The 265,444-nt window shown below is 37.8% G+C and overlaps 10 protein-coding genes, 1 non-coding gene and 3 pseudogenes across 18 annotated transcripts in view; 8 read left to right on the top strand and 6 right to left on the bottom strand.

Moving 5' to 3' along the window:
• Positions 1-24,594: 24,594 nt before the first annotated feature.
• LOC116300739 (CCR4-NOT transcription complex subunit 2) lies at positions 24,595-119,781 on the bottom strand. 3 transcript variants are annotated; one of them, XM_089030920.1, is made up of 21 exons: positions 119,659-119,781; positions 117,563-117,631; positions 105,896-105,933; positions 95,354-95,413; positions 94,301-94,362; positions 89,908-90,056; positions 85,437-85,559; positions 80,421-80,490; positions 80,117-80,168; positions 68,937-69,032; positions 58,701-58,910; positions 56,475-56,533; positions 54,504-54,540; positions 47,321-47,378; positions 47,144-47,211; positions 35,740-35,857; positions 35,407-35,445; positions 35,261-35,322; positions 27,309-27,358; positions 25,647-25,747; positions 24,595-25,170 (listed from the first exon to the last, which is right to left on the bottom strand). In XM_089030920.1, exons 2-21 carry the CDS (start codon positions 117,607-117,609, stop codon positions 24,960-24,962), a joined length of 1,710 nt encoding a protein of 569 aa, XP_088887046.1. In that variant the 5' UTR covers positions 117,610-117,631; positions 119,659-119,781; the 3' UTR covers positions 24,595-24,959. The 3 variants fall into 3 exon arrangements, with proteins under 3 accessions (XP_088887046.1, XP_088887047.1, XP_088887048.1); XM_089030921.1 differs by having other exon boundaries at positions 80,421-80,487; XM_089030922.1 differs by lacking the exons at positions 105,896-105,933; positions 117,563-117,631; positions 119,659-119,781 and adding an exon at positions 104,069-104,153.
• On the top strand, positions 37,874-40,191 carry LOC148910536 (uncharacterized; annotated as a pseudogene).
• On the top strand, positions 111,998-113,418 carry LOC148910535 (uncharacterized; annotated as a pseudogene).
• A 298-nt stretch (positions 119,782-120,079) lies between the features above and the next one.
• Positions 120,080-173,127, top strand: LOC116300740 (serine/threonine-protein kinase 33). The gene is made up of 14 exons (XM_089031316.1): positions 120,080-120,269; positions 120,940-121,216; positions 151,499-151,603; positions 152,305-152,385; positions 153,486-153,543; positions 159,101-159,177; positions 159,266-159,353; positions 159,973-160,048; positions 160,171-160,283; positions 161,423-161,508; positions 164,409-164,480; positions 164,908-164,997; positions 166,241-166,324; positions 171,719-173,127. Exons 2-14 carry the CDS (start codon positions 121,013-121,015, stop codon positions 171,944-171,946), a joined length of 1,362 nt encoding a protein of 453 aa, XP_088887442.1. The 5' UTR covers positions 120,080-120,269; positions 120,940-121,012; the 3' UTR covers positions 171,947-173,127.
• On the top strand, positions 142,843-148,143 carry LOC148910534 (uncharacterized). Its single transcript, XM_089031171.1, has one exon. It carries the CDS (start codon positions 142,966-142,968, stop codon positions 147,820-147,822), a length of 4,857 nt encoding a protein of 1,618 aa, XP_088887297.1. The 5' UTR covers positions 142,843-142,965; the 3' UTR covers positions 147,823-148,143.
• Positions 173,128-176,306: 3,179 nt separating the features above from the next.
• On the top strand, positions 176,307-188,101 carry LOC116300741 (protein NipSnap homolog 3A). Its single transcript, XM_031709663.1, has 7 exons — positions 176,307-176,542; positions 176,785-176,907; positions 178,829-178,929; positions 179,922-179,982; positions 180,317-180,460; positions 182,447-182,533; positions 187,838-188,101. The coding sequence occupies exons 1-7, from the start codon at positions 176,404-176,406 to the stop codon at positions 187,912-187,914; spliced, it is 732 nt and encodes a 243-aa protein (XP_031565523.1). The 5' UTR covers positions 176,307-176,403; the 3' UTR covers positions 187,915-188,101.
• Positions 188,102-192,646: 4,545 nt separating this feature from the next.
• Positions 192,647-193,443, top strand: LOC148910533 (uncharacterized; annotated as a pseudogene).
• Positions 193,444-212,533: 19,090 nt separating this feature from the next.
• Positions 212,534-215,070, bottom strand: LOC148910532 (uncharacterized). Its single transcript, XM_089031121.1, has 2 exons — positions 213,366-215,070; positions 212,534-212,718 (listed from the first exon to the last, which is right to left on the bottom strand). The coding sequence occupies exon 1, from the start codon at positions 215,006-215,008 to the stop codon at positions 213,695-213,697; it is 1,314 nt and encodes a 437-aa protein (XP_088887247.1). The 5' UTR covers positions 215,009-215,070; the 3' UTR covers positions 212,534-212,718; positions 213,366-213,694.
• Positions 215,071-216,539: 1,469 nt separating this feature from the next.
• LOC148910531 (uncharacterized) lies at positions 216,540-221,313 on the bottom strand. 2 transcript variants are annotated; one of them, XM_089031123.1, is made up of 4 exons: positions 220,334-221,313; positions 219,906-220,069; positions 218,522-219,539; positions 217,903-218,038 (listed from the first exon to the last, which is right to left on the bottom strand). In XM_089031123.1, exons 2-4 carry the CDS (start codon positions 220,023-220,025, stop codon positions 217,980-217,982), a joined length of 1,197 nt encoding a protein of 398 aa, XP_088887249.1. In that variant the 5' UTR covers positions 220,026-220,069; positions 220,334-221,313; the 3' UTR covers positions 217,903-217,979. The 2 variants fall into 2 exon arrangements, with proteins under 2 accessions (XP_088887248.1, XP_088887249.1); XM_089031122.1 differs by lacking the exons at positions 219,906-220,069; positions 220,334-221,313 and adding an exon at positions 216,540-216,848 and having other exon boundaries at positions 217,036-218,038; positions 218,522-218,613.
• A 3,931-nt stretch (positions 221,314-225,244) lies between these two features.
• Positions 225,245-225,332, top strand: Trnay-gua (transfer RNA tyrosine (anticodon GUA)). The gene is given in 2 exon segments: positions 225,245-225,281; positions 225,297-225,332. It is a non-coding gene; the product is annotated as a tRNA-Tyr (tRNA).
• A 1,472-nt stretch (positions 225,333-226,804) lies between these two features.
• LOC116293859 (uncharacterized) lies at positions 226,805-228,126 on the bottom strand. The gene is made up of 2 exons (XM_031701350.1): positions 227,614-228,126; positions 226,805-227,017 (listed from the first exon to the last, which is right to left on the bottom strand). Exons 1-2 carry the CDS (start codon positions 228,124-228,126, stop codon positions 226,805-226,807), a joined length of 726 nt encoding a protein of 241 aa, XP_031557210.1.
• A 4,061-nt stretch (positions 228,127-232,187) lies between these two features.
• On the top strand, positions 232,188-238,152 carry LOC148910530 (uncharacterized). The gene is made up of 2 exons (XM_089031520.1): positions 232,188-232,654; positions 236,524-238,152. Exons 1-2 carry the CDS (start codon positions 232,400-232,402, stop codon positions 236,578-236,580), a joined length of 312 nt encoding a protein of 103 aa, XP_088887646.1. The 5' UTR covers positions 232,188-232,399; the 3' UTR covers positions 236,581-238,152.
• LOC116293867 (neuropeptide FF receptor 1) lies at positions 237,310-251,454 on the bottom strand. Of its 4 annotated transcripts, XR_016120017.1 has the most exons (6): positions 250,415-251,450; positions 243,420-243,608; positions 242,464-242,911; positions 242,061-242,225; positions 239,712-240,593; positions 237,310-239,595 (listed from the first exon to the last, which is right to left on the bottom strand). XR_016120017.1 is itself a non-coding variant. In XM_031701360.2 (5 exons), the coding sequence occupies exons 1-5, from the start codon at positions 250,596-250,598 to the stop codon at positions 239,517-239,519; spliced, it is 1,065 nt and encodes a 354-aa protein (XP_031557220.2). In that variant the 5' UTR covers positions 250,599-251,450; the 3' UTR covers positions 237,310-239,516. The 4 variants fall into 4 exon arrangements, 1 of the variants encoding a protein (XP_031557220.2); XR_016120018.1 differs by having other exon boundaries at positions 239,712-242,225; positions 242,464-242,824; positions 250,415-251,454; XR_016120016.1 differs by having other exon boundaries at positions 239,712-242,225.
• A 12,516-nt stretch (positions 251,455-263,970) lies between these two features.
• The window catches only part of LOC116293868 (neuropeptide FF receptor 2), a 23,859-nt gene continuing 22,385 nt past the window's right edge, over positions 263,971-265,444 (bottom strand). For both annotated transcript variants that reach the window (XM_031701364.2, XM_031701363.2), the window contains one exon: positions 263,971-265,444. This exon is cut by the window's right edge and continues 334 nt beyond it. The gene's annotated coding sequence lies outside the window, so the exon portion shown is untranslated.

Below are 265,444 nucleotides of genomic sequence, written 5' to 3'. Positions count from 1 at the left end.
AAATCAATGGCAATTACAGCGGAATGACGACGAAGACTCAAATGATAGTATTTTCACTCACGAGATTGACGGCCAGAACGACACTTCTTCTAATGACTACAGCGAGATAAACGTTTTGGACCAAACTGATCAAGACTCCTCTGATGTGCCAAATACAAACCAACCATCAAGTGACGAATTCTTACCAGCTACTTCACAAAAAGGTATTGATGTTATACGTTTATTTGATGATTAGATTATATAATCTTTAAATGTTAAAGTCAAACTGCATATAGATAAAAGACTGAATCTTTAACAAGCGGCTGATTTGCACATGATCTAGCTCCCCTATTGGATTTACTACCAAGCATTAGTGTTATTGAAGCGAGATTAAGTTAGAGGTACAAATGATTCTTTTCTATTTCTATCTTAGCCTCGTTTTTCACCGTTACTTTTAAGAAGGGTGCATTATTAAGTAATCGGCTTATGGTTGCCATTAAAACCTCAGTGTTCATTCAGAAAGGTTCATTCAAAGAGTTTATAAAATCATAGCTAGAGATAACTCACTTAAAACGCCAAAAAGAATTTACTATGTTCAAATGGATATTGCTGTACATTTTCGTCTCCAAATCAATTCATGACTGTGGTCATCCTGAGATAGCATGGTATCCGGCAAAACATGTTTGTCAAGTTAGAGAAATACAATTATAAGTAATTTATTTAATATGTCTCTTGGGTTTTTTATTTTCGATTTATCATTTTTCTTTCACGAATTATAAATTGTTGTTTTGCTGACTTAGAAATTTATATTTTATTTTCAATGGAAATCATTTATTTTCAGAGCAAAATTTGGGTCAAAATTATGCATTTAGGGACCGGTCATTATTTAAGTTGGAGGGGGGGGGGGGTGGAGGACAAATTGTCAGTGACGCAAAAAAATTTCAAGGCCCCCTCTTTGAAGGCATCCAAGTTTATCGAAAACCCCCCATGGATTGTAGTAAAAAATTTAAAAATTTTCCCTAAAAGTCATTTTTAAATTTCAAGACCCCCCATTTTTCACTAGCAAAAATTTCAGGGCTCCCCCCAATTTTTTCTCCCCCCCCCCTCCCCCCCAACTTAAATAATGACCGGTCCCTTAGCCCATGAGGTTTTTCTTACTGACATTTTTTTTCTAGTATTATAATGGTTTCAGACTTTATCTTATACTATGTTGCAGTTATACAATGCCGAATGAATAAAATACATCGTATTTGCTTATGTTTAAAGGAGACGGAATAAATAACTTTGAGGAAGAAGATCAAGTGTTTTGGGATGACAAGTCGGACAGTGAATCTGACCATGAAGAGATAAGAGGAAATGAAAGAAGGAGATTGGTTGAAACTTGGGATATTGATATCGAAGACCTAGAAAGAGATTTTGAACAATCTAGTGCAGAAATAAGCGTTGCCGTCGAAGCAAGTTCCCGAGTGATCCTTATTAACTGGATTGCCTTGTTTGTGTGCTTTTGGTCTGCATACTTTTCTGTGCCAGACCGAGGCATTGATATTCTCCTCGCCTTTTTTAAAGCGATTTTTCAGGTTTTGTGTGAGCTTTCGCCAATCATTTTCCCAACCGCAGTATTGGTTTTCCCGAGCTCCTTCAAACTCTTGAAAAATTATCTTTCTTTTAAAGATAAGCATTCAAAGTATGTTGTTTGTCCGAAATGCGACACCCTATACCGTTTTCAAGACTGCATAACAACAAGATTCGGGCGTGTCATTGCTAAACCATGTTCTCACATTGCTTTTCCGAATCACCGTCAATTGTTTCGCCGCACACCTTGTGGAGCGGAATTGCTTAAGGAAATTCGTTTGAAAAATGGACAGACGAAATTGTACCCACGTAAAGTTTATTGTTATAAAAGCATCAGAGAGACTCTAACTCACTTTATTAAGCGACCAGACTTTGTACAAAAATGTGAGATTTGGAGAAATCGGAATGTACCGGATGATATTTTAGTTGATATTTACGATGGCCAAGTGTGGAAAGATTGGCAATGTTTTAACGGCACTCCTTTCGTTGCCCAGCCTAATAATTATGCTTTTATGCTGAATGTTGACTGGTTTCAGCCTTTTAAGCACAGTGTCTATAGCGTTGGAGTCATATATATGGTCCTCCTAAATCTTCCGAGAAAAGAAAGGTACAAAGAGGAAAACGTAATAATAGTTGGGGTAATACCTGGTCCACACGAGCCCAAATTGAATATCAATACGTACTTACAACCACTTGTAGCCGAATTGAACTTATTGTGGCACGAAGGCATCCAAGTTCGGCCTCATGGGAGTAGAACAGCAAGATATTTTCGAGCTGCCCTCCTTTGTATTGCTTGTGACATTCCTGCACTAAGAAAAGTTTGCGGTTTCTTAGGATGTACTGCTCACCGAGGGTGCTCAAAGTGCACAAGATTTTTTCCCGGAGATTTTAGTAGCATGAATTTTTCAGGTTTCGAAGATGACGATACACCAAGGACAAATGAAGAGCACCGAAGAGAGGCTCAGAAAATACTCAATGCAACAACCGCTGATGAACGAAACCAAATTGAAACTTCCACTGGAACAAGATATTCTGAACTCTTACAGTTGCCTTACTTCGATTGTACTCGTTACCATATTGTTGATCCTATGCACAATTTGTTTTTAGGGACAGCAAAACATTTAATGAAAAATGTATGGCTAAATGCTGAAACGCCAATTGTTTCTAAAGAAAATTTGAATAAAATCCAGGAAAAGGTAGATGACGTCAAAGCACCATCATTTATTGGGCGTCTCCCGAAAAAGATATCAACATCGTTTGGAGGATTTACTGCTGATCAGTGGAAAACATGGACTCTCTTGTATTCTGTATTCTGCATTTGGAATATCGTTCCAACAGATGATTTGGAGCTGTGGAGGTTATTCGTATTGTCCTGCTTTCGCCTTTGCTCTCCACTTATTACAACTGAAGAGCTACAAGAAGGACATGATTACCTAGTGGAATTTTGTAAATCGTTTGAAAAAAGATATGGAAAGGAACGTGTTACGCCAAACATGCATCTACACCTGCACCTCAAACAATGTATTTTAGATTACGGGCCTGTATATTCATTTTGGCTTTTCAGCTTCGAACGTTTCAATGGGATTTTAGGAGCGTTTCGAACTAACAATAGATCTGTTGAAATACAAATCATGAGAAAATTTCTCCAAAAGCATGAACTAAGAGATATCCCTTTACCAGAGAGATTTCGAGAAACTTTCCAACCAGTATTTCAACTTCTTCAGGAGGCACAACAAGTAGGAACACTTGGCGAAAGCATCCCATCAATACCAGCAACACTTAATCTTTCAGTTGGTCAAGTACTACGTTGCTTAGAGTGGAGCAATATGAATGCATACTCATGTTTTTCACCTCGATCCATTGATGTTCTTGATGATGACTATACAGAATATCTCTTTAAAGCTTATGAAACAATTTTACCTCAACACTCGGTCATTGAATGTGTTACCGATACGTTTGAGAGAATTAGTACCATTGGATATTCGGGGACAAAGCTAGGGTCCTCTGACTCTAGACTGGAACGTTCTTCCTTCATTCTTGCAAGTTGGTGTGGCCAATATAGTGGCAGTATTGAGACCGATTCATTTGACTTGCGCCCCGGTGTTGTCGATTTCTTTCTTAAACAAACCATTATAATTGATGGCAAGCAGGAATCATTGTGTATGGCAAAGGTTCGATGGTATCAGCGACATCCAGAAAGACACAGGATTGGCAGACCACATGAAATTTGGTGCAGAAACTTGTTTGAAATGGAAGGGCCCTCTACATTCATACCCATACAAAGGATACACAGCCAGTTTGTTGCTGCTTACGATGTTATTGACAAAGAAAGAGTATTAATTGTTTGTCCTTTACAACGTAAATTGTACGGATGATGGAGATGACAGTAAAGTATCATCCAGGAAAAATATTCAAAGCTATCAAAAATAAACTGTTTGAACTGTGCATCAGTAACTAGATAGTCCAAAATGAAAATTGAATGAATTGTTTGATGACTTTAAAATTAGATGAATTAAAATAATTATGAATGAAATTGCATATATTGCCAATAAAAAAGATGAATTCATATGTTTAGACTAAACAAAATTGATGCTTCAAATAATATTACAGATGTTAGCGGTTTGAAATGCAGCTCATGAGGTTAATGGGTTAATGAGTTTTCTTATTGTCACTGGAAAAAACGCATGTACGACTTACGCATATTATAAATACATCGTCCGCGTATTTTCCTGTGTGTATCAACGCATATAACCTCTCCTTCATGACATCAAAGCAAAACAATGATTGAATTAATGTGGTCGCAACATTGATGTCATGCGTTAGGAGAAAAAATTGACACATATGACTGAGATGGACCTGCATGCACTCCCCCCTCGTAAGTCGTAAAAACAAGCCAACATCCATTATAATTCAGTTGAAAAATTATTGATTTGTTTTGAAAAGTTTTGATTGCAATGAATTGAAACGGAAACCTCACATCGGATATACTCAGTTTGGGGTATTGTATTTGCTCCCCAGGTAAATATGGGGCAAAGCCTAGTGCAAAGTTGATTTCATATGTGCCCTTCATTTGACAATAGGGCAAATATAGGGCAAAAACGGTTATCATATATCCCCACTGGGTAAATGCGTCTAAACTAAGGGCAAATATATAACATATTTACCCATGTGTTCAGATGTATGGCAAAGCAATGGCAAATTTATTAGAAATTTACCCCGACCTTTGCCTGCATAGGCAAATGTATGGGCAAATATAGAGCACCATATTTGTCCAACATTTGCCAAGTGGACATATGATGACCAAATCCATTATTTCGTCGAGTGTTGGTTGCCGAAATCAATACTAAAGAAGAGCAAATCCGGCAAAGAGATCAGGCCATCGAAGACTTGGAAAGACAAATAGAACAACAGCAGGAGGTAATCAACGACCAGGCTCGTTCCGAAGAGGAAAGGGAGGCAGCTCAAAAGGAAGTAGAAACCCTCGAGGTACGCCTTGCGGAATTACAGGCACAAAAGGAAAACCTGGAAAAGGAGTTGGGGCTTACCACCAAGGAAAAGGTAAAAAGGGCTCTGGTGAAGTATGGTATTCCGCTGGCATTCGCGGTCGCTATTTCAAGCATAGTAGGAGTTATCCTATCCGCGCTTAAGGCTACGGGCGCAGGCGTGAAAAAACTGGGTTCTGGTTTGACGGACTTGGGAAAAAAGATGGCAGCCGGCTTGCCTGGGCTGCTTGGTAGCGTTCTTGGCCTGGCACTTAGGGCCGGCGGGGAACTGTTGAAGTTCGTGGGGAATAACATTTGGATCTTGGTAGTAGCTATTGGAGTGGTACTTCTGAAGAAGATGAAGGGTTAATCTTATCCTTGCGTATTACTGGTGGCTTATCGTCGTCAGACCTTCGAGGCATTCTCAACTGGGGATAAGTAAAGATAGTATTTGCGCCGCCTTGGTAATTTGGTATCAGGGGCATGGCAGTCATGGTGCTAATGGGCTTATGACTCCAAGTAGCATCTGCAGGAGAATCATGCGTAGAATAAGCGGCGTTTATCCCAACGAAGCCAACAAACCCAGGACTCGCACTAAGAGCATCGCTGGGACGAATTTGAAGCTTTGCATATTGACAATTAGCTATCATATGAAAAGTTACCGACGTTAGGTTCTCCGCGCTTTTCGTTGGGGGCTCAAACGAAAAATGAGCCGATTGCCGGGCCTTATTTTTTTCCCTGTAAGGTAGTAATGGGTCGTTGGTTTCATCAACTAGCCTAAACCCAACATTGCAGCTATTCCAGCCACTAATGCTAATGGTGCACATAATCAATCCCAAACCACCAACTTCTACCCACAGGTCAGTATCATACCATTTGTCCCTATAGTGTTTCTTATCTTCTAAGTAATAGGAAAACCAATCCTCCTTTGTGTGTGGGTTCATATATTACAGGGAACAAGTCCCCTTCGTTAGAATGGGCAGCAAACATAGTTTGCTTCTAGAGACTAACCACCGTAAGAGTGCTGATGGTTGCGTGGTTAAAAGGCTTATCTCTTTGGTCCTCTATGCTATTTACCGTGACCTTTCCCGTATCGTCTACTCTTATTTGCAGCTTTACCTTCCCATGGCAATCAGCAACCATATGAAAAGTCCAAACGGAATGATTTTCAACACTGCCGGGGTTGGGCTCTACGGAAAAATGCGCAGGCTCCCTGTTATTCGTTTTCGTACGCATAGGCTGCACTATGCCATTCTCATCCAGGAACCTGAAGCCGACGTTGGCGTGGCTGCTCGTGCCAATGCAAATACTACAAAGGATTAACTTCTTTCCCGAGTAGTTCAGATCCACGGACATGCCCGTGACATCAACCCAAGATGCCTGGTTGTATTTTTTCTCGCCTGTGTAAGTCGTATAAACACAATCTACTCCAGCTACGTAGGGGTTGTTCATCGCCATATATAATAGCTCAGACCAATGCTTGCAGCTGTTAAGCCGGCTTTTAGTAAGTTATGGTCATATTCCTTAGGTATCGTAGGCAGAACCTTCTTTGATGGTTTCTTAACTACGGGTAGCTTCGTTTCGTGTGACTTTTTTGGCTTCTCTACGAAGTGAGGAATGCCCTTGGTCATGTCGGAGTTCACGTCATTCACCCCAAACTTCATGTCTTTGGTTGCTCGTTGAAGTTTGTTGTTATAACCCACAACGGAATTAGCGTTGATAACCAAATTACTTGGCATTAACCAACAACCAGGCGACAAAGCGTAATCCAGCCGCACTTTGGATTGTTGCACCGCAAGTTGATACCTTTAAACTGACTTGGATATGTCATTTTCTATTATTGCGGACTCAAACAGGGTTAGGAATTCTTGTTGCGTTTCCCGCGAAGCACCTTGGGATCCAACGATGGTGCTGCGGGTATTTACCTGCGCTCCCAGGGTGCAGTAGACGAATGCTTCAATGCTGCGGTTAATTCGAGCTAGGTTTCTTAGGCCTTTTCCTTTTAATAATACGAACGGATCCCAAGGACTGGGGTAAATTGTCTCAATCCTATTGATCAGCGTAACGTCATTCTTGCGACCACCCAAGTCGTAAAACTTTAGGACCCCGGGGTATTTTTGATGATACATGTCTGCCGGACGCACGCCGTCAACATGCCAAGCATAGATAATGCTCAAGCCATGCGTGGCGCCTTCCCGATAACGAAAGTCTCTTTGCTGCGGCTTAAACTCATTCATTAGTCTTTCTAGGGCAGCGGAATCGTAGTGGTTATTCATTTTATTGAATGGCTTTTCCCCCGGCAGGGGCACTCTCAGCTCCTTCAATATGCGCCGCATAGTAAAGGCAACGTGGAACCTTAGAAGGGCAATGTCGAACATATCCGCGGCAACCCCGCAGCCCTTTGTAGCCGCCCAGATGGCAAAGTTTAACTGCTGCGGCCAGTACTTAAAGTTAGGCCCCTTTAACCATTCGTGGGCTTCTTTTCCTGAAGTGTGCGTAAGGTTAAAATCCTTAAAGATATCCCTTATTACTACGTCAAAGGTTTGCTTACCCACTGGAATCTTTAGATGCGTCACTATCTTATCAAAGTTGTTTACGCCACCTTCAGCATCGTAAAATGGGTAATCCTCGTTGGTTATTAATAGATTCTTTGGGAAATTAGGTTGCCTTTCTTTATGCTCGGGTGCCTTCTTTGTCACATAATGTGGTACCTCCTTTGGTTTCAAATCCTCATTGCTGTACATTCTGGAGCCGTTAAAGTAAATACCATCGGGTCTTCTTTCGAACTTCCTAGGGTCTGCATGCGGAAACATCTTCCTAAAGGCCCTCCAATTCCAGTAATCCCTGTTGTCATGATGTGGCTGCTCCTCAAAATCATTTCCAAAAGCGTCGTACATTAGTATATATAATGGATGTTATACCATCAGCACCTCCACTTTATCCTGATCTACCCAAGGAGAGTCCTAACGAACTAAACGCAGAAAACTTTCGTCTGAATAAAGCAAATTTAATCCTGGCTTACTTGGAAGGGCAAACAAAACACTACGAAAAAGTTAGGAAGAAATACGTTAGAGCCCGGAGTACGCTACATAAGATTTCGATAACTTCAGGGTCCATATCCGTAGTGTTGACGGGCTCCGGCGTTGCTACTTCGCTTACTGGACCGGGAATAATTGTTGGGGTTCCTTTGGCCGGCGTTGGGGCAGCCTGTGGTATTATTTCAGCCGTTGCTACGGGCATTATGAAACAGTCGTCAAGCAAAATATCCAAGCATGACACGACAACAGCTCTGTCTAGGGCCAAAGTAAATACAATTATCGATCTTGTCTCAAAGGCTTTGCGTGACAGAAAGATAGACGACGTAGAATTCTCGCTTATTCTGGCCGAAGAGGAAAAGTACGAGAAATTAAAGTCGGACATAAGGAACAAAAAAACAGTCGTAAAAGATCTTTCCGAGGAATCTCGCAAAAAGATCTACCAAGAAGCGAAAGAAGAGCTTCAAAGAAAACTCGCTCAGTAAATATTTGCTTTGAAAAGAGCGTGACAGGATTCTATTTACATATTGAACGACAGTCTAGAAAATATGCAAATTAGAGTGTAAGACATAAATATAATAATTTTCACATACGTAAGCGTCCTGTGTGTCTGGCGTTCGCTTGTGATCGTGGACTTTGGATCTGGGGAGGCCCAGAGTCCCGAGTTCAAGCCTCGCTGCAGACACATTTGGACCGGTTGCTGTGAGTGAAAAAAAAAGCCTCCCCCACTTACAGCAACCGTAAAAAAAAGATAAAAAATGCAATTCAAGAAAAATATATGTGTGTACTAGAGGGCCTCTGGCGCGGGATGAAATAAGCCTCGTAAGCCCAAAATGTAAAAAAACCCCACTGGGGATAGCTTGGTGTTCTGCGCGATGCGTTCCCCAGTGGGGTTTCTGGCAACGCCAGTTTTGCATTTTTATCTTCTTGGAATCCATCCTAACAGGGGGTGGTTGGGGTCTATTTTGTAAAATATTTCGTAAATTACGTCAGGGTAATAAGGAATATCCTTATCCAGCCGACAAAACATCCACTCGGCTTTTGTCATATCAGAAACCTCAGGAATAGACTTACCGGTAATTTCAGACAAGAGATAGGGAATGCCTTTGTAATATTTCCCTAGCTTTAATTTGTTCAATGTCTTCCGTAGACTTTGCGGGGTTGGCTCTTCTAAGTGGTCTATGATTTTCTTCTTTACTTCGTTGTCTAAATATACCGGTCGATAACCTTGGATATGACTCATCCAGTCCCTAAAGTATTTTATTCTCTTATGAGGTGTTTTCTTACGACCTCCATTGGCGTAATACTGCTCTCTGGTAGCATTTGGTACGGCATTACGAATATTCTTACCACACTCGTAACACTGTGCTGACGTGTCATCTTCTATTTGCATTTTCTTACCACAACAAATATACTTATTTGGTTTAGTGGGCATAAACTTAGGTTTCAAACACTTTATACAGAAGTCATAAATTGGACTGAATTCTTTACATTCATGCATCGTATATAAGACAAATATTTTAACTTAGTAATGTGGGGCACCAGTAAAACCCGTAGAGAGCTTTTCGAATCGAATTACGCAGGTAATACCCAGAACGACCTTACGGGTAATACCCGCGGCCGACGCACGTACGTGAGCGCGGGGAATACCCATGTAATTCCGGGAGGTGGCCGCGAGTCCCCCTTACTACTGCTTAGGTTGGTTTTCGCTTCTTTTACTCACGACACTTACAAGCACGTTGCTCTTACACTGTATAGATGCATTTCAATATTTATATGATGAAATTCATTGTTCATTACACATGTGGGATGTTACTAGCACGGTAGAACCACTCTGCGCATGCGCACGTTAGCACTTAGGTTGGTTTTCGCTTCTTTTACTCACGACACTTACAACCACCTTGTCCTTAAACTGTATAGATGCATTTCAATATTTATATGATGAAATTCATTGTTCATTAATGTTGTAATGTGGAGTATAGACCATCCACAGCCATTGTTTGGTACACAGAACCAGCGCTGGGGGGAGGGGCCGGGGGAGGTGAAAACTACTAGATAGACGTATTTTAGTTGGAAATTTGCTGTTGAACATGATTCCCCTATCGAATACGGTCAAGAAAATTCGGTTTTCCAAACGAAATGAAGTTGCCAAAGGAATTGGCAAAGTTTCTGTTCCGTTCACATACATTTGCTTATAAGAGCCTTTTGCTGAATTAGCAAAGACTCCCCCAAGAAAATCCTTAATTTCTCAGCCGGGAAAAAAAGCAACGACTTTGGAGCTCTGGCTACAAGACAATGTAGTTTGGTGTGTGCTAACGTGAATGATGGAAGAGTTTAAAGGCACAATGTAATGTGGAGTATAGACCATCCACAGCCATTGTTTGGTACACAGAACCAGCGCTGGGGGGAGGGGCCGGGGGAGGTGAAAACTACTAGATAGACGTATTTTAGTTGGAAATTTGCTGTTGAACATGATTCCCCTATCGAATACGGTCAAGAAAATTCGGTTTTCCAAACGAAATGAAGTTGCCAAAGGAATTGGCAAAGTTTCTGTTCCGTTCACATACATTTGCTTATAAGAGCCTTTTGCTGAATTAGCAAAGACTCCCCCAAGAAAATCCTTAATTTCTCAGCCGGGAAAAAAAGCAACGACTTTGGAGCTCTGTCTACAAGACAATGTAGTTTGGTGTGTGCTAACGTGAATGATGGAAGAGTTTAAAGGCACAATGTAATGTGGAGTATAGACCATCCACAGCCATTCCAAAGCCACTCCCAATTCTCGCTCTGTTAATAATCGCATTCCTTTTGTCACTACTTTTCACCCTATCAACAATTCTATTAAACCTATTATTACCCGCAACTTTAATATACTTGATGCAGATCCTACTATGCCTAATGTTTTCAGTGAACGCCCTCTTTTCTCTTTTAAAAGAGATCGTAACCTTAGTGCTTTCTTGGTTAAAGGAATTCTTCCATCCGATAAAGAACCTGGTACTTTTCGTTGTTCTCGCAAACGCTGTAATACATGTCCTTTTATTGCTCTTCGCACGTCTGTCACAGGTCCTAAATCAACTGTTAACATTACTGATCACTTTGATTGCACCTCATTCAATGTTATTTATTGTATTCAGTGTTCTAACTGCAACCAGCCTTACATCGGAGAAACTGGTCGTCGTTTAGGTGACCGTATAAGGGATCACCTCAATGATATTCGGAAAAACGACTCTTCCAAACCAGTTTCCCGTCATTTTAATTCTACCGACCATTCCATTTCTGATTTTGTTGTATTCGGCTTATCCCTAATTAAAGGCGGTAACGATTGACGCAAAACTAAAGAAATGAGGCTAATTCACACCTTGGGCACGCTTAATCCCCTTGGCATGAACGAACGCTTCTCGTTTAATTAGTCTATTGTTACTTTCTATCCTCTTGTTTCATTTTGTTTTCACTTATACTTATCTCTCATTGGTTATTTATCATCCACGCTCACTATTTAAACACATTTCCACATTCATCTCTCGTTTACTCCGATGAAGGACTAACGTCCGAAACGTCAGTTTCATTTTTACATACCATACGGTGTTACAAATTATCTATCTATCAACTGTTTTATGGAAATGAATGACTTACATTTGTGTATGAAGAGACGGACTGCGAGCACCAACTAAGTATTTGCATAGAGGACGTACATAAGGCGTACAAAAGCTCCTAAGGGACAAGACTAACAATGACGAAAATACTTAGACTGAAACGAGTAAAACAAAAGCTATAGAACACTTAGAACACTATAGAACAAAGAAAATTACACTAAAAACTCATTATTGGCTTTTCAGATCTACCAATGATGTTGGAAAATGGATGGCACATGAGGCCTCAAAGCAAACTATTGGTAAAGAGGGAAAATTCACAAAGTCACGTGTTTGGCGCTAAATAACAGGATGGTGATGAATTCTGGAATTGAACTACTTCTAGTTCACTCCTGAACATACAGACACGTATTAAGCAAAATATCGTGATTTGCTAATTTGTATGAATATTTGAGTGGGTGGCCCTGGTTGGTGTAATCGCGCTGCCAGACGTCACAGTCATTAACATATTGGAAGTATAAACCTTAAACTTGTAAAGGACGTTAATAAGCCTGAAGCGAAATGACGTTTTACCCCCGACTCTATACCATAATAGTTTTTAAAATTCTTTCATATTAAAATTTTTGATTCCTTAGAGAATACAGAAACAATTATCATAATTAAAGAACAAAAGCAGTGTGAAAAGGATTATGGTCTAGAGAATCCTGAATCCAGGCCTTGGAATCCGGCGCGCTTTAACAATAATCAAATTGAAATTTAGATCAGGAAATTGTCGTTTAATATTAGAGGTTATACTGGCAAGTATATCAAATATAATTTTCAGAGAAAGTATCTGAAAATTAACGATATGGAATCCGGAATCCGCAATACAAAAGTTTTGGAATCCGGAATCCAGACCCTTGGAATCCGTAATCCAGAGTCTCGGAATCAGGAATCCACCATGTGTCCGGATTCCCTTACATGGGGCGAAAAAATGGGTGGCACTGAAAGTAATGTCAAAGGGTTCATGTGCACTTTAAAACTCAAACAAACATTGCACCGTTTCGAGTGTTATACGAAGCTATTTTATATTTTTACTTAAAGTTAGAATAATAAGACTCAGGTCAAATAGCCTGCGTAGCGGCTCTTGGGGAGGGGAGGGGAGGGGGGTTTGGGCGAGGGGGAAGGAAAGGAGAGCCAAGCCACCGTATGCAACTGCTAATAGGACGTTTGCATGATGGCGTCATTTGACTCCCACTACCAAGATGCTTTGCGAATTTTCTTTCTTATTTAAATTTGTATTCCCTCATGAGAATAGTAAGACAATTGGTGCTAATTAACTGAACAAAAGAAAGCGTGCAAGGGAGTCTGGTAGTGGAGGTCAATGACGCCATCGTGCAAACGTCCTATAAAAAGACTCAGAAAAAATTCCGAGCCTTGAACGGGGTTTAAATCGCCAGGGCACGGGTTCAAATTCCCTTCAAGACTCGGAATTGTTTTAAACATGGCTTCTTATCAATTCTAAGCTTTGGTAAAAATCAAGATTACGGGAAACACGTACACATGATACTAAACATTGTTCCATACATTTCTTTGTAAATAACTTCATAACTTCCACCGAGGGACTTAACGTGCATAACTTGTGGTTAGGATCATTTTATGACATCTTTTCTTCAATACTGAGTATAATATTAGCGGATATTTTAAATAGTCTACAAAATACTGTATGGAGCGATGTTTTGTGTTAAGTGTATTACGTCACAGACTCCTATAAAAATTCGCAAAAATATAATACTTCCCATCCGAATATCAGGAAAAAACTTTAACCAGTGATTATTAGACCTTTAAGGGTTATTCTGATTTAAGATTCGAACGATTTACGTGCTAGTCCCCTTTTAAAAAGAGCCGGGGGTTGCCATCATGAACGCCATTATGATGGTTTAACCGCTAAAAACATGATTTGTTTGGTTTCATTTTTTATTTTAGATCGACATAAATAAGTTCGACCTTTAACTCGATCAGTCGAACTTAATTATATGAGTCGACCTCAAATACAATTAAGTTCGTCTCATGTAAAGTTCGACGTTTGACCTTAGCTTAACCCAATTAAACAAAGACTATCAGCTTTGTAGATGGACTAGCAGCCATCGCTACTGTGACTATCGAGCTTTATAGATGGACCAGCAGCCATCGTTAGTGTGACAATCGAGCTGTGTAGATGGACTAGCAGCCATCGCTACTGTGACTATCGAGCTGTGTATATGTACTAGCAGCCATCGTTACTGTGACAATCGAGCTGTGTAGATGGACTAGTAGCCATCGTTACTGTGACTATCGAACTTTGTAGATGGACTAGTAGCCATCGTTACTGTGACTATCGAGCTTTATAGATGGACTAGCAGCCATCGTTAGTGAGACAATCGAGCTGTGTAGATGGACTAGCAGCCATCGTTACTGTGACTATCGAGCTTTATAGATGGACTAGCAGCCATCGTTAGTGAGACAATCGAGCTGTGTAGATGGACTAGCAGCCATCGTTACTGTGACAATCGAGCTGTGTAGATGGACTAGCAGCCATCGTTACTGTGACAATCGAGCTGTGTAGATGGACTAGTAGCCATCGTTACTGTGACTATCGAACTTTGTAGATGGACTGGCAGCCATCGTTACTGTGACAATCGAGCTGTGTAGATGGACTAGTAGCCATCGTTACTGTGACAATCGAGCTTTGTAGATGGACTAGCAGCCATCGTTACTGTCAGGCAATCGAGCTGTGTAGATGGACTAGCAACCATCGCTACTGTGACAATCGAGTTTTGTAGATGGACTAGCAGCCATCGTTACTGTGACAATCGAGCTTTGTAGATGGACTAGCAGCCATCGTTACTGTGACAATCTAGCTTTGTAGATGGACTAGTAGATATCGTTGCTATAACAACCGAGCTTGGTAGATGGACTGATAGCCATCGTTACTTTGACAATGTCCCCTTTTGGTGGATACGCCGGCAGCTAATTATCTCGTTTCTGTAAAGTAAGCTGTGAAGATTGAGGAACGCTCACGTTTTTTGTGTGTGTGTTTATTTTGCCTTCTTGATAACGTTTTTTTTGGTTTTCCTTTTCTTCTTTAATGCTTTTGTGTTTTTGCTTGGTTTCATTAGATTTAATTATGTTAATGTCTATGGTAGAGGTTTGCAGTCGGTTTTCCTTTAGTTTCAGGAGTTTGGTCGGACGCTATAGCTGAAACTTCGTCGTAAGTGCAGCTTTCCGTCTATCGGTGATAAGTTTAATGATAATTTCTGTAGAAAAAAGTACTTTTGTTATGTATTGTGGAGTTAAAAAGTTGTATCCTATATTTGAATTTTGCAGACGTTGGGCTAATTCTTGCAGCAAGTCATCCAAAGTGTTTTCCTCAAAGTAGGTTATTCCTGGAAATGTGTAATTCGTTTCAAGCCGTTCTTTGTGCGATGATTTTAGGTATATCAGATGCCTTCGCTGGCATTTGTCCTCTGATCCTTTAGAAGTCGGTGTGTTTATAATCTCTAACACAAACGGGATGATGTTTTTGATTGTTTGCTCTACATCTTTTATTTGGATTCGGAGATTCACGGCCGACTACTGCTGATATTCTGTACGCAATTGAGGTTAAGTGGGTTGCTGACGTCATGATGCAGGTTTTTGTACAAATGATGTCTCCAAGCTACTTTCCACTTCGCGAAAGTATGATCCATCGCTGCTTAATCGAGTGGTTTCTTCATTGTGATGATCTCTCCTTCTGACGTTTCCTTCTTCCAAGTGTACCTTAGAAAAGCATCATCATTTGGAGTACATTTGGAGACACGTTCGCACTGTTGTCGTTTGGGTAAGTCAATGACAATTGTCAGTTTTTCGCAAAAGTTACGGTCATGTTTAATAACGCCTTGTAAAATATCATCCATGATTGATGCTCGATGAACGGCGTCAAAGGATGACCCAAGAATTTTGTTTCGAACAAATTTTAAACAAAAAAAAAACAAAAAAAAAAAAACACCACAGCATCGTCTGATTTTGGGTGATGATTATATATTGAAATATTGAAATCGTCAAAACATTTGCAATATCCCCTTACTATTGCAATTGCAGATAGATAACATTTAATCAATTCAGCTTCCAGCAGACATCTTGAAAATCACAAATTTTATGCAAAGGATCGTACAGTGTGACCTTTTTCATTGACATCCACAACTGCAATAGCCTAATGTCGATAAGGGATGGATCTTCGTATAGGAAACACGATGTGATCAACGCTCGTCAGGTCGACTTTCTTAAAAGTGTGAATGAAAGAGATTTAAGAGTAGGTCTCTGTAAGACTCAAGCAAAGTGGGAAATGAAATTTTTTGACCACACTTGAAATTTGGTGTGCGAGTAGGCCTTTATATGGGATTCACAAAAACAACAACAATTTGGTCACCAAATGTATTGTTGCCATGGAAACGGCAAGTGTTTTATGACACCTTAATTTCCAATTTTTGGAATAAATTAAACCCACTCGAAGGTAAAATTCAATGCTGTGTTTCTCATACATGTTAAACTTAATTTCCTTAAAACTTTCGTCAATTATAAAGTATCTTTTCTAGTTTAGAAAAGTACCAATTATTGTTAGTTTGTTATTTTGTACATGAAATATTCGTGCCTTCAAGTAACCGATGTATCAACTGTTTTAGCAACAAGATAAAATGGTCAAAATGTTTTTTGATCGTTCTCCAAAAGTATTGCATTTCTAATATAGAGGCTTGGGGGGAAGTTTTCTGAAACATTGAAGTTACCAATTCGTGCAAAATCTCTGCGGGTACGATCATCTTTAGTCCTTGGATAGTCAAATTATAAAGCCTAAAATTCAAAATGTCCTAAATTCAACCATATCGAAGCTTCGAAAATTAGCACCAAAAAGATGCCAATAAGCTAAACAAGCATTAGAGGTTGAAGGGTAATACCTAAATAACAAAATTCTAGCAAAAAAAATAATGTTCTAGTCTGCAAACACGGTAAAAAAAATTTTTATCCAAAGTAAACAATGGGCTATTTGCAATTTCCGTCATTTTCAACCTACCTTTATCGTTTCATTGTGACTTTTGTGGCGCTCAACTTTCCAAATTTTCACAAGGAAATGTTTCTTGGAGACTCAATAAGCATTTAGCAAACTAACCTTGGTCATAAAGAGCTAAAATCCAAGCAATAATTAAGTGGTTCTATTAAGGATTACAACAGAATACACAAGTCATCGAATTCTCGTTCGAAGCAATACAGCATTTATAGTTTCTTCGAGCTTCAAAATTCCTGTATTTCGTGACAATATTACCTGTAAGCTGTTATTTAACATGAATGCTGAACTTTTGAAGGCTACAAAGTAAAAAAATATGCTTATTTTGAGAATATTTGAAAGAAAGAATTCTTGATCTAAAGTTGTTGTTCTCATTTTCAACCGCTGACCGGAAGTTTGGAAAAATGAATGAGACAGATTTTGTGGTGACCAGACATCTTCAAACATTCGGCCTTAGCAAATGTACTCACTTAGTCAATGAATCCGATTTATTACTCTGCCGCGCAGGTAATTATAATTACAGGTATTTCATGTTCTGCCATTTGTTAATGACTTCAATTTGTGGTATGCCATTTATCGACCTTATTCTTTTCTACAATAATTAAAGGGGGACCAGCACGAAAATCATCCAAATTTTAATTCTGCTGAAACCTTTACTGGAATAACCCTTACAGGTCTAATAATCACTGGTTAAAGTTTTTATCTGATATTTGGGTGGGAAGTATTATATTTTACCAATGTTTATAGGAGTCTGTGACGTCATACACTCAACACTAAACATTGCTCCATACATTTCTTTGTATTTCGTAATCAAAATTTCCGCTAGTTTTATACTCAGTCTAACCACAAGTTCGAAAGTTAAGTTTTCAGCGGACCTTTGTGTTTAATAGAAAAAGAGTAAAACATGAAATTATTTATAAAGAAGTGTATGGAGCGATGTTTGGTGTTGAGTGTATGACGTCACAGACACCTATAAAATTCATAAAAATATAATACTTCCCATTGGAATATAAAAAATAATAATTTAACCAGTGATTATTAAACCGTTAAAGATTATTCGATTGAAGTCAAATTAAATTTCGGAGGATTTTCATGTTAGTCCCCCTTTAAAGTTAATAATTTAGTTTCGAATTTCTATTTTGACAAGTTTATGTGAAAATAGAGTTGTAGGAACGGAGTTTTTAGTAGCGGAAGAGAGGGGTATATCTTGTGATTAAGTATTTTAAAAAAACAACGAAGCAAAAACAACGTTATTCAAAGCATGCATGCCGACTACCTTGACGATCTTTCACTTCTGTTTTCACTGCGCTCTTGTCAAGAATTTATTCTTCGCATGCTGGTATATAATTGCCGTGCAAGTCAGGGGCGGATCCAGGATTTTTTCTATTGGGGGAGACACCATCCAGGATTTTCGTTTTAGGAGGGGGTGCACCTTTTGCTTACAAACTCAAACCCCAATAATGCAGTAGATAACAGCTCATCTAGGGATCTAGGGGGAAGGGGAACAAAGTCCCCATGCACCCTCCCCTAGATCTGCCGTTGCAAGTTAACCCCGCAACAGGATTTTTTGACAATCATATCACTAGAAGATTTTAATAAATTTGTATATGTAACCACCATCGTGATAAGCTTGGCATTTACTGGAGAAGATGTCTCTCGAATTGTCAGGTCCAATCAGAGAAAATCATCAGTTTCCAAACTTCCGGTCAGCGAATTATACACATATAAGATTGAATGTTGTAATATGTGAGTTAAAATGGGCCATATTTGGCAGAACATGAAATACCGGTAATTATACTTACCTGCGCGGCAGAGTAATAAATCGGATTCATTGACTAAGTGAGTACATTTGCTAAGGCCGAATGTTTGAAGATGTCTGGTCACCACAAAATCTGTCTCGTTCATTTTTCCAAACTTCCAGTCAGCGGTTGAAAATGAGAACAACAACTTTAGATCAAGAATTCTTTCTTTCAAATATTCTCAAAATAAGCATATTTTTTTACTTTGTAGCCTTCAAAAGTTCAGCATTCATGTTAAATAACAGCTTACAGGTAATATTGTCACGAAATACAGGAATTTTGAAGCTCGAAGAAACTATAAATGCTGTATTGCTTCGAACGAGAATTCGATGACTTGTGTATTCTGTTGTAATCCTTAATAGAACCACTTAATTATTGCTTGGATTTTAGCTCTTTATGACCAAGGTTAGTTTGCTAAATGCCTATTGAGTCTCCAAGAAACATTTCCTTGTGAAAATTTGGAAAGTTGAGCGCCACAAAAGTCACAATGAAACGATAAAGGTAGGTTGAAAATGACGGAAATTGCAAATAGCCCATTGTTTACTTTGGATAAAAATTTTTTTTACCGTGTTTGCAGACTAGAACATTATTTTTTTTGCTAGAATTTTGTTATTTAGGTATTACCCTTCAACCTCTAATGCTTGTTTAGCTTATTGGCATCTTTTTGGTGCTAATTTTCGAAGCTTCGATATGGTTGAATTTAGGACATTTTGAATTTTAGGCTTTATAATTTGACTATCCAAGGACTAAAGATGATCGTACCCGCAGAGATTTTGCACGAATTGGTAACTTCAATGTTTCAGAAAACTTCCCCCCAAGCCTCTATATTAGAAATCCAATACTTTTGGAGAACGATCAAAAAACATTTTGACCATTTTATCTTGTTGCTAAAACAGTTGATACATCGGTTACTTGAAGGCACGAATATTTCATGTACAAAATAACAAACTAACAATAATTGGTACTTTTCTAAACTAGAAAAGATACTTTATAATTGACGAAAGTTTTAAGGAAATTAAGTTTAACATGTATGAGAAACACAGCATTGAATTTTACCTTCGAGTGGGTTTAATTTATTCCAAAAATTGGAAATTAAGGTGTCATAAAACACTTGCCGTTTCCATGGCAACAATACATTTGGTGACCAAATTGTTGTTGTTTTTGTGAATCCCATATAAAGGCCTACTCGCACACCAAATTTCAAGTGTGGTCAAAAAATTTCATTTCCCACTTTGCTTGAGTCTTACAGAGACCTACTCTTAAGAGGTCTTGTGTTGTCTTTAGGCTTGTTTGAGATTGGGACAAAACTGACCTAAGCTGCGATTGTCACAGTAACGATGGCTGCTAGTCCATCTACGCAGCTCGGTTGTCACAGTAACGATGGCTGCTAGTACATCTACAAGGCACGATTGTCATAGCAAAGAAGTCTCTGCTATGTACGAAGCTCGATCGTAAAACAGAAAGTGGCTTGAATCTAATATACAAAGGTTTTTGTAACATTTAAATTGTCTAGAATTTACTCTACAAAGCTCGATTGTAGGGGCTAAAGGCTATTACAATCTTTTACATACGTTTTTTACATACGATCTTGGTTTTACTTGATGTATCAGCAGCTTTTGACACTGTTGATCATGGTATCCTGCTTGAGAGGCTCTTTCATAGGTATGGCATTAATGGAACAGCTCTACAGTGGTTTAGATCCTATCTTGGTGATAGATCTTTTCGGGTTAAGGTCCAAGGCTGTACATCTTCAGATCATCCTCTTCAATGTGGTGTCCCACAAGGATCTATCCTAGGCCCCATCCTATTTCTATTGTATACCTCACCTATTGGTGATATAATGAGGAATAATAATATCAATTTCCATTTATATGCTGATGATACACAGCTGTATCTTACCTTTTCTATGTCATCAAATAAGGAATTTGAGGATGCGAAACAGCAAATTGAAACCTGTGTATCAGAAATTGATAAATGGATGACCTTTAACAAACTAAAATTAAATAACGACAAAACTGAAATTCTTGTTTTTGCTAATCCACACCGTCCTCGACCACCTGTTGATTTTATTAACATTTCTGGCTCTGACATTTCTCCATCACCATCTGCTCGTAACATTGGAGTTATTTTTGATGAAGTGCTGTCTCTTGACGACCATATACTTACTGTCTGCAAAACTTGTTTCTTCCATATCCACAATCTTTGGAAAATTCGAAAGTACTTGAGCTATAAAGCTTGTGTAACTCTGGTTCATGCCTTCATTTCTTCAAAACTTGATTTTTGTAATGCATTATTATATGGACTTCCCAAAGGCTCTCTGCAAAAGCTTCAGCATGTCCAAAATGCTGCAGCAAGACTAATAACTTTTTCTCGAAAACAAGATCACATCACTCCTATCTTGTGCAATCTACACTGGCTACCTGTGGAACAGCGCATAGTTTTCAAGATTCTTTTACTTACATTTAAGGTCTTGCATAATCTAGCACCTGCATATCTTGTTGACTTGATTAAACCTTATGCTCCTTCTCGCTGCTTAAGATCATCTTCCTTAAATCTTCTAACTAAGCAATCGTACAATCTTAAATCTTATGGAAAAAGGTCATTTTCTTTTGCGGCTCCTGAACTTTGGAATGCCCTTCCACCCAGCATTAGATCTTGTCACTCAATTTCACAGTTTAAAAGGGACATAAAGACATGGCTCTTTAAGCAGGCCTTTTATTAATTTCTTTTTAATAAATAAATTTATTTTAACCAGTATCTTTATTTTGTCTATGATGTGACTATAATGTTTAAATACCCTTAATCTTAATCTTAGTCTTAATTTTGATTTTGGTTTTAATTAAAAGTTACTAAAAGTTGTTTATATAACATTATTGATACATTAATATATGGTATTGAAATATTGTTAAATTATTTTTAAATTAGTATTGTTAAACTGTTTTATTATATCCTTTTAATTATCATCTTACTTTCTATTTATCTATAATGAATATTTTTTGTATTTTGTAAAGCGCTGTTGAACCGCTGGGAATTGGCGCTCAATAAAACATTATTATTATTATTATTATTACTCTAAGTTCCATTTCTATTTGCAGCTGTTGATGCTGGCAAGTGTTTGCTTGTTTTTTGTTTGTGGAAAAAGAAGACGAAAACTTTTTCAATATATATAGCGAGCCCCATAAATTATTTATATATTGTGCGGTCTCTACCTTGAATTTAAAATTATTAAATGGCCTAATATAGTTAATAAGTAAATATTTATAGGTGGCCTATGAATTTTTCAAGATGTGTTCCATTCAATGACTTTTCCGGCGTTCAATGTTTACTTTTTCTTTGAAGTCCTTAAGCTTATTCACTTTTAAAAGTGCTGGTAAAAGTACTAGTAAAAGTTAATTATTAAATTCGTTAGAGAGGTATTTCAGTGAAGTGTGTGTGATTTTTCTATTTATTACATCCATTTTGAAATCACAAGCAAATCCTGCAATCTGATTGGTTCCCTGCAGCAGTGATTTCAGCATAAATTGCACGATTTTGAGCTCTAAATTGCACGATTTTGAGCTCTAAATTGCACGATTTTGCACATCAACTGATATGAACCAATCACAAGAGAGACATGTCATTTTCTAGCCAATTATATCAAGGAATCCATCTGAGTGTTGAGCTCACCGCTTCTTGCGAAAAAAAAGAGCCACGGCTCAAAATAAATTTTCTGAAGAACGATTTTACCGTCAAAAGTCTTAAAAAAAGACTTAAAAAGCCGTAAAAAGGACTTAAAAAGACCAACTGATCACTTAAAATCGTCAAAAGCATCTTTGTAAAGTAACTGCTTAAGTAAGTTGAAGATATTACAGCGAAAAGCAGTGGGAGAAAATGCAATCGGCATCTTTTGAATGTGACTTCTTGGCGATTGATCGTGGAAAGTCGTTTCCTTTTCAACCTTTAAAGCATAACAACACATCCAAAATACAGTCATTAAAAGAAGTTTTTCTTAAGAAGAAGATTTTTGCTGAGCTACGTGACTTCTTAAGGACAACCGAAGGACTAAACAACCTTTGATTTTTGCTGTTTTGTGGGCACAAGTGTGATCTAAACATGTTGAACAGAAATCGTAAAAATACAAGCAGTGAGCATTGGCTGTAATATGGACAACAGCCAGTTCATTACAACCCTTTTGGGCAGGATTGTCTTGTTATTTAATGTAAGTAAATGATTCTTAATACATGTAATGCCTTTTGGTCCGATATAAATTCATTTTAGTTTTGGATTGAAAGTGTTGGTTTTCAAAATGAGAATCATTGCTCGATCAGTATAAACAAGTTCTCTTGGCAGCATGTTTGAATCGACTGCTTTTAGATTGTATGTCATGTCAGTTTAACTGGAAAAAAACGTCTTTTTCAAAAAAGATTTCAAAATGGATATAATAAAGTGGTAATTGAACTTCGTGTCGTGCAATTTTGGTCTGAAATCAAACTTGCAATTACAAATCGCACGCGTTTGATTTCAGACCAAATTGCACTCCACTCAGTTCAATTACCATTATGAATTAATTGTGCTTGTGTGTTTTTCGTTTTTGAATTAATTCCGAGTTTGCAAGAAAGTAACACATATTTTAATATAACCAGCCTCGATCTTCTATCTTGTGAATTCATAATTATTAACTATAAATAACCCATCACTTATTATTAGATATTATTTTATAGTGGGAGCCCTGTATATTCTTTTTCAAGATTTTTTGATTAAGTGACTTTTCATTCAATGTTTACAAGTTCTTTGAGTTTCGTAATTTTGTGTGATTATAAATAACACTTTTTAGATTGCAAAAGTTAAAAATCAACTTCGTTAGAGATTTATATATTGGACATTGTTAGTCGAGATGATTTTTCATTAATTAAATGCTGTGATATGTGTTTCTTTCTTTTCTTTTTTGAGTTTATTCAGTGTGTGATATAGAGAAAAACCCAGGCCTAAAAATATGGACAAAAATGTTATTCGTTATAGTCTTTTATATTTTTGCGTACCGAGGGCCTATATATGTAAAACCTCTGTGATATTCCGTACCTCTAAGCGATATATGGCATATTTAGTGTAATAGTACCGCTATGGGATATGGCATACTTGAATGCGATATGCCGTACCTCTAAGCGATATGGCGTACTTCAATGCGATGGGCCGTACTTCAATGCGATATGTCGTACCTCTATTCGATATGGCGTACTGTAATGCGATATGGTGTACCACAGGCAGTCCCAACCACATCAGTGTCCCAAGATTGAGTTTGGGCTTCCTGTGGCAAGATCCCGAGAAGGTCTAAGCACGACTAAACACAGCATAGTCTTCATGGGCCAAATATCATGGCGGCGGCAAATGAAGGTCAGCACCGAAGTACATAAGATTTGCTTGTCATTAATGCTAGGGAAGTTGAAATGAAATAAGCAAATGAAGGCCTAAACCTCATTTCCGATTCAAATTTTTGCTTTGGGTTAACACTTTGATTCCACTTTCATCGGTCATCTCCACTTCCAAACAAGTTAAACTTTCTGAATAACAAGATTTTAGCCTTGTACAACAGCCTTTCTTCAAGAAAATAGTTTTTGGCGCTCACAGCTTGAATACGAAAAGAATTCTCTCTTAATAAGTAATATATTAAAGACATTAATATTATTTTGATAGTTGTATCTTAATTTCTATCAAAAGCTTTTCTTTGAATATACCATTCGTAATTTCTAGCACTCGAGGCCATATTCTGAAATATTGAGTTGGCTGCTAATTTCAGCGCGGTATTATTTTCTAAATTGGACAGGTCTTGTTGATATGAGATTAATTAGGCAGCTATATAATTAATAGGTAATGGGATTTCATGCTTCCCAATCAAGAAGTAATTAGACTCGAAAAATTCCTCTGACTGCCAAATTCGACTTGGCCTACGGCCTTGTCCAATTTTGCAAGCCTCAGAATTTTCCTCGTCCAATTATTTCTTAATTGGACAGCATGGAGTTCTATTACATATACTAATTATAAAACCATTCAATAATAATGACTGCATTATTATTGTCTACGAAAAATATCATCACAGAATGGCAAAACTTGGAAACACTGTTTTTAAAATAGTCTCATGGCTTATATTTGGGATGGCTTATATTGCGTTTCAAATTTAATGGGGTTGGTTTTGCTAGCGCTTAAATTTGGGCGCCTTATTTCGGAGGTTAACGATATTCTGTTTTTGGTGATGACGTCATAGCCAACAACTTAGCTGCCTTGACTTTTTTTATTGTACTCCCTAGCAAATGATTGAAAACCAATTGTTGCACCTTTACGAATTCTACTCGGAAGGAAAGAATAAATGAAAATGAATAAAAACAGCATTTGTAAACAGGAAAAAGTCTCGCCCAAACTTTGAATAGTACATGCATGCCAAGATCATTTTTTACATTAAAGAAATCCTCCTCTTTCTACTGTGCTGCCATGGGTTGCAGTGTTGGCTTTTCCTCGAGTTTATCGTACTCTAAGTGGAATTCTCGAGGTACTTTTTTCCACGAGTTGCAGTCAAAAAAGTAATAAGTCCCTCTTTCGTAGTTGGTTGACTTGATCTGTGGCTCCACCCCTGGTGCTCGTGTTAGCCACGTCCTTTCATCCTTGTGGTACCTCCAGTCTCGTGCATACCTAAAAACCAAAATAAAATTAAAGTTTCATTAAACTATTACTTGATGATATTGTAAATAACAAGCACTGAGACTGTTAACTGCAGAACTAGTAGCCTGATAACACATGTACAGTCTTCATAATTTATTATTCATGCGCAAAACCAAATATTGAATAATTTTCATATTTTGCAAACTATGATTAAAATTTAAATCTGCTTCTGAAACAATAGCTACCCGTATTTTAATCTCCGTGTTGTGCCTTTGAGTTAATCCGCTACATGAACAAAGGACTATCTGCAGAAAAACCTATTTCAGAAAAACCTATTTTTTTCTTCTGGCAGTACATTTATCATGTCAAGTTCACACGTCAGTTAGATGCAAAATCCATGCTACACCATAAACGTCAGTGAATAACAAACCATACCAGTCTTAAAAACACGACCATCATCACCATCAACAATAATTTATTTCGAACCTTTATTGTGTATGACTTACAATTCAGCCGCTGCTGCTAATTGTAGAATATCTCCACCATTCGTATAATACAAGTGGAACAGCAAATCCTCACTGTATCGACTCAGTTTGATGGGTGCAAGCTGCGGAATAAAATGGAAAAAAAATACCGGAAGTTGAGATTCTAGTCCTCTATTATAAGAAGAGATAACTAGCTAAAAACTAGTGTGAGCTGCGTCGGTGTTTCTAATAAAACAGTAATGATAAAAGGGTAAATTATACACCGTGAAAAGATGAAAAAACTTACTGACGTTTCGGACGCTAGTCCTTCGTCGGAATAAAAGAGAACGTCAGTAAGTAAAAGCTCACGGCACGAACACGGTCGTGACACGGGAAGGCATACTCCAGCCCAATCACAACGATAATTTACTCTCCATCTAATCAAAGGACCGAAACACAGCATGAATACGGCGTGGACACGGACACGCCAAAGTCATGGAACTGCCAGACCAATCTCATTGGTATTCTTTTAGAATGTTGTAAAAGATGTAACTTACGATTTTTAGCATACTACCATTACGTAATGGAATAGACTAGTTTCGAATTCCAAATTACCGCTGTGTTTCTTGATTACAGACTCATTTGCACAGGGTTAGCCTCGAGTTTGTGCAGAATATTCACGTGTTACAGTCAAGGTTGAAGTTGTGCATTCTTTACTTTACCGTTAGTATTTGTAAATATTTAAACACTGATACGAGGCCAACCCTGTGCAAATGAGTCTGTAATCAAGGAACACAGCGGTAATTTGGACTTGCAACATTGCAGGCAATGTTGCTGAAGTGGGATAGTTTTCTACTTCAGCAACGTTGCGCGCAACGAATCAATTGCATGCAACATAGAGGGCAATGTTGCACCGTGTGTCCGAAGCTTTAGAGAGACTCATCAAGTTCGCAAGACAAGCTAGAGTGGAGGAAAGAGAGCTAAATAACGTAAACTTATACGGGTCTACGACAAACGTCTCGTTGGTAGTAGCTCCTTTTCAAACCTACTATGTTTTGTGTCCTTTCTCCCAGAATCATCCTTTTATTTATTTATTTATTAGTTTATTTATACCCATTTTGAAACTTTTTTACACGGCGCTGTTCAAGTTTCCTTTTTCTTCACCTGTCTTGCTGCCCAATAGCCGAAGCTCCCGTTGTTTTAGGCACAGGAGCCCAATTTAAATAAAAAGGGAAGGAGAAACGCTCCCCATTTGTAAACAAAATGTTTTCCCAAAAAACGTTTTGCTCTTTTCCTTGTGAAAATCTATCATATAAAGCAATAGCGAAGCATGGGTGGCGTTGCAGTAAGAGCGCTCGCCTCTTATTACCTCAACTAGCTCATGTAGTTGTTAGTGCCAGAGATGAATCAGAATAACAACCAAAGAAAGCGAATACGATGACGGGAACGGCAATGTTGACACAGAAAAGAGATGAGAATATTTATGGTTTCAATTCGGTAATTTGCCAGTGAAATTAATAGCTCTATAATATTCATAATATCAAGACATTAATAATCATATACATTGCTGATTGTGACAACGTATACTGTGACTGGAGGTACACAGTGAAGGAATCCATAGATGGAAAGCGGTTTTGCCTTATTCCTGAATGTTTTATTCAGTATTTATTATAATAGACTCTGACTATGCCGGCATTAGCTTACCTTTTCTTTGATGTACGAGTTTATTCGATAATCAGGGGGGACATGGTAATCTAAAAATTCAAATATAATGAGTTCAATATTTATAAGTTACGGTATTGCGATTTTACGGGTTTATATTGGCGCCTAGTTTGGAGAAAATCAAGAGAATATTAAGTAACAGAGCACATCTCCCATACATGGGTCTGTAATCATGAAAGTTTTTTTGAAAATCTAGTTTTACCTCCGCGCGCAAGCCTGAGCTAATTTTAGCATGCGATCCCTGATTGTTCAGAAATGTGGTGAGATAAAAATGTCTAGTTTCCGAAGAGAAAAATGCATTCAAAATCAGTAAAAAGTTGAAATTAAACTATCAGGTCTTCTTCATAGTCGAATTAAGCATTTAAACTTACAATTGATGTAAGAGAACATCGAAAAAACAGCGAAGACGCCAGGGAAGGAAACTGAGATAAAAAATGCGATGAAAATAGCGAAGAACCTACAGTGAAGACAGCCAAAGCATTTATCGTAGCGTTTTCGATAGTAAATAAATTAAAACTAGAAATGTCTTTCATATTTTGCACCTTGAATTTTCGCTCCGCCTCAACGTTCAGGTATTTTTTCATAACTTTTTAACTTCTAAAGTCCCAAACAGACAATAGAAATACAAAAAGCGAAGCAAACTTAGCATTTGAGGATTCAAACTAATAAAAAAGAGATTTTTTTGTCTGCTTCAAGGGCATTTTACTTGCGATTTCTTCCGCCAGATGCTCTATGTTCGGCGTATTTGTGCCTTTATGTTTAATTCTTTTATTCCGAGCAGCTTTGACGGTTTTCAGCTATATTGAAACCTCTTCTAGTTTATACTGTTAAACAACTGATCCCAACAGTAAATGCTAAATTTTCTCTCAAGCTTAAAGTTTTTGAACTTTTGACTCATTGAATTCAACAAGTTTGTTCATCGAAAATCCTCTTTCGTATTAAACGAGTCCAATCTACCTTCATTTTAGATGTCCATTAGTTAACTTTTCATTTTGAAAACATTGAAGTTCAAGTCAGAAATACGTGTTCTTGGGATACAGCAACATTTACTGTATTTCAGTTTAGGCGGAGAATTCTGGACAACTGACAGTCTCATCTATAACTGCAATCAACCAAGTACAAAAAATGAGTCTCAATCGAGCGACCATTGTTTTGATTTAAAGACAAGCTTTAATGATGTTAATGATGATTTAAGAGTGAGTGTCTGAGAAAACCGGGCAGGTCGAACGGATGGGGATCGGCCGATTCTTTTCATACTTCGGCTGTTTTATACATTTGACTAGCTATGTTGAAAATAAATATTATTAGATTTGAAATCCCTTCCGTTCTTGAGATCGACCACCCCCTCCCTTAAAATGCGACCGGCGGCGACATCAAATTTTTATCTGTCACGGCATCTGAAGATAAACATCACAGTTTCACATTAAACGTGTTGGAAACCGATCCAAACTTCGTATTCTTTTTAATAAAGGACTAAGTTATACCTCCAAGGCCAAAACGAATTAAAAGAAGTCTTTTCAGGAAAATTATGAAGTCAAAAATTTGCATAAAGCAAAATTCGATGATTCTCGCTTCGCTGAAAAAGCCTTTTTTTAAAATCAAGTTTCTCCGGTCGGCGGTGTTTGTTTAAAACAAACCAAAGTTCTCCGTTCTCAGCGTTAGTTCTTCTTTCACAACATGTTTTTAATTTTTTGGGGTCTTTAAATGCCTTTGAAATATAAACTATTTTCAGGACCATATTCATCGCTAATTACTCTAAATGAGCATTCGCGTCACGCAATGTCACCTGTTGACAAACTACATTTTGGAAGACTTTTAGACTTTTTAACTTAATTCTGAACAAAGTATACAACTTTTCTCGATTTTATGAGGGTGTATAAGTGTTTATTCCTTTTTATTAGCGATGATCAAGGAACGAGCGGACCGTATTGTCAACAAACAAAGCCGTATGTAAACACAGTCACGCATAGTACTGAAGGCCTCTCTAAAAGCCCAACATTAAAACATTCATTCATTCATACATTCGTGCATCCATTCATCCATCTATCCATATCTATCCATCTCCATCTATCCATCCATACATCCATCCATCCATTCATTTAGCTTTGTGACTAAATTAAAGTGCACACGGCGAAATGTTTATTGTTCTTCAGAATGTGGTAGATTAATATTTCCTTAAAAAGAATGATAAGCTTATCAGTAGATAAAATGAAAAAATTCACATCCGAATTTTAGGCTTCACGGGCAATTGAATTTGAGGTGTCATTTTTATGAAACTTTGTATGAATATACTTTAAGATATACACTTTAAATATACAAAAAGAAAAAACGAGGAGTCACCGTCTTCGTTTTTATGAGCGGTACAATTTTGACGGAATTGCGAAAGAAAATTAAAGCGAGCGGGATACGCTCTATGTGCACAGCCAGAAAATGGAAGTCAAAAATATGAAAAATGTCTTAAACAACCAGATATTCCATCTGAAGCATCTGAAGTAATTTTTGATATATTTCACTTTGTTCGCTATTTTGAATTGCTCATCCAAACATTCGAATGACGTCATCACGAAGTGCGCAGGCGCACAAAACCGATTGAAAATCGATGCGCAGAAAGATGCGGGCGAGTATTCCCACGAACGTCGTTAAAATAGCCTACTTAAAAATAGCTTACTTCTGTCCTGAAGATTGGGGCGACTTTTTACAATTGTCGCGTCACTTTGGTTCCAAAACTTTCAGTTGCAAACAACAACAACAAGCAAGGAAAATGGCAAGTTCGAACGACGCAGTATCACTTCCTTCTCTTCTTGCTGCTTGTGCGCTGGTCATCGATCGACTCCTATTTTCTTGAAGCTGATTTGCGACCTATAAGTAAAGTCAAAGTGGAAAAAGAAGTGGCGTTTTTTGGCGATTCAAATGCCATTTTAATTGTAAAGAAAAGGAGGGCAATATTCGAATTATGCATTTTAGATATGATATGCACGTTAAACTTTTAATTAAAAATTGACATAAGTGTACCTGGTCATCGCTTGAAACACGAACAACTTGAGACAAACACGGTTATGCTGTTGACATAAGGGCGTTTTAAATTTCTTGATTGACTTGACCTCTCGACATCCAGACCATAAAGGTTGCAAATACTTTCAAGTTGGGCAGTCTTGAAACTTGTAAGCTTGTTGTTCTTTGTCATTTCACAGATGTTGCGTCCCTCAAAAAAAATTGGGTGTTCTATATCGACCGCATTGTAGACGGCATTCCTGAGATCCTCATTGGCGATGTTTGACTCCAATTCTCTGTAATCTCCTTCAGTTAAGTTTTCCTCTTCATCGACGGTCACCGGATGTTCACTTTTTCTTTGCAGTGCTGATAAGCGTGAAAAAAAGCTGGCTATTTGTCTTTCTGTTTTCCAATCTTCTGGAGTAAAGAGTAGTTTCCCCTCAGAGTGTTGCCCTCTGCATCTCTCAAGAAACGTTTTCTGGACTTGCTTTCTGGCCATTCCCCAAGCCTTCATTAAATTTCGCTATCAAATATGTTCTGACATGAGCTGGGAATTTTGCACCGGCCTTCTGGCTTTTCAGTGCCCATCCTTGTGATACTCTCTCTTTGGGACCTGATTTGTTTGCAGTTCATGGATTGGTAGTGGTTTTGTCTGTGGTTGCAAAATTTACTTCTCCTGTGGTGGAAACCATTTCTCCAACATTCTGAGCCCATTTTTGTCTTACGGAGTCATAAAAACTTTCTCTTTCTGGAACAAGATTATGAACTCCTGTATCCATATGAGCTTCAGCGTCGTCCTCGCTAGCAAAGGTAAGCACACACCCTGGGACATGACAGAAAAAAACTTCAGATTTCGGCGTATGTTTAGAAGCAACTCGTTTGGATGTCAAATATGAAGGTGGTGTAGATCCGAACGGCTCTATAACTGTCAAACCAGTCCTTCCTTGAGTCTGTTTTCCTTCAAGTGATTCTGTCTTGCCGCAGCCAATATCATATGCTCGCCACATTTGGATTTCTTCCTTTTTAAACTCGAAGTTGTTGAGCTTACTGATTCCTTTAAGTTTATGCTCAGTGCCACGTTCATTAGCGGTGTTAATAGCTAGAACAGTAGCTTTGCAGCCTTTGATCCCACCATGTGATTCTAGCGCCTTCTTCATGTCGCTTGCCGTGGTGACGTTCTTTTCATTAACGTATCTCCTAATATGAGCTTTCATCGGCGCAATCTTACGATCGCACATATCTTTACCCGACTGGGGCTCGGAAAAATCATATCTTCTAATTCCAATTCCTGTTCTTGTGCCAATAGATGACAGAGCGAAAATCAAAGGGGCATTATGATAACAAGCACCATTGTCAGATCGAAGATAAGCTTCCGTGATATGTGGTTGTTCAATCTTAATCGTTTCCAATAAATGCTCAATAATAGAAGCGACTGCAAACCAGTCCTGGGTGCAACTATGTTGAACGATGTGAACAAAGCATTGTACGATAAAATCGCCATCTTGCTTTAGGATCGCTGCACTTACGTGCCAGCTAATTCCTCTCTTACCGAAAAAATCCTTCATTGTTTCTCTAAAGTACATGGGTACAAATTTCATTGCCCAATCCATAATAATCAGGCAGCTATTAGAACTCAGCTTAGAAAGAATATCTTGCTTTGCAATCGCTATCGCGTTAATATATTAACATTACAATTTATGGTCATGATAGGTAAGGTATGTTTTTATTTTACGGCCTGACTCATATTTAAAATTGAAATTGATTTTTTTTTTACAAATTGCAATACTTTTGCTTGTAAGTTTACTCCGGTGTACAAAGAAATGATATATATGGCCGGTCGTTTTGCCTGTAGAAGCTTTATACCTCGTCATTACATTAGATATGTCCTTTATTTTCAATGTCGAAGTAGATTATGCTATAAAACAACTACAATAAAACAGGTATCGAAAGCGCCTCAAATGAAAAGGTACCCACCCTTCCCCGCCCCCTAAGCCCATCGTCTCCGCGGTCGCTGTCTTTGCATTATAAAATATCAATAATAACGATAACGATAACGATAACATGCGCATTATCAACATACAAGCATTCAATTATGTTAATTATGTTTATAAAATAACTGTTATGAATGTCGCGTTCTGATTGGTTTGGAGCGCGTGCTTTAAGGTGACTGCCTACTTTTGGAATCTTATTCAAACTTTTTTTAAAACTTCGATTTTCCGAATTGAAATTTAATGCTGATTCCAAATCTGGAAAGAAAAATAGGGTGTCCCGAGCTCGTTTTCGAGATAATCAGCATTTAATGGAAGCCTACGCACGAGCTTTTGGAGTAAAAATTGCGCCACCGGAAGTGATTAGAAAAAAATTAAGATGAATAAGATAATAGTTATTTGCAGACTAAATGATTGCACGAATGAAGACTAGTCATGGATATCTACATGAATACATGGATATTTTCGACAAAAAGACAAAGGGATACATTGATTTGTCATATTTTGTAGTTTCGGTGCTCTTAAAAAATCTCATAAAGTCGAACACAAATCCCTACAAAAATCTATTTTTTCATGTGTTACTGATTTAAACTTTTTCTAAAATGTTGATATAACCTAGATTTTTAGGAGTTTTTTCGAATGAGCTATTAAAAAATAGAGAGTCCCGTGCAAAATTTGAGGGTTTTGCCCTGTTGAAGCTCAAAACGCGTATGGTTCTTCAATAAAATCTTGTAGATTTTTCAGCGGTTTTTGAGCGCGCGCTCATCATGGGCTCAATTCGAACGTTCAAAAGTAGGCAGCCACCTTAAGAGAGCACATTGCACGCCCGCGCACTTTTCGTTCCGTCATTCCTATCTATCACTGTAATTTGTATTTTATAAAAGAAATAAAAATCTTGCTTGCTGTGCTGTGTGCAGTCATAAAGCACTTGCGGGTTGGTAGAACACTCGAGAAGTGTCGAGAAGCAATCCGCTACGCGTCGCGCTTCTCCTAACACTTCTCTCGTGTTCTGCCAACCCCCGCGTGCTTTATGACAGCACACAGCACGCGCGCGCGTTTTTTATTTCTTCAATATTTCAGCCTTAAGACCACGGAAGCACGCGCGTACAAATTGCGAAAACAGATTGATATGTTTTGTGACAGCTTGCATGCATCCTTCTCATCAATTCGGTGTCTCTAAATATTTCATTTTTGTAGTGAAGACTTACCTGCTCCAATAGGAATGATTTGATTTTCGAACTTTAGAAGACTTCGCGACATCTCTAAATTAATGCGACGTGGATTCACCTCTTTCTTTCGCTTACCAACGTGTTTACTATGAAAGCAAGAATGCCGTTTTCTTCCATCCCATCCGACAGTAAATTGATGACGATGTCTAGGACAAACTGTTAATTTTAGAACTTCTTCTTCACTGCAAAATATCAATCCGGCACGATTCAACAGGACATCGACTTCTTTAACTAAATTTGTTTCTTTCTTTCGCCCGATCCATTTGCTTATCCCCAGTGCCGATAAATGACTGCTCAAGTCATTAGTACAAGATGTTACTGGTATAACTGTTGTGTATTCATTGTTTTCACGAGAAGCACCACATGGTGAAGCGTCGCTTAAGAAAGAGCAACTCATCATGTAGAACTCTAGATTTATTTACTACACGAATTCAGACTTGCGACACTTTTTAATTGACGGTGTAACCAACAAACTGCATGCTTTTTAACACGCGTAATGATCAAAGTTTCAAAATAATTCACTCGCACTGAGTTTAACTTCAAACTATGATTGTATACACAAAAGTTATAACATGATAGAATTAGAAAAGGTATTTAATGTTTAAAAAAGGAAGTTAAAAAGTCTAAAATTCTTCCAAAATGTAGTTTGTCAACAGGTGACATTGCGTGACGCGAATGCTCATTTAGAGTAATTAACGATGAATATGGTCCTGAAAATAGTTCATATTTCAAAGGCATTTAAAGATCCCAAAAAATTAAAAACATGTTGTGAAAGAAGAACTAACGCTGAGAACGGAGAACTTTGGTTTGTTTTAAACAAACACCGCCGACCGGAGAAACTTGATTTTAAAAAAAGGCTTTTTCAGCGAAGCGAGAATCATCGAATTTTGCTTTATGCAAATTTTTGACTTCATAATTTTCCTGAAAAGACTTCTTTTAATTCGTTTTGGCCTTGGAGGTATAACTTAGTCCTTTATTAAAAAGAATACGAAGTTTGGATCGGTTTCCAACACGTTTAATGTGAAACTGTGATGTTTATCTTCAGATGCCGTGACAGATAAAAATTTGATGTCGCCGCCGGTCGCATTTTAAGGGAGGGGGTGGTCGATCTCAAGAACGAAAGGGATTTCAAATCTAATAATATTTATTTTCAACATAGCTAGTCAAATGTATAAAACAGCCGAAGTATGAAAAGAATCGGCCGACCCCCATCCGTTCGACCTGCCCGGTTTTCTCAGACACTCACTCTTAATGATTCTGAGTATTTTTTACATGTCCTGTTTCTGGATTCCTTCAAATACCTCTCAGAATTTCTCTAACACATTTTCTCGTAAAATTGAATAAAGTTTGGTTTGTCAACTGCATGAAGTTTGCTTTGTCACTGCCGATCTCTAGTACCCATGACGTCACTACAATCTGACCAATCAGGAATCGCATGTTAAAATAGCTCAGGCTTGCGCGCGGAGCTAAAAATAGATTTTCAAAAAACTTTCATGGGGCACAGGAATGTGCTCTCTTACTTCATATTCTCTTGGAGAAAATATATTCCGTTATAGCCGCAGTCACAAATATGTTTTGTATCGCGATTTTCCTATCGCGAAGGTAATTCTGAGCCGACAACACGGGCGCCTCTCTATCGATCCAACATAGAAGAATCGCGATACTATTTCTTATAGCAGCTGTTTGTTTCTTTCAAGCCTTGACAGTGGATTTATAATTCCATTACCTATTTCATGTGGTCTGCAAGGACTTTCTGCAAAAGGTGATCCAAATGTATGGTATAGGCTCCTGCAATGCAAAGCAATATCAATTGTACAACTGCAAAGTTACCGTCTGGGCCATGCAATTATGAAAATACAGTAAGCAACTTACTCAGGTGAGTTGAGGTTAAGTCCAAGTGTCGTAAGATCGCTGCAAATATAATATAGAAATAAATATGTCAGTATTAATAGCTAGAAGTTAGCAGTTCCCATTCATGTTTTAGGCCTAGTGGGTAAGTTTGGAAAGTTGGGGAGGGGAGGGAATGGGGAGGGGGGGCAAGGTAGCGAAAGATTATTTCTCATCGCAACTTTACGTCAAAAGGGCAAACGCAGGAGCTAGAATAAATAACCTCTGGACCCAGATATATCTACATACCAGTTATCAATCTTATTTAATGCAAATGCCTGAATAAAATTGTAGCTGAATTATGTGTTGTTTTTTTACCTTCCTAAGGCCAATGTTACAAGGTTGGGCTCAGTCTCTGCTGCTCTGATAAATGTTAGCAATCCTATCATTCCGAACTGATCTGTTACCATGCCTTTGGGGATATTTGTAATCATTCCTGGGTAACAGAAATTACAAATATTAATTATCAGAATAAAGGCTTTACACCACCACGTGATGGCAGCCATGACAGGAGGCAAAACAATAGAGTCTTTCTCCCCTGGGAAACTGGATTCCCTCTCGCGTAAATCAGATTAGACCAGTTTCAATTTTTCTTGCCCCCTGTCATGGCTGCAATCACGTGATGGTGCAAAGCCTCTATTGGAAAAATTTACTTGTGAATATTGAGGCTCCACATTTATGATTTTTGTCAGTTTTCTAAGCGAGCAGTGTTTGGTCTGTTTGTAAAGAATGATTATTTTGTATTATTTTTGACTAATGGAAACCAAACTGCCGCATGATGGCAAACTCACGGACACCTTACTCTAAGCTACTCTAAACTACTCTCTAGTTTATACTAATGCAAAAGGGAAAGGACGCCATGAATTAATCACCCTCATTAAGGCTGCGTTCATGATGTATACCGCAGGGAGGGGGAGGGGGGGGCAGAGGAAATTTCAAAAATACTCCAAAATGTCAAGATCTCCCCCCCCCTTAATGTCAAAAAAAATTATGCCCCCCCTCCTTTAGCAGGAAAGAAATTGTACCCCCCCTATATACCTAAATACAAACACTTCTTTGTCCTGATACCTACACAAAATCTTATGAAAGCCATTGCAATGACTGTTAACAAGAGCCTGCTATAGACTGTCTTCCTGATCGCGATACATAGTGAACTGGAAGAGGAATATTGGTTTCCATTTCCTCCTCACTGACGACTATTTTTTGTTTTTTGAAAATTTAAAAAAAAATTTCTTGAAAGGAACCAGTGAGCAGCACTTAGGATGCTAGGTTGTAAAACTTTTTATTTTATATCTCCTACGCGTTTCGTCTAACTCTGTACACTTCTTCACGGGAGTTTAACAATAAAAGTTTAAAGTCCTGTATTTAAATACCAACTATCCTTATCTACGTATAGGAAGTAGGGCATGTAAAGGTAACACGTATACAGGACTCTAACAAGGGAGGAACATAGTTTACGGATGTTGAATAATTTCGGGGGCGAAGTTATAGCTACAGTATAACGTGTTTCCTTTACATGATAATGATTATGACAATAGTGATAAAATTGAAGAAGATGATGATCAAGATTACAATGTTATTTAAATAGTGGTGTACAATTATCCTGTTCACTAAATTTCTTGTTGAGTTTTATATGTTAGTTAATAGTCATTTGTTATTGACAGAACAAGACCCTGGTACCAGGGTAAGCTGGGATACCTGGAGGACCTGGTTTCAACATGCATGGAGGATTTAGTTGGTTGAGCTTCAAAAATACTGATAAAGTATTTCATGACGTCTCAAAGTAATGATAAACCAGACCATGGTTGGGATGGTTTACTAGTATCAGAGTCTCGAAGAATCTAAAGCAGAAGTTAAAAATAAGTTGCAAAATTTCGAACGACAGTGTTAAAAGCCGTTTACAGGCAGAGCGTTTATGCCCGACTCATCAAAAAACTCAATCTGGAACTCCAATTCCTGTTCCGGGATCCGGATTTCAGCATACGTAATTAGCTTGTTGATATGCAACGTCTCAAAAGCATGCACCATTCGCACGGCACGCTTTAAAATCTAATATTTACTCAAAACCTTTCTCATAATTGCTTTACATTTTATAATCTATCGTATAGCAGCCTAAACCACCGACGAAGACGTGTACGTTTTTTGGTTTGTGAAGTCTTCAACCCGGCTTGCTCAAGTGATGGCTGACAAAGATATTGAGAATTTGGTTCGTTCAGCCTTGGAAGAATTCGCCTGTAACAAGGCATGATTGGTAGCGATATGATGGGAAATTTGGGAAGGCCAGAGCTGCCTTTGCATACCTTAATATTAACAATAGATGGGGCAGAATATTACACTATTTTACACTGTAATAAGCGGATATTATATAAAAATGCGTTTAGAAATTTTATCCCACTTGTCTTAATTCAAATCTGTATAGCACATTTGCACGATGACGTCACGCGCGCAAAGCATGCCGGTTGTAGAGGTCAAGATTCGCGGGAAATTACAAAGAAAACAAAACAAAATGGAACAGGGTATTGTCAAAGAGGATAAAAAGGCGTATAATTTTCAGTCTTCTCGCGTATTTTTTGCGGAAACCGATATTCCAGGAGCTGCTTTAAGTGGAAGAAAGCCAGAAGAACTAAAAGTAGAAGAACTTAAGCGATGGCTAAAGTGCAGAGAAGCAATGACATCCAGAAATCGTCTTCAACTTATACAAAGGTGACAAGACATCTGTTTTCATAGAATTATTGAAGCCGATCCTTATCTTTCTTCTAATTCTTCTTATTTAGAGTGAAAGACTATATATCTAGTGGCCTCGACAAGAAGGTTTCTAACCCTGACGGTAAAATATTGGAAAAGAAAGCAGATGTTGGTTCGAATAGAAAAATCGATGAATGGCCAAAAGAGGGCTGGACATTGAATCTCGAGAATATCCCACCTTTCAAGCATTGTTACATTTTTGCCTATTTATCTGGTGGACGAAATGAAGAAGAAAAGAGACGTGGAGCATTTAAGTGTAAACGGGAAGGGTATGCTTTGTTTAAGGCCTCTCACGTAATTAATGTTCAATTCAACAGTTCACACGACCTTTACTGCTTCTTGGAGGCAAAAGTAAAAGCTTCCATGACGAAAAAAAATAAATATACAGGACAAAGGTACGTCAAAATAAGAGAGGAGAAGTAGTTTCTGCATTTTGTAACTGCAAAGCAGGAGTTAATGGATACTGTAAACACGTAGGTGCCTTATTATATACTATACTTGATTTTTGTGAGAGTGAGCTCAAGCAAATTCCTCCTAATGTAGCTTGTACAAATAAACCTCAACAGTGGCATATACCAAGTAAGCAGCTTTCTGATGATGGCCCAGTGCTCTTTAACGATATTCTTATGATCAAACATGATTATGAACGAGATAAAAAGCTAAAAACAGAGAAGAGAATCAATAGGAAACTTGAAAAAGAGATCATTCTCATCTTGTCCATCATTTTCACTACAGGTAACTTGAAGAACAAATAAAAGGACTTTGTGATGACTTGAAAAATGTACCACTGCTGAAGTCATCTCAAAAACCAGCTGTTCTTATAGACTTATTACAAGGTAATAATCACAAGCCTGTTGAGGCTAAAGAAATAAAGGAGAAATGGTTAAAACACACTATTAAAGTTGATCATGATTATCACTTACCTGCAAAGTGTTTGAGAACTGACACAGAAAAATCTGATACGAGTGCAACCAATGATTGCATGACATCAGACTTACAGAGCCTAGGACACAACTATGAGCCTATGAACACAAATTACACCTCTCACTATGTTATTTCACATTGCAAGAAAATGCAACTGATAATGAAAGCAGCTTCATTCCAGAAAACAGGGTTGAAGATCCAAGGTTTGAAGATGATGAAGATATCAACCTTCAAAATGTCCCTATTATACCAGACCCCTCAGAACAATTCCCAGATGTCCTTGATTTGACAAATGATAGCTTTAAAGAAGTCTGTAGGGAATATATAAACAATATTCAACTTGCTCTTGAAGATATTGAGGACATAGAGAGATCTACAAGAGGGCAATCTAAAAATGTAAAATGGTTTGAGTATAGAAAAGGCAGACTTACAGCATCAAGGTTTGGTGAAATCAAAAACAGGAGAATAACTACCCCACCAGACAAACTTGTTCAAGATTTATTCCAGTACAAAGCCAAAACTACACCTATTCAGTGCAAAATGGGACTAGAAAGGGAACCTGCTATTATCAGTAAATATGTTGAGCACCAAACCAATAATGGGTTTAGTAAAATTAGAGTAGCAGAGAAAGGCCTAAAGACAACCCAGTACTTGCAGCAAGTGTTGATGGTGGTGAGGTAACAGATCCTACTAATAAATACAATCCTGTTGGTAATCTTGAAGTAAAATATAAATTATTTCCTCCACACTTAAAGGATGAGCTATCTACAACCCAAGGAAAACTTTTAGAACTTGTTGCACAGAATGATAAGTCATTTTGTCTGGTTAAAACTGACTCTGGGCTTAAGCTAAAACAGAAGCATAAATATTATGCACAAATTCAAGGAGACATGGGCATCACTAACAAACCCTGGTGTGACTTTGTTGTGTATACAGATTTCAATGAAACTGAAGATATACATATTGAACGGGTGTACTTTGATCCATCATACTGGGAGGCACTGAAGAGAAAACTGACCAGAGCTACTGACAGCCCGGGTAAAAAGAGGCATCCCCATGTACCTTAATGTTTTTCAATATCGTCAGAAATCTACCACATAGGTAAGGAATCCTAAGTGACCCATCATTTTTCAAGGACAATTATGCTGGAAAGATCAAAGTTTCCATAAAGAACCTCTCCAGGAAATGTATATAGCAAGTGACCACCTTCTTTATTCATTGTTTTCATGATGACCTCCACTTCATATCTCCTCTTATATCACATGCATTCATGATGAACTAAAATATAAAAAGCCCCTCACAGCCAATCTAACACAACTGTGACTCCCTTTTTTTTCTCCTACATAAATAATGACCAATCCATAATCTTAGCATTACAGTGCAAACAGTATAACTTTAGTAAAACAAAGACGTACAAATTTATAAACTTCTTTGTTTTCTATCATTTAATAGCCCACTTTCTGGTTGAGTGATCAAACACAAAGGAATTGGAGATGAGGCTCCGGGGAAACAATAAATAAACCTACTTATATTTTCTTGTTTCCCCGGAGCCTCATCTTAAATTGCTTTATGCGTGATCTCTCAACCAGAAATCGAAAGTGGGCTATTAGCACCATTTAGGACAAAATAGTAATTTCTATTATTACAGAGTACTGTCTGTACTCTAACATTGTTGCAAACACAATTGCAAACAAGTCCTTTAACATAAAAAAGGTTAACCAAGTTATCATGTCTATATCTACATTTCAAGCTGATGGATACCCATCAAACTGTTCAAGAAATAAAGCTGCCAAGAGATTATGGGTCAGTTTAATATTTACTAGGATCATATACATTTAGATAACCTGGTTGTATACTCCCTAAATATACAAACTGCACATTATGTCAAACATTTGACTTTAAGCAATCAGAGGTCCCTTAAAATTTGTTAATAAGGAACACACTTTCCAAATTTTATTCAAGTCCTCAGACATTGAATTTGGTATGCCTTGTCTTAGGATGTTATAATTTTTCACTCTTTAGATTGCTCGTTCTACGTGAATACGTACTGATGCAATTTCTCTTGTCTCATCTTCTTCATCAGGATCCAAACTATCTTTGCCTCGCATGAATGGGGGAATGTTTAGGTGTGCCTTTTTCTTGATCAAGAGGTCTTCAATTTCAAAACCACGATCTGTCATTACATAGTCATCCTCTGCTAGTAACAACAAAATGCCACAATGTTCCACAATAGCTCTATCACTGCAGTGCCCACCATAGAGATTGGAAACATAAGTTATAGCACCATTGGGGGCAATCCCAATGAGCCCTTTGGCTGTGTTATGGCTTTTATATGTTGAATAAGTCTCTGATTGTGATCTAAAACATGATGGTCTTTCAATAAAAAGTTCAGTGCAGTCAATAATAATCTTTGTTTTGGGGTACTTTACTCTGAATACTTCTGGCATATTTCTTTGTACAGTTTCCTTTGTTGCCCACACTGGCAGCTGAATTAATCTTGAGTACATTAGGTCAACCCACGTGTCAAATATTCTAGATATTTCAGAGATACTAATATCGAAATTATCAGCGAGAAATTTCTCTGGAATGTTCACCCTGAGTCTACATAATGTTAAGAATAGTTCATCCTTTGGTTCCAGAGACCTTTTTTGTCCCCTCTTATCAATTTCAGGGTACTGAACTTCACTAAAATGCGATCCCCAATAATTCAGAAGGTGGCAAGCGCTTGATAATTGAGAAAATTGTACAGGGCCTCAAACTCGCTTACGCTCATTCCAATATAATAATTCATATCATCCTTTGAATGTTAAAAAAAAAAAACAACCGAATTTCAGTTCTGAAACTTCGGAATTCAAGATTTCATTTCCGCAAAGGGCATTCTGTAGCTTAATAGTAAGACCACGGATTTCTTGTTGTACTGTATTTGATTCTTCGGTATCAATAAATTCGACTTCTTCGGGTGCTACCTCCTTAATATCTGATTCCACTTCTTCTTGATCAGTTCTAGTTTCATGTCTGATAAGTTTCCTTCTTAGTGGCTTCGTTGGTTTCTTATGAGACTTGGCTAAAGAAAAGATAACTGGGATATTGTTGAGATAAGTCTTCTTGCCTCCATGAAAACGCTGGCTGCATACTTTGTGCCCAGCCGTGGGAGAAAAGTTTTTCCTTGAAATATTGTTTAACCACAGCTTCCTTAGTTTTTTAATCTTTCGGAAACTTGTAGAAAGACAAATGTTTATCACGCTTATTATTATTAAAGCACCCTGGAACACAGCAAGTATAACTACCGCTAACAGAAGCCATTTTGGTTTCTTCAGCCTTGACCTCTACAACCAGCATGCTTTACGCGTGTACTATTGTCCCCGCTGCACGTCCCTTCTTGTGTGCATGTTTCAATTGTAATGCAGTTTCACGTCTCTGGGAAACGTCCCTACTCCACCACGATTTGCTTAAGTGTGCGCATACTGTAACTAATGCAGCAGCTACATGTCTCCGCTACACGTCCCTTCTTGTATACCTGATTGTCGGACTGTAGACGGGAGCCCTATAGCAGATGCCTGTTGGCAGGGTAGACCGGGTTACCTTGTGGGGAGGGTTTCAGAGACTCTAAGATCCAAGGGAGAAGTGGAAATAAGTTGAAAAGCTTCGAAAGACAGTGAGCGTGCTACTTAAGTACAATGAAAGCCATTTTGGACAAAACGTTTAAGTCATACTTCTATAATCTTCGAAAAATTCATTTTCAACTCCAATTCCCCCAGCAGTCCGTCGAACCCGAGTTTGGATTTTCACATACGCCCCGCCGCTTCTTCTATAAACGAGATCGAATTACGTTTTGCTTTGTTCGGCTAAAAAGTCGCTAAATCTTAAAGCTTCATTTAAACGGTAAGACATGCTAATCTTTGCTCAAGACTTCTTTCTGAATTGCTTGACTCTTTTCTAATTTCCTTTGCAAACCGATATTTGTAAATTGATAATCATTTGCTAAAGAAAATTTTCATTTACGAGTGAGCTGACACGGCTTAAAAACGCGTGATTGGTTAATTCAAAATATTAACTGAGGATGCGCAGTGTGTTTTCCCGCTGAATTTAACGCAGGCGTTAGTACAAAATGGCGGGCGACAAAGGATTCTTGTCGAGCGCTATTTTTTTCCGAAAATCGAAGTTGTTTTACTAACATATCTGGATTAAATGCCGTAATTGATCAAGAAAACAAGTCACATGAGTATCTTGATCTTATGTGAATGGTTAATTGTATTGTTTTTAGTCTTATTCGGCCAAAAACAAGTCAGTCGAAGTGTATGTATTTGAATAAAAAGACAGCGAAGAAATACAATTATTGCGCCGTTATTCTAAGTCTTTTCCAAAGTTCCGACCTATAAATGCTGCTCGATTGTCAAGATGATAATGTAAATATAGTCGTGAGTGCTTTAAATTTGAAAATGTGTAATCAAAACTATAGATGAGCATGTTTTACTCCGATTATTATGTTAAATCTGTTCAACTGGGTTGCTGTAATTTCGATATCGTGTGTTAGATTCCTAGATAATTCTTCCTTTTAGGTTCTTCTTGGCGAAAAAACAACAACGTACAATGGGAATACTTATCATTCAACTAGTTTGAAAGCAGACGCGGACCTCCCATTGATAAAAGCATTTTTTCCTCAGAAAAATTTTAATTTTTTTCAGGAAAAGGGTTTTTATTATTCTCAATATTAGCAATTAATCAAATGCCATTTCATTTGTGCTTGCATGGCAATCTTGCTTTTTTCATTTAATTTTGATATTTCTACAATATCAATGAAGAAGTTTTTAATATTTATGTTAAGTGTATATAGGAGAATCTCTAATGTAAAGTACTCAGTTTGATCTTCCTCATATCTTCAGCCAGTTTAGCTAGGATGTTTTTTCCTTTGACTTTAAACATTTGAGTCATGCACAGAAGAATATTAAAACAACTACAAACAAAAAAGTTAGCTTTTAAAACTGTTTCCACTTAATGTTAGTGCTGCATTTATAGTCAAGCAGAAGTTGTCAAGGTTCTGAGTTTTATCAAAAACCTGATATAATCAGGTACTCCTCTAGATAAGCATGGTGAAACAACATTAAGAATGTTTGGCTTTATCACATCTGTGTTTAGTTTAGAGGTAATGAGATTCTTCATCAATATTGTAATACTGACTAGAAAGCTCTTTCCATGTGGCATAATTCGCACTTGCTTTGTTTTGGGTTCATCCAAAATGCTTATTCCCTCCCAGTGGAGTAATGTTTCATGTATACATCATATTCCTTGTTTTTGTTAGTTGATTCAATCACATGTTGTTGCTTGTAAAGGTAAGTGATGTCAGCATTATATTTGCTTTGTGTATTGCATCAGTCAACTTTTATAGCAATCTAGATAGTTTTAATCAGTAGTTTTGCCCTGTTTTTACCCACCCATATGGTGCACAAGGAGGTTCTTTTATATTTAGTACACCTATAGTGGCCTGTGTTGTTTGTTATAGATCAAAATAATTAGAATACATTTTCTCCTTTCTGAGAATTGAGAATTATGATATTACCAAAGTTAAAAACCAAAGTAGATAGATTTTCCATCTACCAAGATACAATTTTTTTTAATAGAGTAAAGGAATATACCATAAGTACCCTTATGATACACAATTGCAAATTTTAATTAAAAGGCCTTGGAAAAATTCCTAAATACAATGTTGGGGTTTTTCATGTTGTTTTTTTGCTAGCAGTTATTTTCCCCTCACATTGCTTCATAAATATATACCCCATCTTTCAATTTTCAACTGTTTTGATACACTAAAGTACTAAATGATTAGATGTTTGCTAGGAGTATGCTTGTATCCCACCCATAAAATGATAACATCACTCTGGGTATACCTTCCTGGTAATTGGTTCATCATTAATTCCTTTTGTATTAAATCAGTTTTCCATTTCTAAACCTAGGACTGAAATGTTCCTTATGAGTGTTACTGAGGGTGAGACCATTGCTGTGAAAATGTTTTGAAAATATAAAAAAGAAATAATTTATTTATTCCATCGTATGTAATTATTAAAATTAATGATGACCACTTTCAGGTTATGATTTTTCTATATACATTTATTGAAACAATTCCTTCTGTCTAACACCCTTAAGATGCAGAGAGCTAGGTTAAAGCTATAGTAGAATAACCCAGCACCCACTTGTGAAAAGATGATACAAAAAGGGCTGAAATAGTTTCATATTGAAAAGCTTGTGTCAGTGAAAAGTTTTATTATGAAAATTGGTAAACACAAACCTAGTTTTTGAATCAACAAGATTGGCAGAACCAGGGAAAAATGTCACTATTAATAATTTGTGACAATTCAGATCTAGTATGTCACTCAAAAATAATTCAATAAACAAACTTTAGATTTAGATAAAAACAAAAACAAAAACAAAAAAAAAAACACCAGAACAAAAAAGTTAGTTTTGATATTTTATAGAAAAATGACAATGTATTTGCCGAGTTTTTGGTAAATACCCTTTAACTAAAGACTTGAACTTGGGTAGATCGAGGATCAGAGATACATAAAAATGATTTCCAAAGTAAAAGAAGATATTTATCCTTCGTATCACAACATTTAATCATTGACTAAAGCTTATCCTTAGTCTTAGCGCTCCTCTAAACCAGCTCTTTGAAACAGTGTCTCCTCGTCAGCGAATACCTTTTATCACGAAGAACTTTATTTTTCAAGCACTAATAATTACATCTGAAGAATTCCAATGAAATAAATTTATGTTAAAATCTAATATAGATTATAATTGTCCCAGTTGAGCAAGCAATAGTTGATTGTACTATTAATATGTCTAACTTCGAATATTTTATTACTTTGAATAGGAAAATCTAGCACGGCCGAACTTCAAATTCAATGGCCATTTGCAGTTACTTACAACAGATATTAATGAGTAAAAATATCAAAATTTTAAGCTTATTTCTGTAGATCTGACCTTATATTTGACTAAAACGTAAACATGACCTACATCAATTTGTTTCACAATTGTCGACTTTTGTCCCAAAAAGTAATTTAGTATATCTCGATAACCATCATGTTCACCTCATTCTAAACATCACTGCCACCCTCTAAGTACTTTTTGAATTACACTGTGACTGATCAATTGGATATTCTGGTTGCCAGTAAGCTGTAAAAATTATTTAAAGTCGTAGGTTTTTGAAGCACGAATACTGCTAGAGCGTCCGCCATTTTGTTTTTGGGATTTTCGCGCATGCGCACGCGTTTTTAAGCCGTGTCGAGTGAGCTAGAAGCCGAGTAGAATCAATAGATCGACTGAAGCGAAGGTCAAAAATGTGCATGCGTTTCAGACATTTACTTTCATCATTTTATTACTCTTAATAACAACTTAGTTACTTACGTGTAGTTATTTTTAAAAAAGACTAGTTTATCCCTTAGAACTGATCTTCGATTACAGAAATGAACACTACTTTGAATCAAAGCATGAATAGTTAACCAAAACAATCTATTGCCCATGAAGTTTGAAGATTCTTTTAAATCCTCGCTTAGAAGTCTATACCATCTTGCTGGAAATTCTTGTTTACGATTAGTGGTAAATTAATAATTCTAGTTCGGCTGTCTTGAATTACAGTAGTGAACGAAACAGAGCATGCGTAGAAATTAATTTGTCACGTGAACTGTTAGCTACGCCTTTTCGTAATAACTTGACAACATAGTGACAAGTGATTGAGATCTGGTACATGCTTATAGGGGAAAGCTATAGCAGATGCCCGCAATGGTCTCTTGGATAAGTTCCTGAAGACCCCTGGGTACTATTGCACAATTTTTCCATTTTGTCGTGCAGGAATCAGTCAGGCAACTACAGGTACCCCGGTAACAAAAGCAAAGGTATTTTATGACTGGTGTTATAATAATACACTCAACAAAATTGTACTCTGTAGAGTCCCAATTGAGTTGCTCAATTTTGTTGAGTGTGTTGTTAACTAATGTAAAAGAACGTAGTTATAAAATATGACTATTAACAAAACAGTTAAAAAAACAGTGCACTTAATTACCTGAAGGTGAAGTCTGTATACCTCTCTGTGGTTTATTGGAGGGCTGTCCAGCTAGTTTGGGATCAAGCCTGATTTACAAAATAAAACGGTTTAAATTAATTAGTATTTCGCAACAATAGCATGAAAACATCTGCTTCAGGCTAACAAAAACAAAAATGATGATTATCAGATTCATACTTTAGATCTCTGTTGGTGTCTTTCAAGGCTTGCTCATATGACGATGCTGGTCTGGAATCTAAATACAGAAAATTGCAATATGGCAAATGAATTCCTCGTTATATTGTGAGACTCGATAAAATAGATGCACCAATTCAGAATAGGTTGCTAGCTACTGTTCAGTGCTTTGTTATTCAATATTAAACAGGGTCCTTCGCGGCATTAGCCGATAGATGGTTGAGAGCATATGATACAGGGATTCAGTGTATAGTCTTAATCTATTGCCATGCAACAGTTGTCAATTAATGTCACTAAATTACCAAAGGGAGCAATTGATAGGGGTGGGGATGCGTATTATGTGTCGGAGGGAGGACAAGCAAGATTTATAAAGCATTATTTATATAACAAAGCTTTTATCGAGCTTTTGAATAAACTGCGTGACAACCCTCAATAATCGTGAAGTTGGGATTCGGAGGTGGAATGGAAAGGAGGAGGGAGGGGAAGGGGTAGGGAAGGAAAAACAGTCAAAATTTTAAAATAGTCAATGATTTCTTCAAGAGGTAATCAAGGATGGAAATAAACTTTGACAAATTACCGAAGAAAAAAAACAATACTAATTCCGATGGAAACCTTGCAATACATGTGTTTATGAATAAACTCTAATACATTCAGTTCTCGGCTTTGATTCCATCTGGCGATTTTAAAGACGACAAGATTGCTGCCTGCCGGCGAGTCAATAACTAATAATAATAATAATAATAATAATAATAATAATAATGGGGTTCTTATATAGCGCATTATCACATTGTCTCAATGCTCTTTACATTGCAGTGGAGGACTTTACGGGCTGCATATAGACAATCCCCTGCTCTTAAACGAAAAATTCAACAGGTTCTTTTACGTCCCCCATTTACTGTAGGTTAGGAAGGGTTGGTAGACAGGGCCTACGGTTTTAAGTCATTGTGCGAGAAGACTTGAAGGTCTAACCATTTGCAGATGTAATTACAAAGGCAGCACCTTCTCCTCAGTTATTTTAAGACCCTGAGTGTTGGTCCGGCCGAGGCTTGAACCACGACCTCCCGCACAACAGACCAACGCTCTTACCAACTGAGCTAACAGGGTAGCGGAAACTTTGTTTTAAGAAACGATGAGTGGTTTACAGAACCGAAAAAAGACGAGCTGAAAAATATGTGTAAGAAAAATTGCAGAAAAGCTTGGCTTATTAAATAAATGACCATGAATATTTTCTAATAGACATCCTTTTGCTCGCCCGTCCCCCCGCGAAATTGAAAAAGAAGAAGAAAAATTCCATACTGATGACGTAGCACAACCCAGATCCTGATAGCGTTTGCGACTGGTTGAAATAGATATGAATAAATTAGCACAATAATACTGCGTGTGCTCTGAGTGTGATGTTCACTTTAGGCTTAGCTATGTTGTGTTCTCTGATAAAACACGACTGGACACGAAAAAAGTTATAAAATATGATTTCTATAACTTTTTGAGTGTTCTACAGCTTCAGGAGTGTTTTATCAGAGAACAGAAAATAGCTAAGCCTGATCTATCACAGGTAGCCCAAGCTTGCTTTCTGTGGTGTCCTGTTATAAGGAAATGTATGGGGAATCATCAAAAATTTAAATAAAATCATCAAAACGTGAAATAAAGCCTCGAAATTTTACCCTATCATTGAGAAATAGCACTTCTTTCGCTCTGCGTGGTTATTTTTTGAATTTAGCCCGTTTTAAGGATTTTTTTCCCCACCAGTAAGAAATAAGAGAAGGTTGGAAACTCGGGATCCAAAAGCGAGCTATCGCGAGTCTTTGAAACCTCGTACGTCTTCGAATTTTCTTTCCAGCGCCAAATTTTAGCCATGACCCTTCTCTCACATCCCTATAGAACCGAGAAAGTCGCATTAGAGATTAGTCTTCGCGTCTTTAAGCCATGAAATTTGCCTGTATTCACATACTACCTCGCTTGTTCTGACCCGTACTTGGAGCTCACTGTACACCAGTTCAACGGATTTCCTTCGGCAACCGACCCGAGGTCACGCCGGAAGTCTTCGTATCGTAAATGCGGATTCGATTTGGATATCGTATTTCTTCGAAATTATGGTGAGTGTATCGTTTAACGGCCTAAGATACGAAAGTATTTAACTTATGATTTCGAAAATTATGGTGAGTGTATTTTTTAACGGCCTAAGATACGAAAGTATTTAACTTATGATTTCGAAAATTATGGTGAGTGTATTTTTTAACAGCCTAAGATACAAAAGTATTTAACTTATGATTTCGAAAATTATGGTGAGTGTATTTTTTAACGGCCTAAGATACAAAAGTATTTAACTTATAATTTCGAAGAAATACGATATCCAAATCGAATCCGCATTTACGATACGAAGACTTCCGGCGTGACCTCGGGTCGGTTGCCGAAAGAAATCCGTTGAACTGGTGTACAGTGAGCTCCAAGTACGGGTCAGGACAAGCGAGGTAGTATGTGAATACAGGCAAATTTATGGCTTAAAGACGCGAAGACTAATCTCTAATGCGACTTTCTCGGTTCTATAGGGATGTGAGAGAAGGGTCATGGCTAAAATTTGGCGCTGGAAAGAAAATTCGAAGACGTACGAGGTTTCAAAGACTCGTGATAGCTCGCTTTTGGATCCCGAGTTTCCAACCTTCTCTTATTTCTTACTGGTGGGGGAAAAAAATCCTTAAAACGGGCTAAATTCAAAAAATAACCACGCAGAGCGAAAGAAGTGCTATTTCTCAATGATAGGGTAAAATTTCGAGGCTTTATTTCACGTTTTGATGATTTTATTTAAATTTTTGATGATTCCCCATACATTTCCTTATAACAGGACACCACAGAAAGCAAGCTTGGGCTACCTGTGGATCTATTCGCTTTATATAATAGATTTTCACGAGAAAAATAGCTTAAAATTTCAACGAAAAAAGGTTTATTTACAAAAAGAGCGCGCGTCTATCGTCAAACGATTGGCTAAATAGACTATGGCTTATCTGGTTTATCGCATTTGTTCAACAAGAAAGGAGACTTGCTGTCAAATTTTAGCAAAAAAAGCCAAAGAAAACAAGCATTTAACTGCTAGAAGAAATGAAAATTCAAATACTGAAGAGTTTGAAAAACGTTTTCAAAGTTGAGATCGTTAAATGGACATTTAACCTGTACATTAAAATGGACATTTCAACACTCAAGAAAACCAGCTTATGAACACTTTGAATGCATAAGGAGCCGAGAGACAAAAATATCTTGATCTTCGAAACTGGAAGAAAGCTAGCAGTGTAGTGTTTGGAAAATTGGTTTTTTAGTTGACCCTTAACTATAAGTGAAAACTTTGTGCCACTTGTAGTAGTATTTTGTACTCGTAGTTTCGGGCTATTGGAAAACAAATTACGGGCAAAACAAAATTATCGTAACTGAGCGTAAGATTGACGATGCTAGTTTGTAAATAGAGATTACTTCATGGAAAGCGCACGAGTTGGTGAAGTATCTGAATCGAACGAGTAAGCGCAGCAAACGAGTGAGATTTCAGATACAAAACCAACGAGTGGGAAAATCCCGTACGAAGCGCTTTCCATGCTGTAATTTATTTATTTTATACACACTGAGATTTTGTTGTTTTTATGTTTATTTACCTTTAATGGGTTCTCTAAAAAAATTACAAAACTACTGTATTTTAAAATTCTCTTCGAAAAGCTAAAAGCTTAAAAGCTACATGCAAAAATATCACTATTAAAATCAAAAGACATATCTGGTACAAAGTAAATAGAAAACGTTTAAATTCTAAACTAAATATATATAACGGGGTTCTTATATAGCGCATTTTACATGGTCTCAATCTTCATGCTTCACAATCATGACCAGTGGAGGACTTTACGGGCTGCGTATTTTAATAATATGAAACTGTTCGTTCGAAAACAACGAAAAAAGCAACCGAAATCGGTAGGTCAATAAAGTCTTAACTTAGTTTGTCAAAGTGGAGGGCTGTCTTCGTCTGACGATTCAAACACACGCTTGATGCGTCATGAAGCTACGTGTTGACTCTGTTGACTTGAATGAGTTATCGGTGGAAGTCGGCGACTTGTTTAAGTGTTTATTGTTATGTTAAACTGTCCTCCGCGAAAAACTGCTCCACTAAATGGGCCTTCTGCCGGGAAACTAGAACTTTTCATGAATGAAGATTCACGGCACTCGGTGCCCACTGCACTTTGTAAACTGGCCTTTTTTCTATAGACGTACTTGTAGTATAGACATTTTTTCTGTTGTTCGTTTGAGACATATATAATTCACCAATATATCCATTAAGCTCTTCTGGCGGGATTTCCTCGACTCTTCTCGTTTCATTTTTGGAGTTGAGAAACTCAGTAGGCAAACTTACATCTCTTCGTGCCTTCGAAATAATGTTTCTGTTTTTTTGTTTTGTTTTGTTTTTTTGGTCTTCGATAAACTTGTCTATAGGTTTGTCTAGAGACACAAATCTTCTTGATTGTTCAGCCATCCTCACAAATATCTCCTAGCTCTTGATTAGATAAGTTTAATTCTAACTACGAACAACTTGAATACACTGAAAATATTTGAAAGCTGCTCGACAAAGCTATCCGGGATGACCGCGAAAACACGATTCGCCTCAACAGTGGTTTGCGATTGGACGAAACACTTTTTTCAATTGTGAAAAATCGTTTCGCCTCTCTAATTGGCTAAAAAAAGTCGCGAACTTGTTATTCATACAGGGAAATTGAGCCAGCCCGTACCGCTCGGAACGAGTTACATGATTGGATTAAAAAACAATAGATTGGTCATCCAAACGATAGCACAAAACCTAACCTTACAAAAGTGGTACTGTACTTAGGGAGCAATGAAAATGCAGCTTTCGAGCGGTACTGAATTACTGGGGAAATTTGATAAGAAAATCTCAGTATGTATAAAATAAAGTAAGCTTAAGTTTCTTACAATGGATTTGTTCATTTTTGTAAGACTATGAAAAATATTTAAATTTATTTTATGACTTCTCTAACACCATCAAGGGTCAAGCAAAAAGCTTCTAGTTTAGCGAAATAAGGTCATTGCAATAGTCGCAGCACAAAAGAAAGCTTTACTCGTCGAAATCTAGTACCAATCAAATGTGCTTCAAAACGACATATTTTCCTTTTTTAACGGAAAGTCATATTTTTAAATAAAAATAAATAAATACTTTAAATTTAAAATGTCAAAATGAAAGGACCTTTGTCAAAATGCTTTAACTTGGAAAACCGAACTCCTGTGACGTCATTTCTGTTTAATTTTGCATAGAAAGCATGGTTTGACGTCATATATTCTGAGGTTTCTATACTCTGATAAAACATAGCTTGTCAGCCAATCAGAGCCAATCAGCCAATGTTCGTGAACATCTATTGTATAATGTAAAATTATGCTTTGTTCTCATTTTATCTGACCTCACATTGCCTCAAATGCCTAGTAGGTTATCTGGCTTGAATTCATGATTAACGATAAGTTATTCCAGATATCCTTTACCAACTATTCAGACTAACCATAATTTCAAAATTATAAATATGAATATATATTTATATATTAATTTATGTATAAACAGTTTAGACCTCGCAAGTTGGCATTTCTCTTGTGTTTCATTAATTGGATTAGCGTTATAAGAATGCTTCATAAAAATTAATGTACTATCTTCTAAGCTTAGCAAGATTGCCTAGCAATCTGTGTGCACAGAAAAAAACAACAGGGACCTATGTATTGAAGAAATGGGAACAAATTAAAAGCTTAATTTCGTTCTATCTGCGCCAGGAATGAAGGGGGGAGGGGAGGCGTAAGCGGAAATGGAGATTTATAATTTTGACAGCTAGTTATCAAGGACGTCTTTACTTCCGTTCTGTATCCAATTACCTTTCTCACAGGATTTTTTCCCTTTTGCTATGCGCTCTAGTCCCCTACGCAGCCGCTATTAGTGTAGTTACGCAACGTTCTCGATCATTGACGACACTAAGCGGCTGTGTAGGAGACTAGATGTGCTATAGAGCGCTTTTACTCGCGTGAGAAGAAGCAATAGAAATTTAGAAACTTTCTGCACAGATTTTGCATAAAATTGAGTTCAATTTCCCGAGGATAAAAAATTTATTGGTTTGGTACGTCAACATGGCCGCTGTGATGGATCAGTGGTTATCGGATTAAGAAAGCGAGAGAATGTCTCATGGCTCTCTTCCATTGCATAGCGGTCTGTATATTAACCACTCCTAAGATAGAAAGTGACACTTCGCGGCAAACACGAAACCAGAACAGCCAACAACCCCAACGATCTGTGTTTGGTGTCTACATCACACTAACTACTCTCCGTGTCGCCCCGGGATTCAGCGGAGGGTTGTTCACCATATCTTAATCAACAAAAATGACGGCAGGAATAATTTAGCACTCGTAGTCAGTTACACTTGATAGCAATCTCGTACCCAGAGCTTGCGTTTCTTCTGACCTGCGGCGAAGAAGGAGCCTCTAAAGCCCTGGTTCTTCGCCGCAGACCAGAAGAAAGGTAGGCCGGCTTTGGGTACGAGATTGACTTGATTACAAAGTTGGTTGGTCGTAGTGTACATTCATACAAAAGAAAGGTAGGCCGGCTTTGGGTACGAGATTGACTTGATTGCAAAGTTGGTTGGTCGTAGTGTACATTCATGGCATTACAATGAATCAACTCCGTAACGTCAGAAGACAAGTATGCCGTAAAGGGAGGATTTGGCGTAGACCAAATGAGCAGTGGAAAATATTCCCCGGGTTTGTATGAATTGTCCGCCATTTTACTTCCATTTCGCTGAGCGGTGTCAGCGGTATGAGCAATCACAGCTCTACCCCCAGCGCTAGCCCTATGTTTTGTGTTTACATGGGCTGTCAGCAAAACTCGCCTCTACGAGGTAGGGTCACCCTACCTTCCAGATAGGTTAGCCCCACCACTAGGGGCACCCTACCTCACATGTAAACAGACGGCATATTTACAATAGAGAAGGGTTACCCTACCACCTAGGGTAACTCTACTAGGTAGGGGCCACTCCCTCATGTAAGCAGGCCCTTAGTGAGTAAGCGAGCGAGTGACATATTTGCATATTCAGATCCCTCACAATAACTCGTTTCTACGCTTTCCGTATCCAAGAGTTAAAAAGAGAATTAAAAGTAGTAATTGTATATCTGCAGATCTTACCAGTCATATGAAAGATGCTTGATGTGGTACTTGTGCCCTAAAAATACGTCAATGACTCAGTTAGGATAAAGCCAAAAGTGGAGAATTAATCAATTAATTTTATTCAATTGTCAATATAGCATAGCTGCTAAATAATTATTTTTAGAGAAGGGCGAATTTTGAAAAAAAAAAAAACAACACTAAACGGCCTAAAAAAAGCGCTGAAACTTCACCAAAAGACTGAACAAAGCTCAATCAAAGACTGCAGAAAGGTGTGAAGCAGATTGGTGAGTGAAACATTTTATTGCTATATCTTCATCATGACCCCCATACATTCCCTTAATCAAAGGTGACCCATGGTAAGCTGGTGAAGCTTTTCGAGTACCAATGAACTAAGATGATAACAAATGACACTTGGTGACTCATTTCATTGAGGGTATTGCGACCCGAGTAAGGTGATAGTCGGAGTTATGTTTTGTGCAAATAAACTGTTGTCTTTATCAATTAAATTATTGGCTTCTGATTGGCTAGAATCCTTTCTTTTCCAATTTCTGGTTACGAAATTTTTCTACGATTCAGATTATCCTGACCGAGTCTAATCGCCATCCAATATATGACAAACAGGCTGTTTTCGGATTCTTCTTCCAACGTAATGATAAATACGACAATCTCATATCTCAAGCTCCAATAAAAAGAGCATAAAGTAAACTAATAATACTCAAAATATGCTGCTGATTACATGTGAATATGAAGTGATCGAAAATCCAAAATGGCTTCCTCTGCAAACAACGTGCGTGGATTCTTCCAGTGACGTCACTTGGCTACTACAATGGATTCCATGGTTGAGAAGCGTTATCCGAAAAATGCGAAATCTAGCCACCCCAATAGCTCTTCACGAGCTAAAAACCACACACAAGAAACCTTGTTTGGACTGCCTGTGTAGCAATGGGCACCAAAATGGCTGTAGCTATTTCCATCATTTTTATGGTATATATCGAAAAACAGCTACTACGAACCAGTCCAATAAAACCCCTAATCTGGAATTATTGATGACATTTTTACAGTGTGGACTATTCCTCTAACAGAAATTGACAAATTTGGTGAACTCTTTCCACACAACAAGTTTACTTGTGAACCGTCATCAGAAGGAGGTATTTTCAATCGATAATCAAGACGATAAACGGAAAGAGCGCGCGTGTGCAAGTTGATGACGCAAGGGAGTAGGGTAAGGCGAAATTTAAACTGCATCCGGTTACTAAAAATAGGCTAACCAGGAATTTACATGGCGCACGCCACAATAAGAAGTTTCCCTCTCTTATTTATGCTCTCTTGGCTAGACTTGTTACTTTATCTCGTAAGCATGACCATGTTTCGCCACTTTTGATGCAGCTCCATTGGCTTTCAATTCAACTGCGCATTAAATTTAAAATTTTCATTTTTGCATATAAAATAGTAAATGACATTGCTCCTAAATATTCACAAGATTTAGTAGTTCCGTATAAACTGCAACGCAGCCTCCGCTCTGCCAATAAACTGTTATTTAAGGTTCCTTCGTCTAAGCTTCAATATAGCAACCGTGCGTTTCCTATTTGCGCTCTACAGCTGTGGAGTTCTTTGTCATAGCTCGGTTAGACCATAGCTATGGTTAGACAACAAGATGGCTCAGTTTACAAAACCACAACATCATTCGTGCAGCTATCGACAGGTTTTTGGAAATATTTATTTTACAAATTAAATAAAAAAGCGTTGAATTCTCATGATCCAGTGAATGTCTATATAATAAAACAAGAAGGCCTCGTTGGCTATGAGCTCATGTACGACTCGAATTCGTGGAATAACTGTTAAATGTATAGATGTATTAAAAATTATTAGACATTACTATTGTATATTATTAGATTATCAATGATAATTTATTATGATTCGCAATACTAGTATACCTAACAACTAGGGAGGAAACAATCGAGAGTATTGATGGACTGAGCATGAGCTTACCAGAGAACTAACAAGTGGTTTGCTGGTGTCCTGCTGTGAGGTGGCGTCACTGCTCTCACCTGAAGCAAAAATATAATATTTACAGATATCACAGTTGACAGTGGTTCATGGCTGAGTTTATCATGTTATTAAGGCCCGTAAGTTTTCCTTATATGTCATAAAAAAGAATATTTCACTGATGGCTTTGCACCATCACGTGATAGCAACCATGAAAGGAGGCAGGAACAATTTTTACCACTAATTGTAAATTTTCGGCTACGTCTCGTGAGTCCACAACATCGTGACGGCTAGATGACGAAAATCGTGGTAAATAAGAGGACATACTACGGAAAACTGGAGGAAATTGGTTAACGGTCCAATTTGGTTTACGCGAGACAGAATTCAGTCTCCCAGGAGAAAAAGATTCTATTTTTGTGCCTCTTGTCATGGCTGCCATTACATGATGGTGCAAAGCCTCTATAGGTAATAGCCATTGGTCTTTAGTTTATTCAATATTTATTTATTCAATATTTTAAAAGGAACATATAATTTAGCATAGGCTCGTTTAAATAGAGTCGTGTATGAAATAAATATTACATTTACAAAGTAAATAACCCTACATTAATTACAAGTTACATTACGATACAATATAATAACAGTTCAAAACGATAATAATGAAATAAAATAATAATAATAGTTCGAAACAAGGCAATGCGTATGGTTATTTCTAGAGTTTAAAATGGCGCTTAGCCTTTGCCTTAAACTCTCCGAGGTTTGGAATATATCTTATATCTAATGGAAGTTGGTTGAAAATGCGCGCTCTATTTATGCGAAAGCTACCTTGGTATTTGGTCGTTTTAGCTAGTGGAATGCGGAGTAAGTCTCGTTGCCTAGTAAGATAGCTATGGATTTTCCTGGCATGTTTGAATCCCAGGGGGGGTACTCCGCCAGAATTTGGGTAGGGGTGTTCCGCTGGGATTCTGAAAGGGGTACCCTGTTTATGACAAAAAAAACCAAATTTGTAGACCCTGTTTATGACAAAAGATATAATTAATTACACTGAGTTCCCGTTTCAATTATCATGTCATCTCGCGTATCGTTTTTTTACGACCATAATAACCAGTTTTGGTCAATACGAAAGTAGAAACCCTGAATATGACAGGAAACTCAAGAAGAACTTGGAACTTGAGTGAAATTGCATACCCTGTTTATGACAAGAAGCTCCAAAAACCATACCCTGTTCAGCGGATCATCCCCGTATAGTCCATATATGGGAGTACCCCCCCTCCCCCGGGGGTTTGAATTCGCCAATAATGAGGTATTCAGGGGCTAGACTATGAATTGATTTAAAGACTAGGATCGACTTCAAATAGTCTCGTCGCTTCTGCAGGTCAGGTCAGCTGAAGAAGTGAGGCAACTCGGCAATTCTGCCTTCGATGATACTGGCAGCCCGCCGATGGAAAACGTTGGAGCAATAATCAAATAATGGTAGGACCATTGCACAATAAAGTTTAATACATGCATACCAAACTCTTTCCACGAAAGGGTTTGATCTAATATGACTCCTAAGTATTTAAACTTCTCTATTCTTTCGAGATCATGACCATTCGCCTGAACAGTGAAATTACTGACAGGAGCAAGTCGTTGATGCGTACCTAACAACATCAGTTTGGTTTTGCCAATAGACCAAGTTCAAAATTCGCACCGATGTGAGGCTTAAGTTGTGAACAAAGGAATCTGGCGTGATTCGTGACTTTTGAATCACGCAAGATTACTTTGAGTCACGCCAGATCCCTTTGTTCACAACTTAAGCCTCACATCGGTGCGAGTTTTGAATTTGGTCTATATTCAAAGATAAGAAATTAGTGCGCAGCCAACAGATGATATTACCTAAGTCTGAGGTTAAACTATTCTCAATTGTTGCTACTCACTTACTAGCAAAATAAAGTAGTGTGTCATCAGCATATATCTCTATGTTACAGAGGTTTACAGCGCGAGGGACTGATCATTCACATACAAAATAAATAATAGTGGCCCTGAAACGCTATCCAGGGGCACCCCGAAACTGATCGGATAATGGTCAGAGCTAATACCATTAATCCATTAATGCAAACGCTTTGCAACTTATTTGTGAGATATAATCCAAAACATTGCACGGCAGATCTATTAAAGCCAAAGACAGATAGCTTATCTAACATGGTCTTATCTTTAAGTTTTATAACTGCACATAATGTAAATATAATGTACCTTGCTTGTTCAAAAACCCAGAACCAGGTAGAGCAGGGAAGTCCTCATTCAGGATAGAGAAATCAGGTTGGGGTTCTGCTGGTTTTGATACTACTCCATAGGATGGCCTGCTTGGTGCTGACCCACTGCTGCCACTGTCTAACATCCTGTTGGCTAAAGCTGGAAACTCTGACAAATCCAGTGCACTACCCCCAGGGGAAATATTCTCTCCTGAAACCAGTTTCAATTACAGTTAATGGTTTTCATTTGCTAATATTTATAATTATAATAATAATAGTAATTTAATGTTTCATGAGTATAATATTCTCAGTGCCTACAATGCACAAGAATATATATGAGTGTGGAGTAGCCAAAAAAATGGCTACTGTAGAAGATTGAACAGCGGTATACCCATGCACACTGCAGGTAACGAACACCACATCATGCCTAGGGTTGGGCGGGCGGGTCACGCACAATCTTGATGTCACTGGCACGAATGTGTGCAAACACAGGATTGGCTGTAATTTATTCGATCAAAGGCTTTTGGGATATCCATCGTTGTGCTAATTTTATGTTTTATTTTGAGTAGAACCGGGATGGTTTTCATCTGGTTATCGATCGCGGTTATGCCGTCAATAGAGTTTTAGATTGACGTTCACGGCAAACGTGTTACTTCAGTTGATCAGTGAAAAATTCTCTTAAATAACTGAAAAGGAATCGCAAAAAAATCCAAGTGGTAAAAAAACAAAAGAATTTTTTTTTGTGATATGAAAGATATGAAAGAGGTAAATTAAAATACAGGAAAACGATGAAAACGTGGTCACGTTTGCCGTTTGCGGGAGGAAAAAAGTCTATCTAAAACTCTCAAATTACACGTATACGCTGTATCGGTGCTATGGAATTTACGATAGGTAGTTTGCATTTTGGCGTAAAGATGGTTGGTGGTGAGTAGTAGTAATTCAGCTGGATGGCCACTATTCTTTCTAATGTCTTCGGAAAAAAAGATAGATTAGAGATAGGCCGGTAGCTCACAAAGTCTTCTCGGTCAAGGGACTTCTTTCAAAAATTCCTTGCATCAGGGAGATGTTCATGATGGTTGTAATATGAGGAAGAAGGAGGAAGAAGCTCATGAATGGATACTTTCAGGAACGATGTGGGAATGGGATCCAGAGGACAAGGTTTCGTTGAGGATGACATAATAGTTTTCTTGACCAAAGAGGCAGAAACACGATGGGAAAAAATATTAGCAGCACAATGCTTATATTCGCTATGCAAGGGACTGGTGAGAACAGTTATAAATTTGCTGAGAAAAGTACTTGTGTAGTGATTGGCTTTTCACATGGAAAATGATCCAAATTTAATGAATGGGTCACAAAATTCATGAGACTCCTAACAACTTCTCACTTCAGCAAAATTATTTTCCTGTATTAATACGAGAGCAACCTCACTACCTATACGTCGAGTATTAGGACAATTAATTAGATTATTTTGCAGTGATCTATCAAAAATAACTTGAGCAACAGATTAATGTTTTTCTTTTATCTTAAGAGTGCAAATAATTAATCCCGTGAAACACTAATTACTAAATAATACAAAATAGTGCTAATTAAACAATAGAAAACAATGGAATTTGCATGAAATTGTGCTATTTAGTATTACTAAAGTTTCACGGTTATATTGTTTGCACTCTAACAATAATTTGAAAACCATGTCAGTTTTAAGGTAGATCCATACTAATTCAGAACAAATTTTGCTCGACTTTATTCTCGCTTGATTCCCAAAACTAGCACCTCAATCTAGCTGCATTTTTCATATATTGTGATTTGATTATCCTAAATTCAAATGTACTTTTTGTAATTTACTTTTTTTTCCATATTTTCCATTTTAAGTCCAAGTGGAATCATGAGCACAGCGAGTGGTTTATTGTTAAGTTTTGAACATTTTAGACGTCACCTATGATTATTAACCTAAGAATATAGTCAATGGAAATCTATGAGCGTTTGGTTTTACACAATAGCAAAATCAAAAAACATCTAAAAACAAGGAAATGTTTTAAAAGAAAAACGGCTTCATGAGCGCGCACTGGCTCCGTGCGTATGCGATTCTTCATTTGGCCTCTTATTGATCAAAGCTGTCAGCCAATCAGATCACGAGATTACACTCTATTCTTGTAAAAAGATCGATTTACTGAAGGTTGTTGGTAACCTCAAAATGAGAGTTTTTCTAAAAATCACATTTTCCCCGTTCTCTTCAAAATGGCGCCATATCTTACTTCCAACATTCTACATCAATAGACCATAGCTTTATATAGATTGTAGGGAAACTTCTACAGTTGGCCTATCCAAACTTTGGAGAGAAAATACTTTAAAGTAAGGTGTATCTATTCTTCGATTGCAAGTTACGTCATCGTAGTCTCTCGGGGGAGGGTTGGTGCCATTTAATAAAAGTTTTCTCATCCATTGTTAACCACCAAAATGGCTGACACGTTTTGTCTTTTGACTCTCTTGGGAATGCCTGCAGCCCATCAATACAGGCTCGTTGCTGGAGACTATTTGAAGGTTATTTGCATAGCAAGAGGTTATTCAGGGATTACAACATCATCATAATAATAATAATAATAATAATAATAATAATAATAATAATAATAATAATAATAATAACTATATTAACGTGTCTTTCAATATCCCTAGTGCAACTGGTATGTTATACATGAATTATATGTGTAGATAATAAAATAATAGCTGTGTACCACAGGTTCGCACTCCCGCCAAATCAGACGCCCCACGTCTATCCAGACACTGAAACTACTATCAGGACATCTGAGTTCGCGGGTATGGAAAACTGCAGCACACTGCATTACCCATAAAATTAAATTATTCAATAGAACAAGTAGAGACATGAATTAATTTAGACACAAAAAGCAGTCTTTACACTCCTGAGTAGAGATAGCATTCATGGCCAAGTCCAACTTCCTTACTTGGTTTCTAAATATATTAATTGATTTATCCATTTTGAGCGATTTATCAAGCTTTGACCAAATGAAAGGACCCATATACCTTATACTGTGCCTCCCATAGCCCTTTTCTGAGATACACCGGAAGTGTACGAACGCAAAGCATTAAGGTCTAGATTCGGTACAAACAAATATAGGAAAAACCTGTGAATGTTCCAGGTTTTGCCACGAATCTTTACTCAATCTCCACGAATCAGCCAGCAAGTGTTAAATCGTGCTTCTGTTTTACGCTAAATGGCCATGGATGTGAATACTAAAGACTTTTTTGAAGTGAAAAATGATGAACTTGGTTCTTTCTTGCAAAAGCGAGGAATCCCGTTTCACGATACTTGCCGGGGTAGCGAATAATCTGGCTTTCCCTCTCCGCCCGAAACCTGAAAATATTTAAGCTGATCTCCAAAAGGATAAAGAAAATCTCTTAATCTTAGAAAACGGTCTTATCAAGCTTCCAGGCTTCCAAATCAGTCGAAATTGAACAATCTTCCCAGTACCACAGGTCTAGATGTCATTATGTCCGATTATGTTTGTTGATAAACGTAAATAATCTTATGAATAAGAACTCTATCACTAAGAATTAATCCGTTTGGTTTAAACTATAGAGAAATAGGTCCTTAAAAGATATGTCTGATTGCTCATTACATTGCATTTGGAAAGGAAAGCTCTAAATTATCCCATGAACGATTAAATATTGATGTTGATGTTGAACAAACGAAGGCCCTTAAAGATGGGGAAAGTTTACTGCTGTCAGGCCACGTAAGGAAAGCAGAAATGCATCAAATCAGTCCAAACCTCAAGTATTGTTTCTATAGAGTTAAAGTTATGGTCCTTTAGCTATGGTAAACCCGGCAATGTCCAGGACTTAAGACCCATACATGGTGTGGGTAGAACTTCATATTGAAGCAGCATATTGTGCATGCCCTGCAGGGTATGCTATAATGATATAATAATATTATGATATAATGCTATAATGATGTCTTTTTAAGAATAAAAATATCAGTATTTGAAAAAGTATATACAATACAGAGTGTCTATAAGGAGTAAAATGGGAACTGGGATTTGCCTTTTTTGGGGGTTGGGAAATGGGATTAGGATCCCCCTTCAGGACCCTCATGCACCATAAGATAATTTAAAAGCTAATCTATAACTTGTATCTCAATATTACTGCAAAATATCTTACATGATAGGTAATTTAGTTTCCATTTGTAAGGGGATGTGATTTAATAAAACAATTTAAAGACACATTCTTTGTATTGTTATTACTACTACTATTATTTATTTTATTTATTCATTTTTGCAGTTTGAGAGGATTTTGCAAGGCATTTCTTAATCTTATTGTAAGAGAGGTAGAGCAGGGTTGCAATATTGTCTGCACTTCAAAACCTCAACAGTGGCACAAACCTAAATCAAAAGGCAAAATCCTGACTTCGTTTAAAATGTTGCTGTTCACTAAGCCAAAGGCCAATTTCATACTACTCCTAATGATATTTCCCATACTCAAAGTGATTACTGCACACCACAGTAGATGGAGTTAGTTTAGACATTCCTTTTCGGTATAATAAATCGGCCCACTTCTTGTACCATGACTTTTGGGACATGCATGGAATTTGATGGTTGATGTATCGCCAAGATTCTCTTTTACATGTAGCATGTCTATCGAAATTAACAATACGATAAGTCAGTTTGTTTCTATCGGATTTATTGCATATAATGAACAACATACCTCTCCCAAAATTCTCAGAAAATACTATGAATTATTATATCTTACTTTTCCTTTTATCTTGTATCATTACTGCAGCCAAAAACTGCACAGCGAGGCATATTGTCATCCGTGTTTTCACTATACGTTCTCTTCAAGATGGTATGTTGATCGTATTTGTACCGAATCTAGACCATAATGCTTTGCGTTCGCTCACTTCCGGTGTATCTCAGAAAAGGCCTATATGTTATAGTGTTAAATCTTGTTAATGCGCGACAGAAGTGCCAGACGGTATGGCAATACGTGAGTTGCGATAATAATAATAAATTACATTTATAAAGCGCAGATTAGCACAAGATGTTCATCTGCGCTGAATAGACTGGTGGGCCGAACCCCATATCGTAAAGGTACGGGCATTTCTGTCTGATTTATGGCAACATACTTATTCTTGTTAATTAAAGTATGCTGATTTCAAAAACCAATGTTGCCAAGTTGGATTTTAACGCTAAAGCTATGTTTTTAAGCATTTAAAATGTGACGTCAAGACTGAGCATGAAAACGAGGCTTTAAAGTATTTCATGCTTTGGACTCTACAGGGACGACTCAAATGAACTTTTATACATCTCCAATGAAGCAAACAATCATTCTAAACAATATCAGATGCTTTTAGGCGGAAATGGCAGGTCACGTGACAAATCGTGAATGGGGAAGTAAAAATTGTAATTCAATAAGTTACATCAAATTTTTTCAGCAGAATTGAAAAGTTTTAAACGTTTTTTGAAAGTATTGATACAATAACATCCTAAAACTTGTTTACTAAATAAATCCGACAATTACGTGACCCATGTCATTATAAGGAATTATCGATATGTCGTCTACACTTTAGCGCATATATTTCTACTTACCTGCTGTACCTAGTCCACCAGCTATTTTAATAAACATTGATACATTCGTTACTTGTGGAATTTTTGCAACTACAAAGTCCAGTGCACACAATTTTTGACTTTCGACACTTGCATCGTTGTGTTGCACAGCCAGTCTTGCAATTATTGCAGGAGATCGACGCAAGCATTGGGAATCGGGTCCAAAGTCATAAGAACTGGTACCAGGTAGTCGTCTTTGATCGTCCATCCTGACTCCTCTGGTTGAGGTAATATTGGACGTGCAATGTGAGCTTGACGCCATATCATAGCTTGATAATGCGCTCTCATTGTATGGTGCTTCAATGCGTCGCTCGTAGGCGGGAGCTTGTCTGGGGCCACAAATTTGGCAAATAAGTTAAAGTGAGCCTTGTCAGTTGAATCTGCCTCTGTCTTGTATATCTTACACACAAATCTCTCCACACCGTTTAGTTCATGCAGTCCCAGCGTTCCCGCGCCTAGCGGAAGGAGGAGCTCAAAGTGTTCTTGAAAAACTTTCCATGCGTTCTTCTTTGAATGGCCACACAAAAAAGAGGTTTTATCACACCCAGTGATTGCATGGAATTGTAAAAGAGCATGCTCTGAAGCTGGAGGAAGGTTGTTAAATACCTCTTGTAAGGGGATATACTTCGGTTTCTTGGAGGTTCCAGCCCAAAGCCAGACTTTTGAAGTGATGTGTTCATTATGAGCCAAAAGAAGGAAGTAGAACATCTGTATCCCGTGCCGATATGACAATATTGACCACTGTCCCTTCTTGGTGTATGGCATGCAAAACAAAACGAGTGTCTGCTTCTTCGTGAGTAGATCGCAAAGCTTCTACATTTACTCTACTGTCAGAACATTGCACTTCTTCTTCATCATGAAACCCACCAGAAACTATAAGGGTTTTCTGTGGAGGTGCTTGTGCGATTAATTCTTCTGAAAGAAATCGAGCTAAATTGGCTTTGTTATCGCCAAGTGCAAGGACGTTTGACCAGTTAGTAGGTAATGGCACGTTTCTTCCTTCAATCACTCTTCGAACTGAACGTGTGTTCTTTGAACGTCGAGCCCTTGTACAGGCTTTGATGGACATCTTTCTATATCTATCAAATAAAACGTCAACTCTTTCAAAGATAGACCCTGCCTTGGCGAGCACGACTCTAACAAAAGTGTCAGAGAAGTCACCAAATGTCTTTGCTTTTTCTGGCTTACCTATTGCTGCTACTAATGCAAAGCCATCGATCATCAACGCTGAACGTCCGTCTAGAGTAATAGAGGCTGGGCAACATATTATTTTGTATTTGATTACCTGCTAAGCGCACTCTCATCGTGTTGTTGAAGTGGGCAACATTAAGAATTGCCTTGCTAACACTAAAGGAACTAACACAAAATAAATGATCCTTAGGCTTTGACATAGCTGGCAAAACATGCACAAATTCCAATCCATGGGCGATACCGATTTCATCGACGTTATTCCTGCTGAACTCTCCAAACGATCGTCAGTGTTCTTCCTACGTTTAGAGGGATTGCTGCTGCTACTTCTGCTGTCAGCCAAGCGCTCAATTTTTCCTTTATGCGTAAAGTCAGAGTAACCTTTTTCTATGCCATACAACGTCAGGTGTATCAGATGGAGAGGTTTGCGTGACACAGGAAATGCGCTCGATTGCTTCCTCGTATTTAGAGTCGCTGAGGTCATATCTAGCCTTTGCAGCTTCCTGTAATCTATTAAGGCCTCTTATAGTACCCCTTTGAAGATCTTCAACACTATCAGTTAAGCAAATGATGCATAATTCAGGCCCATAGCTAGGATTTTTGTTTGGGGGGTGCTAATTTACAAAAAGTGGACCAACCATATACTTTATTTTTTTAAAGTCCCATAGGACGCATAGGTATAGATAAATTATTAAAGTAAAATTGATTTTTTTTTACTTAGTTTTACGTGAAAATATCATACCAGCCAAAATCTCACTTGCTTAAAAAGCGGACCTTTAGCTCGCGTGGTGGGGTGCGAACGCATGTGCTTGCTATCTGATTGTCTAAAGATAAGTTAGTGTCAAAGATAGTTCCAAGATTCCTGACAGAAGATGAGGGCTTGATTGAAGAATTGCCAACAGTGAGCTGCTCAATTGATTGCTTGGACAGTTGCTGTCGCGTGCCAATGATCATGAACTCTGTCTTCCCATCATTCATTTTCAATTTGCTGCATGTCATCCATCCTTGAATATCTCTGATGCAGTTCGTTATAGTATCCGTAGCTTCATTTTGGCTGTCCATGTGTCCTGGCTTGAACGAGAGGTAAAGTTGGCTATCATCCGCATAAGCATGAGCTTTTACCGAGTGTTTGTTTAGAATCTTGAACAGGTCACTGGCGTAGATGATAAAGAGAAGAGGCCCTAAACAGCTTCCTTGAGGCACACCGCTTGTGATGCTGAACTTTTTAGATACACATCCGTTGATAGAGACACGTTGGCTTCGGTCAGAGAGGTACTCATTGAACCACAATAGAGCAGGTTCTGAAATGCCCAGGTTAGATTTGAGGTGAGCTATAAGAATATCGTGGTCGATAGTATCGAACGCAGCACTCAGGTCAAGGAATACTAGCAATGTTACATTCTGTTTGTTCATATCAAGCAGGATGTCATTAAACACTTTCAGCAATGAGGTCTCCGTGCTGTGATCTTTGCGATATGCTGACTGCAATGTTGGATAAAGATTATTACAGGTCATGTGCTTATGAAGTTGTTGAAATACTGCCTTTTCAGTAAGTTTCGATACGTAGACAAGGTTGCTGACAGGACGAAGGTTAGCAAAAGAAGTATCAAGCTCTACTTTCTTCAGTCTTGGCTGTACAATTGCTTCTTTCCATACATCTGGGAAGCAGTTCTGCTGAAGAGAGATGTTTATCATAGTGGTTATTACTGGTAAAATAGTAGGAATACAGCGTCCAGCGTACATGACTTCTTTGGCAATGAAGAAAGCAGGCTAAGAACATCCTCTTCTGATAACAGTTCAAAGTGAGTGAATTCTCTAACTTGAGAGTCAGTGACATCTAGGCAAGGCCCTTGGTGAGTCATAGGACAAACATCAAGTTCATAACGAATTTTCGCGATCTTCTGTATGAAGAACTCTCCAAGATCGTTAGCAAGTTGGTTATTATCCTTGTAATCAGGTAAGGACAGTCGTTGTTCCTTGAAAAGAAGACGCTTAGTTGCTTGAAACAATAAATGATTTATAAATCCTTAACTTAGCTATTGTTGGCAACATATTTCTGAGCCTCATAAGCACCCCCACTTTCTTCGCAACCTTGCTACAGATATCCCTTATGTGATAGTTAAAGTTTGAATGTTCATCAATAGAAACCCCTGATAATTTAATTTCAGTTTTACATTTGATTTCCTGATTCATCATGTTTATGTTCATCTCCTTATTCTTGTGCTTTGGTCCCAAGCACATGGACTGAAATTTATCCTGGTTACATTTGAGTAAGTTGTCTTTATACCAGTCAGCGATATGCCTTCCTTCATCGTTTAGGGCTTCCTCAACTTTCTTGATCTCTTTGCCACACGATTACACTTGGTGGTCATCAGCGTACATGATAAGGCTGGACTTGTCTATATTATGGACTAGATCATTTTGAAATATGTTCCATAATAGGGGTCCCAGATTTGATCCCTGAGGACATCCCCTTTTAACGTCTTGCCATTCACTCAGAATATCTGCACCCATCCTGACTCTATTTTTTCTTTCCTTGAAATACGACCTTAATAGTTCTCTTGCGCTATCAGCAAAGAGGTAAGCCTCAAGCTTCGCTAACAGTAACGGGTTATGAAGAGAGTCAAATGCCTTTGATAGGTCTGTTGATAGAACTCCAAAAAAGTTTTTTCCATCCAGCGCCGTTTTCCAATCCTTCACTAACTTGACCAGTGTGGTTTCGCAGCTGTTCCTTTTGCGATAAGCAGTTAAGTTATTGTTTAGGCGGGGCTCCATGAAGCCAGTCACTTGTCTACTGAGCAATTGCTCAAATACTTTGCCCACAGCACTGGGAACTGTTACAGGTCTATAGTTTACCACATCTCTTTGATTATCTTTCTTGTACACCGGCACCCAGATGCCCTTTTTCCATTCTGCAGGCCAATAGCCCTCTGCGATACAGCCGTTGTAGATTTTTGTTAATGATGGCGTTAAAGCCTCACTCATCATATGAAGAATCTTGGGAGGTACATTGTCATGACCTGCACTTAACTCAGAGAATTTAAATTTTCGGCCATACCCATACATGAGACCTACCCTGAATGTGTCACTTTGTCTGTTGAAATGTGCAGGTCAAGATGGAACAAAACAATGCCCAATACCTAAAGGCTTCTTCTGATTTTTCATTTTAATAGTTCTTACAAACTTATTCGCTACAAAAGCAAATATTCAAAATGTAAGGCAATCACATTTTCTATAATAAGTGCATTAGTGTTCATCCATTATGTGCACAGATTTTTTTGGATATTGTTTTTGTTCGTTAGTTGTTGTTGTTGCTTTGTATAAAACCAGAGAAAATGGGGCAAAAGGTTCTTACCAATTTTTCCCCCAAAGAATTCGCAAAAGTAAAAAATGGTTACAAAGTAGAGATTTACAATGACATGAAATAATGATCTTACCATATCGACTCCCTTGTCTGAAGTCTCTAAATACGGATGCCGACTGGAACGGCTGTCTGCGTCCAGGTGGTGATGGCAATCTACCTCCCATTTGATCTGTTAGACAATGTACATAATTGCAAATTATTAATTAAAAACAAAATTGATAATTAAAAGACATTTAATGACTAATAAAAAGAAAAACCATTCAACCCCTTGATCAACCATTCAACCCCTTAATCAACCATTCAACCCCTTAATCAACCATTCAACCCCTTATTCAACCATTCAACCCCTTAATCAACCATTCAACCCCTTAATCAACCATTCAACCCCTTATTCAACCATTCAACCCCTTAATCAACCATTCAACCCCTTAATCAACCATTCAACCCCTTATTCAACCCCCCTTATTCAACCATTCAACCCCTTAATCAACCATTCAACCCCTTATTCAACCCCCCTTATTCAACCATTCAACCCCTTATTCAACCCCCCTTATTCAACCATTCAACCCCTTAATCAACCATTCAACCCATTATTTAACCATTCAGTCCCACATTCCACCCCTTATTCAATCATTCAGTCCCGCATTCAACCATTCAGTCCTGCATTCATACCCGTAAGCCTGGGATACCTGTTTGTTATCATGCTCTATAACAGTTCTACTGACCATTGACATGTCAGCTTCTAACACGCCTGAATTTGACAATGAGTTATGTATGTACAGATATGGTATTTGGCTGGTTTCCTGAAAGCTGATCCACTATCCTACCAGCTTCTTTCAAGGATGATGCAAGATTTTGAAGGTTTTTCCCGTTGTTAACACTCCATACATACATTACATATTTATTAATCCTATTAGTGATTTCACTGTACAGGATGCTAAAAGTCAGCTAATACAAGATAGAGGGAATAACTAAATTAAGTTGATTAATAGCTATGGCTATGTAATACATATTATTATTTATATTAAATGCTAACATTAACAATTTATATGAAAAAAAAAGAATAAATAATAAATGACTCTTAACATTTAACTGCAAAGATTTCAATGATTTAGCAAGTACAGTCTCCGCTGGTAGACTGTTCCATAAACGTAATATTCTAGGAAAAAAGAAAACTTATAGGTGTTTGAATGTGCATAAATATGTCTAAATTTGAAAGAATGATTTGCCCTAGTTTTGGAATGTGAAAATTGCACAGAGCTTGGAAGAGATAGATTAATTAAGTTATTTACTGACTTGTACATTATTGATTATTGATAAAGAGTTTCTCCGTTATTCAAGGCTGACCCAACCCAGGGAGTGTGTCATTGCTGTTACACTTGAATAGTAAGAGTAATCAGAAAATACAAATCTAGCAGCAGACCGATTAATGAACTCCAAGAAGTTAATATTCGCTGTTTTTCAAATGGTGACCAACAAGGTGAAGCATATTCAACACTTGATCTTACTAATGAATTATAAGCTTGCTCTTTCACATATTTACTACGGCTAAATAAATTTCTACGTAATAGCAGAGCTCCCGCGCGGACCAAAGGCCCGCGCGAGCGGAGCACCATACTAAGAAAAAATGGTAAACCATCGAGTTGATTTTTCATGGCTTGGCTGACGTCACTTCCGTCCGTCCGTCCGTCAGTCCATCCGTCTTTCCGTCCGTGTATACAACACAGGAATCCCGCTTGATGTCAAAGCAAAACTACTCACAAATGCGGCTCTCAAATGCACAGAAAAAATCGCTCTAGGACGAGTCATAGACCAAAAACAATTTTAAAAAACTTTCATGTAGTCAAAGTTGGATCAAAAATCGTTTTTCAAGAATTCAGGTGTGTTTTTTTAGCAAACAATCGTATATTATTATTATTTTTGACAAGTATTTTTCTCAACGAATCGACAAATCGAAGACTTTCTCTCAAAACTTTATATATTTTTATAGATAAGCTTAATTCATTTTAATGTTGGAGGAAATATAACACGGAGAGCATATTACGACAACAAATATTCGTCCTTTATTTAGCTTTGTAAATCTTTTACAATTCGGTTGTTTTTAACCAACTATCGTATATTTTTCGTTCAAAAAAAAGCATTCAATAATTTTATATCTTTCTACCAATATTTTATTTATTTTTTAATTAAATATAAATTTTTACCAAATATTCAACTGTTCATTAAGCTGTTCGAGCAAGTATAATTATAAAAATGAGTTTAAATTTGTGTTTTTGAGAGATGTTATTGTATAAAGACAGACTTTCACTTTAAAAATCTAAGAAATAGTCAAAAACATTTACAAACGCCAATTTACTTACAAAGAAATGAGTCATTTTGTATTTTGCATTGCCTTTTGCATTATTTTCTATTTTGTCTCAGTTGTTCTTGTCAAGTTTAAATGTATGTAAGCTTTGTTTTTGGAAAACTGTAAAAGACCTAAATTAATTAAACCTAATGTTTTGCTCACCTTAACCGCCAGTTTTAGTCTTGGTTTGCCCTAAATCTCCAGATTTTCGATTGCCATGAAAGACATCCGAGGTAAATTTCACTAAACTTGATATTGTATTGGATTATCTGTAGTTATCTTTCGTTTTTTTTTTAAGTAAAAGAGATTCAAAACCTAAAACTGTCGGCCTTGGAAAACTTTGTCGAAGAATTTTCTAAGAACAAAACTAGCCCCTGGGGGTGGTGGTGAGTTGTGTACAAAATTCCTAAGTGGGAGAGTATACTCGTGCAAAAAAAAAAAAAAAAAAAAAAAAACGAAAACGAAAACCAATGTAGGGCATTTCGATTCGATTTCACTGCATGTTTTTTATTATGGGAGAAATTATGTTCATCTCGAATAAGAAATAATTGAAGATTTTTTCCCCGGTCTTATTTTTACCTTTCAGTTTCATTCACATTCGAGAGCTCCGCTTTTAGGCAGTGCCTAAATATATATTAGTCCTAGTATCTTAGAAGGTTTAGAAAGGATCTCTCTAAGCTGTGTGTCCCATTTTGAATAAAGATGCTAAGATATTTATGGGAGGATACTACCCCTAGACGTTTTCTTGCCATTATATAATAGAGACCTTTAGATCCGACGACGAGTAAGAAAACGAGTACGAGTACGAGTTTCTAACTTTTCAAGATTGGCACTGTCATTTCGCATTTGTGGTTGTGTACGTAGATTGAAAATTTCAATTGTAAAAAATCGAGAATCGACTACGATTTGGTGTTAACCACGTGTACAGGACCAATTTTAAAACTCGTACTCGAGATCTCGTACTCGTCGTCGGATCTAAAGGTCGCTAATTGTTATTGATAGCATGATCTGACCTAGATCTAGTTATAGTCATGTTACATTTACCTAAGTTAAGGTTCATCTACCAGGCATTTGCCCTTTGAGAGATAGAGTCAATGTCATTTTGAAAGATGACTTGGTCTTGAGGGCTCCGTATTTCACAGTACATGACAAAAGCCCTTTGGTGTGGAACGCTGTCAAAGGCCTTGGCAAAATCTAGTAATAGGAAATCAGTTCTAATGCGTTTGTAAAAGAAGAGAACCAGTCATCCAGAACACTTAATAGCTGGGTTAATGTAGAGAAACCCTTTCGAAAGCCATGTTGATAAGGTGTCAAGATGCTGTTTGCTGAGAAGTGTTTTGACATTGACAAACTTGGGTTTTGGATACCAAAGAACTCTGGACAAACAGGTATCCCTGGCTTACGGGTTTGAATACAGGACTGTCGTGTAACGTTCGTAATCAGATGACGTAAGGCGATCGGTAAACGTTCAATTATCGATCTGCTAACATCTTAGTGACGAAGCGCAGCGAAGTGCAGTGATACATTTGCATATTCAGGCCCATCACAATAACTCGTTTCTACACTTCGCGTATCCACGAGTTAAAAAGGGTATTTCATGACCGGTTTAAAAATAATTATAAAATAAAATAAATGGCATTTAGCAGTGGCATTTCTACAGAGTAGCTATTCATCCACTGTAATTCTGTGAATCAGAATGAAAGTCTTCTTTTGTTTGCCGACAGGACCGCGAGATAGGAGGTGAACGAAACTGCTTTGTCTTGAACGCCGGAAAAACATACGATAGTTGATTTCAAAAAGCCGAATTCTTGAAGATTTATAGAGCTAAACAAGGGGCGAATATTCGTTGTAATATGTTCTCCCTTTTATATTTCATTGAGCATTAAAATAATTTAAGCTTATTTATAGAAATATTGAAAGTTTTGAGAGAGTCTTTGATTTGTCGATTCGTCGAAAGAAACTGCTTGTCATAGAAAGTAAAAATATGCGATTGTTTGCTTAAAAACCCCACATACATTTTTTCACTGAATGGTTTTCATTATGGGGGACATTGTCTTCATCTCGAGGGAGAAAAACAATTGAAGATTTTTTCCCTTTCATCTTTCGCCTTTATCTAAGTTGGGCTCCCTATGTCTATTGGGAGAGCCGCATTTCGGCGGTGCCTAAATTTATATATTAAGGTGGCTGGACCCCCTCACGCTTGACCGCTACCGTCCACGTTTGGAACGCTGGTGCATAAACGTGTTTTATCCGACTGCAAATCTTTTTTGCACATAAGCCACATAAAGATTGAATTAATGTTTGATGCAGTTTTTAGTGAGATCGGACGTCATAACATGTGATCATGATGAAATATTTGTTTTCGTTTAGAGAGCAATTTTAGCCTTGCAGAGTGTTCAACACTAAAATGCTTCATACCACATAATTATATACTAGATGCCTCCATTTGTAGGGATTTTTGAAAAAACCTATCTAGCTAATTATAAGATATTTGAGATTATTTAAATATAGTGCATAATCTACTTCAAAACTAAACAATGGATTTGATACAGCCGAAATTAATATTTCAGAGCTATATATTCACAAAAGTAATAATAATAACAATAATTTAAAATTCTATAGCGTTAGTATCCGCTAGTACAATAACGCTTTACAGTTTTTTATTTTAATTTTTTTTAGTTTTAGTTTTTTATGAGTCATTGCTCATTTAGTTTTACTCTGTATCTAGTTTTAAAAGGAACATTTTGAAGGCAATCGACTTATGCGATTTTGTGAAAAGTATTCTTGGTTTGCAATCAATCCCAAGAGAGCACAATAACAAAAGGGATGTCCGCCATGTTGGAAGATATAACAAAATAATTCATTTTAAAAATCTTTTGTCAAATTCTTCCAACATCGCAGCTATGACGTCTATTGCAAACGAAGAATAATGCATAAGACGGGGGAAACATTTGATGCGCACTTTGCATTGCAGTTTTCTAGTCAATCTTTTTAGATCTTTCATCATTCTAAAATTCGCTGATAATTTCTCTCAAAACTAAGTCAGGATACAAATTAGAACTTAAACTAATATTACCCAAAATTGCGAGACTATTGAACTCATTTAAAGCGATCTAAAAGCCAACGAGAAATACAGAAAACATTGACCGTTTCCCAAAGTTTGGTAATAAACAGACTAGTTTTTTTGCTTCTTTCTTGGTGTAATTCTCCCGAATTTTGCCAGAAGATTTATATATATCAAAAGGTTTATCTTAATACCCGGTTTAAGCCCTAATTTAGCATTTTAACCATTTCGAATTAATCTTCCATAGATATATGCATGTCTTAGAAGGTTTAATCTTAATACCACTAGGACACTAGGACACCAAAGGTAACCCATATGCAACACACTCTACCCTTTTCAAGTACACACTAGGACACTAGGACACTAGAACACCAAACGTAACCCATATGCAACACACTCTACCCTTTTCAAGTACACACTAGGACACTAGGACCCTAGGACACCAAAGGTAACCCATATGCAACACACTCTACCCTTTTCAAGTGCACACTAGGACACTAGGACACCAAAGGTAACCCATGCAACACACTCAACACTTTTCAAGTACACACTAGGACACTAGGACATTAGGACACTAGGACACCAAAGGTAACCGATGCAACACACTACACTTTTCAAGTACACACTAGGACACTAGGACCAAAGGTAACCCATATGCAACAAACTCTACCCTTTTCAAGTACACACTAGGACACTAGGACAATAGGGCACCAAAGGTAACCCATATACACCTAGTGTCCTAGCGTATACTTGAAAAGGGTAGAGTGTGTTGCATGGGTTACCTTTGGTGTCCTAGTGTCCTAGTGTGTACTTGAAAAGGGTAGAGTGTGTTGCATATGGGTTACCTTTGGTGTCCTAGTGTCCTAGTGTCCTAGTGTCCCAGTGTGTACTTGAAAAGGGTAGAGTGTGTTGTATGGGTTACCTTTGGTGTCCTAGTGTCCTAGTGTCCAAGTGTCTAAGTGTCCTAGTGTCCAAGTGTCCAAGTGTGTACTTGCAAAGGGTAGAGTGTGTTGCATATGGGTTACGTTTTTTTTTTTTTAGTGTCCTAATGTCCTAGTGTGTGCTTGAAAAGGGTAGAGTGTGTTGCATATGGGTTACCTTTGGTGTCCTAGTGTCCTAGTGTCCAAGTGCCCTAGTGGTATTAAGATTAAACCTTCTAAGACATGCATATATCTATAGAAGATTAATTTAAAATGGTTAAAATGCTAAATTAGGGCTTAAACCGGGTATTAAGGTAAACCTTTTGATATATATAAATCTTCTGGCAAAATTTGGGAGAATTACACCTAGAAAGAACCGTTTTTTTTAAATTCAAACGTGGGACGTTTGTCATGATGTACTTTGTCAGTGTGAGTGAATAGAATCGGCGAACATGCCTCAAATAAAAATTTCAAGAAAGAAGCGAGCCAGACTTTTGAGTTTAAGTAAAGAACCATACTTCGGGAGTAAATTGGAAAGCAGCCAAGCGAGATGAGACCGTGCATGGTGCAAAAGAGTTTGATGTTATGATCATTAGCAAACAATAGAATTCCCAGAGCATCAAATCGTTGGGAAATGATCAATGTTTTCTGTATCTCCTGTTCGCTTTAGATCGGTAATCGCTTTAAATGAGTTCAATAGTCTTGCAATTTTAGGTAATATTAGTTTAAGTTCTAATTTGTATCCTGACGTAGTTTTGAGAGAAATTATCAGCAAATTTTAGAATAATGGAAGATCTAGTAAGATTGACTATTTCACTAGTATTTGTGAGAATTTCCCTTTGCCTAGCAATGAAGTATATGGTACGGGTTTTTCAAACCATCCCAGTATCTGCACTATAAATAATTGTATGTTAGGAGTTAATAATCAGAATAATCAGTTTAGCTTTCATACCACTTGTGCTTCTACTATTACTGATATAGTGCTTTCTCTTTCTTCATCAAAGTCGTCAGGTTATGATAACATTCCCATTCGCCTAGTTAAAGATAGTATTCCTGTTATTTCTCGAGTTATCTCTAATTTATTTAATTATGCTATTATGACATGTACTTTCCCTACTTGTTGGAAGTTGGGTCAGGTCACACCTATATATAAAAAGGGCATTGAATATTCGAAGAGTAACTATCGACCCATTACTACCTTAGCTGCCTTTGGTAATATTTTTGAACGAGTCATTGCAGGTCAGTTAAATAATTTCTTTTGTGACAAGCTGTCCCAGTTTTTGTCAGCTTATCGTAAGCATTATAGCTGCGAGACTACTTTGCTTAATTTATTAGAAGAGTTTAGGAGTGGTCTGGACAAGCAGCATTTTGCATCTATTATTGGTATTGATTTGTCCAAGGCATTTGACAGCTTGCCACATGACTTACTTCTAGCTAAACTTGCTGCTTATGGTTTATCCTTTAATAGTTGTTCACTTATAGGGAATTATCTTACGGATCGTTTTCAGAGAGTTAAATTGGGTGACCAGTTTTCTGATTGGAGCCCACTTATCAGAGGAATTCCTCAAGGGTCTGTGTTAGGCCCTCTCCTCTTCAATATTTTCCTCAATGATTTGTTATTATCTGAGCTTTCAGTCTAAGGTTAGTTCATATGCTGATGATACCCAGATCTTTGATGTTAGTAATGATGTTTCTCTACTACATAGGCATCTGCAGTCTGATCTTCTCACTGCTCATTCGTGGTTCTGCTCCAACGGCCTCATGATGAATCCTGATAAATGTACTACCATGTGGCTAGGCAAGAGCAAGGGCATAAACACACCTTGTTTTTCCATTGGTAGTGAGGTGGTCAGTCTTGCAGATGATGTCAAGTTACTAGGTGTAACTATCGATAGAGATTTAAAATTCAGCAAACACATTACAGAGATAGCACGGAAGGTTGGCAAGCAAATTCAAGTCTTACAAAGACATAAGAAACTAATTAATACTGATGCCAAAGTCAAATTATATAATGCCTATTTTTTACCTCATTTAGATTATTGTTCTATTGTATGGCATCATTGCGGGAGAGGTAATTCAACCAAATTAGAAAAACTTAATGAACGCGCTTTGCGTTTTATTTATAATGATCATAAAAGCACATATGAGGAATTATTGTTGCGTATTAATCATCCTACTTTGTATAATAGGAGAATGCACAATATTTTAATATTAGTATTTAAGGCTCTGCACGGACTGGTTCCTGAATATATTTCTAAGTTATTTACACTACGTAATTGTAGCATTAATTTACGGGGTGATAACATTCTTATAGTACCTAGAGTAAACACCACTAGTTATGGTCTTCATTCCTTGGCTTATCAGGGTAGTAAGTTATGGAATTCTCTTCCAAACAACATGAGATTGTTGCACGAATTAAGTAAATTTAAATCGGAAATTTCCAAAGTCAAATTTGATATTGACTGTTGTACCTTTTGTAGAGGATAATTCTATTTTAATTTTATTTTACATATATACATATATTTATTTCATTGTTTACATCCATATTTTTATATTAGCATCATGTAATTTTAATTTTTAGTTTAGGTTATTTATAACTTGGAGATATTAGCATGTACTTGCTATCTTGTAATTCAAGTATAAATAAAGTTGTTGTATTGTTGTATTGTATTGACTAGAAAACTGCAATGCAAAGTGTGCATCAAATGGTTACCCCGTCTTATGCATTATACGTTTTCACGAAATCGCATAAGTCGATTACCTTCAAAATGTTCCTTTTAAAACTAGATACAGAGTAAAACTAAATGAGTAATGACTTTTGTGAATATATAGCTCTTAAATATTAATTTCGGCTGTATCAAATCCATTGTTTAGTTTTGAAGTAAATGATGCACTATATTTAAATAATCTCAAATATCTCATAATTAGCTAGATAGATTTTTTCAAAAATCCCTACAAATGGAGACATCTAGTATATAATTATGTGGTATGAAGCATTTTAGTGTTGAACGCTCTGCAAGGCTAAAATTGCTCTCTAAACGAAAACTAACATTTCATCATGATCACATGTTATGACGTCCGATCTCATTAAAAACTGCATCAAACATTAATTCAATCTTTATGTGGCTTATGTGCTAAAAAGATTTGCAGTCGGATAAAACACGTTTATGCACCAGCGTTCCAAACATGGAATATCAATGTTGAGCTCGACAACATTTATGCATGGCTATATGCTAATAAACTCACACTAAACATAGAAAAGTCAAACTATGTACTCTTTCACACTACTCAAAGGAAAATCCCATTTAATCTAGTACTGACTATTGACCAAAAGGAACTTAAACAGAAAAAGTATATCAAATATCTTGGTATTTTGATAGAATCAAATCTGTCATGGAAACCCCACATCAATTATATTCTGAAAAAGATCAAAAGAAACTGTGGTATTTTATCTAAAATCAGATATTTTATTGATCTAAAATCAAGGATAAAACTATATCAAATCTTGATCCTTTATTCAATTTACAAAAGAAAGTAATGCGGCGAAAGTAATCTCTAGTTTTGATGAAAAATCCAGTCCCCTATTTAACAGATTAGAAATCATCAAACTAAATGATATCACATTTCTCTATATATCAGTCTTTGTGTATAAGTATCATTATTCTATCTTGCCATCTGTTTTTAATAATTTCTTCACTAAAATTAAAGACATTCATAAATACAATACTAGATTATCTTCAAAGTCAAGCTATTCCTTACCGAAAACAAGAACAAATTATGCAATCTTTAATATTCAATTTCAAGGAGTAAAAATCTGGAATTCTCTTGATGAAAATACTAAGGCTCTCTCCAGGACCTGATTTAAAAAAGCAATAATCGAGAATATCTTAAATAAATATTAATCATTGAATATCCTCAATTTATTATTATTATTATTTATTTATTTTTTTTCTCTGCTTATTTAATACTTAATTTAGCACCAAAAATATTATATCAGTAACAAACACTATACTTTGTGCCATCTAACTTAAAATCATCTTTCCTTAATATCAAAGAACGGGCTGTCTGTTTTTTCTTAGCCTTGTGGTTATTGCAGACAGCCTGTACCTTCTCATTTATCTGCCTTGGTATATATACTATAAATAACTGTGTTTTTTATACTATTTCGTTTTATTTATAAATTACCTATATAGTATATATATACATATATATATATAAATGCTGTAAATCCTATAAGAGAGTGGTACAAAATAAAAGTTGTTGTTGTTGTCTACAAGAAGACATCCTGTGGATTACAACATGAAAAAAAAAAGAAGGTAGCGGTCAAGTGTGAGAGGGTCCAGCCACCTTAAGAGGAATTTTTTTTTCAATAATGAGCAATAATGGCAAAAATTCCAAAAACTAGACTTTCGTATGAGTTTTGATCCCAATTTTCGTTTTGGGTTAACAATTAAAACCTTTCTCAAACAGTAAGAAACTGATGTACTACGATAAAATGTCTGTTCGAAGCAGTATTTTCAATTGTTTAAAGATGTTTTGTTGCATTTGTGTTAGAATGTTGCTTTGTCAGGCTTTTTATATAGAAAATATATGTGAAATAAGCAAATGAATGCCTGAACCTCATTTTCGAATAAAATTTTTGCATTGGGTTAACACTTTGATCCTACTTTCATCGGTCATCTCCACTTCCACACAAGTTAAATTTTCTGAATAACAAGATTTTAGCCCTGTACAACTACAGCCTTTCTTCAAGAAAATAGTTTTTGGCGCTCACTGCTTGAATACGAAAAGAATTCTCTCAACACTTTTTACCAATTGAAAAACCTACAACATAAATACAAATGGTAATGGATAGAAGTTTAGGTCAGTGTTGTTTGGATCACTGCATGAAAACAAAATAATATGAAATACTATTGACTCACCAGTAGGGGTAAATGCACTTGTCAGTGACTGCAATCCTGAGCCAATTGTAGTCTATCAAGTCATAACAAAAGAAATAATTGGCTTTTTGTTGGGGAAAAAACAGGGGGAAAAAGAAAATGATGTCACTAACATCCTCAGTATTCAATGTTAAGTCAGTCTATACATTATAACATATTAGTACAACAGTTTAATATGTTCTTAAATTATTATATTATATTCATGTCGCAGTAATAGAAAAAAACTATGTACTTTATAATCAGCTGACACATCAGCCTGGTGTTCAGGATTTTTACTTCAACATACCTGCGAGTTACTTGTTGATTGACTCCTACTCAGTGGAAATCCTGATATGCTGACACTGTTGCTAACACTACTGTGTTTTAAAAAGAGAATTTTCAAAACTTTAGATTGTCCTCAGAGGCTGTTTCTCTTCCCCTCTATAGGGCTGGTGAGGGAAAAGAATATCTCAGCCCTGAAACTTTTGTTTTTCATGTTGAGCATGCATGGCGGCTTCCTTAAAAATGTGCGATATGTTTCAGGACTGCCCAAATTTAAGAGTCCAGTAGGTAAGAATTAAAGCAGTTCCAAATGCCTTGTAATTAATTCATCATCCGCATAAAAGCAAATTCAGCAGTAAATAACACCTCTATATTTAATTCCGACCCTAGTTTTTAATTCCGGCCTGTCGTTATTTGACCTAAGGATTATGCCTTCTATTGAGGCCGACCTAAATACTTGGGGTGTTGTTCGAATGCCCAGATCATTAGGGGAGACAAAATTTGGATAAGCGCAAAAGACCTAATGACAAGGGCTCACCATTGTGGACCCCTTATGAGTAGGCGTTCTGGCTCAAGAAGCCCAATGATTAGGGCAAAAAAATCAGTAAACGATACTGTACGTGACAAATGCTTCAATTAGCAGGAAGTTTGTTATCAGAGTTTACAGTCCGCGGTATCTATCTAAATTATCAAACTGGCCTAGGAAAAAATAATCTTAGTTTGTGGATTTCTGTTTGTTAATAGGAACTGTAAAACAACTTCAACTACATTTTCTTACCTTTTATAAGCTTTTACTGTTTGTGAATGAGATTGCTTCGGTTTGGCGCGAAAGTCGTAGTTGACACAAGCCAGTGTTCGAAAAACATCTCCTTAAGCATCTCCTTAGCTGCTTAGTCTTTGCTTTCGCGGATATTTCTCCTTAAACTGATGAACTCACAGTATATACAGTCATGTAGTTGGACAATAACTACGACTCACTCATGTACATAACTGATCGTTGTTGGCTTACCTGACACCATACCGAGCCATCCCGTGAACTGAACTGCCGTGTTTCGTTGAAATTCGCCTTCGTCGCCTTGCGCTGATAATCATTATATCCCTGTATTTAGCTTCTGACCGTACCGATCGCTAGCAGTTCTACTACACGTACAAAAGGACAAGTCAGATCGACCAACATATTGACTTCTCAAGAATCTGCTTTCGCTTTATCGTGTTTGAAGATTAGGACTCACGTCGTCAATTAACACTCAATTACGCCGACAACGGTGTTTCATATTACCAAAGGGCTTTTTATTTCAAATCTATTGTTGCCGTATCGTTAGCAGACTATTTACATGATTCTCAAAAAATTAGAGAGATTTGAAATAAGATTAATAATAAGAATATATAATACCAAAAAAAAAAAAAAACCAACAAACAAATTAATTTTAAAAAACAAATTGAAAAGACAAAAACCGATATGGTACTTGAAGAGCATTACTACATGTAGTTTATATCGTTGCGCCTAAATTTGCATGTTTTCAATGCAATGCGCTGAACGATCCCTGAGACTAGCCAGGAGCGAGGACTTACAGGCTTAGACATGCCAAAACGGAGATTTCTTGATACGTTTAAAAGATCTCTTAAACAACTCGCTGTCCTCAGCAAATTAGCCCTATACGTAAGGCCTTACGGACAGAGACTTAATACACGCTAAAAAGATACCTTAACAAACTCACTATCTTCAGCCGGTAAATTAGCCCTATACGTAAGGCCTTACGGACACAGACTTAATACACGCTAAAGAGATACCTTAACAAACTCACTATCTTCTGCCGGTAAATTAGCCCTATACGTAAGGGCTTACGAACAGAGAGTTAACACGCTAATACAAGATCTCTCAGCCAATTCACTGTCCTTAGTAAATTAGCCCTATACGTAAGGCCTTACGGACAGAGACTTAATACACGCTAAAGAGATATCTTAACAAACTCACTATCTTCAGCCGGTAAATTAGCCCTATACGTTAGGGCTTACGAACAGAGAGTTAACACGCTAATACAAGATCTCTCAGCCAACCCGTTGTCCTTAGTAAATTAGCCCTATACGTAAGGCCTTACGGACAGAGATTTAACACGCGGTTAAAAGATCTCTCAGCCAACCCGTTGTCCTTAGTAAATTAGCCCTATACGTAAGGGCTTACGGACAGAGATTTAACACGCGGTTAAAAGATCTCTCAGCCAACCCGTTGTCCTTAGTAAATTAGCCCTATACGTAAGGCCTTACGGACAGAGATTTAACACGCGGTTAAAAGATCTCTCAGCCAACCCGTTGTCCTTAGTAAATTAGCCCTATACGTAAGGGCTTACGGACAGAGATTTAACACGCGGTTAAAAGATCTCTCAGCCAACCCGTTGTCCTTAGTAAATTAGCCCTATACGTAAGGGCTTACGGACAGAGATTTAACACGCGGTTAAAAGATCTCTCAGCCAACCCGTTGTCCTTAGTAAATTAGCCCTATGAGGACAACGGGTTGGCTAAGAGATCTTTTAACCGCGTGTTAAATCTCCGTCCGTAAGGCCTTACGTATAGGGCTAATTTACTAAGGACAGTGAATTGGCTGAGAGATCTTGTATTAGCGTGTTAACTCTCTGTCCGTAAGCCCTTACGTATAGGGCTAATTTACCGGCTGAAGATAGTGAGTTTGTTAAGATATCTCTTTAGCATGTATTAAGTCTCTGTCCGTAAGGCCTTACGTATAGGGCTAATTTACTAAGGACAGTGAATTGGCTGAGAGATCTTGTATTAGCGTGTTAACTCTCTGTCCGTAAGCCCTAACGTATAGGGCTAATTTACCGGCTGAAGATAGTGAGTTTGTTAAGATATCTCTTTAGCGTGTATTAAGTCTCTGTCCGTAAGGCCTTACGTATAGGGCTAATTTACTAAGGACAGTGAATTGGCTGAGAGATCTTGTATTAGCGTGTTAACTCTCTGTTCGTAAGCCCTTACGTATAGGGCTAATTTACCGGCTGAAGATAGTGAGTTTGTTAAGGTATCTCTTTAGCGTGTATTAAGTCTCTGTCCGTAAGGCCTTACGTATAGGGCTAATTTACCAGCTGAAGATAGTGAGTTTGTTAAGGTATCTTTTTAGCGTGTATTAAGTCTCTGTCCGTAAGGCCTTACGTATAGGGCTAATTTGCTGAGGACAGCGAGTTGTTTAAGAGATCTTTTAAACGTATCAAGAAATCTCCGTTTTGGCATGTCTAAGCCTGTAAGTCCTCGCTCCTGGCTAGTCTCAGGGATCGTTCAGCGCATTGCATTGAAAACATGCAAATTTAGGCGCAACGATATAAACTACATGTAGTAATGCTCTTCAAGTACCATATCGGTTTTTGTCTTTTCAATTTGTTTTTTTAAAATTAATTTGTTTGTTGGGTTTTTTTTTTTTTTTTGGTATTATATATTCTTATTATTAATCTTATTTCAAATCTCTCTAATTTTTTGAGAATCATGTAAATAGTCTGCTAACGATACGGCAACAATAAATTTGAAATAAAAAGCCCTTTGGTAATATGAAACACCGTTGTCGGCGTAATTGAGTGTTAATTGACGACGTGAGTCCTAATCTTCAAACACGATAAAGCGAAAGCAGATTCTTGAGAAGTCAATATGTTGGTCGATCTGACTTGTCCTTTTGTACGTGTAGTAGAACTGCTAGCGATCGGTACGGTCAGAAGCTAAATACAGGGATATAATGATTATCAGCGCAAGGCGACGAAGGCGAATTTCAACGAAACACGGCAGTTCAGTTCACGGGATGGCTCGGTATGGTGTCAGGTAAGCCAACAACGATCAGTTATGTACATGAGTGAGTCGTAGTTATTGTCCAACTACATGACTGTATATACTGTGAGTTCATCAGTTTAAGGAGAAATATCCACGAAAGCAAAGACTAAGCAGCTAAGGAGATGCTTAAGGAGATGTTTTTTGAACACTGGCTTGTGTCAACTACGACTTTCGCGCCAAACCGAAGCAATCTCATTCACAAACAGTAAAAGCTTATAAAAGGTAAGAAAATGTAGTTGAAGTTGTTTTACAGTTCCTATTAACAAACAGAAATCCACAAACTAAGATTATTTTTTCCTAGGCCAGTTTGATAATTTAGATAGATACCACGGACTGTAAACTCTGATAACAAACTTCCTGCTAATTGAAGCATTTGTCACGTACAGTATCGTTTACTGATTTTTTTGCCCTAATCATTGGGCTTCTTGAGCCAGAACGCCTACTCATAAGGGGTCCACAATGGTGAGCCCTTGTCATTAGGTCTTTTGTGCTTATCCAAATTTTGTCTCCCCTAATGATCTGGGCATTCGAACAACACCCGAAGTGTTTAGGTCGGCCTCAATAGAAGGCATAATCCTTAGGTCAAATAACGACAGGCCGGAATTAAAAACTAGGGTCGGAATTAAATACAGAGGTGTTAAATGTAAATTTTGTATTTTGAAAAAAAATCCTTTTTTTATAGATTAACTTAGTACCCCTTACCCCAAACTCCATATTTTGATATCCAGTGGTTTAGCCCCATAGTGGTTTAGGATTGCAGCTCTTAATTGTGTAAAGCTAAAAAAAACAGTTCTATAAAGATTTTTCTTGACGGAATTTGCTGTCCAAAGTCCTAAATTGTTTCAGGTGGAAATTAAATCATTAAAAACATTTTTTACTTTTGAATTATTTTAGTATTTTTGTGAGTAGCTGAACCTGGAGATATGTCACAACTTAACAGCTCTACATGTATATTCTTGAGAATTTGATGTCAAAAATGTCAAATCCATTATAACACAGAAAAAGGTCCTTTGTTATTGAAAATTTTGTCGACAATCATGTTAACTGTTTCATTTCCTGTTCATATCACAACCACAATCTATAAACTGCAACCTATGCCATGCAAACTGCAATGCAGCCAGTAGTTTACTCCCTCTGAGCTCTAGTCATAAAAAATCCAGTCTTTATATTAACAGATAATAATTATTTATGTACCTAAATTTGGTTTTGAGGTTACCTTGTTAGTGCTGAAGGTAAAGAGACTGCTCTAGCAGATTTTGGTAGTGGGTTCATTCCCTGTTGACTTCCAATGTGACCAGGCCCCTGGGATCCTCGAGGACCCATAGAAAGAATGCCTCGACTAAATAAAATAGGAAAGCAAATTAGTTAATAAAATCTGTTAATATGAGCATGCATCTTTGCAAACTTTATTCTATAGTTTGTGATGTTGTTTTTCTTTTTACCTATGTCTATAAATTATACATCAAAGAAATCATCCAGAAATAGGTGAGGCATCTTGGGTTTGGACTGATCTACAAGATCTTAATAATTTATTGTGAATGATCTGAAAAGATCTTTCAAAATCTTGAATTGTACTCTACTAGACCTTCTGGAATTAAGATCTTGTTTAAATTAAGTCATCCAATAATTGTCATGTTTTTACGGTATAACCCTGATACCTTGAGCCTTGAAGGAAAATAAAAAAAGATTTTGAATGCAACGTCTTGCATTGTACTCTTCTAGTTCTTTGATACACAAGATTTCGTTAAGATTAGCTCAAGAAGTTTCCAAAAATTGACTACTCCTAAAATTTCAGTGTTTGTAGGCTTAGCCTCAAATCCAGGAGTTTCTTGTTTTGATTTTCAATTGGTTTAGTAATTTGCAAGATGTTGAGCTCCTAAGTGGATTGTTGTGAATTTTTGCAACCAAAGTTGCACACCTTTCCAATATTATACACTCAGCAGTGATTTTCTAACACAAAACCCCACAAAATCACAATTTCTGACTCTCGTCTTAGCACCAAAGTATTTGTCCTTAATCATACTATGACTTTTATGACATATTTGTCAACAAAATAAAATTTGAAGCTTTTTCCTAAGAATATATTCAAAGCCTTCAGGATTCTAACCATCATCTCATTATAAATTCAGTGACTTTAACGATCTTCACAAATTCTGCGCTTGGGCTACCTGTGGTTAGTGCAAGCTACAAGTTACAGAGAGTTGGAGCATATACTTTAATATTGCTGTGCCCTGGGCATTTTTGAGGATTTCCATGTTTTGCAGGACCTAAAAGTTTTGCAAGCCCCAGCAAAACCATATTTCAAGTTTGGATTGATTCGTTTTACTGATATTGGGGAGCAAACATAGAAAATATTAATTCATAAAGCATAGAGTGGCAAAGTAACTTTCTCAAATAATTTTGTTTTGGTGTTTTACATATTGCTCCAGCCACCAGCAAATTTATTGGTTTTTACATGTTTTTCACATCTTTCACATTGGATAATGTAGAGTTAATAATGATAATGATAACAATATTTATTTAGATAAGTTTTAAGGCGTTACTGATGTAGTACAAGTTATCTAATATCTCTCTTTATCATATAATTATTCATAAAATACCTATATTTCTCCTTTTCGAAAAACTGATATTTTCACACGTGAAAATATCGTTACCATGTGTATATAAGCTACTGTATTAGTTTATAAATAAAACCTTTTTATAATAATAAAAAGCTTATTAAGCTGATTTTATGGATAACTATATAATAAACAGAATATTACATGGGCACTTGGAGATACGAAAATTATCTTCTCGTGTTGAAAATCTTGAGATCTTTTCAACACTTGAAGATCAATTTCGTATCTCCGCGGGCCCATGTAATATCTTCTATTTTCTTTTTCTCTCTCTCTGCATATTAATAATTATGCAAGAGAGATATTAAATAGCTTATAACTTTATCTCATACTTTGATTGTTTTGAGTGTTTTTTTTATTTGCTATAAGTTCTTTTTCAGTTTGTTTTCGAATCCAGCCTTATTTATGGTTGCTCTGATTTCATCCATAAGGTTGTTCCAAAGCTTGGAACCCTGTGTTGGATAGACTTTGTCCAATAAATGACTATGTTGTAGTTGGGGAGTTTCCGTTTGTTGATACCTTGTAAGTTGTACCACACTACATAGCGCTTTTCAAAGAAATGGCTTAGATCTTTATGGACTTCTCCAAAGATGCACTTATGTGTGAAGGTTTCTAGCTTGATGTTGAATAGAAGTGACAAATATTTCCAGTGTAGTTCCCTGATGATTTGGGTTTGTCTTGTGTTCCATGGCAAACTGTGGATGATCCTTGCTGCATGAAAATGGATCTTTTCCAGGGATTCCATTATTAAGGTCTTGTTACAGATTCCCCAGATGATGATACCATACATTCAACAGGAATGGAAGAATCACTTTAAAGTAAAAAATCTTGTAGCATTACCTTTGGTATGAAAAACAGACACTTACGTAGGTTGATCTTCTTTGTGTGTGATGTTGTCAGCTTTGTGATGTGTGGACCAAGAGAGCCTGTCATCAAGTTCTACTCACAAGCATCTAGTGTGCCCAACTTGTTTTATGATATATGTGCCGAATATTATTGGTGCAGTTTGACCAATGGAAGATCATCTCTGAAGAAACACACAATCTTACTTTCTAGGGTGCGCAGCTTTCCGGTTGTTGAGGTACCAGAGATACATTCTTTGTTGTGATCAGATGCAATATTTGGAAGTTTGTTGCAGAATATAGAGAAAAGAATAAGCCCTAGGCCCTAGGATAGACCCTTGATGCACTCTAGGTAATGCTGGTACAGTAGTTGCTTCAAGGTAATGAACTATAATTTGTAAGAGAAAATGCCCAAAACCAGAGAGGGCAATTGAGAAAAACCATAACTAAAGGTAGAATACAGTAAAACTAACCTTCACAAGATGTTTGAAAAGGGATGAAACAAGTCAAAATAACAGACTGATAATGCAAGAAAATAGAGAGAATTCCAATCGATTACCAGAAAAAATCTGATATCATAAACTATCACTATCTCTGTAGTAGCATTATTCTTGACTTTCACATCCCCATAATCCTTTGCGTCTTTGGGGGGTAACCAGAGGGTAAAAACCCACTTATTGTGCTGATGGCTGATCAGACAATGTTGAAAATACCTTGTTTGGTATCCAAAGATAAAATGAAGAAGTAAAAAATAGAAAAAGATAGAAGCTTGAAGACATTTAAGGTAGATTTTAAACATTTTTTCGTAAGTCAATACATTTTCTGTAAGACCAAAACTCTCAATGATCTGTACACGCAAAAATAACTTGGAGTAAACTGATAATCAGTATTGTAGAGATAAAAGCAGGTATAGTATAAATTCAATTAAGAAACCTTTCAATTTGGGAAAGTTTTTTGATTGGTTACCCCCAAAACGCAAGGCATTATGGGGATGTGAAAGTCGAGAATAGTACGTACTCTAGCTGTTCTTTAAAATTAACAAAAGAGATATGTTGCCATAGCAACAGCTCAGTTCCACGCTATCTACCCCGACCTACGATTCAGGCTTTTTAAATTTCTATCTTTGAAAGAGATGGTATTGAATGAGACTAGGTTAAAATCTCTGTCATGGTTATAGACACAAATTTGGTCAAGCAATTTTCTGCTCAAGTTTATAAAAAAAAACCCAAAGCAATTGCTGAAAGGCTAAAATCGCTGTTAGGGGCATGTACACCAGTGTGTATACTGTAGAGTTTGAATGACATTTATCAAATACTCAGAGATACAGAAATATACTGTATACTGAAATCAATGTTGAAGGAAACTGCTAAATAGACCCTTTTCGAGTTCCAAATTACCGCTGTGTTACTCCTTCAAACCGTGTTATGCAACAGTGTTTAAATATTCACAAATACCAACGGTAAAGTAAAGAATGCACAACTCCAACAATACAAACACTTTGAAATTCGACGGACCTTGACTGAGAAACATGAATATTCTACACAAAATCAAGGCTAAGCATGAGTAAATGAGTCAGTAATCAAGGAACACAGCTGTAATTTGGAACTCGAAAAGGGTCTATTGAGAATGTGACGTCATCATTCTCATAATTAGCATACACCGTAAACTTAAAACTTGTATATCTCTAGAACCAAAAAATGATATTCCCACTGCATACATAATTGGCGTGTCACGTAGGAATTTAGCAACCCCCCATATATGGACATTGGAGTTTGCGTAGTGCAGGTGTAATGCTTTGCGACCCCTGCATACATAAGCACCACACCCAGATCCTTGAATCATTTCATCGGAAGCTGCCTAAGGAGAGAGTAGAAGATTCACCCCACCCACCTCCCCTGGTGGCGGTTGACAACGCATCGCATGCTTTTCACATGCTCATTGCCAGCAGTCACAGTCACCTTCCATATCTTAATTCCCGTGACTTGGTAATGAGTATGCAGTCAGGATAAAATACTAACAAGAAATGCAAAAAAGCCACTTTTCTTTTTTTGTAAAGTACTTAATCATGTGTTTAAATAGTAAAGACTGGAGACAATAAATTTTCATCTTAGTGGCACTATAAAATTACATATTGACCATTGCTATGAAAAATTTAACAGCTCACAAATTTACCAACTTGGCGATTAGTGTCAATATGAACAATCAAAAAGACCAGCCTAAAGCACCATACCTTCCACTTTGATTGGCATTAGTGCTATTACCAGGTGCACCCATGGTATGTAGTGATGATGGTGACTGAATACTTGGCATCCCTGAAGTGTTTGCTCCTGATATCCCATGTGATGATGATGGCATTGATAAACTGCGACTAAACTGGCTCTGAGTAACAACAAAATTCAGATAAATTAAATTATAACCATCAGTAAATTAGGTACATTTCCTGGAAACATTACCATTTTAATAGGGTTTGGGCTATAGAATGTTTTCCCATAACTAAAGGTGGCTGACTACTTTTCAACATTCGATTTGAGCCCACAATGTGCGCATGCTCAAAAACCGCTGAATAATCTTCACGATTTTATTGAAGAACCATACACGTTTTGAACTTCAAGATTATAAAACCCTCAAATTTTGCACAGGATTATATTTTTTTCGTTACTTTCCAAAATAACAAGTAATATCCCATTATTTTTCAAAGTTTAAGACAATTCTGTTTATTAGAACAATGTAAAAAATCGTTGTTTGTTTTGTGCTCAATTTTTATGATAATTATTCAGCTTCTCATTAATCCCATATAGGTAACTGTCCAATTATTTTCTTAATTGGACAGGTCTTGTTGATATGGGATTAATTAGGCAGCTATATAATTAATAGGTAATGGGGTTTTATGCTCCCCAAATCAAGAAATAATTAGACTCAAAAAATTCTTCTGACTGCCAAATTGGACTAGGCCTACAGCCTCATCCAATTTTGTCAGTCCTCAGAATTTTCCTCGTCGAATTATTTCTTAATTGGACAGCATGGAGTACTATTACATACACTAGCTTGCAAACCGTAGAACCTGAACAAAAAAGTTTTTCCATTGTCTATAATAGCTTATTAAGACAACTTTTATCAGTATTTTATAAATATAGTGCAAGTTACATGGTCAGAGAAAATTACTCACGTTTCTTCCTTATTTTTGGTGTTATGATTTTTTGTGTGTGCAGAGCTTGATTTTCGCTATTTTTCTTTAAAATTGTACATAGCATGTCATTCCGGAGTGATTATCTCAAAAACGATCTTGAGACAACCCATTTTTCTTTGCATTTTCGAAATCAGCTGAGCCTATCCCATTAAATTTCAGGTTAAAAAAGTTTCAATTTACAATTTTCTGTTTATTACTTACCAAAGCAGTCAGCCACCTAAAGTTAGGATTTGTAATGAGTTTGCTAATTATTATGCAAATTATATTGAGTTGTATAACATACTGCTGACTAAATTATACCCCTAAATAATCTGTATGGGGATTGCACTTTCTGTGTACTTTCCAGTGCTACCAATTAAAATTTTGTCCATTAATTTTTTTCTGACTTTTTTAACAGTGAAATTTAATTTAATTGAAAACTAGTCAATGTTTCCAACTTATTCTGCCTTGCTTATCAAATCATTTGAGCAAAAGTTAACAAGACAAATATTCATGCAGCAATGCTGGAGCTCCAGACAGAAACCTACATGGAACTACTTTAAAGAGTATACTAGGATCTTGAATGGGGATACAAAAATATACCTACTGAACTGTGGAAATTGTTTTGTGCCTCAGAAAAGCAAAATTGCAAAAAATGGTCACATTTAATGAGAATAGAGATGCACAAGCCAGGATGATGTAGTAGTGCACTGTGAAGCAATCTCAAACATTTTTTTTAATGAGAAAGAAATCAAGTTGGAAGCACACTTGAATTCATACAATGGTAAAAGATGACAGTAGCAATGAAAAATCAAATTAAACAAAGGGCTAACTAAGCAAGATTGTCTGTCTCAAGTTGAAAGAACCCAAAAATTATTCAAAATTGAAATTGTTTCAGCATCATTCCAAGATTTTTTTAACCAATCAGAGCACTCATTCTTAGTAGGTTGGCAAGTTGGTATAATATACTAAAAATATTTAGAGGTGGATAAATGCCTCTTGTGGGATATCATTAAAATGAATGGGGGTCAGAGAGTTGGGGAGGAAGAGAATACCCTTACTTGTATTCTTCAGATAAGTATATCATAGAATCAAAAATTTTTAACCTCCTAGGGAAACAGCAATTGGCTGGAAAAATTGGTACTTTGAAAAATTGGGGGTAAACTGAATTACATTTAAAGCAAGTCCAAAGGAAACAAATTTTGTTTCAAATAATCAGGAGGTTCAATATTAAACTCAAGTTTTAAAAAAATGGGATTCCACTGTGTATATATATTTACTGAGTCAATCAAAGTTCGCCTTTCAGCATTTTTATAAAGCATCGACTTCCAGTTAAATGAGCAGAGAAAAGATTGTGTGTTGACGATTCTTTTTTTCTCTTTCTGGTTTTAAATCATAATTTATTAGGGTTTCAGTATCACTGATAACTAGAAACATAAGCAAAATAAAATTAATTTTTGTCTTAAAATTTCAATTATTCTTGATTTTTGACATTTCACTTCTGGTTAAAGATGGCATTGTTTTGCAACTCTCCCAATAACTATTGACAGCATGAAATATCTGGCTAGAACTTCTGCTGGCACATATTCATTAACCTGCATAATCTTTTATTCTCTCAAAATTTGGTGCTTTTAAACCAAAAGCTAACAATAATTATTAATTATTCTACACAAATTTTGCACATATCCACCCCACTATTATAATAAACTACCTGACAAAATATACTTTCATATCTACCCAAGTGCTTTTTATTCATACTCAAGGCAACAAGGCTATTTCTTCGATCAAAAACTATTGATGAAAAGAAGACGTTCTGGCCAATGGTTTCAAAGAAAGCCATAGAAGTAATTGGGATAAGTCCAAAACAGTTACATCACAACCATAGGAGTATGAACACATTTAATGGTTTCAGTGCATACTTCTATGCACAAGCTTTGCCATGCTAAAAAAGGTTATTTCCTTAATGACTGTGAAGAGGGTCCTATAATTAAGGAAGGGCCAGGCATTATATTTCACACCAGATTATAATCTACATGTTTGGAGGGAGGGGTGGGGGGGGGGCATTTAACAAATTTACGATGGTTGAGCGTGGTATGTCCTCTTATTTACCACGATATGACATCAAAAGTTGGTCAAAATGTTATGGACTCACGAGGCGTAAGCCGAGTGGGTCCATAACTAATTTTGACCAACGTTTGGCGTCATATCGTGGTAAATAAGAGGACATACCACACTAAACCATCGTAAATTTGTTTTTTACTACAAAACTCACAAAACTCTAGGAAATAGACTGCACGAAATCTTGCATGACGCCATTTGTTGGTATGGCCTCTTATTTACGACGTTTTTTAACCAATCAGCGTGCGAGAAAATTTACAATTGTGGTAAAAAAAAAATTTAGACTTGTTATGGCTGCCAAAAAAGCATTCTCTTAAAATTTGAAATCTACATTGCCGCCCTCCCCCCAACTTAATTAATTATGAATGCTCCCTTATTAGTGCTATGTTATTGTATCAAATGATTTTCTTTTTCATGGTGCAGTAAATCTATTGATTTCTGTCATTCTATTGTTCCATATCTTGTCTAGAGTTTAGTGGTTTATCCTTCTTTGCCAAGATCATTATTTTATTTTCATTTTTTGTTTTATTGATTTCGTCACCAAAGGAACTAAATAATTGAATAAAAAAAGGAATAAATAAAGTTAACATATTTCGCCTAATAGAAATTACAATCAATACAACACACAAAAAGAAAAGAGGAGCATGTGACAGGAGGCAGTAACAGAACATAGTTACAATTGACAACTGCCCCCTTTTTAGACCATAAAGTCAAACTCTTTGAGATTACTAGCCACCATCTTTGAAAGATCTTTCCTGGGCCCAGTTGTTCAAAGCCCTATTAGTGCTAATCCTGGTTTAACTCTTAATGAGATCTGGAAGGATTTGCATAATTTCAAAAAAAGTCTAAAAGTCTTCAATTTTCAGAAGGGCTAAAAGTTCGCGATTTTCAAAACAACATTTGATGCCTTGTGCACGATTTTCAAAAGAGGAAAAAAGACAAAATTAAAAAGGCAATAAATGGGCGATGTAATACACAATTGGGCACAATAAAAAAGTATTTTGACGTAAAGTTTTTTATTTTCTAACGTTAATCAAATAAGAATAGCTTTACAACTATATCTCAAAACCCCAACAAAAACGCACAGAGTCAAAATGAAAATATCAGTCATTCTACTGAGTCAAAATCACGCTTTTTGTAAGTTACTATTCCCCTTAGTTCTATCTTTTATCAGAGGACAATAGACTTAACAACACAAAACTCATTTTTACCGTCTTAACACATTTACTTTTGAAATTATTCTTCGAACTGAGTCAAAATGAAAATATCAGACATTCTACAGAGTCAAAATCACGCTTTTTGTAAGTATTCCTGTTTAAACCTGGGGAAAAGAATGTACCTGTGTTGATGTTATCCCTCTTTGACTATTGGAGGGTCCTTGCATTGAATTAGGTGGTATACCTGTTAGATAATAGAATGATATACATTATACAATCCTATATAGATTACATGACCATTAATACAAAAGACTCCACATAATCAGATGTCAGAATCATTATCATGGTAATTGTGTACTTTATAACCAGCAAACACATGTTGGTCGACTGTCGCCCAACTGTTGGTTGATAGTTGGTCTAATGTTGACACTTCACCATGATCATTTTACCAACGTATGGTTTTGCCTACAGCGGTTCCCCCTGCCTACTTATCAAAATACTTTGTGATAAATCTTATTTATTTTTTTATGATAACCACCACCAAATATTCATTTTTAATTAATAAAAAAGAAAATGTATTCAAACTGCTGCATGGCAAACTCTTGGATACCCTCCTCTGAATCTCAGTTGCACTCTTGAGATATTGGGTTCCCTGTTATCCTCTAATTACATCCTACTAACAAGAGCTTTGCGTTATATGCATTAAATTACTCCTTGGCCTTGTCATGATGTCTCTGACTTTTATATTCACCGAATTCTAACAGAAAGACTACATGCAAATAAATCTGCTTGCTTGAAACTCACTCTTTACCAACACATCGCTCAACACATGGCCGGTAGTCAGCCAATACTTGGTCAACGATTGGCTGATTATCAACCAACAGTCCGTCCGGCTGGTCATAAAGTACATTGATCAAAAGTTGGTTGACTATCAACCAACAGTCGGCGATAGTATATCATAAAGTGCTGTACATGATTATCCATTATCACACAGAAGCATTAAAGAAATATTTTCACTGAGAAATTAAATTCTTTTTGGAAGATGGTGTGAGGAGATTTTTATTGTTCCTGTCATCAGGCAATGGATATGTACATGTATGTACCATTATAGGATGATGCATGCATATAAAAGTGCATTGATCACATTCCCTCCATGTCATGTGTAGGTTCAAGTCCTAGACATGTGTTATTTAATATTGGTATATCAATCTGTGGTCTTACATAAACACACATACCAGGATTATGAAGTCCTGAACCATAGAAGTTAGATGGATGCTGACCAGGAGACTGCATTCCTATCAAACATTAAGAAAATTAATATAAACACCTCTGTATTTAATTCCGACCCTAGTTTTTAATTCCGGCCTGTCGTTATTTGACCTAAGGATTATGCCTTCTATTGAGGCCGACCTAAACACTTCGGGTGTTGTTCGAATGCCCAGATCATTAGGGGAGACAAAATTTGGATAAGCGCAAAAGACCTAATGACAAGGGCTCACCATTGTGGACCCCTTATGAGTAGGCGTTCTGGCTCAAGAAGCCCAATGATTAGGGCAAAAAAATCAGTAAACGATACTGTACGTGACAAATGCTTCAATTAGCAGGAAGTTTGTTATCAGAGTTTACAGTCCGTGGTATCTATCTAAATTATCAAACTGGCCTAGGAAAAAATAATCTTAGTTTGTGGATTTCTGTTTGTTAATAGGAACTGTAAAACAACTTCAACTACATTTTCTTACCTTTTATAAGCTTTTACTGTTTGTGAATGAGATTGCTTCGGTTTGGCGCGAAAGTCGTAGTTGACACAAGCCAGTGTTCGAAAAACATCTCCTTAAGCATCTCCTTAGCTGCTTAGTCTTTGCTTTCGTGGATATTTCTCCTTAAACTGATGAACTCACAGTATATACAGTCATGTAGTTGGACAATAACTACGACTCACTCATGTACATAACTGATCGTTGTTGGCTTACCTGACACCATACCGAGCCATCCCGTGAACTGAACTGCCGTGTTTCGTTGAAATTCGCCTTCGTCGCCTTGCGCTGATAATCATTATATCCCTGTATTTAGCTTCTGACCGTACCGATCGCTAGCAGTTCTACTACACGTACAAAAGGACAAGTCAGATCGACCAACATATTGACTTCTCAAGAATCTGCTTTCGCTTTATCGTGTTTGAAGATTAGGACTCACGTCGTCAATTAACACTCAATTACGCCGACAACGGTATTTCATATTACCAAAGGGCTTTTTATTTCAAATCTATTGTTGCCGTATCGTTAGCAGACTATTTACATGATTCTCAAAAAATTAGAGAGATTTGAAATAAGATTAATAATAAGAATATATAATACCAAAAAAAAAAACAACCAACAAACAAATTAATTTTAAAAAACAAATTGAAAAGACAAAAACCGATATGGTACTTGAAGAGCATTACTACATGTAGTTTATATCGTTGCGCCTAAATTTGCATGTTTTCAATGCAATGCGCTGAACGATCCCTGAGACTAGCCAGGAGCGAGGACTTACAGGCTTAGACATGCCAAAACGGAGATTTCTTGATACGTTTAAAAGATCTCTTAAACAACTCGCTGTCCTCAGCAAATTAGCCCTATACGTAAGGCCTTACGGACAGAGACTTAATACACGCTAAAAAGATACCTTAACAAACTCACTATCTTCAGCCGGCAAATTAGCCCTATACGTTAGGGCTTACGGACAGAGAGTTAACACGCTAATACAAGATCTCTCAGCCAATTCACTGTCCTTAGTAAATTAGCCCTATACGTAAGGCCTTACGTATAGGGCTAATTTACCGGCTGAAGATAGTGAGTTTGTTAAGGTATCTTTTTAGCGTGTATTAAGTCTCTGTCCGTAAGGCCTTACGTATAGGGCGTATATACGTAAGGGCTTACGGACAGAGATTTAACACGCGGTTAAAAGATCTCTCAGCCAACCCGTTGTCCTTAGTAAATTAGCCCTATACGTAAGGGCTTACGGACAGAGATTTAACACGCGGTTAAAAGATCTCTCAGCCAACCCGTTGTCCTTAGTAAATTAGCCCTATACGTAAGGGCTTACGGACAGAGTGTTAACTCTCTGTCCGTAAGCCCTAACGTATAGGGCTAATTTACCGGCTGAAGATAGTGAGTTTGTTAAGATATCTCTTTAGCGTGTATTAAGTCTCTGTCCGTAAGGCCTTACGTATAGGGCTAATTTACTAAGGACAGTGAATTGGCTGAGAGATCTTGTATTAGCGTGTTAACTCTCTGTTCGTAAGCCCTTACGTATAGGGCTAATTTACCGGCTGAAGATAGTGAGTTTGTTAAGGTATCTCTTTAGCGTGTATTAAGTCTCTGTCCGTAAGGCCTTACGTATAGGGCTAATTTACCAGCTGAAGATAGTGAGTTTGTTAAGGTATCTTTTTAGCGTGTATTAAGTCTCTGTCCGTAAGGCCTTACGTATAGGGCTAATTTGCTGAGGACAGCGAGTTGTTTAAGAGATCTTTTAAACGTATCAAGAAATCTCCGTTTTGGCATGTCTAAGCCTGTAAGTCCTCGCTCCTGGCTAGTCTCAGGGATCGTTCAGCGCATTGCATTGAAAACATGCAAATTTAGGCGCAACGATATAAACTACATGTAGTAATGCTCTTCAAGTACCATATCGGTTTTTGTCTTTTCAATTTGTTTTTTAAAATTAATTTGTTTGTTGGTTGTTTTTTTTTTTGGTATTATATATTCTTATTATTAATCTTATTTCAAATCTCTCTAATTTTTTGAGAATCATGTAAATAGTCTGCTAACGATACGGCAACAATAGATTTGAAATAAAAAGCCCTTTGGTAATATGAAATACCGTTGTCGGCGTAATTGAGTGTTAATTGACGACGTGAGTCCTAATCTTCAAACACGATAAAGCGAAAGCAGATTCTTGAGAAGTCAATATGTTGGTCGATCTGACTTGTCCTTTTGTACGTGTAGTAGAACTGCTAGCGATCGGTACGGTCAGAAGCTAAATACAGGGATATAATGATTATCAGCGCAAGGCGACGAAGGCGAATTTCAACGAAACACGGCAGTTCAGTTCACGGGATGGCTCGGTATGGTGTCAGGTAAGCCAACAACGATCAGTTATGTACATGAGTGAGTCGTAGTTATTGTCCAACTACATGACTGTATATACTGTGAGTTCATCAGTTTAAGGAGAAATATCCGCGAAAGCAAAGACTAAGCAGCTAAGGAGATGCTTAAGGAGATGTTTTTCGAACACTGGCTTGTGTCAACTACGACTTTCGCGCCAAACCGAAGCAATCTCATTCACAAACAGTAAAAGCTTATAAAAGGTAAGAAAATGTAGTTGAAGTTGTTTTACAGTTCCTATTAACAAACAGAAATCCACAAACTAAGATTATTTTTCTCTAGGCCAGTTTGATAATTTAGTTAGATACCGCGGACTGTAAACTCTGATAACAAACTTCCTGCTAATTGAAGCATTTGTCACGTACAGTATCGTTTACTGATTTTTTTGCCCTAATCATTGGGCTTCTTGAGCCAGAACGCCTACTCATAAGGGGTCCACAATGGTGAGCCCTTGTCATTAGGTCTTTTGCGCTTATCCAAATTTTGTCTCCCCTAATGATCTGGGCATTCGAACAACACCCGAAGTGTTTAGGTCGGCCTCAATAGAAGGCATAATCCTTAGGTCAAATAACGACAGGCCGGAATTAAAAACTAGGGTCGGAATTAAATACAGAGGTGTTTATAAAAAATAATTTGAAAAAAATCCTCAGCATTGAAAATTATTGCCCGGTTGAATAATCCGGTTGAAAACAGGTACAGGGGAATTAACTGGAAATGTCCTAAACGTGGAGATCCGGCAATTCAAAAAGACCAGGATGTACTGTTGGTAAGTTGATTTTAAATATCCAAGTCTTTATTTTTGGCCGTTGCAAATAAGGAATTTTTGATCTGTAACATAATATGATTCCGACAATCCAACATGACTGCGGTTAGAGTGACGGACTGTGCACTACAATCGCAATGCACAATTTGTGTATAATAAAATGTGAGTCAACCACAGTACTTCAATTTCTATATTTTGAGCTTTTCACATTATTATTTTTTCCCTATTTTTTAATGCAGCGGTTGCTGAAAAAAACTTAAAATAAACTTCAATCAAGACTTTTTAAAGTATTTACAAAGCCGATGACAAACAAACTGTATTTGACCCAAGAGGTCAAGCATTGCATTAAAATTCCATGGCTAAATAAGAAACAAACTAAAATGGTTTTACTGTAATACTAATAATTGGTTTTTGCTCTTCCTTTCAGATAACTTGCGAAAATATTATGGCCATGTCAGGTGAATCGAAATTTTATCTAAATTACAAAATCAAAAGCGACAACATTTGCTGTACTGTTTGCAAACTCTACTTCGAGCAGCAAATAAGGTTCAGGCACATAAATTGTAACATAGGTTCAGGCACATAAATTTATGTAACATAGGTTCAGGCACATAAATTTATGTAACATTGTTTCTTAATATGTACTTATTGACTGAGTGGGAGGGCCGTACGGGAAAATATTTGGCTCGAGGTGATGCCGTACGGACCGAGCGCAGTGAGGTCCGTACAAATGACCGAGAGCCAAATATTTTCCCGTACGGCCCGACCTAACTCAGTCAATAAGCATTTTATCATATGACCCTCACGAAAATAAAAATAATTAAAAAAAAGAAAGCACACGGATTCGAGCAGGGCCGGACGGGTTTTTCCGGCCCGCTTAACGTCAACCCGTCCAGCCCCCATCACGTGACTTTTTCCAATGGTTTTATAAGAGCGCGCGAGCAGGGCCGTACTGGTCATATGATAAACCTACTTATGTACATAAACAAACAAAATATGTATTTTCTATGTTGTGTATACCTCCAATTTATTGTGCAATATTAAAACAAATGGAAATATGAAGTGAAATAAAAATGAATAGATTTGAATTTTGTACAAAATGATATATTATGTAGCTATCATTCATACATTCAAAGGTGGGATGTACATTTTCAAATGACTGTCAAGAACAAATTCATAGTGGAGCTCCGGTAACCAGTCGTTTCGCACAATTGCCTTTTCGCACGAACTCGTTCGCACAACTATGACCTGTTAGCACAATTCCAAAAGTCGTTTAGCACAACTTTAAAATACAGTATATGGTCACTAAGAAGTCGTGAAGTATGTTCCTGTAGATGGGTTTTCATCCCCAATAATTCTGTTTCAAGACTTTATTAGCATCCGAGTTGATCAAAAATTGCACGAAACGAACAGTGCCATTGCTTCCAGTGTGCCAACGTGTAATCTTTCCTATGACTTGCCAACTTAATCGCCATTAAAGTTTTTGTTTATTTATTTGCTTGTCGACTACACAAAAACAAGACAACATGGTCGTCGCTTGTTTAATAAAGCGTAAAGGTATTTTGGTTTTTCTCGCTCGAACCTTGGCAAGTCAGAAGCAATAAATATGTCCTAGACATTCGATTTTTTGATGAAGAAGAAGGATATTGTAATGTTTTCAACGAACTACTCTACGGAGACTAAAAACTTATTGGTAGCGAAAAGACCTCGGCCTATGAAACACCGTAAACTGAGCTCGATTGTTCCACTCAATTGTTACGTTTTTGGTGTTTACAGTTCAGATGATGACCTCAAATTTATTCCAGAGAAAGGCAATAGATCATTTCGTCTTACTTTTTTAGTGCAAATAATAAAGTCAAAAAGTGTAGTGCTTAAGAAGTAGAATTTGAATGTTCACATAAGAAGAGGGAGCGATCTTTTAACCGAGAAATGCACAAAGTGAGGTCTTTCTAACGCTATCGAAACAAGCACTTAAAACGCATGTTATTATTAACTTTATCAAATATAAAAGTTGTTTTTCAAAGAAATATACTTCTAAAGATTAGAGAAGTAATCTCGATTTCATATATATAGTCATATAAAAGTTGTGCTAAACGACTTTTGGAATTGTGCGAACAGGTCATAGCGCGAGCGGAGCCCCATACTTAAGAAAAAATGGTAAACCATCAAGTTGATTTTTCATGGTTTGGCTGACGTCACTTCCATCCGTCCATCCGTCCGTCCGTCCGTCTGGGCGTGTACACAACACAGGAATCCCGCTTGATATCAAAGCAAAACCACTCACAAATGCGGCTCTCAAATGCATAGAAAAAAATCTCTTTAGGACAAGTTATAGACCAAAAACAATTTAAAAAAAACTTTCATGTAGTTAAAGATGGATCAAGAAGTGTTCTTCAAGAATTCAGGTGTGTGTTTTTTAGCAAACAATCGCGTATATATATATTTTTTGACAAGCATTTTTCTCGACGAATCGACAAATCAAAGACTTTCTCTCAAAACGTTTTATATTTCTATCGATAAGCTTAATTTATCTTAATGCTGGAGGAAATATAACATGAAGAGCATACTACAACAAATATTCGTCCTTTATTTAGCTTTGTAAATCTTTAACAATTCGGTTGTTTTTAACCAGCTATCATATGTTTTTCGTTCAAGAAAAAGCTTTGTTCGCCTCCTATCGCGGGGTCCAATCAGCAAAACAAAGAAGACTTTCATTCAATAATTTTATATCTTTCTACAGATAATTTATTTAATCATTAAATGAAATATAAATTTTTACCAAATATTCAACTGTTTATTAAGCTGTTCGAGCAAGTATGATTATAAAAATGAGCTTAAATTTGTGTTGTTGAAAGATGTTATTGTATAAAGACCTACTAGAATTTCACTCTAAAAAGCTAAAAAATATTCAAAAACATTTACAAACGCCAATTTACTGCCAAAGAAATGAGTCATTTTGTATTTTTTGCATTGCCTTTTGCATTATTTTTATTTTGTCTCAGTTGTTCTTGTCAACTGTTTAAATGAATGTAAGCTCTGTTTTTGGAAAACTCTAAAAGACCTATTAAGTAAACCTCATTTTTTGCTCACCTTAACCAGTTTTCAAGTCTGTTTTTTAGACTTGATTTGTCCTAAATCTCCAGATTTTCGATTTCAATGAAAGACATCCGAAGTGAATTTCACTAAACTTGATATTGTATTGGATTATCTGTAGTTAGCTTTCATTTAAAGCCTAAGGCTGTAGGCCTTGGAAAACTTTTTGTCGAAGAATCTTCCAAGAACAAAACTAGCCCCTGGGGGTAGTGGTAAGTTGTGTACAAAATTCCTAAGTGGGAGAGTATGCTCGGGCAAAAAAACAAAAAAACAAAAAACGATGTAGTGCATTTTGATTCGATTTCACTGCATGGTTTTTATTATGGGAGAAATTATCATCATTTCGAATAAAAAATAATTGAAGATTATTTCCCCGATCTTATTTTCACCTTTCAGTTTCATTCAAATTGTTCTCCCTGTGACTTCCGTATCGGGAGCTCCACTTTTTGGCAGTGCCTAAATATATGTATTAACAAATATGACATACTACAAATAATGTACAATTTAACAATGATAGCGGAGCTACCGGGCGAGCCAAAGGCCCGTGCGAGCGGAGCACCATAGGTATAGAATATTGGTAAACTATAGATGCAACTCAGTTTTCGTGGTCATCACATGGGAACCCTGTGCGTAACGCTAAAAGTGTCGCCTGCCAGGTGTACATCGCGTTTCTGATTGGTCGAGCTTTCAAATCACACGTCACTTGGAAAATGACGACTTTTTTAAACAAGCTTTTTAACTATCATTTTTTTGTAAAAACGAAACAAAAATTTACTGAAGAAATCATGGAAAAAAAGAATTCCCCACAGTGTGAAGATAGAGGTTAGGACATTTTCTATTTTGTTTTATTTAGTGTAGGTAACATAGCTACAACATAACCGCAAAACGAGCAACAAACTAGCATGACGAACGAGCGAAAAAAGTACTTGTTTTGTTCTTATGGTAAGAGTATTCGTAGTTCATACATGATATAAAATAATCATTTAAAGCACTTTTTGAATTCCACAATCGAACAAATCCAAGAGATTTTTGACAAAGTTTAAAGCTAAATAACATTCCTAAAATTACCGGCAAACAAGCAACGAACCAGAATGACAAACGTGCGAAAAAAGTGTACCTGTTTTGGTATTATGGTAAGAGTACTTTCAATTTGAATTTCATTCAAGGATTTTATGAGATATTAAAAAACATTTCCAAATGCCAATTTACTAACAAAGAAAATTTTATTTTGTTTTTGCATTGCATTTTGCGTTATTTTCTATTTTGCCTCAGTTGTTCTTGTCAAGTATAAATGAATGTAAACTTATTAGTTTTTTAAAAACTTTTGTTGTTAACAAGATGAAAACTGGTAAAATTGAATTTTCAAAATCTAGTAAGCTTATGTTTTCAAGCTTCTCGAAAAATAGTTAAGACTTTCATGAACGAAAGTACGGTCCTTGTAAAAACATAAAACTTTTGATGTGGATGATAAACCAAACATCGTTATTAGTGTAAAAGAAGTAAAAGTAAGCTTATGTATTTTGCTCACCCTTTTTTTACCAGTTTTCAAGTCTGTTTTATAGTCTTGATTTGTCCATAAGAGTTCGGAAATCTCCAAAATTTCGATTTCAATGAAAGACATCCAAGGTAAATTTCACTAAACCTGATATTGTATTGGATTATTTGTAGATATCTTTCGTTTTATAAGTAAAATTAACCAGGAATTCAAAGCTTAAAAAATGTCGGCCATGGAAAACTTTTTTGGAGAATCTTCCAACAGGGCTTCTGACAGGATGCGCGGGTGCGGATCCGCATAATTTGCCTTTTTCCGCACAATCGAACGATTTCCGCATAATCCGGCAAAATCCCGCATAATTCGTCAAAAATCTAAAGAAAACTTAATAATCAAGAAGAAATGTATTATAATGTTTTCTTATTTTGATGAAATTACGAATTTTTTATTGTTTACTTACCAAATTTCAAGCAATAAACAGCGTTTAAAACGGTATATTGAATCATACGCCATCGTGTAATGAAAAGGAACAAGGCGTTCTTAGTTAAAAAACGTGAAAGAGCCTGGTAACTAGCCTTGAATAAAACGTACGCTCTGATTGGCTAGAAGTCAAACAATAGCAGACATAGATAGCAAATGAGAGTTCTGGTTAAATACATGTATTCGCAGACAAGATTTTCGCGCGTAAAATAATATTTCTCTCGTATACATTTGACATCTAGCGACTTCTAAAATTACAGCTCAAAATGGATAAATTAAATTAAATTAAATTACGTTACAATTGTTGGCTCTGGGCCATTTACATTTCCACAGCTGCATGAAGTAGACCAAGTGTATCTGTGTTTGAGGAGAAATAGAAAAGTCTAAACCCTTCTATTTTCTTTCACCAGAGCCGCATTTTTAATAGCACCCCGAGACAATTACATGTAGGCAAATGCGGAGTCTTTTGATGTCTAGAAACTGATTACGATCGTTAATCGTTACCATCGTAAACAAGTATATTTAAGCCTAGGGTTAGCTTAACTGGCACTGTGATGTTCAGTTTTAAAAATATAATATTTCAAAAGCAAATACATCATAGATAAAATTGAAGAAATTAACACGACTTAAATTATTGGTTTTGTGGAGCGAGTTAATTTCCTATAATGAGGCGTACATAATAGATAATCTATTAACTACGAATATGCAAACGATTGTTGTGCAAGGTGTAGTCTCCCTCGCATCCGTTTTTAGTGTCGGTCGTCACGCAACGCGTTGCGTGACGACCGACACTAAAAACGGGTGCGAGGGAGACTATGCAAGGTGAGGTGAGGTGGTAAATAACGTTGAGATTTTTTGTTGAGCTTCAAAAACAGATCATAAATTTAAGGTTTCGAAAAAAAAACATTCAAATCAATGTTTTGGAGAGAAGCATATCGAGAAGAATTGCATGTAGTGCGAAGAACACGACGATTACACGTGTGGATTAAAAACCTGAGATAAACAAAACCAGTGTCAAATAAAGAAGCAAAATCAAGGTAAAACTCTATATAATTGCGTAAAACTTTAGTTAAACAAAGTTTGGAGTTAAATAAAGAAGCAAAATTTTTAAAAAACGTGTATAACCCTGTAAAAAAATTCAGAAATTTTTTCGATCGTGACGTCATCCCGCATCCTATTCCGCATAATTTGCCATTTTCTCCGCATAATCCGGAAAAAAATCCCGCATAATTTCAATTTTTTCCCCTCATCCTGTCAGAAGAAAAAACCTAGCCCCTGGGGGGTTGGTGGTGAGTTGTGTACAAAATTCATATGAGTAGGATCGGGAGAGTATTCTCACGCAAAGAAAACGATGTAGTGCATTTTGATTCGTTTTCAGTGCATGTTTTTTTATTATGGGAGACATTATCTTAATATTGAATTAAAAAATTGAAGATTTTTTTCCAATTTTAATTTTATCTTCCACATTCATTCAAATTGGGCTCCCTGTGACTTGCGTATTGAGATCTCTGCTTTTAGGCAGTGCCTAAATATATTTATATATAAAATTGCTCCAAATTTGGAGCAATTGTGGATGTGTTCGTTTTACATAAAAAATAGGATTTTTTTCATATTTTGTTCAAAATGTGATGACCAAGCATGTCAGTCCAAAAATCCAAGTTTAAAGTGAAGACTGTTTTGTAAGCCCATCAAAAAACATTGAAGTTGTTGATTTCTCTTGGATGCTAAGGTTGCTGCTATTGTTTTATTAAATTTTCCCATCAACAAGCTTTTCAACTTTAACCACATTTAAATATCAAAGTCTCACCTGGTGAAAGTTCTTGTTGTTTTCTTGGAAAGTTGTACCTACAAAAAATTATTTAATAATTATCATTAACAACGCCCTAACATTCATAATTGTAAATAATAAATGGGCATAATGGATTTATTTAATATATGGAAAGTTTTCATGTTTATATTACAGGTAAAGATTAAGCTTAGTAGATAAATAACTGTTTCTTGAATGAACAAGCAAATTTACTTTAAGGTTGAGTACTTAAATAAACAGTTTCTATTCTATTTTCACTCTGAAAGAAACATATTTGAAGCTATGTTATTAAAGTCAAAAACCAAGTCAGCAAAAAAAAAAAAGATATTTAAACAACCTTTTATTTCTGGTGTCAAGGAAAAACAATTAAAAACCTTTACAGGTGTAGCTAAAAGAAAAAGAAATGGTTCAATTGATTAGTAAAACCAACAAAACCATATCATAGTTCTTTGAAACATTGTGTTTGTTAGTCACATGTAATTCATTACCAGTCCCTCTAATTAAGAAGCTTACTGCAATGCCATATTGTTTAGTGCAAACTGTTTGACCATTGTGTGTTTACAGTCATCCATTCTTTATACAATTTATTCTCGACTGAAACTTCTGATGATTTTCTGATAAATTATGTTACTGATTTTGACTGAGTTGAAGCATTATCTACCAAAACAGCCACTGTTTTTTGCATTTTTTTTTTATCACTCATGCCAACCAATTTGTCATGTGAAAATCTTTTTATGTGACATGCTGTAAAAAGGCTAATATATTGCTACCTGTTTGAGAACACTAACAAATAGTAGTTTACCGTTGAAAAAATATTGCAAGAAAAGTAATTTCCCGAGACTCTGGCGCATAAGGCACAACCCCAAATTCTGAGTTTTCTTTTGAGTCCTGTTTTTCTTGTTTTATGTCTTTAAATGGTTAAAACTTGCAATAATGTTGGTTGAATAAAAGCCGAGAGTACAGTACTTAGAATATTGGTGTTTTGGTTTGTGTTAGAAGAGCCTTCAATTTTTTGGCTAACAAGGGTCTGGGTACCAGAATAGACTTGAATCCTGTTTCCTTCCCCAGTCACATTAATGATAATGAACAAATTTGTATCTCCATAAGATGTTTCTAATATTAAAGCTATATTCCATTATGAGTGATTAAGAATTCGAGAAAAGCTTTTTTTTCCCCCGGTCCGGTATTCTAAGAAATCGTGCGTTCTAATTGGCTGTTTGAGCGGAGGTATTTTGTCAGCATCTGCCCGCACTCGCACTTTGCAGGGACATTAATTATGTTATGCATAAAAAGGTTGAGGCACCATTCTCGTTTTTTTCGCTACATGCTCTCAAAATATGTCAATCTATAACCATGCACGTCACTTTTTGTTGTGACACAACGCCTCACACCGGGAGTCCATTCGCTACTTTACTACGATAGCTAAAAAACTCTAAAACAAGCTCCACTAGATTGTTTGTTTTGTTTTGTATTGGTCAAAGTTTATGCAAACTGCAGTATATGACTGCGATATGCAGAAATTATGATCCAACCAAGTATATAGTATAATATAACTATATCGGGTGCATTATGGGTAATAGATCCGGGGGATTCAAAGCTAAGTCCTAAACGTTGGCTGGCTTATCGAGTGTTGTTTATGAACAGCGCTAAAGTCAAGAGGTGGGAGTGTGTTCACTTTTTAATGCCTCTACACTATTAGGAAAAAATGTCATATTGTAAACGGTTTTAAGGATGTAAAGTGAAACATTGGAAGTTTTGCAATTGATTGAGTTTAAAATCAGTTCTGAAATTGCTCTTCTTGGAAGTTTCAGTTGAGCTGAGCTCAATTCTGAACTCGTTCTTCGCTTATTTATATGTGCCCTTCTAAAACAATCAATAACTCCGAGGACAGCAAAACCAAAACAGTCGGTAATATGACTTATGACAAAAGTGGTACAAAAATTGTTCATGAGCTACTCTGGATAGGATATTTTGCTTTATTCGTAGTCTACCGTGTTATTCTTCGATTGCACGATACGTCATCGTGGCCATGTTGGTGCCATTTAACAAAAGATTTCTCATTAGCATCCATTGTTAACGGCACCACAAATTTGGCCACCATGTTTTTGTCTTTTGACTCTCTTGGGATTGCTTGCAGCCCATCAATTGTTATTGAGCGTCAACTCAGTCAAATCTCAGTTGAAGAACAGGCTGAATATAATTTCTAGATAATCTAATTTCCAGAGGCTATTCTTACTTAAGAGAGGCATATTCTTCCACTTCTCCTTTGATAACTTAGTGATTCTTTGTGGTTACTTTTTATTTTATTTTTTTCTCTCTCTCTCTTTTGGCTCCAGCTATTAAAAGCTTTGCAGTTTTATGCAAAACAAGTTCACTCACGAGAGTGAAAGTTTGAATATTAATCATCATTGCATTTAAAGCCATTTCTATTAATCAAAATTGCTTAAATAAACAGCGGTTTATATTGAAAATAATGCCGACTATCGAGTCCTAGGCAGGGTGAAAATTCTTTTTCTGGTTGGAACAAGCGGAGTTTGTTTTGAAAGGTAACTTCTCTTAACCAAACGCCAGCCAATGCTTTGGTATTTTGAATCCCGTTTTGAATCCCGCGAGTCCATTACCCATAATGCATCCGATATAGTTATATACTATATACTTGGTTGGATCAGAATTTCTGCATATCGCTGTATGCACATACAACATATATATTTATTATGTAATTACCAATGAAATATCTATTTTTCTCTACTTCGAAAAATTGATATCTTCACACGTGTGAAAATAACACCATTGCTATTCAAAAATACACGGAAAGAATTGCCTGAAAAAGCCAAAACATACTTCATTGATAATTATATAATAAACAGAATATTACATAGGCGCTTGGAGATACGAAATTTATCTTCTCGTGTTGAAAATCTCTCACGAGTGAGAGATCTTTTCAACACTCGAAGATAAATTTCGTATCTCTGCGCGCCCATGTATATCAAGCTTTACTAAGGGTTGCATTTGATATTTACAGTATCTACAGATGTCTGCAGGCTGTTTACACGTGCCTCAAACCGCCTGTGGTGAACTCGTTGATACTAGTTGCGCTTATCAGAGATTGGGCTCCCTGTGCCCTTCTTATGCTTGTTGACATTTGAAGGGTTCAAAGTATTTCGCTCGATTTCATATTTTAAATACTCAATTTAGCTAGTAATAGGAGTAAACGTCCTTTTATTTTCCTTTTAACACCTACTTTGTTTAGTTCTTTGATTTTTTTTTTAATTAACAAACATAAATCATGATTACACATAACAAACAATACAAACAATTACAAATAGTGGTTACAGATGGTGCTACGGGCTTACTTGTCTTAATTCAGATAATACATGTAGTTCTTGAAGATTTTGATATTTATTTACATGAGAGTGTAACTTGCCTTTTTTTCTGGCAATTCTTCTTTCTATTTTTTCATATTCTAAAAGTTTCATTTGAAATACAATAATATTGGGCCTAGAGCCTCTAATTATTCTAACATTATATAATACATATATTTATATAATAGAAAAAGAAATTCCTCCATTACATTTTTACTTCCTCCTAATATTACGTTTTTTAAATTCAATTCTGGTAATGTTATATACGTTTTTTTAACCAATCTTTTATCTTAGAAAACAGTGTGTTTGAATATTTGCATGTTCCACAAAGAAATGCTCTAATGTCTCTATAGATGTGTGACAAAAGGAACAATTTGGCAATTCTAATATTCTAAACTTATAGAGGTCTTTATTAAGAAAAAGACAGTTATTTAAAATTTTATACTGGAATGCTCGTAACCTGATTTTATTGGTAATTATAAACACACTCTGATAAACCTTTAACCACTCAATGTCCGGTATGCTCAACTTGTTGGATATGTACCTCTGTGCCGTTGGTATTTTAAACTTATTTTTAATTATTTCCCAATAGATCATCTTTGTTGTAAGTTTGGAAAGAGGTGTGTGAGTATTACAAATTTTTATTCCTTTATTACTCTCCTGTAAACAGTAAGGAACCGATGTACTCTTTAGTTTTAATTTCCAGATATCTGGCAATGCCATAACTATACTGCTCCACGCAAAATATTCCGAATCACACCACTTTCCTTTTGCATTAATTAGATTCCCATTGAAAACCATTTTGAAAGTCCCAAACATCACTAATATCTACTATACTTTTCTTTGCTAATTTTCTGACATTAAAATAGCTTGAATCTAAATGTACATATTTGTTTAGCCAGATTGGTTGATGAAGAATTTCTTCAACAGTTTCAACCTTATATTCGCTGACTTGACTCCAACTGTCTAAGATTTCCCTATAGAAATCAGGAAAGTTTTTGACTTTTACCCGAGATAAGTCAAAATGTTCTCTTAGGACTTGCAGTCCTCCAATGGATTCAAAATATTTTTTCACAAAGCACTTCCAGTATATGTTTTTTTAATCATGCAACAGTTTTAATACCCATCCTACACTGGTTCATTTTAATCATGATAGTTTCTAAATCGGGCAATCTAAGTCCTCCTTCAAGAAAATCTCCAATTAGAGTTGTGTATTTGATTTTTGGTTTCCTACCATTCCAAATAAAGTTGGTTATTTCCTTATCTACACTAGCTATAAATGTGCGAGGTACAGCGATCTTTGAGGAAACGTATAACAGTTTGTGAAATGGCTAGCGATCGGATTACTTGAACTTTTCCAAACCATGTGAGGTTTCTCATTTTCCTTATTGACAAAACGGATTTAAATTTTCCAAACACCCTATCAAAGTTATTATTACGCATAAGCGCCTTATTATGAGAGAAATATATTCCGAGAATTTTAACTCCACTAGCGTGAAAATCTATTTTTTTTGTAATTTTCGTTTCATTTAATACTTTATTTCTAGCACCAGCCCAGCAAACTCCAGACTTTTCATAGTTAAGTTGTAAGGACGAGTAAGTCTGAAATAGCTTTAAACATTCTAAGACTTTTTCTAATGAACGTTTGTCTTTTAAACAGAACGTTGTATCATCCGCAAACAAAACCAGCTTAGTCTCTTCCTCCTTTTCATCAATCCGTAGACCTTTTATATCTTCATTATCACGAATTATCTGGGCCAGTATTTCAATTGTCAAAATAAACAAATATGGGGATATTGGATCTCCCTGTTTGGTTCCTTGTTTTAGCTCAAAAAAATCGGAAGCTTCTCCATTATTGATAATACAACTTTTAGAATTAGTAAAGAATGTTTTGATCCATCTAACGAAACTATCTCCAAAGCCAAAAGATCAAAGAACAGCAAAGATGAAGTTATGCTCAACAGAATCAAAGGCTTTCTGAAAATCTGCTGCAAGAAGAATATATGAACAATCGTCATTTCTTTCTAAATAATCAAAAAGATCAGCTATAAATCTTAATGGATCATCAATATTTCTCCCTTTCACAAATGCTGCCTGGTTGGGATGTATTAATCTATGCATTTAATCAGACATCCTATTGCATAAAGCCTTACTACAAACTTTGGCATCAACATTTATCAGGCTAATTGGGTGCCAGTTTTCTACAAATCGTATATCTTTTTAAGGTTTTTCCAGTAACGTTATTCCAACCTGATTTCGAGTAGTCGATAAAATTCCTACTTCAAAACTAAAATTAAAGCTATTGACCATCATTTTTCCTAACTCATTCCAAAACGCCAAGTAAAATTCTTTACTTAATCCATCCAATCCAGGTGTTTTATTATTACCTTACCCATAGCTATTTAAGCTATCGTAACAGTCTTTAACTGTTAGAGGGCTATCACATTTTTTACAACAACTCACGTAAATAACACATTCTGATTGGCTGAGAGCTATGATCAATAAGAGGACAGACACATGGATGACGTAATGTTTTTGAAACCAAGACTCGCCGGTAGGATTTTATTGTAAGGACTGTGATTTTGCGAATTTATTTTGCTAATAAAAGTCGACAATGGAACCGGAAGAGGAACCAAACTTTGAATTTAATCTTGCTGATAGTCTTGCCGACGAATATTTAGTTCTGGAGGCAGAAAAGATAGAGGAAGACGTGAAAAATTCATCTCGCTTTGCAACTTGCAAAGGAAAAGACTTGAATGAGCTCGTGTCAAGTGCTAACACGAAGGGCACAAAAAGAAACACCAAATGGGTATTAAAACTGTTGCAAGGTAGGTCAGCTCATTTTTTTCAAGCAAATATGCGTTAAAACCTAGCTAATATTGAAAAGGATAAAGAAATCTACAGAAATAATCTTACTTTCACTTTTAGTTACTTACGAGTTGTTGATGCAATTTTCAGAATGGTGCCATGAGCAAAAAATTTGCAAGCCCTTGTTGGATCTAACAGAGGCCGAGCTAAATGACATCCTGAGGAGGTTTTATGCAGAGGCCAGAAACCAGAAAGGTGAAGAGTATAGCAGCTCCTTGCTGCTTGGGTTCAGGAATGCTGTTGAACACCATTTTGCAGTCAATGGTAAAGCAATGAAGCTCACTAACAACCCAGCATTTTACAGCTCTAACAAGATACTGGAGAGCAAGCTCAAGGTCAACAAAAGAGAACAGAAACAAAATACCAAACACAAACCAGTCATTGAGCCAGCCGATGTGAGTAAGGTCAAGAAAAATCCTTTTTTGAGCCACAAGAATCCTTACCGCCTCCTTCGGCGAGTGTGGTTCATAGTGACCCTGTATTGGTGCCGCCGTGGTTGTGAGGGCTAAAGACAGCTCCGCCGAGAAAGCTTTACTTTTGATCTTGACGGTGAAGGAAAGGAATATGCAACCATGACTCACAAGGAGCAGACCAAAAACCATCAGGGTGGCTTTTGTGACAAGCAGAGTTATGAAAACGAAACACGGTTGTATTCAACAGGTGAAACTGGCGATTCGCTGTGGTGCCTGAAGTACTATCTTTCCAAACTTAACCCCAAACAACAAGCATTCTTTCAAAGACCAGTGCCAATCTTTACACCAGAGGATCCAGTGTGGTATGAAAACAAGCCTCTAGGTGTCAACAAGTTGGGTGATATGGATGAAGTCAATCTCTATCGGAGCCGGCTTCTCAAAAGTCTACACGAAACCACAGCGTCAGAGCAACAGCTATCACCATGTGGTCAAATGCTGGAATCCCGACTCGTCACATAATGAGCATCTCTGGACATACCAATGAACAGAGTATTCTATCTTATAACAGAAGACCATCGGTCCAGCAACTAAAGACCTGCTCGGACGTGATTTCCAGTGCATTGACCGATTCAGAGGGCGAGAGTAGAAGGCTTGATCGAGATCCCAGGGCTGTTTTGTCTGCTTCCACTTCTGTACAGGTTGTACAGTCTGAGATGGCCATTAACTCCATTCCAGAGTTGATCTTCAATGGCTGCTCCATCCAGAACGTGAATGCCTATGTTGTCAAGCGAAATTGACATTGCTTTTCTTAGCTGAACTTATTAGTAAGCTTCGTTTTTTAGAACCTTTGAGTTCTGACTCAAACTCTTTTCGACTTAGCTAAAAAAGCTATTTATAAACTTGTAAATGTCAAAAGTTTTGACCAATAGCAAGCATTCTTTCACAGTGGCTGTCAAAGAACTGTCAAAATTAGCCAATCACAGTGTAGGAAGTTTGGTTGTGAAATGTTGACAGTGTTTTATGAAAAAAACTTTTGTAAGTTATAAAATAACCTTTGAAGTTTTCAAAAGTAAATAACCGAAAAACCTTTGTCTTACTTTCTGTACTCTGTCCTCTAATGGTCATGAAAACTAACTATCTTAGCGAAAATATTCAAAAGCTCACAATAATCGGAGCTGTTTGGTCTATCGCCTTGCTTTCCTTGAATAACAAATTTTCGAAAAACTTTTCGCTCATTTTATTTTGTAAACATTTCGCAGTTTGTTGTAAAAAACAGATCGCACATAGATTTCCATTGTCTGTCCTCTTATTAATCATAGATGACGTCTTAAAATGTTCAAAACTTTACAGTGAAACCACTCGCTGCGCTCGTGGTTCCACTTTAGTTTTGAACATTTTAAGACTCATCTATGATCAATAAGAGGACAGACAATGGAAATTAATGTGCGATTTGTTAATTGATTTCTTTTGATCACTTAATTTTGGGGTATCAATATCTTTTAAAAAATTTAAACATTGTTCCTCTGATAAATCGTTCTTAGGAGAATAAATATTGTGGTAAAATGTTTCTAGTTGTTTTAGGACGTCAGAGTGGTTTGTGATTTCCTATCCTCCATCTAGGAGCATTCGAACATGTGTCTTTGACTTCCTTCTTTTTTCTAAGGACAAAAAATATTTATTACTCCTTTCACCATACTCGAACCATGTTACCTTAGACCTTATGATTATTCCATTTGTATTGTGATCACTGAGTCGGTTTAATATTTGTTTCAGGGTTTCAAGTTCCTTCAGTAATGTATCATTTAATTGCCAATTTTCAGTTTGTTCGATATCTTTTATTTTGTTTTCTAACTCCTGATAACTGTTATGGTTACATTTAGCTTTTGACTTTGCAAAGAGTAATGTTTTTTTCCTAATTTCATATTTCATGATTTCCCATATTTGGTGAGGATTGGATATTTTGGTATCTAGAAACTCTCTTTTCTTATCAGCAATTAATTTCCGAATTACTTGAACATACTCTTCATCTTCTAGAAGAGAATTACTTATTTTCCAAAATGAAGGGCCACGATTGCTTTCCGGCAGAGGTTTCAAGCTAAGAGTTATTGCCGAGTGGTCTGTAGCTGGAGCTGGAATTATATCAGTATTGTTCACTTGTGGTTGTAGGGTGTCTGATATATAAAACAAATCTAATCGACGATGTAACAATTCGTTACAATTTGAAGCTCTACCTTGCCCATACCCCCTCCAGGTAAAATGTTTTAAATCAGGGTTTCTGATGCACCAAATATCGCATAAGTTGCTCAAGTGAACCAAACTTTAATTTTGGGTTCCCCCAGATGTTTCAAGGTCAAGATTCCGTACGAAATTGAAATCTCCACCCCATATTATTGACGTATTTATCGGCATGTCGATTTCTTCTATCTTTTCGAAGATACTTTTCAGAAATTCAACTTGCATTTTTTCTTCATTTGGGAAATAGAAATTTATCAAAAGGCAGTGGTTCCCTTGTATTTGACATAACAGTAATATCAATCTGCCATCTGCCATTATTTTAGCATTAATATGATATTCTAATCTTTCTCCTAGAAGGATGGCTACCCTCGACTACGTGTAGTTCCATGTGAGAAAATTACCTCCCCCCTGAACCTTTGCTTCCACTTGTTTTCTAAATCTGGTGTACTATAAGTTTCTTGCAAGAATAAGACCCCTGCATTACCCCCATGTTTAGATAGCCAATTTACATTTTTCTATTTTTCTTGTAGTCGCACATTCCTCGGACATTGAGTGATATAAATTTAGTATTCAGGCTCATCCGTGACCAATGAAAACAGTTCCTTGCCTTTTGTTCATGAAAGCCCTAGCACCAAAAATACTTTTAACTCCGCAATTAGACATACAAAACAAAAACAATAGTCCAAATGAGAACGAGTTTGGCCAGTATTGAAAGTGATGACAAGCTGAATTTTTTCAATACTGCTGGGAATTCAGAAACAATCAGCTATTGTACTACAACTATGCAAACTATAACAACACAAAATGACTCCGAGTCTACAACTCCGCCCAAAGTTTTCTTAATTTGCATATTTAGGCTACAGATAGGTTATTGAAAAAATATATATTTTATAAAATCCATTAATGAATTACATCTAGTTACTTTAATAATATATTACTTATCTTCTCAATAGTTGAAATAAATCTCTTCTAAGTCTGCCTCCTGAGCAATTTTGTAAACTTTACCGCCTTTTTCCTTCCTCATAAATACTTTTCCATCCAGGGTCCATGTACTGTGCCACTTATTTTGTTTGGCTCGTTTACATACTTCTGCAAACAATTTTCTCCTTTGACTTGTTAGGTTTTCATTAATATAAACCTTATTTGCTCCATTTAATTTCCCTCCATCAGAATCGTTTTTATAATTCCTAAGTTTCTATCTGGCTTCGTAAAGATTTCTTCTTGTCATCATAGTTTTTAAATTTCACTATGATTGGTCTTGGAGATACTTTAGATGGAAGTCTGTGAACAATATCAATGTCGTTTTCTTCGAGTCTACTCCAATGGCTTTAGCTAGCTCTTCAACTAATGCATCAAGATCTTCCTCTTCTTGTTCTGGAATGCCATGGATTTCGAGTTCATATTGTCTCTGATATTGATTTAGATCATCTTGTATTTCATCCAGTTTATTCATTCTAACTTTGAGTGTAACCAGGCTCGTCTTGTTGTTCTTCGCACATGGCTTTGAGTTGAGCATTTTCTCTTGTTAACTCATCAATAGTATTAGATTGGAATTGTACAGCATTCTTAATCTCTTCATATATCTTTTTAATATCAGAGTTTTCCTGCTTCATAGCTTTAACATCTTCTTGAATCTCTGTTATTTTCTTGTATATCATCGATAGCGTTGGCGTTTCTTGTTCATCGTCCATCATTCTTTAAAGTTTTCGGGTCTGGTGATAATTCCAAAGATGATGACGACGATACTGGCTCCCTAACTCTTCTCTTGCTCATAGAGGTTTTTTTTATAACAACGTATCAATTGGCTTTACTCCGATCACCAATTCATATTTTTGGAGTTAAACAACTTGGAGTACGGACAATTTCAAAAACGAACCGCCATCTTGCCTGCCTGCCCAGGCTCTTCTTTAGTTCTTTGATATTTTGTTGAGTTTGGAAGCGAATTCTGTGATGAATTTACTGTCTGAACTTCAACTACGAAAGACGTCTTCAAACTTCAATGGAGTCAACTGAGTCAAGTATTAGTAAAATTGAAAGATCTATTTGCTAATGCTTTCTCTGTTTTCAAGTTAAGGGCGGGCTGAGTGCTTTATTTCAGGAATCATTCGACCTACAAGCTCAAAACTGAATATACAAGATAATCGGCTGTTATGATACAGTTGGGACGATCAACAAAAAGCGTTGTGTTATGCGTATTACGTTGGTTTACGTTACAACTTATCTTGACCTTCAAGGGTCACGGCACTATGAAACTAGGTGAATATTTTATACAAATTCGTTTAGAAATGCTATCTAATTTGTCTTCATTCAAGTCTGTAAATTACTGATTATTTTGAGCGAATTTGCGTTAGTTGTCTCAAGCAACATCTATTGTGTAGATTTGTTCCTTCGCAGATTTCAACATACAAGAACATTACTTCGGCAATTTGTGATGTCCGGTGGTCAATCTACTTTTCATTCAGAACGGCGATTGTACATTTAAGCGTTTCTGTTTACTTTAATACATATCAGGAGAAAAAGGTTTGACTGTTTGCTGTTAATTGTATTATTTTACATCAATTCTTTGAGAATACAAATAACTAAGCTAAACGACATGTGATCGAAAAACTCTGAGCCTATGCTGCACTAAGAGATAGTGCCTGCGCATGAGTGACCAATTGCAGATTTGACGTACAAATATGAACAGCATTTTCTTACTCGGGTCGAGCCCGAGTAAAAATAATTGATTCTCAATTAGTAGGCACTGTCCTTAAAGCACTTAAACGTTAAGTTAAGCTTAATGTACTTACTGATTCATTGCTGACATTTGATCAACCAAAGGTCTTTGGTGTGCCATAAGATATTTGCAAGTCTATTATCTATAACATAAAAGATAATTTCCTGTTATACCTCGCACAAAAAATTATGCCTTTTTTAATTACCAGTCATCAACAGGGACTTTTAGCAGGACTTTAAAAAGAGGGGTGGATAATTTTTTCTAAAGTTCTTTTGAACCTCCTTTTTGCAGTACAAAGGGAAAAAATGATTAAATTATAACATACAGTGCACTGCATATTTGTTGTTGTTGATTCATATTTTGTAATTAGATACAATTTGGCCCGTGCGAGTGGAACACGATACTTAAGAAAAAATGGTAAACCATCTAATTGATTTTTATGGCTCACTTCCCTGTAGACAACACAGGGATCCGCTTGATGTCAAAGCAAAACTACTCGCAAATGCGGCTCTCAATTGCACAGAAAAATCGCCTCAGGACAAATTATAGACCAACAATAAATAAAAAAAACTTTCATGTAGTCAAAGGTGGATCAAGAAGTATTCTGCAAGAAGTCAGGTGTGTGTTTTTTTAGCAAACAATCGTATATTATTATTTTTTGACAATAATTTCTCAATGACAAATCAAAGAATTTCTCTCAAAACATTTAGTATTTCTATAGATAAGCTTAATTTATTTTAATGCTGGATGAAATATAAGCCGGAGAGCAAATATTCATCCTTTATTAGCTTTGTAAATCATTAACAATTCAGTTGTTTTTAACCAACTATCGTATGTTTTTGCAGCTTTGTTTGTCTCCTGTGGTGGATCCCATCGGCAAAACAAAAAAGACTTTCATTCAATAATTTCATATCTTTCTACAGATAATTTATTTAAATATTGAATGAAACGTAAAATTACACCAGATATTCAAAGACAAAGAAATTTCTCATTTTGTATTTTGCATTGCATTTTGCATTATTTTCTATTTTGTCTCAGTTGTTCTTGACAAGTTTAACTGAATGTAAACTTTGTTCTTCGAAAACGTTTCGGTCGTTCGTGATTTCCGTATCTTTTCGTATCAAAAAGTAGTTAAGGCTTATATAAAAGGAATTAAATCAGTGGAACATTCCGGCAATTCTGCTTTTCACTTAATTATTAAATGAAGGTCGTTGAATTCAGGCTCTTTTCCCAGTTTTAACATTTTTGGCAAATGATGCAATAAATTTATTTTCTTGTGACATCATTTCAGTAAAAATATGGTTTCGTATAAAAACCTAAACTCTTCATATGGATAACCAAACATTGTCATGTAAAAGAAGTAAAAGTAAGCTTATGTTTTGCTCACCTTTTCTTGAGCAGTTTTCTAGTCTGTCTTTATCTGCTGTGATCATTTGTCCATAAAAATTTAGGAAATCTCCGAAATTTGAATTTTAATGAAAGACATCCAAGGTAAATTTCACTAAACCTGACATTTTATTGGATTATCTGCAGTTATCTTTCGTTTTTCAAGTAAAATTCACCAGGAATTCAAAGCGTAAAAATGTCGGCCATGCAAAACTTCGTCGAAGAATTTTTTAAGAACAAAACTAGCCCCTGGGGGGGACGGTGGTGGGTTGTGTATATGTGACAAAATTCCTAAGTGGGAGAGTACTAAGGTTGAATAGAAAGACTCGTGCGAAGAAAACAATATTGTCCATTTCCATTTCATTTTTTCGCTTCATGGTTTTCGTTATGGGGGACATTATCATCATCTCGATGGAGAGAAAAAATTGAAGATTTTTTGCCTGATTGCATTTTCATCTTTCAGTTTTATCTAAATTGGGCTCCCTGCCTTATTGGAAGCTCAGCTTTTAGGCCGTGCCTAAATTTATATATATTATTCCTTCTTCTTTTTTCCTAAAAATATTCACTGATACTCTAAAAGGGGGGGGGGGGGGGTGGAAATGCACCCAATCCACCACGCTGTATCCGCCCCTTATCAAGTCTGTGATAGCAAGTGATAGCAAGCTTACAACATTTAGAATTCCGCCATTTTCAAGTGACAAGCAACTTACTCTAGAACTGAACTTTCAAGCTAACAACAAGGAACATTTCATTGAAAAATAAGTAATTAACATAGGTAAATACCTGAATGAAGTTACGTAGTAGGTAATATTCTGTATTTTTATGTTTTTCGGGCGTTTTAGGATAAGATACCAATACCTGCTTTAAACTAAATTCTCCTGATTAGCCTCCTGATTTTACTTCTCGTTCTCAATACGCTTGCGTTTCGCGAGCTTCCGCTGATATGGCCAACCTCGTTCCCAGGGTCTTCTAGGGCCCTGGGAACGAGGTTGGATAAAGTCAATGTTGCCTATAAATAATGAGTTATGATTTATATAGCGCCCTTTCTATATGGATACAACCAAAGGCGCTTTACATTAAGTCGTAAATAACCAACACAACATTATAGGAGGGACAGTGTTCGGGACAGAGCTTGGACTGCCTGTGATTTGAATTAAATAATTTGGGCGCCCTTAGTTATGATTACCGCGATAGACTGGACCTGCCTGTTACCAGTCTATCTCAGTTCGAGATCGAGAGCGAGCGATTGTCAAAGTTATGTAAAGTTTGGCTTTTACGGTTTCTCCCTATTTATGCTTGGTTTGTGAGCTCCAGGGCTCTAGCGATTGCCAAGGTGGTGGTAACTATGAAACAACGAGTAGATAAATTGCTGGAGAATTCTAATTTACGAAAAGGTAGGTTTTTAGTGAGCGAAGTAAGCTTAATAGCTCAGTTGAATCACGACCAAAGTCCTTTTTGGCGCTTCGGACAAATTGTCCGAAAGCCGTGGTGTTCCTGATTTTTTTCCCTTGTTCGCTTCCTTGGTTACCATTCACAGATAATGTAAACTTTTGAAATGATCTCATTGGAAGTGATTCTTGTTATACGAGAATTAACTGTGTTGTTTTTACTCATTTACTTTTTCTTATGACTTAGGACTTAATGTAAAAAGCTTAAAAGTTTGTCGTAAGCCTTTCATTTGCATCAAGTTTCGATATATGATACAACTTTGCTTCCCTTTGCTTAATTCTTCTACTCCATTAAAGCCTTGAATAATGAACGTATGGTTTACTCAGGGTCATTAGATTCCAGAATTGTTCTTCAAAACAACCAGGGCGAATTAGCGGCGCCCCAACAACAAAACGCAAAAATTTTGTACTCCTTGTAGGAAGCCATGAATGAATCCCTTTTAGAAGCTCAGAGATTGAAAAAAATTAGGGATCTGCCATGCTGCACTTCATTATCTTGAATTTTAAAAATGCAGTAATAAAATGCCGAGAATATGTCAAAGACGTATAAGCATAAGGTATGTAAGTTCTGATCTAAGCCTGCGAAAAGACTGATTGATTGGTCCTTTTTTTCCAGAATCATTTGTACTGTGCATCATGGAAATTTAGTTAAATATTTCCTTGAAAATATTCTTGTGTTGGGCTAAATAATGGCCCAGTATTCTAACAGAAAGGAGGCTCCAAATGCATGGCGAACGAATATACAACACACTAGAATAGAAGACGAAAAACAGATTGAGGAAATTTATGAGTTTGGTGAAATGCTTGGCAAAGGTAGTTTTGGGGTCGTCAAGGAAGCTAAACACATCGAAACAGGGACAAGATGGGCGATCAAGGCAGTTAATAAAGAAAAGGTAAGGTTCATTTAGGACTTTTCTAAGACAAATTATCCTTAGATCAGAAATATAGCTGCGGTTTCTTTTGATGCATTATATATTTTAGTCATTTGGCCAGAAAACCATCATTATCATTGTTCAGGTGCACTCAGTAGAAGAACATTCCATACTAGAGAACTAAATTTGGCACCTCTGATTATAACGAAAAGCCAAAGCTCATAAGGTGAATATTTGAAACTTTAAAAAATGAATAAAGATCTGTATGGCAATAGACAAAATTTGTATTGAAATTTACATACATAAGTTATGAAGATCCAAATAATGCCAAAGCTTCTGTACATAAGAATTTTGTTTTTGAAATTCCAAGGAAAAATAAATTTTGCTGTGCATTTTATTAAAAAAGATGAGATTATTTGTTTTTGACTTCTTTATTGTAGCTTCTGACTTTTCAGTTCATACAAAGTTCACTCAAACCGTTATCATTATATTTTTGTTCTAGTTTGAACTCAAAAACAAATTTATATTATAACATACCCATGATATAATGCATGTTTTGATTGGTTCATTAGTGTGGTCGATCCTGAAATCCATAACTCTATTGATTGCGTGCTGATGTGATTAATTCAAACATAAATAATGTAAATGGAGACTCAAAAAATTCCCATACAGTAGTATAGGGAATGGGGGTTCCAGCGCAATCTCAACACGGGCAAGACCCGTGTCAAAAATCCACCTACGGACAATCCCCACTCCTAGTGTGGTTGGGGGCAACAGCGCAAATATGTTAGTCTATATATGGAGTGCGAAGAATGTAAAGAGTTTGCTTATGATTTCTGTGTAAAGTGCTTGAAACCCAAGTTTGTTACCCCACCACCAAATAAGTATATTTGTTGTGGTAAGAAAATGCAAATAGAAGACGACACGTCAGCACAGTGTTACGAGTGCGGTAAAAATATTCGTAATGCCGTGCCTTGTGCTACCAGGGAACAATATTATTCCAACGGAGGTCGTAAGAAGACGCCATACAAAAGAATAAAATACTTCAGAGACTGGATGAGTCACATTCAAGGTCAACGGCCGGCATATTTAGACGACGAAGTAATGGAAAGAATTATAAACCACTTAGAAGAGCCAACCCCGCAAAGTCTACGGAAAACGCTGAAAAAATTAAAACTAGGGAAATATTACAAAGCTATTCCCTATCTTTTGTCTGAAATTACCGGTAAGTCTATTCCCGAGGTTTCTGATATGAGCAGAGCCGAGTGGATGTTTTGTCGGCTGGATAAGGATATTCCTTATTATCCTGACGTAATTTACGAAATATTTTATGAAATAGACCCCGGCCACCCCCTGTTAGGATGGATTCCGAGGCGACAATAACATATTACGCGTAATTCATACGATGAATTTATATTACGCGTAATAATTTGCCAAATAAGGTTATGCAAATAATTTATATTACGCGTAATAATTCGCTAAATGATTCATATTACGCGTAATAATTCGCCAAATAATTCGTATTACGCGTAATAATTCGCCAAATAATTCATATTACGCGTAATAATTCACTGAATTTATATTACGCGTAATTTCTAGACTGACGTTCAATATGTAAATAGAATCCCGTCACGCTCTTTTCGAAGCAGATGTTTACTGAGCAAGCTTTCTTTGAAGCTCTTCTTTTGCCTCCTGGTAGATCTTTTTGCGAGATTCCTCGGAAAGATCTTTTACGACTGTTTTTTTATTCCTTATGTCCGACTTTAATTTCTCATACTTTTCCTCTTCGGCTAAGATAAGCGAGAATTCTACGTCGTCTATCTTTCTGTCACGCAAAGCCTTTGAGACAAGGTCAGTGATCGTATTTACTTTAGCCCTTGACAGAGCTATTGTCGTGTCGTGTTTTGATATTTTCGTGGATAGCTTTTTCATAATACCCGTAGCAACAGCAGAAATAATACCACAGGTTGCCCCAACGCCGGCCAAAGGAACTCCAACGATTATTCCCGGCCCAGTAAGCGAAGTAGCAACGCCAGAGCCCGTTAACACAACAGATATGGATCCTGAAGTTATCGCAATCTTATGTAGCGTACTCCGGGCTCTGACGTACTTTTTTCGGACTTTTTCGTAGTGTTTTGTCTGCCCTTCCAAGTAAGCCAGGATTAAGTTTGCTTTATTGAGCCTAAAGTTCTCGGCGTTTAATTCGTTAGGTCCCTCCCTAGGTAAATCAGGATAAAGCGGAGGTGCTGATGGTATAACATCCATTATATACTAATGTACGACGCTTTTGGAAATAACATAGAGGAGCAACCACATAACAGCCACTGGAATTGGGAAGCATTTAAGAAATTGTATCCCAAAGCAGTAACCTCGAAGTTTGAAAGCAGATCTGACGGGATTTACTTCAAAGAGTATGATGACTTAGTTTACAGCAATAAGGATTTGGAAGAGGGATTGGAAAAATTACACCCAAAAACACCCGTTCATAAGCCCGTTTATAAAGCACCTAATTTTCCTAGAAACTTATTGTTAACCACGGAAGATTACCCATTTTACGATGCTGAAGGTGGTGTAAACAACTTCGAAAAGCTGGTAACGCACCTGAAGATTTCAGTGGGTAAACAATCATTTAACGTAGTAGTAAGGAATATCTTTAAAGAGACGATGTTGAAGCATACGTCGGGTAAAGAGGCCAGGGAATGGTTAGCAGGACCCAATATGCGATATTGGCCGCAGCAGTTAAACTTTGCTGTCTGGGCTGCCACTAAAGGTTGTGGTGCTGCCGCGGACATGTTCCACATTCCAATTATGCAGTTTCACGTTGCCTTTACGGTAAGGAGGTTGTTGAAGGAGCTTAACGTACCCCTACCGGGAGATAAGGCATTTAATCCAATGAATAACCGATATGACGCCGCAGCCCTGGAAAGGTTAATTAATGAGTTCAAACCACAGCAAAAAGACTTTCGTTATAAGGAGGGTAAGACGCATGGGCTGGGTATAGTTTACGTTTGGGGTGCCAATGGTGAGAAGCCGGCTGACTACGGACATCAGGAATACCCAAGTAATGAGTTAGAGTTCAGTGATATGGGTGGTAATAAGGGTAATAATTCATTAATTACTAGAATTCAAACGAACTACCCCGGCACTTGGGATCCATTTGTGTTAATGAAAGGAAAAGGTTTAAGGAACCTAGCCAGGATTAACCGTAGCATTGAAGCATTCGTGTACTGCATCCTGGGAGCGCAGGTAAATACCCGCAACCCCATTGTTGGATCCCAAGGCGCTTCACAGGAAACGCAACAAGAATTCCTAACTTTATTTGAGTCTGCAATAATAGAGAACGATATATCCAAGTCGGTGCAGAGATATCAATTAGCGGTGCAGCAGTCTAAAGTGCGACTGGATTACGCTTTGTCGCCTGGTTGTTGGTTAATGCCAAGTAATTTAGTTATTAACACCAATTCCGTTGTGGGTTATAACAACAAGCTGCAGCGAGCTACTAAGGATATGAAGTTTGGGGTGAACGACGTGAACTCTGACACTCTTAGGAACATTCCTCACTTCGTAGAGAAGCCAAAAAAGTCACACGAAGCGAAGCTACCCGTAGTTAAGAAACCATCGAAGAAGGCCCATGTTATGCCTACGATACCCGAGGAATACGACCATAACTTACTAAAAGCCGGCTTAGCAGCCGCGGGTGTTGGTCTGAGTTATTATATATGGCGATGAACAACCCCTACGTAGCTGGAGTAGATTGTGTTTATACGACTTACACAGGCGAGAAAAAATACACCCAGGCATCTTGGGCTGACGTCACGGGCATGTCCGTGAATTTGAACTACTCAGGGAAGAAGTTAATCCTTTGTAGCATTTGCCTCGGTTCCGCGAGTCATGCTAACATTGGGTTTCGATTTTGCGATGTTAACGGCGCACTACAGCCAATGCGCGCGAAGACGAACAACAGGGAGCCAGCACACTTTTCCGCAGAACCACCGACGAGTAGCGCTGAAAATTTATCGGTTTGGACTTTACACATGGTTGCCGATTGCCATGGGGAGGTAAAGCTGCAGATACGCGTAGACGACACCGGGAGCGTTTGCATAAATAGCATAGAAGATCAGAGAAATAAGGCTTATAATCACATGACAATTAGCACTCTTACGGTGCTTAGCCTTTAAATATATGAATCCACATTTAAGCGAAATGCGTTACCTCCACTACCTAGGGTCAGAGAGTTACAACAAACATGAGTGGTTCGATGTGGGGATGTGGGTTGAAGTTGGAGGTCCTGCGTTAGTCGTTTGCACCGTTAACGTTGGTACGTTGGTAAGCGCAAACGTGGGGTTTAGGCTTGTTGATGAGAATAACGAGCCTTTAACTCCCTATCGAACTTCCTCGAGCAATAGGAGAGTAGCTCACTTTTCGATGGAGCCAAACAAGTTTAGCGGTGAAAACCTAACACCAGTTACGTTTCACGTGGTAGTTAACTGTAAGTATGCTAAGCTGCAGGTGTTTCCTGACGACGTTACCAGCGACGGATCAAACTTTGGTTATGTGGTGATAAATGGTGTGTATAAAAACGATGATGCCGCCTGGAACCACAAACCCATTAGCACCATGAGCGTGCTGCCGTTAGTCCCGCATTATCGAGGCGGCGCGAATACTATCTTTACTTATCCCAAGTCGAGGACGCCTCGGGCGCCCGACGACGATAAGCCACCAGTAATACACGAGGATAAGATTAACCCTTCATCTTCTTCAGGAGTACCACCCCAATAGCGACAACCAAGATCCAAATGTTGTTGCCCACGAACTTCAACAGTTCGCCGCCGGCCTTCAGCGCCAAGGAAACGACCGAACCCAGCAGCCCAGGCAAGCCGGCTGCCATCTTTTTTCCCAAGTCCGTCAGCCCATTGCCTAATTTCTTTACGCCTGCGCCTGTAGCCTTAAGCGCGGATAGGATAACTCCTACTACGGTGCTAATAGCGACCGCAAATGCCAGCGGAACGCCATACTTCAAGAGGGCTCTTTTTACCTTTTCCTTGGTGGTAAGCCCCAATTCTCTTTCCAGGTTGTCCTTTTGCGCCTGTAATTCCGCGACTCTTTCCTGAAGGGTTTCTACTTCCTTTTGAGCTGCCTCCCTTTCCTCTTCAGTACGAGTTTGGTCATTGATTATTTCCTGCTTTTCGGATATGTTTTTTTCCAGGTCCTCGATGGCCTGATCTCTTTGCTGGATTTGCTCTTCTTTAATGTTGATTTCAGCAACTAACTGCCGCCGCTCCACCAAAGAACCCTCTATGGCGGTACGTAAGTCCTTGGCTTCTTCCTTGCTTATATCCAGGCCTTGCAGGGCGAGATTGAATGCCCTTTGGGCGCTGTCTTTTTCGCGAAGAGAAATGTCTCTTTGTTCTCTAAGTTCTAATATGCGTTGATTCTTGTCGTCAAGTTCTCTCTTTTGAGCATCAAGGAGTAGTCGGTTTTGCCGTATGTAATCTGCTTCCCTTTCCTCCATCGCTTGCTTTAGCTCTTCTACTTCCCTTATCGCCTCAAGACCTTTTTGTTGCCGCTGCATTATGGTCTTAACTCTTTCGACGGCTTCGTCAATATTCTCACTATTTTCTCTCATTCTTTCGGGTAAGTTGGGTTCTCCTAATGTCTTTCTAAGGGTTGGAGGAATATTTTTATCTGCGTAGTATTTACCATTTATGTCCCTGATGACATATGGATGAGCATTAGACCTATTTAACCTTGCTACTACGACTTCCCTGCCCCATTCGTTATCCGCGTCAAACATTACTTGGACTTTGTTTGGATCCCAGTTTGGGAATTCTTCCTTGATCCTATCAAAGTCGTCCGGGGTTTCTTCCATGGATTCGTCCATTTGTTCCTGAACCCTACTAAGCCATGCAGCGCCGGGGGCTTCGGGGATGTTGCCGTCCGGACCAAAGCTGGTTTCCGCGGTTTTGCTCCTAGGAGGTTTCATCATCGTCTTACTACCAAAGTCGATGTTATCGAGCTTTATGTATTCTGGTATGGGTTTGCCTGGGTTCTTAGTGCGGTATTTGTCTAGGAAAGCCATCCAGCCGGCGCGGGCTCTCTTTCCAAACCGACGCACCATGTTACCTCGGAATTCCGTGGGGTCGTTGGTTTTAGGTAGTAAAGACTCGTATTCATCGTCGTTAATGTCGACTTGACCTTCTTCGGTGGCGGGATCAAAATCCGTTCCTTCTACTTCCATTATATATGATAAGCCCAAAGTTAAACCCCAACGTATTACCTAAGCAGGTTGGCGGGCTGAAAGCAGAACGCACCTTTCACCGGGCTACCTTTACCCCCAGCAGCGCTAAGCCAGGGGAAACCCTGTACGTAGGCGTGCCCCGCCTAACGGATAACCTAGTGTTGGTTCCTGGCACCCTAGCGCTAAGGTTTGACCTAGCAATACAACCAAGCACTGCGGACGCGCGTCACGTTGTCAACGACCTTGGCCGCAACATTGTCTCAAAGATGCGGGTGAAGTTCGCAGGGGAATCCCTCTTGGACTTAAATAGGTACGATCTGTATACCACGTACAAAGACTTATGGTTGACTGCATTTGACCGCGCGCAAAGGATAGAGCAGGGAATCGCCAGCGAAGCCATACGCAAGGTAAGAAGCGCAACCGACAGCGCCTCGGGAGAAGACGAAATAAAGACGGCTTATGGCACTAAATATGTCGTTCCTTTGGACTTTGAAGTTATTACGAACCACGGTGCATACTACCCAAGGCAGCTAAGCGAGCTGCAGTTCGAAGTGACCCTAGCAGATACTACGAACATCCTGCAAGGAAAAGATGTAAGTTCCTCAGCCGTCCACCCATACTCCGTTACTAACTTAGAGCTGCAGTATGAAACGGTATACAGCGAAGACTTAGCACGTAGCGCCGGTATGGAATACAGCTCCGGCAAGGCTTTTCTTTACGACCACGTTGTGATGTATAAGACGTTCAGCTTTACAAATAATGTCGAAGAGGTCATCAACCAAAGCATTAACCTTCCCAGGCGCAGCCTTACAGGGATAATGTTGCTGTTCGCAAAGACATACACGGCAGGATTGCGTGACTCTGAGGCGTTCTTTAATCCTAACATCACTAACGTAGGCGTTAGCATTAACGGAGTGCCTAATAAGGTTTACTCACAAGGGATAAAGCCCGAGGACATGTACCGGGAAGTCGCGCGTAAGTTTGGTGACCAAATTGGCCCAAAGGAATTCTTTAAGGATAAGTACGCGCTGTGGATCGACATGCGTACAACGAACGACGAAGACCTACATGGACAGGGTTTACGCCTGATAAATACCCAGGACGGCATTACGTTGGAGATCAAGCGCTCCAAACATGCCAGCGACACTACTAAGATCAACGCATATATCTTCGTAGTCTCAGACGCGCAACTGAGTGTAGAAATGAATCAGCTAAAAAGCGTTGCCTACTAGGCTCGCGTTCCTTGAGCCAAGCGAAAGGATAAAAAATATTCCTTACGTATAATATGCTCCGCGTATTCGAAAACAACGAAACTAAACTGCAATGCATAGTGCAAGGCGATAAGCTGTACTTTAAAGCAAAGGAGGTAGCAAAGGCATTAGGTTACGCAGACACCAAAGATGCTATTAAAGTTCACGTGCGAGATAAGCATAAGAAGAGGCTTAGCGAGTTGGAGGTGAATCGCCTCCCTTCTGGTTCACACCCGCAATCCCTGTACGCGACGGAATCTGGTTTGTATCAGTTAATATTTAGCTCCAAGCTACCGACAGCAGAGGCATTTCAAGATTGGGTCTTCGAGGATGTCCTACCAACGTTAAGGAAGACAGGAAAGTACTCTCTGGATGGTCCAAACAAGTTAGTCTTCAAGATCGAGAACGAGTTCGACCTGCACAAGAAAGTCGTAGATTACATGCGTCGGTTTCACCCTACGCTGTTATTAGCACCTGGACTCGGGGAATTGCAAGATACCACCAGTAAAAGGATAACGTGCTGGCAAAAGGGCCACCAGGCAGGTCAACCCGACATCCTAATTCTTAACTCCCATAAAAAATACAATGGGTTATGTCTGGAACTGAAGACGCCAAAGGGTAACGGCGTATTGTCCGACAAACAAAAAGCGGTATTGACGCAATATGAAATGAATGGTTATCTTACGATGGTTTGCAACGATTACGATCTGATCTGCAGGGAAATCGACCGTTACGTCGACGGCATTCGCATACCTTGTCCTGGCTGCGTTAAGGCTTTCAAGTCACAGGAGACGCTACAAACGCACCGAAAGATATTTCATAAATATAATGATAGTTGAACAAACTCACTGGCGCGAATTAATACAAGGCATTTCATACAAAATAAAAAATTACGTCGTCTTCGAGGACATCAACCGCTTAAGGTTAGTCCTGGAAGACGGTGGTCAAGAGTACAGTCTATGGGCTCCTGACTGCGTACGGTACGTACTGCAAGGTGAAGAGTACACTCACATACGTAGCTATGGTAAAGCCAACGGTCGATGGAAGTTCGACGTTGAAAGAACGGTGGCGGCTAATCCATTGTGCGATTAATCGTCCTTGTGGGCTTCGAGGTATTGGTCTGCTACGTCGGACCTTATTTTTTCTGGCATTAGATCGATCGATATCGTAATCAAGGCTCCTCCTGCGAATGCTGCGACGTAAGGTAACATCCTATATTAGACCATTCTTTTCGTATCGCAAGGTAGTGGTCTAAGGGCTTGGGGCCGTCGTACAGGCAATACCAAATATGTTGTCCGCTGCGTTGACAACCGCATTTGTCACAGATACCATCCCAGTGTTCCCTATTCTCCCACCTTACCCCTTCGTAGTCGTCGAAGCATACGAAGACTTGGTCTATTTCCTTCTTACGCCGCGTAAGTTCCCGGCTGGTTTCAAGGGGGCAACATCGCTCTGCTAAGTCTCCGTGGTTCTCGCAGACTACTTCTTCAAGGTGGTAACGCCGGCAGCGGTATTTATGCCAGTTTTCTTCAAAGAGGGGTTCATCGCATCGACGACAATGATCCTTAAGACAGACTCTATGCTCACGGTGATATCGTAGGGCCTGTACTGTGGACAGTTCCTTACCGCAGTCGCCGCAAACAGTGCTGATGGTCTTCTGACAGACTTTCTTGGAAAGATGGTATTGCAGTCGCTGCTTGCTACTAAAAGCTCTATCGCATTGCATGCACTTCATTATATATACCTTATTTTTTATTGTTAAATTGTTAAACCCTGTAAGAGGGTTTTAGGATAGGGTCTATTATTTCTTGTTATTTTGTTAAGCCCCCATTAAAAGATGAGGCATCATTCTTTCTCATCGTTGAAACCAGCAAAAAGATAATCATGTTAACCATTCTTCGATTTAACAAAATAACAATAAAAAATAGGTCCTTACTTGAGACCTCTTTGCAGCATTTAACAAAATAACAATAAAAAAGAAAGACCTATGCTAATTCCCCTTGCCGGGGCTTAGTAAGATCTTCTTTGCGACCTCTTACTCTTCTCGAGCGTCGTCTAAAGTCCTTTGTGCTTTAGTATCCGCGGGACACCAATGTCCAACGAAGTCTTCTTCAGAGAATACCTTATTACAGTGACGGCAGGTGTATTTTTTACACGGTTTGGGTATCGGTGGAGGGATTATGCAGTCAGCAGGTAGTTCGCACGTAATGCAGTCCATATATCTATGGGGGATATCGAATGAAGTCCTTAATGGACTCCTTAGCCCACGTCGCCATTGTCAAAAGCGCGCCAAACCGTTCTGCACGCTTCAGACCACACATTTCATCGTACAATTCCTGTACGCGCTCTTTTAACCGGTCTATCTCTTCCCTTTGCATTTCTATGGTGTCTCTTTTATCTTTTGCGTCGGCGACAATCCTTCTTACTGCTTCCACTGGGCCCATCGTATATATAATGGATCCGAACCATATTCCTTGTAACGCTCTGATAGTAGGACCCACCGGCTGCGGAAAGACCCAGTTCGTGGTAGAGCAGCTATTAGGATCCTTTAGATGCCGCTTTGACTACATAGTGCTGCTTTGTCCCACCTACGTGAATAACCGCACCTGGGAAGGCATAGGAGTGAAAGATGACGACTTCTTCGTAGATATCTTAGATCCTAACGAGTTATCCAGCCATTTGAAGTTCTGGCATAAGCAATTCCCTAAAGATACGCAGACTTTACTCATACTGGATGACATTGCCTGTGGGGACGACGTAAAAAGGCGCACCTCCGAATTAGTGAAGCTCGCTTTCAGCGGCAGACACGACAATATCAGCGTTTGGTTGCTTTCCCAGCAGCTTACCAGTGTCTCTAAGCCCTTCAGGGAAAACATAGGCTCTCTCGTAGTATTTTATACTCCGAGCAAGTCTGACCTGGAAACCATCTTAAGCGACTACGGCGGCGAGATAAGCAAGGAACAGCTGCACGAATACATGCGGCATTTAAAAACGCACCAACATTCCAAAATGATCTTCTCTTTGAGGTTTCCGTACGAGGTTGGAATCTATGATTCCTAACATATATGGACATTGAGCAGCTCATAGATGAAGTCCCCACACAGTTAGATGAAAGTAACCTCAAGGAACAACTTAACATTCTTGTGTCTTCTGGGAAGTGTAAAGAAATGATAGGTAAGGAACTTACCCATGAGCAGGTTAATAAGCTGTCGGAAGAGGAAGTTAAGAAGTTCCATAAGAGGTACGAGGCTGCCCTTGCAAGTAAGACCACGGACGCCGTAGCAGACTCCGCTATCCGACTTGCCACTAAATTGCTTGGACTTGCACTGCCTATAGACGACGTGGAGCAACTACAGAAGGACATAAGCGAGGACTATGTTATCGCCCAAGAACTTAAGATAACCTGCGGCTGGTTGTCCTTGAAGTGCGGTAAGTTAATGGCGGTCGCCTCTGCGGCACTTCACGTAGCTCAGCACGTCGACTTGAAGGAGGTACTAGGTTCCTTCGGAACATCTTGGAAGGACTTCAAAAAGGACAGAGAAGTTGAAAAGGTCTTTCAGGCAGCACTTGCTGATGATCAAGTCGCCTCAAGTACCTAGTCAAGTCGTTGTCAAGTCACCTCAAGTACTTAGTCAAGTCGTCCTTAAGTCATTCTCAAGTACTTAATCAAGTCGCCTCAAGTACTTAGTCAAGTCGTTGTCAAGTCACCTCAAGTACTTAGTCAAGTCGTCCTTAAGTCATTCTCAAGTACTTAGTCAAGTCGTTGTCAAGTCGTCATCAAGTTACTTGTCAAGTCCTTCAAGTCCCTTAGTATAAGATGAGTGGTACCGAAGAACAACCTCAGGAGGAGCAGAAGATTACCAAGCCTAAATCTGCAGGCAGAGTTGCCGCGGGAAAGAAGCTCGCGGAGATGAATAAGAAGAACAAAGCAAAGAAGGTGGAAAAGGTGGAGGACGAAAAGGAATCCTCCATTAATCCTGGGTACGTCATTGGTGCGTTAGGAATTGTTATAGCAGCGGGCAGCCTTTACTTACAATGGTGGAATATGAAGCCAGAAGTAAAGTGGGAGGCCGTGCATGTGCCGCCAACATATCACGCACCTGTAGAGACGAAAAAGAGTAAGATTCCTGAAATGGAGTAGATTTATCACCCGTGGCGACCTAGATTTTCCTTCTCGCTTTGTAATATAATGTCGACCGCGTTGTTGAAAACTGTTGAAGAAGCAGCTATCATTACTTCTATTGTTGCGGGTATTGGTTGGGTAGGTAAGAAAGTGCTCAAAGAAGACTTTACTGAAGACCCAAGCAAGAGCTTCGCTAACTTTGCTAAGATGACCGCTGCCGTTGGCGGGGCTATCATGGTAAAGGATTACCTACGGAAGGAAAAGTACCTACCTAATGTATAATGGTTAGCTTAGTCGCAGGTGGAGTCATTGCAGCTTTAGCATTCACTGGAGCTAATTATGGTGGTCAATATTTAGATAGATTAGTTAGAGGCGACAAAAGCGGTGCCGCCGAAAGAAAGAGACACGACTTAGCGCTGGAGAAATATCAGCGGGACGTTGCGGCTTGGAATGAAAAAAGACAAGCTTACAGGGATTGGTTGGATAAGAATTACCAAGACAAGATGCAGGCAGACAAGAACTTCGAAAACACAGACTACGCCTTCAAACTTTATGCGCAAGCACACCCCGACTTTAGAATGAAAAGGCCTCAGTTCAAGAATTACTACCAGCCTTCTAAGAAACAAAAAGACAATGAGCTGGTATTTGTGGGAGTTGCAGGGCTGGCCGGAGGCGTGGCTTTGGCGTACTTAGTCTAAGCTACGCTTAGCCTCTAGTGGCGCCTTTGGCACCTAGAATATAATGATCGTCTTTTTGGAAAGCGACAAGAATGACTTTACCACTTGTCTGAATCCTCCCATCCGCGCGGAAAGGGTTCGGTTGGTTAGTTGCTCTTTGTACAATTCTTGGTATAATTTAATTAATGGCTTTGTCATCGGAACTTCCGGCACCAAACCAAAAATACCAGATTCCCATTACACCCCCATAACACTGGCTAAGGAGCTAGCGAAGCATGGATACACTCTTACCACAGGATTACCCCATGAAATGACATTCAAGAAAAATAATGGGAGCGCCAATCTAAAGGACAGTTCATTGGTAGAACTCCTGGGCCTTACTAGTACCACGATAAATAGCGGCAATACATATGATGTGAAATGGAAAGTCGCATCCTCTTACGAAGTCTATTGCGACTTGGTTCATAGTTACAACAATGGAGAAAAGTCTTCTCTTATGTCCAAGTTTCTGCCCCAAGGTAATCCATTTGACCCAGTAGAATACACTCCCATTTCTTTGAGCTATGACTTGTCTAATTTGGTAGAAAGCATAAACATCACCATTAAGGTGGACGGAAAGACGGTGGATTTTAACGGACGTAAGATCAATCTTGTTTTGGAATTCATATAATGGGCCGCGTAGAGGACAAACTTAAAAGGATTTACTATGGGCCGGAAGGCTATTGGAGAGGAGCGCCAGCTATCAAGAAACTCGCGACCGCGGCCAGGGTATCAGACGAAACAGCTAAGAACTGGTTGAAAAAACAAACCCTCTGGCAGGTTTATCTTCCCGTGCCTAAGTACATTCCCAGGCCCAGCTTCACCGTAAATACCCCCAATGAAGTTCATCAGGCGGATTTGCTTTTCTTACCGCACGACAAGGTGAGAAGAAAGACCTATAGGTACGCTTTGACCGTAGTTGATATCGCAAGCAGATACAAGGACGCCGAACCCATAACCAGCAAGGATTCTGGGGAAGTCGCAGAAGCCCTAGGTAGGATTTATAAGCGCATCTTGAAATGGCCTAAGCTGCTGCAAGTGGATGCGGGGGCAGAGTTCATGGGCGCGGTTACTAAGACCCTGAAAGACCACAGCACTAAGATTAGGAGAGCCGAAGCTGAGTACCACAGGGGTCAGAGCATTGTCGAAAGATTCAATAAAACCTTGGCCGAGCGTCTCTTTGGATACCAGTATTGGAAAGAGCTGGAAGATCCATCCAAACGCAACAGGGAATGGACTCAGAGGCTCCCCCAGGTCATCGTGGCTTTGAACAACGAGGCGGCCAGGGCTACGGGAATAAAACCCAAGGATGCCATAAAAAAGAAACACGTGGAACACAAGTCCTACGTCAGAAGTTCGAGGGCGGTCTTCCCCCATGAAAAAAATTAGGTAATGTCACGGTTCGATATCTCTACGAGCCGGGTGAATTAGAAGGAGGATCCAAAAGAGCTACGGATCCTAATTGGTCTTTGGAAACTTACCAGATCCGAAGTGCGATAGCTAAGAAGGGTCAGCCCATCTCGTATTATCTTCACGATGGCCCCACACGTGGGTTCGTCAAAGAAGAACTGCTTATCGTGTGATGTCCGAATGCTATCGTATGCACTCCGTCATCACACATCCATCGCTTACCGTCGAATGCAGACAGTGACACCTTCTCCTGCGTGACGTTATGTATCTGATGACCATAGCTGCGCAGGCTGTTCATCTTATGCCGCTGTTCCTTGCGTGTTCGTAATACGTTGAGGTAGGACTCGTGCGTAATGTCCTTCTTAACCACATACTTTTTTACGCCTTTAGCTTTCTTTTCTACGCCGTCTAACTTTAGCACGCTGTACATCTTTGGTTTCAGACCCACGTACTCTACTATGGGTTTTCCTAACATTTCGTCTTTCATCTTCCCAATTACCTTCTTATTCTTCGCAGAGTAAAGGAAGTGCTCCTTCGGGTAACCGCTGGTGTCGTACTCGTCTATGTCGGGGAGGCAGTCTTTGTAAACGTCTTCCGTTTGCACTTCTAGAATTAGGGAGTCGGTGTCTGTGTACAGGAGGCGACAGCGGTCTCCGTACTTTGGCTTAAGCTTATCGTAGTAGAACTCGTACATAAGCAGCTTCGATAGATCCAGCACCGTAAAGCCTGTGTAAACGGGCTTGTTTAGTAAGAGGTTTGCCTTTTTCATGTGAATCACGTAGAAGTTCAGCATTTCTACGTATCTAACGAAGCCTGGCTGTGACACGTATGCTTCTGCTTCCTCTTTGGTGCTGACTATTTTTACGCTTACGCGCTTGCGGATGTTCTCCATTGTCTTTCCGAACACGCTGTTGTTCATCAGTTTGAAGAGATTTTTCTCGAAGTCATTTTTCGCTGCGGTACGCTTTTGCGTGTTAAAGTCAATGTAGGGGCGCATCCAGGGTTCCTGCGTGAATTTTAGGACTCTGTGGATCTTCTCTACGCGCATTCCGTGTCGCACGTAGAACTGCAGGTTGCGGTAATGTACCACATACTTCTTCTTATCCATCAGGTTCATAGTTAGTTTCCTGTACGGTTTGTAACCAGGGCACATTTGCTTTTGCAGCGGACTTAGCTGCTTAAATGGTATCTCTATCGCTTCTGGTGCTAAGGGGAACTCATTGTGTTCGTCGTGCAGGCGCTCTGGGTACTCCAGATCCACTTCTAAAACGTAACCCTTGTCTTCCTCCTTTCCTACCTGCATGTAGAAGTCTATCGGCTTCACTGGATCCCATTCGAAGTCTCTCACAGGTAGGTACTGTGACATTGCCCAACCATAAAGGTTATTCGCATCCAGGTAGTAAATGTATGTGGTTGGTTTCTCTGGGTCGTGCTCTACTAAGGGGTTGTTTGCGCGGGCGTAACGTCGGCTGGGCCCGCATACGCCGCCACGAATACCGTCTTCCATAAACCGATACATGTCGTACTCCGTTAGGAGATCCAACTGCGCATTTGTCTTCTTTAACAAAGCACTCCAGCTGAGCCCAGGAGCCGTGTAGAAATTAGCGGGATCCAATCCGTAATATTCCATAGCCATCTTTCTGAAGCTTTGGAAAACGTCTGCAAGCAGCACTACGTCAGACCTTAGGTAGATGTCGTGGTAGTCCCCCATGTTCTCACAGGAGTACTTTTCCCACACGTCTAACGCATGCTGGTACTCCTCATCCTTTATACCAGACTCGTTTAGGGTGCTGTAGAAGCGATCTTTGGGTGGTAGGGGTTCTTTGAATCGATCCCAGGAGTCCATGTATTCGTATGGGTACACTCCTTTCCTTTCCGCACCATATTGACTGGAAATGGGAAAGTTGGTGTTATACTTTACGAGGTTTGCTAAGGAGTCCGCCATAAACTGCTGCGAATCTAAGAACTTTAGCTTACCCACAGTTACGGACATGTAGCGCTCTTTGTTGTTGGGTATGCATTTGACGTCGGAGCCGTCTGTTCCTTGTAGTAGCAAATGGGAGTCGTAACCGCGGAGGTTGTGAAAGAACACCGGAATCTCCATGTCTGGATTTACTTTGAAGTTTATATTGCATTTCCAATGAGCCGCTCCTCTGTATTTACCCGTGATGTGGCAGTGATCCCTAACCTTATCCACATAGAAATCCTCAACGAATGCTTTATGACAATGAATGCAGTGCGTGGAGGGCTTTCCCGGCTTCTCACCTTTCTTAGCATACTTCCCGCATTTAAAATGAGCTTCTCCTAGATACTTTCCATCTTCATCCCACGCTTTCTTGGCTCGTCTTCCAAACTGAAGAAGCGTATGTTGGCAAATGTGGCATTTCTTTGCCTTGGTAAAAGCCTCCTGGTTCTCTTTGGTAAATACCATCTTCTTTGGACGTCTTAATTGTTCTCTTATCTCTTCCTCCTCTTCTCGCAATGCTTCTAGAAACTCATTAGCTGCGTTCTTACCTCGGTAAATTACAGGAGGGTTTGCTTTGCCGTCTGATCTGACTACTATGTAACCAAAGGAGCAGATCTCGTGTAATCCCACCTTATTCGTGGCGCCACGTTTCTGCTCTTCCTTAGTTATCAACGCTTCGAAGTCTGCATATATCACGTAAGGCACTTGCATCTGCTTTTGATGGTCTGCGTATGAAAGCTCTTTGTTGGTGGGCATCTGGATCCGTTGCGCCACTTCTTCGACTCCGCGGCAGATCTCATCGTGTTTCTTTAGGGTATTTAAGGATGTAAATGACAGCAAGCAGCAGTCGCAGAAGTACTTTTTGCCTTTGTGCTTAGTATGTCTGTAGAATAGTCTGCTAATGTGTTTAACCCATGAGTAGTGTCCGCCGTGGTAGAATAAATGTACGCGCTCTCCTTTACTTTTTGACAGAACTAACGGTACTATCGTCTGCTCTCTGACTCCGTAAACGTTAATTGCTAGATCGTTTATTTCCTCAAATATGGGGATGTCTATCAACTGCATGGGAAATTCCACACCATCCCACTCTAAATCATCTGTGGGATACTTACTTGTCCTACAGGGATCCTTCTCTGCTGGATACAGTGCAGACCTGATTGCCCACATAAAGCATCGATTGTCTTCATTCTTCACGTTTACAATAGCCTTCTTCCTTTCTACCCACGTTGGTAGCGGTACGTAACTCCCCCCTCGTATGGGTACGTACCTGGCTATACTTATCTCTATTCCTTCAACCTCCTCTACTGTCCAACCCGATCCTTCTTTCGTGTAGTTAGACAGCGACTCCATTATTGCTTCTAAGGCTTCACTGAGTGACCTATCCAGATTCGTGGATTCTAATATCACTAACGACTTTGATCGCAACATTGCTGTCGTCATTACCTCGTCTTTTGACAAACTTACTTCTACCATTATGCTCGCTTTCAGGGCTCCTAATTCTTCTATACCTTTTCGGAGAGTCCTTTTAACCTTCCTTTCTGACTGACGCCAAAACTGTCTAACGTCAATCTCACCGTTACCGGGTATTGACACCGTGCTGAAGTTGCTTTGGGATTCCATCTATATAATAGGAAATATTTTATACCTAATACCAAGCACTTTTTAGGTCGTCGTAGTCGTACTCACAGTCCTGACAATGCCAAAACAATTTAACCTTAGTCTCAAACTTCTTACCACATCCACAATCATAGCTGCTCATACACTTCGTCTTCATTTTCAAATGCTTTTTCAAATCCGCTTCTTTCTTAAAAGTTCTCTTACATTCTTCGCACTCCATATATAGACTAACATATTTGCGCTGTTGCCCCCAACCACACTAGGAGTGGGGATTGTCCGTAGGTGGATTTTTGACACGGGTCTTGCCCGTGTTGAGATTGCGCTGGAACCCCCATTCCCTATACTACTACTCATACTAATTAACAATTAGACCTTAAGGTAATTCCCTTGAAAGAAATTTGGCCAATAACTTTGTCCTGAAACTTTGCGTGGACATTAATTATTAATTATGCTATGGACAATTAAAAAACTGCAATAAAAAGATAGGGTCACCATTCTCATTTTTTCGCTAGATGCTCTCCAAATATGTCAATTGACCTATAACATGACATCACAGCTTGTTTACATGGGCAAGAATGATAGGAATTTAGGCGAAATTTTCTTTCGTTCGGGATACTTAGTACAACATTTATCTGTTATCACCTTCCCCCGTCTAATTAACCATTTTTTATTGTGATTTAATTCGTTTTGCTGCTATTTTGGCCCCTCTGGCGACCATGGTCCTTAGTGCTAAAACAATAGATTATTTTGATGTGACGTCATAGTGTTATAGGGCAATTTATGAGTTTTATAGTGAAATGCAGTAGCAACCGGAAGCTGTAACCAAGAACTTTTATTCACAGTTAAAAGTACTTTTATAAAATGAAATATACTTATGACTCGAAGTTTACTAGATAATCTAAACTATTAAATCCATCAAAGTCATTGGATGACTATGATTCTTGAACTATTAGTGAAAAATGCAGTTATGTGTGCCTCTACAACCGTCCAAAAATTGTACATGTCAACTATTCCCATCAAAATATTTCAAAATTTATCCAATAAAATTTCCTTCATATTTTGATATATAATGATAAGCATCACATTAATCAAAAATCTGAAATAAAAATTGGGGGCCACCATTCTCGTTTTTGATTTATGTTGAAAAAAACATCTCAAAATAGTCAAAAACTGACACATTCCGATTGAAGACTAGGGCAAGTCAGATACGAATTCTAATTTCTCTACTCAAAACAGAGAAAAAAGTGAAGATTGGATTGGAACATGTTTCTTTTTTAGTTTCCAAAAGAAAAATGCCTAAACTTTGTTCGTTCCATGGATTAAGTTGCACGCGCAGAAAAATGCGCAGTGCAAAACAAGGGAATTACTTTAAGGTAGTTCTGTACCCTTGCTACTGCGCATCCATTTCGCGCATCTTGTTTTTTACGCTTTATTTGTGCTGTTTTGAAAATTGATTTAAATAATGTCAAAAGTTGAACCTTTTCTATAATTTAACAAAGTATTTCCTGGAACTTTTGAGGCAAAAATGAAATGTTTCCTTCAAAACATGCTTAGATTTTCATTGCCTGACTTGATCACTCTTTTGATTCAAAACAACAAATTCATAATTTTATAAAAATGAAGTAACAAAAAATGAATTTGACTTGATCAATTCAAAATACGTCTTAGATTCTCTGGAGATTACAAAGACGATTTGACATGTTTTAGACGGAGGTTAATGTACTAGAACCCAGTCCAGCGCAGACAGGATTTGTGTTTTTTGACCAAAAACTTGGATTTAGTCGCTCATAGCTCGTCTATTAGTACGGTACCCCAATTTTTTTCTTTTTATTCGAAGCTAGATATCATTTTCTTTAGATTTAATGCGGGGAAAAAAATTGTCATAAATTTTCAGCATTTTTACTACTACGCACGCATATGACTGCGCCAAATTACAAGCAATTTCGCTTCTAGAATTAACTTTTCACACTACTTGCAAAAGATTTGATGGATTTTTTATCTAGATATCTTTTCTAGACTCAACACCTATAGTTTAAAACAGTTTTCTGTTTTTCTTTGTTAAATCGATTCGAGTAATTCGAATTTATTAGAGGAGGCAGATTTTCGGAAAAAACGCTCAGAAAACTGAAAAATCCCTCCTTCTTGAAGCCTCATATCTTGATAACCAATACGGTGACCCCCTTCTCTTTTTTCATTATTTGAATACCCTAACAATGAACTTCAAATGACAGAGTTTTTAAAAAAATTCATAGAAGAATTTTGAAGATCCGGTACTACCTTAGCCTGAATGGTGAATAGCCAATGAAGCCAAAGGTGTAATTGTTTTAATCTAAACCTCCTAATCAGTAAAATGTGAGTTAGCTGCTACTGTTTTGGTTTTCAAAAACCAAAGATTTTCACTACTAGTGGTCTATCACCAATAGACCACTAGTACAGTGCAGTCCATAAACATGTGTACATTTGACCGCGGGCAAATCGCGAGCAGATCGCACCACATGCTCGCGATTTGCACGCGCTCTGCACGCGTTTTGACCGCAAAATGATCGCACCTTTCTCTATCGTTGTTCGCGATTTGCTCGCGATCACAGCGTGCTCGCGTGCATGGTGCGCGAGCAAAATCATGAAAAGCTAAATATCACAAGAATTTCAGAATTCCTAATCAAAATCGGGTTTCCATCTTCGTATTCTTTTTTTCAAGCAGTTGGTCGTGTTAGGGCAAATTCGTAAAGAAACGTTGAACAAACTCCGCCAAGAAGGAATAATCATAAGGCTTTACGATCAGTAAAGAAGAAACATAGTCTGTTGAAAGACATTTGTATATGGTTTTGAAGCATATTTGGAGCGATCATTTCACGATACGATCAGTGAAATTGACCAAGGACAGCGTTCACTTCTACCATATCGAGTCCGTTTCTACATCTCATGACTCGGATGACTTTAATTCCCCATACTCTAATCTATGAAATGTGTGTTTTGGGTAGCTTTATTATTCTTTATCATTTTTTAACTTGCCAAAGTTCGAGAAAAATACAAAATACCTTATGCGCGAAACATCGATCGACAAAAGCGACGCCATATTGTTTTCGTGTAATCAACAAGCTTTTCCTAGTCGTTTACTGACGCTTTCTTTTCTTAAAATCCATTAGACTTTATTATTTGCACTAAAAAACTAAGACGAAATGATCTAGTGACTTTATCTGGAATAAATTTGAGGCCATTTAATATCTGATGTGAACGCCAAAAAGTTAACGATTGAGTGGAACGATCGAGCTCAGTTTACGGTGTTTCATAGGCCGCGGTGTTTCATAGGCCGGGGTCTTTTCGCTACCAATAAGTTTTTAGTCTGAGTAGAGTAGTTTGTTGAAAACATTACAATATCCTTCTTCTTCATCGAAAAATTGAATGTTTAGGACATATTAATTGCTTCTGACTTGCCAAGGTTCGAGCGAGAAAAACCAAAATACCTTCCACGAAACATCGATCGACAAACGACGCCATATTGTTTTCGTGAGCTTGTCTAAAATCATATTTTTTGTAGATGTCAGATTCAGCAACACACGACATCTCCCATCTAAAAACACCATATCTTTTCCTTTAACTTTATTAGTGAAAAGAATAAAGTCTAATGGATTCTAGGTAAAGAAAGCGTCAGTAAACGACTAGGAAGCTTGTTGATTACACGAAAACAATATGGCGTCGTTTGTCGAACGTAAAGTATTTTGGTTTTTCTCGCTCGAACCTTTGCAAGTCAGAAGCAATAAATATGTTCTAAACATTCGATTTTTCGATTAAGGGGAAAGCTATTGTAATGTTTTCAACAAACTACTCTACTGAGACTAAAAACTTATTGGTAGCGAAAAGACCCCGGCCTATGAAACACCGTAAACTGAGCTCGATCGTTCCACTCAATCGTTAACTTTTTGGCGTTTACATCAGATATTAAATGGCCTCAAATTTATTCCAGATAAAGTCGCTAGATCATTTCGTCTTAGTTTTTTTAGTGCAAATAACAAAGTCTAATGAATTTCAAGAAAAGAAAGCGTCAGTAAACGACTAGGAAAAGCTTGTTGATTACACGAAAACTGAAGAGTCTACGGTCACTTGACACTCATAATAACATTAACATCAGGCCACCGGAAACGGTGACATGAGGTCATCTGATATTCTCGAACAATCGTTGACTCACGAGGAACACACGTTCATATTGTTACCGTTCTTTTATATCATTTATAAGCATTTAGGACCTGATTACTTCTCTGTTGTAAGTACTTTATGATTCAATGGGACTATTATAGCATGTTAATCACGAATTACCATTTATATATCATGTATCTGTAATCATTATTTTGTAGAATCACTTCTGCATCGTCATCGTAATAAAATAGACAATACGAGCATCGAGGGGTAATTCTTCATGCAGAAGTGATTTAACAAAACCAAAATAGTAACTATGGTCATAATAAGTTGCTCTGTCCCGTCGTGTGACTTCAAAACGGCCGATGGCTCAGAAGAATTGGTCATCGCCATACTAAAGAACCACAACCTAGCACATCAAACCAATCAAGCGACGGCCGCTGTACCAGCGCCCACGCCAAGCGTACGTGCCCCGTCCCTTGATCGACCAAAAATTGATGTCGGCATATCGACAGAAGAATGGAACATTTTTGTGAGAAGATGGAACGTCTTCCGCACTGGCTCAGCCATCAACGAGGCCACAGCACCGGCCCAGCTGTTCCAGTGCGCAGGTCCCCAATTGGGAGATAACATCCTCAAAACGAATCCAACCGCCACCTCTGGCACTTTGGAGCAGTTACTAGACACGATGCGCTCCCTAGCAGTCATTCCTGTGGCAACCGGCGTATTGAGAACTGAACTACTTCAGCTTCGACAAGAGCGCGACGAACCATTTCGCTCCTTTGCCGCCAGAGTCAGAGGAAAGGCAGAAACATGCGAATTCTCCTCAAAATGCGAATGTGGAAAAGACGTCGATTACACGCCTCACATGTCACGTGACGTCCTCCTAAATGGGATCGCCGACCCAGATATACGCCGCGAGATCCTGGGAACCAAAAAAATTATCCAAACACCAGTGAACGAGGTAATCTCACTCGTCGAGAGCAAAGAAAAGGCCCGCAATGCGTTACCGTCATCTAGCCTATCAGCCATGTCGTCGTTCCGTCGCCAACAGAACCCACGAACTGACACCCCGGCCACAACTCCACCACCGGTACCATCTCCCACAGACCAGTGTAAAGAGGCTACATGTCCGGACTGCCAACAAAGGTTCAAAATATACACGGTAGGAGCAAGGGGCTGGAACACCAAGCCCCATCAGGTCTGCATCACCTGCTATCGAAACCGTCGCCGCAGCAAACGCACGCGAGGAACGCCCTCAGCCTCGACATCCGCAGTCCACGCCAGCCAAGACCCCGAACAGATCTCTCAGATGGCGGCACTCCATCAACATCCAGTCCGCCCTACACGACCAAAGCGTCGACAAAGGAAACGGCGAAGGACGACACACAGTTCCACCGACAACCACGCGCCGATTGCACTCGACCATCATATCTTCTCAAAGGGTGAATGGCGCCGGGCACGCCTCCAAGCTCATCCCACGATCAGCATCAAGATCAACGCCGATTCCCCAGCAACCGATACCAGCAGCAGTCAAGGGAGTACGTACACACCTCAAGCTGAAGTATCAGCCGTCGCCGATACCGGAGCACAGTCAGACCTATGGTCCCTAACAGACTTCCTGGCCAGCGGATTCTCGCGGGACATGCTAACCCCCGTCAGCCTCAGTCTATCGGCAGCCAACCGTTCACCGATCCCCATAGAGGGTGCTTTCTTTGCCAAACTTACCAGCAGGAATAGCACCGGAAGAGAGGTAACATGCCGCTCTATGGTATACGTCAGCAGCGCAGTGAACACCATGTATCTATCATGTGAAACGCTATTCAACCTAGCAATCTTGCCACAAGATTTCCCAGCAAGTGCCCGCAGCTCACATGTAAAATCCACGAGCCAAAACACAGACGCAGCCAGCCACGCCTCAGATGACGCATGCTCATGCCCTCGTAGAGCAACAGCCCCCAGCCGACCGTCGGAACTGCCGTTCCCATGCACACCTGAAAACAATGGAAAGATGAAAGCTTGGCTCTTGGACAGATATGCCTCATCCACTTTCAACACATGCCCTCACCAAACCTTGCCACGTATGGAAGGACCAGCAATAGAGATTCACGTTGACCCCAACGCAACTCCAAAGGCCTGCCACACCGCAGCTACTATACCCATCCACTGGCAGCAACAGGTGTACGACGACCTCATTCGCGACGAAGCTCTCGGTGTCATCGAAAGAGTGCCATATGGCGAGCCTGTCACATGGTGCCACAGAATGGTCGTCACTAGAAAACATGATGGTTCACCTCGCCGCACTGTCGACCTGTCACCACTGAATAAATTCTGCCAACGTGAAACATTTGCTACCGAATCGCCCTTCCACCTTGCACGCCGGGTACCCAAGGACAGTTGGAAAACGGTCACCGATGCCTGGAATGGCTACCACAGTGTCCCTCTACGGCAATCTGACCGCCATCTAACAACGTTCATCACACCCTTTGGGCGCTGGCGCTACACGAGAGCACCACAGGGATTCCTCTCATCTGGTGACGGATACAACCGTCGCTTCGATGCCATCCTCTCTAGCTTCGACCGCAAGGAACGCTGTGTCGATGACTTGATACACCACGATGCTACCTTGGAGCAGCACTGGTGGCGGACCATCGACTTGCTTTCACATCTGAGCCAAACCGGAGTCGTATTGAACCCAGACAAGTTCCAATTCGCCAGCAAATGCGTTGACTTTGCAGGCTTCAGGATCTCTGACTCTACCATCGAGCCGCTACCGAAGTACCTGGACGCCATTCGGGACTTTCCCTCGCTCTCTTCTACTACAGACATCAGGAGCTGGTTTGGGCTCGTGAACCAAGTAGCCAATTATCTACATCTACATTTTATTGTCAGCAGGAACTATACATTAAGTTATCACGCTAACTATGCACAACTACGTGACACAATGTCCCCATTCAAGCCATTCCTCAGCCCTCGGTGCAAGTTCTCATGGTCTACAGAACTTGAGGACGCCTTCCAAGCCTCCAAACAGGCCATAGTCGATGCCATCCGCAAAGGGGTCGAGATATTCGACATACAGCGTCGTACATGCCTGCGTCCTGACTGGTCCAAACGTGGGATTGGGTACTTCCTACTCCAGCAACATTGCGACTGCCCGTCCGGAATACCCGACTGCTGCCCAGGAGGATGGAGGATCACCCTAGCGGGATCACGCTTCCTATCCCCTGCAGAGCAACGCTATGCAGCCATCGAAGGTGAAGCCCTCGCTGTCGCATGGGGCCTCGAGCAGACCCGCTACTTTACACAGGGATGTGACAACCTCGTGGTAGTAACTGACCACAGGCCACTGACCAAAATCCTTGGCGACCGCACGCTCGACGAGATAACTAACTCGCGGCTCTTCAGACTCAAACAGCGAACGCTCCCATGGCGCTTTGACATTGTGCATCTACCAGGCAAGCTAAACCACGCAGCCGACGCAACCTCACGACACCCATCGCCATCGGGATCATACAGCTCACCAGACAAACAAGAGTCGATGTTGATGGCCTCAATCCGCAGTGAAGCAATACAACTTGGCATGATCTCATGGGCGCACATAGCACAACACACGGCCACCGACTCGTCACTCAGCCGCCTGCTCAACATCATCGAGCAAGGTCATCAAGCGTCCTATCAAACCGATCCTGAGCTTGCAGCCTTCTGGCCACTGCGCGAGTCCCTCTATGTGAAACATGGTGTTCTCATGTACCAGGACCGGGTTGTGATCCCCACATCCCTTCGCCCACAAGTCTTACAGCATCTCCACGCAGCACACCAGGGTACCTCGACTATGGAACAACGCGCCCGCATGATCGTCTACTGGCCCGGAATGACAAAGGACATAAAGTCAACCAGAGACAGATGCGTGGATTGTAATAGAAACGCACCCTCACAGGCGTCACCACCGCCCATACTATCACAACCGCCCTCAACCCCATTTGAAGCAGTGTTCGCAGACTTCTTCACCTACGGAGGCCAACACTACCTTGTGGTGGGAGATCGCCTGTCAGGTTGGGTGGAGATATTTGGCTCACCTTCCAGCACCAACCTCGCAGGTGCCAATGGTCTGATCCGCCATCTTCGATCATTCTTCGCTACCTTTGGAGTACCCGAAGAAATCTCTAGCGATGGGGGACCGGAATTTACAGCAGGATGCACAGAAGTCTTTCTGCGCCACTGGGGTATACAGCACCGCCTCTCCTCTGCTCACTTTCCCCAGTCCAACGGCAGAGCGGAAGTAGCCGTCAAGACCGCAAAACGTCTTTTGATGTCTAACACAGGGCCATCTGGGAACTTAAACCATGACCGCTTCCTGCAAGCCATGCTACAGCTGCGAAATACGCCCGACCCAGACTGCAGCCTCTCACCAGCAGAAATTGTCTTTGGACGTCCACTACGCGACACCCTATCCTTCGCCAACCGATTGGAAAAGTACTCAAATCCTAATATTCGACCACTCTGGCGCGAGGCATGGACAGCAAAGGAGGAGGCCCTGCGCACCAGGATGTCACGATCAACAGAATCTCTCAAAGCGCACTCTCGGCCTCTACGCCCACTATCGGTCGGCGACAAGGTCTTCCTTCAGAATCAACAAGGACCTCACCCAACCAAATGGGACCGCTCTGGCACTATAGTCGAAACAAGGACACATGACCAGTACATGGTAAAAGTGGATGGCTCGGGACGACTAACGCTACGAAACCGTCGCTTCCTCCGTGCATACACGCCTGCAACACCACGAATCGTCACAGAGCCTTCCCCACACAGACAACAAGACAAAGAGTCAGCTGAACCAAAACCAATTCCACCCGCTCAGCCGTTACACAACACTGCAGCACCCCAGGAAATTCAGCAAGACCAAGATCCACCCCCCCTCATGGAGAACAAAGCTCACGCACCATCAGACGAAGAGGCCGCCTCACCCGTGACCCCAAGTGTCGACCCATCCCCGGAACCATCACCACATCAACCAGATCAGCAGACACCAATTCACCGCCCTCGACGAAACTGTGGCCCACCCAAACGGTACGAGCCTGAATCTGGCAACTGGATCCAGCACTCAGCCTGCTCATCCACAATGCCTTATGGACTCCCAGTCTTGGGGGGGGATGAAGAGTCTACGGTCACTTGACACTCATAATAACATTAACATCAGGCCACCGGAAACGGTGACATGAGGTCATCTGATATTCTCGAACAATCGTTGACTCACGAGGAACACACGTTCATATTGTTACCGTTCTTTTATATCATTTATAAGCATTTAGGACCTGATTACTTCTCTGTTGTAAGTACTTTATGATTCAATGGGACTATTATAGCATGTTAATCACGAATTACCATTTATATATCATGTATCTGTAATCATTATTTTGTAGAATCACTTCTGCATCGTCATCGTAATAAAATAGACAATACGAGCATCGAGGGGTAATTCTTCAAAAACAATATGGCGTCGCTTTTGTCGATCGATGTTTCGCGCATAAGGTATTTTGTATTTTCATCGCCCTCTTATTTACAGTATAAAAACGTTCCTGAAATGAAAAAGAGAATGATGCAGAGTAGGTTTATAATAAAGATTAGCCACTGAAAGCAAAGTACGCGTTACTTTATGGCGAAGAAATCTGAAAACTTAAAGCGGCGTTGTTTGCTTGCGTTTACAGAAAGATATGTACGGCAAATCTCGGAAGCCATAGAAAATATACCCTGGAAAGAATATTGTAACTTTTAAATGTAATGTAAACACCGAAAGCTTTAAAGCCTTATGATCATTCCTTCTTGGCGGAGTTTGTTCAACGTTTCTTTACGAATTTGCCCTAACACGACCAACTGCTTGAAAAAAAGAATACGAAGATGGAAACCCGATTTTGATTAGGAATTCTGAAATTCTTGTGATATTTAGCTTTTCATGATTTTGCTCGCGCACCATGCACGCGAGCACGCTGTGATCGCGAGCAAATCGAGGACAACAATAGAGAAAGGTGCGATCATATCGCGAGCAGAGCGCGTGCAAATCGCGAGCACGTGGTGCGAGCAGATCGCGATCTGCTCGCGTAAAAAACGCGGTAAATGTACACATGTTTATGGACTGCACTGTAGCTCAGCCAGTCATTCGGGCTTTATTTTATTATATTCGGGTCTAAATATTATTGTTAATTAGTATATGGGAATTTTTGAATTTGAGTCTCCGATTACATTACTGTATTTATGTTTAAAGGAAATTATTTACTCTCAAAAAGAAAATATCTGCCCCCTTTGACTCATACCACGCCTGAAACCACTCAGAAAAAATCCACCTTAAGGTGCTGACACACTGTACGACATTGCACTTAACATTGCAAACAACAAATTTGAATGGGGGTGACACACATTGCAACAAAATCACGCAACATCGCTTGTGTCAGCCTGCTTTGTTAAGATATTTGGTCAGCAGTTATAAATTTGGTGCAAGTTGATTGGCTGGAATCTTCAAAATGTTGCAGCCATGTTCACATGATGAAATTTGTTGTGCGCAATGTTGCAAGAGTAGAGCACGATTCAACTTCAGATTTGTTGCATGCAACAAGTTTGGGGTAGACGCCACTGCTACAAGTCCTGTTGCGTGCAATATTGCATGCAATGTTGCACCGTGTGTCAGCACCTTTATGAGAAAAATTCCAGCTTCAACAACTTCTAGTGAGTTGGCCTGAAAACCAGTCTAAAATAGTCTCTAGGAAACCAAAAAAAAATTTTAAATCAAAAAAAAACCCTGGAGAAATATCCAAAATTCTAACAAAGAATCCTTTTCAAAAAAAACAAAAAATCCCTATTTTCGATGTCATTTTCAACAAGGTAAAAATAACTCTTTTTCGTTAATCATTTTTCCTTCAATTTTCTTATTAGGACTTAAAATTAACCTTCACACAGTAAAGCTTGGGCCTAGTCCTTGGTTTCGACCATTTTTTCGGAGTTTTCCAAAATATCAGCTTAAACCTGGATTTGGCACTATTAGTTCCAGGATGGTACTATTATGAAAAAATACAAAATCCATAGTAACTTATTGATGGACGTTTTTATGTCTATAGTTTATTTGTTTAAAACATGGTTCATAATTACAACTGCCCCAGCATTTCTACGAAAGCCGAGAAGGGACTTCAGACTTCAGAGTTAACAATAATATAGTAATTTCAGAGATAAAACTTATTATGCAATGACATCAAGTCTTTGGTTCGTCTTCTCTATTTAGATCGATTCGTATGCCGATTGCGAACTCCGTTATAGTCCCTATGTTTTGGGGTTATCAGGTATCCACTGGCATCCACTCTAAACAAGTATAGCATGATATATACTTTAGGCCTAAATGCAGACCACCCGATAGTATAGCTCATATGATACAATTAAAATTCATTGAATGACTTTTACTTACCAAAATGTAGGGGCTATAATGGAGTTCATAATGCATACGAAGATCTAAATCAGACGAAGCGAAGACTTGAAGTCATTGCATAATGAGTTTTATCTCTGAAATTACCATCGCTGGAAATTATGAAAGTTGATAAATTTGCGAACTTTTTTTACTAGTATATGATATTAATTATTTTAATACGGTATCAAGAAAATTGCGAACTTTTTTTTATGTTAGTGCTGTTAAAGAAAACTGCAAGAATTTGCAAATATATTAATTCCCAATTATTATCTCTGAAATCATTATCTCTGAAATTATTATCTCTGAAATTATTATCTCTGAAATTATTATCTCTGAAATTACTATCTCTGAAATTACTATCTCTGAAATTACTATCTCTGAAATTACTATCTCTGAAATGATTATCTCTGAAGTCTGAAGTCCCCTCTCGGCTTTCTTAGCATTTCAGTATAGGAGATACAAGATACAGAAACCTCACTGCACAGCTTAAAGCGAGTCATGACTAATAACAATAATGTTTTATGAAGACGGGTAATGTGTTCCATAGTTTAGGAGCAGTCACTGAAAATAACCCATAGGCTTTTAATTTAGAATAGGGAACCTCTAATAGTCCCTGATTACCAGATAGAAGTGAGAATATGTATGTTCAATAACAAAGGAGCTCAGATATATAGGTAGGAGGTAGTCCATTTAACCCGTTGTATACTAGCAACAACAGTTTAAATATTATTTGTTGCTCTACAGTTGAATTACAGTCAATTCGCCCACGGACCAATTCACCCACGCCAATTCGCCCACATGTAAAATCACTTTAAGAAATATCTAACCGTACAGTGTATATTAAGACTACATTAAAGTAGTACGTGATTTACCAAACTTATTATTTGACGCTTAAGCCCAAGACTTCAGAAGGCAAACTTTTTATACATTTACATTGGTTTATGAGTTGTTTTGTTTTTGACCAGGCGAGTCCATTATGGTCCATAAAATGCTCACGTTTTGAAGTCTTGAGCTTAAGTGTCAAGTAAGTTTGGTAAATAAATCACGAACTACTTTAATTTAGTTTTAATATATTCTAAACACTATGATTCTAAATGTGGGCGAGTTTGCATGGGCGAGTTGTCAACCCATGATCGATGATTTTATACGTGGGCAAGTTGGTCCGTGGGCAAGTTGACTGTAAACCAGAATTGCAATCTCCCACTTGTACACACTGATAGTGAGATGGTATGACTGGAACCGTTTAAGAACATTACCCTGACACTGAAGCGTTGTGACCTTCTTGACAGCATGGTATGGTCCCCTGTAACAGTTAAATTATCTTTCATTGGCATTGAAGGGCATTTCTAAAGATTTATGATCAGAAATCCTTACTTTTTGATTATATTATTTTGTAACTCAGGCTGGGAGCTCTGCAGTGAAGCTGCTAGAAAGAGAAGTTATGATATTGAAAAAAATTGAACATGAGCATTTAGTCCACCTAGAGGAGATTTATGAAACTTCTAAGGTAATTATTTGTCATGCAGCTTATTGCTTTGAATTCATGAGGACTATATAAAATTTAAGATTATGATATATTATTATATTTAATAAAGTCCATTATCAATGATTAACTTTCCTTGAACCCTAGTCTACTTAGCAGCGATCATTAACCCTTTGATTCCTAAACCTCCTTAAACCATCCATAAAATAAATCCCCTTTAAAAATACGAAATTTGAAGATTTGAGCAGTTTTAGTATAATTATTGTTCTCTGGAAACAGGAAAACTTTTGAAATCAAAAAACCTGGAGAAATGTTGAAATGTTCTAGCAAAAAACCTCTAAACGGTTTTAGAAAACCAAAAGAAATGGAAAATCAAATGTCAAATTTTCCAGAAAATACAGTAGAAGCTGGCTTTTCATTGGTACATGTACATTCTCATGAAGCAATGTATTCAAATGAGCAGCGGTTGTGGGGGCCTGGGATGATGGCTGTGAGGGAGAGACTGACCACTCCAATCCATGCAGCTTTCAGCTTTTACATTTAAGTAATTGACCTCCCCTGTTATGTTAATGTCGTGGGTAGGCTAAACAACAGTACACTGTATAACTTTATTTCCAACACACTTTACGATCTTATATAACATTCTTAAATCTTTAAATGACATTACAATACAATACAATAAACTTTATTTATGGAGGGTTACATTGTTTTGACACTGTTTTCAGAGGATGTATTTAGTCATGGAGCTTTGTGATGCTGGAGGACTGGAAAAGCTGTTAGAAAAAAAGAAGAGGCTTACTGAAAAAGTAAGTCAATAGTTGATTATCTCCCACAATTATGTTATTTCCATCATCACTCATATCGTATCATTGATTATTAATTTATGATTCAGAGCCAATTTCTAATTATGGAAGGCTTACTTAAGGTATTACTGGACAGAAGGAATTCATACATGAATTTTTTTAATCTAGTCATTTAAAGATCTTACAGTTGCTTTCAAAAAAGTGGGGGGAAAGTAGGGGTCAATGACTTGGTTCTCAAGTCATAAGAGATCATACAGCAATAGGGGGAAATTAGCAGTTTTATTGTAAATCTCAAGTTATAAGAGATCATAATAGGGGGTAATTCCAATCATTCACATTGGATTTTGTTTCATACATACACTTAAGGTTTTGTGTGGAGAGTGAAGGATTTCAACTATTCCAAAAGCCTAGAATAATCTAAAGGACGGGTCTTATGTTTATCTAGCGTTTCAAGTTGTAAAATTAATTTGATGAGTTGCAAATAAGCTTCAAACTGAATTCTAGAAGCAAAATTGTACGCAATTTGGCACCTCAAAATACGTTCCTCATTATAAACATGTCGAGCAGGGACATAGTATTTTTATTGCTCATACTGAAAGAACAGAAAAAAATAGGGTGTCACCATACTAATAGACGAGCTATAAGCGACTAAATTTGAATTTTCTATCCAAAATTACCATTCCTGTCCATGAGGACCTGGGTTCTAGTACTTTATACATTCCCTTGAAACTTGAAAATTTGTCTTTGTAATCTCAAGGCACCCTAAAACCTATTTTGAATTGATTTTGGAATGAAGAGGTGAAAGTGATTTGTCAAATTTGAAAGAAAACTGACCAGGTCAGGCAATAAAAATCTTAGCATGTTTCGCGGCCATGGCCATTTGACAGTTGGCCCCCTAACATTGGAATGATGACAAGATGTCAGTGAGTTAAGAACATGTCCACTGTCAAACAGCCATCTGTCGACCTTTTCACAGCTGTGAAAAGTTGAGTATTTTTGAGAGAAGAGTAAGTTGGTCAGTTGGTCAACAGGCAATCTGGGATACTGTTTTGTATTTCACCATTTGATTCAGTGCTTTAATTACTTTATATGTCATACTCCAGGAAACATGGACTGTCATAAAACAGCTAGCAAGTGCTGTTGCCTATTTACATGACTTTGGTAAGTAAAACGTTTCGTTTATGAGGTCAGTTATTCAGTTATAATTGAAATTGAAAAATTATACGATAATAATTATTATCATCATTATAATAATATAAATAACAACAATAAATAATAGATGAAGAAAAGAAAGTACGAACCATTGCATTTTGAACTGAAGGAGAGATATTATCAAGGTTATGACGTCCACCGGTATAATGTTATCATAATGGACATTTTGGCTGTTCAACCCATATGCAGATTCTGTACTGACAACAGTTGTGGGGTGTGAAGAAAAAAAGGCTGTTTTCATGCAACATGCACAAAATTTGTTATTTCAAGCACATTGAACATTGCTAGAACGTTTAAGATTTATGTGTAAATTTATAAAATAATACGGATACTACGTGCGCTATGATTGGTCAAAAACCATGTTTGATGAGAGAATCAAAACATGCTGTCGTCATTTAGCGCGTACGAGTATTGCAACTGTCAGATTTTAATCTATTGTGCGCACTCATTGGTCAGTTTGAATAAGACAGCAGGTAGGGGGAATTTACTTAAATTTTGCCTTTTTCGATCTTTTCGCAAGTTTGTTGTTTTATAAAACAAATCAAAAACAGTTTTCCGTGTTTGATACTCTGATCAAAACACATGGGATGTTGGGAGAACACTCGAGAAGCTCTTCTCGCGTTCTCTCAACATCCCGCATGTTTTGATCAGACTATCAAACACGGAAAACTGTTTTAATTTGATCTGTTAATCAAGGGTATAGATTTTAGAGTATTTTAGTCAAGCTACGTAGACATGTTTATTCATGGTCGTTTATCGAACACTGCTATAATTTTTAAGATTATTACATGATTTAGAGTTTTCTAGCCACAATGCATAGACAGGTTTTTGGTGTTCGTTATGATTATTAAGAGTATAGACATTAGGCCAGGTTTTTTAATCAAGATCCAAAGACATGTTTTTGGTCATTCTTTGAACATTGCTAGAGTTTTTAAGATTATTACACGATTATTAAGGATATAGATATTAGGGAATTTTAGTTAAGGTGCATAGTCATGTTTTAGGTCATTCAGAGAAATAGTAAATCATTTTTATAAACCATTTAATATTTATTTTAGCTAGTTATATGATTATATCTTATATAGGGGCTTCTAATTTATTATGTCATTTTGTAAGTAGACCGGGTTACCTGGACAATTAGACGCTTAGTGGGCTAAGATCCTTGGTAAGGGCAAAGTGAAAATAAGTTGCTAGATGACAGATCAACTAATATACAGTGAAAATCATTTTGAATATAAAATTATGAGAAAATCCAAATGATATAAAATATCCAAATTCCAGGAGTCCCTCAAACTTCAGATCTTAGCATTCAAATATGGTAGAAGATGTGCAGGCAAGTATGTTTTCCAAAGAAGTTCGAATTATGTTCTGCATAGTTCAGCTGCAAAAGTCGCTAAATCTTAAAGCTTTATTTTTAAACGGTAAGACGTGCTTATCTTTGTTCAGGATTTCTCTCAGAATTGCTTGACTCTTCATACTTTCCTTGGTTAATCTTTATTTATTGAAATTAATGGACATTTTCTAAAAGAAAATGTAGGTCAAAATTCATGCATTTTAGAAATTTATTTTCATCATTTTATTACTCTTAATAACAAAATGAAAACTCAAAATAACTCATAGTATTTATTTGTAGTAGTTTTTAGAGCCAAAATACCTTTACAATATAGCATCTAGTGATCAAAATCGGGTCAGCTTGCAAATTAATTTAAAAGTTGAAGACATTGATTAGGCATGTAGTTCTTTAACACGATTAGTTTATCCCTTACAAATGATGTTGGATTACAGAAAATGCTGCTTTGAATACTAAATCAAAGCATGGATAGTTAACCAAAATAATCTATTGCCAATAAAGTTTGAAAATTCTTAGAAATTATCATTTCTTCGAAGTCCTCACCATCTATAGCTAGAAATCCTTGTTTACATTTCAGTAAATTAATATTTCTAGTTCGGCTGTCTTTAATAACAGCAGTCAACAAAAAAGAGCATCGTAGGCATTAATTTATTTCACATGATATACCAGCTCTGCCCTCTATTAATCGCTTGGCATCATAGTTTAACATTCATTTGATTGACAGTTGGCACATGCCAATTGTCCACAGGTAACCCGGTAATCAAAAGGAAGTTTGTTCCACAACTTTGTTGGGGCAATGACATTGAACACTCTGTCTTCATAATCACTATACAATACTCCAGCCTATTGTTTTCTCTCTGCACTATATCAAAGATTGCTGAGAGCTAAATCATATGCTACAGCTATTTCAGCAGACAATGTTGCTGTGTACTCAAAGCAATATAATTTTTATAATTTATGGGCTTAATCGGAAAAAAGTTAAACTTTATTAGTTACCCAATAAATATATTTGTTATTTTTATTATCTTTATTTCCATTTTGCTTAAATTTTGCTTACAAAATTCTTAGTTCACTGAGTCCAATCCATGGACCTAGGGAAAACTAAAATGATGTCACAAATAAATTTCCATTCACCATAAAGCTTGGTCAGTGATTCCATAGTGCAACTCTAGCCTTGATAAAATATTTTGTTCACCAATGTCAAAAGCAGCAGACAAATTTAGTAAAAGTAGAAAAACAGCATGTCAGTTGCCCTACAGAGACATCATTACTTGGTTGCCTGTGGCAAACCAGTCTTAAAATACGTCTGTTTTTTTTTTCTTCTCGACAAAATGGAATAGTTGCGCAATATTACCCATATATGGATTGGATCAATGATGTGTTTATAACTTCATGTGCGAGTTCACATGCAGGCAACATGCAGGCTAGTGGAATTGAATCGTGTATGTTCTTTGAGGATATATGTGGCCAAAAATATATCTTCAGCTTTTTATCGGGACATGAGCAAAGTCCATCATTAAATAAAGTTGGCGACCTTCAATTTCAAGCCGTAGACTTTCATCGCGGAGCTTTATTAGTAAGTCATTTATTCTCATTCGTATTCACTGATTCAGTGAAATTAAATGCTATAAACGAACATAGAAAGCATTAAAAGGTTTGTTCGAGTTTTAATTTTGATTTGAATGAAGACTACAAGTAAAATAATTTTGTAAGGGCAATCAACAAGCTTCAATGCCACGGCAAACACTCTCAATAACAGTCAACTTTACGCAATGATTTCTTCAATAAAATAATAAACAACAAAAGAAGAAATTGAAAAAATACTAAAGAACAATATAAATCAAGTGTTTCTCAATGAACTCTTTTAACTAGGCTTCAAACGATATCAGATCATAAACACTGTCTCGGTCAACAACTCGAAGATTTGCTCTAAGAAACAACCAGTGATATACAAACCCGAATAAAGAGAATTCTTAGGAAAAGATGGCTTATTTGAGTGAGCAAATGAATATTTTATGAGTGAAATACTGACATAACTTCTTTCATCGGGTTTATTTACAGCGGGCAAGTTTGGACAATTTCATATTGTCGGGTCGTGGCAAGCTAGGTTGTTAAATAGTGTAACATGCATAATGAAACACTGTTTATTTTTCCACGGCTTGATTGATATCAATCTCGGTAAAACCAGAAGTTAAACTTGAAGCTTTGACGTGCAGAATAACATAAGTAAAGCAATTTGTAGAAAAGCTCGTCTTATATCAGCGAGTAAACAAAAAATTTCTGAGTGAAATAATCTCACTAAGTTCTGAGCCAATTTGGTCTTGTTTCGATTTCATCCCATAGTCAGATTTTTGTGATTTTTCCTCTAAAGTTAGTTATTACAAAGTATTTTCAAAGACTGAAATAGAAAGGGGATATCCGACTTCATTTTAGAGCTATAAGAATTACAGACGTTAATTTTCACAAAATTTTGCTTATCAAAACATTGGAATGATGTCATAACAAGGCAACCCAGTATATGCTCTTAGAGAGTCTTGTTTCGTATCATTAAGGAATGCAGTGTCAGTAACAATAGATTTTATGGAAAGGATCATCTATCCTGTGTTCATCATTTTTCTATCGTCATTTGATGGAGGCCGTTCTTGGACAAATGTTCTTTCAGTTGGAGAGCAACAGCTTTTTATAATATTTTAATAATAAATGACAAGTTGGAAAATGTCTACACATAATTCCAGTGACAATTATTTCTTCAGTGATGGTGTAATGATGGACTTCTTGGTTGATGACAGAAATGGTGAACACAGGCTTATTATTATTATCGTTGTCGTTGTCGTTGTCGTTGTTGTTGTCAGTCGTCGTTGTTGTTATTATCATAGAAGAAAATTCATTGACAAAGGAGTCAGCAAATCATTTGGCCAGGCCTTGGTTAAAATTAGAAATTGGTAATGCCCTGTCAGACATGCAATGAAGAATTTTATCAATGGCATTAAACAAAGCCTTTTAATTACCTTTCTTAAATCACAGAACCATGATTATTATTTATTAATAATACTAATCTGATTTGAAGAGCATATCAAGGAATTAATAGTTACTTGCTTCAGGTTCAATTTATTCATAAGCTCCTTTTTGCAACGCCAACAACGCTTAGCTCTACAATGTTTGTTTTTTTGCATCTACAATATGTTCTTTTTATACAAACAGTCCTACAGTGATAATGCACAATTTCAGGAAAGCACCCATGACAAGGCCGGTACCACAAGGCCTAGGACTGTGTAGAGTCAGTGACTTAGAGTTACCATCAACTAGCTCTGTTAAAGTACTGTAGTAGAATTCTAACTGAACAAATCAGTGATTCTTGGATACTGGTTTGGAAATTTAGTGATCAGGATTCAAAGACTTCAGATTCTCTAATAAGATCTTATTTTTCTTAAATGGTTGCTTTGCCAATGGAACCTCGGACTAGGCTGCAAAATGGTCAAATAACACTGAATTGAGGGACTGAATAGGGGTTGATGTCTCACTTGTTCTTTTACATAACATGGTCAAGTCGAGTGTAACCATGATAATTATGGAAAATCAACCATTTGAATGAGGCCAAAAGAGCCAATCAAGCTGATAAAACTGTGACAATCAATTGGGTTATTAACAGGGATATTAAAGTCTTGTACAATGAGTAGTTAACCACTTTGTAAGATCATTTGCTCAAGAAGAATGCTAAATTATTTAATGAATACTATGAAGGGTGTTCAGTGGATGGCAATGTACTATCATAATATAATATTAAATTAGAGACATGATCTATGAGACAAGTCTAGCAAGGACATTTAAGCATTTGAATGCTATAAGACATGTCACATTGTTAGACTTTACCCATGAAATGTCTTTCGATAAATCGATAAGTAATCTTTGTTGAGGATACCTATGTTGCCTGTAAAGGTGATTTACACAAGGGTCCTAAGGGTTTGTTTAAACAGCAAACCCATGCCAACACCATATCCACTAGGATGATGAATGAACTTTTACCCTGTAGGACAGAGGTCATGAACCATGCTGTTGTCAACATCTTCCCACGTCTCTCTGAATGCTAAGAACTCAAAATTATTATTATGAACAATAATAAATGTGGTGACTAAATTATCCCATTACATTTTCTAGATATTGTTCATCGTGACCTAAAGCTAGAGAACATTCTACTGAGTCATCCAGTTGGCAATGAATTACTAAACATTAAGGTAATTGCCAGTTATCAATCAAATCAGTCATAAATGATATAATTATTAAATGATTAATACAACTTATTGCCTTTTTAAATAATTTCAGATAACAGACTTTGGTTTGTCTATTGTCAAGGGTGGGGTAGGGAGCGATTCTATGATGCAAAGTGTTTGTGGTACTCCTATTTATATGGGTGAGTAAAGTAACTTCTGACACTATATTATTTGTGTGTACAACATACGTGTACATGAGGTACCAGAAGAACTGTAAAGAGGAGAGGCAGATTTTGTAAGATGTCAATGTTATGGTTTGGTACCAAAATAATTTTAAGAGCAACTAGTACAGTCATTTTGCCAGAATTTTCAAGCACTGATGACATGAAAAACAAACAAGGGATAGCTAATTTGCAAACCTGTCAGACAGTACCTTGTCAATAGAACTTTTTTTTCCAACCTAATTCTACATAAAGAGGGCACTTTGATGGAATGTGCTAACAGCAATAACTATCAGTAAATAGATGAATAGATTTTATCAAAATTGCTGCTGCCAATTAATAGTTCTGTTTTGCTTTTTTTTCAATTGTTAACCTTACTATAACAAGCTCTAATGTAGAGCTTACTGTAGGTTACCCTATCTTTTTCTTTCCCCTTGAAAACTAGAGTTACCCTCTCTGCTATGATAACCATTGTCATTCTTTAACATTGAATCAGACCTAAAGGAACTTTCAACAAAATTGAACTTTGAATAATTTTTTAGATGTAGTAAAAATTGTGCAGAATGATATGGATAGAAATTATAAATATTTTTCACAGCTCCTGAAGTCATAGATGATCTTGGTTACAGTCAGCAGTGTGACATATGGAGTATAGGTGTTATTATGTTTACTCTGTAAGTAGTAACTGATTTTTTTAACTTGTCATATGTTGAGGAGATTTTGGAACTCTGTAAAATATAAAACTGAATTGCTTCATAGTAATTGCCTGCATTACTCATTGTAATATATTATCTAGTTTTACTGGAAGGCCCCCATTTATGGCTGATACAGAAGAAAAACTATATGAATTAATAAAAAAGGGTGAAGTGGACTTTTCTGATGAATGTTGGGAGACATGTCATGAATCAGGTGAGCACCTGAGATTTCAACCAATGTTAATTTTTTAGCTGCAGATGTTAATATTGCTTTGTATATACATGATCTACACAATACCACATCCAAGTACAGTGCTAACAAGGGCCCCAAAAATTTCTCCCTGTATTTACTGTAAGATGAACCACTGTTCACTAGGCACTTCTATTAAGTGGACACATGCACTAATTAATAAATAGAGCCAATTTGGTAATTTCCGTTGTGTATGGGTTTGCTTGTTAAGTATTGGTTCTCTCCTGTGCTTCAAGGGTTTTTCTCAGGGTTCTCCAGTTTTCTTCCCTAAAAAAATCATATTCTAATTCCAATTGAAATTCAGTGGATAAAGAGCTACTCTGTTTTTGGGATCAGCAATAACATCTGAATCAATTGTTTTCTCTTTCAGTGCAGTTTCGGGTATATTCGCTTATAATACACTCACCGAAATTGAATTTAATTAGGCTCTACAGAGTACAATTTGAGATTTCATTGTACTCCTCTTGTCCAATCAGAATCGAGTATTTTTGTGAGGACAATCGAGGACCCACTGTTCTTTCAGCACTTTTTCGGGTAAATTTGGGGGATCTTCGTTTTAGGGTCTTTGGTCTTCAATCTTCGTTTTGTACCTACCTAGGACTGAAATAAGCCCAATTCAGTACTTAGTATTGAATTTTAGTCATAATGGCCAATATTTAGAAGGTTTGCTGATAAAGGCCAGCATCTAGTTACAACAATTACATTCAAATGCCTTTTAAAAATGACGTTACAGTTATTAATATATTGAAAGTATTAACCTTCATAACTTAAAGATGCAACACTCAAAAACAATATTTGATCATTGGGCTACTTAATATATTTAATCAATGTAGAATCAATTCTCAAAGTAATGAATTAGGGATTGTATGCACTTTAAGAAATACCTTCATATAGTTAGAGTTTATATACAAATTGTATATTATTTTAATCAACTGTATCATGTGTGTCTGAATGATCTTGAACTTGTCAATGAGAAGGAGAGAAAGAGAGAGAAATTGTTTAACATAGAGATGCATTGGGTATTGTCTGGCGTTCTATGTTACTATTATACACACTGTTGTAACATGCATAGTGAAATATTTGTTTTTATCTCCTTTTCTCAGCCAGAAACCTTTTACTTGGAATGTTAAAAGTTGATCCAGCTCATCGCAGAACTGCAAAAGAAATTTTAATTCATCCGTGGATCACAGTAAGTTTAATTTGTCTTTCTGGAATTTAATGGGAACATGGTCATGACTTTGAATGCTTAGGAATGTGGGATTAAATGTAGACTCAGATCTCAGAGCTTTTTTTATTGTCCCCCAACTCTCAGTCCCACAATTCTTTAAGGTACTCATCTTCATTTGAATTTTGGTAAGGGTGAATTGCCTTCGAATTATCTTTCTTTTACGGTAGGGTTTGGGATATATTCCATTTTTCAATCATTTCATTTTTTTAGTAGTCTTTCTTCTTCTTGGCAGAATGAAGGAAGAAATACATTTATTTTAAATTTAGTATAAGCAGGAAAAGGAAAGGAAAGATAAATATAAGGGAAATTAGAATATTAATCACAAACTTTGTATTACCTGCATAAAATAGAAAAACGCTATTTTCCCAAGTCAGTGAAAAATCAGACTGACTCCCCGTCCACACTATGCCGGATAAATTTGAATCCGAATTTTTATTCATTCAGTTAGGCCTACTGTCCACACTAGTCCTGGCGGATCCTGAACAATTCTTCACCGAAAATGATTTTTTTCGAATACGGTCTCCAGAGTGGAACAATTCGAAAACGCCGGCTAGACGTGTTAGGCCCCGTCCACACGTATCCAGAAATTTTTGTATCCGCAAATTTTTTTTTGCAAATACGGGTTGCGTCCACACGTGCTGGAAATTTTTCTATCCGTATCCGCAAATTTTCGAAAACGGTCTCCAGAGTGGAAATTTTCGAATACGCCCAGACGGTCGTATCCGCAAATTTTGGAACACGCTGACATAATCACGATTTTGGGCATGCTCAATAAGAAAAACTATCCGTCATAGGGATCACAGGTAGCTCAAGCTTGGTTTCTGTGGTGTCATGTTATAAGGAAATGTATGGAGATTCATCAAACATTTCAATAAAATCATTGAAACGTGAAATAAAGCCTCGACATTTTACCCGATCATTGAGAAATAGCACTTCTTTCGCTCTGCGTGGTTATTTCTTGAATTTAGCCCGTTTTAAGGATTTTTTCCCCACCAGTAATAATTACTATACATAATTACGTTGAGCTTGCAACTTTTTTAACACATTGAACACTCTTGCAAGCTCACCTTTCATATCGATTCGATGCAAAGGCACGGCTACCTTTCAAGATGGCGCAGGGAATCGTGAAGGGACTATTCAAAACTGAAGGTCTCTAAAGTGAGAGTCATAGCGATGTCTCCTCATTCTCTCTAAAAATGTCACTAGTATTTATGACCTTTGCCCTTTTTACGCCTCCAAACTGAAGGCCTCATCTTTGTGACTAGAGGATGTTAAGGACTTCAGACCGTTCAGTAATGAAATTATTTTTGGAGAGATTATATTTTAAGAAAGGAGAAGCAGCGAAAAGATAAATGCATCCTAGGGAAAACCTCATATTAGGTTGTCACGAGCAGAATCAAGTGTAATATATTAGCTTCAAAAACATATGGATTTCACATACAGTAACTCTGAGCACTACATTTACCTACACCCTTTAACTAATGGATTTTTTAGCATTATTCTTATTGATATGTCATATATTTGTGAATGGATATGCCGCACAAAAATTCTTCCAAGCCGATTCCAAGTCTGAAACATCAAATATAAACAACAGAATAATTCATTAAATAACTCCAGCCAGTTCATAAAAAATCTTTTTCTGAACACTTTTCAAAAGCTATTAAAAATGAATTGCATTATATATTTATACTGTAGTAGTACTGAACTAGTTTCATATTCAAATATAATATTTTCTATTCTATCAGTTTTCTATCCTGTTTCACAGTATCTAGCCATAACTATCTTTGAAGATAAAACGATCGTCTATTGAGGGAAATTCAAGGGGTTCTACGGTAGCAAAGAATTATAATGTTGTGACTAGTAGCATTATTGTGTAAATTGTACGGGAATTTTGTCTCAACCATTCATTACAGCCCTTTTAACATTGCAATTAAGAATTAAGAGTTTAATAATCACTGAAATGTTACCACACTGACCAAAACTGTTTGATTCTTTAATAAACCGAGAATAAATTCCCGATCCGTAGCACAGATGACTCAGTTTGAGCAATGGCGGGTAAAATGTTACCTGTTATTATCAGCTGCGGTTCCATATAATGGCTCGCTAGAATTTCTATCTATGCTTCTGTACTTTTAGTTGTATTTACTAAAATTTTACAATTTTTATCCCCAGCCAATGTGATAATATTTGATTGGGTCGGAACCTAGTCTCCCCCACAGCCGCTTTCAGTGTCGTCATGCTGCGCTTTCTCCCCTGAGCGAGAGGGGAGAAAGCGCTGCGTGACGACACTGAAAGCGGCTGTGGGGGAGACTAGTCGGAACCCCGGGTCGGAACCACTTCCATCACCTCACTTGCTTTACTAGGTTGTGTTCGCTTCGATACACCAGTAAATTAATCTACAAATCCTAATAAGAACTGGACATGGAATCTTTAGATAATGAACTTCCTCATAGAAGCCCAAGAAAGCAGTTACAAGTCCAAAGACTTCTAAAAAACCCAAGAAATGCAAGGAAGTTTTCAGTATCCCATACATTTCTTTTCACATCAAGAAGAACATGTTGCTCTTTTGACGTCACTAACCCAGTCTCCCCTGTCGCTTGGCCACATCTTGCTATTTTCGCACTTTTGACCGCTAGGAAAAAAAATAGAAAGAAGCGTCAGAATCAAATTCTTTCGACGCGTTTTTTAGAATAGGTTATATTTCGATATTGAAAAGCAAGGAGAATAAAGGTCATAGGCACTTTAATGAAAACTCCTCTACAACTGCTGAAAAAAATCAATTCTATTTGTGTAATGGACTTATTTCTTTGTGTGTTAAATAATGATTTGCTGAATGAACATTTTATCTCCTTGACCTGTAGGGTGATTCAGAAGCATCAGAACCATCAAATGTATTAGAGTTAATGAAACTATACAGAGAAGAGCTTAAACAGGTACTCTAACAAATCCATTCAAAATAAAGCATTCCAAAAAGGCTTCAGAAACATGTTACAATTAACTCTCGCCATGCGGACTATCGCTATTACAGACAGGAGCGAAATCCCCGGCCAAAAATACTGACAAAGATATGACCGTAATTAATTCTCGTTATTGCGGACGCTTGCTATTATGGACACTAAGTGACGGTCACGAGGGTATCCGCTGTAAAGAGAGTTGACTGTATACTCTACTTAGATGGATTTAACTTGTAGTATGAAACGACAAAATAATAACTTATGGGGGAAAAATGTGGAAAAAGGAAAAAAACAGTAAGAAAGTGTAGCAGCAGCAACAACAATATCAGCATCATAGTTAACTATGACATTATTAACTATGGCAGCATCAATAAGGATTGTGGCAAATACTTTATTCTGCTTACAGGGTTCAGAATCAAGTGAGGACAATAACGATATGAATAATATGGAAAATAACAATTTACAGCCAGTTGAAACTTTAGCTTTAGGAAAAGAGGTCAGTTGGATACTTATCAGATTTACACATCAGACATTTTCACACTGTTTTGTGAATTGTCAATAATGATAATTGAACTGATTACAAAATTACACGACCGCGTAGCAGGAGTGCAATTTGTTAATAACAAGTTTGATTTCAGACATAAATTGCACTACACGAAGTTCAATTACCATTGAATCATATCTATTTAAAAATCTCCCGCATAATAATCATTTTAACATTTAATTTTATTGTAAAATTTTGATCAAAAACTTGTCTTTCACCTAGAAAATCCTTTACAATTTTTTTTCGTGCTTTTTGGCTTTTTTTTTTTTCTTTTTTTTTCTTCTTATGTACTTTGGTTGGTCTGAAATGATATGTTTTCTGCAATTTAAGGTAATTCCCTCGTAAGAAATTTTGCCAATAACTTTGTCCTGAGAATTTGCATGGTATCAATTATGTTATGGACATTTAAAAAATGCAATGAAAAGATGGGCCACCATTCTCGTTTTTTCGCAAGATGCTCTCCAAATATGTCAATTTATGGGGTTTATAGTGAAATGTGGTAGCAACTGGAAGCTGTAATCAAGAACCTTTAATCACAGTTAATCTATTAGATAATCTATACAATTAAATCCATCAAAGTCATTGGATGACTATGATTCTTCAACTATTAGTGAAAAATGCGGGTATGTGCGCCTCTACGAACGTCCAAAAACTGCACATGTCAACTATTCCCATCAAAATATTTCAAAATTTATTCAATAAACTTTCCTTCATATTTTGATTTATAATGACGAGCATCGCATTTATCAAAAATCTGAAATAAAAAATGGGGGCCACCATTCTCGTTTTTGATTGATCTTGAAAAAACATCTCAAGATAGTCAAAAACTGACACTTTTACGAGTGGAGACTGAGGCAAGTCAAATAAAAATTGCAATTTCTCTACTCAAGAAAGAGAAAAAAGTGAAAATTGGTTTTAAACCTGTTTCTTATTTAGTTTTTCCAAAAGAAAAATGCCTAAACTTTGTTAGTTCTATGCTTTTAGTTGCATGCGCAGAAAAATGCACAGTGCAAAACAAGGGAATTACCTTAATTGACTCTTTAAAACAGTGCGATTTAAAACTCAAAATGGTGCATGATTTATCGCACTGCTGGGAGCCAATCAGATTGCAGAAATACCACTGATTTCGAAAATGATATAATTAAATGAATTATCGGTGAGAGAGATTAAGTCGTACTGCTTTTGTCGATTGTAGGAAAATGACAAAAAGGGACACTGCAGTCCCTCTAGATCTTCTGCTGGAACCAAAAAGTCAACTTCTTCCTCAGGGAAAAAACAAGTAAGTTTAATCTAGTTTTATCTTTTTGTGAATTTCACACTCTTTATAGTTTTTGTACTGGTTTCCTCGAATTTCTCTCTCTCTCTCTCTCTCTTTTAACTCGTGGGGACACCAAGCATACAGGGGCCTGAATATGCAACTTTACTCACTCGCTCACTAATATGTTAGCAGATCGATATTTAAACAATTAGGGTTACTTTCTCGGATTAGCTGTCGAAAGCTCAAAGATGTAAGGCTCAGAAGTTAATTCCTACTAGGAATTCGAAAGCTTAAAGATATATGAGGCTCAAAAATATTTTCCCATTAGGAATTGGAAAGCTCAAAGATATGCGAGGCTTCGTAAATAATGCTCAATGATTCGTGACAGGAGAAAAGAATTTAATACTAAAACCTTTAGTAGTTGGGTAGGGATGGCACGGGCCGGATTTTCGGTGAGGATTTACTAATTTTGGGTGAGGATGGCTGAGGATGGCTGAGGAGCCGGGTGAGGATTTAATTATGTTCTAATACGTCACGCATTACGTGTATCATATGCGGTGGATTTAATTATTTTTATTACTTATTACCATAAAATGACGAGTAGGTATTGTGAAGTTGCCATGACGACCAATTGACGCCATGAGTTTATTGTTTGACAAGTTTGGACAAGTCTTTTGTTTACCAATCCAATTTATAGAGCTCGGGGATTTTGAATTTTTAACTCCAAAACTCAACCAACCAAGCAAGCAAGCAAGACCTAAAAAAAATTACTTTTGAGAAACGCAATGGCTACGTTATTCCTGTTAGGCTCTCAAGGATATCACGCTACCGTCAATGAATTCAAAGGACTAATGAAAATTTGATGACTATATATTGTATCCAACACAATGCAATTAAGACTCATAAACGATAAACAATAAGACCTACTAAGTTCTTCCTAATTATGCAAAAATCAGCTGAAAATGATTAGTTCTGTTATCTTGTTCTATATCATATAAATAGCGTTCATTCTATTTCATACTGGACCGTAGTACAATGACTCTAAAATTCCCTAGCATTCAAGCTTATTAATGCTGTCATATCTCTTTCCTTCAATCGTTTTTGTCACATGATAAATAAGACAAGGCATCAAAACAATTTTATGAATGCACAAATCTACAGGAAGCTCATATCCGATTTAGTTATTGAAAAACACAGGAAGCCCATGGCCAATTCTTATTTCCACAGGCAGCCCATCCGATTTAGTTATTGAAAACACAGGAAGCCCATGACCAATTCTCATTTCCACGGCCAAGACCATTTGAAATACCAAAATAAATAACTGATTTTATAATAATCTTATATCTGCTTATTTTTTCTATGACTGAGGGTCGATGAGAGGTCGATGCGAGGTCAATGCAAGGTCGATGCGAGGTCCATGAGAGTTCGATTTAAGATTACCTCCTCTCCTTCTGCTATCAGGCTATCAATAGCTTAATTTAATTTAATTTAATTTACAGCTTTTATGACGCATTTCGCTACGCCTCAATGCGTTTACAATGTGTATCACAAATAAACTATAATTAAGACGTAATAATTATAATATATATATAGATAACTAGACTAAAATGTTATAATAATGATAATCTAAAACAAATTAATTAATATATAGCTAATATAAAAGTATGGTTAAAACAATATAGGGTTAAAATTAATATAGCATAATAAGATAGCATAATCTGTATTTCGTAAGGACGCAATAGATCAGTCAAAAGCTTCTTTGAAAAGATATGTTTTAACTAAAGATTTAAACTGTTTAACAGTCTCAGCATTTTTTATTATTTCTGGTAGGTTATTCCAGAGCTTAGGCGCAGCGATAGAGAATGCTCTATCGCCATAAGTAGATGTAAATGATTTAGGAACTATCAATAGCTTCTTAGAAGCAGAGCTTAAAGCGCGCTTAGGTGTATAAGATTCTAATAAACTGTTTAAATATGTTGGTGCATAACCGTTAATAATCTTAAAAGTAATTAGTAAGACCTTAAAAGTTATTCTTTGCTTAATAGGCAGCCAATGCAACTGGCGTAAAACAGGAGTTATATCTTCTCTGCGCTTAGTTTTAGTTATTAGTCTGGCAGCTGAATTTTGCAAGCGCTGCAACTCATTTAATTGCTTTGTAGGTAAACCATGCAAGACGCTATTGCAGTAGTCTAATTTAGACGTCACAAAAGCATGTACTAGGTGTTCTGTGCTCGTTTGATCAAGATACTTCCTAATTAGCGATAGCTAATAGCTGATAGCTTAGCTATCAGGCTATCAATAGCTTAGCTATCAGGCAATCGATAGCTTTGCCATCAGGCTATCAATAGCTTAGCCATCAGGCTATCGATAGCTTAGCTATCAGGCTATCGATAGCTTCGCCATCAGGCTATCGATAGCTTTGCCGTCAGGCTATCGATAGCTTAGCCATCAGGCTATCGATAGCTTAGCCATCAGGCTATCAATAGCTTAGCTATCAGCAGGCTATCAATAGCTTAGCTATCAGGTTATGGATAGTTTAGCTATCAGGCCATCAATAGCTTAGCTATCAGGCTATCGATAGCTTAGCTTCTTGGCTATCAGGCTATTGATAGCTTGGCCATCAGGCTATCGATAGCTTAGCCATCAGGCTATCAATAGCTTAGCTATCAGGCTATCGATAGCTTTATAGCTATCAGGCTATCGATAGCTAAGCTATCAGGCTATCAATAGCTTAGCTTCTTGGCTATCAGGCGATCGAAAGCTTAGCTATCAGGCTATCAATAGCTTAGCTATCAGCAGGCTATCAATAGCTTAGCTATCAGGCTATGGATAGTTTAGCTATCAGGCCATCAATAGCTTAGCTATCAGGCTATCGATAGCTTAGCTTCTTGGCTATCAGGCTATTGATAGCTTAGCCATCAGGCTATCGATAGCTTAGCCATCAGGCTATCAATAGCTTAGCCATCAGGCTATCGATAGCTTAGCCATCAGGCTATCGATAGCTTAGCCATCAGGCTATCAATAGCTTAGCTATCAGGCTATCGATAGCTTTATAGCTATCAGGCTATCGATAGCTAAGCTATCAGGCTATCAATAGCTTAGCTTCTTGGCTATCAGGCGATCGAAAGCTTAGCTATCAGGCTATCAGAATCTGATATCTGATAGCAGAAGGACAGGAGGTAATCTTACATCGACCTCTCATCGACCCTCAATCATAGAAAAAATAAGCAGATATAAGATTATTATAAAATCAGTTATTTATTTTGGTATTTCAAATGGTCTTGGCCGTAGAAATGGGAATTGGTCATGGGCTTCCTGTGTTTTCAATAACTAAATCGGATAGGCTGCCTGTGGAAATAAGAATTGGCCATGGGCGTCCTGTGTTTTTCAATAACTAAATCGGATGGGCTGCCTGTGGAAATAAGAATTGGCCATGGGCTTCCTGTGTTTTTCAATAACTAAATCGGATATGGGCTTCCTGTAGATTTGTGCATTCATAAAATTGTTTTGATGCCTTGTCTTATTTATCATGTGACAAAAATGATTGAAGGAAAGAGATATGACAGTATTAATAAGCTTGAATGCTAGGGAATTTTAGAGTCATTGTACTACGGTCCAGCTATGTGACAAAAACGATTGAAGGAAAGAGATATGACAGCATTAATAAGCTTGAATGCTAGGGAATTTTAGAGTCATTGTACTACGGTCCAGCTATGTGACAAAAACGATTGAAGGAAAGAGATATGACAGCATTAATAAGCTTGAATGCTAGGGAATTTTAGAGTCATTGTACTACGGTCCAGTATGAAATAGAATGAACGCTATTTATATGATATAGAACAAGATAACAGAACTAATCATTTTCAGCTGATTTTTGCATAATTAGGAAGAACTTAGTAGGTCTTATTGTTTATCGTTTATGAGTCTTAATTGCATTGTGTTGGATACAATATATAGTCATCAAATTTTCATTAGTCCTTTGAATTCATTGACGGTAGCGTGATATCCTTGAGAGCCTAACAGGAATAACGTAGCCATTGCGTTTCTCAAAAGTAATTTTTTTTAGGTCTTGCTTGCTTGCTTGGTTGGTTGAGTTTTGGAGTTAAAAATTCAAAATCCCCGAGCTCTATAAATTGGATTGGTAAACAAAAGACTTGTCCAAACTTGTCAAACAATAAACTCATGGCGTCAATTGGTCGTCATGGCAACTTCACAATACCTACTCGTCATTTTATGGTAATAAGTAATAAAAATAATTAAATCCACCGCATATGATACACGTAATGCGTGACGTATTAGAACATAATTAAATCCTCACCCGGCTCCTCAGCCATCCTCAGCCATCCTCACCCAAAATTAGTAAATCCTCACCGAAAATCCGGTCCGTGCAGTCCCTACCCTACTACTACCTTTGCACATGAAGTATATATATCTCGGAACTTGGGCTATTTGCAACCTCGGTCCACTCGGCCGACCAATTCAATATGGCGGTCGTCGCGGAGAAGCTCCTGGTGTTGGTTGGATCACGTGGATCACAGGATAAACAAAAATACCAACGGAAACGAGCAAATTGACAAGAACGGTACTATTTCCTTTTTCAAGCATAAACGTTTACAAATAGAAGACGCAAACAAGCCGTTGAAAGGTTGAGCCGACATTTTAAAGTCGGCGATCCTGAAATAGGGCCGGCATGCGTGCAGACGAACATAGATTTACTTTTGTATGTATTTATATCAAAAGATTTAAGAAAAGATGCAGGTTCAAGTAAAATAATAAAATAAACGTCTAAAGTAGACTTTCAACAAGTGATGTTCATTTGAAGTAAGTTTTACTGATTAGTTTACTCATCGATTTAATACTTCTCAGTTAGACTCGTAGGTTGAAGAGTCATGGCAAAAAGCAAAAAGCACTCTTGATGGAAATTAAAAAAACAAAAGCCCAATTCTCTATAGGGAAGCAAGCAAAGCAATCCAAGTCGTCTTTCTTCTTCGTAAACTCTTCAACTTACTCGTGCTCAAACAGTCGATTCATTACAGGATTTGCTTCGAAACTCAGCGAAATAACAAAGCACTAAACAAAGTCGAACTTCAAAGTTAATATAAGGACGATTGCTTATCTAACAAGTTAGATTGAGCATTTAAATCGAGCGATCTTCTTCGAATAGCAAGAATATGAAAAGAGGACAGGGAAACCAATCTATAAAAAGTGCAACCTAGTATCAAAGAGTTCGTGAAAGGGCGGTTTGATTTTTTTCCTTGTGTCGTTTTTTTTCTGTGCAGATTCGTTTTTTGTTTTTGTTGTTTTTGTCGTCGTCGTCGTCGTCGTCGTCGTCGTCGTCGTCGTCGTCGTCGTCGTCGTTGTTGTTGTATGAATAAGAAAGGTAGCTTTATTATACTTCTTTTATTCTCTCTTTAGGTATCTCAAACTCGGTCAAAAAGTAATGCTATGCCTTCTCCTTCACCGAGTTCACGTGAATCCCACAGTCCTATTCGCTCAAAGGAATCATCAAAATCTACGCCAAGTACTTTTGGGGGAAGCACGGTACCTAGCTATATGCACCCAACGAAAAGTTCCCAAAGTCCTTCCACTCTGAAATCCACAGGAACTCCAAAGACTCGTAGACCAACTGACAAGAAGAGGTGACCAAGCCTTATATCTTAAGCGATATTATTTAATTTAGGCTACAAAAGACAGAAAATGAACATAAGAACAGTGATATGATAAATCCTAATATGTTTGTTGTGCTTTTAATAGAACTTTAACGATCACATCAATACCGTGCTTTAAGCTGAAAATAGGAATAACAAGTGGATGGTAATAAAGTGTCGATGTAAAAGCCATCTCTATTTTCTATCATCTTATGGAAAGGAAAATTTGTTGCTCATTCAGTGATAATTAAATCAAAAATACTGTACAACTTGCTATGCAACATTGTTGCACGATAACTTTCCATGATTTTGTTGCCTATATTAGAGTGACCACAGTAAATCCGTGAAACTTTAGTAATACTAAATAGCACAAGTTTATGCAAATTCCTTTGTTTTCTATTGTCTAATTAGCACTATTTTGTACTATTTAGTAATTAATGTTTCACGGATTAGTTGTTTGCACTCTACAACTAGTATAGTACTAAAGTCTTTGGAGATAAAAAGCTTAGTTTTTAGCACTTCTCAGACACAGTGTTATGCAATTTCATCAAGAGAAAATTAACTAAGAAAAGGAATCTCTTGTATTCATGCTTAAAACCATCATAGGCACATTTTGATGCTATTTTTAGAATCATATTTGCCATCTTTTATGTTCACCACGCGAATACTGCGAACGCTCTACGCTGTTTGCCCACTTTTAGTCGAAAAATACCGAGAAAACTTCCAGAGCTAACAGGGTAGAGCGCGTGCAGAAAATAAAAACGATGGAAATGTTATTCTAAAATTAGCATTAAATGATTCGAAAAATAGCATGAAAGGTGAGTGCTCATGATGAGGCACTGGAATTTTTTCTTTTAGTTCATTTTCTCTTGATTTCGTCCATCCATTATTTAATTGTCATTTTCATTGATATATATTTTGTAGTGCGATCACGCGTAGACATTATTATCAAGGGGATGCACACGCTTTCTAATGTTAGTAGAAGAGTATCATTCGCAGGTTTACGCAACCAGAAGTGTCGAAGGTACAAGGAATTAACTAGTGTGTAACATGGCAAGTCTGTAAACAAATTTTAAACTGGAGGAAAAACGTCAACTCTGGTGTCTAAATTGTGACTTTTCCACTTTAAAGTATGGATTTCCAGGCCACCAAATAAAAAAAAGTTAGTACACCTCAGTTTTGCAGTGGAGTCATTTTTACGGCACTATTCATCAGATCAGCTGGATATAGAGCGTTTTTACTCACGTGACAAGGCAACCATATTGGTGTGCTAAAACTGAATAGAAACCTTTTGCACAATTTTTGTATAAAACAGAGTTCATTTCCCCAGAAAATGTATTGTTTTGGGACACCAACATGGTCGCTGTGACGTCACGTGAAAACGCTCTCTTATCGTGTGCGTAGCTACGAAATGATCTTGGTAACTAATTGTTTTGATCCTATTTTGAAATACAAAGATGTCAATTTCGTTTGTCTTTGTAATTTATGATACTGAAAGGCAGAAAAGGAGATCTTGTTTTGGAAAAGCTGGGGTTTTTTGTGGTTACTCGGCTTCTAGAGAAGCGGTGGCCGCTATGTCAACTAGTGTAGTCATCGATAAGCAGGGCGGTGAAACGAGCATACATGCAACAATGTTAACGAACTTTGTAAAAAGACCAAAAAAACATACTACAAGACGAAATTAGATAATTCTCAAATGTTTTCACATAACTGTTGAAAAGAAATAAAGCAGCTCTTTGGAACGTCTAAAATCGAGTCACTAATTAATGTTGTATAGGGAAACGAAATATTAAGAGGACCAGCACTTGCAAATTACATTAATCAAGCCCTTCTCTTACGCGGCAAGTGAACTCAATCACATCTCGTGTTGTCCAGTGGCCATCTCGTTGGAGAAACGTCCTGACAAGTTCTTCATCTCAGTGTGAAGTGTCCGAAAAGCACTCTACATTCAATATCTACAAATCCACTGGCCCGGACAACATTCCTGGTTACTAAAACTATAACATCCTGAGTCAACCAATGAATTCTAAATTCTTGTTAGAGTACAAACACTAAAAGTGTGCAACACTTTGCACTATTTAGTAGGAAATAGTGCTAATTAAACAATAGAAAACAACAGAATTGGCGTAATTTAGTAGTATTTAGTAGTGTTTATGTGTATTTATTTGGAAAACTTTTTAGTCACGCAATCGCAAACTATTTCAAAAAGTACACAATTATTTGTTGTTTTTTTTGTCGTCCTGATTCCTGCGAGGCAAAATGAAAAAACTGCACAATAGTACCCAAGGGTCTTCAGGAAATTACCCAAAAGACCTTGCGGCCATCCGCTATAGGGTTCCGGCCGGTCTACAGTCCGATCAATTAGATTGTATACCAGCTGTCAATCAATGTCACTATGTTGCCAAGTGATTATGCAAGGGCGGAGCTTTCAGATCACATGACAGAAATTTATGTCTACGTCGTTGACTGCTGTAATTCAAAACAGCCGAGCTAGAAATATGAATTTTTATTATATACCAACTGTCAAAGTTCAATTTTCCTCAATTTCTATTGGTCGAGAGTTTGTCACGTGAACGTGAAGAAATTCGACTGTTTCCTGGCGACCATTCTGGGAGGGGAATATTATGTTATGGACCGGGAATAACAAAACCGGAAGTCACGTGATTCAAAAAATATAAAAACCGGAAACCAGAAAGCAACACATTTCAGCGCGCGTTTGCAAAACTCATTCACGCGTTTTCTTTCACGAAACATCAGATTAAACATGGAGTCTTCCCGCGGAGAGGCGGAAATATCCAAGTTACTAGAAGACAAGGATTCTGCATCGACAAAAAAAATCGACTAAACAAGCAAGTCAAGATTTTAGGAGAATTTTGTGAGGAAATATACCAACTTTTGACACTTTTTTTCTTTGTAAAGAAGTGCATATTTATTAAGTTGTAGGTTTGCTTTGACTGCGGCTACGCACAAGTTGTGTATTAAAAACATTAAAAATCTTATTCATTTCTCCATTTTTGTTTTGTTCTCTTTGACACTTGGTATGATAATAAAAATTTCCCTCGGTCCCAGTAAAGTACAAGTATTTTTTATAAGCAACTTTTTTATTTGCAGCAACTTTTTTTTATTTGCAGCAAGAATTTTTTATTTGCTTCAAATTGTTTAATATTAGTCGCAACTATTTTTTATTTGCAGCAAATTATATAAAAATGCAGCAACTTTATGGTTTGCTACATGTCCCCTGTGGGTCACCGTACATTCTGCATCTGACACTTACACTACGAAGGGACTGTGCAATAATTATCGGGAGGGGGGGCTCTAAAATTCTCCAAATTGGGTTTAAATTGAAGCTAACCCCCCTGTGCTAAACGTAAAATAACTTCTCTCCCCTCCCCTTTTTGAAACGAAATAACTACCAACCCCCCCCCCCCCCCCCCCATACATCATGATACATCGCGACAATGCAAATATTGTGAGATGCAAAAATGAGGCCATTGAAATACTACAAAAGTGTGAACAAATAAAAACAAAGGTAAGTGATCATGATGCGCAGCTTGTTTTCTAAAAGAAGTCGAAAACTCCAAGCTGTATTGAGCTGTCATCAATCATCATCAATTCAACTATTCAACTCAGTAACACTGCACTTCATTGCTACTGGTATTGAAAGAAACATTAGAGATTTGTTGGATAACATGGATAAAGCTATGGAAAAGTACTATGCTGCCGAAACAGAATTCATCAGTTTCACAGAAGAAAAAACTGAGAAAATAAGAAAAAAGCTGATAAACGCAAATCCTCGGCGACAGAACATACTTTAGGAAGAAAAGGGCATGTGATATATTAAATTCTTTAGGAGGATTCCTTTAGCAAAATGAATACAGCCCTGAGATATATGGCATCCCACAACTTGATAATATTGATCTCAAACTGACAAATCCTGCCTGAGGGATCTTCTTTCTTCGAAATGTTTTATTGGGGAAGCTAAGGAGCTTGTTCAGAACTTCTGTTTTTATCCTTGACATAGCACTAAATATCATCAACATAAAGATAGACGAATTATTACAAAGTAAAACAAAAAAGACATGACATAGTCAGTTGTCTTATACTTACATAACTTTACCACAGTATAGTAAAGAAAGTTGTATGACTTGTACTGTTTTTAGTTACTGTTTTTTGTACTGTTCTTATTACAAAGGATACTCAGTTTATACATCATATTTCAACACATATAATGGTTTTGAGGCTGCACCTGTGACATGTTGTGTCCTTTATACAGTCCCTAAATCGAAAAATTGAGCCTTGCCGCCCTAAGCTCTTATAACTCAGCGGTTTGCGCGCGTGCACATCGTGGGCTCAAATCGAACGTTGAAGTAGGCAGTAAATCAAAACAAGCCAAGCAGCATTTGTTTTTAGCTTTGAAATTGTATCACTTTTCTTTAAGTTGATTTATTAAATATGGCAATAATGTTGAGAAACTGTCTACAGCCATATCAGATATTTCGAGGTTTACGTGCTTTTTCATGCAGCTCTCAGCATACCAATTCGGACAAGCTCTACGAAATGCGATCTTATGTTATAAAGCCCAAACATTTCAGTAAGTATAGTTGTCTGTTTGTTTGTTTGATGATCTTTTGTGTTTATTGACGAATCATTTATTGAGAAATGCTTGCTATTATGGTTTGGGGATCCTATATAACATAATATATATAATATGCCAATTTTGCACTCACCAATGCATGCATGGTCTCTAAATAAAATAAAATAAGTGATTTCTTGCTTTGATCCAATAGCTGGTAATCGGATGTGAAATATTATTCTCTTGTTTTGTCTTTACAGTTGATTGTATGAGGCTAACATATGAATGTATTGGATTAAGGACCAACCATTCTAAACTATGTGGCTTTTGGGCAGTAGAACTTGGGGGAACTTTGAGTCAAACTATTCATATCTGGGAATATGGTATACTATTAAACTAGCATGAACATATATTTTAACATTATGAATACAAATGTAAATAGCTTAAGGTATCAGGGTACCCCTAGCGACCATTGTGCATTCAACTCTTAATAGCACAAAACCTTTTAATCGAAACCTCAACAAAGTATACATTTTCTGAAAGCTGAATAAATGTAGAAACTATTCCTTTTTCCCTTTTTGTAAAATACATTTATCCTTTTAAGTTAGAGCAAATTATTCAAATTTTCACTGTGGCATCTTCGCGCAGTTCGATGACAGCTGGTAATGATCGGAAACCAATGCTTATTACATTTCCGAGATCACAAGACATCACTTGTCAAAAGTGTCTCCAATTTTTGATTAGTTGCCCCGTTGCTTTTTTATATGCTCTTAAAGTTATGACGCTGCTATATCACCGGTATGCAAGCCAAAATCCACGATAACTTTGGAAATAAACAAAATATCAAAAATCGGAGACACACTTTTGAAGAACAACTATCCAAGATGACTTCCTTAAAATTTCAGTTAAATCGGTCAAATTCCCTTTGACATCGGGCTCAAAATGTATGGGTAACTGAACGCAAAATCACTTCCAAGAAAAACGCAAAAATGTTTCTGACTGAGCAGAAGTGCCTTTGTTTGCACAATCCGTATTTTTTTATTACTCGCTATTAAAAATCACTATCGAAATTTTTTTTGGGAAAATCGAAGAGTATTATATATTTAATCGCAAAATGTAAAAATGTAAAAATCTATACTTTTAAGCAATTTTGGGGTACCCTGATACCTTAAATTAGCTATTCAGCTAGAATATCTTTGATATTTTGAATTAGCTATAAAATGATTAGTAAAATATTGTTAGCACTACATTTGCACTGTGCCCCTATATTATTTGTTTATTGTTTACATCGTTTGCCTATATCGTTCTCGAAGCAATGGTGGAGCAAAATTCCTGCAAATTTGAATTCACTTTGCCAAAGTCCTCAAATTCCCAAAGTTTCCTTCCTTTCATTCAACAGCAAGTTTAGAGATTTTTTTGGTGACAATAATATTACTTTTCTGTCATCCAACTGTTAGGCATCACAACTTTTGAAAGCTATGTTCTTTTGTGAAAAGCTTTAAGTGACTAATAGATGTATCATGATGATCATAAATTTTCTAGCAGCTCGGTCTGAGGGACAAAACAAAAGAATTCCAATCTTCTGAGAATTGGAACCTATTGTTTTGTCCCCCAGATTGAGCTGCATTCCAAAGTGCTGCAAGGGGTCTTTATTAACAAGACTAATGGAACTGGATTGATTTCCAAACGCCACCTACAAAACTGCCTGGTAGAGAAAATAGCTCAATTGCATTGCATTGCTTATGGTGCACAGTGCATTGTAGTTGACTGGGATTATTTAAATAGCTTAGAGAGTATATGTGATAGATTGATTGCTGTCCTTTATCAGTGAACAGGGAGTGGTTGCTGACACTATCCAGGCACATATGCAACAAACTTTGCAAAAAAAAGACAACAGATTTTTTCTTCCTGATATAATTATAATAAATTCATTAAATCAACTTTTTCCATTCTCCAATCAGTAATAATTAAGCTTTTAGATATAGGAAGTGTGAAAACACCCAAGAAGTTTGAGAAGCACTTGCCTATGGCTCATGCTTCTCTTGACTCTCCTTTCTTGCTTATGTCACTTCCTGCAGCATGCTTTATTACTGAATTATATGGAGCATTGAAAAAGCTGTTTTATTTGAAAAAAATGGTAAAAATTAATATGGTAATGTGTTGTGTCATGTCTTGTCATGTTATGTTGTATAATAAAAATTGTATTGTACAGTATTGTACATATTGAATTGTATCGTAACATCACATATATGTAGTTGTAAACATGTTTTGCAGCTTGATTTTGGATTTTTCCTGCATTAATAGATAGCTATTCACAAAGGACAGAAGTAAGAAAAGCACTCAGTCAAGATAAAAAATGGCAAAATGAATTTGTTGTACATTTCATGCCAATGGTATTAAAACAGGTAACTATATATAATGCTTGATTACTGTCATGGGTAGAGGGACATGCATGTCTATTTTAGCCATAGAAGTTACATGTTATACAATTACCTTAAAGACACATTATGAGAGCCACCTGTACATTATCAATGTGGAAATGGTGTACCCTGTCCCATAAAGGTGTTGTTATTATTAATAACAATGGAAAGTTTCTAAGGTTATATTTTACTTAGAATTTGGGGTTAAAAAATGAAGTAGAGAAACTTTTTTGTGAGCTGTTTCAAAAAAAACATCTTTAACGATGAACTTTGAGTGAATCAACCAATGATGTAACGGTAAATAGTATAACCTATGGCTAATTAGTTTTATTTTGTTTTGGACTTCATCATCATAATGTATCATCATGATGTCTCATCATCATATATGTATATCATTATGATGTATCATCATCATGTATCATCAAAATGTATCATCATCATGTATCATCATAATGTATCATCAAAATGTATCATCATCATGTATCACCATCATGTATCATCAACATGCATTATCATCATGTATCATCATCATGTATCATCTTCATGTATCATCAACATGCATCATCATCATGTATCATCTCCATGTATCATCAAAAAGTATCATCAGCATGCATCATCATGTATCATCATTATGTATCATCAACTATTACAATATTAATCAAAAAGAAAACATCATCAAAACAGTGCATCGATCACTATAAAATATGGGAGTTGTCAGCTTTAAATATGTTAAAATATGTTAAGATCAGCACTTGCAAACGTATTGACAGCAGTAGCAACATCAACAATGACAATAGTTTCCACAGTAGAAGTAGCAGTAACACAACAACAACAGGATCAGAAGCTGCAATACCAGCAAGGAATACAAGACCTTTAACTGCAGCAGCAGCAACTACAGTAGCAGGATTAACAGCAGCAACAATGACTGCAGCAGCATCAATATTAGCAGGATTAGCAGGAATTTCTTTTTTTTTCAGGAAAATGTGATAATGAAAGCAGCACCTTGGTATGAGATGCAGAAATACCTGTCAACAGGAGGTAATATATTAAACTTACTTGCATTTATATTTGAATCTGTATAATTTGATTTATTTAATTTCAATGGATTGAATTAATGTTACCATTTTACACCAAGGTTAATTTTTTCCTCATTTAGATTAGGGTTGTCGCTGAGAGACTGTACTGTGGATTTCGTACTGACTGTTAATTTGCTGGCATATAATAATACCTTATGCAATCCAGCTATCTATTTTTTACACAATACAATAAATAGAAACCCATTAAATACCAGAAGTGCATAAGGAGTATTTCAGTTTGGTCCCCAAAAATTCTGCCTATTTAAGATTAAATACACTGTATGTTCTTTACTAAGGAGTCTATGAGCTTGTTTCATGTACTTTCTTGCCTGGGAAAAGAGAGCAATTGGAACACAGATGGATGCAGGGAATTAAAGCTCATTCAAAGTATTCTGCTCCTGTTGGAATATGGTTTAATGAAATTGGTCCAACAAATCAAGGTAGTTATAAATAATAATTATAAGTAATGCAGCATTACCTGAGGGTGATTAGTGATTAAATGTCCCCAAAAGCCAAGGGAGCTTGCTCAGGTTTTGTTGAAATCCTTACGCCGTAGGCAGACATTTAATCGCTATAATCAGCCAAAAGATCATGCTATTTGTTTGTAATATTATGATTACCATAGACTGAAAGTAAACCAAAATATAGTCGACTTTAATAAATTATTGGTTAGCCAAGAGAGGAATGAATACACCAATATCCCAGCTATGCTTGAGTGTCTACCCAAACAATGGGTAGTTTTCCTAGTTGAATAAACAATGTCAGTCCAACAAACTCAATTTTATAAGATTTAAAGAGTATTGATTTCAATGTACTCTAGGGAATCATGAGTATGCAATTTCTTGGTTACCTGTATACAATGAGCTATTATTTAAAAATGCTGATAACTTAATTAATACGTCACAAATTGTTAGAAAGAATTTTGATGTGATGAAGGCATGTTCAATTACTTCTCAATGGGTTCCACAAGTGGTAGGGTCTTTAACGGATCCAGTGTAGTAGAGTCGAGTCATTGGGCCCAGTAAAAGATTTCTACTGGGTCAATGTGAGGGGCGGCCCACCAGTGCCTCACAAATGGTGAGGATAAGGGACATTTAGAATTATCATGTCCACCTAAACAATTAGTCTAATCGACCCTCATGTTTAAATTCATGAGGGATATTTAGACTAAACGTCCCTCCTCACTATTTGTCCTGAGGGATGTTAGCGATTAAACGTCCTTCTGGCCCTCTGGAGAAACTATGGATCCTGAAGTAATCATAAAGGTAAAGGTAAAGTACCTATATTTAACTGTCGGTAGTTGAAATTCAACTGTTATCAATGGGGAATACACATTTTCAGAAAATTTCTAAACAATTATATCAATTATATTGAACATATCTGTACAATAAAAAGGAATAATTTCTGAACATCTCATATCGTAATATATATATATATATATATACAACATTCAACTTTCAGAAATTTCTTAACATCTCTTGATATATGGTCATATATATATTACGATAAGAGATGTTCAGAAATTTCTGAAAGTTGAATGTTGTATATTATAGATATATATATTACGATATGAGATGTTAAGAAAAAAAGTGATGACAAGGTACATATAAAATAAATCAGAAATTTTCTGAACTTCTAAATGCCCCTATCAATGGAAGCCAAGGGTGCTCACTTTACCCCCTCTCTCCATCAGTGCTCTGTTTTAAGAGTATTTAATGCTGAAGCTACACAGATTAGAGAGAAGTCGAAACCGACGTGGAGATCCTAAGGATCGAACCTCGAGCTCTGAAGGTCGCGCACTAAACAGCTGAGCTACGCCTGCTCCTAATCATGATTATACCACATAAATTATATAATTCTAAATTTTTTTAAATCTTTCGATCAGTGGCTTTTCTATGATAAGGAGCATGTACATAAGATATCATTGGAAAAAAATGCCCATACATTTGGAATATTTGCTCTTTTCGGTCTTTTTCCTCTATTTCCAAAGCAAAAGGTTGTTCTTAAAAGTAAAGTTATATAGCACAAGTAAACTGCGTGACACAACATCCTAAATGACCCCGTAAATCTTCTATTATTCGCGAACTACTGTAGTTAGCATGTTTTCGAGGCTACGAAACCTAAGAAATCATAAGAGGCGAATGTATAGGCCAACAGATAGTATGAGCTTATAAAATCAGCAAAAATAGAATCCAAGCTAAACCATATAATTTAGTCCGTAAATAGTTGAATTAACTGAATCCACTTCTGTTTGTTGCCTAAATAGTCATTATTTTGATAAAAGATCCAAAAACTGTGTTTTTGAGACATAATTTGTATGGGCTCACATGAGGGGGCGTGAGCTTGAAATCGTAATTCACCAAATGTTAACAGATTTTTTCTGATGTTCTCAAAAGACTAATACAAGTCCTAATTTTTACTTTTAGTTCACACCTTAATGTCATACAAAAATGGAGATGAGCGTGAAAAAGTTATCAAAGCTGCATCTGAAGATGAGGAATGGGCTGAAACAGGTCAGTGAGCTAGAATCTATCTAGTATAGCTAGAATCTATCATGCCATCCCAGTAAATCACAGGTTCAATTACTAGTCTCTATGTCTTAAATGAGCAGAGTTGCTTTTTTCTTCACACTTTTCCAGTTTCATTCCCTCCACAAAAGTTAACTTTTAAAATTCCAAGTGGAATTCAGTGGACAAAGAACTTCTCTGTAAAGTGCCACGCTAAATCCAATTTAATTATTTATTTACTTAATATATAGAGGATATTTCGTATCTCCAAGCGCCCATGTAATGTTCTGTTTATTATATAATTATCAATGAAGTATATTTTGACTTTTTCAGGCAATTCTTTCCGTGTATTTTTGAATAGCCATATTTTCACCACAGGGAACCCGGCTATATTTTTTTTGCTTCTTTCAGAAAAGTAACTTTGCTCTTTGTGGGTTTTCTGAGTTGTGATCGGTTTCCCATTACATAAGCTGTGATCAGGTCGGTGCTGTAAACTGATAGCCGATTAAATCAATAACCGTTGATGTTTTATTTCTTATTGGTCGCCTGTGGTGTGTAACACACTTTTTAGTTGATTTGAATTTAATCGGGTTCCCTGTGTTTTCACACGTGAAAATAACATGTTATTTTCACGTGTGAAGATATCAATTTTTCGAAATAGAGAAAAATAGATATTTCATTGGTAATTATATAATAATATATTTTATACTTCAGGCCAATTTTGAACTTACTGATCACTTAATCCTATATATCGCCTTTAAAACAAGAAGTTGTGTCAAAATGAACACCAAAAAGGAATTTAGAGCACCTCAATATTTAGTAAGTTTTACCTCAAAAAACGTTGGCATATATATAAAAATCATTAGCATATACCAACTTGTGTACTTCCTAAGAACGCGCGCGCTCATTGGTTAATTGGAGGTGAATAGTGTACGTTATTCACCTCTGAATCTCGGAATATTGAGTCGGCAACTCAAAATCGCATCTGCCGGCAATCGTTTTGCTACAATTTCCGATGAGGAAATTGAAAAAATGAAAATGCCATTCCTATCAGTACTAAAAAGGCAACGAAGTATGGCCTAAAAAATTTGCTAAACGTTTTGCTAAAAGTTTTGTGTGAATTTGTCACATAGGAATTGTTCATAGGAAGGCTGTTCCATAATGTGGGGGCAGCAGCATAAACAGAACGAGCCCCTAATGTAGAAAGCATACGCCCCTTGGGACGGTCTAAAAATAACGAATTTTTCGATCTGAGAGAATAAACAGATCAGGACTTAATAGACGCTAAGTTACTAATGTAGCTAGGCGAGATATTATATATAGCCTTAAAAGTAGTAATTAAAATTTTAATATATATATTTAGGCACTGCCTAAAAGCGGAGCTCCCGATACGGAAGTCACAGGGAGAACAATTTGAATGAAACTGAGTAAGGTAAAAATAAGATCGGAGGGAAAATCTTCAATTTTTTTTTATTCGAGATGATGATAATTTCTCCCACAATAAAAACCATGCAGTGAAATCGAATCTAAATGCAGTACATTGTTGTTTTTTTGTTGTTGTTTTTTCTTCTTGTTGTTGTTGTTGTTTTTGTTGGTTTTTTGTTTTTTTGTTTTTTTGTTGTTGTTGTTGTTTTTTTCGCGCACGAGTATACTCTCCCACTTAGGAATTTTGTACACGACTCACCACCACCCTCAGCGGCTAGTTTTGTTATTTTCTTCGACAAAATTTTCCAAGGCCGACAGTTTTAGGCTTTGAATCTCTTTTACTTTAAGAAAAACGAAAGATAACTACAGATAATCCAATACAATATCAAGTTTAGTGAAATTTACCTCGGATGTCTTTCATTGAAATCGAAAATCTGGAGATTTAGGACGTAAAATTAACCTAATTAACCTAAAATCTTAGATTTAATTCGTATTTAATCACTTGTTTTGAACTAAGTTGTTCATTCCGTCGTGGTAGATAAATTGTATTTTGACTATTTTCCTTAGTTTGGGCAGTTCAAGAAGATCAGATACATTAAAATAGATGCTTTTTGACAAGTTTTTAGGTTATTTCAAAAAAGAAAAAGAAAAGAAATACAGTTTTGGAAAATATAATTTAGAAAAATTAGTTTACATTATCAATAAGTAATTTGCATAAAACTTCAAAACAGTTCATATACCGCGTCACACGCATCATAGCGTATTTTTTGGAGACGATTTTACTTCAAAGTAGTTTAAAATGGAAAATAAGAACATATTTAGTATGTTAACACCGGATATAGTAAAATTCAAGCAAGTAATAATGGTTAATAGTTATCGTTTATTTCGGTACTTAATTTGCATATTTCATAAGACATTTTGGTAAAAACACGAATCAAACGCCCTTTGGCGAACTCGTGGATACTTGTTGCACTTTTCGAATATTTAGATTGGTCTTCCTGTGCCCTCCTTATGCTTGTTGATATTTTGAATGCTCAATTTATCTAGTAAGATGAGTAATCGTCCTTATTATTTTCCTTTTAGCATCTAGTTCTTCGCTAGTTTGTTGAGTTTGGAATTGAAAATTGTCTGAACTTCAATTAATACGAAAGACGACTTCGACTACGACTTCGCGATAGAGTCAACTGAGTCAAGTATAGAGTATAATTGGAAGATCTATTTGAAAACGCTTTCTCTGTTTTCAATTTCAAAGGCGGGCTGTGTGTTTTATTCTAGGAATCATTCGACCTACGAGCTCAAAACTGAATATACAAGATAATCGACCGTTTATGATACAATCGGGACGATCAACATAAAGCGTTGCATTATGCGTGTTGATTTACATTACTGTTTATCTTGACCTTCAGGGGTCACGGCTCCTACTTCAAATGAAACTATTTATTTACACTGTGAACTAAGCAAATATTTTATAGAAATACATTTAGAAATGCTATTATTTCGTCTTCATCCAAGTCGGTAAATTAATGATTATTTATTGGAACGAATTCTCGTTTAGACCTTCGCACATTTCAACATACAATCTGAGCATTGCTTCGGCTGTTTGTAATCTTGTAATGCGTGGCGATCAATCTACTTTTTATTCAGAACGGCTTATTTAAATGACAAAACTGGCCGAACTTCCTTCAAAACTCCATTGGAATTGTTCTTTTTTTCGTCTTTTACTATTTTTCTACGATCTACGTACATCTACATTGATTACTTTCTTAAGAAGTCACTTAGTAAATACAACTGTTGATCAGTAATATTAAAACTTCGCTCGATCGAGTTTGTGAGATTTTATTCCTGAATACCGCCGTGACTTTGAGCTGTCTCTATGGAGAATAAAGTCCTCCAGAGCTTGAAATCAGACTCTCTTCTTGAGTTCTAATTAAAATAGCTTTTTTCGATAACCGGATCGATCTACGAGTCTTCTGAAAAATCACGTTGTACCTAATAAGCGTGTTTGTTTACTTTTTAAAATACATTAGAAAAAAAGGTCTAAGTCATTGAAATTTTATTTCAGGTGTAAATCGTATAATTTTACTTCAACTTTCATCTTTCCTTGATTCTTTTAATATGAATAATTCGAAGATAAAACTATGTGCGAGTGTGCGCATGCACAGTGGGCCCCCACGGCGTCTACAAGTGCTAGAAACTGATCCCACATGGAACATGACATTTCGTTTCCTCATATAAAATAACAAAGTAATCTATATGGTATTAGAATAAGAGCTTTGTGCTTGCTAGTGTCGTGTAACGTTCGTAATCAAATGACGTAAGACGATCGCTAAACGTTTAATTATCGATCTGCTAACATCTTAGTGAGCGAGTGAGTGAGCGAGTGACACATTTGCATATTCAGACCCCTCACAATAACTCTTTTATACGCTTCGCGTATCCACGAGTTAAAAAGTCCGAGGTTGCTGTGAAGAAGATACATAAAAAGCGCAAAATGTTTTTATGGATCCACTTTTATCAACCTTTGATCAATAGATTGAAGTAAAAAACTTATGTAACCCGTTCTGGACTTGGGAGAAAAAAGCTTTTTAGTGAGGGGTGGTTTGTGTTGATTTCCAAAAGCCGTCAAATGGGTATGAATACTTATTTTTCTCCTTTTTCCCCTTTTGGTTAACATTCAAAATTTTGCTTATTTTTGACACTAGAATGAATGTAAAAGTCAGGAAAAATAATAGTTTGTTCCAGCGTTTTATATTTTGCGAGCAGTGACGACTTAAATATGTTCAATTTTCAATTGATAATAAATGCAAATTTAGTAATAACGGTGGTCCAGGATTTATGCGCTGTAAAAAAATCATTTTGATGAATTTCGAGAACATAAAGTCATTTTCATTACTTACTAGTAATTACCTTTCTATGGTAAAAGTTTGAGGGAAAACTATTTTCTGACCCGAAATGCAGTGGGCCGGTTTTACAGAGACTGCCTCTTAATTTTTAGTTTCGAAGAAATAGAGAGGCTTTTTCTTCAGCAATAGGAATTTGGAAAATGCTTCAACCTCTTTTTTTTTTTTGCGCGACATTCGGGGGAAAAAATCAGGGAATCTGATTGGACGATGAATGTCACGTGCACCGTGTCGCACACCACCTGGGCGTAACCAGAGCTACACATGCTAAGAGGAGCTAAGAGGTTTACTTGCGAATTCAAATCATACCATTCTCAACTTGTGCGTGATGGTAGCATTACTGAAATCTTATATCGATATTTTTAATAACTAATTGATCGTTCTTTATCTTGTTTTCATACGATAAGAAACTAGTAATTAGAAAACTGATGTCTAGCTTAGTCTGTGTAAAAACATTAATTTTCTCTCTCATAACAGCTGTCCCAAAAAGGACTAAAGAGGCTAACAAATTTGCACTAACTTAGTTCAGAGGTAAAAAAGGACTTAAAACTATTAAATAAGCTCAAACAAACTTTTTAGATTCCCAAAATCGGAGTTCGCCTGTTGTTATTGAAATCCTCGTTTGTTACTTCAATTAAAATTTTTCCTAATTTTAAATATGTCTTTTATCTTCTTTTTTTAGTTTTTTTAAAAGAATCACCTGTGTATTTATACTAAAACAATTATTTGTCTCAGCCTCAGTGAATATCGGGGAATGTTTACCGAGACGCGAGTCAAATAATCTGAGAGTTGCCTATAAGCTGAAAGTTTGCTATAATCCATAAGTGCTTTGACTTTTCAATTCTGGTGTTCATTCTGACACAACTTTTTGTTTTCATGGTGGGGTCACATGACCTGTTAGTGCAAAAGACCTATATTCTTAAAACATCTCTGCATTCTCACCTAGTTTATTAAGGCTTTATTTAATTTTCCCTAATTTGTTTAGTGCGTGACTGTAACTCATTCCTTACTGCAAGTGAAACAAAGATTCTCATACCTACTCAATTTTCTCCATGGAAGTAGACAACTGCTATGTAACTGGTATACCATAATGACCTGCAGGCCCAAAAACGTCGATGGCTAGGCTACTCTGATGTCCTTCAAGATATAAGTACTTCTTTTGTATAGACCCTATGCAAAAAGGCATAGAAAAGGAGTATGGCTTTCCTTTCTCCAATAAATGAAATAAAATGTTTACGTCTTGTAAAAATGCTGACTACTTTTGATAAAAAAGCCCCAGGGGGCTCTCTGATTGCAAAAAGGTTGGGATGCTTGTTGTATCTTTTAGTTGTTCTGAGGTAGGTAGGTGAGTGGGTAGGTAGGTAGGTAGGTAGGTAGGTAGGTAGGTAGGTAGGTAGGTATAGGTAGGTAGGTAGGTATGGTAGGTATGGTAGGTATGGCAGGTATAGTAGGTATGGTAGGTAGGTAGGTGGTAAGTAGGTAGAAGGAGGTTTTCCTGAGACCAGTTGTTGACATAATCAACAGCATCCTTCGGAAATGGTTGTGTCATCAGCAAACTTACAAAAAAATTACTTGCCTGGTAATTTCAAGGAACAGCCATGGACCATTCAGAGAAAGAGGTGTTTAGGATATCAGGATATCTCTTGATCTAATGGTTTTGCATTTAGGCTTGTCCCGGATTCCAGTCCCCATAAATATTGAGCTAGGATCCGACAGACCAAAGGGAGGCATACTACTAGGGGCTGAGAAATATTCTCTCAAATTGGTGAAAATTGCCTTCATTCACTATGACGTCATATCAAAACAATCTTCAACAATCTATTGTTTAAACGCAAAGGATCATGGTCAACGCAAATTTACCGAAAATTGTTCTAAAACCCGTATCAATCCATGAAGAGAAGTAGAATAGCCAGCAAACGCTCAGAATATTTTTTAGTACATATTAACACACATCATAACTGAAAACCAGGGCATTTTAGATTAAACTCTTTCGCTAGGAGCAAATTTTGTTAAATTATCTATTGGATTTAGCGATTCTATCCCCCACTTAAACAATCAGTGGCGTCATAGTGTATTAGGTCAATTTGATCCAAAGTTGTAGAAAACGACCAGCTTGAGCTGGAAAGCTTTGACAGCAGATTTTACCATTGGGAGAAGAGTCCTGTTCAAATCTCCAGCCAGAACAACGTCAAAGTTAACAGAACTTGCCTTCAGGGTCTCCAGAGATGACACGAGATAGATCTTCATGGTTGCATCGTTTGCGCCAGGAGGATGATAACACAGCGCCCACTATGAGAATGGAGAATCCGCGCGGTAATCGCTTTTAGGCCTCAGGTCTGTTAACTATAGAGCTAGTTATATGCAGCCGGGTACGTAGGCGTACGTAGGTAGGAAAGTCGACTCTCATTGAACGACCACGATAACCGTTTGAAATAAGCCTTTTCATAGTTTAAGAATCGATTCCTCTGCGCATGCGATTTTATCCCGAATTTCTCACCTTAAATTTGTCTAAACCTTTTTTGTTCTTAATTAAACAAAAGAAGGTGAGAAATTCGGGATAAAATCGCATGCGCAGTGGAATCGATTCTTAAACCATGAAAAGGCTTATTCCCGTTTTGTTCCCCATATAAACTCTGTATAAATGTATTTAGCACTGCCTATAAGCGGAGCTCCCGATACGCAAGTCACAGGGAGCCCAATTTGAATGAATGTGGAAGATAAAATGAAGATCGTAAAACAATTTTCAATTTTTTTATTAAATATTAAGATAATGTCTCCCATAATAAAAAACATGCACTGAAAACGAATCAAAATGCACTACATCGTTTTCTTTGCGCGACAATACTCTCCCGATCCCACTTATATGAATTTTGTACACAACTCACCACCAACCCCCCCAGGGGCTAGTTTTTTTCTTGGAAGATTCTTCGACAAAGTTTTCCATGGCCGACATTTTTTAAGCTTTGAATTCCTGATTGATTTTACTTATAAAACGAAAGATAACTACAAATAATCCAATACAATATCAGGTTTAGTGAAATTTACCTCGGATGTCTTTCATTGAAATCCGAAATTTTGGAGATTTCCCAACTTTTATGGACAAATCAAGACTATGAAACAGACTTGAAACTCGCCTGGTAAAAAAAAGGTGAGCAAAATACACATTACTTTTACTTCGTTTACACTAATAACGACGTTTGGTTAATTATCCACGTCAAAAGTTTTATGTTTTTACAAGAACCGTATTTTCATTCATAAAAGTCTTAACTATTTTTTGAGACTAGCTTGAAAACATAAGCTTACTAGATTTTGAAAATTCAATTTTACCAGTTTTCATCTTGTTAACAACAAAAGTTTTTGAAAAACTAATAAGTTTACATTCATTTATACTTGACAAGAACAGCTGTGGCAAAATAGAAAATAACGCAAAAGGCAATACAAATACAAAATATAATTTACTTTGTCTGTAATTTGGCATTTGAAAATGTTTTTTGATATTTTCTTAGCTTTTGAAAGTGAAAGACAAGGTACCGCTCTTTATACAATGTTATAAAATAACTGTTATGAATGTCACAGTTCTGATTGGTTTGGAGCGCGTGCTTTATGAGAGCAAATTGCACGCGCGCGCACTTTCCGTTGTGTCATTCCTATCTATTATTGTAATTTTTATTTTATAAAAGAAATAAAAAACTTACTTGCTGTGCTGTGTGCAGTCATAAAGCACTTGGGGGTTGGCAGAACACTCGAGAAGTGTCCAGAAGCACTCCGTTACGCGTCGTGCTTCTCCTAACACTTCTCTCGTGTTCTGCCAACCCCCGCGTGCTTTATGACAGCACACAGCAGGCGCGCGCGTTTTCTATTTCTTCAACATATCTCACAACAACAAAAATTTAAGCTCATTTTTATAATCATGTACTAGGTCGAAAAGCTCATTCAATATTTAGATAAATTATCTGTAGAAAGATATAAAATCCTTGAATGAATTTCAAAATGAAAGTACTCTTACCATAATTATAAAACAGGTACACTTTTTTCGCACGTTTGTCATTCTAGTTCGTTGCTTGTTTGCCGGTAATTTTAGAAATGTTATTTAGTTTTAAACTTTGTCTAAAATCTCTTGGATTTGTTTGATTGTGGAATTCAAAAAGTGCTTTTTCAAATGATTATTTTATATCATATATGAACTACGAATACTCTTACCATAAGAACAAAAAAAGTACTTTTTTCGCTCGTTCGTCATGCTAGTTTGCTCGTTTTCCAGTAATGTTGTAGCTATGTTATCTACAGTAAATAAAACAAAATAGAAAATGTCCTAACCTCTATCTTCACACTGTGGCGAATCCTTTTTTTTCCATGATTTCTTCAATAAATTTTTGTTTCGTTTTTACAATATTTACAAAAAAATGATAGTTAAAAAGCTCGTTAAAAAAAGTCGTCATTTTCCTAGTGACGTGTGATTTGGAATCTCGACCAATCAGAAACGCGATGTACACCTGGCGGGCGACACTTTTAGCGTTACGCACAGGGTTCCCATGCGATGACCACGAAAACTGAGTTGCATAGTTTACCATATTCTATACCTACGGTGCTCCGCTAATGAGACTCTCTCATAAGCGACCACTCTCGTAAGCGACCGCGACCACCTTCTGGGTTAAAATCTTGAAGTGAAATAACCTAAAAGTGAGTACAAAGCCATATATTTCAGTCGTAAGATAATTTGCTAATAAAATAAAAGGCGCTAAAGAAGCGCATGTGATTAGTCCAAAGAAGTAAAATGAACGGTGTGAGGACAGGAGATATCATACTAAAGTCTTCCAAAGACATCAATAACTCATGATTTCGACCATGTGATCAGAACGGACCAAGGAAATGAACTTGTATATAAAATCCAGAAAGGGTATTTCCCATGAACTTTAAAAAAATTGGTCAAAAGTGAAACGTAAATCCTCAGTGTACATACATGGGAAATTTCAGTTTTCATAACTTTCAATTTTTGTACAATTTCGATTATTTTATTTAATTTTTTTGGTTTTATTAGTGTTGGAGGTTTTTAATGCCATATAAAAAATTCGAACCATGTGTTTTATTAAAAACGTTTACATTTGAATAAACACTGCTGCTCGTTGAACGACTGTTTTCATTAATCTTTATTGTTCAGTTTCAAATCTGCTGTATATATAGCAAGAACCTATTTATCACATGATTGCAAAGAAATAGAAATAGTTTTAAGACAATGTTGCCTTGTTGATCGTTATCGATCACAATAAACTCATATTAGATTATTGCAAAGATATGGTTTGTCGATTGTTCTAAGAATGAATTTGAAAATCCCATTAGGCAAAGGCTGAATTATCTTAAAATTCATCGGAAGAGATTCAAGGTCTGATTTAATTCACAACCGACAATGCGTTTTTTGTTTGTTTGTTTGTTTGTATTAAGTTCCCCGAAGGGCTGAATATATCCTGTAAAGTACGGCCTCATTTATCCTCCAATTAGGATGCTCAATATAGTTTTCAATATCGTTTTCAATATATATATATATTTTTTTTATTATAGTTTTCAGTATATGAGTAATGAGTTTGTTTTGTATGTACCGTGGCCGAGGGAAGACATCGTAAGTCGTTAGTCGAAACTCGCAACTGAAGTGATCGATAACCGACTTACGAGTTACAACTTGCCAAGTAAGAACTCGCGACTTACCACTTAGGACTTAGCACCTAGCAATTTCAACTTGCGACTTACGACTTAGCACAAAGACCTCTTCTCCCCTCCCCAAAAGTTTTCGAATTTCTACATGTCTTTTGATGTAAAACCATTGTTTACCAGTATTCCACTTCAATTGGCATTAGATTGCACTAAGATTGCCATCACAAGAAACGCCGACGACCTACCGTTACACATGCATACCGACTACAGACATCATGGACTTACTCAAACTTTGCCTCACATCGACTTACTTTCAGTACGACGGTAAATACTACAAACAACTACACGGCACAGCTATGGGCTCTCCGGTATCTGTCGTTATGCAAAGTATCGAGCAGCATGCCCTTGCTACCTATGGACAAAACCTGCCTTTTTGGTTCCGCTTCGTTGACACACCATAACTACACTACATACTGACGACATCGAAGCTTTTCATAATAACCTAAACAAACAAAACACACACATACAGTTCACCAGAGAGATCGAAGAAAACGGTGTTATACCGTGTACAATCTTGTACACACTACTGTTTACCGCAAACCCACACACACTGACAGACTACTCGAACAGTCATCTTACAACCCGACATTAGACAGAGCCACTACGATCAAGACGCTTACTAGAGGAGTACAACTTGTTTGTGACTCACCTAACAAACGTCACGACGAAAACGAATATCTGCAACGTGTGTTCTATAAGAGCAATTAAAATTCTGATTTCGTTAGACAAAACACCCACAAAAACAAACCATTCACCGACAAAACCAACGACGAACCTACCACCACTGCTACCATACCTTACATCAAAGGGACTTCTGAGACCATAGCACAAATTCTACAACCTTACGACATCCGTGTTGCTCACAAACCTATGATGACTTTATGACGTTTATTGAATAACATCAAATACAAAGAGGAACCACTTAACAGACAAGGAGCTATTTACAAAATAGATTGCACTGACTGCGACTCCACTTACATCGGACAAACAGGTAGGACCTTAAACAACAGACTTACAAAACACAAACGCGCCACTAATAAACAGGACCCTAACAATCACAATGCTGAACATCACAAGAATACGAGACACGACATTGACTGGGACTCTGCCACATGTATGACTTATAGCACCAACTACCATCAACGCCTTACACTTGAAAGCTGGTATACCAACTTAGAACAAAAACCGCTTAACCGAAAACAAAAATTACCGTTCCCTGCTAGCAAAGCCTATTTTCCTTTTGTTTTGATGGAGTGAAAAAATAGGCTCTGCCGATGTAAGACGTTATCACGGCTGTTTCAAATGCCCGAATTAGCAATGTATGTAAGATGTCATGCGCGAAGATTGTTGCGAGTTAATATTAAACTATTTACCATATATGGTAAATAGTTTAATATTAAAGCCGATCAAATTTTGTAGAAGAGATAAACTTGGTTGAATCGAGAAGGGGATCGGGCGCAGCGAGTTCTCATAAACTAGAAGACCTACATTTACTAGAGGGGTCGGAGATTGAAGTTGAAAAATTGTTCTGTGGGCTAACATGGAGATTTTTTTTCCATGCTTCTTAGAACTCCCAGTATCGAGGCGGGATTTTATGGGTAAGCCCGTGTAGTGCCAAAATATGCAATGTTTTTCAACTTTTAATGCCGTGTTTTGCTTCTACCGAAAGCTTATCTTAGAAAACAAGACCTTTAACCCACAGAAAAGGTCTTTTTGAAAAGATCTGAACAGATTGTACGAATAGATGTGTCATCAATTTCTCAAACTTGTTGCGCCCGGTATACTGTATATACTTGACATGATATTATCGCTCATTCACAATCATCTTATGTACTAGTACATGTTTATATGTAAATAAAATTCAAGTTAATGATATGATACACTTAAGAAATAGAAAAATAATCGTATGATATATAAACTGATTTGTTAGTAGAAGTTAAATTATTTATTTATTTTTTTAAATGTTATATACATATAATTATTCGCTCTCATAATCGAGAGTTTCGTCGCTGTCACTGTTGCCAATGAGGTCTTCGCTTTCCCAGACAATATTTATAGACCTTGTCATTCCTTTATTTTCTGGATCATTCAGACACAAATACCATGCATTTGATATCATCCACGAATAAAGTAAATAATTTCCTCACGATCAGCGATCCCTTCTTGTTTGGAAGAAGTCGAATTTCGAAACCACGCTTCTCGTAATATGATATATAGTTTTACGCTAGAATAGCGTCAGCCATACTTTTGGTCAGCGGACTAAAATTCCTATTTGAAACAGCCGTGTTATACTTGTAGCGCCTGCGTTCCGTAACTTAGCAACGCTGTCACTTTTTTTAAAACTGGTTTCGTTAGGCGGCATATCAAAGGAAACGCTCTATACCGGCAGAGTCTCCCTCCCCCCGCCTAAAAGAAAAGAGAGAAAGAGGATAGACTCTGCTAGCAGGGAACGATTACCGGCACCTTACAAAAGACTCATTCACGACCTCAAACAAAAAACTGCGAATTGTGATAACACTCACGCATCTTTACATAACAATACCGACTAATTACCGTTTACATTACAACCGAACCAGAGGTATAAATACCATCGACTGTCTCTCGTTTTCTCACTGAACTCTGAAGATGACTTTCGCTCAGGTTGTCGAAACGTCAGTCACCACCAACAATAGTCTTTCTCAAGACTGCATATTTCTTTATATTTCTTTTCTCTATATTTCTTTTGAAGTCCTGTGAAACTCTAGTTCATTCATTCATTTCCTCTAGACTTGAATTCTGTAATTCTTTGTTGTACGGGTTGCCAAAACACTTAATTCAAAAACTTCGCCGGGTTCAAAATGCAGCAGCACATTTAGTATCCTGCGGTCGCAAATATGATTATGTGTTCCCTCATATCTTAGTGAACTGGTAAAACCGTATGTGCCAGCTCATCAACTGAGATCACAATCATCCAATTTTCTTAACTAAAGGTTCTTTCAAACTTAAATCCTATGGTAAAAGAGCATTCTCAAATGCTGCGCCAGAACTATGGAATTCCCTTCCTGCACAAATGAGGTCATGCAGAGATGTTTTGAGTTTTAAGCGTGAGCTTAAAACTTTCCTTTTTTAAGAAGGCTTACTCTTGATATACAGTCAATTCAAAAAACGTTGTCGTCGACCGGCTCAAGCCTACGCGACTGGACCGAAAAGAATATGGGTAAAAATCACTGACGCAATTAAATATTCGTTCTGAATAAATTGTTCTCGCTAGTAATAAGATAATAATGGCGAGAAACATCCATCAAATGCATGTCTTCGGGTTTAGGGAAAGGAAAAAAAAGTAGTTATGATTCAGTTCAGTTCGAACGAAGGTTCGTGCTGTAAACCAGGCATAATAAATAACTAGTCAGATAAAATTATGGAGTCAACTCGGCTTCAATGATTACTACCCAGAGTTCCTTTCGGTCCAGTCGCGTAGGCTTGAGTTGGTCGACGACAACATTTTTTGAATTGACTGTATACAGTCAATTCAAAAAACGTTGTCGTCGAACGGCTCAAGCCCACGGGACTGGACCGAAAGGAATATGGGTACAAATCACTGAAGCGGTTAAATATCCGTTCTGAATTAATTGTTCCCTCTAGATATAAGATAATAATGGCGAGAAACAATTCATCAAATGCATGTCTTCGGGTTTAGGTAAAGAAAAACAAAGTAGTTATGATTCAGTTCACAATTCCGAAAGTATGAAGGCATTTAAAAAACGTTTCCTTCAACACTTCCCGCTCGGTGGCCGACAACGGTCATCCAAAATCAAAACCATAAAATTGGTGAGGTCTAAATTCGTTTATACGCAAAAGTCAAAGTCAGTTCTTCTTTTCTCTATTTTCGCTTTATTGATTTTCGATTTTGTCAATATTTGTCTTTGTTATTAAAGATATATCTTACTTTCGCTCCATCGACTTTCGCTTGGACGTGACTTCTCCTTTTGGACATTTTCACTTTTTGAAGAAAAAAACGGCAGGCGTTACTCGCTCAATACCGTTTGCACGTGTGTGATTGATCACGCTAGTCATGTTCAATAAAACAGTTTTCCATGGCATTATTTCAGATAAACATTATCGAAGCCTTTTTGAAGCTTGATAGCGAAGATTTGAACATTCTTGGAGTGCGTTTTCACTCTAGATAAGTGCAAACTACTGGGTGCGTATACTTTGCTTTGTAACTAAACAAATCTTATGTACAATGATGTTCAATACCAACACCTGCGGTAATGGTTTCTGTATAATTATAAGAAAACAACTCATCTGATTTTTTGAATCTTGATAACATAGACTCTTGCACTGTTGGCGTTAAATAAAGTTATCAGCATTCACGTCTGTCCTTTTTCTTATAATCCAAGTTGGAATAGATCTTTTTATTAAATCGTTTTTCTTACATGGTGCAGTTTTGAAAGATAACAAAACTAACAAAAGCAGTTTCAAACAAAATGGTTTTGCATGTAGTTCAATCTTAATCTTTGTAAACAATAGAAGACTCAACAAACACAGTGTTTTGATTGATTTTCATAGTTCAGTCACTACAGCTAAACTCCGAACTACACATTTTGCCAGTCGGGTATCGACTTGGCTATCACTCTCAATCGTTCTGATCGTCGCGGTGGTTTTAAGATTTTACCAAGATATTTATCTGAATCTTGATAGCTAATTCACTTCACAGATTCTTCTTTGCTTGACGGAGGAGTTGGTAGGAAATCAGGTGGAGGTGGCAGGGATTGTGTTTTGGGGGTGCTGAATGAGGCAATTGAAGAGGGTTGATCAAAACTAGTCGTGGTTCTTAATGGAGTGGAAGGAACCTCCGGTGAACATGAAGCTCTTGCTCGACTGAGTTCCAGAGCAGGAGTTCTAATTTTTAAAGTTAGCCGCTCTAGGAATGAAGGCGTTTTAGTTTTGGGTGTGGTGTAGCCGCTATCAGTGAGACTTGTTGAGGTAACATTTTCTGGGGATGTTAGACTAGTGGGGAGACTGGGACTTGTCAATGGTGGTACCTGTGGTGATTGCACCATTTCCAGCATTGAGCTGTGGGGCGAACGACTTTGAATTTGCTGTTGTAGATTAAGAGCAATTGTCTGTAAGCGTCGGCTGGGCCATGAAGGATAGAAAAATCGAAAATTTCAAAACTCATTCGAAGAATACCCTCAAAGCCCTTATCACAAAAATATAACTTTTAGTTTCATCCGATCTTTTTTTGGCGAGTTATCGAGCATTTTATGATTTGACGTTCATCGACCGATTTTAACGGCTCGAGAAGGCCGATTTTAAACAGCTCTATACGACAACTAAACAAATACGAAACTTAGTCAGTGCTTGTTTTCTCAATAAAGAATTATGTCTTCGAAGTATTCCAGTCGCTTTATCAAGTATTTCGAAAACTGGAATTTTTTCGGGTTTTTTTTACTTACCCCTCTTTCGACCAACTTTGCAGTAGTCAAAAATTCACATAATTCAAACCCCAAAAAACCCAATTGGTACATAGACTAGCCGGTTGGTCGTATACTCGACAGATAGACTGATATTTCGGCTACAAATTTGTGAAATAAAATTCTTGGGCACTTGAAATTGGAATTTTTAAGAGCGTCGAACGTTTACCCTACTTTCGTAAATATCGTGACCCTTTAACCTTATACATTAACAACACGAAGTCAACAACTTGTCTTTCAAAAATTGCGAACTTAAAAATTTACCGAACAATTTATTGCTTGTAATAAAAAACTAATACAATAGATCATATCTCAAAGTTTTGAAGGGTTTTCGAAGCCAAAAAATTCTGTTATTTTTTTAGGCCAATTCAAACACGATGACATGAACTTCAATCCGGTAAATAAACAAGCATAACAGAAAATAAACTAGCGAAAACTTTTTACCAAGTTAAAAATGGCCTAAAAGGAGTTGTTAATCAGAAGTCAATAACTAAATCCAGCTAGAAATACCATATCGCATCAGCGGCTGAAGAATAAGGATTACATCGAATTAATATGAGCAATCTCTGTCTCACTTCTCGAGCTCTATTGTCGGGAAGTCGGACGATCGCAGACGTCGATTACTTTATAATTAATGTCAAAGTGATTCCGACCAAGGGTAAAAGGTTTTTTTTGTAAAAAGAAAAACCAATAAGTTCAAGAATAATGTATAAATTAATGACTGGATATTTGAAAACTACAAATAGCCGAGAGTATTGGAAAGTTCGGGCAAAGTTTAAACTCATTTTGAAACAAAAAACTCGCAAGACATCAGCTTAACTGGTTCCGACGGGGCGGCACAACGCAACCGCCTGTCATTCATAACCACAAAAGTTCTCCAATGAGGGTTCATTGCATTTGGTTGTTTTATTGAACTTTGGGGGCTGCGCAACCCCCACCCCCACTCCACACACACAATTCCCATTTTGTTCTTGTCTTCTGTCCTTACTTATTTTCCGAAGATGCTCAGATAAAAATTGTATAAGGGAGATAGTACGTCGTTCAAGTGCCGAAAGGAATGTGCTGAATGCAAGAACTGACTGGAAGAACAATTTTGACCATCAAGAGAGACCATCGCATTTTTCTCATTTAGGGGCCGTTGCATCTCGGTAGACTCGGCACCTCTAGATCCGTCCCTGGCATGCACAAGACTCTACCAGTTCCTTGATCAGATTGATATAAGGCGCTTTACGACGAACTTGGATATGGTCGACCGCAAGATCAAAATGCCCACAGACAGAACGCAACACTGAGACACCTAGGTGTGTAAGCTTTTTCGTTGAATATAAAGAGCAAATATTCAAGGTGTCGTAGACGATCGGGTGGTTTAGCTGGACTTCTTGCAGGATATGTTCACGTGTTTTGTGATAACTGTCTTCATCTTCTGCTGCTAACTCATCATCATCGTCATCAGCTTGATCTGGTGTATCCATTCCGCCTTGGCGCGCTTTTTTCGACATTCTTGAAAAATATGATTTAATCTGCTGAGCAGTTAGGAACTCATCAATGTTGAAAAGGCGCTTGCCTTCGGAATCCCGAGTAAAGCGCATATCTTTTGCTACTGCTGCAGGATCGGCCTTGTTTCCTGTTTCCTCGCCGATTTTAAACTTGTCATCTAAATAACATGTTTGTTTTTCATTGAAACGGTTGGCCTTTTTTGAGGTCTTCAGGGCCCAACCAAGTGCTAGCACAGCTCCACCCTCGCTTTCTTTTTGCAATACTGTGGGGTTGATATTGAGGTTTGCACTGGTGCCTTCGATAAGTTTTGACGTATACAGGACTTTAGCCTTGTAGCAGCAGTTAGGTGGACTCGCGAAGCGCCGACAAAGCCAAAAATCGCATATCGAAAAACATCAGGGGGGGGTGGGGTTTTGGAGGTCGGTTAACCGCCCTACAGGGGGTCTTGCGCGATCGGCCGACAGCGCGAAAGGTTCCTAACTGCTGCTCTGTTGGGGTCGCAAATGGAGGGAAAGATATTCTTTAGATATACATGGCATCCGTCAACGACGTTCAAAACGAAACTGTGCGCAGGCTGGGAAATCAGGTGATGGATAACTCAGATGCGGATTTTGTCTTTGCGACGTTCATGGAGGGCAAGACAGACAAGACTATGAATCACGAGATGGCCGAAAAGATAATCGACAGAATGCCGGACGGTGACTACCGCTTGGAGTTGACGTTCGTGAAGTATTTGGACGGCGAGTGGGTGATAGAAAAGGGCCGTAATCCCATCAGGGCGTCTGGTAAGCAGAGTTTGTTCGTCTTGAATAAGCAAACGAGGCCGGGGGCATTGGAGGGAATTGACATGCTCTTCTATGAGGTCGCTTACCCGGTTACCGTCGTCATTTACGGCGCGTACGAGATTAAGGAGCCTGATGTCAGAAAGTTGCGACCGATGCGACATCCGGGTAATTGCGTCGCGAAATTGGTCAAAGAGTTCTTCGAAGACGCTGCTCGTGGTGGTAAGCTTACGCCAAAGAGAAGCGAAGCCATCAGGAAATGGGAAAGAGATACCAACAAGACTGGAGGTACGATTAAGAACATTCAGAAATTAGAGACGGCTCTAGAACGCCGCATACACGTGAAGGACATCACGGACGGTTGCATTTACGAAGGGACGAAAAAATATGGAGGTAGAGGTGCCCCTATTGTCATCTACCAACACAATGGACACGCTTGGCGAGAACTTAGGTTCCCTAAGAAAAAGGAAACCAAAGTTTATAAGACGTCGCCGTTGGCAGAATTGGTCCACGAGAATTCCGTTTGGTTGATGGACGCGGAAGGAAGTCAGTTCATGACGCAGGATGGTACTCTTTACCGCCCTGAAGTAGAACACCAACGTATTCAAAATGCGTGTGCGACATTAGGGGAAGACTTTTCAGACGAGGTCTTAAGCAGCCGTAGTTTGGACTTCCTAGCTGCGAAGAAAAGAAATGGATGGAAGTCCACGCCTAAGGAATTTGGAGACATAGCCAAAGCCTGCGTAGAGCACGGCCATGGAGGTCTGTGGAACATGGAGTATGACGAAAACGAATACGTGTCTCTGGACATGAAACATTGTTACCCTGCCAGTTTTAAAGGCCTCGGGGATTGCAAGGAGTATTACGACCGCTACGGGCATCCGGATTCGCAGTTCTTTCGTGTGTCTTTGCCCGGTAAATATGACGCCCCCAAGTCTACGGGGTTCATGCGGTTGGCCACGTGGAAGTTAGCAAAGGGCTTACATCCGATAATTTACGCGTGGTATGGGAAACATCTGCAGAAGAAAGAATGGATTCCCATACCCCTGCTGAAGTTTCTCGAAGAGCGCGAGCTTCTCACGTACACAGCGCATGAAGCCATACTTTGCCGCTCCGCGTTTACGCAATGGTTGCCAGAGCATAATCCCACTGCTAGAATTGTCATAGGCAAATTCACCCAGGGTGCAAAAGAAGGAGAAAAGCACATGCAGCGGCGTTTGATAACCGACGACGGAGAGTTGAGCTTCCTCGTAAAACGTGCACATGAGCAAGGAACGATGGTGTCCGTAGAGAAATGGAATTATTTCATAGAAGGTAAAGGGGAACGGCAATGGAGTGCGTTGTGCTATTATCAAGATCATCGCCCGCAATATTACCATTTGCGCGCCAGCATGCTCGCATATGCGCATATCAATCTATTGTCAATGCTGTTGCGTTTTGACAAAGAGGACATACCGCGCGTGGCTACGGATTCCCTCTACGTGAAGCCTGAAGTGTTAGAAAAAATGCAAGAATTCTACACCGAAGATGAACTCGCAGAAAGCGGTCAATGGCGCGTGAAAGATGAAGAGATAAAAGCTTGGAGAGAACGTGTGGAATATCATGGGAAACACGTAAAAGGTGCCACCATCCCCACTGAGGAACCATTGCCATCCGTTGTGGACCCCATTTCTTACCAACGCTTTTCGTATCTTTATGGGCCCGGAGGCAGCGGTAAAACCACTAGGGTTTTGGAATTATTTCCTCGCGTGAAGGTGTTAACGCCGACGCACCGTCTGGAAAGAGAATTGACGGAGATGGGCCACGACGCGCAAACGTACCACAGCTTCTTTCGCTGGAATGGTCAAAAGTGGGTGCCAGAAGCAATACGCGACATACCTCCGGTGATATTATGGGATGAGATTTGCACCGTGCCATTAGAGATCTTGCAGGAATTTGTAGACTTCCTCCGCGGAAAGTGTCAAGTGATATTTGCCGGAGATCCATGCCAACCTCCTCCCATTTGCGGAGAAATGCCCCACGAATGGTTAAAAGGAATGGTAGACCATGCAGAGGAAATCAACGCCGACTACCGCAGTAAGGACGAAGTGAGAAACTTAAAGGCGGAACTTCGGGGCCTCAGTGATGCCGAGCAAAACAAGACGCTGCGTAAACGCATCCGAGCGAAGTCTTACGAGGACTTCCTTTGCGCGTGGCATCCAGAGGATTTGGTGTTGAGCAGTAAGCGCGCAGCACAATCGCGAATACAGAAAGATCTATTAAAAGTGCACCGCGAAAGATTCCCAAGCCATTTGGTGCCCGTTTGCTACAAGCCCCACGATACCCGCATGCAGAAGAGAGACGTGTGGGTGCCAGGTACCGACGTCCAACTGCGAAACGCGGTAACTCATGATAAAGTCTGGGTGCCTATGGGAAAGGTTGAAAAAATAACCTCCCATCCAGATTGGCGTTTGGGATATTGCATGACAGTCCACAGCGCGCAAGGGCTTACCATAAAAGAAACCTTATGGATCATAGACCAGCGGCTGTGTTGGAGTAATTTGATATACACTGCCGTAAGCCGCGTGGAGTATGCCAAACAGTTAAAGAGAGCCTGGGGTCCGCAATTGCGTTACGATAAAACGCCAGAAGATATAGCAAAGGAGAACATTGCTAAGAAACTCCTTCGCTATAAGAGACACGACGAAGAAAAAAATATGACGTTCGACCTATGCGTGGACGACGTCTATAAGGAAGGGGCACGGTGTGCCAAGTGTAACATACCTCTACTATGGAGGTTTGACCCAAATGACGATCAGCAGTTCTCCGTGGATCGCATAAATAATAAGCGCGGGCATTGCAGAGGCAACGTAAGACTGACATGCCTAGAGTGCAATCGGGCGCGTGGTGCTGCGCTACTCTGAGTCTTTGGGGACTATGAGCAGCTCTTCCTTAACAAATCCGCGACTTGGGCCATTTAGGTAATACAACACGGGTTGCCCTTCCTTGGTGACGGACTTTGAAATCTCATACGTTTCCAGGGACCAGTTGGGATCCGTGGCTCTCTTACTGCCACCTTCGAGTTCCCCCGGCTGATAGAGGTATCTGACCACTATGTCGCGGGGGAGCTTTTTTTCCTTCAGTCCGACCGCCCTTGAACTTCTGACGTAGGACTTGTGCTCCACGTGTTTCTTTTTTATAGCATCCTTGGGTTTTATTCCCGTAGCCCTGGCCGCCTCGTTGTTCAAAGCCACGACGACCTGGGGGAGCCTCTGGGTCCATTCCCTGTTGCGTTTGGAGGGATCTTCCAGCTCTTTCCAATACTGGTACCCAAAGAGACGCTCGGCCAGGGTCTTATTGAATCTTTCGACAATGCTCTGACCCCTGTGGTACTCAGCTTCGGCTCTCCTAATCTTAGTGCTGTGGTCTTTCAGGGTCTTAGTAACCACACCCATGAACTCTGTCCCCGCATCCACTTGCAGCAGCTTAGGCCATTTCAAAACGCGCTTATAAATCCTACCTAGGGCTTCTGCGACTTCCCCAGAATCCTTGCTGGTTATGGGTTCGGCGTCCTTGTATCTGCTTGCGATGTCGACTACGGTCAAAGCGTACCTATAGGTCTTTCTTCGCACCTTATCGTGCGGCAAGAAAAGCAAGTCCGCCTGATGAACTTCATTAGGGGCATTTACGGTAAAGCTGGGTCTGGGAATGTACTTGGGCACGGGAAGATAAACCTGCCAGATGGTTTGTTTTTTCAACCAGTTCTTAGCCGTTTCATCTGATACCCTGGCCGCGGTTGCAAGTTTCTTGATGGCCGACGCTCCTTTCCAATAGCCTTCAGGCCCATAGTAAATCCTCTTGAGTTTGTCCTCTACGCGGCCCATTATATGAATTCCAAAACAAGATTGATCTTGCGTCCGTTAAAATCCACCGTCTTTCCGTCCACTTTAATGGTGATGTTTATGCTTTCTACCAAATTAGACAAATCATAGCACAAAGAAATGGGAGTGTATTCTACTGGGTCAAATGGATTACCTTTGGGCAGAAACTTAGACATGAGAGAAGACTTTTCTCCATTGTTGTAACTATGAACCAAGTCGCAATAGACTTCGTAAGAGGATGCGACTTTCCATTTTACATCATATGTACTGCCGCTATTTATCGTGGTACTAGTAAGGCCCAGGAGTTCTACCAATGAACTGCCCTTTAAATTAGCGCTTCCACTATTTTTCTTGAATTTCATTTCATGGGGTAATCCTGTGGTAAGAGTATATCCATGCTTTGCTAGCTCCTTAGCCAGTGTTATGGGGGTGTAATGGGAATCTGGTAACTTTGGTTTGGTGCCGGAAGTCACGACGACAAAGCCATTAATTAAATTATACCAAGAATTGTACAAAGAGCAACTAACCAGCCGGACCCTTTCCGCGCGGATGGGAGGATTCAGATAAGTGGTAAAGTTATTCTTGTCGCTTTCCAAAAAGACGATCATTATATTAGGGGCATTTTACAATGCCCACGCCAAGGCTACGCCTCCCGCCAGCCCTGCGACTCCTACAAATACCAATTCATTGTCTTTTTGTTTCTTAGAAGGCTGATAGTAATCCTTAAACTGAGGCTTTCTCATTCTAAAGTCGGGGTGCGCCTGCGCATAAAGTCTAAAGGCGTAGTCTGTGTTTTCGAAGTTCTTATCGGCCTGCATCTTGTCTTGGTAGTTCTTATCCAACCAATCCCTGTAGGCTTGTCTTTTTTCATTCCAAGCTGCCACGTCTCGCTGATATTTCTCCAGCGCTAAGTCGTGCCTCTTCCTTTCGGCGTTAGATTCTGCGTTTCTATCACCGCTAACTAATTTATCCAGATATCTACCACCATAATTAGCTCCAGTGAATGCTAAAGCTGCAATGACTCCACCTGCGACTAAGCTAACCATTATATGTTAGGCAGGTACTTTTCCTTCTGTAGGTAATTTCTTAGCATGATAGCCCCGCATACGACAGCGGTCATCTTAGCAAAGTTACTCAGATTCTTAGTTGGGTCCTCAGTAAGGTCCTCCTTTAGGACTTTCTTACCTACCCAGCCAATACCGGCGATGATGGAGGTTGTGATAGCAGCTTCTTGGACGGCGTCAATTAATTTGGTCGACATTATATTACAAAGCGAGAAGGTTATTACTCCATTTCAGGGATCTTACTTTTTCTAACCTCCACGGGCGCGTGATATGTTGCGGCCTCCCACTTTACTTTTGGCTTCGTAGCCCGCCATTGTAAGTAGAGGCTGCCTGCTGCTATAGCAACTCCTAACGCGCCAATGACGTAGCCGGGATTCCAAAAGGATTCCTCTTCTTTCTCTTCCACCTTTTCCTCTTTCTTTGCTTTGTTCTTCCTGTTCATCTCCGCGAGCTTCTTCCCCGCGGCAACTCTGCCTGGAGATTTAGCCTTGGTAATCTTTTGCTCGGGCTGCTCTGGTTCACTCATTTATATCTAAGGACTTGAAGGACTTGATAAGTACTTGAGAATGACTTAAGGATGACTTAAGGACGACTTGACAATGACTTAAGGACGACTTGACTAAGTACTTACGAATGACTTGACTAAGTACTTAAGGCGACTTGATCAGGTACCTCAGCAAGTGCTGCCTGGAAGACCTTTTCGACTTCTCTGTCCTTCTTGAAGTCCTTCCAAGAGGCACCAAAGGTGCCCGCAAGTTCCTTCAAGTCGACATGCTGAGCTACGTGCAAAGCCGCAGAGGCGACTGCCATTAACTTACCGCACTTCAAAGACAACCACCCGCAGGTTATCTTAAGTTCTTGGGCGATGACATAGTCATTTCTTATGTCCTTCCGCAGTTGCTCCACGTCGTCTATGGGCAGTGCAAGTCCAAGCAATTTAGTCGCAAGTCGGATAGCGGAGTCTGCTACGGCGTCCGTGGTCTTACTTGCAAGGGCGGCCTCGTACCTCTTATGGAACTTCTTAACTTCCTCTTCTGACAACTTATTAACCTGCTCATGGGTGAGTTCCTTGCCTATCATTTCTTTACACTTCCCCGAAGACACAAGGATGTTGAGTTGTTCCTTAAGGTTACTTTCGTCTAACTGCGCGGGGACTTCATCTAAGAGCTGCTCAATGTCCATATATGTTAATGGAATACGGAAACCTCAAAGAGAAGATCATCTTGGAATGTTGGTGCGTTTTTAAATGCCGCATGTATTCATGCAACTGTTCCTTGGATATCTCACCCCCATAGTCGCTTAAGATGGTTTCCAGGTCACTCCGGCTCGGAGTATAAAATACGACAAGTGAACCTATGTTTTCCCTGAAGGGCTTAGAGACGCTGGTAAGCTGCTGGGAAAGCAACCAAACGCTGATATTGTCATGCCTACCGCTGAAAGCGAGTTTAACGAGCTCGGAAGTGCGTCTTTTTACGTCGTCCCCACAGGCAATGTCGTCCAATATGAGGAGCGTCTGCGTATCTTTAGGGAATTGCTTGTGCCAAAACTTCAAATGGCTGGATAATTCGTTAGGGTCTAAGATATCTACGAAGAAGTCGTCATCTTTCACTCCTATGCCCGTCCAGGTGCGGTTATTCACGTAGGTGGGACAAAGTAGCACTATGTAGTCGAAGCGGTATCTAAAGGGTCCTAATAGCTGCTCCACGACGAACTGCGTTTTGCCGCAGCCGGTGGGTCCTACTATCAGAGCATTGCAGGGAATATGGTTCGGATCCATTATATATACGATGGACCCAGTGGACGCAGTTAGAAGGATTGCCACCGACGCAAAAGATAAAAGAGACACCATAGAAATGCAAAGGGAGGAGATCGATCGGCTGAAAGAGCGCGTGCAGGAATTGTACGATGAAATGTGCGGTCTGAAGCGCGCGGAAAGGTTTGGTGCGCTGATAACTATGGCAACGTGGGCTAAGGAGTCCGTTAAGGACTTCATGCGATATCCCCTGTAGAATGTTAACAATAAGGTTAAATCTTCGTTAAGTATATGTGGAAACTATTCCAAAGAGTGTCTCAGAATGTTGACATTGTTAAGGATGCCTGGAAACTATTCCAAAGAGTGTCTTAGCTTTACTATTTTGAATCCTGCAAGCGCCCTTTAAAGGGGGTCCTTATTTTTATTTATTATTATTAAATATCCTTAATTATTCTTAATAATAATAAATAAAAATAAGAATGGGATTTGAGACTCTTTGCGCAAACCCTACTTTACTATCTTAAGCCGCCTACTAACCATTACGGGCTTTCCAGGCATCCTTAACAAAGATTTAACCTTATTGTCAACATTCTGAGACACTTTTTGAAATAGTTTCTGGCCGTTAAGGACTTCATGCGGTATCCCTTATAGTGGTTATTAAATCCTTATTATATATGGAGTGCGTGCACTGCAACAAGGAGTTCAGCTCGAAGCAAATGTTAAAATACCACCTGGAAAAAAAGGTGTGCGCTAAGAAGGCACGCGAAAGGCGTTGTAAGGAGTGTAATCGACTCTTTAGCAGCGCGCAAATGTTGGATTACCACGTGGATAACCGCGTTTGCCTAAAGAACGTATGTGAGCGCTGCGAGGAGGACAAGAACGATGAATGGCACCGACATCGATGCCGCGGTAATTACGACCTGCTGAGCGTGGCTTGCGAGGAGCACGGCGACGTTGCTGCACGATGTTGCCCAAAGGAAACCCAAAGGAAGTTAACGCGCCGGAAGAAGGAAATTGACCAGCGCTTTGCGGAGTTTGACTGCGTCGAAGGCGTAAGGTGGGAAGATAGGGAATATTGGGAGGCAACCTGCGAGCGTTGCGGCTGTCAAAGAAGTGACCAGCATATTTGGCAGTGCCTCTACGACGGTCAAGGTGGCTTTAAGGAGTACTTAGATCGCTTTGAGGCCTGGCATGCCGGCAATGAGGCGGCAAGGAAAGCCCGTAGAAGTTAGAAAGGACCTAAGATAGTAAAGTAGGGTTTGTGCAAAGAGTCTCAAATCCCATTCTTATTTTTATTTATTATTATTAAGAATATTCGATAATAATGAATTAAGGATATTTAATAATAATAAATAAAAATAAAGACCCCTTTTAAGGGCGCTTGTATAATGAAAATAAGAACCCCTTTTAAAGGTATATGCTAGCCTACGCAGCTGCCTTTCTGGGAGGCATTCTAATTACCCTTTCAATATATGGACTGTATTACTTGCGAACTACCTGCCGACTGCATTACCCCTTGTAAGCCGCCGCGTAAAAAATACACCTGCCTTCATTGCGACAGGGTATTCTCCGAAGGATCCTTCGTGGGGCATTGGTGCTCCGCGGATCCTAAAGCGCAGCGGACTTTAGCAGACATTACGAATGCAGAGGACTCTCGGGCTCATACTTGACTACGTCAAATACCCACCTGCCATCCTTTTTACCATGACTCATAACATGGGTAACGTCCTGCCCTTCGATGGCGTACCTTATCCTATCGGGCGCCCAAAGGGTGTATGTTCTTTTTTTATTCTTTAAGACCAAGCGCAGGCGGTCCAAGTCTTCAAAGACCACATAATTCTTTATCTCGTAAATCTCCCCCACCTGCAAATCCCTCCAGTGCGTTTGTATGAACTTTAACTCGTTAAATTTATCCTTGTCCATATATTCTATGAAATATCTTTAAGTGTGTTGCCAAAGTCTCCGAGGTTTTAAAGACCTTACAACACCACCTGCAGGGAATTCGTAGGTGTTCAGCATACGCAGTGATCTCCCTGCAAATGACATCGTAGTCGCTGCTTATGAGCACCTTATAGCCGTTTTCTTCATACCTCTGTAAGAGCAGTTGCTGATCCTCAGATAACCTGCCATTGCCTTTTGGGGTCTTTAGCTCTATGCAGAATCCACAGTAATGTGTGTGCGCATTCAAGATCATTAAGTCGGGTTGACCGCGTTGATATCCTTTCTGCCAGCACTTTATACGTTTGCCGTCTGAATCCTGCAGTTCACCTAGACCGGGTGCTATGAGCATTTGGGGGTAAAACTTGCGGATGTAATCAATGACTTTCTTATGTAGGTCGAATTCATTTTCTATTTTGAATACCAACTTGTTTGGACCGTCAAACCGCCTTTCATACTTACCTGTTTTCCTTAGCGCGGGTAGGACTTCTTCGAAGACCCAATCGCGAAACTTAACGGCTTGGGGTAACTTAGAGCTAAATATCAGTTCATACAAACCTGGCTCAGATATGAACACAGAATGTGGGTGCATAGAAGCGCCCTGTTTTAGGGCCCTTCCTAACTCACTCGACCTTTTCTGGTATTTCTCAGAAACGTGCTCCCTGATTGCGTTTCTCGTTTTTTCATATCCTAATGCAGCTGCCACCTCTTTTCCCTTAAAGTACAAAGTTTCGCCTTGCACTATGCATTGCAGTTTGGTGTCGTTGTTTTCGAATACGCGAAGCATTGTATATCTAAGGAATATTTAACCCTAATATGCAACACTTTTAAGTTGGTTCATTTCTACGCTCAGTTGCGCGTCTGAGACTACGAAGATGTAGCAGTTTATCTTGTCAGCGTCGCCCGCGGAGGCATTCTTGGTGCGCTTGATCTCCAATGTTATGCCATCCTGCGTATTTACTAGACGTAAACCCTGGCCATGTAGGTCTTCGTCGTTAATGGTGCGCATATCAATCCATAACGCATACTTATCCTTAAAGAATTCCTCAGGGTTAATTTGGTCGCCAAACTTACGCATTGCCTCCCTGTAGACGTCTGCGGGCTTTATTCCCTGGGAGTAGACCTTGTTTGGAACGCCGTTGATATTCACGCCGACGTTAGTAATGTTGGGGTTGTGAAAGGCCTCGGAGTCGCGCTTGCCAGCCACGTAGGGTTTGGCAAACACCAGCATTAACCCCGTGAGACTTCTTCGGGGGAGGTTAATGCTTTGGTTGATAACCTCATCCGTCTTATCCAAGAAGCTAAACGTCTTATACATCACTACGTGGTCGTAAAGGAATGCCTTCCCGGAGCTGTATTCCATGCCAGCGCTACGGGCCAGCTCTTCGCTGTACACCGTTTCGTACTGTAGCTCTAAGTTGGTGATAGAATAGGGATCCACGGCTCCGCTAATTGCGCTGTCCATTCCTCCTATGACGTTCGTAGTGTCCGCCAAGGTTACTTCAAACTGTAACTCGGATAACTGCCTGGGGTAGTACACACCATGACTCGTAATTACTTCGAAATCCAAAGGGATAACGTACTTGCTACCATAGGCGGTCTTTACCCTTGTTGCGTCTGCTACTGCGGTTGCTCCACTGGAGTCCGTAGGCGCGGGGTTAGTATCGCTGCGAAGCTTACGAAGAATAACGCTTCCAATTCCCTGCTCTATCTTTTGTGCACGGTCAAAGGCTGTTAGCCACAGATCCTTATACGTGGTGTACAAATCGTACCTATTTAAGTCTAAGAGGGATTCCCCGGCGAACTTGATTCTCATCTTAGAGACGAGGTTCCTACCCACATTATTGACGGTATAGCGCTTGTCCTTGGTGCTTGGTTGTATTGCTAGGTCAAACCTTAAAGCCAAGGTACCAGGAACCAATACTAGGTTATCCGTTAGGCGGGGCACGCCTACGTACAGGGTTTCCCCTGGCTTTGCGCTGCTGGGGGTGAATGTGACCCGGTGAAAGGTGCGTTCTGCTTTCAGCCCGCCAACCTGCTTAGGTAATACGTTGGGATTTAACTTTGAGCTTATCATATATAATGGAAGTAGAAGGAACGGATTTTGACCCCCTTACCAAAGAAGGCCAAGTTGATATTAACGATGAAGAATACGAGTCTTTACTTCCTAATGACAACGTAGACGGACGAAGTCTCTTTGAGAAATTAAGTAGTAAGTATGGTAGGAGGGCCCGCGATGCTATGCGTTCCTTGAGAGATAAATTTAGGTCTAAGAACCCCCACACGCCCATTCCAGAATACTTACAAATGGAATCCCTTGGCGTGCGGTCGGACTTAATGGCGGACCTCATCGAGGACCTAAGGGAGCGATACCCAAGCCTAAACCTGGCTCTCTTAGACATCCAAATAGGAGATAAAGGGCAGGTTCAAGTTAGAGAATCGGGTAGGGAAAAATGGCACAACCTGTATCAAAGGAAGAATTCCCACCTGCTTAACAACCAACTTCCAAAAGGAGTCACAAATGCGCTGGGAACGCCCAACTTGACCATGCAGCGAGGCTCGACTAGGGAGGAAATGCGACTGGATTTCAATAAGATCTTTAAGGCGGCAGCTAGATTACCGGCCTTTGCAGGCGGCCATGGAACATACGAAGAATTAAGGGCGCAAGTAGGAACGCTAAGTGAGTCACTCCAAACCAAGACAGAGGAAGTTGCTACGCTGAACTCTCAAAAACGGGAATTGGAGGCCAAGATAAATAAAATACGGACCTTACCAGCACGCCTTGCCGAGCAAGCCTCTTCTGCATATGATTTAGCGGAAGCGCAACGAGAATTGGCCGAGATTACTAGCCGAACGGAGGCAGTTAATAACGACTTAGAACGAATCACCAGGGAGCGCGAGGACCTCTTAAGGGCAAGTGAGGATTTGGCGGCTCTTAAGGTGTCTTTCCAGAATCTAAAGCTGGAAAACGACGTCCTCGAAGAAAGATTTAAGGAAATGGAAGACGAATTCATGAGGGGAAACCAAGCTACTGTTGAAAGTCATGCCGCCGAAGTTGCCGACTTTCGGCAGCGGATATCTAAGTTGTTAGATGAAAAGACCACTGCCGTGAAGGACTTTCAGAATGCCTTTAGCCGCTTGGCTGGTAAGGATGAGCAGCTAGTACGCATAGGAAATGAATTAGTGGAGAGTCACGACAGGGAAAGGCGTATTATAGCACAAATGGCTGAAAAGGATCTGGAAATAAGACAACTTCAGGAGACCATCGAAGGCCTGCAGGGTCGAATAGAGCGGCAGCAGGAAGTAGCTGTGGACCAAACTCGCTCCGAAGAGGAAAGGGAGGCTGCTAGGAAGGAAGTAGATACGCTTGAAATACGCCTTGCGGAATTACGGGCGCAAAAGGAGAAGTTGGAAAAAGAGCTGGGGCTTACCACCAAGGAAAAGGTAAAAAGAGCTCTGGTGAAGTATGGTATTCCGCTGGCATTTGCGGTTGCTATTTCGAGCGTAGTAGGAGTTATCCTTAGCACGCTTAAGGCTACGGGCGCGGGCGTAAAGAAATTAGGCAGTGGGCTGACGGACTTGGGAAAAAAGATGGCAGCCGGCATTCCTGGGCTGCTGGGTTCGGTTGTTTCCTTGGCACTTAGGGCCGGCGGCGAACTGTTGAAGTTCGTGGGGAATAACATTTGGATCTTGGTCGTCGCTATTGGAGTGGTACTCCTGAAGAAGATGAAGAGGTAACTCCTATCCGACAGGCGCCGCCTTCTTAGATGGTTTCTTGTCCTTCTCATTGGGGGCCCTGGGCATTCTCGGCTGGGGATAAGTAAATATGGTATTAGCCCCGGGCTGATAATTTGGTGTTAAAGGTAAGACGCTCTTGGTGCTAATGGCCTTATGACACCAAGCAGCGTCTACAGCCGTTTCAAGCTTACCATTTATTCGGAGGTTACCGGGGTTGGCGCCAGAGTTGGCGGCATCGCTGGGGCGAACCTGAAGCTTTGCATATTGACAATTAGCTATCATATGAAAAGTTATGGGCGTTAGATCTTCTTCGCTAAATGGATTGGGTTCCGACGAAAAATGGACTGAATGCCTATTACCTTTTGTCCTATAAGGCGCCAATGGGGTATTGGTCTCGTCTACGATTCTAAAGCCGGCATTACAACTCCACCCCGTGTTAATGCTAATAGTACATATTATCATTCCTAAGCCCCCAACCTTTACCCACAATCCGGCGTCGTACCAATTATCATTTTTGTACTTTCTCTCCTCTAAGTCATGAAGAAACCAATATTCCTTTATGTGTGGGTTCATATATTCCAGGCATAAAAGGCGTCATCTTAGAGGCTTAACACCGTAAGAGTGCTAATGGTTGCGTGATTATAAGGCTGATCCCTCTGATCTTCTATGCTATTTACCGTAGCCGACGCCGTGTCATCTACACGTATTTGCAACTTTACCTTCCCGTGGCAATCGGTAACCATGTGTAAAGTCCAAACCGAGAGATTTTCGGTGCTGGTGTCGGTCGGTTCTACTGAGAAATGTACGGGCTCTCTGTTGTTTGTCTTCGTGCGCATGGGCTGTAATACTCCATTATCGTCACAGAAACGAAATCCTACGTTTGCATCACTCGCCGTACCAATGCAAATACTGCATATTATCAACTTCTTTCCTGAGTAGTTTAAATTCACTGACATACCCTCAACGTCCACCCAAGACGCCTGGGTGTATTTTTTCTCGCCTGTGTAAGTCGTATAAACACAATCTACTCCAGCTACGTAGGGGTTGTTCATCGCCATATATAATAACTCAGACCAACACCCGCGGCGGCTAAGCCGGCTTTTAGTAAGTTATGGTCGTATTCCTCAGGTATCGTAGGCATAACATGGGCCTTCTTTGATGGTTTCTTAACTACGGGTAGCTTCGCTTCGTGTGACTTTTTTGGCTTCTCTACGAAGTGAGGAATGTTCCTAAGAGTGTCAGAGTTCACGTCATTCACCCCAAACTTCATATCCTTAGTAGCTCGCTGCAGCTTGTTGTTATAACCCACAACGGAATGGGCGTTGATGACTAAATTACTCGGCATTAACCAACAACCAGGCGATAAAGCGTAATCCAGTCGCACTTTAGACTGCTGCACCGCTAATTGATATCTCTGCACCGACTTGGATATGTCGTTCTCTATTATTGCTGACTCAAATAAAGTTAGGAATTCTTCTTGCGTTTCCCGCGAAGCACCTTGGGATCCAACGATGGGGCTGCGGGTATTTACCTGCGCTCCTAAGATGCAGTACACAAATGCTTCAATGCTGCGGTTAATCCTGGCTAGGTTCCTTAAACCTTTTCCTTTCATCAACACGAATGGATCCCAAGTGCCGAGGTAGTTCGATTGGATTCTGGCAATTAATGAATTATTGCTCTTATCACCACCCATATCACCGAACTCTAACTCATTACTTGGGTATTCCTGATGCCCATAATCGGCCGGCTTCTCACCGTTGGCACCCCAAACGTAAACGATGCCAAGGCCATGCGTCTTACCCTCTTTGTAACGAAAGTCTCTTTGCTGTGGTTTGAACTCATTAATTAACCTTTCTAGGGCTGCGGCGTTATATCGATTATTCATTGGATTAAATGCCTTATCTCCCGGTAAAGGTACGTTAAGCTCCTTCAACAACCTCCTTACCGTAAAGGCAACGTGAAACCGCATGATCGGAACGTGAAACATATCCGCGGCAACGCCACAACCTTTAGTGGCGGCCCAGACAGCAAAGTTTAACTGCTGCGGCCAATATCGCATATTGGGTCCTGCTAACCATTCCCTGGCCTCTTTACCCGACGTATGCTTTAACATCGTATCCCCATAGATATTCCTTACTACTACATCAAATGATTGCCTACCCACTGAAATCTTCAGGAACGTTACCATCGTTTCAAAGTCGTTTACACCACCTTCAGCATCGTAAAATGGGTAATCTTCCGTGGTTAACAATAAGTTTCTAGGAAAATTGGGCGCTTTATGCACGGGTGCCTCCTTCGTTATTGGCAAATGCTGTGCCTTTTTCCTCTCCTCATGCGGCTCCAAGTCCGTATTGCTGTACATTCTTTCGCCGTTATAGTAAATCCCATCGGGTCTTCTTTCGAACTTACTAGGGTCTGCATGCGGAAACATTTTCCTAAAGGCTCTCCAGTTGGCATAATCCCGGTTGTCGTGATGTGACTGCTCCTCTACGTTATTCCCAAAAGCGTCGTACATTAGTATATATAATGGATGTTATACCATCAGCACCTCCACTTTATCCTGAACTTCCTAAGGAGGGGCCCAACGAATTAAACGCCGAGAACTTTCGTTTAAACAAGGTGAACTTAATACTGGCTTACTTAGAGGGGCAAGCGAAACACTACGAAGAGGTTAGAAAAAAGTACGCCAGAGCCCGAAGCATCTTGCATAAAATCGCGATAACTTCCGGCTCCATGTCCGTGGCGTTAACAGGCACTGGCGTTGCTACTTCGCTTACCGGACCTGGAATAGTCGTTGGCGTTCCTTTGGCCAGCGTTGGAGCCGTCTGCGGCATCGTTTCCGCTGTTACGACAGGTATTATGAAGCAATTGTCCGGTAAGATATCCAAGCACGACACACACATAGCCCTAGCAAGAGCAAAGGCTAACACCATCGCCGACTTGGTCTCCCAAGCTCTGCGGGACCGCCGCATAGACGACACGGAGTTTTCTTTGATCCTCGCGGAGGAAAAGAAATACGGCGAATTAAAGTCGGGCAATAAAAAAACCATCGTGAAAGATCTTTCCGAGGAATCTCGCAAAAAGATCTACCAGGAGGCAAAAGAGGAGCTCCAAAGAAAACTCGCTCAGTAGACATCTGCTTTGAAAAGAACGTAGGGGGATTTCGGCTGCACATTTCATCTTCTCGGAATCCATCCTAACAGCGGGTGGTTGGGGTCTATTTTGTAAAATATTTCGTAAATTACGTCGGGGTAATAAGGAATATCCTTATCCAGCCGACAGAATAACCACTCGGCCCTTTGCATATCTGGGACATGAGGAATACGCCTACCGGTAATTTCAGACAAAAGATAGGGAATAGCTTTGTAATATTTCCCTAGCTTTATTTTTTTCAATGTCTTTCGTAGACTTTGTGGGGTTGGCTCTTCTAAGTGGTCTATGATTTTCTGCATGTCTAAATATACCGGATGTAAACCTTGGATATGACTCATCCAGTCCCTGAAGTATTTTAATCTCTTATATGGGGTCTTCGTACGACCTCCATTGGCGTAATATTGCTCTTTGGTAGCATTTGGTACGGCATTACGAATATTCTTACCACACTCGTAACACTGTGCTGACGTGTCGTCTTCTATTCGCATTTTTTTACCACAACACCAAAAGGGTTCTGGCTTAGGTACGATAACTTTAGGTCTTAGACAAATCACACAGAAGTCATTGGTGAACTTCTTACATTCATGCATCGTATATCTAAAGAATATCTTTCCCTCCATTTGCGACCCCAACAGAGCAGCAGTTAGGAACCTTTCGCGCTGTCGGCCGATCGCGCAAGACCCCCTGTAGGGCGGTTAACCGACCTCCAAAACCCCACCCCCCCCTGATGTTTTTCGATATGCGATTTTTGGCTTTGTCGGCGCTTCGCGAGTCCACCTAACTGCTGCTCTTGTCCATCAGTGTTTCCCTTTCAGGAGCTAGATGGCATTTTCCATAGCTCATATGTTTTTCAAGACCAAAATAGCGCTGATATTCGCTGGTACAGCCTGCGTTGGGACATGTGAAGAGATTATTTCCTTGATCTTCAGGCTCAGAATCTTGGGAGTTCACAGTCTGGGAAGGCTTTTCTGCTTTTTTCTTTGTACTAATATCAACAAAATCTCCTGGTGAAAACTTCTCGGTAAACTGGCAATCATTTAGCTTCAAGGCTAAAACAAAGCAAATATGTTTAATTGTAATGATGAACGAATATATGAGAAGATATTTCATTGTTTATGGTTTTGACATTTCGGCCATCAAGCTATGGCCATGCATCATCAGAATTCGACTGATCGTAATATTGCAGCAACAACTTACTACTTTGATCAATCATAGATATCACGGTTATTACATTACCTTCACAAAACTTTTTACTTGAAATCTGCTTCCCTATTCCGATATCGTATGCTCTCCATGCCGTTATACCCTTCTTTGTATATTCGAAATTGTTCAAGAAACTCACTCCATCCCATTTGGGGCCAACGCCGTCAATATCCGGTGGAACTTTCGCGTCGATAACCGCTACCCTGACACCACGTATGCCGCCATTAGAAAGGATGGCCTCTCGGAACTCTTCTGGCGTGTTAACATCATGACCCTCATTAATGTATCTTCGAACGTGTGCTTTAATTACTGCCGCCTTCCTATCACACGCTCCTTTACCGCCTTGCGGGTCACTAAAATCAACTCTTGCAACACCTATTCCTGTATGAGCTTTCATTTGTTGGCAGCTGGACAGCATGAGGGAGCTGTGATAACATGCACCATTGTCTTGGCGCAAAAAGACTTTGGATAATTCAGGATGCTCAGTTTTCAATGTTCTTAGAGTATGATCAAGCATGCGCACAACAGAAACACTGTCTTGGGAGCAGCTTTTGGCGATGTGGATGAATGCTTGTTGGTTTATAATCCCTCCTACTTTGGTGACAACTACGCTAATATGCCACGAGATTCCTCGTTTTCCATACCAATCGGCCTGGGTTTCCCTGTATCGTTGAGGAAGAAATTTCATCGCCCAGTCTTGAGTTAAAAAGATAGAGTTTTCATCAAGGCTCGTGTCTAGGATAAAAGTACGACTCATATCTTGCCTGATACTTCTGAGCTGATGGCATTTCCAGGCCTGGATGGCTTGCGTAGCTTGACCATACAGATACATCAAATCATCACGCTCATCATTTGACGACTCAATTTCCTTCAAGACTTTCTTTGTTTCTTCTAGGGCACTTTGTATTGCTTCGCACTGCTGACAGAATTCATCATGGACATGTGAGCAAGTCGACTCTAAATTGTTATTCTTACTGTCACCTAGGGCGTATACCATGCAGTGATCGGCGACTCGGGAGTCTTTTGAAATGTGAACCTAAAAGAAGACATTAAATTCATTAAACATCATTTTTACAATCAAGAACATAAAAAGGACTAGCCACATCATTGATATCATACAAATCAGGGGCGGATCCAGGAATTTGTTCAGGGAGGGGTGCTGCGCACAAAGTTAACCCAGGGAGTGGTGCACCCCTTAAAATCAAAGGGAAAAAACATTATTTTGTATTGGTTATCTTCGAAGTATAGGGGCACAAAGTCGAACCAGGGAGGGGTGCGCACCCCCTGCACCCTTCCCCTGGATCCGCCACTGCAAATACAAACTGTTTGCATCTCATTAGATATTATATATCGTATATGGTTTATAACCAAACGACAGGATGCATTTTTCGCGTGCTGTCATTGGTTTAAAGCGCAACATTTACACAAGACGGAATCAGAAGGTATCCCAGAACGGGTTTATTTACAATTTTGTTTTATTAAAGGATTACGTTATAGTCCGTCTTCAGGTACTGTTTACCTTCTTTCAGATCCTTCTTTAACAACATCAGTTTTTTCCTATCAACACCACTCTTCGCCTCTACTCTGTCAAGCAAGCCATAGAGATCATCAAAGGCTTTAGCCCCTTCAGCTGAAAAATAATCAAGACCTTGCAATGACCTCCGGACTGTTGCACTGCAGCATGACAATATGCGTAGCATGGTAGATGATCCAAACGGTTTGAAATTCGACTCCTGACAATACTGTTGATATTGTTGTACGATTCTTTGAGGGATGATTGTACGAATGACATTTGGAGTCTCGAGGATCTCTCCGGACGAAAGGTGTAAGTATCTCTGTCCAAATGGAAGGTCTTGAATTACGTGTGAGCTGGTAATAAAGGATAGAAAATGATCGAGTTGATCCATGTTGACACGCATTCTTGGACTTTTGTCTAAAGGTAAGGGAACGCCCCGTCCATATTTTAGTCTATGCATTCTTGCTATTTTGAACCTGTACTCAGTGAGTCCTGGTATGTACTGTCGAAGTCCTTCTAGGGTCGTTAAATCCGCCATGATTGACAAGATTTGTCTCCTTGTATCACATGTGGAGGCGTTTCTGTATGTTTCAGCAAGGGCGTCTAGGTATTTGTTGTCATCACTCTCTATGTTGAGAAGTTGTTCAACAGCTCGAGACGCTTTGAGTGCGTCCCACAGCAAACCAGGTTCTCCAGGAGCAATGACATTGAGGACAGCCACAACTGCATCTTTTGTCTTGATGATGCGATCTTGTTTGGCTCTTGAAGTGATATTACCAAAATTATTTTTAGAAGGCCCAACTGATGGTAGATCGCAAGAACACAGGAATTCATTTAGTTTTCTTCTTCGGACAGCAAGGGATGCTGTGTTCAAACAAGCATCACTTGATGTACTAGACGCTAGCGATTCATGACTGCTACCAGCAACACTAGAGGAAGGGCTTGATGTAGGTTCGTCCAACAAATTCGCCAATGACATGTTCTTGTTGAAGACTGCGCATAATTCTTTAAAATCATTTTCCTAGTTAAAAAGAAAAAATGACGTCATCTACAATGTAAGACAAATCTTATTGGAAATGCAGGTTATAATTATTGCACTATTCAGTTGAAACCCCCATTCCTGACATGTGAGGAATTCAACATTCAGCTAGTTTAAATTTCCAGCCCTATCCCAGATACAAGCGGGAAAAGAATTTTGTTTGACATTTTTAAAGTTGATGCTGTTAAAGTGGCAAAACTGTTGCAGTATGCTTTTAGTGTCCCTTGTCTCCGTGCATTCACGTTGTTAAATGCGAGTCAAGGCCCTGGTAACGCTGGGTTAATCCCCCGCCCTGTCCGGGGACCGGAGGTTTTAATCTATCGACCAGTGAATCAACGAAGTCTGTACCTCCGTGTTTTCCATTTCTGATATTTGATCGCTTTGAGATTCTTCCTCCTGAAAGGCAGTGTCTTGTTCTTGACGCTCAGATTGTTCTTCCAGTTTCTTGCATTGGTACGACAACCTCATATCCTCAACCTTACGCAATCTTTCTCTACATCTTCGGCAAATTGCTAAGAACAGTGTGCAAGAAAATAATTAGATTTGTGTTTTTGTGTTTTTGTGTTTTTTTGTTTCTGTGTGTGAGTGTGTGGGGGGAGGGGGGGGGGGGGGAGTAGCATCAAAATCTGTGTACTATTTCTTGGTTTATCCTCGTCATCATGTACGTCCACAACTCAGATTGGGTGGGTGGGGGGGGGGGGGGGGTGGGTGGGGTGGGAGATTGTTTACTCCACGTTTGTAGACCCACCAAAAATGTGTAATAAATAAAGACTTACGTGAGCCAACTGGTATCAGTATTTTTGTAAACTTGAAAAGGCGTTTGGATTGTTCCACGGTAATGCCTCGATCACCTTTTGGGGGTTGAGTTCCATGACCCGACCAGTCAATGGGACATGCGCAACTTTTCTTGTTACAGCGCCATCTTACACCAAATTGGTCACGATGCCTGGGACATACATTGTATCCAATAGAGAGTTCTTCCGTTTTGTCAAAAACACCTTGAGATCGAAATCAAATGCACGAAACATTAATTCTAGTAGGAAATATCTATGAGAAATCGCTTCTCATGCAAGCGCTCGATGTTTTGAGTTCTTACCTGCACGAGCTAATAGAAGTTTTGATTCAGTGTCCAAAGCCGAATCTGACACGGCAAACAACTTCAGATGGTTCCTGATGTCTCTATTACATTGGCTTACTATCACACATTCTGCATTGCCAGGATTAAAAGTACTCGAACCACAATCACCACCAACGAGTGTCGAATAGCTACAAGCTGCCATGTTTCTGGAGAGCGCTGGCCGGTCTGCACGATTATCACAAATGACAGGTTGCGCTGCGCCGTCCCGTCGGAACCAGTTTTAAAGCTGATGTCTTGCGAGTTTTTTGTTTCAAAATAAGTTTAAACTTTGCCCGAACTTTCCAATACTCTCGGCTATTTGTGGTTTTCAAATATCCAGTTATTAATTTATACATTATTCTTGAACTTATGGGTTTTTCTTTTTACAAAAAAAACCTTTTACCCTTGGTCGGAATCACTTTGACATTAATTATAAAGTAATCGACGTCTGCGATCGTCCGACTTCCCGACAATAGAGCTCGAGAAGTGAGACAGAGATTGCTCATATTAATTCGATGTAATCCTTATTCTTCAGCCGCTGATGCGATCTGGTATTTCTAGCTGGATTTAGTTATTGACTTCTGATTAACAACTCCTTTTAGGCCATTTTTAACTTGGTAAAAAGCTTTTGCTAGTTTATTTTCTGTTATGTTATTTATGTTATTTATGTTATTTATGTTATTTATGTTATTTATGTTATTTATGTTATTTATGTTATTTATGTTATTTATGTTATTTATGTTATTTATGTTATTTATGTTATTTATGTTATTTATGTTATTTATGTTATTTATGTTATTTATGTTATTTATGTTATTTATGTTATTTATGTTATTTATGTTATTTATGTTATTTATGTTATTTATGTTATTTATGTTATTTATGTTATTTATGTTATTTATGTTATTTATGTTATTTATGTTATTTATGTTATTTATGTTATTTATGTTATTTATGTTATTTATGTTATTTATGTTATTTATGTTATTTATGTTATTTATGTTATGTTATTTACCGGATTGAAGTTCATGTCATCGTGTTTGAATTGGCCTAAAAAAATAACAGAATTTTTTGGCTTCGAAAACCCTTCAAAACTTTGAGATATAATCTAATGTATTAGTTTTTTATTACAAGCAATAAATTGTTCGGTAAATTTTTAAGTTCGCAATTTTTGAAAGACAAGTTGTTGATTTCGTGTTGTTATGTATAAGGTTAAAGGGTCACGATATTTACGAAAGTAGGGTAAACGTTCGACGCTCTTAAAAATTCCAATTTCAAGTGCCCAAGAATTTTATTTCACAAATTTGTAGCCGAAATATCAGTCTATCTGTCGAGTATACAACCAACCGGCTAGTCTATGTACCAATTGGGATTTTTTGGGGTTTGAATTATGTGAATTTTTGACTACGGCAAAGTTGGTCGAAAGAGGGGTAAGTAAAAAAAACCCGAAAAAATTCCAGTTTTCGAAATACTTGATAAAGCGACTGGAATACTTCGAAGACATAATTCTTTATTGAGAAAACAAGCACTGACTAAGTTTCGTATTTGTTTAGTTGTCGTATAGAGCTGTTTAAAATCGGCCTTCTCGAGCCGTTAAAATCGGTCGATGAACGTCAAATCATAAAATGCTCGATAACTCGCCAAAAAAAGATCGGATGAAACTAAAAGTTATATTTTTGTGATAAGGGCTTTGAGGGTATTCTTCGAATGAGTTTTGAAAATTTTCGATTTTTCTATCCTTCATGGCCCAGCCGACGCTTACAGACAATTGCTCTTAAGATATCGATCGTATAGCTGCGAATATTTTTTGATTTTTAGTTCCGCAGGGGTATTGGAATCCCTGAGAATGCTAGTCATTTGCTCCTCTAAGTTCTGCATTGTCTTTAATATAGGCAATTGTAAATAGCTTTGACGTTCGAAATGGTTAGCAATAGATTGCGTGACATCTGACTGTCCACCACCAAGTTGCGATATTGCTGTTTTTGACAGCTTCGTCTGCAAAGCAGGCAGATCATTGGGAAGAACATTCGTCCGAAGCCTGCATTCTTCTGGTGTGTTTGGTTTGAGACCCACGAAAAGATACCCATAAGGTCTTTGAACAGCGGCTTCGTACTTTTGCACAAACTGTTCTGTTTTTCCTGGGTACATTTGTTTTCACAATGTCATCATTCGTAGTTTGTCTCTTGGGTTTTTAAAAAGAACAAGGTAAGCCGCATTCAAACTCAGGGTGCGCATGATTTTTCCTTGAAAGTAGAGATTCTGCATCAGGAAAATAACACTGAGGTTGCGATGATGAGATCCTTTGGTAAATAGGTTCATGATTCTCTTGTCGTTGGATGTCTCTGTCATTTGATCGTCAATTACAATCACATTATTGATTTTGGGGTCGACTTGAATGAGTGTATAAATTCTTTTGCTGCTTTTCGCAAATAGGACAGGACCGTGTCATCGTGCGTCTTTCGAAGAATGAGCCGGCCAATTCCTATAGGGAGCGCTATTTATACGAATTTAGGGATTCTAGTCTACATAAGATTCTAGTGTAGAATCTAGTGTAGAATCTAGTGTAGAATCTAGTGTAGAATCTAGTGTAGAATCTAGTGTAGAATCTTGTGTAGAATCTTGTGTAGAATCTAGTGTAGAATCTAGTGTAGAATCTAGTGTAGAATCTAGTGTAGAATCTAGTGTAGAATCTAGTGTAGAATCTAGTGTAGAATCTAGTGTAGAATCTAGTGTAGAATCTAGTGTAGAATCTAGTGTAGAATCTAGTGTAGAATCTAGTGTAGAATCTAGTGTAGAATCTAGTGTAGAATCTAGTGTAGAATCTAGTGTAGAATCTAGTGTAGAATCTAGTGTAGAATCTAGTGTAGAATCTAGTGTAGAATCTAGTGTAGAATCTAGTGTAGAATCTAGTGTAGAATCTAGTGCAGAATCTAGTGCAGAATCAAGTGTAGAATCTAGTATAGATAGTAAGCAGCCAGTTGTATAATAAATACGATGGTTCTTTCCGTTGTCATTTCATTTGAACAAACCATCCCGAGAAAAAACATGTCTGTCTTACTTCGTGATAACTTTGGCTATTTACATCTTTTGACTAAATGCACAGAGCATCAGAGAAAAGTTTTGCTTGCAAAAGCCACTCCCGAACAAGTTCATGTAATGTGTAAGGTCTGCCATAATTTATTACAAGGAACAATTCCCATATCAGAAGGGCAAAAGGAAAGATTGAGACCGCACAAGGATGATATAAGAGAGTTAGCTCATGGATCAATACCATTTAAGGCCAAGAAAAAGATTCTGATTCAAAAAGGCGAGGGCTTGGTGGGAGAGGTCTTGCCTCCTCTAATGAGCGCTCTGAGTCTTTTACTGCTATAAAAAAATCCAGCCAAATCCCAAGAACTTCATTTTACTAGTAGAGGTCATCATGAAGAGAAGAAGAGTTTCAGAAGAAGAATCTACAGAACCCGAGCTGAGCGAAGATTCCTCTAGCGAGGAGGAGCAATTTTCGAAATCGGATGAGAATGAAATCAATCGAATGGCACGACAGCTCCCTAAAAGCATACCGCGAAAAAAGGCATATGATTTACTTCATAGCATGGTAGCATCCAAAGATATTTTGTATTGGAATTCCCATGGAGAAATGACTCATCATGAACGTAAAAATCTACTAGCCAATATGAAAGAATTAATCGAGTATGCTTTGTTACCTTACAACCCAGACGTTAACGCCCCAAGAGGGCTCAAGACTTTTACCAGTGGATTGGCAGAGCCTGATTTGAACAAGAATCTTATTCGCAACAAAATACTATTGGCAGATCTGATTGCCAGGCAACCAGAAGATAACTATGATATGGATGTTAGCAATAGTGAAACTGAAAGTGACAATGATGCTGAAGAATCCCAAGAGGAACATGACAGCGAGGACTCAGAATCGGAGAGTGAGGACGAAGAAGAAGAAGAAGAAGAAGAAGAAGAAGAAGAAGAAGAAGAAGAAGAAGAAGAAGAAGAAAGAGAGTGTCACGCTTGTCAAGAACCCAAATCGTTTTTAAAGATATCAGTGGCACAATGCCCGAATTGCTGTTGGCACGAAGCGTATCACAGTCCTCAAAACGAATTAGTCGTGTGTGACGTTTGCATACACCCTTTTGTTATCAGTGCCAAAAATACAAAACAAATGTTTTATCGTTGCGGAGACTGTAATTTAATGCATACACTTTCTTTAAAATCAAATACGCTAAGACATCTTGTTATGACTCAAAATCCTGAAGTGTAAGACGAATGATTCAATTATTTTCTGACGCAGACTCTGATGGCCTCCTATGATTGTAAAAACGGCTACATGCCCACATTGTAGCGGGAATTTCTGGAATTGCTCATGTACCTGGCCCGATAGTGTATACCTAGTTGAACTCATTAGTGAATAAGAAGCGTACACATCCTTTGTTTAAAACAATAAAGTATGCTTTGAATACTGAGCAACGTGTTCACTATTCATTATATCTAAAAACCCTCGTTTAGATTAACTAATTTAAAATGGGTAAATAAAGTTTTCTTGAAGAGTAATAGTATAGAACTCGCGGTAGCTCAGTCGGTAGAGCAACAGACTGTAGTATGTAATAACAGTTATCTGTAGTTCGTCGGTTTAATCCCGACTCGTGAGATGAAAATATTTTTGATAGAAAGAAAAACATCAAATCCACGATAGTATAGTGGTTAATATACTTGCTAGTCGAGCAAGAGACCAGGGTTCGATTCCCTGTCATGGAGTTTACACTTTTGGGGCGTACAAATAGGTAACTTGTTATCGATTGTTTGGAAAATATGTTGTTGTTTTGTTCAATAATAAAAAGGACAATATCCAAGAAGGTGCCGCGAGAACTATAATACAATCCAGCCAGCTAAAAACACGGGGAAGTAAGAATAGCCATGACGTCACCTCTGCAAGGACCCTGAAGGAGGGGGTGTGGGGGGAACCTCACTGGAACCTCACTATAGAATACGTCATCGTTATTACGGGACCGGAGTAGGGTCTGGGGGAGAACACCGGTTCGCACCGGTGGCACCTGATGTAGAACCGGCACTTCATATCTACTATTAAACACCTCACTTGCAACTGAAAAACTGAATTGCTAAGATTTACAATGAACTATAATAATAAAAATAATAGAAATAATAGAAACTCTCAATAATGATTAATTATAATAGCAAATTTGAATTAAAGATTAAGAAGTGATTTGCTCCTCAAACGCACCCATACTCCAGCACCCATACTCTAGCCCAGAGCAGAGAAAAATAACAGCAAACATCTCTCCAAGCCTGCCGGGACGTGCGTCTGAGAAACCCTCCACCACACCAACAGCCTACAGATAATATGCTATGATATATGATAGTAAAAAAAGGACCAGTTAATGCATAATTATAAATTCATTTCAAAATATAAAGGGCTAGGTCAGTCAATTCAACTTGTGAAATGGCTAATACTGGCGTTTTTTAAAGTAGTTCTTGAAACGATTTGTTTTGCAAACTGGAAGACAGAACTCTCTTTTACGCCGAAGGCAAATGGTGGAACTGCTTGCATTAAGAGGCAATAACTTATACAAACTACATTTAGGGTCAGAGGCTATTTTCTTGAAAAAGGAGGCACATAGTTCAGATCTACGTTGTTTTAAAGTTGTTAAGCTAGCAAGAGAAAGAGATTGCTCGTAGGAGTGATCATAACCATAGATAATACGCATTGCGCGCTTTTGGATACGTTCCAAAGATAAACTAAGATACTCAGGTAAACTGGAATGGAATAATTGGCAAGCATACAAATTAAGAACAGATTGAATACAAGAAATATAAAAAGTAATTAAATCTTCTGCAGGAATATTAGCACGCCTTAATTGCACTAGAAAAAAGAGTCTTTTTGAAGCTTTGCTTATAATGTCATCTACGTGAGAGTTCCATTTCAGGTCCTTTTGGACAGTCACTCCTAGGATTTTAACAGATTCTACATATTCAACTAAGTTATCACCTATGTGAACTGGGACGTGATTTTTATTAGAACGTGAGAAGGATATACAGAGTTCCTTGCATTTTTTTGGGTGTAGCTGGAATTTGTTGTTATTCGACCACTCTTGAATTTCATTCATCAATAGTTGAGCTGAACTAGATTGTCCTTTTCCAACAACTTCGTGGATGTGGTATCATCGACGTACTTGAACAAACCTTGAGCAGACTGAGATTTTAGGTCGTCAATCATTACTATAAATAGCCAGGGACCAAGTTTGGTCCCTTGAGGAACTCCGGCAGGGGTAGACTTCCACTCTGAGAAACAATCTGAAGCAAGTTCACTCTCTGATATCTGTTACTGAGGAATTCACAAATCCAGTTGACAATATGTGGATTTATCCTGTAGTTTATCATTTTTTGAGTCAGTAGTGTATGATCAATAAGATCGAACGCCTTCCTGTAATCGAGTACGAAGATCCAAGATTGCATGGAAGAAAATTAGAATATCCAGGGGTAAGGAGGTGTTTTAAATAATACCTCCATATAGGGGCGTATAGATAATTTCTGGGCCAACACATACACAATACCCAAAATGTGCAGATTTCACATGAATGTAGTTTGTCACAGTAGGTCCACAGCCGAAGCAAAGCATCCATTGCGGCAATGAAATGATGGAATGTATTGCTCATCCAATCAAAATGCTTGGACATTGTGTAACATAGTTGGATTTTACAGTCTTGTGAGACCTGCTCTATAATTTACATGGCACATTAAAGAAATACTTGAATATCAATAATCCTAGCTATAGTAATAAACTTGTAACGCTATCAAATGTAATTTACATAAAGGATTCAGTAGACTGCATTGGCCAGAGTATTTGTATAGGAAATACCACTGCTCAAGGTGAATTAATGGAAAATATCACTTGCATTTTGATGAGTAGCTTACTGCAATCTCCATTGATATGCAAAATCTGTGTCTCCGAACATCTGAGCTAGTGCCATCGGTAGCTTCAGACCAGCTATGTAACATATTTATTAAGGCGTGTGTAGTAGAAGTTTTCGGAATGCAGCCATATTTATCTGAGCCCAGCTTCTCAAGGATGGCAGGTTTAAGATGTTCTTGCACTAGCGTTGGTGTTAAAGAAATTGGTCTCAAGACTTTAGTGAGGTCTTCGATTCTTTTAACCTTTGGAAAAGGAGTGACATCTGCACATTTCCATATTCCAAGTAAAGCGTTATTGAAAAACGACGTGTTGATTATCTCACAGACAGGAGGAGCAAGAACAAAAGCGAATTCTTTAAGAACCCAGTTCGGGATGCCATCGGGACCACCTGTACACCCATGTACACTCTGTACACCAATGTGCACCTTGTATACCCATGTGCACCCTATACCCATGTACACCCCGTATACCCATGTACTCCCTGTATACACATGCATGTACACCTTGTATACCATGTACACCTTGTATGTTCATGCATGAACACCTTGTATACCATGTATACCTTGTATACCCATGAGTGAGTATGCGTTCAAAGCCATTAGTATCACTATCAAGATTTTGCTGGCCTACTAGCTTAGGCTTCGGCCGAGGGTAGTGGCCGTAAATGCTTTAGCACTCGATGTCTGGAAGTAAGTAAAACTCCAAAAATCATATTTCCATAGCATGTGTCTATTATCAATCAATAGATTTTCATTGTTTGTCTAGGGTCTATTAGTGTCTATTTTGTCTATATATACTGACAATAGTATCTTATTCCCAGCGATCTCCCCTGTGCTATATAGATGAAAATGGGAGTCTGCAATCGCGAAACCGGAATGAACAGCGAATGCGTTTCAGGAAAAACAAAACAAAACAAAACAAAAAAAAGTGGATAGATCGACTGCGTAGGGATACAAGAGACACCGCTTGCCTACAACCTGTTCAGTGGCAACGAGCACATTCTGAAATATTGCGCTAGCGTTCCAGTCCTTCAAATGTCTCAATATTTCTTTTAGGGCGGTCTTCTATCATTTCTTTAATTTTGGATTCAAAAATTCTCTAATTAATTCCAAAATAATCGATTCCCCACTGTGCCATACCCCCGAGATATCCGCGATCTGAGCCGTCGTATGGACTTTGGACCTGACGGTAATTATGTCCTATAGATATTACACAAATAAACAAAAACAGTAACAGCGCACGTAACTAGCCGCCATTACTGTTTATGTTTTAAAGTTTCCCGCTTGCCACAGGAGGCCCCCGCCCTTAAAAGCCCGTTTTGAGAAACGCATGCGCAGGCAAAATTCCCAGCTTTTTGCCTCATCGTAGAACCGTTTCTTGTTCTCAACGGTTTGCCAGGTCTCCGAGCTGAAGATTAGCAATCAGTCCAGTTTCCAGTTTCCTTCCTCATTTAGGAGATGTGTGGTTCTTTTCATGGTAATAATGAACTTGGCAGTAGTCCTGGTATTGATACTGACGTGAAACCAAGATCTCGTATCGCGCAGTCGCGCCAAGGAAGATAAACACTGAAAGCTAGTTATCTGGCAACGGCCTGTGTTCACGAGAGGAAAATGCAATAAAATAAAAATAGCATCAGGAAGAAAATAAAGATACGGGAAGACGGTCAGTTTGCAAAATCTCTATTTACCCGAGTTATTCTCTCGAAATTGGTTCGCACATTACGCAAGCAGATTGCAAACACCCGGAGCTAGACCCCGCTTTCAGTGTCAGTGCGAAGCTAGTAGGTATAAAGGCCTAGTTTTTTCAGGTATGTGACAGCTTCCGATATGGCGCTGCTAATATTTTCAATAATGTAATAAGAATTTTGTCAAGACCAGTAGCTTTACTTGTATGTACTTGTACTTTCAAAACCTTGAAGACATCTTCAGGTTTGATTAATAATTACTGCAATTTCAGTATGAGGGTGATAACAATATTATCTGCTTTATCTTTGATTTATCTGATTTCAACATTTTGTGATTTCTTGCATTAAGCGTCTTCCATGTTTTCATAGAGTCGCGAGAATAAATGATTCTCGATTTCCACTCGTTAAAATCCTTTGTTTGTTTTTATGATAAATTGGTTTATTTCTTTGCAGTCGATATAGCTAGTGACCAATCACGAACGGACGGACGGACCAACAGCCGTTCTTTAAAATTAACCATAGAGCGATCGCGGAAAGTTTAGTCATATTGCTTGTCTGGTGCTCAATATATTTAGGGAATTTCGCGCATTCAATCAGAAGGCAAAGCACTATTAATTATTATTTAGTGCGGATTATTTTGCATAGTTATATTGTATGCACTCTACCGCTCTTCAGTGATTTCTTTTTACGTAGATAGATTGGGTCCGTGTACTTTTATAACCCTTTTGAAAATATAAACGTAGATGAAGTTCTTTATGTTAGAGCGTTTATAAATATTCACCGGGTGTGATCTAATGTACAGGCTCCACCGGAAGTATGCGGCAAGAATGGCACCGAAGCCTATATCTGGCCTTACTACTGCTTGCAGACAAACAGACGGCGACAGCTGTACCACATCCTATGTAACATGACGTCAAAGGGATTGGTCATGAAAACATGACTAAAAATCTCTAGTTAACGTCAATTAAGAAATAAAACAGTTCATTCCGTTGCGTTCAATAGTAAAGCACGCAGGAACTGACGAAAGGTGGAAGGAAGTGAGTGGGTGCTTTCGGCGCTTCTCATAAGTGTTGTATTAAGGAAACCCCTAGCTCCGTTCGTAATGATACAGCTCAGTTCTTAACAAATTACTGCACTTGTACTATCTAACCTATATAACAAAGTGATACTAAAATCATTTAATCTGAAAAATGAAAATTATGGTTTTAAGTTTTTAGAAATTTGAAAGAAAATGAATGAAAATAAATAAAGTTGGCAAGTCAGTAGCGAAAGTTGATTCCTTTTCTGATTTTGGATAATGGCTTTCCTTATTAATTTGAAGACATAACTGAATGCACCCTTCACAAAAAGATCTTGAAGGTGAGGCAACATGGACAAACAAAAGAAATCACGCTTTTTTTAATGGGATTTGTGGCATTTCTTTTGTATTTCCATGTTAGCCTCACATTCGAGGAGGCGTTCATTAGAAAATCATAAGATTCCATTTTTCGTTTATGAATGTTTTCTAATTTCGTTACGACTTTTGTTCTGTTCTGATTACCGTCAATTACGAAGTATACATATTTTGATAAACGAGGGAGGAAAAGAAGAAGTACTACTTCATTTAGTTTGGTGCTGAAAAGCTCTCACTTCTTCAATTAAATATACTTCTTGCTGCGAGTAAACTTTTGAAGCCCTTCTTAACCAGTAAAAAACTTATACTAGATAATACCTTAGGGCGCATTGTCGGTAGAACTCCTATGAGGTTCTCCTTTCTCGACGCGACTGAAGTCCGAAAAACGTGGAAAGACTCAACATAGTGAATATCTTTTTATGTCTCAGAGGGGCGCATTTTCTTAATTAAACCTGTTGCCTTCAGGCTTCAATCAACCTATCTCCCTTTAAATAACTTTGGCATCAAAGACAAATTCTGTCTTTTACTGGTACAGGGTTACATATCAAGACTGCGGATTAGATTAGGTACGTAAATCAATGAATGGACGCTGAAGTTAATGACGAGATATCGTTCAATATTCAGTTATTTCTAACTGTTATCTAACATAAAGGCAATTATAAATTAATTAACTTTAAAGGTGCTTTATCAGATCTTTTGATCTTTTTCAGGAATTTGCTTCATTATGAGTTGCCAATTGAAAAGAAACCTAAAACAATGTCAAGGATTTGGAAACTTTGAGGTGTTGTACAAACTCGACCCTTACTGGGCTGTCATTTACTTAGGCTGCCGACCTAGGCATGATGTTAACAACTTGTGTTCATTTGCTGGTAGTGAAATCAAGTCCTCAAACATTATTACCTTTACAGCCGGATCCTTGCCCAGGTAGATTTTCTTTAATTTTTTCGTTTGGCAAGTCGAGGAATCCTAACTGGTAATTAATATCAGTTCTGAACTAGTGAAGTTGCTAGTTGAGGTAGCGACTATATCTAAAGCAATTACTTTCCCTCTTTCCTATTTTTCAGCGTGCTTAATAAATACAGTTAGAGTAATAAATACTATCAGTCGAGTGATTTTACTTGGCTTGTGAAACAATGATGTATAATTAGTGACCAACAGGATCGAATACTATCAAGTATGCTTACTACATGCAAGTTAAACTGCTATACTCCAGTGTTTACAATTCGAAACCTGATGCATTGTCATAAATTTTAATAACAAAAGCATACTTCTAACCTATTTTTAAGATGTGATAAAATTCTCAAACGGTATACTTTCAAATAATTCCAACGCTGTTTTATTAGTGTCTTCGTCTTTCCAAGATATTATTGAAATCACAAGCATTCAGTTTCCTGTATATAGCTTTGTAAAGCTTTGTTTACCAACGCAGTCATTCTTTAAATAGTTCGACACACGACTTCGCATAATTAAATCTTCAATATCCTCAAGGAGATTGGTCTTTGTAATCCGTGCATGGTTTCTTTTTGTAAGAAGTGAACCCAACTTTGACCTCCCAGTGGTCAATATAGAATAATAAAGCCAAAACTATAAAGAGAACCAGAATGACAGAGCCATTAAGAGATGCTACTCTAACCTAACCCTGAAGTTACATCGATAAAGCTGAGATTTAGTCTTGAATCAAAACACTTAAATTCAATATATCACCATAATCATGAAGACGTCCATCTTAATCCTGGTGCTTCTTGTCTTTTTAACAATTTTGATGTCTTTTCCCGAAGAGAGTAATGCAGTTGTGTTTGTGCTTAGCCAGGGAAAGATTCGTACAGCTGGTCGCTTCAGAGGCAACAAACTCAGGAAGAAAAATATGAAAGGTTTGCCGAAAAGACTTCGAAGAAAGAAAAAGCGCCAGCAACGTTCTCAAAAATATCGCGAGGTTCGACACTGGCTAAGGCGGTTTAAACAAAAGGTAAGAAGTTTCATCAAGTGTCGAGTGTCTCTTTCTACGGCAAAATTAACACATTCTTATCAATTTCTCACGTTGTTGTTTACATGGTGAAAGAAATGCTAACTATAGCCAAACAAGGAGAGTCAGTGACTATAAAGACTAGCTTAATCCTTCACGAATGACGTTTCACATCTCTAAGCCACATACAAGCTGCAATACAAAAACGAATGCAGCTACTTTTGTTGTTTATAGTTAATCAAAAGACTTAATACCTAGCTTTTTGATCAATTTCAAAAACAGTTTGTTCTAATCCAATTATTTCTTCAAAGAGATGTTCTAGCATTGAGGGAAAAAAGTAGTATTTTTATCAACTTCACCATTCCACTTCAGTGAGCTTTGAATTCAAACCTCTCGCATGCATATTTATTAAACTATGAAATGAAATGTCAAATAAAAAATAAAAAAAAACATAGCATTTTGTATTCCAAAAGTTTTTGCAACTTTTTGCATAATATTGTATTTGACTGACAACGAATTAGTCTCACATTACATGGTGATTTGGAATTCATCTTATTGATAATAAAGTTTCATCTTAACATATCGCGGTAGTGGTTTTGAAGAAAATCAAACAATTCGAATAAAGAAGTGTACATGTAAATTATTTCTTAATCATGACCCCTTTACAATCAAGCCTTAAGAATAAAGCATATCAGTACACACACAAGCACAAGCAGATCTTGGTAAATAGATGCGATTAGGTTGACGAATATACAGGAATTCACGTATTCCTAAATTATTATTAAGTGGCAATAATGTTAAAATATTTTGCATACGCACCTGCGTACTCAAATCAAGTCATTGACGATTTAATAATTATGTGACTAAATCTAGTAAATCTATTGATACTTACGTACTTGAGGAAAACCTAGATTTGTTTAAGCCTCAATCGTTCATCAGAATTCGATTTCACTGGCAGCCTGCACAAGTTGGAAAAATAATCTTGACAAATACCTATCTCCTTGAAAAGACATCGTTAAACATCGACAATAGAACGCTTGTATCATGAGGAAGGTATACAATCGGTATACAAGAATAGCCGGAACAACCCTAAACAATATTTGACATTTCTTTAACAACGCAGGAGGAGAAATTCTTACTTTCAATTCCCCAAGGGATTAGTTTCTTTTCTTTTTATCCAAATATTGAACTGTTTGCCTGATTTTATATATATATTTTAAAGCTGAATCTTAACGCCCAACGCGCTCAAGATTTTTCTAGAATTAGTCATCATTTCAACCGCTATCCAACCTTATCCAAAGTCTGCTTCTATTTCATATGATACTTATACTAACACCACCCTTAGAAATGAAGTAGAAGAACTCTCGCATTTAGTTATTCTATATAAATAGATTAATGTTGATCGTGAGTGTACTTTGATAATTAATATTCATAGACGGATTTTCAAGACTTGACCCAATATTTGGATGCAAAACCAATGACGTTTGAAAAATTTGTTTTGACTTGGAAGCTTTGGTCTTGTTAACAGTTTGCACTTAGTGTAGACAACTAGAAGCAAGTTCTAGTTAGTGTAAAACTATAGGATAGCAGGGCATGCGCAGTTACTAGAACACAGTAGCTGGCCAGTGATATTCTTAGCAAAAAGTTTTTTTTAAATGCATGTTTCTGGCGACAAAGTGCCCGATATACGATTTACATCCTCAAGAATTGCCCCGCATGTCATACGTTTTGGTGGAATATAGCTCAAAACTAACATTCTTCACAAATTAAAATCGGAATAAGATCGCTCATAATAGCAGATGTTAGAGTTACACACTATCGCTTTTAAATAATTGTTCATTTGGGTCAGTTTCTATACATCGCTTTGGCCAAAATGCCTCAACTCGAAACAATGTGACGTCATAGAAAACGGACGCACAAACTGTGTGCAGTTGTAAACCACGCTGGGATTGGCAGAACACGAGAAAAAAGTTAGGAGAAGCGTAGTTGCGTATATTCCAAAATGACCGCAGAAAGTTTGAATTAGAACATTAGTTTGAATCAAATATTTCTACTTAATTAAAGGGAGGAGAATGGAAGAAAGAGAGAGCTATTTTTCTTTTGAAGTGCATGCAAATTTCCTTAATTAACGACGATTTGGATATTGAATTCAAAAATATGATGCTGTAAAGTCTACAATACCCAATCTTAAGAGCATATGATGTTCACGGTATTGAAGAATTGCACCAGAAAATTTAAATATATTTCAGTTTTCCAAGAATTTCGCCGTTTGATTCCTGAGTTATGAATTATAAATGAATATTTTTGATGGCATAACGAGGGTTCTGATGTTGTCATAGTAACGTCGTACGTATTTTTTTCATGTTCATTGTGATCTTTGAATTATGGTCTTTTGCTTTCCGGATTTACTTGCTGTGTATGTGTCAAATCATCAAGTAGAGAATATTTTGCGAAAGTTCGCTCAAAATGGCCGAAACGTATGTTGGTTATATAATAGTCGCTTTGCAATTTCTAAGTTGACTATCTCGGCAACGAAAAGACATATCAAATACTATCAATGATAAAGGGCTTTCAAATAGTAAAGGCATCCTGTAGACAGGAGGTGCACTCTATAAAATTAATTCTATTGCTGTAAAACTGGATATATTTTTTTAATGTGGCATCAACAATTATTTAGCATGTGGTCTTCTATCTTTGTGTCAATTTTCATGCTTGTAAACAAAAATTACACAATTGTACAATTTGTATACAATATTTTTGCACTATAAGCCAGCTGACCTATTTATCTTAAAAATATATTTTTTCCGAGCTGCACAAGCGCTTTCAAAAGTATCGCAAGCTCAGAATCGAAAATGAGACATTTTCGGGTAAGAATTGTCGCGTGCTATGTGCTATGTAAAACACATGAAAACCTTGGAATTATGTTAATGTTGAAATATTTGAAGTTTTTTAGTTCGTGACTGAGCAGTATTATTACTTTTTAACAACAGATTAAAAATTTTCTTCAAGGGTTTAGAAATCGCCTATTTAATAAATAGACATTAGTTTTTATGTGTGTCCTATCATAGTTAATGGAGCTGAATGGTTGGGAAACCTTTTGTTCTAGCTTTTTGTTCAACTTATCCTTTGTTATATGACGTTGACCCTGCACAGAGAAAGAAACGTTGCTCCGTTTCTTCATAGTATTCGGGAATATGGAAATTTTTAACCCTAAAAAACGTTCTACTATTACTAATACTCTAATACTATTTGTTACTTAATCCTATATGATTAATACAAATTGTTTATTGAAAAGGAAATTGCCTTTTTTTCATGCTTTCTTATTTATCATCTTGTAACTTAACTGTAACTCGAACGAAAGTTTTCACTTTCAAAATGTTCATACATGAAAATAATAAGGAAATGTGTATTTTCAGCCATACTTGCTTTGGTCCATTGTGCAGGGTCAGTATCACGTGATGGTACGGTTCAACCTCAAACGCAAAACAATAGCTGTGTTCTATGGAGTTTCCAAACCATTCCGCCCCATTAACTATTGAAGAAATAGAAAATGCGCGCGCCTGCTGTGTGCTGTCATAAAGCACTCGGGGGTTGACAAAACACGAGAGAAGTATTAGGAGAAGCACGACGCGTAGCGGAGTGCTTCTAGACACTTCACGAGTGTTCTGCCAATCCCCAAGTGCTTTATGACTGCACACAGCACAGCAAGCAAGTTTTTTCTTTCTTTTATAAAATACAAATTACAATAATAGATAGGAATGAAGCAACGGAAAGTCCTCGCGCGTGCAATATGCTCTCATAAAGCACGCACTCCAAACCAATCCGAGCGCAACATTCATAACAGTTATTTTATAAATGATATTTTTCCCCAGAGGAAGTGGCTGAAAAGGCTGATGAGAAAAGGTGGAGACAGAAAGTCAAAACAATGAAGAAGAGACGAAAGGAAAAACTAACTGCAAGTGATTAACAAACTTAGTCCTCTTTTTACATCAAGAAGAAAATAATCATAAAACTGAGACTACTACAGATTGCAATCTAAAAATATATGCGAGAAAAACAAGGCAAATAATCGTATGTTGGTCTGTGTGAATGCTCAAACTAAAATGCTTCAGTTAATGACCTATGGTTATTTCACCGACACAACATTAGTTATTTTTAGTAGCAGGCTATGTCAACAATAATCTGAAAAACGTTTAGAAAGGGAGCTTTGAACCCGAAAAACGTGTTTAGACTATGAATGACGCCTTCTAAGAATGCTGTATATAGGGTAACATATGCTGGGTAGGTTTCACTCACACAGTGTGGACGCCGAAAACGCAACTTATTCAGCAATATATATCACTGGTCCAAGGAATCTTTGCATGGTTGACAGTGTATTGGCCGTTTCTTATAGCGCAAGCGTGTTGTGGATGCATGGTTAAAAAGATCCCACATTTTGGGGGCATGCATTTTTTGTTTACTTTCTATCCGGTGTAAAGCGGTGTTTTGAAATTTTTGCTCCGGGATAAGTGACTAGATAAGTGTGAGCATGGCCTGATTTTTATTTTGAGTCATGACCATAAATGTTGAGTTTTAAAAGATTATTAATCAAAAACTTTGTAGTATGTTATTATAAATAAAAATGTTCCTTCCACAATGCTATTTAACATGAAATCCAGTAGAATTCTAAAGTCACCTTTGTTTCAAACACATTTATAACAGATTTTACAATTTTGTATGAAATAAAGAAGCTAGCAAGCAAACTTGCCCAAGCTTGGGCGTAGATCAGTATAAGGCATAAATGGTGCTGGACATAATATTAAGTAAGTCGAACAACGTATAATAACTGAGAAGTATATATATACCTGACACTTCGTACGTTAGTCCTTCGTCACATTAAGATGGGAATTTTGTGTGTTGCATGTTGCAGGTTACTTGTTGCATACCAAGCCCGATCTGCACTATATGGGCGATTCAATAAGAAAAAATGAGGTCACAACAATATTAAATGTTTTTAAACCTTTTTCTTCACGTTTTGGGGGCTTGGGCGGAATGTTTTGCCTATTTCAGACCACGCGCGCATCATTCCCTTGAGAACTATTTCTTTTTTTTGGATGCAAATGGAACAAAAGATCCTAAATTCAAATGAATGACACAGCGACTGAAATGGACAAAAAAGAAAAAAAACCCCTAACGCTAAAGAGGTCTATTGTCTGCTTTTTTCTAAATCAGTGTGTGGTTTTGCACATTGTAACGCTTAATCAAAATATTTTTATTAAAATGCAATGGCTTGTACGTATTATATAGACAAGTGCTGAACTCAAGTGTAATCCAACTTTATTTTATTGTTATTTTTCTAAGGTGTTAATATAAAATTTAGTCAAAGTAAAATAATTATTTGCTTTAGTTTTAAAAAGCGTTAGCTTATAATCCTCATGGGATAAAACTGTAACCGCCAATAACGGCTAAACCTGTTAAATAACATGTTAGATGTAAGAAATATATTAAATAGAATATGGAAATGATAGTCGTTACAGTTTATGTTTTTCATCATGTAAGGGCTGGAAAGAAAGTGGGGATGGGTCATCATTCTTAAGCATGGAAAAAGGGGTGGATTTTGAGAAACCATTTCATACATTGGGGGTTGGCCATGCTATGTAATGCTATATGAAATTGCCTAAATTGAATACAAAGTAAAAAGTTCAGATGATCAGTGATCAATGGTGTGCCACTTGCAATCATGTGCATGGACCAAAGGGTGAGCCACTTTTAATCATGCATGGACCAAAGGTGGACCACTTTTAATCATGTTCATGGACCAAAGGGTGAGCCACTTTTAATCATGTGCATGGACCAAAGGTGGACCACTTTTAATCATGTTCATGGACCAAAGGGTGAGCCACTTTTAATCATGTGCATGGACCAAAGGTGGACCACTTTTAATCATGTTCATGGACCAAAGGGTGAGCCACTTTTAATCATGTGCATGGACCAAAGGTGGACCACTTTTAATCATGTTCATGGACCAAAGGGTGAGCCACTTTTAATCATGTGCATGGACCAAAGGGTGTGCCACTAACATTTGTTTATTATTATTGTCTGATTTTTCCGGCCCACTGTCCCTGTACTTTATGACCAGTCCCTAATGACGTTAGATGTTTCAAAAAGTCTTTTACCGGGTAATGTTTTATTAGTAGGGCAGCAGAGAATATTACCATAGTTGGAAAGACAATTTTGCAATTAGTAAATCGGTGAGTTCTGAAGGAAATAAGTTTAAGACTACCGAAGATTTAATGTTTGAAAAATGTGTATTTTGCCGGTAAAAAAACCTTTGGTGGTGCGTGGGTAACTCTCGCCAACCCCGAATCTTTTCATACAGAATTTCGAATTTTAAAAATTTATATCTTCGCGATTATTGACTGAACTTACTCCCTTCAAATTCACCATTCTACTAATTTTAATTTGGAGTAGTTTCAGTTTCAGAGTTTTAGTTAAACCAACTTCACAATAAGAATTAGTATTTAAAAAGACGACGAAGTGAATTCAGTTCAAATAACTTGAAGGACATTACACCAGTCTTCTAGTTTGCTCGACTGTGTCAAGTGTATTAATAAGAGTCAAGTGATACGGGCCGAGCTTGCGCGAGAAAAACACACATGGCTAGCTATGCCGCATCAAAAGACAAAAAAGTTGCCTGGCCATGGATCGTCTTCTTACCTTTGTCTGGTCAGTGAACTTAGAGAGCTAGCTAGATGGTTTGACTAAAAGACTGGTAACGCCAATTCCAAAACACAAAAAAGAAAAACACCGGATTAACTGCTGATGAATCGCACAACTTGGAACTGAGCGCTACAGACAAACCGTACGTGCGTGATCCATGTTATCGCTACAACCAAAATGAAGAGGTCTGGGTAAATTCTGACTCAAGGTGTACAGGTGTTTTATTTGCAGGAACTTGTGATGGTCTGTAAAAAAGAGAAGAAGACAAATGAATTCTTGGCGTAAATTAGCCATTTGTGAATAGGCCTTGCATTGCATTGTAGATAGATCACAGATGTGAATGACAAAAATGATAACATACGAAAGAATCATGCAGTGCCAAGCTATCAAATATCCCAGATAAGTTTGGCTGCAAAGAAAGCTTTAATTTCTCCTAAAAGATATAATCTAGAATCAATTTAGTAAACACGTACGGACGTATGCTTGTTATAAACGAGTGAATTTTATAGCTTTAAAATGTAAACAAACATACAAACCAGGTTACCAGCAACCACGTTTTTTATTCACACGATGATCGAGTAAATTTAAAAACCAGTTAATATATTATCGATTAATATTTATTAATATAGTAATATGCATTTTTTCATAACTGGAAGCCCGAATTATTTTGCCATGCAAACAAAAATTTTTGATACGTACATACACTCCATGACTTTTATGAAAAGAAAAGAGCATATATACCTCTATATGTAATAACTTTACATTGGGTTTATTTTAAAATGACATTGCCTTATGATCGATTTCTCCTCAAAATACAGATCCATTTTCTCTAGAATGAATTCAAGCACACGATTATCATTGGATTTTTCTTCATTAGTACAAGGGCATGCCATGAATACTTTCCGTCATTAAATGCATACTGATGTACATCATATCTTTCCAGTTTCTTAGAGTGTGGATCATGCTTGAAAACGGTCTTGACTGTTATATTTTTTTCTTATTTGCTTCGATTATAGTTGCATTACGATTATTTCACTTTTTAAGCAGTTTTTTCTTTTGTTTCATTTATATCTGCGTTTTGCTTTAGCAATCCTATAGACTGGAAAGTCTACATCAATCCAGTGTTACAAACGTCGTTGCGTAGTTGAACAGTTTTCTTGCAATTGCACTTTGAATTATTTACATGTGAAATATGCTAATCTTATATTCCGATAGAGCAGCTTGGCTTGCATCCAAGGGGATCCTGCAAATTTAGATAACAAATATGTACCCTTATTTGCTGTTTTAATTTGCAGTCTTATTCTAGTATCATGGTTATTTATCCTAGTTATTACATTGAAAATATAAGTATATTCCAGTAATTATGTTTGTTTACTATCTTAGCTCGATCGCACCGTATTCAACATCATTTCACTATTCCCCCGTCCCCCCCATGTTTCACTAAATACACGCACACACATCAGGTTACACACACTCACATCAGATAACAAACACACGCACCAGGTTACATCAGGTTACAAGCTTACACATCAGGTTAGACACACATCAGATTACACACACACGCATTACGCACATCAGGTCACACACACATCAGATTACACACACACTTATCAGGCTACACCCACACGCATCAGGCTACACCCACACGCATTACACACATCAGGTTACACACTCATCAACTTACACACACACGCATTACACACATCAGGTTACACACACATCAGATTATACACACACGCATCAGGCTACACCCACACACATCAGGTTACACCCACACGCATCAGGCTACATCCCACACGCATCAGGCTACACACACATCAGGTTTAAAAATTATATGTGCAGTGATCAATAATTTTTTTTGAAATTAACCTGCTTTCTTTTTCCTTTCTGAAATAAACATACGTTTATATTTAGAGGCCTATGACGATTTATCGCCTACGATACTACTATACGAGCCGGATAACTTTAGGCGCTTTTGATGGGACACGTACCATAACCGCTCCATATTTGCATGTTCAAAAACAATTTGATTACTCAGTAGCAAACGCTACGAAATTCGGCTGATTTACGTGATTTTGTTTATGCATATATCGATAAAACTTCGAGATTTGATTACAGCATACCTTTTCGACGGGCAAAAATAACACAGGCTAACACTATTTCAAATGACACTATTTCAAATTTCCTGATTTTTTAAAATTTCAAATAGAACCAGCTCGTCTTAGTGCAATGTTTACCCATTTCAAACCACGCGTTAAAAATCAACTTTCTAAACTAGATTCCAATTTGTTCTTAGGAGATATTCTCGATAGGGTTAACCTTCTCATATATACTTTCGTCCTATGATACGTATTCAGGCACAATCGTTAAACAAAGAAAAGACACGTGGTATACACTTGGACGAGTTAAGTCTATTCGAATAAACCCATCCACCTCATATTATTGCTTCCCGAACATATTTTATCAATATGACGTTCTGAAAATAAATGGCACCGATCTGCCTCGGCGTTTGGCTGGCTGTCATGACACAGCATGGGATAGACAATAATCTGATCGCCTGGGATTAGCTCAACGCATGTCTATACAAATGCCGCTTTTTTGAGTCTTATGAAATCCGTTCCCTATTCTTTATTTCCACCCCACTGCACTAGGATCAGTCTCACTCATTACTGTTTTATTAGCCCGATCTATACTTAGAAGTCGATTTGACCTTGATTTTGGCTCTCTTTGGGATTTTCTTCTTGTTAGACGACACTTGCAGGTACGTAAGAATCCTCGTCTAAATTGTTCGCTGAAGAAGTAGTAAAGAATTGGATTGGTGAAGCTATTTGAATACACCAACACTTGTGTGTACGATAGCAGTACCCAGTAGTATCTGAAATAAAGAAGTGCTGGACTCAATCTCTGTTAAACAGTACCGAACACTAGAACGCTAAAGGCGCAAGAAAAGTTTAACAGATTCAGGCCTTTAAAATAGAGGTTTCATATTTTCATTTATAGATACATAGGCTGAGATTGGTTCTGATGCAGTACGAAAATGGACACTGACAAGGCGAATTAGTTATTAGGCTTTGCTCGGAAAAAATGAATCGCGCGCTGAATGTCACACTTACCTATATGTGGATCCTTTTCCAAACTCAAACCACAACCAGACCACGTGGTAAGGAAGATAGCAAATAAAGTAAGCAACTACTACCATGATAAGCATGCGCACAACCTTCCCCTTTGCCTTAGCCACTCTGAATCCCTCTTGGTCACTATTCTCTCGTGCAGCTTTTTCAAGCTTAAAAATAACTATTGCATACCATATTGCCATCAAAGGAAGTGGCATGGCATAAGTAAGCACGAATGAACATGCTGTGTAGACCTGTCGATACTGTTTACTTGGCCATCCAAATTCGTCACACATCCGTCCATGCTTAGGTACTAAAAGGGTTTTCATGATCACCAACACAGGAAGATTCACTAAAAAGGCTAAGAACCAGATGCCAGCTATTATAAACTTAACCTTAGATATACTTATTCGAGGCTCGTAGGGATACGCAATGGACCGGAAACGATCTGTCCAAACAAACAAAAAAAAAAAAAAAAAAAAAAAAAAAAAAAAAAAAAAAAAAAAATTAACCATACTACCTACATAAACGACCCAAGTATGGATTGAAGCCCCCTCATTTACATGCGTATTGTACGCGATGGGACTTTACTTGTGAAACTCCCATTAGGCATACAAGCTCTTAGCTAACTCAGTCTTGATCTTATCAATTGTTATGGATGAAATTATTAATTCAAGATGCAATGAAGACTTTTTTAGGAAGAGAAATATACTTGAGATAAAATTATCTTGGATGCGAAGAAAATAAATAGTCCAATAAGGAGAAAAAGTGTGAATTATTTCGTATGTCTTTGTTATCCTCCTTTAAAACTGTTAAAAGAGACTTTTGAAATTGGCGTATGGTTGCCACAGCTGGTTGGAACCAGCAACAGTAATGGTTGTCAGGATACTAAAACAAAAGCAGATGCACACTTTTTCTATTAAGTAAAAGCTACTAAAGTTCAATCGTCAACTCACCAAAGCTGATAGCTGATAAGGTGGCTACTGACGCCATGATTGTCGTTGCTTGGAAAAAGGGTATTATCTTGCATAGAGCAAGGCCAAAAGGCCAGTAAGTCAGCTCTGCGTACGTCAATGTGAAAGGCAGGCAGATCAAGCCGACGCCGAGATCCGCGATTGAAAGATTACATATAAGATATCCAGTTACTGAAATATAACATATTGATGTAAATTAGTAAGTTTTCATTAAAACATTGCATGAACTATTAGAATATCGATACCAGATTAGTTAAGCATACCAATTAAAAAAAGAAAAAGATGGAATTTAAAGAAGAAGAAGAAAAAAGAAAAAGAAGTGACTTCAATTGACGACCTTTCTAGCTTCGTATGCAATTTGCCCATTTCAGATCACATGACATTTCCTTGAGAATAGTTCTTTTATGACGAACATGTTAATAAAATATCAACACATGAAAGAATCAACTTTCAAGAGTAGCAACACATGGTCTGAAATGTGCACAACAAACAACGAAGCTAAAAAAGCACACTGAGGAAGTTATTTTTATGTCTTTTGTTATTGAAAACTCGTTATTTTGGATAAGAATGACGACACAGAAAGTGCGCGCCCGTGCTATTTGCACTCATAAAGAATGTGCCTCCAGTGCAACCAATCAGAAATCGAGATTTATAATATAAATAATATAATAACATATGATAATAATAGTAATAATAATAATTATTATCATTTATAATATAATCGTCGTTTTTCAGTCGCTGCGCCCAGATTATGGAATACTATACCACTTTCTATTAGGCAGGCGCCCAATATCAGATTAATTAACATTGTAAAGAAAAAGTGAAAAACTTATCTATTTCAAAACGCTTATGATTATAGTTGATATATATTCATATCTATCTATCTATCTATCTATCTATCTATCTATCTATCTATCTATCTATCTATCTATCTATCTATCTATCTATCTATCTATCTATCTATCTATCTATCTATCTATCTATCTATCTATCTATCTATCTATCTGTCTTTAGATTCATGGATGGCCCTAGTGTAACCTAATAATAGATAGCATTTTTCGTACTCTTAAAAACGTGCTATTTCAATCCAAATAGTGTGGATTGACAGATATTGATGCTGTTCCTCCTCCCTAGGAGTCACTCTTTCATTGCTTTCGTTTTCAAATTTTACGAACTTCACAAACCTAGCTATGTTACATTAGGGAACATGGTCGTGGATTCTGCGGTTTCTTAATCGATCAAAAACCCAATATGATAGGAATTCAGGTTAGATCATGCTTAACAATGTCTACTGATGCCCCCAAACATCCACTCAGTATTTAAGTTTCATTAGGAAATCGGGACAAAAATTTCAAGTAAGTTCGTATGAACTTCACTAGGTCCTAGGGTTTGAAGAAATTTCAAAATGATCAAAAAACGAGCATCTTCATGAAAAATTGCAATATCTTTCCACTCTTTTAATGTAGTGCCCCCAAATTCAAGCACTTACATTCTAGATAACTGTACTAGATGTCCTCAAGATTTCATGCAAAAATATTGGGTAGAGTTTGAGTTAGAAGGATTTTCTTGGCCAAAGTTGTCGAAATGTGCGTAACCGAAAAGTAGCTGTTTTGAGCAAATCTAACCATTCCAAGCGGATAATGATAAATTCTTACAAACATTGCGGATAGGAATGGATTTTATACCAGTTGATAATAGGTTTCTTCCGCACACTACACCAAAAGTGGAGGATAAAATAACATAATTCTAGGAAGTTATGATTTTTTATATGTACCCCTGTAAAATGGCGTTCAAGTTACAAATGGGAAAGTTAGGGTTAAGTTGGAATAAAGTTTTCTCCAGGTTCCATTTTGTTCGCGAAACTTAATCTCTTGCCATGAATAGAATCAATTCGGTGAATCCTAATACACAATTGAGTTGCTTTCGCTAATTTGCTTGTTTTGAATTTTTAATCTCCAACATTAAAATAGTACAAAAGGGAACATCGGCGAAAAACACCGAAATTATAGCTTCTTCTACAAGACTTTTTTGTAAGACTTTTTGATGTAGAATTCTAATATGCGCATCACCAACTTGTTAGATGGTTTGTAAGAGTGTAAAATAGTGTTTTGTTTTGCAGAATACGGCGTTTCTCCCTTGTTTTATCCGTCAACATTTAGATACATTATTCGCACGTTTTTGGTGTCATATGTTTGTAATCTTTAATCTGTAACAACTGTACAGCTACTTCTAATAATAACATTAGTTCGTCATTTTTATTATTGCATTCGTTTAAATCGTTTCATCAGTGCATTTGCGCAATTACGTAGGAGGCTCATCGCTTTTTTATGAAAGAAAACGGAGGATGAGCTACATAGTCGTGATTTTTGAATTTTAAAACATTTTACTAAATAACCTTACTTTACAAACTCAAGACAGTCAAGGTGCTGACACAGCACTGCTGCAGCGTGTCTACCCCATGTTGTTGCACGCAATGTTACATGCAACAATTCTGAAGTTGAATCACGCTCTGCTGTTGCAACATTGTGCGCAACAAATGTCATCATGTGAACATGTCTGCAACATTACCTGCAACATTTTGAAATTTCCAGCCAATCAGCTTGCACCAAATTTATAACTGCTGACCAAATATCTTAGCATAGCAGGCTGACACAAGCGATGTTGCATGACATTGTTGCAATGTCACTCCGATTCAAATTTGTTGCTTGCAATGTTGCGTGCAATGTTGCACCGTGTGTCAGCAACTTAAACGCCATTGAAATATTGATGATATCATAAAGGCCATAACTATAATAAGTATAGCTGAAGTTACTTGCACTACTTCAATCGTTTGTTGCATTGCACTGTGTAAAAATACCATTAAACTTCAAGGAAACAAAACACAACCGAACACTACTTTTTTGTGGGATTCAATCAGCTCACTAGACGAGACCTGCTGACGGGGACCAATACAGGCCGAAAAAGCTGTCCACGCTATCTAGTTGAGCTGGCTCATTTTTTACGCGACTTGAAGTTGTGAAAGGCCCATTGGCCTTGTTAAAAATAAATAACAGTCAAAAAACCGGAAATATGAAAATTTCAACTTTGCGTAACATATTCTGGTTTAATTAAAGTTTTTATGGCAACACCGTCAAGCACACCAACCTGACTGTTTTACCCTGCATTCAATCCAAAGTAAGTTTTAGACACTTTGGGCTGCATGATGCTAAGATATTCTATATTTGGTGCTTTGACTCCTCTAATGACGTCATCATTTTCTATATTGAATATCTCACCAACAAAAAGAGATTTTTAGGGGTTTGAAACTGATGTGAGTGATTTGTTTACAAATACACGCACAAGCTGTTTGTACATTGAACGGGAAATTTCTCAATACTGCGCGAGGCGCAGCCAGCAAGTGCGTGTATTTGTAAACAAAACACTAACTTTAAGTCTCTAATACTTTTAATAATGTGAGTACACTGCGATACATGACCTTCGCTGTTTCGGACGATGACAGACCAAACAAATATAAGCAACAATATCAATATCACGACTAAATTAGAAGAAAAACTTTAATAAATCAAATTCAAAATCTGTTAAATAAACCGTAAAAACTGAAAGAAAATAAATTTACGAATAGTTTCATTCAATATTTGAAGAAAATAATCATTCTTCACTGACAAAGCTGCACACACAGCACAGCCACTTCCAAGATATGACTGTGTTTTCGGACTTAACATAGAAAAAGACCCAAGATCTTGAAAATCGACACACTCCAATAAATTTGTCTTTTCTTACTTGATGGTATGTTTTTTAAAGATATTTTCATCCTCTAAAGCACTAGATATTTCAATAACACACAATTTTTATATATCGCCAGACAATACAAAATCACATGATCGATTTTCACCAATGATATGCCAGAATTTTGGACAGTAAACAAAGATTGAATACATATTAAGCGAAAATCTTGTTTTTTTTTTAATGAAGGCTTTCATTAGGCATCCTTTAGGATTTATGTGCACTTTACGTTCACTCACTGAAACACTCGCGTGGCCTTTAGCTTTTACCTTTGCGAGGTTTTATTTGCAGTTGTTCACGTGGTGTTTCCCACAGCGTTGATAGTGCGAAAGAACACAAATCAAATGCATGTCATTTCCCTTAATGCCCTCAATTGAATTATCCATACTCTTGCACGGCTTAATGGTTTAGATAAAATCTTATACCGGGTAAATCTTTCTGAACAGAAGTGATAAAACTATAATTGAGGTTCAATCACGAGAAAATGAAATAAGAGAAGGAATCCCCGCGCCCCACCAGTACTCTTTGTTGCTATTTTTAGAATTTTTGATGCTATTTTTAGAATCATTCATTTGATCGTTTGTTTTTCTGCACGTGCGTACTGCGCGCGCTCTACCCTGTTTACTCATGTTTTCTTGTGGTTTTCCAAACAAAAAACAAAAAGCAAAAAACAACAACAACAACAACAAAAACAACAACAACAACAAAAAACAAACAAAAAAAACAACAACAACAAAAAAACAAAAAACAAAAAACGTGAGCAAACAGCGTAGATCGACTCGTGCACAAAAACAACAAAGGTATGATTCTAAAAATAGCATCAAACGGTGCCTATGATGGTTACAAGCATGAATAGCAGAGATTTCGTTTCTTAGTTCATTTTCTCTTTGTTCGATTGATAAATGTATATCTAATTAAATCAAGGCCGACTTAACGTCTGTAGTGGGACATTATATAATATCGTGCTTTTTCTCGTTTTATAAATACACCAACACGTCCACTATACTATTATACACACTGATAATATAAGCAATGGTCTTTCACCCTCGCAGCTATTACAACCGCTTGATGAAAAAAATATGAAAGTTAAAACATCGAGGAAACCACTAAATAGGTTTCTTAGAAAACATCCATTTATGATGCAGCTCTACTTGTAAACAGCAAATCGTCTGGTTATTAACCATATGATATTAAGGCCAGTAAGTTAGCTGATTGATGGATATTGCAGAAGGTTTGCGAAAAAATGATTAGAGAGAAGCATGTTATTAATATGAGAGAAAAGTAAATCAGTAATTGAAGGATAAACAGCCATAATGAGATGCTATAGGAAGGAAATACATATTTTTTAGTGTATTTTATTATCATATCAGTGAAATAACTCAAGGCAAACCGCAAAAAGGTCGGCAGCACTACCTACTATCAGATGGAAAATGAAATTTTAGAATATTTTTTTATCTTTGATGTTTTATATATAGTAAACTTAGTTTTCTTCTTAAGCTAGCACTAAAAGTTATTCAATTATCATAAGTGGACAAATAGATGGATGGACGGATGGACGGAGGGACGGACGGACGGACGGACAGACTGACGGAACTGAACGGAATGGAATGGAATGGAATGGAATGGAATGGAATTGATGGATGGATGGATGGATGAGTCATGTATAATAGTATAAAAGATTTGTCTGCAAGTGTTTTTTTAAGTCCACAGTAATAACCGACAAAGGGTGTGTGATTATCCACAAGGGAAAATATTGAAAATTCATTAAGGTCTAAGATTGTAATCACATGATATCCTACTGGACAAATACCAAACTATAATTATATTTTAATCAATCGAAATTGCTTTAGTTTTAGTGTAAACTGAAGAAGTCTTGAAACTGAGCAAAACAATTAAACGCTTTCCTTCGTTTATCAAATGAAAATTTTAATGAGACCAAAGCGAGCGGAATCATTTACAGAAACAACGAATTAAAACTCATTAGATTTCTTTCTGCCATCAGCATGAGATTTTATTATTACCTTATCTGATCGATAAAACACAATATCAATACCTAACATCTAAATTCTTATGGAATATTATTAAAAGAACCGCTGTGAACTTTGTAAATAAAGCACACAAAAGTAAATTAAAGAAATAGCGCCATAAACCTATAAGAAACCAGAATTCACATCTGTTTTTGTAAAAATGTCTTATATTTCTAAATTTTGTAACTCACGTTTTTAGGGTAAAGAAAAACCAAAAGGGTATAGGTTTATCAGTGGTTGTCAATGTCAAGAAACATATGCCCCAGGGCCGTAGAATTTTCTAGATTGAGTGATATACGATAAATCTGGTTGACAAAATAACTGAATATATAATGAAAAAAATCAAATCCAAATAGATAATACAGATATTGAATGTTAAAAAAAGTAAAGAGTAAAGCCATTAGGAAGAAAGGTTCATATCACGATAGCTACTAATGAAAGTGCCAAAGGCTTTTAAACCCGATGCCAAGATAAACTTTGCTAGAAATACTTCATTGATTATCTTTGGATTAATTTTACTCAGATTTAACTATACGTCATTAAAAAATAAATATTGCACCTTCAACAATATAAATTCAGCATAAATTAAAAACCATCAACAATGCTTTCTCTAATTTTTAGAATCTGATAAAAAGATATGTGTAGTGGTATTATAGACAATCATTCGATGGTTTATTCTTCACCGCTTCTTATCATGGTTAATGCAAGAAACGACGCTTAAGTAGGGCACTTGACAAACAAGACTAGCAGCATTTTGTGTTAGACAATATAAATAACCATAATGTTTCTATCTGCAGCAAAATACTATATTGATGTCAAGAGCGGATAGACCTTCTCAAATGTGATCGATATCACGACCTCGAGACCAATTTCTTCTGCTCTTTATCACCATTTTTTCTTTTGAAAAACACGCAAGCTTTATAAATAAATAGAGGGTTAACGCTCGTTAGCCTGAACTTTCATTAATATTGCGATATCTTAAAGGATTGTATTTTAAAAGCAATAAAAAAAGAAGCTGAGCTTTCATCGCATCTTTAATTATAGAATCACACAAAGAGGACAGCCGTCTGGTTTTTCATAGTATCGCCATTGCTTAATTTAAGTTTAGCTACTATAGTGTCTTGATTTCTAGCACGCCCGGCAAAAAAACAAACTTAGTTTACTCACCTGAATGAAGTTCTCTTGTACGAAGCACAATAAAGATAACAAAAATGTTCCCTACAACAGTCAATAGAAAGATTATGGCATAAAGAAATAAGCGAAATACATGCGATCCCAATGGTTCTGGATACCATAAACCATTTTCCTCTCCTGGTATAGATGCTACGCTGGAATTTGTAGAGTTGTTCATGGCGATTCGATTTTGGTCCTTTTCTTGCCACTGTTCGTGTTAGTCGAACTTTGAGAAGCGGGTGTTGGTTGTTGCCAGTGTCCTTGGATATATAGAAACCATCTGGGCAATCGATAAGTTATTTGTAATAACCAACTGAGATGCAAAATAGGTTGACGCTATTGAAATCTATATTGCAGCGGCGAAACTTTAGAAAAATAGATTGTTGTATATACAAGTAAGGTAGAATGAGCTATTAGGATTGCCTCTTATGTACTTCTGTAATGTATGTTAGTTGCACTATTTGCTTAAAAAGTTTGTAGTCCTTAATCTTGTTGCCGATGAGAGTCAATTGCTGACAAAATTGTTATCCCAAATGATGTTGTGTCAGAAATATATTGCTGAAACTGTCTCTTTGTGTTAACACCTTTTGTCTCAGTACCGTGACGGAATTCCCATGACATGCAGAGAATTGTTTGACAAATAATTTCCTTCATCACCAATGAATCAAGCTCGTTCCTTGCGAGTCTGAAAGAAGCTTTTAATTAGCGTATTTTGTTTTCCCCAGATCCCTCTCTTGACTACTCAAATTCCAATCATATTAATCCAGGATTTTCACATAGTATGCTTGGATGACGAAACATTAAATCCACACATTTGTACACAGTTTGATTGATTTCCAAATATATCCTACGCAAACAAAGCTAGAAAAAGGTGAAACGGATAGGCCCCAGACAATCTCAATGTGTGGTACGAGAGATATGTCCCGATATATTTAACTAAGCTCATAAATTAGTAAGTAAACTCCGTTTGACTTGAATATCTGTCAGTAACCTGGGCATTGCCGTCTTCTCAGTTTCAATATTCCAAGGATTCTCTCGATGACACATTCGCATGATTTGAGTCCATTTCTCTGTAGACCACCTGACAACTCAAAACAGACAACAGTAGTGTCTGATGGGAAAGCTAAGTGCCAAATAGGGTACGGTTCGGCCAAAAGATGGCCTTTCGAAAAGTCTAATTTACCAAATGTGATAAGCAATGTTAAAATGCAGCTAGCATTTAAGTTTGCACTAAAGTTTCCATTTTTTCCCATTTATGGATATACAGCTATTTCAAAAAATCTTAATAATCCGGAATACTGAATGTGCTATATATTGCGAAATGCTGACAACTCATGTCATTGTGGCAGATAATGACAACAGTCTCTTTTGCAAGCCAAGTGCAGGTATCCAAGATATTCTATATGATATAAGTACGTAATGGTTTTATTTGGATTTAACCTTAAGTCTATTGTTAAGGAATATGTAGGCTGTGGTAAACTCGGAGTATCCAATCGAGAGAAGCAATGCAAGCTTATGAACACGAGGCGTAGCCGAGCGTTTCTCTTGCTTTTCGAGTGCTCTACTCCCCCCCCCCCCCCCCCCCCCCCCCCCGCCCCCTCCTAAGTATTTGTACTTTTAGAACTTGTTGGCCACTGTGAATCTGTTTGAGATCCTTCTGTTGGTGCGTCGCTGGAAACATTGCCGTTACACTCATTCTTCTATATCTTTATAAGACCTACCCCGGGTCCTTAAGTCGCGGTATTATTCTATTCTTATCAATGAAGCCAAGAAGAGCTATCAGATTAATAAACTGTAATCCTGCGACCAGCAATCACTATTTCGCTAGTTGGATAAACTTACTAATGGACGCAAGCCTGCTGTACTGCCATCATCTATCAGTAACGAGGAATCGCCTGCTGCTTTCTCAACTTATTTCAAGAACAAAGTAAACAACCTGGCAGCAACATGCTCTACTGACGTTCCTATTGAGTTATCTGTTGAACTGGCCGTAACTTCCTGTCCTTCGACATCGTCTCAATATGACTTAATGTCAGCGTCCCAAGTGGAATCTGTGATTAAAAAGTCACCAACTAAATCGTGTTCACTAGATCCTATATCTACAGTAATACTGAAGGAATGCTTAGACGTGATACTTGATCAAATTATGCTTTTAATTAACAGCTCCTTGTCATCTGGTGAATTTCCATCTGCGGTTAAAACAAGCTGTGTCAAGCCTATCATCAAGAAACCTAACTCGATCCAGAGATGTTAGACAATTATAGACCAATTTCTAACTTACCGTTTGCGTCGAAAGTGGATTGTTGCCTGATTGTTACAACTGCATAGCTATTTATCCACTAATAACCTCTACTCAAGATTTCAGTCAGTTTATCGAAAGAACCATAGCACTGAGACTGCCCTTCTAAAGGTGCAAAAAGACCTCATCGCTATTGATAATGGATATGAAGCTGTACTCGTGCTGCTTGATTTCTCTGCAGCATTCGACTTGATCGATCACGATATTCTGTTTAACAGGCTTGAAAAGCGGTTTGGTCTCTGTAACACTGCATTAGCGTGGATCATGTCATACTTATCGCCGCATCGCAAACAGTTTGTTGGAGTTGGCAACAACGTTTCAATTAAAGAGCCTATCATCCGCGGCGTGCCCCAGGTTCGGTGCTTGGGCCTTTATTATTCTCTTTATACACCTCAGAAATTGAAGATCTGTTCTGTGCCCATTCGATGGATGCTGATGACACGCAGTTTTACATCGCACTTAAGGACTCAAAGAGGTCAAAATCATTGCAAAGACTTCAATCCTGCATTAATGACATTAGAGCCTGGTCTCCTTCTAACAAATTGGTTCTCAATGATGGAAAAACGGAGATTGTTCATATTATCTCTAGCTTTACTAGGCAGGCTCCGACATCGTCACTTGATGTATATTGCGGGAACGCTATGATTGTGCCAAAACCAGAAGCTCCAAGTCTTGAACTCACGATAGATAACAACTTATTGTTGAAGTCACACGTTAACAACAACAACAACAACAACAACAACAACATAATAATAATAATAATAATAATAATAATAATAATAATAATAAACGAAATGTGCCCCTAAAACAAGTAGAAAAACTCTCAAAGTACAAAGATCTAGAAATAGAAATTTAAAAAATGTGGGGTATGGAAACAAAAACCATTCCTATTGTCATTGGGGCACTGGGGTTAATTCACAAAGGACTAGAACAATATGTCAACCATTTAAAAGGGGACATCTCTATCACAGAAGTACAGAAGATTGCTCTCCTTGGTACTGCACACATCATTAGAAAAACTCTCATGATTAATTGATTCTTGATTTCGTTTTTCCCTTTTAATTGATTTATAATTTTTTAAATTTTAATTACACCTCGTATTGTAAATATATTCTTGTTTTCCCAAGGCCCATGGATTGGACTCGGTAAACTAAGAATTTTGTAAGCAAAATTGAAGCAAATCGTAAATAAAGATAATAATAATAATAATAATAATAATAGTAATAATAATAACCTTTATTTATGTCACAACTTTTATCTTTTTGTAAAGAGTCGAGACTTTGTTGTATGAGCTGTTTTAAGAATTGAATTATTATTATTATTATTATTATTATTATTATTATTATTATTATCTACCTAAGAAAATTTTTAACTTTACCATTCAATATATACAACAACTCACTACCTACGCGCACGAATCTAGCAAAATGGGGTTTATCAGCTAGTTCTGAGTGCTCCTATTGCGGTTTTTCAGAATCTCTTTGTCATGCTGTTGCTGGATGCTAATACTATCTACCACGTTTTACTTGGGGGCACGATTCCATCTTAAACTTCCTCGCTGCATCACTGCTATCTAAACTCGACAAATCTTCATTATATGCTGACATTGAAGGCTATACTAGCCCCTCTGTTATAACTGGAGATGCCCACCGTCCTGATCTTCTGATAAAAACACTAGACTGTCTTTATATTCTGGAACTAACAGTTGGTTTTGAATCAAATTTGAAAAATAATGTTGATCGAAAATACAAAAAGTACAAAAATATTATAAGGAAATTAAGTAGTGATTTTAAATCTGTTGGAGTTTTCTCTGCGGAAAGCTCAACGTTTTTAGAAATGTTCGACTAGCTAGGATATATACGAGAAAAAACATAAAATGTATTATAATAAGAAAAATAATCAACATTGCCATTAGATCCACATATTTCATTTTTTTGTAAACGAAACAAAGACTGGGAAAATCCTGATTTAATGAATTTTTAGTATCTTCATGTCATTTCATTTCTTACTATTATTGTTTTTTCCCCTCATCTTCTTGTATGTATCCAAGTACATATCTTGAGCTATAAGCCTTTTATTTTATGTAAAACTGAATTTATCTTTAATCCAAGTATCCGATTGCAAATTACCTAGTTACCAGCGAGATTTGAAATTGTAAAACAAAAAGTATCAAAATAAAGTTTTTATTAATATTATTATTATTATTATTATTATTATTATTATTATTATTATTATCATTATTTTACAGCAATTTACAGTGATTTAAGTACTGTTTAATAAACTTGCAGAAAACACGATCTGCGAATTTATTGAACGGCTTAAAAAACTGATGATGTATGTTCTCATATTGTACTGAATTCTTTACGAAATGAACCAAGTTTGATATAGAAAATCCAAGTTAAAGTTTATTCAAATGAAGACGAATCTATATCAGATATAAGACCTCCTTTGAGGTCGTGATTTCTATTGTGTTTCCTTCATGAATTATTAACGAGTTTTAAAGGCGATTTAAGGAAATGTGACGAAATTTCGTAGTAATTTTTTCGGGCGATTTAAAGCGATTTGAGAGAAGAAAGTGAGTTTATTATATCTCCAAACACGTTGTTATCACTATACGAAATTAGATATAAAAACATTAAAAAAATCTGTACACATTGATGCATAATATACAATATATTCTCCAAGAAAAAGAACATAAGAATATGATTTGAAAGACATTATATATTATTAGATATATATTAGAAAATGTTCTTATCCCTAAAAAGTGAAAATATAAAAATAAATCCAATTTATTAATATCCGATGCTTCAAAACCATGAGTATTGTGTATTTGACATGTCTTGCTTCAAAGCAAGGCATTGAAGTAGGGTAGGGTAGGGTGCATAGGGTAGCATGGGTGGCGTACGCTGCTAACTCTTCGTCTTTCACCACCATGTTTCCAAAGGTAAGGGTCACTGTTTCGGAGTCCCGCACACGCCATATGTGAATTGAGTTAGATTGTTGGATGTGTTGTTCTATCGTATGCTTCAAGCGAGGGTTTTCTCCGGGTTCTCCGATTTCATCCCTCCGCAAAAATCCACATGTGAGTTCAGCGTTGTGTGCATAGAATATTGAATGTATTGGTAGTGTGTGTCACTGAAAGTGGGTCAAATTATTCAAATTATTTTACGACTTTTCCCGTTTTTCAATCTCATTAGAGATATTTGTATTACAGTGTGGGTAGTACTGAGAAAAGCTGAAGTAACCGTAACATTTACCGAAAAAAAGTTTTTTCAACCCGCCAGCAAATTAGTTTGTGAATGTCATCACTTCAATTCTAAGCTATTCATTCCTTGGCCGGCATCAAAGTTGTGTATCTGAATGATCCTACTCGCTAGTGGCAAGGCGATCGTCCAACTACTTCTCTATTTCTTTTTTCTTTTTCTTAAAACCTGTGATTCCACACTATTACATTTACTTGCATCTAGATCTTATCCTTATTTACTAGTCATACATTTAATTTGCAGAAATAAATCTGTAGATGTTTACGTAATACTTTAAATGTTATGTATAAATTATTACATATATCATCGCAAGGCTCGTCAACTTCATACAGTTGTGATCGGTACGATATTAACCAAATATATTTAGTTATAAAATAAACCGTATATATATATAAACTTTGACACTTTGATGCATATTTACAAGTATATCAAAAGTATAATTTATATTCATGTACACGCACATATATATAGATTGTATATAGATCAAATACAAGCCATCACTCCCGGGGGGGGGGGGGGGGGGGGGGGGGGGTACACACACAGAGACACACATATAATATGATATATGGTAAGAAGCAATAATTTCTTCATATTTCATAAACCTTTGCATTCGTTTTTAAAATAAGTATAATGCTAATTCCAGATATGTGTCTCTTTGTTATCCAGTAATGTATATTATTTAGTATACCATCGTACAGCATTTTATTTGGTATAGTATACGCATATCTTCTAATTTAATCAATCATTTGGGTTCCTATTTTCTTGATATAGGCTTTTTGTTTTTGAGCGTCTCACTCATAACTGACATTTTTTAATTTATTTTATTTTTTTGCAAATTTAATAACCTTATACAAACAATACTTATTTGTTCTCTACAGGTGACCAGCCATATTAGACAGCAAAAGCTCCGTTCAGATATTGAGCTTTAAATATAACCGGCATTTGATTTGGACATATTATATTTGGTTCAGGATTAAGATTCAAGATAAGGTGCGCTTATAATTGGAATGACATATTCGTTAGTAGACCTGTGAGCTGGTTCTAGTTCTATATTACTAGATCATAGTGGTGGGTTTCGGTGTTTAGTGTTTTTTCTGTACAATTATTGGGCAAGAAGCCGAATTTTGGCATCTCTTACAAAACCTTATATTTGGATTTTATGCACGTATCATTGTTCTTGTAATGTCTACAAATGCTAATGAACTAAAAGTTATAGAAAATGAAATATGAAATAACGAAGGGTGGATATCGCTATCTGATGGATAGATTCTTATTCAGTGGATAAGTCCCTTTGTAGTCGAGGGTTTTGGTCAAGGAGTAAGTAAGTAGATAATTTTTTTCATATTTTTGGACTGCACGTTACGTCATTGCGGCCATGTTGGAGCAAACAAAACAAAATATTTCTAATTAGCATCTATATTGTAAATCGCATCAAGATTGCCGCCGTATTTTTGTCTTTTGACTCTCTTCTCAATTCTTCAGTACAGTTTATCAATTACCTAATTTTGAGCTGTTGTTACTCTGTGATCTTTGGGTTGGTCGCGCGGGGCTTCTCTTATGCATACCTCAATCCTATTCTATTTCGTTTCATTTTTCGTAAGTTTATTTCGATATCTAAAAGTTAGGAGATTTGAAGATTTTTAAGTACGTTTAAGTGTCCTCAAGCAATGAAGGTGTTTAGTAATATGGCAGATTGATAAAAGACCAAAGGAACGACTAGTACGCCATAGCAAAGACAAGTGGAACTCAATATTAGACAATAACAAATTTTCCATATAATTTTCATCCTTCAATAGAATTTAGGCTATGAATTTCATCTTACATTACTTAATTGTTCTTCATGCAATGGAGCCCTTGATTTTCTTTTTTGAAACTAAGAGTGACACTGAAATTTGTTTTTTCTATCTGCAGTGATTTATTGTTTTAGATAATGAGCTAAAACATAGCGCTTTGCAAAAGTTTTGGGTGCATTCAAAAATCATTCAAATAAAGTTTAGTACAATATTTTTGTTTATATAGTCATAAGGGTACAGTGCATGTGAGCACCATTAGTATCAAAAATGTACCTTCATCAGTCTAGGAGGCTTAAAAATTGAATTTTTAAATGTGACGTTACGTTCTTGCAATTAGGTGTATATATTTCAGAATAGCCTTCTTATTTAGAAACGTCGACTTAATAAATAATACTATTGTAGTAGGAGGCGAACCTTTCTCTGATCAAAATTAAATTACCTCTGGCTCCATTATATTGTGTTTATCAGACTTTCAAATGTTTCAGTTCGACCCCGTTGAGCTGCACCACTGCAGTAGCTACGAAAATCGTATAATTCTAGTTAGATCTGATCCTGATCATGACCTGAAAACAGATAAATAGAAATTTCGTTTCTCTAGTTGTCTAAATATAAATATCTTGTCAGTATCATATTTACTTCTGACAAAGCCATCTTGAGCTGCTTCACAACCTCATCAATTGCAATCCGGGCAACTAGATCATCTTGATTGTATTTTTGGATGTGCATAAAAGTTAGCACCTTTATTTGGGCTTTAACATTTTTGGTATCAACAGAAATGTACCAAAGGAAATTCCTGTGTTTCTAAACTAACCACGGTTGGCTTTCACGTTTCGTGGGAGGTATTGCCCATTTTAGAATTGCGAAAAATTGCTAAAAAGTTTTATAATTTTCTACTGCTTCTTTTTTCGTTTTCACACCATTTGTTATTTATTGTGTAAAAGTAGTACGTGGATCTCCTAGCTAGTCTTGAAGACACACACACCTGACCCCCACATCAGAAACACGCACTAAACGGGATAAAAAACGGTATATATAAAAAAAACAATGATGCTCCCCAGACTCCAGTTTTCGTGGCACCTCTTCTAAATATGGTCTACAGGGCATAAGTTAACTATGGGCCAAATTTCAAGCTATCTTCAGTCTGTAACACTCAGTTAATGTAACATGTTTGTTTTTATTTAAGGAGAGGGTTAAGCCAGTTAAGGTATCAGGGTACCTCAAAATTGCTCAAAAGTATCGGTTTTTACATTTTCACATTTTGCGATAAGATATGTAATATTCTTCGATTTTCCCCCAAAAAAATTTCGATAGTTATAGCTCCTCCATTTTATGGCGCGTCCTATCTTCAAGCTCCGCCTACAACAGCTCCATCAAAAGATGTAACCTTTGTCTTAAAGAAAAGTTTCTAATAATTTATCGACCGGAACTCTCATCATTAAATAAGCGAAACGAACTTGTATCTTCATGCCGCCACAGAAACAAAGCATTATTACGCAACAGCTAAACTACATCCACTAATTAATTATGTATACTTTTTCTATATAAATGATAGTAATGAATATTCTTATCATTAAATCCCCTGAAGAGTGAAGCAATTCACGAAACAGGCTTGTCGGGAAAAATGTTGTCTTGACTTTTTCTTCTCAAACAAATATATAGCTCTTATTAACCGAGTGCGAGGTCCGTACCGTAAGTTATGGACCAAGTTTTTTCCACTGCCTTATGGCCCAAGCGCGTAGCGCGCGGGCCATAAAAAAGTGGAAAAAACGAGGATCCATAACTTACGGTACAGACCGAGCAAACGAGGTTAATAAGATATTTATTATATGGCAAGGCATTGAGATCAAAAAGAGGCGAAGCAACAAAAAGTAAAGTTGACAGCGCATGTCAAACGAGAATTGCATTGGAAGGACTTCCTGTACGTGCCAAAAGTCATGTAGTGTTTGAGTCGCTCAAAAGGCGAAGTTTTAGTTTACTTTGAAAGAATTTAGCTAAAGTTTAAAGTTTTCTGAAATACTAGTTAACAAAAGCGATGCTTTCTTTTGCAAAACATATAAATACAAAGCAAAAAAGGCATCAAAAGAAGATCTCAAGAACTCAACATGAGATTGAGAAGAAAACTGTCGTACTTCAAACTTCAAGATATTCACAACCAAGATGAAAAATACTACAGCCTTCCGCTTGTTTTCCTGCCTTTTATTGAGAAAAAAAACTCAAAAACTGTCTCCAGAAATGAATGAGAAGCTTTGAAAAACTATGGCTGGCTGAACATGGATAGTTTTCGTCAATTTTCGACGTTTTGACTGTTTGAAGCAGGCCGCCATATGTACAATGGCTGAAGTCATGAAGACGGCACACTTTCGACTCAATTAAAAAAGGTACTGCCAACTCTCCTGTCTAAAAATGCATTCAAATTCAAGTGGGGGTGAAATATTACTGAAATATGGAAATACTTCAAGATGGATGAGCCTAGAAAACTGCTTAAAACGTTTACCAAAGAAACTACTGGCTTCTTCACCCGATCGATTCAGATAAGTTCAAACTGGACGTTGTTAGCTCACTGAAATGACAAATTTACGTTAATTCTACTTGTAAACCTATGTTTATTTCATTTACTGAATTAGCCGCTGTTTACCAACCTTTAGTTCGTAGTTTGACATAGTTTTAGCTTTAGTATAGTTAGTGTTTCTAGTTTTTTCTAGTCGTACAAAATCGCTCAACTAGTGCCGTGTAGAGCCTTGATCGAAAGAGTTTCGCTTGTATGAAAGAGTTGTCGCTTGTTTGATAAGTTTTACATTAAAGTGCAAATGAACCCTTTGACAATATATTCAGTACTGGTTCTGCATAAAGTAAATAGTTGATTGGTAAAATATTTCTTGATTTGAGTGATGCGTCTCTAAGTTATGAAGGTTTATACTTCCAATATGTTAATGATGATGACGTCAGGTAAGGTATTTGAGTGTTTTTGTTGTAACTAATAATACTAAATGCTGGCCATTTTGAAAATAAAAATTGTAAATAGCTTTCATGTAAACCATGAGTAAAATAATGATGCTTCTTAAATACTGTATCTATGAACCAGTTCGATTTTGTATATTTGATTAAGCCTTAATAGACGTCACACTCATTAGCATATTGGAAATATAAACCTTCATAACTTAGAAACGCATCACTCAAATCAAGAAATATTTTACCATTCAACTATTTACTTTATGTAGAATCAGTACTGAAAGTATTGTCGAAGGGTTCATGTGCACTTTAAATGCCAGTGATTTTCAGTTAACTTTAATTATTTATTGAAGGTTTTCCGACGATTTTCATCCAGAAATATATTTTTTTGATAAAGATTTGAATGTTTTAAAAGATCATAAGTACGTACACTCAGTGAACCATTTCCTTTTTCGGTCCGTACCGTAAGTTATGGACCGCAAATTGACCAATCATAGCGCGTGAAATTACCTTGCCATATAATATATATATATATATATATATATATATATATATATATCGGACTCAAAATGTACGGGTAACTGGACGCAAAATCACTTCCGAGTGATTATATATATATATATATATATATACATAAACGGTTTGTGTCAACAAAGGCACTTCCGCTCAGCCAGAAACATTTTTGCGTTTTTCTCGGAAGTGATTTTGCGTCCAGTTACCCGTACATTTTGAGTCCGATGTCAAAGGGAATTTGACCGATTTAACTGAAATTTTGAGGAAGTCATCTTGGATAATTGTTCTTCAAAATTGTGTCTCCGATTTTTTATTTTTTGTTTATTTCTAAAGTTATCGTGGATTTTGGCTTGCATACCGGTGATATAGCAGCGTCATAACTTTAAGAGCGTATAAAAAAACAACGGGGCAACTAATCAAAAGTCGGAGGCACACTTTTGGCAATTGATGTCTTGTGATCTCGGAAAGGTAATAAGCATTGGTTTCCGATCATTACCAGCTGTCATCGAACTGCGCGAAGATGCCACGGTGAAAATTTAAATAATTCGCTCTAACTTAAAAGGATAAATGTATTTTACAAAAAGGGAAAAAGGAATAGTTTCTATATTTATTCAGCTTTCAGAAAATGTATACTTTGTTGAGGTTTCGATTAATAGATTTTGTGCTGTTAAGAGTTGAATGCACAATGGTCGCTAGGGGTACCCTGATACCTTAAGACGCCTCGTAAATAAAACGCTAACCGTGTTCGTATAAACGGCACTCCCGATTAATCCGCAGACAGCTTTGACAATGTAATATCGCAATTTATCGCCAGAACAGAAAAATGAAAAAAACTGATGTCAATTTTTTACATTCAACAAAAACCACAGTAAATACTATAAAAGTTTATCGTTTTAGGGTAGAAAGTACAGACATATATTTGTCAAAATAACAACAACATAGATGAGTTTCAAGAGGAAGTTTGATTTAATTTAACCACAATGATTTTACATGCAATGACTCACTTTCCCAATTCCTAAGTAAAATAATTGGTGATATTAAACACCCTTTTACAAAGTTTAAATGTTAAACGTGATTATGTTCTTGTCCATATATGATTTTTCTTTTGTTTAAATCATGCGTCAGGCGTAACCCATTGCGGACCAGAAAGTATGAGTTTTATTCAACGACAATTCGGGTAAATATCAGTACTTGCTGACGCTGAACTTGAAACACCCAATTTTGCAAATACGCGATTGATTATCTATTATTATCTGCAGGAGTGTTATACTTGCTGCATGCCGTCAAAAGCTAAACAATACACACTGAAACCTTTCATGTCGGGACACCTGGAGTCAAGCCGTAGGAACACTTGGCTGCTCTTGTATCATGCTCGATAAATTGGTTAACGCTGTTGCTGATTCCCTGCCATACCTAGTGTGACCATAATCGTAAATAAACACGACGCAAGATCAAGCCGCAGGGAGCGACAATCCCATTCATGATGACAAATTCTTTTCGTCGCAACATAATTTTGTTTCTGCGACAGGTTGTTAGGTGGCAGGCGCAAAGCAAGTCAATTTTTTGTTGCAGCAAGTGTGTACTTAAGCGACCTGTCTCTTTAAATATATATATATATATATATATATATATATATAATGAACCAATGAGCTCCTGGTTTCAAGTATCGCTCATTATAAAATAGAGGATTTATAGAAATCACTTGATGTCTACCAAAATGCAAGTGACCTGTTACTATGCAGCAAGCTGTCAAATGAAAGAGGTTGTTTCCTGATAACAGTTCATGCGTATTTTGTTTGGTTTAGAACTTAAGGGAACAGAAATTCAAAAACTCAGAGAGAAAGAGAAAGAGAGAGAGAGAGAGAGAGAGAGAGAGAGAGAGAGAGAGAGTAAGAAGCATTGCACGTAGTTCGGATGTTCTACATCGCTTTATATTTCATATTTATTAATTAGCTTTACTAGTATGCGCCCTCTGATTGGTCAACAAATGTGCTTTTTAGTGAACGTAGCACGGATGCTGACGCCATCCGCGGGCGCCTGAAAAGATATTTAAAAGGCAAGCATAAAGATATAACAAGCAGCTTAGACGACTTAAAATATATTATTATTCAAACGTGAATAACTAAGATAACAAGCTAAATCTTGGGCGATGGACGCAGCCTGAGACCAACCTGCCTTACCCATAAGTTATCTATGCTCGAGCAAGTGCTGTATTTTAGTTCAGCGCAGTAAAGCAAATGACGTCTCATTTGATGTTCATATGCAAATATTAAGGAAATGATCACGCGGCCCGTTGCTGTATATTGGTCTATTGCAACAAACTTCTATGAAATAAGATAATATAGCTAGCGTAATATAATGCGTAAACTAACGATATGTTAGGGCCTAGCGATCATATCATTAGAAAACTTGATTACACGACTTTGAATTTACTAAATAAAGGGCTATAACTGAATCCATTACAGTTTCCAATGGCATTTCTCGAGGGTAAGCATCGCATTGTTCGAAAGCCTTTTACATGTTTGATTTTTCAAACATATCTTACAAAGTGAGTTTTAAGCGAAGCACCACAAATGCAAGATGATAAGTTACCTTTTACATCGAAGTCAGTTTTGTATATAAATAACCAAAACCAAGAATTAGAACACACACACGAAAACGAAAACAAAAAGAAAACGAGAAACAAAAACAAAAAAAAAAAACAAACAAAACAAAACAAAACAAAAAAAAAAACAAAAAAAAAAAAAAAACTCATAAAATTGACTAATACATATATAGTGTCTACTATGTATTTCAAGGAAAAAACAATCTTTAAATGCATTTGCTATTTTGATAGTTGTCACGGTCGGATATCTGAAATCTGGGGCTATCTGTGACTAAACGGATTTTTTGGTGCATTTATGTTTTCTGGCTAAAATACGAGAAAACGAAAAATCACATTCCTAACTAAAGTCATGCTTCATATTCCATTCTAAAAGGAAATAACGTTGTTTGGCTGTAAATATATTACAAATTACAGGTGCTACTTTATCTCATATTTCAGATCTGCGACCAACAACGCTTTTTGAAATAGGAGTATACTGTCAACTATCACATGAGAGAATTTCAAAATCTTTAACAAATCCAGAACACTTCAAAATCACCCCTGCCGATAGCTTTCGATGGAGGATTTAGAAATGAATACCAAATAAAGAATGATGGTGAAAGTTGATGGTTGTCGTATTACATCATATGATAGTTGCATCTGTATATTTTGGCGATTGAATCATCCTTTAGGTATTTACATTAGGACCATATGTTTAAACGTTATTGCCCGAAAGCAAAGTGAATATCGGTGAATATTAAACGAGATGTAGTCGAGGTAAATATGCACCATATTCGCTTCGCTTTCGGTGAATATTTGTTTCATTATAATTTTAGCCTTGAAAATCAGAGCCAAGCCAAAATTCCGGTAACAGAGAAAACGTTTTAGTATTACAACCGAACCTCTATTAAGCGGCCCTCAATTTAGCGGTCACCCTTTATTAAGCGGTCACTTAATAATTTCCGGAAAATTCGCTTTTCTTACTGTATTTACTGTAAACTTGACCTCTATTAAGCGGTCATCTCTATTAAGCGGTCACCTGATGTTTCCCCAGGGGTGACCGCTTAATAGAGGTTCGACTGTACTTCTACATTGGGAAACTTTGGCAAACCTCATAATCATCTCTCGGCTAGTGAATATTGTCCAATACTCACTGGTTGCTCGACCAATCACAGCTCACTAATCTAAAATTGTACTATCAAATATTTAACAATTATTTGAAGAAAGAGAAGTGGTTTTCGGTGAATATTCACCATAATAACACTGAGTCGGGTACTTTAAGTATAATTTTAGACTTTAATATCAGAGAAAAATCAAAATTCAGGATTTAAATCACTGGTCGCTCGACCAATCACAGCGCGTGAAACTCTATATTCAAGTTTGGATGTATACTAAATATAATTATTATAATTTTAGACTTGAATACATGTATAGAGTTTCTCGAGCTGTGATTGGTTGAGCGACCGGTGATTCTGAGAGCGGTGATTATGAGGTTTTCCAAAGTTGTCCAGATCGAAAGTAATACTTAAACTTTTTTAATCCTTAATTTCGAGTTTTCTCTGATAGTTCAAGTCTACAATTATACTAAAACAATTATTCTCCCCAGGCTCAGTGATTTTCGAG

This window comes from Actinia tenebrosa, unplaced genomic scaffold (genome assembly GCF_029948245.1).
Source record: "Actinia tenebrosa isolate PJP-AT-01 unplaced genomic scaffold, QUT_ActTen_1.0 PGA_scaffold16__25_contigs__length_10494907, whole genome shotgun sequence".
Classification (NCBI taxonomy): domain Eukaryota; kingdom Metazoa; phylum Cnidaria; class Anthozoa; order Actiniaria; family Actiniidae; genus Actinia; species Actinia tenebrosa.
Note: the sequence above shows the minus strand (reverse complement) of the source record. Positions and strands in the feature narration are given on the sequence as shown.

Coding starts and splice junctions, on each gene's coding strand:
- LOC148910530 (XM_089031520.1), top strand. CDS start 232,400: ATGAAGACGTCCATCTTAATCCTGGTGCTTCTTGTCTTTTTAACAATT. Junction 232,655..236,523: donor TAAGGCGGTTTAAACAAAAG/GTAAGAAGTTTC, acceptor ATTTTTCCCCAG/AGGAAGTGGCTGAAAAGGCT.
- LOC116300741 (XM_031709663.1), top strand. CDS start 176,404: ATGGCAATAATGTTGAGAAACTGTCTACAGCCATATCAGATATTTCGA. Junction 180,461..182,446: donor AATTGGTCCAACAAATCAAG/GTAGTTATAAAT, acceptor TTTTACTTTTAG/TTCACACCTTAATGTCATAC. Junction 182,534..187,837: donor TGAGGAATGGGCTGAAACAG/GTCAGTGAGCTA, acceptor TAATTTGTTTAG/TGCGTGACTGTAACTCATTC.
- LOC148910532 (XM_089031121.1), bottom strand. CDS start 215,008: ATGTACAGCAATACGGACTTGGAGCCGCATGAGGAGAGGAAAAAGGCA.
- LOC116293859 (XM_031701350.1), bottom strand. CDS start 228,126: ATGGTATACAAGGTGTACATGCATGTGTATACAGGGAGTACATGGGTA. Junction 227,018..227,613: donor GCATATCAATGGAGATTGCA/GTAAGCTACTCA, acceptor CCTCAGTAACAG/ATATCAGAGAGTGAACTTGC.
- LOC116300739 (XM_089030920.1), bottom strand. CDS start 117,609: ATGGCACACCAAAGACCTTTGGTTGATCAAATGTCAGCAATGAATCA. Junction 27,359..35,260: donor TTGCAGACCACATGAAATAG/GTAATGGAATTA, acceptor TTGAATTTTTAG/ATTACCATGTCCCCCCTGAT. Junction 25,748..27,308: donor ACTCGTACATCAAAGAAAAG/GTAAGCTAATGC, acceptor TTTATTCCGCAG/CTTGCACCCATCAAACTGAG.
- LOC116293867 (XM_031701360.2), bottom strand. CDS start 250,598: ATGAACAACTCTACAAATTCCAGCGTAGCATCTATACCAGGAGAGGAA. Junction 242,226..242,463: donor GGAAAAGGATCCACATATAG/GTAAGTGTGACA, acceptor TCTTTATTTCAG/ATACTACTGGGTACTGCTAT. Junction 239,596..242,060: donor CAAAGAGAGCCAAAATCAAG/GTCAAATCGACT, acceptor TCTTTTTTACAG/ACCATCACAAGTTCCTGCAA.
- LOC148910531 (XM_089031122.1), bottom strand. CDS start 217,999: ATGGTATACGCCCTAGGTGACAGTAAGAATAACAATTTAGAGTCGACT. Junction 216,849..217,035: donor AAGTAAAAAGTTTTGTGAAG/GTAATGTAATAA, acceptor GCTTTGTTTTAG/CCTTGAAGCTAAATGATTGC.
- LOC148910534 (XM_089031171.1), top strand. CDS start 142,966: ATGGTCATAATAAGTTGCTCTGTCCCGTCGTGTGACTTCAAAACGGCC.
- LOC116300740 (XM_089031316.1), top strand. CDS start 121,013: ATGGCCCAGTATTCTAACAGAAAGGAGGCTCCAAATGCATGGCGAACG. Junction 159,178..159,265: donor ATGAATTACTAAACATTAAG/GTAATTGCCAGT, acceptor AAATAATTTCAG/ATAACAGACTTTGGTTTGTC. Junction 166,325..171,718: donor CTTCCTCAGGGAAAAAACAA/GTAAGTTTAATC, acceptor TTCTCTCTTTAG/GTATCTCAAACTCGGTCAAA.